We start from the raw sequence: 259928 nt of genomic DNA on the forward strand, positions 1-259928 counted from the left end.
TTTAGGAGCTTGTCTCTTCTTTTTGGGTTGTGGGGGGGGGGTTTGTTTAATTCCTTCTCATGTTCATGTTCACTGGGCTTCATTTTGGTCCCCTTTACTAACTCCTTGATTGGGGAGTGTAGTGGTGGTGAGAATGGGGGTTGCTGGGTCCGTGAGGCAGTAGGTGACTGTGGAGGAGAAGTTGTGCTGATTTTCCGCTGTACCTGAGGACTCGCTGACAAAGAAAGCGTCAGCCTTGTCCCTGCAGATACCAGCTTCTCCATGGTTGCTGGGAAGTTCAGGTGGGGTGATGATGAGGTGGAGATGGAGGATGATAATGATGAGGTGGAGATGGAGGATGGTGTGGAGTGTTCATGCAGTTGCGGTGTTTCCGGCAGCTGATACAGCAGAACATGGCTCCCATCCGATAACTCCGCAGTCTCTGTGGGGAGAGGATGTTGTGTCTCTGTAGTGCAGACAGTGTCTTTTGGTGTTAAAGCTGACGTGTCTTCACCAGTGGGAACAGAGAAGTTGCAGAGAGAAAAAATGAAGTTCTCTGACAGGAATTTGACTCCCCTCTTGTTGGTGTGCAGTCCATCTCTCCTGAAAAACTCTCTTCCCAAAAAACAGATTGAAATTGTCAATGAAGTTCAGTCCGTTTGACCTACAGGTTTTCTGAAGCCATATGTTTAATGCTAACAGCCTAGAGAACATATTGCAGCCCCTTGCAGGTAGAGGACCACTGATGAATGTCTGAATGTTGAATTTGCGCAGTGTGGTAAAAAGATCATTAAAGTCCCTTTTTAACACCTCAGACTCCTCTTTCCTTGTATCGTTCTTTCCAACATGAACAATAATCCGTTTCACTGTTCTGTATTCAGCCAGTAGTGCTGGAAGCTTCTCATTCAGTTCAGAAACGGTGATGTTTGGCTCACATCGAACGATAAGTTTCTGATTATTCATGCCATGAACAGAGTCATCCCCCAAAACAAGGGTGTCTGCTGTGGCCCCAGCCTGGAGCCCTGTGGCTCTACTGGGGTGTTTTGAATGGCTGAATCTTCTGGTTCTTTCTGTATCATACTGGCTGGTATTAGGAAAGTCATTAAGGTCTTGCAGTGGCTCAAATCTGTTTTGCAAACTAAGTGACTGGAATTGATTTCCTCTGGCTCTGTGCTCTGATCTCCGAGCAATAGCTTTAGCATTAGCATTAGCCAGATGTGATATGTTAGCAGGAGTGGAGGATACTACAGAGCTGTATGTGGCATGCCGTTTGGGTTTAGCTCCAATGCGAACCCATTGCTGGTTTTGCCAATATCTTTCAGCTGTACTCACATTAGGAATGTCCACATGATCTGCTGGTCCAGTTCTGTTCGTCTCCACTGCTCGCTGCTCCGTTGAAATCCGCGCCCGTTGTCCGCTGGCAGCACTCCCACACTCCGATGGTCCTCGAACAGCGCAGAAATGCCAGTCCTTAAACTCTGATAACAATGACCGAAAATTTGTTTCCAAAACAGTCATTCTTTGTAGAAGATTGTAGCAGTTCTGGCAGCACAGGTGCTCTGAACCCACACAAGGAGGCATCTTGTAGATTTCTTCTTTAGTACTCTACAGGAACTTTTTTGATTCCTGTGCCTATGGCTCTACTATAAAATGTCCAAAAGAAACTAGAAAAAAAAAATAAAATAAGAAACAAAATATGGTAGTGCTAGTGCTAATCTAAATAATGAGCTCAGACACTGTAGCTCGAAAATGTCTAAAAATAAAGAAAAGTATGAAAGATAGCAGAGCTAAGCAGAGAAGCGTCTGAACGGCACAGAAGCAGGAAGTGGAGTCTTTTTTATTATTAGTAATGAAGTCATCTATTGAAGCACAAATAAATGTATTGAATTCATTGTTTGACAGTAAAAGTGAGTTGAATCTCCAAATAGAGGGGAAAGTGTGTCGGTTAGTACACTGTATATTTATAGTATGAGGTGCATGATCAGAAATGACTATTGAATGATAGTCAGTCGCAATAACTTGTCCACAAAAAAGTAATCTAAACGTGAAAATTTATTATGCGGGTGAGAGTAGAAAGAAAACCCCTTAGCTAGCGGATTGTAAAACCTCCAAGAATCGACAATTTAATTTTCAGTGATGAACTCAGAAATTACTTTAGACATTGATGATGGAGTGAGAGAACGTGGATTTGAGTGATCCAAACCTGGATCAATAGTACAGTTAATATCTCCACCCATAATTAAAAGATGGGTATTTAAGGAAGGAATTGAACGAAAAAGATTCTGCATAAAATTAGGATTATCAAAATTAGGGGCATAGATGTTTACCAACAACACTTTCATGTCAAACAAGGTCAAACAAAATCGGGGATAAACTGAATTCCTTTTTTAATTAAAATCGCAACACATCTAGATTTGGAAGGAAATGTAGAGTGAAATTTTTTTTCCGACCCACGGGAAAATTCAACTTGGAGTGGTCGTCCCTGATAAGATGGGTTTCTTGTAGAAAAGCTATGTCTAAATTCAAATGCTTCAAATGGGCATTCACCTTTAGATGCTTAACCATATTGTTCAAACCATTAACATTCCAACTGCCAAATTTTAAATTAGGTCCACAATTGAAGTTACGTTGTGTATAATTGACCATTTAAATTAGTAGGGCAACGTGAAAAAAAATGAAAAACAATACAATGCCAGCAACAAAAAAAGAAAATCTCAAAAATCTCATGAACAATTTATCCCCTTCCCCAAATTTAACTCAAAGACCATGTTCTCCACTGAATTGGGGATCATCAACCATCTCAAGTATACAAGGATACGCACGCACAAAAACTAAAAGGCACATATTACCGGAAATGACAAATATTCAAGAAACGACCCAGAAAACATCTAGCTCCGTTAACATGACGTCAGATCGACTAGCGACGTATGAACAAATAAAACCTAATGGCAAATGCAAGAACATATTGCTTAACATATTGCTTAACATATTGCTTAATTAATATTAATAGCTCTACTGCTCTCTGGATGTATTGATCTCTTATTTGCTTATTAAAAGATACAATGCGCACAAACTACACTTATCATTTACACTTGCTAGCTGTTGTCATGTCTGTTGCCATTTGTAAAATCGCAAAACACACTATGGATTTAAAAAACTCTTTTATAAATCTTCAGAAGCGTAAAAGTGTAAAAAAAAGAGCTTGAGAGTGCATTTCCGGGGCTGGGCAGTGCATGTGCTAAAAATTGTACATTTTGTTAAGGGTTCAGGCTTCAGAGATCCACTTTTTTTTAATCTTTTTGTCCAAGAATTGAGTCAAAATGTTAAAAAAAAAACTTAAAAACAACCATTCTATGGAATTCCTTGGCCCAGAATTGTATGGAAAAGTGTGCTCATTTGACTGTATAGGTTTTTAACTGAAGGAGCTATGCCAGTTTCTTCATATTTTTTTAGGTTCGGATTTGGGATAGGTGTAGTAAAGGGTTAAAAATAAGCCCCACAGGACATTTTTTGTCCTGTGACTTGTCATAATCTTAAAGTAGACTTCAAAGATTAAGAAAAACCCCAAGATGTTTTTATTTAATGCACAGGATTTTAGTATAATGTGAAAACATACAGGCAAATTTACATTTTTTTGCTATTTGTTTTATATTTTTGTCCCAAATTTGTAAAAAACTTAATAACCATTTCGTTAAATTCCTTGGCCCAGAATTGTATGGAAAAGTGGCTCATTTGTCTGTATAGGTTGTTAACTCAAGGAGCTATGCCATTTTCTTCATATTTTTTTCCGGTTCAGAATCAGCATAGATGCATAAATGTCATGGGAAATTATTTCATCCTGTTACCTGTCAGAATCTTAAAATAGACACTCCAAAGATTAAGAAAAAAACAGGTGGCGAAAAAAAAAAAATCCACTATGTGCTCGTGGACCCCTGTTTCCATCTAGACTAAATTTCATTGGCCACGGAATTTACCACGCCCACACCTAATTTCATTGGCCACGGAAGGTTTGGCGCTTGAGAGTGCATTTCCGGGGCATGACAGTGCACATGCACTGTGAAGCCCCTGTTGCACACGGGCAGTCTTGGAATCAGTTCAGACTTCAGCGCCGCGATGTCCTGGACAAGCAGAGCAGCACTAGCTCCAGGTGGGGCTACTGCCTCAGGAGACGGCGGGGACGCAGACTGGATTATAGGCCGGAGGGAACTCTAACTCACGTCCGCTCCATGCGGTGTCAGAACCGGAAGTCCGTCTTGTTTATTTTTAAATGTCATAATGTTAACGGATTTAGAAATGGAGAGCATACAAATGGTATCAGACGTGTTAGGAAGAGCAGCTTGCCGACAGACTCATAAGTACTGCAAAAAAAATTAGATTTGTAGTCTTCATTTTTGGAATAGTAAAAAAGGGAATCGATCTCTTTCTCAGGTACGTGCAGCAATGTAGGTAGGTGGTGTTAATGAGCTTAATAAAACTATGGCTATGACCAAAATGGCTTAATACTCCCTCATAAGTGTTGCGCTATTTAGGGAGACACTATGTAGTTCACTAACTAGTGGTGAAACAGGAGTGAATTCGGACACTAACTCATCATTATCATGCGCCAGCACTGGTCACATAAACACACACAAAGAGAGGGGTTTAGCCGCGTTTAAAACTCCATAAAGCAACTGAGCTCTGAATTAAAGATAGTGAAGCTCTGAGCTGATCATGAAGTAATTTATATGCCTGTTATATTTGCGCTGATCAAAATATTAATATTATTGAACTACATGAAGAAAAACTGAAATTAACAGCGTACACCGGCTCGCAGTGTTGCCAGATTGGGTGGTTTCATGCCAAATGTCGAGTTGTGTCTGAAATTGTCTGTAGGAAACGCTGCAAGGTTATGTTTATGTACTGTATTTACTTTTTTGGTTCGTGTGTCCTGTGATACAAGGCAAAAAACACATAATACAAGCATGCAGATAAACTAATTTAAAGATATTTTTTTTGTAATCAGTGATTCGTCACATATTGAAGGTATTTTAGTTAAGGTCATGTTGGAATAAACCCTGTAATATTGTTAATATGACGAACATCAGCTGTTTGGGTGGTTTTCTCAGGATTTTGGCGGATTTAAAACACGTTTTTTACCCAGTGAATTGGTTTTATCTGAATTACACTAACAATCTGGCAACCATGATGGCTCACTGTCCGCTCCGTTTCTGCGTCTGTCTGTTGCTTAGTAGCGATTTTTTCAAATTATAAAATAGTAAAGATCTAAATAATAAAGGCAGTTGTTTATTCATAGCCAATAATATTATAAATACATACACACTACACATATTTTATTATATTGACATTTAAGAAATATAAATAATCATTAATTGTTGACTAATATATTTATTGACATCCATGAGCTTTTTAATCACGGAGGACTTTTTTTCTGGCATTCGGCAGAGAAATTGAGCTGTGTTGAGTGAGGTCTCCCTGCCTTACGATGTAGACTTTTATATAATATAATATAATGTGATAGTACATTCTATATAACATTAAATTTGATGTAATAGAATAATAGTAATAATAATCACGGAAGACTTTTATTATGACATTCGCCGGAGCCATGGTGAGAGAGGTCTGCGCACAAACGCGCTCTCGAGCCGTATACTATGAAACGCCAAAAGGCCCAAAAAACGCCTGGACCAGACGCCTTTTATCGAAAAGAACGGCGTAAAATACGCCGTTCTGTGTGGGTTTTACGCCGTAATATACGCCGTATGATTTCAAGACGCCGTAATATACGCCGTATGATTTCACGACGCCGTTAAAAACGCCGCTAAAAGCACAGAAGACGCCGTTTCCCACGGCGTTTTTCGACCCTTTTGGCGCGCCGTCTCAGTGCAACGGCGTAAAAAGCGGCGTTTTAGTGTCTGACTGCGTCCGAAATCGCATACTTCCATACTAAACAGTATGCAAAAGCAGTATGCGAGATGGGGTAGTGTGTCCGAATGCGCAGTATGCGAGTTTAGGTATGCGAAAAGTTCCCGGATGACATACTGCACCGGGACAGATTTTGAAGTATGCAAGCCCTGCACACTTCACCCGCTCATATTTCCCAGAGTTCCAAGGGGGGCGGCGGAAGCGAAGCAGAGGTTGAAGATGGCGGACAGCGGTGACGCGGGTCTTTACAAGTTTAAGTAGAATGTAATCGGAATAATAGAAAATATCACCACTTAAGTACCCAAAGTAACGTTATGAGTAATTTTGTGAAGAATGATACGCATATTTTATTTGATTTTTAATTTATTAACTTCGCTAACGCTAACTTGCAAGTGTTTAAGGCTACCGTCAGTACGCGCTAAGATAGTCATGCTAGCTCGCTCGCTAACTAGTTAGCCAGCCAAGCTAACCTAGCTAGCTTAATGTTGTATTGTTAGTAAAGAAATGTAGCGCTATTTCAGTTACCTAGGATCACAGAGTCGAGTAAGTTGAGCGGTTGTGTGGGCTAAACGTGCGGGATTAGCTACAGCTGGTGTTAGCTAGCCAACGCTAACTAGATTTGTTTGTTCTCATCTGAATGTAGTTTTGAATTTTGTGTTTTAGTACCTCTATTAATCTCGCTAGCACACCGTTCAACGTGGCTTAATGGCTCATTCTGAAGTATCTAGGTTAGCTAGTTTCCTGAACTGTCTTTCTGTAATTTAAAGTATTGCTGAGTTAATTTGGCTACAAATGTACTTGTAAGTGGTTTGCAGGTTACGTTGTTTAACTAGTTAGGTAGTTAGCTATATAACGTAATGTTAAATAAAGTTGAATGGCTAATCTAGCTGGCTATTTTAGCATTTTCATTTTAGTTTACATCTTGGCTGCCTAGCTTAGCTGTCATACAATTGTGATGAAGTTGGTGGTTCACCTTAGTAGCTAGTAATAAGCCAAAACTATACTTTTAAAAGAAATAAATCTTGCTTTGAGGTAATTGATGCTAAATATTTATTATTGTTGTAACCCTGCTACAATATTGTCACATTTGCCATTCCATTTAAAGCTAAAGTTTTATATTGCAGGGAGTGATGAGGACACCAGGGAGCTGATCCGGTGGAGGGTGGCCAATGAGGCCCTCTTCACCGGAAAAAGAAATGCAGCAGTTCGAGGATTTGAGTAAGTAACTTAACTGTTTATTTAACCTAACTTTAGATATGTTTTACAGCAAATTACCCAATGTTAAATCAACACTGACTGTACAAAATGTACACTCACAATTGTCTGTTAAATGTGTTGTAGTGTATGTGGTAATGTTGTAGTATTAAACGTTTGCTTATTGAAAGCAGTGTGTGGACTGTAGTAATAATTGTTGTGTGCATTATGTTTATAGAGCCTTCGTGTTCGTTTTTGTAAAAAAAAAGTGCTCAGGTGTCTCTGTATAGCTCTTTTTTAATGGACTGTTTTAGGGGTGTGTCCAAAATGACCGGATTCCAGCTTTGCTAATGAATATTCATACATGCAAACAGCATGCAGATATCTCTCCTCTGATTGGCTAGGAGCACTGCGACGCCCCTCCGCCGCTCTGCCGCTCACTGCCTCCCACCTCCTAACTGATGAGCGGTGATGTTGCGTCGCTTCAGCTCCGCCTCTGGGAGTTTCTCGAGCCAAGGTGGGCTGGTCTGTGAGTTTCTGCCTACGTAGGCAGAAAGATAATTCAAAATTCACCCGTTTTTCGGAGGGGGGGAGGGGGGATTTCTTTGCTTAGCTCCTGCAGACAATTCCTCACTAATGCTGCGAGCTCGTACGTCTTGTTCACCAGCGAGTTCACGTTCCCCATCACCACTGTCAGTATACAAGGCTTGTATTTCCAGCTGTTCTCCCATTGTTTAGCCTTTAGTTTAGCTCCGGCTTTGCAGCCCCTGAAGCGTCGCCTTGGCTCCAAGTGCACGTCTGTAGTCAGAGTCGTCTTCAACAGGCAGAGTCTGGTACTGGTTGTAAATTCCTTCCTAACTGCAGAATATCTGTTCCGCAGGATTGCCAGGCGCAGGATAGCTGCATGATGATGGACGACGTGCATGTGATGCAGAGGTGCTGGCCACAGGAGGCAAAATTAAGGTATTAAGACAATTAAGACATTATTGGTACACAATTTTACTGCTAATATTTAGTATTTGTTATTTACATATAAAGCCTTTAAACAGTATTTTATTAAGAATGCACCCATGTTTGTAGTTAACAGGACATAACATGCACAAAATTAATAGAGAATCTAAAGTACAACCTGATTAATTTAAAAAACAGAATTGTGTATGTGTATGTTCAGAATTGTGCATGTAGCTTTTGCACTGGTTGACTGGTTAAATCAACATCATGCAAGGTTCCGGTAATGACGTGCTCGCCTCGGCTCCGCTACCTTTCTGTAAAATCCTGGAAAATACTCGTTATATGAGACACTGAACAACATCTTAAGTCAGCAATGATGCCTCTTTCACAAAGGAAGTCAAGTAAAATGACTAGTAAGCCGACCCAGTCGAAGTTATCTGACTTCACTTCTAAGGTGAGCGCTAAAGCTAGCGGTGACAATGGCGGGGCTAACACGGGAACAGACCAGGTAATGGAGGAGGATAATTGTGAGTCGAATGAGAAGGAAAAGACGGTTGAAATTGGCTCAGACGCAATATTGGCTGCAATCGCAAGCTTAAAGTCTGATTTCTCCTCCAAATTAGACGGTATTCTGTCAGCAATAGAGAATGTGAAAAGAGATGTTAATGAATGTGCCGAGCGGGTCGGTGAGGCGGAGGTCCGGGTATCTGCTGCAGAGGATAATATCACCAGTCTGATAGCCAGGGCTCAGGCTCTTGAAGATAAAGTTATCTTGAAGAAGTTATACTAAAGACTGGTGAAGGAGAACATGCCAAGATGCATGAAAACTGTGATTAAAAACCAGGGTTATTCCACCAAAAATTGATTTCTGAACCACATTTTAAGGTCTGATCAATATGAAGTCTGAAAGCTCTGCAAATAAATGCTCTAAATGACAATATTTTTATTTGGAATTTGAGGAAAATGTTGTCTGTAGTTTGTAGAATAAAACAAACTACAGACAACATTTTCCTCAAATTCCAAATAAAAAAGCTTGTAGTTGGACTTCGGGAGTGGGCTGGCGGCGTTATTCCCATGACCCGCCGGGCAGCGTGTGGGGAAACCAGAGTCTTTGGGTTCCGGGGGGAGTATGGTTGCAAAACTGAAACTTAAAGGAATTGACGGAAGGGCACCACCAGGAGTGGAGCCTGCGGCTTAATTTGACTCAACACGGGGAACCTCACCCGGCCCGGACACGGAAAGGATTGACAGACTGATGGCTTTTTCTCGATTCTGTGGGTGGTGGTGCATGGCCGTTGTTAGTTGGTGGAGTGATTTGTCTGGTTAATTCCGATAACAAGACTATAATGCAAAGTTGTAAATCAGTACATATTTTAACTGGAAATAAGAAATGAGTAACATAATGTAATGCATGAAAATTTTTAATATTTTGCATTTAATTTTTTTATAGATTTGGAACGTGAAGACCACGAGTGCACGATCATATTTTAATTTTGTCATCCTCCTTCCATCCAACCAAGATCATTTTTTTAGTCATTTTATTAGTTTTTAGTTTTTAATCTTTTCTGTTCTCAAATAAATATTTGCAATTCATGCATTTTACCCATTGTTGAAGTATGTTGTGTAAATGTCTTGATAATGCAGATTGTGAGAAGTTTCAGCTCTGGTAAGAGAGAAGGGCTGCACACTTTCCCCCAGAGGAGAGGGTATCTACTTCAGCACAGTCACTGGCAAACTGGAGAGAACCTTGACAATAAGATCCCTTTTGCTCTTCATATCTGGTGCTTGACTGGTAAAAGCCCTCAATCCGGCCTGCACTTTTTGGTCTGGTTAATTTGGATTCTGGTTAATTTTTATGCCTGGTGCAGTGTGTGTGAAATACAGTAATCACAACAACCACACCAAGACCTTTGAGACAAAATGGTCTTGTTCTGGTCCCAAATGAACTCTGTAGCAGTTTGTTTGTTATGAAAAAGCCCTGCTGAACACTATGGCAAAGTTAATCATGCTGATCTTGCTGGTTGAACATCTTTATCCTTCTTGATAATGCTGGTCAGCCACCTTGGTCATTCTTGTTTATGCTCCACCAACTTAGGTTTTTTGTAAATTGTGCATAATATGCTAAACCTATGTTTGAGAACTCATTGACAATCATGACATGTTTGGTGTGAAACAGCTCAGCATAAGAACATAAGCCTCAATAATTATTTAATAAATTTTTAAATTTGTAAACAATATGGCCACAATATGCAAATTAGACCTGTAACTTTTGAATGCTTAACCTGACATCCATGCCACTTCAGACCTTTGATCATAACATGATTCTCAGATACCCTGTCAGTTCATGTAGACACACACCAGAGGGGGCGGAGCCAATATTAGATTACTGTTTCTCCTGAACTATATACAAGCTATCAAGCTCAACCTTGGCAATTATCATATATGGCCCATGTAATAATGGTACACCAAAGGAAAATTTGATATGTAACATTTTGTAGTCAGTACTTTTCAGTATTTTTTTTTATTAAGAACCTGGAGTAGTTTCACCAAATGACCACTAGAGTGCAGCAAGACACCACATTAAACCTGCTTAAATACCCCTAAATTATTGGATATTGCCATATATTACAGCTAATAAGCTGTCCTTATGTCAGCAGCATGGAGCATCCAAAAGAGGGCGCCATTTTTAAAAAATATAATAATTATATAATTTCACTACTTTTTACTAACTTACTGAAGCACAAAATTGGTTTGTTAACATCACTGAGCTTTGAACTTCATAGCCAGGTTTATCCAGTCATGAGAAAAGGTATTTAAGGTGGCCGATTGCAAGTTGTTCTCCTATTTGAATCTCCTCTGTGTGGCATCATGGACTCATCAAAACAACTCTCAAATGATCTAAAAACAAAGATTGTTCAACATAGTTGTTCAGGGGAAGGATACGAAAAGTTGTCTCAGAGATTTAACCTGTCAGTTTCCATTGCATGTTTTTACTACTTTTTAAGCATCAAGAGCTCATACCTCAGGACGTTTAATACCCTCCTCCCAGTGCCCCCGTATGTTTTCAACAATATTATTCTAAATAAATACAATTTCACTAAACATACTTGCTGAAATATATCCATGTATATAATGAAATGAATATTCATTAAAAAAAATTATGTTATGCATGTTGTATATGTCGCAGCCACTGAACGATGCATCCTTGGGGGGCTAACAATGAAAAAAAAACAGTTGAACTGATTGCATTATAAAGTCTCATGTATTGAATTAAACAAAAACAGCAATTTGCTTTTAAAATGTAAATCCATGTATACTGTCACTTTGCTTTTTACTGTGAAAAGGGACTGTAGTGTAGTGACTGCTTTTCAATTTGGTACTAATTCCTCTCCATATGTAAGTATAACTTGCTGGTATACAGTTAAAGAATGTAGCTCAATATTACTACTTAACACTGAAATGGTTTTTAGACTATCAAAAGATCCTACTTTTTTAATGTTGGTAGCATTATCTAAGAGGGTAACATAGGGTATCAAAAATATCCTGTAGTTTTAATGCTGTGTCAGCATTTTTTAAAAGCCCTCAAATACCAAACCCTCTGGGTACCTTCAGAGCACAGAGATCAAAGAGCCGGGCTATATGCTTGGAATGGATCTCATGGGTCCATTTCCAAAGAGTAAGAAGGGCAACGTCTACCTGTTTGTGATTGTGGACTACTTTACCAAGTGGATTGAACTGTACCCTTTACGTGACAGCAGAGGGCATCGTCTCTGCAGAATCCTGAGAGAAGAGATCTTCACCAGGTGGGGTGTGCCAAAATATGTCTTATCTGATCGGGGTCCTCAATTTCTTAGCCAACTGATGTCAGACCTGTGTAAAATCTGGGGAGTAACCCAGAAACTTACAACTAGTTACCATCCTCAGACCAATCTTACAGAACGGGTCAACAAAGTTTTGAAGACAATGATGGCCTCATATGTGAAGGAAAACCACCAAGACTGGGATAGGTGGCTGTGTGAATTCAGGTTCGCCATTAACAATGCCAGACATGAAACCACAAAGAACACTCCTGATGAGCTGGCACTAGGTAGAACCCTGAAGGGTCCTTTGGAGAGATTTATTTACCATCAGGCTGTGATGCCAAACCATCCCTCATATTCCCTTGTTGAGAGACAACACCAGCTCAACGAGAAGGTGAGATGCTCAGCTCATGCGGCACACCTCAGACAAGCCAGGTATTATAATACCCGAAGGAAAGATGTGCACTTTCAAGAGGGAGATTTGGTCTGGGTGCGTGCCCATCATATCTCTAAAGCTTCTGAAAATTTCTCTGCTAAATTAGCTCCTAAGTGGATGGGGCCTGTCAAAGTGGAGAAGAAGCTTGGTCCAGTGAATTATGCAGTCATGGGATTGCGTCCTGGGGATCAACAGGACGTTGTAAATGTGGCAAATTTGAAGCGATACTTTGGTGCTATTCCCCGGTAGCCTCCAGCTGGGGGGGGGGGGGGGGGGGGGGGGGATTATGTAATGCCACTACATAAGGGGACCTGTGGTAAGACCTATTTGTGATTAATACTATCATTTATTTCAGATTTATTTCAGGTCGATATTCTCCTTCAGGATCTTTTGGTAGACAGCAGAATTCATAGTTCCATTTATCACAGCAAGTCCCCAGAGCATCACACTACCGCCACCATATTTTTCTGTTGCTATAATGTTCTTTTTCTGGAATGCAGTGTTTCTTTTACGCCACATGTACTTGGACACACACCTTTGTCTCATCGGTCCACAGAACGTTTTCCCAAAAGTCTTGGGGATAATCAAGATGTGTTCTGGAAAAATTGAGACGAGCTTTAATGTTTTTTTTTGCTCAGCAGTGGTTTTTCGTCCATTTTTGCTCAGTCTCTTTCTGATGGCGGAGGCATGAACACTGACCTTAACTGAGGCAAGTGAGGGCTGCAGTTCTTGTTGGATGTTGTTGTGGGGTCTTTTGTGACCTCTTGGATGAGTTGTCGCTGCACTCTTGCGGTAATTTTGGGCGTCTGGCCACTCTTGGGAAGGTTCTCCACTGATCCATGTCTTTGCCATTTGTGGACAATGGCTCTGACTGTGGTTCGCTGGATTCCTAAAGCTTTGGAAATGGCTCTATAACCCATTCCAGACTGATAGATCTCAATTACCTTCTTTCTCAATTGTTCCTGAATTTCTTTGGATCTCGGCATGATGTGTAGCTTTTAAGGATCTTTTGGTGGACTTTACTTTGTCAGGCAGGTCCTATGTAAGTGATGTCTTGATTGAGAACAGGCGTGGCAATTTTTAGGCCTGGGTGTGGCTAGAGACAGTGTACTCATGTGTCAGAAACCACAGTGACGGTATGTTTTAACAAGGGGGCAATCACTTTTTCACACAGGGCCATGTAGGTTTGGATTTTTTTTCTTCCTTAATAATAAAAACCTTCATTTGAAAATATCATTTTGTGTTTACCTGTGTTGTCTTTGACTAACAGTTAAATTGGTTTGATGTTCCGAAACATTTAAGTGCGACAAACATGCAAAAAATCAGGAAATCAGGAAGCGGGCAGACACTTTTTCACACCACTGTAAGTGGAAAGTGTCAAAATAAACAAATTGTAAAGATACATAAATAACTCCTACATAAAATTCATTAATTTATACACTTATTAAAGTGCCATTCAATATGTCTGTCTTTGTTAAAAAGCATAAAACAAAGTATTTCAGCATGAAAGCAGGTATTTCTAATGTATAACAGCGTCCTGAATCATTACTCCATCTCTGCTGTTTGTAACAAACAAAACCGTGTAAATCGGGTAAAAATTGGTAGAGTTGTGATTATTATGGGTGTATTAATCACCTTCCTCAGTGTAAATTAATGCACTGGGAGCGCAGAGTTGCCTCCGCCAATATGGCAGCCATGCTGACACGCCAGGAGGCAGGTTATGCAGCGTCTACGTATAAGATGTTGATGCACACACACACACATCATCACCTAGTCATGTAATGTGTAGTTATTTATATCGATTACTTTACTTCTTAGCCTTCCACATGTTAATAATGCAACTAATACTATTTTTTTTGCATATTATTAGGACCAGTACAAATGACTGGCAAACTCATCCCTGATCTTGGTTTCTTTGTTAGGGTATAACATGAACCAGCAGAGGATGACTCGCCTCCGTACAACACTGTGTGACTTCTTTCTTGACCTATAAATCAGCAAATGAGGTGAAACCCAGCATCTTTGAAAATATAATCTATATAATCTAGTCAGAAATACATAAAACTGTAGTAAATAAAACTTAGTACTTTATTTTTGTATTGCCATTGTCATTACTTGTATATTGTTTTAATTATGCCTCGTAACTTTCTTTTAACATTGTTCTGCATCTGCTGAAAAGCTTTAGGGAGATGAAGATTTCATTTTTCAGCACGATCTGGCACCTGCTCACAGTGCCAAAACCACTGGTAAATGGTTTACTGACCATGGTATTACTGTGCTCAATTGGCCTGTGTTACTGTCCCAATACTTAATAGGCCATGGTCTAGGGGTGTAGAGCGGAACCAGTAACATTATTAAGATATGGATCGCTTAAGGTGGAACTTGAAACTGGTATCTAAGGAGTGAATTGACTGGAGAGCAGGCAGCTTAAAGCAGAACAAGTAATTTAGATTTATTTAGGCTTTTCTTTACTTTACATTTATGCAGCAACAAACAGGGGAAACATCAGAGACAGACATGATTTGGATTAACCTCACCTCAGAAAGAGAAGATGAACGGTACCAAAGAAAAGAACAGAACAAAACAAAATCACACTAAGCTCTTTTAAGACACTAGCCTAACTACCCAAAAGAAAAGGAATAAACAAACAAAAACCTGTCTAGCTACACTAGTCTTATAATACAAAAATACATATGTTGGTACCCGCCCTTTTAATCTAATGTGTTTATACAATGAATTACCTACGTGGTGGAATGTAGGTGCGCGCACAGTCTAACCTGTTCTCAATCTGAGGGGGAGAAAGACATAAAATTCAGGACTGAACAAAAACAGAGCTTGTGAATAAAGCACTACTTCAGTAACACAGAGAAGCAAGATCTCGACTAGTTTCTGACAAAAGCAGTAAGAAAAGTGCGTAACGGCCACAATAAAACAGAGTGAAACCACAATAAAAACGGAGTGTGCAAACGGGCCTCCATAATGCCTCAGCAGTGCCACAGGCTGATTGCCTCCATGCCACACCACATTGAAGCAGCCATGAAGCAACATATAGATAAACATTACAATACATATTCTCTGTGTTGCCTGAGTTACATGAATTTAATACACATAAACAGCCCACAAATACAGCTACAAACCACAAAAATATATAATATACCCAGCAATCAATGCTTAATTTTCCTACAAGTACAGGCATTCAACAAATATCACTCATTTATATGACGACAGTACGCCAGAGCAGCCAAAACATTAAGTACACACAAAAACTCACCAGTCAGGCAGCCTATTATTGTAAATGAGTTTCACATTGAAGGACAGCCTTTAAAATGTTTTTTTAATATGATGTGACTCAATAAAATTAAATGAGTTAATTATTTCATCTGTGAATACTAAAACAATGTTAAGCCTCCTAGCGATGTTATTTAAAGTTTCTACCAAACTGGTGACCCCATTTCTAATATGGAGTAGATCAGCGTAATAGAGTTTCCAGCTTGTCCTTAACTGATACATTTAGTTGAGTTGTATATTTTAAATGTCATAAACAATTTTAATAAACCAATTATTCTTATTATTATCATATAATAATAATAATAATACTACTACTAATAATAATAATAATTAGTAGTAGTAGTAGTAGTAGTAGTAGTAGTAGTGTTGTTATACAATGTAGCAAAAATATGAATGTGAAAATATAATAAAATAGTAAATAAAATAAAAAATATATAAAATTATCAGCCTTTCACAGACAAGCACTGTTATAATGATTACTGATTTACAAACCTAATTTTTCACCTCATGAGCTGTTACTCTGCAACAATAAATATATTATCTATCACAGAAAATCTCATGAATATGTAGTTTAACAAAATATATAACCTTTCTCTGCTGCCGGGAGAGTGCTCTTCCCTATTCTTGATTTATTAAAAGGCATTTTACACAGCAGACAATTGAAGCACTTGGGGCTTTTATTTTAACTGAAGAAAGACTTACTTCACAAACTCAGAGGGCTGAACTTATGGCTGAACTGCTTGGAGAAAGAGGGCGTAAGTGATTTCTCAGTTTTTTTCATTTGAAACGTGGTGACTTTATCTAAGAGAAAATAAAGAGAAGATAAAAGGGTTAAGGAAAATCACTTGGATTGATAAATTCAATTTGATTTAATAATTGTTAATCTTCTTTATTAATTGTTCTAAAGATTTATAATTGTATTTTCATGATGAAATGTAAAGACACCACACATTGTTCATGTAGTGCCTTATCCAGAACCAACTTTCGGTTCCCCATTTATGATTATATATAATCCATTGCTCTAAAGTAACAGCTCATGAGGTGAGAAATTATTATTATTACTATGATAAAGCGTGTTAGCAAATTATTATTTTATTAAGAAATACACTTAAAACCATTACTGTGTAACAGTAATTTTCAGCTTGTCCTTAACTGATACATTCAGGCGTAAGAAGAAGAAGAAGAAGAAGAAGAAGAAGAAGAAGAATTGTATTATTATTATTATTATTATTATTATTATTATTATTATTATTATTATTATTATTATGTTATACTTGAGAAACACCAGTGGTAGAGTCTTGTTTATTTTTAAGCTGTTTATTTTTAAATGTCATAATGTTAACGGATTTAGAAATGGAGAGCATACAAATGGTATCAGACGTGTTAGGAAGAGCAGCAAGTGTCGGCAATGCAATTGCCGACAGACTAATAAGTACTGCCAAAAGAATCCGATTTATAGTTTTCATTTTTGGAATAGTAAAAAAGGGAATCGATCTCTTTCTCAGGTACGTGCAGCAATGTAGGTAGGTGGTGCTAATGAGCTTAATAAAACTATGGCTATGACCAAAATGGCTTAATACTCCCTCATAAGTGTTGCGCTATTTAGGGAGACACTATGTAGTTCACTAACTAGTGGTAAAACAGGAGTGAATTCGGACACTAACTCATCATTATCATGCGCCAGCACTGATCGCATAAACACACACAGATGAGAGAGGGGTTTAGCCGCGTTTAAAACTCCATAAAGCAACTGAGCTCTGAATTAAAGATAGTGAAGCTCTGAGCTGATCATGAAGTAATTTATATGCCTGTTATATTTGCGCTGATCAAAATATTAATATTATTGAACTACATGAAGAAAAACTGAAATTAACAGCGTACACCGGCTCGCAGTGTTGCCAGATTGGGTGGTTTCATGCCAAATGTCGAGTTGTGTCTGAAATTGTCTGTAGGAAACGCTGCAAGGTTATGTTTATGTACTGTATTTACTTTTTTGGTTCGTGTGTCCTGTGATACAAGGCAAAAAACACATAATACAAGCATGCAGATAAACTAATTTAAAGATATTTTTTTTGTAATCAGTGATTCGTCACATATTGAAGGTATTTTAGTTAAGGTCATGTTGGAATAAACCCTGTAATATTGTTAATATGACGAACATCAGCTGTTTTGGTGGTTTTCTCAGGATTTTGGCGGATTTAAAACACGTTTTTTACCCAGTGAATTGGTTTTATCTGAATTACACTAACAATCTGGCAACCATGATGGCTCACTGTCCGCTCCGTTTCTGCGTCTGTCTGTTGCTTAGTAGCGATTTTTTCAAATTATAAAATAGTAAAGATCTAAATAATAAAGGCAGTTGTTTATTCATAGCCAATAATATTATAAATACATACACACTACACGTATTTTATTATATTGACATTTAAGAAATATAAATAATCATTAATTGTTGAATAATATATTTATTGACATCCATGAGCTTTTTAATCACGGAGGACTTTTTTTTCTGGCATTCGGCAGAGAAATTGAGCTGTGTTGAGTGAGGTCTCCCTGCCTTACGATGTAGACTTTTATATAATATAATATAATATAATGTGATAGTACATTCAGGCGTAATAATAATAATAATGAGAAGAAGAAGAATTGTATTATTATTATTATTATTATTATTGTTATACTTGAGAAACACCAGTTTTTTTAAATGTCATAATGTTAACGGATTTTAGAAATGGAGAGCCTACAAGTTTTCTCAGACGCGTTAGGAAGAGCAACAAGTTTCGGAAATGAAATTGCAGACAGACTGATAACTACAGCAAAAACAATTAGATTTGTTGTCTTCGTTGCTGGAATTGTAAAAAAGGGAATCGATCTCCTTCTTGTGATTATCAGGTACGTGCAGCAATTTAGTTAGGAGGTGCTAATGAGCTTAATAAAACTATGGCTATGACCAAAATGTCTATTAAAGGGCGCAGTACTTCACGTGAAAGGCTAGAGTGCTGACGCAGAAGATGGAGCAGCAGATCAGAGAAAGGCTTGGTGTGGTGGAGGATATAATTCTGTGGCTTGAGTGGAACAGGATTAGTCAGGAGAGGAACCAGCGGGAGAGAAATGAGAGGTTTGAGAGGGAACTGACGGAGAGGTTGGAGCGGGAGAACTGGGAGAAGTTGGAGCGGGAGCTGAGTGAGTGGATGGAGCGGGAGCTAAAGAAGACAATAGATCGGGAGCTGAGGGAGCTTGTGCAGGGACCTAATTGTTAATTGTTAATATTCTAATTGTTAATCTTCTTTATTAATTGTTCTAAAGATTTATAATTGTATTTTCATGATGAAATGTAAAGACACCACACATTGTTCATGTAGTGCCTTATCCAGAACCAACTTTCGGTTCCCCATTTATGTTTTATATATATATATATATATATATAATCCATTGCTCTAAAGTAACAGCTCATGAGGTGAGAAATTATTATTATTACTATGATAAAGCGTGTTAGCAAATTATTATTTTATTAAGAAATACACTTACAACCATTACTGTGTAATGCAGTTTCCAGCTTGTCCTTAACTGATACACTAAGTCATAATAATAATAAGAAGAAGAAGAAGTGGAAGAAGAAGAAGAATATTATTATTATGACTGAATGTATCAGTTAAGGACAAGCTGAAAACTGTATTGCACAGTAATGGTTTTAAGTGTATTTCTTTATAAAATAATAATTTGCTAACACGCTTTATCATAATATTTATTATTACTGTAAAATAAATAACTGTTAAATTAAAAAAACTGATACAGTTACTTCAGAAACACCAGTGAAAGAGTCTTGTTTATTTTTAAGCTGTTAATTTTTAAATGCCATAATTTTAACGGATTTTAGTAACGGAGAGTCTACGAATGATATCAGACGCCATCGGAAGAGCAACAAGTTTAGGAAATAAAATTGCGGACAGACTTATAACTACAGCAAAAACAATAAGATTTTTTGTCTTTGTTGCTGGAGTAATAAAAAAGGGAGATGATTTCCTTCTAGGGATTATGAGGTTCATGTAGTGCCTTATCCAGAACCAACTTTCGGTTCCCCATTTATGTTTTAAATATATATATATATATATATATAAAATCCATTGCTCTAAAGTAACAGCTCATGAGGTGAGAAATTATTATTATTACTATGATAAAGCGTGTTAGCAAATTATTATTTTATTAAGAAATACACTTACAACCATTACTGTGTAATACAGTTTCCAGCTTGTCCTTAACTGATACACTAAGTCATAATAATAATAATAATAAGAAGAAGAAGAATATTATTATTATGACTGAATGTATCAGTTAAGGACAAGCTGAAAACTGTATTGCACAGTAATGGTTTTAAGTGTATTTCTTTAAAAAAAAATAATTTGCTAACACGCTTTATCATAATATTTATTATTACAGTAAAATAAATAACTGTTAAATTAAAAAAACTGATACAGTTACTTCAGAAACACCAGTGGCAGAGTCTTGTTTATTTTTAAGCTGTTAATTTTTAAATGCCATAATTTTAACGGATTTTAGTAACGGAGACGCCATCGGAAGAGCAACAAGTTTAGGAAATAAAATTGCGGACAGACTTATAACTACAGCAAAAACAATAAGATTTTTTGTCTTTGTTGCTGGAGTAATAAAAAAGGGAGTTGATTTCCTTCTAGGGATTATGAGGTACGTGCAGCAAAGACACCATCGATCTGGTGTGGAAGCTGGATGGTGCCGAAAATCAACGTATTTGGCAACATCAGAGTCACAACCGCCGCTCAGGGCTTACAGTCCCCTACACCCGCATGTAAACTCAATGGTGAATGTAAAATAAATACGAGAAACCGTTAAAAAAAACGTAAAATAGGGGGGAAGAGAGAGAAAGAGAAAAAAAAAAAAATATATATAACTAAGTCAAACAAATAACGAGTTCTGAATACGGCCAAAACCTGGCCACAATTAGCATTGACTCGCTGCATCTAAATCCAAATAAATCCCACCAGTTAAATAAGCATTCCACCTCTATAAAGAAGAAATTTGCATTAAAATGAGTTCAGTCCGTGTTGTGATCAAGGGAAGCAACGAACTTGCGTGCTGATTCTGGATTATCAAACAGCTGCACCTTCCCATCGCGAACACACCGGACCTTGGCTGGGTAGGCGAATCCGCGGTACATGCCTCGCTGAGCCAGGGCTTTCACTTCAGCCTCGAATTCGCGCCGTCTGCGTAGAACTTCAGACGAGAGATCAGTGTAGAAGCGCAGGGTTGGCCCATTGTGAGATATTGAGCGTTTCTTCAACGCAGCTCGTAGGATGACCTCTTTGGTAGTGAACCGAAGAAAGCGGACCAGCACGCTCCGAGGTGTGCTTCTGGACCGGGATGCCAAAGCTGGAGATCTATGAGCCCGTTCAATTTCAATGGGTGGGGCGCCCATGGGAAGATCCATCCAGGAGGGAATCTGGAGTTGAAGAAACTCTGCCAGAGGGACGTTTCCCTCTGCATTTTCCGGTAAGCCGACGATTTTAAGGTTTTTCCTTCTTCCACGGTTTTCCAGGTCGTCGACCTTCGCCTGTAGGAACTCCGCTATCTTGGACAGTTTAGTGACTTGGGCATCGTGGTTGTTGAGCGAGTCCTCCGCCACCCAGAGTCGGTTTTCAGCTTCCTCCAGTCTGCCCTCGGTGGCAGTAACTCGTGACACTAAAGTGGAAAACGAATCCTCCACCGAGGAGTCGGAGCCAGCGATATCTTGAAGACGGCCCTCGACATTATCCAGGCGACAGCCGATAGATCTGAGTTCAGCGAGGAGAGTGGCCATGTTTGTTTGAGTGTTAGCATGGTCGCTAGCTTCGTCCTCCTCAGCAGATTCCGGAACTTGCTTTTTCTTTTCTTTGAGTCTCTGGGACCGCGTAGATGAAAAAATTGTAAAATCTTTGTCCCCAGGGGTATCAGCCATAATTACATCGATGTTGAGACTGTATTAAAGAAATTAAACCGAGGTGAAAAGTAAATAAAAAGAAGCGTAGGGACGGAGCGAAAAGACTAAGCGGCCATCTCCGACCTGGTCACGTGCCGCCACCCCCCCCGACCCCATTTCTAAATTGGAGTAGATCAGCGTAATAGAGTTTCCAGCTTGTCCTTAACTGATACATTTAGTTGAGTTGTTTATTTTAAATGTTATAAACAATTTAAATAAACAAATTATTCTTATTATTATCATATTATTATTATTATTATTATTATTATTCTTCTTCTTATTATTATTATTATTAGTAGTAGTAGTAGTAGTAGTAGTAGTAGTGTTGTTATACAATGTAGCAAAAATACGAATGTAAAAATATAATAAAATAGTAAAAAAAATATATATAAAATTATCAGCCTTTCACAGACAAGCACTGTTATAATGATTACTGATTTACAAACCTTATTTTTCACCTTATAAGCTGTTACTTTGGAACAATAAATATATTATCTATAACAGAAAATATCATGAATATGTAGTTTAACAAAAACATTTTGTTCATTCACCAGTTACAATGAATGATAATCATAGTTTTGTAAGGTGATGAGTACCAGGGTCATTCCTGAGATTGGGTGCCATTTCGACCTTAAACCTTTTTAAAATTAAATATTATTATATTTTACTAATTCATTTTTTTATTATTTTCTTTTTTAATAACTTTTTATTTTATTACTTTATTGGTGAAGCTCAGGCATACAATTTGTAGCATTTATTTAAACATTTGTATGAAGTCTTTGACCTAGTATGTCCACTGTGTTACAGACATATGCATAACTGTTTATGTAAATGTACAACACATTAATGATGAAGAGCCAGCATGTCCCTTTTTAGCTTTGAAGTATTTTTTTTATCTATTGTTTACAGATATTTTATGAAATTTGTGTCTGAATTCTCAGCAGTACATGATTTCACTTGTTATATTTAGATAAAAATGGATTCTATAAGTATTTTGTTTATTTTTAAGGATGCATGATTTGGCCTCCCTTACAAATAAAATTATTTGTATTATCTTGATTACATTATAGACAGAAAACTTATTTGTAACAGGGCAGACGTAACAGGGTGGGCAAATAACAAATAATAAATGATCTGACTACAAAATGTAAAATATTTATTGATTTTTTTATCACATAAAATTTGGTTATAACCTTTCTCGGCCGCCGGGAGAGTGCTTTTCCCTATTTTTGATTTATTAAAAGGCATTGAAGCAGAGAATTGAAGCACTTGGGGCTTTTATTTTAACTGAAGAAAGACTTACTTCACAAACTCAGAGGGCTGATACATTCAGTCGTAATAATAATAATAATAATAATAAGAAGAAGAAGAAGAATTATATTATTATTTTTATTATTATTATTACGACTGAATGTATCAGTTAAGGACAAGCTGAAAACTGTATTGCACAGTAATGGTTTTAAGTGTATTTCTTAATAAAATAATAATTTGCTAACACGCATTATCATAATATATATTATTACAGTAAAATAAATAACTTAAATTAAAAAACTGATACAGTTACTTAAGAAACACCAGTGGCAGAGTCTTGTTTATTTTTTAATTTTTTTTTATTATAATTGTAGTAAGGAGTTCTTTACAGAAGAAAGACTAAATAAAAAAAAATGTATACATGCGTTGCCATAAGACACAATGCAAATTATAAATCGCTGAACAGAAACAACCTCAACTTATTATTTTTTTCTTGGTCTTTTAACCCTTACCCTCTCTCCCATATTCTCAATTTACTCACACTAACCCACACAAACAAAAAACTAAAAATAAAGAAATAATAATAAAAAAAAAATAAAAAAGGGGGGGGGGATTAATCTGATGGCAAAGATTTTAGTGATTCAAAATAGGTCAAAAAGGAATCCCACTTATTATAAAATGTCGAAATGTTACCTCTCAGAGTGAGTCAAATTTTCTCCAATTTAAGAAAATGAATCATATCACGAAGCCATATTGAAATTGAGGGAGGTTTTGAAGACCTCCAAAGCAAAAGAATACAGAGTCTTGCTATTAATGATGAAAAACCAATAACCTCTGACTGAGCCTGTGAAACTGTAGGCAACCGTGAGGAAAGACCAAACATTGCTATGAGTGGAAAAATAGCGACACTGGCACCAATAACTTCTCAGAGTAATCTGACCAAAATTTATGAATACTGGGACACGAAAAAAACATATGCGTTAGATCACATGGAGAAGTGGAGCACCTCTCACATTCGTCAATAACTGATCCAGGATAGAATTTAGATAATTGAGATCTAGAATGATGAATTCTAAAGAGTACTTTAAACCGAATTAACTGTAATCTGGCACAAGGTGCAACAAAGCGCACCCCCTTAACTGGCCTGTCCCAACATTTCTCAGATAATTGGAAACCCAGTTCAGCCTCCCACGTCTGTTTGATTTTAGTAAGGGAATGTATGTTTATATCCATGAGGTAGGAATATATCTTTGATATAAGTGACCTCTGGAAAGGATCTAAATCCAACAGATCTTCCCAAGTCTGATTCAGTGGAATATGGGTAAAATTTATAAATAATGAAGATGTACAGTGCCTAATTTGAAAATAGCAAAACAAATGTGAGGAAGGTAAGCTAAAGGTTTCCGATAATTGGGTGAAACTACAGAAGGAACCTTCCTCATAAAGGTCAACAAAGGACCTAATGCCTTTCCCATGCCATAATTTAAAAGCTGTATCCTTTAGACCAGGAAGAAATAAGTGATTATTTAAAATGGGCATCTTTGTAGAACCTAATGTAAATTTAAAATGGGACCTAAATTGAGAACAGATACGAATAGATGAAAGAACCATTGGATTATTTGTAAGTGTTTTACATTTAACAGGAATCGGGGCAGTAAGTAAAGCAAGTCCAATTCTCCAATTTACACCAGAATAGTTCAGGAGAGTGAAGCCAGTAAAGCATCTTATGAATATGAGCTGACCAATAATAATATAAAAAATAGGGAAAAGCAAGCCCACCATCGAATTTGAATCTTTGTAAAAGAGCCTTCTTCACTCTGGGTGATTTCCCATCCCATATAAATGTGGAGATAAGCTGGTCAAGTGATTTAAAAAACTTTTTGGGTAAATATAGGGGGATTGTTTGAGACAAAAAAGAAACCTAGGTAAAACATTCAACTTTATTACATTTATCCTCCCAACCAATGAAAGGGGAAGAAATCTCCATCTCTCCAAATCTGATTTAAATTTATTAAGCAAAGGCGAGAAGAGTGAAAAAGGTATGGCAGGTATGGACCAAATTTCTTTAAAAGTGAAAAAACTGAAGGAAGACTACGGATAGGATCGGTCACATATAACAATAAATCATCTGCATATAAGGCAAGGCAAGTTTATTTATATAGCACCTTTCATGCACAACGGTCATTCAAAGTGCTTTACAAATTAGAAAATACACAGAGAACTCAAATTAAAAAAACATGTAAAAGAATAACAGTAAAAATGGAAATAAAAACTAAAATAAGATTAAAGCATGATTGATTCAAACATGATTAAAACAAAGAGAAGTAAAATTAAAATCATGTAAAAGAACAACAAGGAATTAAAAATCATTAAAAAAAAAGAATAAAGCATGAATAAAACATGATATAAAAGTGCCGTTACAGAATAAAAGTGGGCGGAGCTGCAGTGTTTTAAGCTGAGCTAAAGGCCTGATCAAACATGTAGGTTTTTAGTCTGGATTTAAAAGTGTTTATTGTTGGGGCTCTTCTAACACTCTCTGTTAACTGGTTCCATTTAAGAGCAGCATACTAGCTAAAAGCTTCCTCTCCGTGTTTAGTTTTTACTTTAGGCAGCTCTAACTGACCAGTTCCTGATGATCTGAGAGTTCTGCTCGGCTCATACTGCTGGAGCACATCAGATAAATATGCTGGTCCTGCACCATTAAGGCATTTATAGACCAGTAACAGTACCTTAAATTCTATTCTGTAACAGACTGGTATCCAGTGTAGGGATTTAAGGATGGGGGTGATGTGCTCCCTTCTTTTACTTCTAGTCAGAACTCTAGCTGCTGCATTCTGAATCAGCTGAAGCTGTTTGATGGTCTTTTTTGGGAGTCCAGTTAGGAGTTCATTACAGTAATCAATCCTACTAGAAATAAAGGCGTGGATAAGTTTCTCCAGGTCTGATTTAGACAGAAAATTTCACCCAGAGGAATCATATATAAATTAAATAAGAGTGGCCCAAGAATTGAACCCTGGGGTACACCACAGGTCACTGGCACAGTCTCAGAAACATTATTTTCCATTTCCACAAAGTATTTCCTTCCTTGAAGGTATGAACTGAACCATTTTAGGACAGTTCCAGAAAGTCCAACGCAGTTCTCTAGTCTATCTATGAGAATGTTGTGGTCAATGGTGTCAAAAGCAGCACTGAGATCAAGCAGTAGTAGAATAGACATTTTTCCTGAGTCTGTGTTTAAGCGAATGTCATTGATAACCTTAATTAGCGCAGTCTCAGTACTATGATTGGGCCGGAAACCTGACTGAAATTGGTCTAGACAGTTATTTGTGGACAGAAAGTGCATAACTTGCTTGAAGACAATTTTTTCAATTATTTTTCCAATGAATGGTAGATTAGAGATTGGTCTGTAATTGTTTAATAAGTTTGTATCTAAATTTTTCTTTTTTAAGAGAGGCTTCACAACGGCTGTTTTTAATGCATTTGGGAAAACACCCGACATGAGTGAGGTATTTACTATTTGACGAATGTCTGCTGATATTGAGTAAAAAACATTCTTTAAAAACTTGGTTGGTAATGTATCAAGACTGCAAGTGGATGATTTGAGGTGACTCACTGTATCAATTAAAACTTCATTAATAGTGCTAAACTGGGACATGCTGACTATGATGATTTTGCATGGTTTTGGAGAGCACATGGGCTCGTTGGAGGATATAGATGTACTGATGGCTTCTCTGATATTGTGGATTTTAGTATTAAAAAATTTAGCAAACTCATTACATCTCTCTAGTTGAAACTAGCTCAGGGGTCATGTATGTAGGTGAGTTAGTTAGTCTGTCAACCACAGTGAAAAGAACTTTGCTATTGTTAATATTATTGTTAATAATGCTAGAGAAGTAGGATTGTCTACATGTGCACATTATTTTATTGTAATCACGCAGTCTATCTTTAAAAATTTCTTTGTGAATGTGAAGCTTGGTTTTACGCCATCTGCGCTCAGCTTTTCTGCATTCTCTCTTTTGGAGCTGAACTGCAGCATCATTTCTCCATGGAGCTTTCTGCTTGCATGGCATGGTTTTAACTCTAACTGGTGCAATCTCATCTAAAACTCTAGCAGTTTTTGAGTTAAAACTATCCAGCAGAGTATCTACAGAGTCTGATGGTTTGCATGGTGCAGAGCACACTTTGCTCACAAAAAGTTCAGCTGTCATGTCATTTATCTGCCTTTTCTTGTACCTAATCTGTCTGGTTTCACTGTGTATTGAAGTCCACATTTCAAAGAATACACAGTAGTGATCTGACAGTGCAACATCCTTAATAGAGGCTGATATGTTGAGACCCTTCGAAATAACCAAATCCAAAGTGTGACCATGACAGTGTGTGCTTCCAGTCACATGCTGAGAGAGTTCAAAAGAGTCAAATACATCGTAGAGTTCTCTGGCATAATTATCATTGGGATTGTCAATGTGAATGTTAAAATCACCAGCAACAATAAAATGATCAAATTCAGTAGAAATAAAATACAGCATATCTGTAAAATCATCAATAAAATCAGCATTTACTAGTAATATTCTTGGTGTCCCTTTTAAAACTGCGCCTAAATATTCAAAAGATGTGAAGTCACCAAGTGATAACTGCTTGCATTGGAAAGTATCATCAAACAGCATAGCTACACCTCCACCTTTCTTGCCGGTACGTGAGACATTTAAAAAGTTAAAGTTTGGTGGAGCCGACTCAATTAATACACTTTCAGCACTACAAGAACTTAACCATGTCTCTGTTAAAAACAGAAAATCAAGCCCATAATTTGTAATAAAATCATTAATTAGATAGGACTTGTTTGTAAGAGATCTGATATTTAGTAGAGCTAACTTAATAACCTGTGCGTTTTGTTCCAAAGCCTGTGGGTTACAATTTACATACTGCAAGTTGGATATATTCACATTATCTGACCTATACTCCCTGTTCTTTCTGCTTCTGATAAGAACTGGAATGGGGAGATAACTGGCACACAGGGTCCGTACTTATTTGAAAACATGTACTGCTGACTTCACCGTTGTAGCAGCACGGACCCAAAAGATATCAGTTTGCTGGATTACTTGTGGCGGCCTCTTCCCTTATGGTGGAGGGAGGTGGGAGGGGCTCCTGCTGGTGAAGAAGTCGAGAGCGGAGCTGTCGGTCCGGTGGTTTAGGAGCTTGTCTCTTCTTTTTGGGTTGTGGGGGGGGGGTTTGTTTAATTCCTTCTCATGTTCATGTTCACTGGGCTTCATTTTGGTCCCCTTTACTAACTCCTTGATTGGGGAGTGTAGTGGTGGTGAGAATGGGGGTTGCTGGGTCCGTGAGGCAGTAGGTGACTGTGGAGGAGAAGTTGTGCTGATTTTCCGCTGTACCTGAGGACTCGCTGACAAAGAAAGCGTCAGCCTTGTCCCTGCAGATACCAGCTTCTCCATGGTTGCTGGGAAGTTCAGGTGGGGTGATGATGAGGTGGAGATGGAGGATGATAATGATGAGGTGGAGATGGAGGATGGTGTGGAGTGTTCATGCAGTTGCGGTGTTTCCGGCAGCTGATACAGCAGAACATGGCTCCCATCCGATAACTCCGCAGTCTCTGTGGGGAGAGGATGTTGTGTCTCTGTAGTGCAGACAGTGTCTTTTGGTGTTAAAGCTGACGTGTCTTCACCAGTGGGAACAGAGAAGTTGCAGAGAGAAAAAATGAAGTTCTCTGACAGGAATTTGACTCCCCTCTTGTTGGTGTGCAGTCCATCTCTCCTGAAAAACTCTCTCTTCCCAAAAAACAGATTGAAATTGTCAATGAAGTTCAGTCCGTTTGACCTACAGGTTTTCTGAAGCCATATGTTTAATGCTAACAGCCTAGAGAACATATTGCAGCCCCTTGCAGGTAGAGGACCACTGATGAATGTCTGAATGTTGAATTTGCGCAGTGTGGTAAAAAGATCATTAAAGTCCCTTTTTAACACCTCAGACTCCTCTTTCCTTGTATCGTTCTTTCCAACATGAACAATAATCCGTTTCACTGTTCTGTATTCAGCCAGTAGTGCTGGAAGCTTCTCATTCAGTTCAGAAACGGTGATGTTTGGCTCACATCGAACGATAAGTTTCTGATTATTCATGCCATGAACAGAGTCATCCCCCAAAACAAGGGTGTCTGCTGTGGCCCCAGCCTGGAGCCCTGTGGCTCTACTGGGGTGTTTTGAATGGCTGAATCTTCTGGTTCTTTCTGTATCATACTGGCTGGTATTAGGAAAGTCATTAAGGTCTTGCAGTGGCTCAAATCTGTTTTGCAAACTAAGTGACTGGAACTGATTTCCTCTGGCTCTGTGCTCTGATCTCCGAGCAATAGCTTTAGCATTAGCATTAGCCAGATGTGATATGTTAGCAGGAGTGGAGGATACTACAGAGCTGTATGTGGCATGCCGTTTGGGTTTAGCTCCAATGCGAACCCATTGCTGGTTTTGCCAATATCTTTCAGCTGTACTCACATTAGGAATGTCCACATGATCTGCTGGTCCAGTTCTGTTCGTCTCCACTGCTCGCTGCTCCGTTGAAATCCGCGCCCGTTGTCCGCTGGCAGCACTCCCACACTCCGATGGTCCTCGAACAGCGCAGAAATGCCAGTCCTTAAACTCTGATAACAATGACCGAAAATTTGTTTCCAAAACAGTCATTCTTTGTAGAAGATTGTAGCAGTTCTGGCAGCACAGGTGCTCTGAACCCACACAAGGAGGCATCTTGTAGATTTCTTCTTTAGTACTCTACAGGAACTTTTTTAATTCCTGTGCCTATGGCTCTACTATAAAATGTCCAAAAGAAACTAGAAAAAAAATAAAATAAGAAACAAAATATGGTAGTGCTAGTGCTAATCTAAATAATGAGCTCAGACACTGTAGCTCGAAAATGTCTAAAAATAAAGAAAAGTATGAAAGATAGCAGAGCTAAGCAGAGAAGCGTCTGAACGGCACAGAAGCAGGAAGTGGAGTCTTTTTTATTATTAGTAATGAAGTCATCTATTGAAGCACAAATAAATGTATTGAATTCATTGTTTGACAGTAAAAGTGAGTTGAATCTCCAAATAGAGGGGAAAGTGTGTCGGTTAGTACACTGTATATTTATAGTATGAGGTGCATGATCAGAAATGACTATTGAATGATAGTCAGTCGCAATAACTTGTCCACAAAAAAGTAATCTAAACGTGAAAATTTATTATGCGGGTGAGAGTAGAAAGAAAACCCCTTAGCTAGCGGATTGTAAAACCTCCAAGAATCGACAATTGAATTTTCAGTGATGAACTCAGAAATTACTTTAGACATTGATGATGGAGTGAGAGAACGTGGATTTGAGTGATCCAAACCTGGATCAATAGTACAGTTAATATCTCCACCCATAATTAAAAGATGGGTATTTAAGGAAGGAATTGAACGAAAAAGATTCTGCATAAAATTAGGATTATCAAAATTAGGGGCATAGATGTTTACCAACAACACTTTCATGTCAAACAAGGTCAAACAAAATCGGGGATAAACTGAATTCCTTTTTTAATTAAAATTGCAACACATCTAGATTTGGAAGGAAATGTAGAGTGAAATTTTTTTTCCGACCCACGGGAAAATTCAACTTGGAGTGGTCGTCCCTGATAAGATGGGTTTCTTGTAGAAAAGCTATGTCTAAATTCAAACGCTTCAAATGGGCATTCACCTTTAGATGCTTAACCATATTGTTCAAACCATTAACATTCCAACTGCCAAATTTTAAATTAGGTCCACAATTGAAGTTACGTTGTGTATAATTGACCATTTAAATTAGTAGGGCAACGTGAAAAAAAATGAAAAACAATACAATGCCAGCAACAAAAAAAGAAAATCTCAAAAATCTCATGAACAATTTATCCCCTTCCCCAAATTTAACTCAAAGACCATGTTCTCCACTGAATTGGGGATCATCAACCATCTCAAGTATACAAGGATACGCACGCACAAAAACTATAAGGCACATAATACCGGAAATGACAAATATTCAAGAAACGACCCAGAAAACATCTAGCTCTGTTAACATGACGTCAGATCGACTAGCGACGTATGAACAAATAAAACCTAATGGCAAATGCAAGAACATATTGCTTAACATATTGCTTAATTAATATTAATAGCTCTACTGCTCTCTGGATGTATTGATCTCTTATTTGCTTATTAAAAGATACAATGCGCACAAACTACACTCATCATTTACACTTGCTAGCTGTTGTCATGTCTGTTGCCATTTGTAAAATCGCAAAACACACTATGGATTTAAAAAACTCTTTTATAAATCTTCAGAAGCGTAAAAGTGTAAAAAAAAAAGAGCTTGAGAGTGCATTTCCGGGGCTGGGCAGTGCATGTGCTAAAAATTGTACATTTTGTTAAGGGTTCAGGCTTCAGAGATCCACTTTTTCCAAGAATTGAGTCAAAATGTTAAAAAAAAAACTTAAAAACAACCATTCTATGGAATTCCTTGGCCCAGAATTGTATGGAAAAGTGTGCTCATTTGACTGTATAGGTTTTTAACTGAAGGAGCTATGCCAGTTTCTTCATATTTTTTTAGGTTCGGATTTGGGATAGGTGTAGTAAAGGGTTAAAAATAAGCCCCACAGGACATTTTTTGTCCTGTGACTTGTCATAATCTTAAAGTAGACTTCAAAGATTAAGAAAAACCCCAAGATGTTTTTATTTAATGCACAGGATTTTAGTATAATGTGAAAACATACAGGCAAATTTACATTTTTTTGCTATTTGTTTTATATTTTTGTCCCAAATTTGTAAAAAACTTAATAACCATTTCGTTAAATTCCTTGGCCCAGAATTGTATGGAAAAGTGGCTCATTTGTCTGTATAGGTTGTTAACTCAAGGAGCTATGCCATTTTCTTCATATTTTTTTCCGGTTCAGAATCAGCATAGATGCATAAATGTCATGGGAAATTATTTCATCCTGTTGCCTGTCAGAATCTTAAAATAGACACTCCAAAGATTAAGAAAAAAACAGGTGGCGAAAAAAAAAATCCACTATGTGCTCGTGGACCCCTGTTTCCATCTAGACTAAATTTCATTGGCCACGGAATTTACCACGCCCACACCTAATTTCATTGGCCACGGAAGGTTTGGCGCTTGAGAGTGCATTTCCGGGGCATGACAGTGCACATGCACTGTGAAGCCCCTGTTGCACACGGGCAGTCTTGGAATCAGTTCAGACTTCAGCGCCGCGATGTCCTGGACAAGCAGAGCAGCACTAGCTCCAGGTGGGGCTACTGCCTCAGGAGACGGCGGGGACGCAGACTGGATTATAGGCCGGAGGGAACTCTAACTCACGTCCGCTCCATGCGGTGTCAGAACCGGAAGTCCGTCTTGTTTATTTTTAAATGTCATAATGTTAACGGATTTTAGAAATGGAGAGCATACAAATGGTATCAGACGTATTAGGAAGAGCAGCAAGTGTCGGCAATGCAATTGCCGACAGACTTATAAGTGCTGCCAAAAAAATTCGATTTGTAGTCTTCATTTTTGGCATGATGAAAAAGGGAATCGATCTCTTTCTCAGGTACGTGCAGCAATGTAGGTAGGTGGTGCTAATGAGCTTAATAAAACTATGGCTATGACCAAAATGGCTTAATACTCCCTCATAAGTGTTGCGCTATTTAGGGAGACACTATGTAGTTCACTAACTAGTGGTAAAACAGGAGTGAATTCGGACACTAACTCATCATTATCATGCGCCAGCACTGATCGCATAAACACACACAGATGAGAGAGGGGTTTAGCCGCGTTTAAAACTCCATAAAGCAACTGAGCTCTGAATTAAAGATAGTGAAGCTCTGAGCTGATCATGAAGTAATTTATATGCCTGTTATATTTGCGCTGATCAAAATATTAATATTATTGAACTACATGAAGAAAAACTGAAATTAACAGCGTACACCGGCTCGCAGTGTTGCCAGATTGGGTGGTTTCATGCCAAATGTCGAGTTGTGTCTGAAATTGTCTGTAGGAAACGCTGCAAGGTTATGTTTATGTACTGTATTTACTTTTTTGGTTCGTGTGTCCTGTGATACAAGGCAAAAAACACATAATACAAGCATGCAGATAAACTAATTTAAAGATATTTTTTTTGTAATCAGTGATTCGTCACATATTGAAGGTATTTTAGTTAAGGTCATGTTGGAATAAACCCTGTAATATTGTTAATATGACGAACATCAGCTGTTTGGGTGGTTTTCTCAGGATTTTGGCGGATTTAAAACACGTTTTTTACCCAGTGAATTGGTTTTATCTGAATTACACTAACAATCTGGCAACCATGATGGCTCACTGTCCGCTCCGTTTCTGCGTCTGTCTGTTGCTTAGTAGCGATTTTTTCAAATTATAAAATAGTAAAGATCTAAATAATAAAGGCAGTTGTTTATTCATAGCCAATAATATTATAAATACATACACACTACACGTATTTTATTATATTGACATTTAAGAAATATAAATAACCATTAATTGTTGAATAATATATTTATTGACATCCATGAGCTTTTTAATCACGGAGGACTTTTTTTCTGGCATTCGGCAGAGAAATTGAGCTGTGTTGAATGAGGTCTCCCTGTAGACTTTTATATAATATAATATAATATAATGTGATAGTACATTCTATATAACATTAAATTTGATGTAATAGAATAATAGTAATAATAATCACGGAAGACTTTTATTATGACATTCGCCGGAGCCATGGTGAGAGAGGTCTGCGCACAAACGCGCTCTCGAGCCGTATACTATGAAACGCCAAAAGGCCCAAAAAACGCCTGGACCAGACGCCTTTTATCGAAAAGAACGGCGTAAAATACGCCGTTCTGTGTGGGTTTTACGCCGTAATATACGCCGTATGATTTCAAGACGCCGTAATATACGCCGTATGATTTCACGACGCCGTTAAAAACGCCGCTAAAAGCACAGAAGACGCCGTTTCCCACGGCGTTTTTCGACCCTTTTGGCGCGCCGTCTCAGTGCAACAGCGTAAAAAGCGGCGTTTTAGTGTCTGACTGCGTCCGAAATCGCATACTTCCATACTAAACAGTATGCAAAAGCAGTATGCGAGATGGGGTAGTGTGTCCGAATGCGCAGTATGCGAGTTTAGGTACGCGAAAAGTTCCTGGATGACATACTGCACCGGGACAGATTTTGAAGTATGCAAGCCCTGCACACTTCACCCGCTCATATTTCCCAGAGTTCCAAGGGGGGCGGCGGAAGCGAAGCAGAGGTTGAAGATGGCGGACAGCGGTGACGCGGGTCTTTACAAGTTTAAGTAGAATGTAATCGGAATAATAGAAAATATCACCACTTAAGTACCCAAAGTAACGTTATGAGTAATTTTGTGAAGAATGATACGCATATTTTATTTGATTTTTAATTTATTAACTTCGCTAACGCTAACTTGCAAGTGTTTAAGGCTACCGTCAGTACGCGCTAAGATAGTCATGCTAGCTCGCTCGCTAACTAGTTAGCCAGCCAAGCTAACCTAGCTAGCTTAATGTTGTATTGTTAGTAAAGAAATGTAGCGCTATTTCAGTTACCTAGGATCACAGAGTCGAGTAAGTTGAGCGGTTGTGTGGGCTAAACGTGCGGGATTAGCTACAGCTGGTGTTAGCTAGCTAACGCTAACTAGATTTGTTTGTTCTCTTCTGAATGTAGTTTTGAATTTTGTGTTTTAGTACCTCTATTAATCTCGCTAGCACACCGTTCAACGTGGCTTAATGGCTCATTCTGAAGTATCTAGGTTAGCTAGTTTCCTGAACTGTCTTTCTGTAATTTAAAGTATTGCTGAGTTAATTTGGCTACAAATGTACTTGTAAGTGGTTTGCAGGTTACGTTGTTTAACTAGTTAGGTAGTTAGCTATATAACGTAATGTTAAATAAAGTTGAATGGCTAATCTAGCTGGCTATTTTAGCATTTTCATTTTAGTTTACATCTTGGCTGCCTAGCTTAGCTGTCATACAATTGTGATGAAGTTGGTGGTTCACCTTAGTAGCTAGTAATAAGCCAAAACTATACTTTTAAAAGAAATAAATCTTGCTTTGAGGTAATTGATGCTAAATATTTATTATTGTTGTAACCCTGCTACAATATTGTCACATTTGCCATTCCATTTAAAGCTAAAGTTTTATATTGCAGGGAGTGATGAGGACACCAGGGAGCTGATCCGGTGGAGGGTGGCCAATGAGGCCCTCTTCACCGGAAAAAGAAATGCAGCAGTTCGAGGATTTGAGTAAGTAACTTAACTGTTTATTTAACCTAACTTTAGATATGTTTTACAGCAAATTACCCAATGTTAAATCAACACTGACTGTACAAAATGTACACTCACAATTGTCTGTTAAATGTGTTGTAGTGTATGTGGTAATGTTGTAGTATTAAACGTTTGCTTATTGAAAGCAGTGTGTGGACTGTAGTAATAATTGTTGTGTGCATTATGTTTATAGAGCCTTCGTGTTCGTTTTTGTAAAAAAAAAGTGCTCAGGTGTCTCTGTATAGCTCTTTTTTAATGGACTGTTTTAGGGGTGTGTCCAAAATGACCGGATTCCAGCTTTGCTAATGAATATTCATACATGCAAACAGCATGCAGATATCTCTCCTCTGATTGGCTAGGAGCACTGCGACGCCCCTCCGCCGCTCTGCCGCTCACTGCCTCCCACCTCCTAACTGATGAGCGGTGATGTTGCGTCGCTTCAGCTCCGCCTCTGGGAGTTTCTCGAGCCAAGGTGGGCTGGTCTGTGAGTTTCTGCCTACGTAGGCAGAAAGATAATTCAAAATTCACCCGTTTTTCGGAGGGGGGGAGGGGGGATTTCTTTGCTTAGCTCCTGCAGACAATTCCTCACTAATGCTGCGAGCTCGTACGTCTTGTTCACCAGCGAGTTCACGTTCCCCATCACCACTGTCAGTATACAAGGCTTGTATTTCCAGCTGTTCTCCCATTGTTTAGCCTTTAGTTTAGCTCCGGCTTTGCAGCCCCTGAAGCGTCGCCTTGGCTCCAAGTGCACGTCTGTAGTCAGAGTCGTCTTCAACAGGCAGAGTCTGGTACTGGTTGTAAATTCCTTCCTAACTGCAGAATATCTGTTCCGCAGGATTGCCAGGCGCAGGATAGCTGCATGATGATGGACGACGTGCATGTGATGCAGAGGTGCTGGCCACAGGAGGCAAAATTAAGGTATTAAGACAATTAAGACATTATTGGTACACAATTTTACTGCTAATATTTAGTATTTGTTATTTACATATAAAGCCTTTAAACAGTATTTTATTAAGAATGCACCCATGTTTGTAGTTAACAGGACATAACATGCACAAAATTAATAGAGAATCTAAAGTACAACCTGATTAATTTAAAAAACAGAATTGTGTATGTGTATGTTCAGAATTGTGCATGTAGCTTTTGCACTGGTTGACTGGTTAAATCAACATCATGCAAGGTTCCGGTAATGACGTGCTCGCCTCGGCTCCGCTACCTTTCTGTAAAATCCTGGAAAATACTCGTTATATGAGACACTGAACAACATCTTAAGTCAGCAATGATGCCTCTTTCACAAAGGAAGTCAAGTAAAATGACTAGTAAGCCGACCCAGTCGAAGTTATCTGACTTCACTTCTAAGGTGAGCGCTAAAGCTAGCGGTGACAATGGCGGGGCTAACACGGGAACAGACCAGGTAATGGAGGAGGATAATTGTGAGTCGAATGAGAAGGAAAAGACGGTTGAAATTGGCTCAGACGCAATATTGGCTGCAATCGCAAGCTTAAAGTCTGATTTCTCCTCCAAATTAGACGGTATTCTGTCAGCAATAGAGAATGTGAAAAGAGATGTTAATGAATGTGCCGAGCGGGTCGGTGAGGCGGAGGTCCGGGTATCTGCTGCAGAGGATAATATCACCAGTCTGATAGCCAGGGCTCAGGCTCTTGAAGATAAAGTTATCTTGAAGAAGTTATACTAAAGACTGGTGAAGGAGAACATGCCAAGATGCATGAAAACTGTGATTAAAAACCAGGGTTATTCCACCAAAAATTGATTTCTGAACCACATTTTAAGGTCTGATCAATATGAAGTCTGAAAGCTCTGCAAATAAATGCTCTAAATGACAATATTTTTATTTGGAATTTGAGGAAAATGTTGTCTGTAGTTTGTAGAATAAAACAACAATGTTCATATTACTGAAACGCAGAAATACTGCTACTGCACTACGTAACTCAATGAAAATGTGTAAGCTTTGGCGACATTTTGAGTAAAATCTTCTAATATTACTGTGCCACACCATTCAGATGCAGCCTGCCTATAAATGCATGTGTGCAGCTGTCCATGAGGGGGAGCTTATAGCAAATATTTATATTTACAGCACTGGAGTAATAGTAAATTGCCCTTCCCTACTGTTTATAAATGGTTTAATGTACGAGTTTACGTTTTGAAACAATGGTATTTGTGTGTTCAGAGTTCCTGATGGCCACCACATCATCCATGCTTATGGCTTCACGAAATGGAGAAGGTATGGTATTTTACAAATGGCGTTGCACTAACAACCATTAAAACCATATATTTTTAAATATTGTAGGAGAAGCGTATAAACACAATTCACTTCACTAAGAATAGATCAAACTAATCTTTTATAATGGTTTGTATTGACAATACAATACAATACAAGCCTGAGAAATGGCTACCACATCCAAGGAAGGCAGCAGGCGCGCAAATTACCCATTACCGACACGGTGAGGTAGTGACGAAAAATAACGATGCAGGTCTCTTTCGAGGCCCTGTAATCGGAATGATCCTAAACACATGGGTGAGGACCCATTGGAGGGCAAGTCTGGTGCCAGCAGCCGCGGTAATTCCAGCTCCAATAGCGTATATTAAATTTGCTGCAGTTAAAAAGCTTGTAGTTGGACTTCGGGAGTGGGCTGGCGGCGTTATTCCCATGACCCGCCGGGCAGCGTGTGGGGAAACCAGAGTCTTTGGGTTCCGGGGGGAGTATGGTTGCAAAACTGAAACTTAAAGGAATTGACGGAAGGGCACCACCAGGAGTGGAGCCTGCGGCTTAATTTGACTCAACACGGGGAACCTCACCCGGCCCGGACACGGAAAGGATTGACAGACTGATGGCTTTTTCTCGATTCTGTGGGTGGTGGTGCATGGCCGTTGTTAGTTGGTGGAGTGATTTGTCTGGTTAATTCCGATAACAAGACTATAATGCAAAGTTGTAAATCAGTACATATTTTAACTGGAAATAAGAAATGAGTAACATAATGTAATGCATGAAATTTTTTAATATTTTGCATTTAATTTTTTTATAGATTTGGAACGTGAAGACCACGAGTGCACGATCATATTTTAATTTTGTCATCCTCCTTCCATCCAACCAAGATCATTTTTTTAGTCATTTTATTAGTTTTTAGTTTTTAATCTTTTCTGTTCTCAAATAAATATTTGCAATTCATGCATTTTACCCATTGTTGAAGTATGTTGTGTAAATGTCTTGATAATGCAGATTGTGAGAAGTTTCAGCTCTGGTAAGAGAGAAGGGCTGCACACTTTCCCCCAGAGGAGAGGGTATCTACTTCAGCACAGTCACTGGCAAACTGGAGAGAACCTTGACAATAAGATCCCTTTTGCTCTTCATATCTGGTGCTTGACTGGTAAAAGCCCTCAATCCTGCCTGCACTTTTTGGTCTGGTTAATTTGGATTCTGGTTAATTTTTATGCCTGGTGCAGTGTGTGTGAAATACAGTAATCACAACAACCACACCAAGACCTTTGAGACAAAATGGTCTTGTTCTGGTCCCAAATGAACTCTGTAGCAGTTTGTTTGTTATGAAAAAGCCCTGCTGAACACTATGGCAAAGTTAATCATGCTGATCTTGCTGGTTGAACATCTTTATCCTTCTTGATAATGCTGGTCAGCCACCTTGGTCATTCTTGTTTATGCTCCACCAACTTAGGTTTTTTGTAAATTGTGCATAATATGCTAAACCTATGTTTGAGAACTCATTGACAATCATGACATGTTTGGTGTGAAACAGCTCAGCATAAGAACATAAGATCAATAATTATTTAATAAATTTTTAAATTTGTAAACAATATGGCCACAATATGCAAATTAGACCTGTAACTTTTGAATGCTTAACCTGACATCCATGCCACTTCAGACCTTTGATCATAACATGATTCTCAGATACCCTGTCAGTTCATGTAGACACACACCAGAGGGGGCGGAGCCAATATTAGATTACTGTTTCTCCTGAACTATATACAAGCTATCAAGCTCAACCTTGGCAATTATCATATATGGCCCATGTAATAATGGTACACCAAAGGAAAATTTGATATGTAACATTTTGTAGTCAGTACTTTTCAGTATTTTTTTTTATTAAGAACCTGGAGTAGTTTCACCAAATGACCACTAGAGTGCAGCAAGACACCACATTAAACCTGCTTAAATACCCCTAAATTATTGGATATTGCCATATATTACAGCTAATAAGCTGTCCTTATGTCAGCAGCATGGAGCATCCAAAAGAGGGCGCCATTTTTAAAAAATATAATAATTATATAATTTCACTACTTTTTACTAACTTACTGAAGCACAAAATTGGTTTGTTAACATCACTGAGCTTTGAACTTCATAGCCAGGTTTATCCAGTCATGAGAAAAGGTATTTAAGGTGGCCGATTGCAAGTTGTTCTCCTATTTGAATCTCCTCTGTGTGGCATCATGGACTCATCAAAACAACTCTCAAATGATCTAAAAACAAAGATTGTTCAACATAGTTGTTCAGGGGAAGGATACGAAAAGTTGTCTCAGAGATTTAACCTGTCAGTTTCCATTGCATGTTTTTACTACTTTTTAAGCATCAAGAGCTCATACCTCAGGACGTTTAATACCCTCCTCCCAGTGCCCCCGTATGTTTTCAACAATATTATTCTAAATAAATACAATTTCACTAAACATACTTGCTGAAATATATCCATGTATATAATGAAATGAATATTCATTAAAAAAAATTATGTTATGCATGTTGTATATGTCGCAGCCACTGAACGATGCATCCTTGGGGGGCTAACAATGAAAAAAAAACAGTTGAACTGATTGCATTATAAAGTCTCATGTATTGAATTAAACAAAAACAGCAATTTGCTTTTAAAATGTAAATCCATGTATACTGTCACTTTGCTTTTTACTGTGAAAAGGGACTGTAGTGTAGTGACTGCTTTTCAATTTGGTACTAATTCCTCTCCATATGTAAGTATAACTTGCTGGTATACAGTTAAAGAATGTAGCTCAATATTACTACTTAACACTGAAATGGTTTTTAGACTATCAAAAGATCCTACTTTTTTAATGTTGGTAGCATTATCTAAGAGGGTAACATAGGGTATCAAAAATATCCTGTAGTTTTAATGCTGTGTCAGCATTTTTTAAAAGCCCTCAAATACCAAACCCTCTGGGTACCTTCAGAGCACTGAGATCAAAGAGCCGGGCTATATGCTTGGAATGGATCTCATGGGTCCATTTCCAAAGAGTAAGAAGGGCAACGTCTACCTGTTTGTGATTGTGGACTACTTTACCAAGTGGATTGAACTGTACCCTTTACGTGACAGCAGAGGGCATCGTCTCTGCAGAATCCTGAGAGAAGAGATCTTCACCAGGTGGGGTGTGCCAAAATATGTCTTATCTGATCGGGGTCCTCAATTTCTTAGCCAACTGATGTCAGACCTGTGTAAAATCTGGGGAGTAACCCAGAAACTTACAACTAGTTACCATCCTCAGACCAATCTTACAGAACGGGTCAACAAAGTTTTGAAGACAATGATGGCCTCATATGTGAAGGAAAACCACCAAGACTGGGATAGGTGGCTGTGTGAATTCAGGTTCGCCATTAACAATGCCAGACATGAAACCACAAAGAACACTCCTGATGAGCTGGCACTAGGTAGAACCCTGAAGGGTCCTTTGGAGAGATTTATTTACCATCAGGCTGTGATGCCAAACCATCCCTCATATTCCCTTGTTGAGAGACAACACCAGCTCAACGAGAAGGTGAGATGCTCAGCTCATGCGGCACACCTCAGACAAGCCAGGTATTATAATACCCGAAGGAAAGATGTGCACTTTCAAGAGGGAGATTTGGTCTGGGTGCGTGCCCATCATATCTCTAAAGCTTCTGAAAATTTCTCTGCTAAATTAGCTCCTAAGTGGATGGGGCCTGTCAAAGTGGAGAAGAAGCTTGGTCCAGTGAATTATGCAGTCATGGGATTGCGTCCTGGGGATCAACAGGACGTTGTAAATGTGGCAAATTTGAAGCGATACTTTGGTGCTATTCCCCGGTAGCCTCCAGCTGGGGGGGGGGGGGGGGGGGGGGGATTATGTAATGCCACTACATAAGGGGACCTGTGGTAAGACCTATTTGTGATTAATACTATCATTTATTTCAGATTTATTTCAGGTCGATATTCTCCTTCAGGATCTTTTGGTAGACAGCAGAATTCATAGTTCCATTTATCACAGCAAGTCCCCAGAGCATCACACTACCGCCACCATATTTTTCTGTTGCTATAATGTTCTTTTTCTGGAATGCAGTGTTTCTTTTACGCCACATGTACTTGGACACACACCTTTGTCTCATCGGTCCACAGAACGTTTTCCCAAAAGTCTTGGGGATAATCAAGATGTGTTCTGGAAAAATTGAGACGAGCTTTAATGTTTTTTTTTGCTCAGCAGTGGTTTTTCGTCCATTTTTGCTCAGTCTCTTTCTGATGGCGGAGGCATGAACACTGACCTTAACTGAGGCAAGTGAGGGCTGCAGTTCTTGTTGGATGTTGTTGTGGGGTCTTTTGTGACCTCTTGGATGAGTTGTCGCTGCACTCTTGCGGTAATTTTGGGCGTCTGGCCACTCTTGGGAAGGTTCTCCACTGATCCATGTCTTTGCCATTTGTGGACAATGGCTCTGACTGTGGTTCGCTGGATTCCTAAAGCTTTGGAAATGGCTCTATAACCCATTCCAGACTGATAGATCTCAATTACCTTCTTTCTCAATTGTTCCTGAATTTCTTTGGATCTCGGCATGATGTGTAGCTTTTAAGGATCTTTTGGTGGACTTTACTTTGTCAGGCAGGTCCTATGTAAGTGATGTCTTGATTGAGAACAGGCGTGGCAATTTTTAGGCCTGGGTGTGGCTAGAGACAGTGTACTCATGTGTCAGAAACCACAGTGACGGTATGTTTTAACAAGGGGGCAATCACTTTTTCACACAGGGCCATGTAGGTTTGGATTTTTTTTCTTCCTTAATAATAAAAACCTTCATTTGAAAATATCATTTTGTGTTTACCTGTGTTGTCTTTGACTAACAGTTAAATTGGTTTGATGTTCCGAAACATTTAAGTGCGACAAACATGCAAAAAATCAGGAAATCAGGAAGCGGGCAGACACTTTTTCACACCACTGTAAGTGGAAAGTGTCAAAATAAACAAATTGTAAAGATACATAAATAACTCCTACATAAAATTCATTAATTTATACACTTATTAAAGTGCCATTCAATATGTCTGTCTTTGTTAAAAAGCATAAAACAAAGTATTTCAGCATGAAAGCAGGTATTTCTAATGTATAACAGCGTCCTGAATCATTACTCCATCTCTGCTGTTTGTAACAAACAAAACCGTGTAAATCGGGTAAAAATTGGTAGAGTTGTGATTATTATGGGTGTATTAATCACCTTCCTCAGTGTAAATTAATGCACTGGGAGCGCAGAGTTGCCTCCGCCAATATGGCAGCCATGCTGACACGCCAGGAGGCAGGTTATGCAGCGTCTACGTATAAGATGTTGATGCACACACACACACATCATCACCTAGTCATGTAATGTGTAGTTATTTATATAGATTACTTTACTTCTTAGCCTTCCACATGTTAATAATGCAACTAATACTATTTTTTTTGCATATTATTAGGACCAGTACAAATGACTGGCAAACTCATCCCTGATCTTGGTTTCTTTGTTAGGGTATAACATGAACCAGCAGAGGATGACTCGCCTCCGTACAACACTGTGTGACTTCTTTCTTGACCTATAAATCAGCAAATGAGGTGAAACCCAGCATCTTTGAAAATATAATCTATATAATCTAGTCAGAAATACATAAAACTGTAGTAAATAAAACTTAGTACTTTATTTTTGTATTGCCATTGTCATTACTTGTATATTGTTTTAATTATGCCTCGTAACTTTCTTTTAACATTGTTCTGCATCTGCTGAAAAGCTTTAGGGAGATGAAGATTTCATTTTTCAGCACGATCTGGCACCTGCTCACAGTGCCAAAACCACTGGTAAATGGTTTACTGACCATGGTATTACTGTGCTCAATTGGCCTGTGTTACTGTCCCAATACTTAATAGGCCATGGTCTAGGGGTGTAGAGCGGAACCAGTAACATTATTAAGATATGGATCGCTTAAGGTGGAACTTGAAACTGGTATCTAAGGAGTGAATTGACTGGAGAGCAGGCAGCTTAAAGCAGAACAAGTAATTTAGATTTATTTAGGCTTTTCTTTACTTTACATTTATGCAGCAACAAACAGGGGAAACATCAGAGACAGACATGATTTGGATTAACCTCACCTCAGAAAGAGAAGATGAACGGTACCAAAGAAAAGAACAGAACAAAACAAAATCACACTAAGCTCTTTTAAGACACTAGCCTAACTACCCAAAAGAAAAGGAATAAACAAACAAAAACCTGTCTAGCTACACTAGTCTTATAATACAAAAATACATATGTTGGTACCCGCCCTTTTAATCTAATGTGTTTATACAATGAATTACCTACGTGGTGGAATGTAGGTGCGCGCACAGTCTAACCTGTTCTCAATCTGAGGGGGAGAAAGACATAAAATTCAGGACTGAACAAAAACAGAGCTTGTGAATAAAGCACTACTTCAGTAACACAGAGAAGCAAGATCTCGACTAGTTTCTGACAAAAGCAGTAAGAAAAGTGCGTAACGGCCACAATAAAACAGAGTGAAACCACAATAAAAACGGAGTGTGCAAACGGGCCTCCATAATGCCTCAGCAGTGCCACAGGCTGATTGCCTCCATGCCACACCACATTGAAGCAGCCATGAAGCAACATATAGATAAACATTACAATACATATTCTCTGTGTTGCCTGAGTTACATGAATTTAATACACATAAACAGCCCACAAATACAGCTACAAACCACAAAAATATATAATATACCCAGCAATCAATGCTTAATTTTCCTACAAGTACAGGCATTCAACAAATATCACTCATTTATATGACGACAGTACGCCAGAGCAGCCAAAACATTAAGTACACACAAAAACTCACCAGTCAGGCAGCCTATTATTGTAAATGAGTTTCACATTGAAGGACAGCCTTTAAAATGTTTTTTTAATATGATGTGACTCAATAAAATTAAATGAGTTAATTATTTCATCTGTGAATACTAAAACAATGTTAAGCCTCCTAGCGATGTTATTTAAAGTTTCTACCAAACTGGTGACCCCATTTCTAATATGGAGTAGATCAGCGTAATAGAGTTTCCAGCTTGTCCTTAACTGATACATTTAGTTGAGTTGTATATTTTAAATGTCATAAACAATTTTAATAAACCAATTATTCTTATTATTATCATATAATAATAATAATAATACTACTACTAATAATAATAATAATTATTAGTAGTAGTAGTAGTAGTAGTAGTAGTAGTAGTGTTGTTATACAATGTAGCAAAAATATGAATGTGAAAATATAATAAAATAGTAAATAAAATAAAAAATATATAAAATTATCAGCCTTTCACAGACAAGCACTGTTATAATGATTACTGATTTACAAACCTAATTTTTCACCTCATGAGCTGTTACTCTGCAACAATAAATATATTATCTATCACAGAAAATCTCATGAAAATGTAGTTTAACAAAATATATAACCTTTCTCTGCTGCCGGGAGAGTGCTCTTCCCTATTCTTGATTTATTAAAAGGCATTTTACACAGCAGACAATTGAAGCACTTGGGGCTTTTATTTTAACTGAAGAAAGACTTACTTCACAAACTCAGAGGGCTGAACTTATGGCTGAACTGCTTGGAGAAAGAGGGCGTAAGTGATTTCTCAGTTTTTTTCATTTGAAACGTGGTGACTTTATCTAAGAGAAAATAAAGAGAAGATAAAAGGGTTAAGGAAAATCACTTGGATTGATAAATTCAATTTGATTTAATAATTGTTAATCTTCTTTATTAATTGTTCTAAAGATTTATAATTGTATTTTCATGATGAAATGTAAAGACACCACACATTGTTCATGTAGTGCCTTATCCAGAACCAACTTTCGGTTCCCCATTTATGATTATATATAATCCATTGCTCTAAAGTAACAGCTCATGAGGTGAGAAATTATTATTATTACTATGATAAAGCGTGTTAGCAAATTATTATTTTATTAAGAAATACACTTAAAACCATTACTGTGTAACAGTAATTTTCAGCTTGTCCTTAACTGATACATTCAGGCGTAAGAAGAAGAAGAAGAAGAATAAGAAGAAGAAGAAGAAGAAGAAGAAGAAGAAGAAGAAGAATTGTATTATTATTATTATTATTATTATTATTATTATTATTATTATTATTATGTTATACTTGAGAAACACCAGTGGTAGAGTCTTGTTTATTTTTAAGCTGTTTATTTTTAAATGTCATAATGTTAACGGATTTAGAAATGGAGAGCATACAAATGGTATCAGACGTGTTAGGAAGAGCAGCAAGTGTCGGCAATGCAATTGCCGACAGACTAATAAGTACTGCCAAAAGAATCCGATTTATAGTTTTCATTTTTGGAATAGTAAAAAAGGGAATCGATCTCTTTCTCAGGTACGTGCAGCAATGTAGGTAGGTGGTGCTAATGAGCTTAATAAAACTATGGCTATGACCAAAATGGCTTAATACTCCCTCATAAGTGTTGCGCTATTTAGGGAGACACTATGTAGTTCACTAACTAGTGGTAAAACAGGAGTGAATTCGGACACTAACTCATCATTATCATGCGCCAGCACTGATCGCATAAACACACACAGATGAGAGAGGGGTTTAGCCGCGTTTAAAACTCCATAAAGCAACTGAGCTCTGAATTAAAGATAGTGAAGCTCTGAGCTGATCATGAAGTAATTTATATGCCTGTTATATTTGCGCTGATCAAAATATTAATATTATTGAACTACATGAAGAAAAACTGAAATTAACAGCGTACACCGGCTCGCAGTGTTGCCAGATTGGGTGGTTTCATGCCAAATGTCGAGTTGTGTCTGAAATTGTCTGTAGGAAACGCTGCAAGGTTATGTTTATGTACTGTATTTACTTTTTTGGTTCGTGTGTCCTGTGATACAAGGCAAAAAACACATAATACAAGCATGCAGATAAACTAATTTAAAGATATTTTTTTTGTAATCAGTGATTCGTCACATATTGAAGGTATTTTAGTTAAGGTCATGTTGGAATAAACCCTGTAATATTGTTAATATGACGAACATCAGCTGTTTGGGTGGTTTTCTCAGGATTTTGGCGGATTTAAAACACGTTTTTTACCCAGTGAATTGGTTTTATCTGAATTACACTAACAATCTGGCAACCATGATGGCTCACTGTCCGCTCCGTTTCTGCGTCTGTCTGTTGCTTAGTAGCGATTTTTTCAAATTATAAAATAGTAAAGATCTAAATAATAAAGGCAGTTGTTTATTCATAGCCAATAATATTATAAATACATACACACTACACGTATTTTATTATATTGACATTTAAGAAATATAAATAATCATTAATTGTTGAATAATATATTTATTGACATCCATGAGCTTTTTAATCACGGAGGACTTTTTTTTCTGGCATTCGGCAGAGAAATTGAGCTGTGTTGAGTGAGGTCTCCCTGCCTTACGATGTAGACTTTTATATAATATAATATAATATAATGTGATAGTACATTCAGGCGTAATAATAATAATAATGAGAAGAAGAAGAATTGTATTATTATTATTATTATTATTATTGTTATACTTGAGAAACACCAGTGGTAGAGTCTTGTTTATTTTTAAGCTGTTTATTTTTAAATGTCATAATGTTAACGGATTTTAGAAATGGAGAGCCTACAAGTTTTCTCAGACGCGTTAGGAAGAGCAACAAGTTTCGGAAATGAAATTGCAGACAGACTGATAACTACAGCAAAAACAATTAGATTTGTTGTCTTCGTTGCTGGAATTGTAAAAAAGGGAATCGATCTCCTTCTTGTGATTATCAGGTACGTGCAGCAATTTAGTTAGGAGGTGCTAATGAGCTTAATAAAACTATGGCTATGACCAAAATGTCTATTAAAGGGCGCAGTACTTCACGTGAAAGGCTAGAGTGCTGACGCAGAAGATGGAGCAGCAGATCAGAGAAAGGCTTGGTGTGGTGGAGGATATAATTCTGTGGCTTGAGTGGAACAGGATTAGTCAGGAGAGGAACCAGCGGGAGAGAAATGAGAGGTTTGAGAGGGAACTGACGGAGAGGTTGGAGCGGGAGAACTGGGAGAAGTTGGAGCGGGAGCTGAGTGAGTGGATGGAGCGGGAGCTAAAGAAGACAATAGATCGGGAGCTGAGGGAGCTTGTGCAGGGACCTAATTGTTAATTGTTAATATTCTAATTGTTAATCTTCTTTATTAATTGTTCTAAAGATTTATAATTGTATTTTCATGATGAAATGTAAAGACACCACACATTGTTCATGTAGTGCCTTATCCAGAACCAACTTTCGGTTCCCCATTTATGTTTTATATATATATATATATATATATATAATCCATTGCTCTAAAGTAACAGCTCATGAGGTGAGAAATTATTATTATTACTATGATAAAGCGTGTTAGCAAATTATTATTTTATTAAGAAATACACTTACAACCATTACTGTGTAATGCAGTTTCCAGCTTGTCCTTAACTGATACACTAAGTCATAATAATAATAAGAAGAAGAAGAAGTGGAAGAAGAAGAAGAATATTATTATTATGACTGAATGTATCAGTTAAGGACAAGCTGAAAACTGTATTGCACAGTAATGGTTTTAAGTGTATTTCTTTATAAAATAATAATTTGCTAACACGCTTTATCATAATATTTATTATTACTGTAAAATAAATAACTGTTAAATTAAAAAAACTGATACAGTTACTTCAGAAACACCAGTGAAAGAGTCTTGTTTATTTTTAAGCTGTTAATTTTTAAATGCCATAATTTTAACGGATTTTAGTAACGGAGAGTCTACGAATGATATCAGACGCCATCGGAAGAGCAACAAGTTTAGGAAATAAAATTGCGGACAGACTTATAACTACAGCAAAAACAATAAGATTTTTTGTCTTTGTTGCTGGAGTAATAAAAAAGGGAGATGATTTCCTTCTAGGGATTATGAGGTTCATGTAGTGCCTTATCCAGAACCAACTTTCGGTTCCCCATTTATGTTTTAAATATATATATATATATATATATATATAAAATCCATTGCTCTAAAGTAACAGCTCATGAGGTGAGAAATTATTATTATTACTATGATAAAGCGTGTTAGCAAATTATTATTTTATTAAGAAATACACTTACAACCATTACTGTGTAATACAGTTTCCAGCTTGTCCTTAACTGATACACTAAGTCATAATAATAATAATAAGAAGAAGAAGAAGAATATTATTATTATGACTGAATGTATCAGTTAAGGACAAGCTGAAAACTGTATTGCACAGTAATGGTTTTAAGTGTATTTCTTTAAAAAAAAATAATTTGCTAACACGCTTTATCATAATATTTATTATTACAGTAAAATAAATAACTGTTAAATTAAAAAAACTGATACAGTTACTTCAGAAACACCAGTGGCAGAGTCTTGTTTATTTTTAAGCTGTTAATTTTTAAATGCCATAATTTTAACGGATTTTAGTAACGGAGACGCCATCGGAAGAGCAACAAGTTTAGGAAATAAAATTGCGGACAGACTTATAACTACAGCAAAAACAATAAGATTTTTTGTCTTTGTTGCTGGAGTAATAAAAAAGGGAGTTGATTTCCTTCTAGGGATTATGAGGTACGTGCAGCAAAGACACCATCGATCTGGTGTGGAAGCTGGATGGTGCCGAAAATCAACGTATTTGGCAACATCAGAGTCACAACCGCCGCTCAGGGCTTACAGTCCCCTACACCCGCATGTAAACTCAATGGTGAATGTAAAATAAATACGAGAAACCGTTAAAAAAAACGTAAAATAGGGGGGAAGAGAGAGAAAGAGAAAAAAAAAAAATATATATAACTAAGTCAAACAAATAACGAGTTCTGAATACGGCCAAAACCTGGCCACAATTAGCATTGACTCGCTGCATCTAAATCCAAATAAATCCCACCAGTTAAATAAGCATTCCACCTCTATAAAGAAGAAATTTGCATTAAAATGAGTTCAGTCCGTGTTGTGATCAAGGGAAGCAACGAACTTGCGTGCTGATTCTGGATTATCAAACAGCTGCACCTTCCCATCGCGAACACACCGGACCTTGGCTGGGTAGGCGAATCCGCGGTACATGCCTCGCTGAGCCAGGGCTTTCACTTCAGCCTCGAATTCGCGCCGTCTGCGTAGAACTTCAGACGAGAGATCAGTGTAGAAGCGCAGGGTTGGCCCATTGTGAGATATTGAGCGTTTCTTCAACGCAGCTCGTAGGATGACCTCTTTGGTAGTGAACCGAAGAAAGCGGACCAGCACGCTCCGAGGTGTGCTTCTGGACCGGGATGCCAAAGCTGGAGATCTATGAGCCCGTTCAATTTCAATGGGTGGGGCGCCCATGGGAAGATCCATCCAGGAGGGAATCTGGAGTTGAAGAAACTCTGCCAGAGGGACGTTTCCCTCTGCATTTTCCGGTAAGCCGACGATTTTAAGGTTTTTCCTTCTTCCACGGTTTTCCAGGTCGTCGACCTTCGCCTGTAGGAACTCCGCTATCTTGGACAGTTTAGTGACTTGGGCATCGTGGTTGTTGAGCGAGTCCTCCGCCACCCAGAGTCGGTTTTCAGCTTCCTCCAGTCTGCCCTCGGTGGCAGTAACTCGTGACACTAAAGTGGAAAACGAATCCTCCACCGAGGAGTCGGAGCCAGCGATATCTTGAAGACGGCCCTCGACATTATCCAGGCGACAGCCGATAGATCTGAGTTCAGCGAGGAGAGTGGCCATGTTTGTTTGAGTGTTAGCATGGTCGCTAGCTTCGTCCTCCTCAGCAGATTCCGGAACTTGCTTTTTCTTTTCTTTGAGTCTCTGGGACCGCGTAGATGAAAAAATTGTAAAATCTTTGTCCCCAGGGGTATCAGCCATAATTACATCGATGTTGAGACTGTATTAAAGAAATTAAACCGAGGTGAAAAGTAAATAAAAAGAAGCGTAGGGACGGAGCGAAAAGACTAAGCGGCCATCTCCGACCTGGTCACGTGCCGCCACCCCCCCCCGACCCCATTTCTAAATTGGAGTAGATCAGCGTAATAGAGTTTCCAGCTTGTCCTTAACTGATACATTTAGTTGAGTTGTTTATTTTAAATGTTATAAACAATTTAAATAAACAAATTATTCTTATTATTATCATATTATTATTATTATTATTATTATTATTATTATTATTAGTAGTAGTAGTAGTAGTAGTAGTAGTGTTGTTATACAATGTAGCAAAAATACGAATGTAAAAATATAATAAAATAGTAAAAAAAATATATATAAAATTATCAGCCTTTCACAGACAAGCACTGTTATAATGATTACTGATTTACAAACCTTATTTTTCACCTTATAAGCTGTTACTTTGGAACAATAAATATATTATCTATAACAGAAAATATCATGAATATGTAGTTTAACAAAAACATTTTGTTCATTCACCAGTTACAATGAATGATAATCATAGTTTTGTAAGGTGATGAGTACCAGGGTCATTCCTGAGATTGGGTGCCATTTCGACCTTAAACCTTTTTAAAATTAAATATTATTATATTTTACTAATTCATTTTTTTATTATTTTCATTTTTAAATACATTTTATTTTATTACTTTATTGGTGAAGCTCAGGCATACAATTTGTAGCATTTATTTAAACATTTGTATGAAGTCTTTGACCTAGTATGTCCACTGTGTTACAGACATATGCATAACTGTTTATGTAAATGTACAACACATTAATGATGAAGAGCCAGCATGTCCCTTTTTAGCTTTGAAGTATTTTTTTTATCTATTGTTTACAGATATTTTATGAAATTTGTGTCTGAATTCTCAGCAGTACATGATTTCACTTGTTATATTTAGATAAAAATGGATTCTATAAGTATTTTGTTTATTTTTAAGGATGCATGATTTGGCCTCCCTTACAAATAAAATTATTTGTATTATCTTGATTACATTATAGACAGAAAACTTATTTGTAACAGGGCAGACGTAACAGGGTGGGCAAATAACAAATAATAAATGATCTGACTACAAAATGTAAAATATTTATTGATTTTTTTATCACATAAAATTTGGTTATAACCTTTCTCGGCCGCCGGGAGAGTGCTTTTCCCTATTTTTGATTTATTAAAAGGCATTGAAGCAGAGAATTGAAGCACTTGGGGCTTTTATTTTAACTGAAGAAAGACTTACTTCACAAACTCAGAGGGCTGATACATTCAGTCGTAATAATAATAATAATAATAATAATAAGAAGAAGAAGAATTATATTATTATTTTTATTATTATTATTACGACTGAATGTATCAGTTAAGGACAAGCTGAAAACTGTATTGCACAGTAATGGTTTTAAGTGTATTTCTTAATAAAATAATAATTTGCTAACACGCATTATCATAATATATATTATTACAGTAAAATAAATAACTTAAATTAAAAAACTGATACAGTTACTTAAGAAACACCAGTGGCAGAGTCTTGTTTATTTTTTAATTTTTTTTTATTATAATTGTAGTAAGGAGTTCTTTACAGAAGAAAGACTAAATAAAAAAAAATGTATACATGCGTTGCCATAAGACACAATGCAAATTATAAATCGCTGAACAGAAACAACCTCAACTTATTATTTTTTTCTTGGTCTTTTAACCCTTACCCTCTCTCCCATATTCTCAATTTACTCACACTAACCCACACAAACAAAAAACTAAAAATAAAGAAATAATAATAAAAAAAAAATAAAAAAGGGGGGGGGGGATTAATCTGATGGCAAAGATTTTAGTGATTCAAAATAGGTCAAAAAGGAATCCCACTTATTATAAAATGTCGAAATGTTACCTCTCAGAGTGAGTCAAATTTTCTCCAATTTAAGAAAATGAATCATATCACGAAGCCATATTGAAATTGAGGGAGGTTTTGAAGACCTCCAAAGCAAAAGAATACAGAGTCTTGCTATTAATGATGAAAAACCAATAACCTCTGACTGAGCCTGTGAAACTGTAGGCAACCGTGAGGAAAGACCAAACATTGCTATGAGTGGACAAATAGCGACACTGGCACCAATAACTTCTCAGAGTAATCTGACCAAAATTTATGAATACTGGGACACGAAAAAAACATATGCGTTAGATCACATGGAGAAGTGGAGCACCTCTCACATTCGTCAATAACTGATCCAGGATAGAATTTAGATAATTGAGATCTAGAATGATGAATTCTAAAGAGTACTTTAAACCGAATTAACTGTAATCTGGCACAAGGTGCAACAAAGCGCACCCCCTTAACTGGCCTGTCCCAACATTTCTCAGATAATTGGAAACCCAGTTCAGCCTCCCACGTCTGTTTGATTTTAGTAAGGGAATGTATGTTTATATCCATGAGGTAGGAATATATCTTTGATATAAGTGACCTCTGGAAAGGATCTAAATCCAACAGATCTTCCCAAGTCTGATTCAGTGGAATATGGGTAAAATTTATAAATAATGAAGATGTACAGTGCCTAATTTGAAAATAGCAAAACAAATGTGAGGAAGGTAAGCTAAAGGTTTCCGATAATTGGGTGAAACTACAGAAGGAACCTTCCTCATAAAGGTCAACAAAGGACCTAATGCCTTTCCCATGCCATAATTTAAAAGCTGTATCCTTTAGACCAGGAAGAAATAAGTGATTATTTAAAATGGGCATCTTTGTAGAGCCTAATGTAAATTTAAAATGGGACCTAAATTGAGAACAGATACGAATAGATGAAAGAACCATTGGATTATTTGTAAGTGTTTTACATTTAACAGGAATCGGGGCAGTAAGTAAAGCAAGTCCAATTCTCCAATTTACACCAGAATAGTTCAGGAGAGTGAAGCCAGTAAAGCATCTTATGAATATGAGCTGACCAATAATAATATAAAAAATAGGGAAAAGCAAGCCCACCATCGAATTTGAATCTTTGTAAAAGAGCCTTCTTCACTCTGGGTGATTTCCCATCCCATATAAATGTGGAGATAAGCTGGTCAAGTGATTTAAAAAACTTTTTGGGTAAATATAGGGGGATTGTTTGAGACAAAAAAGAAACCTAGGTAAAACATTCAACTTTATTACATTTATCCTCCCAACCAATGAAAGGGGAAGAAATCTCCATCTCTCCAAATCTGATTTAAATTTATTAAGCAAAGGCGAGAAGAGTGAAAAAGGTATGGCAGGTATGGACCAAATTTCTTTAAAAGTGAAAAAACTGAAGGAAGACTACGGATAGGATCGGTCACATATAACAATAAATCATCTGCATATAAGGCAAGGCAAGTTTATTTATATAGCACCTTTCATGCACAACGGTCATTCAAAGTGCTTTACAAATTAGAAAATACACAGAGAACTCAAATTAAAAAAACATGTAAAAGAATAACAGTAAAAATGGAAATAAAAACTAAAATAAGATTAAAGCATGATTGATTCAAACATGATTAAAACAAAGAGAAGTAAAATTAAAATCATGTAAAAGAACAACAAGGAATTAAAAATCATTAAAAAAAAAGAATAAAGCATGAATAAAACATGATATAAAAGTGCCGTTACAGAATAAAAGTGGGCGGAGCTGCAGTGTTTTAAGCTGAGCTAAAGGCCTGATCAAACATGTAGGTTTTTAGTCTGGATTTAAAAGTGTTTATTGTTGGGGCTCTTCTAACACTCTCTGTTAACTGGTTCCATTTAAGAGCAGCATACTAGCTAAAAGCTTCCTCTCCGTGTTTAGTTTTTACTTTAGGCAGCTCTAACTGACCAGTTCCTGATGATCTGAGAGTTCTGCTCGGCTCATACTGCTGGAGCACATCAGATAAATATGCTGGTCCTGCACCATTAAGGCATTTATAGACCAGTAACAGTACCTTAAATTCTATTCTGTAACAGACTGGTATCCAGTGTAGGGATTTAAGGATGGGGGTGATGTGCTCCCTTCTTTTACTTCTAGTCAGAACTCTAGCTGCTGCATTCTGAATCAGCTGAAGCTGTTTGATGGTCTTTTTTGGGAGTCCAGTTAGGAGTTCATTACAGTAATCAATCCTACTAGAAATAAAGGCGTGGATAAGTTTCTCCAGGTCTGATTTAGACAGAAAATTTCACCCAGAGGAATCATATATAAATTAAATAAGAGTGGCCCAAGAATTGAACCCTGGGGTACACCACAGGTCACTGGCACAGTCTCAGAAACATTATTTTCCATTTCCACAAAGTATTTCCTTCCTTGAAGGTATGAACTGAACCATTTTAGGACAGTTCCAGAAAGTCCAACGCAGTTCTCTAGTCTATCTATGAGAATGTTGTGGTCAATGGTGTCAAAAGCAGCACTGAGATCAAGCAGTAGTAGAATAGACATTTTTCCTGAGTCTGTGTTTAAGCGAATGTCATTGATAACCTTAATTAGCGCAGTCTCAGTACTATGATTGGGCCGGAAACCTGACTGAAATTGGTCTAGACAGTTATTTGTGGACAGAAAGTGCATAACTTGCTTGAAGACAATTTTTTCAATTATTTTTCCAATGAATGGTAGATTAGAGATTGGTCTGTAATTGTTTAATAAGTTTGTATCTAAATTTTTCTTTTTTAAGAGAGGCTTCACAACGGCTGTTTTTAATGCATTTGGGAAAACACCCGACATGAGTGAGGTATTTACTATTTGACGAATGTCTGCTGATATTGAGTAAAAAACATTCTTTAAAAACTTGGTTGGTAATGTATCAAGACTGCAAGTGGATGATTTGAGGTGACTCACTGTATCAATTAAAACTTCATTAATAGTGCTAAACTGGGACATGCTGACTATGATGATTTTGCATGGTTTTGGAGAGCACATGGGCTCGTTGGAGGATATAGATGTACTGATGGCTTCTCTGATATTGTGGATTTTAGTATTAAAAAATTTAGCAAACTCATTACATCTCTCTAGTTGAAACTAGCTCAGGGGTCATGTATGTAGGTGAGTTAGTTAGTCTGTCAACCACAGTGAAAAGAACTTTGCTATTGTTAATATTATTGTTAATAATGCTAGAGAAGTAGGATTGTCTACATGTGCACATTATTTTATTGTAATCACGCAGTCTATCTTTAAAAATTTCTTTGTGAATGTGAAGCTTGGTTTTACGCCATCTGCGCTCAGCTTTTCTGCATTCTCTCTTTTGGAGCTGAACTGCAGCATCATTTCTCCATGGAGCTTTCTGCTTGCATGGCATGGTTTTAACTCTAACTGGTGCAATCTCATCTAAAACTCTAGCAGTTTTTGAGTTAAAACTATCCAGCAGAGTATCTACAGAGTCTGATGGTTTGCATGGTGCAGAGCACACTTTGCTCACAAAAAGTTCAGCTGTCATGTCATTTATCTGCCTTTTCTTGTACCTAATCTGTCTGGTTTCACTGTGTATTGAAGTCCACATTTCAAAGAATACACAGTAGTGATCTGACAGTGCAACATCCTTAATAGAGGCTGATATGTTGAGACCCTTCGAAATAACCAAATCCAAAGTGTGACCATGACAGTGTGTGCTTCCAGTCACATGCTGAGAGAGTTCAAAAGAGTCAAATACATCGTAGAGTTCTCTGGCATAATTATCATTGGGATTGTCAATGTGAATGTTAAAATCACCAGCAACAATAAAATGATCAAATTCAGTAGAAATAAAATACAGCATATCTGTAAAATCATCAATAAAATCAGCATTTACTAGTAATATTCTTGGTGTCCCTTTTAAAACTGCGCCTAAATATTCAAAAGATGTGAAGTCACCAAGTGATAACTGCTTGCATTGGAAAGTATCATCAAACAGCATAGCTACACCTCCACCTTTCTTGCCGGTACGTGAGACATTTAAAAAGTTAAAGTTTGGTGGAGCCGACTCAATTAATACACTTTCAGCACTACAAGAACTTAACCATGTCTCTGTTAAAAACAGAAAATCAAGCCCATAATTTGTAATAAAATCATTAATTAGATAGGACTTGTTTGTAAGAGATCTGATATTTAGTAGAGCTAACTTAATAACCTGTGCGTTTTGTTCCAAAGCCTGTGGGTTACAATTTACATACTGCAAGTTGGATATATTCACATTATCTGACCTATACTCCCTGTTCTTTCTGCTTCTGATAAGAACTGGAATGGGGAGATAACTGGCACACAGGGTCCGTACTTATTTGAAAACATGTACTGCTGACTTCACCGTTGTAGCAGCACGGACCCAAAAGATATCAGTTTGCTGGATTACTTGTGGCGGCCTCTTCCCTTATGGTGGAGGGAGGTGGGAGGGGCTCCTGCTGGTGAAGAAGTCGGGAGCGGAGCTGTCTGTCCGGTGGTTTAGGAGCTTGTCTCTTCTTTTTGGGTTGTGGGGGGGGGGTTTGTTTAATTCCTTCTCATGTTCATGTTCACTGGGCTTCATTTTGGTCCCCTTTACTAACTCCTTGATTGGGGAGTGTAGTGGTGGTGAGAATGGGGGTTGCTGGGTCCGTGAGGCAGTAGGTGACTGTGGAGGAGAAGTTGTGCTGATTTTCCGCTGTACCTGAGGACTCGCTGACAAAGAAAGCGTCAGCCTTGTCCCTGCAGATACCAGCTTCTCCATGGTTGCTGGGAAGTTCAGGTGGGGTGATGATGAGGTGGAGATGGAGGATGATAATGATGAGGTGGAGATGGAGGATGGTGTGGAGTGTTCATGCAGTTGCGGTGTTTCCGGCAGCTGATACAGCAGAACATGGCTCCCATCCGATAACTCCGCAGTCTCTGTGGGGAGAGGATGTTGTGTCTCTGTAGTGCAGACAGTGTCTTTTGGTGTTAAAGCTGACGTGTCTTCACCAGTGGGAACAGAGAAGTTGCAGAGAGAAAAAATGAAGTTCTCTGACAGGAATTTGACTCCCCTCTTGTTGGTGTGCAGTCCATCTCTCCTGAAAAACTCTCTCTTCCCAAAAAACAGATTGAAATTGTCAATGAAGTTCAGTCCGTTTGACCTACAGGTTTTCTGAAGCCATATGTTTAATGCTAACAGCCTAGAGAACATATTGCAGCCCCTTGCAGGTAGAGGACCACTGATGAATGTCTGAATGTTGAATTTGCGCAGTGTGGTAAAAAGATCATTAAAGTCCCTTTTTAACACCTCAGACTCCTCTTTCCTTGTATCGTTCTTTCCAACATGAACAATAATCCGTTTCACTGTTCTGTATTCAGCCAGTAGTGCTGGAAGCTTCTCATTCAGTTCAGAAACGGTGATGTTTGGCTCACATCGAACGATAAGTTTCTGATTATTCATGCCATGAACAGAGTCATCCCCCAAAACAAGGGTGTCTGCTGTGGCCCCAGCCTGGAGCCCTGTGGCTCTACTGGGGTGTTTTGAATGGCTGAATCTTCTGGTTCTTTCTGTATCATACTGGCTGGTATTAGGAAAGTCATTAAGGTCTTGCAGTGGCTCAAATCTGTTTTGCAAACTAAGTGACTGGAACTGATTTCCTCTGGCTCTGTGCTCTGATCTCCGAGCAATAGCTTTAGCATTAGCATTAGCCAGATGTGATATGTTAGCAGGAGTGGAGGATACTACAGAGCTGTATGTGGCATGCCGTTTGGGTTTAGCTCCAATGCGAACCCATTGCTGGTTTTGCCAATATCTTTCAGCTGTACTCACATTAGGAATGTCCACATGATCTGCTGGTCCAGTTCTGTTCGTCTCCACTGCTCGCTGCTCCGTTGAAATCCGCGCCCGTTGTCCGCTGGCAGCACTCCCACACTCCGATGGTCCTCGAACAGCGCAGAAATGCCAGTCCTTAAACTCTGATAACAATGACCGAAAATTTGTTTCCAAAACAGTCATTCTTTGTAGAAGATTGTAGCAGTTCTGGCAGCACAGGTGCTCTGAACCCACACAAGGAGGCATCTTGTAGATTTCTTCTTTAGTACTCTACAGGAACTTTTTTAATTCCTGTGCCTATGGCTCTACTATAAAATGTCCAAAAGAAACTAGAAAAAAAATAAAATAAGAAACAAAATATGGTAGTGCTAGTGCTAATCTAAATAATGAGCTCAGACACTGTAGCTCGAAAATGTCTAAAAATAAAGAAAAGTATGAAAGATAGCAGAGCTAAGCAGAGAAGCGTCTGAACGGCACAGAAGCAGGAAGTGGAGTCTTTTTTATTATTAGTAATGAAGTCATCTATTGAAGCACAAATAAATGTATTGAATTCATTGTTTGACAGTAAAAGTGAGTTGAATCTCCAAATAGAGGGGAAAGTGTGTCGGTTAGTACACTGTATATTTATAGTATGAGGTGCATGATCAGAAATGACTATTGAATGATAGTCAGTCGCAATAACTTGTCCACAAAAAAGTAATCTAAACGTGAAAATTTATTATGCGGGTGAGAGTAGAAAGAAAACCCCTTAGCTAGCGGATTGTAAAACCTCCAAGAATCGACAATTGAATTTTCAGTGATGAACTCAGAAATTACTTTAGACATTGATGATGGAGTGAGAGAACGTGGATTTGAGTGATCCAAACCTGGATCAATAGTACAGTTAATATCTCCACCCATAATTAAAAGATGGGTATTTAAGGAAGGAATTGAACGAAAAAGATTCTGCATAAAATTAGGATTATCAAAATTAGGGGCATAGATGTTTACCAACAACACTTTCATGTCAAACAAGGTCAAACAAAATCGGGGATAAACTGAATTCCTTTTTTAATTAAAATTGCAACACATCTAGATTTGGAAGGAAATGTAGAGTGAAATTTTTTTTCCGACCCACGGGAAAATTCAACTTGGAGTGGTCGTCCCTGATAAGATGGGTTTCTTGTAGAAAAGCTATGTCTAAATTCAAACGCTTCAAATGGGCATTCACCTTTAGATGCTTAACCATATTGTTCAAACCATTAACATTCCAACTGCCAAATTTTAAATTAGGTCCACAATTGAAGTTACGTTGTGTATAATTGACCATTTAAATTAGTAGGGCAACGTGAAAAAAAATGAAAAACAATACAATGCCAGCAACAAAAAAAGAAAATCTCAAAAATCTCATGAACAATTTATCCCCTTCCCCAAATTTAACTCAAAGACCATGTTCTCCACTGAATTGGGGATCATCAACCATCTCAAGTATACAAGGATACGCACGCACAAAAACTATAAGGCACATAATACCGGAAATGACAAATATTCAAGAAACGACCCAGAAAACATCTAGCTCTGTTAACATGACGTCAGATCGACTAGCGACGTATGAACAAATAAAACCTAATGGCAAATGCAAGAACATATTGCTTAACATATTGCTTAATTAATATTAATAGCTCTACTGCTCTCTGGATGTATTGATCTCTTATTTGCTTATTAAAAGATACAATGCGCACAAACTACACTCATCATTTACACTTGCTAGCTGTTGTCATGTCTGTTGCCATTTGTAAAATCGCAAAACACACTATGGATTTAAAAAACACTTTATAAATCTTCAGAAGCGTAAAAGTGTAAAAAAAAAAGAGCTTGAGAGTGCATTTCCGGGGCTGGGCAGTGCATGTGCTAAAAATTGTACATTTTGTTAAGGGTTCAGGCTTCAGAGATCCACTTTTTCCAAGAATTGAGTCAAAATGTTAAAAAAAAAACTTAAAAACAACCATTCTATGGAATTCCTTGGCCCAGAATTGTATGGAAAAGTGTGCTCATTTGACTGTATAGGTTTTTAACTGAAGGAGCTATGCCAGTTTCTTCATATTTTTTTAGGTTCGGATTTGGGATAGGTGTAGTAAAGGGTTAAAAATAAGCCCCACAGGACATTTTTTGTCCTGTGACTTGTCATAATCTTAAAGTAGACTTCAAAGATTAAGAAAAACCCCAAGATGTTTTTATTTAATGCACAGGATTTTAGTATAATGTGAAAACATACAGGCAAATTTACATTTTTTTGCTATTTGTTTTATATTTTTGTCCCAAATTTGTAAAAAACTTAATAACCATTTCGTTAAATTCCTTGGCCCAGAATTGTATGGAAAAGTGGCTCATTTGTCTGTATAGGTTGTTAACTCAAGGAGCTATGCCATTTTCTTCATATTTTTTTCCGGTTCAGAATCAGCATAGATGCATAAATGTCATGGGAAATTATTTCATCCTGTTACCTGTCAGAATCTTAAAATAGACACTCCAAAGATTAAGAAAAAAACAGGTGGCGAAAAAAAAAATCCACTATGTGCTCGTGGACCCCTGTTTCCATCTAGACTAAATTTCATTGGCCACGGAATTTACCACGCCCACACCTAATTTCATTGGCCACGGAAGGTTTGGCGCTTGAGAGTGCATTTCCGGGGCATGACAGTGCACATGCACTGTGAAGCCCCTGTTGCACACGGGCAGTCTTGGAATCAGTTCAGACTTCAGCGCCGCGATGTCCTGGACAAGCAGAGCAGCACTAGCTCCAGGTGGGGCTACTGCCTCAGGAGACGGCGGGGACGCAGACTGGATTATAGGCCGGAGGGAACTCTAACTCACGTCCGCTCCATGCGGTGTCAGAACCGGAAGTCCGTCTTGTTTATTTTTAAATGTCATAATGTTAACGGATTTTAGAAATGGAGAGCATACAAATGGTATCAGACGTATTAGGAAGAGCAGCAAGTGTCGGCAATGCAATTGCCGACAGACTTATAAGTGCTGCCAAAAAAATTCGATTTGTAGTCTTCATTTTTGGCATGATGAAAAAGGGAATCGATCTCTTTCTCAGGTACGTGCAGCAATGTAGGTAGGTGGTGCTAATGAGCTTAATAAAACTATGGCTATGACCAAAATGGCTTAATACTCCCTCATAAGTGTTGCGCTATTTAGGGAGACACTATGTAGTTCACTAACTAGTGGTAAAACAGGAGTGAATTCGGACACTAACTCATCATTATCATGCGCCAGCACTGATCGCATAAACACACACAGATGAGAGAGGGGTTTAGCCGCGTTTAAAACTCCATAAAGCAACTGAGCTCTGAATTAAAGATAGTGAAGCTCTGAGCTGATCATGAAGTAATTTATATGCCTGTTATATTTGCGCTGATCAAAATATTAATATTATTGAACTACATGAAGAAAAACTGAAATTAACAGCGTACACCGGCTCGCAGTGTTGCCAGATTGGGTGGTTTCATGCCAAATGTCGAGTTGTGTCTGAAATTGTCTGTAGGAAACGCTGCAAGGTTATGTTTATGTACTGTATTTACTTTTTTGGTTCGTGTGTCCTGTGATACAAGGCAAAAAACACATAATACAAGCATGCAGATAAACTAATTTAAAGATATTTTTTTTGTAATCAGTGATTCGTCACATATTGAAGGTATTTTAGTTAAGGTCATGTTGGAATAAACCCTGTAATATTGTTAATATGACGAACATCAGCTGTTTGGGTGGTTTTCTCAGGATTTTGGCGGATTTAAAACACGTTTTTTACCCAGTGAATTGGTTTTATCTGAATTACACTAACAATCTGGCAACCATGATGGCTCACTGTCCGCTCCGTTTCTGCGTCTGTCTGTTGCTTAGTAGCGATTTTTTCAAATTATAAAATAGTAAAGATCTAAATAATAAAGGCAGTTGTTTATTCATAGCCAATAATATTATAAATACATACACACTACACGTATTTTATTATATTGACATTTAAGAAATATAAATAACCATTAATTGTTGAATAATATATTTATTGACATCCATGAGCTTTTTAATCACGGAGGACTTTTTTTCTGGCATTCGGCAGAGAAATTGAGCTGTGTTGAATGAGGTCTCCCTGTAGACTTTTATATAATATAATATAATATAATGTGATAGTACATTCTATATAACATTAAATTTGATGTAATAGAATAATAGTAATAATAATCACGGAAGACTTTTATTATGACATTCGCCGGAGCCATGGTGAGAGAGGTCTGCGCACAAACGCGCTCTCGAGCCGTATACTATGAAACGCCAAAAGGCCCAAAAAACGCCTGGACCAGACGCCTTTTATCGAAAAGAACGGCGTAAAATACGCCGTTCTGTGTGGGTTTTACGCCGTAATATACGCCGTATGATTTCAAGACGCCGTAATATACGCCGTATGATTTCACGACGCCGTTAAAAACGCCGCTAAAAGCACAGAAGACGCCGTTTCCCACGGCGTTTTTCGACCCTTTTGGCGCGCCGTCTCAGTGCAACAGCGTAAAAAGCGGCGTTTTAGTGTCTGACTGCGTCCGAAATCGCATACTTCCATACTAAACAGTATGCAAAAGCAGTATGCGAGATGGGGTAGTGTGTCCGAATGCGCAGTATGCGAGTTTAGGTACGCGAAAAGTTCCCGGATGACATACTGCACCGGGACAGATTTTGAAGTATGCAAGCCCTGCACACTTCACCCGCTCATATTTCCCAGAGTTCCAAGGGGGGCGGCGGAAGCGAAGCAGAGGTTGAAGATGGCGGACAGCGGTGACGCGGGTCTTTACAAGTTTAAGTAGAATGTAATCGGAATAATAGAAAATATCACCACTTAAGTACCCAAAGTAACGTTATGAGTAATTTTGTGAAGAATGATACGCATATTTTATTTGATTTTTAATTTATTAACTTCGCTAACGCTAACTTGCAAGTGTTTAAGGCTACCGTCAGTACGCGCTAAGATAGTCATGCTAGCTCGCTCGCTAACTAGTTAGCCAGCCAAGCTAACCTAGCTAGCTTAATGTTGTATTGTTAGTAAAGAAATGTAGCGCTATTTCAGTTACCTAGGATCACAGAGTCGAGTAAGTTGAGCGGTTGTGTGGGCTAAACGTGCGGGATTAGCTACAGCTGGTGTTAGCTAGCTAACGCTAACTAGATTTGTTTGTTCTCTTCTGAATGTAGTTTTGAATTTTGTGTTTTAGTACCTCTATTAATCTCGCTAGCACACCGTTCAACGTGGCTTAATGGCTCATTCTGAAGTATCTAGGTTAGCTAGTTTCCTGAACTGTCTTTCTGTAATTTAAAGTATTGCTGAGTTAATTTGGCTACAAATGTACTTGTAAGTGGTTTGCAGGTTACGTTGTTTAACTAGTTAGGTAGTTAGCTATATAACGTAATGTTAAATAAAGTTGAATGGCTAATCTAGCTGGCTATTTTAGCATTTTCATTTTAGTTTACATCTTGGCTGCCTAGCTTAGCTGTCATACAATTGTGATGAAGTTGGTGGTTCACCTTAGTAGCTAGTAATAAGCCAAAACTATACTTTTAAAAGAAATAAATCTTGCTTTGAGGTAATTGATGCTAAATATTTATTATTGTTGTAACCCTGCTACAATATTGTCACATTTGCCATTCCATTTAAAGCTAAAGTTTTATATTGCAGGGAGTGATGAGGACACCAGGGAGCTGATCCGGTGGAGGGTGGCCAATGAGGCCCTCTTCACCGGAAAAAGAAATGCAGCAGTTCGAGGATTTGAGTAAGTAACTTAACTGTTTATTTAACCTAACTTTAGATATGTTTTACAGCAAATTACCCAATGTTAAATCAACACTGACTGTACAAAATGTACACTCACAATTGTCTGTTAAATGTGTTGTAGTGTATGTGGTAATGTTGTAGTATTAAACGTTTGCTTATTGAAAGCAGTGTGTGGACTGTAGTAATAATTGTTGTGTGCATTATGTTTATAGAGCCTTCGTGTTCGTTTTTGTAAAAAAAAAGTGCTCAGGTGTCTCTGTATAGCTCTTTTTTAATGGACTGTTTTAGGGGTGTGTCCAAAATGACCGGATTCCAGCTTTGCTAATGAATATTCATACATGCAAACAGCATGCAGATATCTCTCCTCTGATTGGCTAGGAGCACTGCGACGCCCCTCCGCCGCTCTGCCGCTCACTGCCTCCCACCTCCTAACTGATGAGCGGTGATGTTGCGTCGCTTCAGCTCCGCCTCTGGGAGTTTCTCGAGCCAAGGTGGGCTGGTCTGTGAGTTTCTGCCTACGTAGGCAGAAAGATAATTCAAAATTCACCCGTTTTTCGGAGGGGGGGAGGGGGGATTTCTTTGCTTAGCTCCTGCAGACAATTCCTCACTAATGCTGCGAGCTCGTACGTCTTGTTCACCAGCGAGTTCACGTTCCCCATCACCACTGTCAGTATACAAGGCTTGTATTTCCAGCTGTTCTCCCATTGTTTAGCCTTTAGTTTAGCTCCGGCTTTGCAGCCCCTGAAGCGTCGCCTTGGCTCCAAGTGCACGTCTGTAGTCAGAGTCGTCTTCAACAGGCAGAGTCTGGTACTGGTTGTAAATTCCTTCCTAACTGCAGAATATCTGTTCCGCAGGATTGCCAGGCGCAGGATAGCTGCATGATGATGGACGACGTGCATGTGATGCAGAGGTGCTGGCCACAGGAGGCAAAATTAAGGTATTAAGACAATTAAGACATTATTGGTACACAATTTTACTGCTAATATTTAGTATTTGTTATTTACATATAAAGCCTTTAAACAGTATTTTATTAAGAATGCACCCATGTTTGTAGTTAACAGGACATAACATGCACAAAATTAATAGAGAATCTAAAGTACAACCTGATTAATTTAAAAAACAGAATTGTGTATGTGTATGTTCAGAATTGTGCATGTAGCTTTTGCACTGGTTGACTGGTTAAATCAACATCATGCAAGGTTCCGGTAATGACGTGCTCGCCTCGGCTCCGCTACCTTTCTGTAAAATCCTGGAAAATACTCGTTATATGAGACACTGAACAACATCTTAAGTCAGCAATGATGCCTCTTTCACAAAGGAAGTCAAGTAAAATGACTAGTAAGCCGACCCAGTCGAAGTTATCTGACTTCACTTCTAAGGTGAGCGCTAAAGCTAGCGGTGACAATGGCGGGGCTAACACGGGAACAGACCAGGTAATGGAGGAGGATAATTGTGAGTCGAATGAGAAGGAAAAGACGGTTGAAATTGGCTCAGACGCAATATTGGCTGCAATCGCAAGCTTAAAGTCTGATTTCTCCTCCAAATTAGACGGTATTCTGTCAGCAATAGAGAATGTGAAAAGAGATGTTAATGAATGTGCCGAGCGGGTCGGTGAGGCGGAGGTCCGGGTATCTGCTGCAGAGGATAATATCACCAGTCTGATAGCCAGGGCTCAGGCTCTTGAAGATAAAGTTATCTTGAAGAAGTTATACTAAAGACTGGTGAAGGAGAACATGCCAAGATGCATGAAAACTGTGATTAAAAACCAGGGTTATTCCACCAAAAATTGATTTCTGAACCACATTTTAAGGTCTGATCAATATGAAGTCTGAAAGCTCTGCAAATAAATGCTCTAAATGACAATATTTTTATTTGGAATTTGAGGAAAATGTTGTCTGTAGTTTGTAGAATAAAACAACAATGTTCATATTACTGAAACGCAGAAATACTGCTACTGCACTACGTAACTCAATGAAAATGTGTAAGCTTTGGCGACATTTTGAGTAAAATCTTCTAATATTACTGTGCCACACCATTCAGATGCAGCCTGCCTATAAATGCATGTGTGCAGCTGTCCATGAGGGGGAGCTTATAGCAAATATTTATATTTACAGCACTGGAGTAATAGTAAATTGCCCTTCCCTACTGTTTATAAATGGTTTAATGTACGAGTTTACGTTTTGAAACAATGGTATTTGTGTGTTCAGAGTTCCTGATGGCCACCACATCATCCATGCTTATGGCTTCACGAAATGGAGAAGGTATGGTATTTTACAAATGGCGTTGCACTAACAACCATTAAAACCATATATTTTTAAATATTGTAGGAGAAGCGTATAAACACAATTCACTTCACTAAGAATAGATCAAACTAATCTTTTATAATGGTTTGTATTGACAATACAATACAATACAAGCCTGAGAAATGGCTACCACATCCAAGGAAGGCAGCAGGCGCGCAAATTACCCATTACCGACACGGTGAGGTAGTGACGAAAAATAACGATGCAGGTCTCTTTCGAGGCCCTGTAATCGGAATGATCCTAAACACATGGGTGAGGACCCATTGGAGGGCAAGTCTGGTGCCAGCAGCCGCGGTAATTCCAGCTCCAATAGCGTATATTAAATTTGCTGCAGTTAAAAAGCTTGTAGTTGGACTTCGGGAGTGGGCTGGCGGCGTTATTCCCATGACCCGCCGGGCAGCGTGTGGGGAAACCAGAGTCTTTGGGTTCCGGGGGGAGTATGGTTGCAAAACTGAAACTTAAAGGAATTGACGGAAGGGCACCACCAGGAGTGGAGCCTGCGGCTTAATTTGACTCAACACGGGGAACCTCACCCGGCCCGGACACGGAAAGGATTGACAGACTGATGGCTTTTTCTCGATTCTGTGGGTGGTGGTGCATGGCCGTTGTTAGTTGGTGGAGTGATTTGTCTGGTTAATTCCGATAACAAGACTATAATGCAAAGTTGTAAATCAGTACATATTTTAACTGGAAATAAGAAATGAGTAACATAATGTAATGCATGAAAATTTTTAATATTTTGCATTTAATTTTTTTATAGATTTGGAACGTGAAGACCACGAGTGCACGATCATATTTTAATTTTGTCATCCTCCTTCCATCCAACCAAGATCATTTTTTTAGTCATTTTATTAGTTTTTAGTTTTTAATCTTTTCTGTTCTCAAATAAATATTTGCAATTCATGCATTTTACCCATTGTTGAAGTATGTTGTGTAAATGTCTTGATAATGCAGATTGTGAGAAGTTTCAGCTCTGGTAAGAGAGAAGGGCTGCACACTTTCCCCCAGAGGAGAGGGTATCTACTTCAGCACAGTCACTGGCAAACTGGAGAGAACCTTGACAATAAGATCCCTTTTGCTCTTCATATCTGGTGCTTGACTGGTAAAAGCCCTCAATCCGGCCTGCACTTTTTGGTCTGGTTAATTTGGATTCTGGTTAATTTTTATGCCTGGTGCAGTGTGTGTGAAATACAGTAATCACAACAACCACACCAAGACCTTTGAGACAAAATGGTCTTGTTCTGGTCCCAAATGAACTCTGTAGCAGTTTGTTTGTTATGAAAAAGCCCTGCTGAACACTATGGCAAAGTTAATCATGCTGATCTTGCTGGTTGAACATCTTTATCCTTCTTGATAATGCTGGTCAGCCACCTTGGTCATTCTTGTTTATGCTCCACCAACTTAGGTTTTTTGTAAATTGTGCATAATATGCTAAACCTATGTTTGAGAACTCATTGACAATCATGACATGTTTGGTGTGAAACAGCTCAGCATAAGAACATAAGCCTCAATAATTATTTAATAAATTTTTAAATTTGTAAACAATATGGCCACAATATGCAAATTAGACCTGTAACTTTTGAATGCTTAACCTGACATCCATGCCACTTCAGACCTTTGATCATAACATGATTCTCAGATACCCTGTCAGTTCATGTAGACACACACCAGAGGGGGCGGAGCCAATATTAGATTACTGTTTCTCCTGAACTATATACAAGCTATCAAGCTCAACCTTGGCAATTATCATATATGGCCCATGTAATAATGGTACACCAAAGGAAAATTTGATATGTAACATTTTGTAGTCAGTACTTTTCAGTATTTTTTTTTATTAAGAACCTGGAGTAGTTTCACCAAATGACCACTAGAGTGCAGCAAGACACCACATTAAACCTGCTTAAATACCCCTAAATTATTGGATATTGCCATATATTACAGCTAATAAGCTGTCCTTATGTCAGCAGCATGGAGCATCCAAAAGAGGGCGCCATTTTTAAAAAATATAATAATTATATAATTTCACTACTTTTTACTAACTTACTGAAGCACAAAATTGGTTTGTTAACATCACTGAGCTTTGAACTTCATAGCCAGGTTTATCCAGTCATGAGAAAAGGTATTTAAGGTGGCCGATTGCAAGTTGTTCTCCTATTTGAATCTCCTCTGTGTGGCATCATGGACTCATCAAAACAACTCTCAAATGATCTAAAAACAAAGATTGTTCAACATAGTTGTTCAGGGGAAGGATACGAAAAGTTGTCTCAGAGATTTAACCTGTCAGTTTCCATTGCATGTTTTTACTACTTTTTAAGCATCAAGAGCTCATACCTCAGGACGTTTAATACCCTCCTCCCAGTGCCCCCGTATGTTTTCAACAATATTATTCTAAATAAATACAATTTCACTAAACATACTTGCTGAAATATATCCATGTATATAATGAAATGAATATTCATTAAAAAAAATTATGTTATGCATGTTGTATATGTCGCAGCCACTGAACGATGCATCCTTGGGGGGCTAACAATGAAAAAAAAACAGTTGAACTGATTGCATTATAAAGTCTCATGTATTGAATTAAACAAAAACAGCAATTTGCTTTTAAAATGTAAATCCATGTATACTGTCACTTTGCTTTTTACTGTGAAAAGGGACTGTAGTGTAGTGACTGCTTTTCAATTTGGTACTAATTCCTCTCCATATGTAAGTATAACTTGCTGGTATACAGTTAAAGAATGTAGCTCAATATTACTACTTAACACTGAAATGGTTTTTAGACTATCAAAAGATCCTACTTTTTTAATGTTGGTAGCATTATCTAAGAGGGTAACATAGGGTATCAAAAATATCCTGTAGTTTTAATGCTGTGTCAGCATTTTTTAAAAGCCCTCAAATACCAAACCCTCTGGGTACCTTCAGAGCACAGAGATCAAAGAGCCGGGCTATATGCTTGGAATGGATCTCATGGGTCCATTTCCAAAGAGTAAGAAGGGCAACGTCTACCTGTTTGTGATTGTGGACTACTTTACCAAGTGGATTGAACTGTACCCTTTACGTGACAGCAGAGGGCATCGTCTCTGCAGAATCCTGAGAGAAGAGATCTTCACCAGGTGGGGTGTGCCAAAATATGTCTTATCTGATCGGGGTCCTCAATTTCTTAGCCAACTGATGTCAGACCTGTGTAAAATCTGGGGAGTAACCCAGAAACTTACAACTAGTTACCATCCTCAGACCAATCTTACAGAACGGGTCAACAAAGTTTTGAAGACAATGATGGCCTCATATGTGAAGGAAAACCACCAAGACTGGGATAGGTGGCTGTGTGAATTCAGGTTCGCCATTAACAATGCCAGACATGAAACCACAAAGAACACTCCTGATGAGCTGGCACTAGGTAGAACCCTGAAGGGTCCTTTGGAGAGATTTATTTACCATCAGGCTGTGATGCCAAACCATCCCTCATATTCCCTTGTTGAGAGACAACACCAGCTCAACGAGAAGGTGAGATGCTCAGCTCATGCGGCACACCTCAGACAAGCCAGGTATTATAATACCCGAAGGAAAGATGTGCACTTTCAAGAGGGAGATTTGGTCTGGGTGCGTGCCCATCATATCTCTAAAGCTTCTGAAAATTTCTCTGCTAAATTAGCTCCTAAGTGGATGGGGCCTGTCAAAGTGGAGAAGAAGCTTGGTCCAGTGAATTATGCAGTCATGGGATTGCGTCCTGGGGATCAACAGGACGTTGTAAATGTGGCAAATTTGAAGCGATACTTTGGTGCTATTCCCCGGTAGCCTCCAGCTGGGGGGGGGGGGGGGGGGGGGGGGATTATGTAATGCCACTACATAAGGGGACCTGTGGTAAGACCTATTTGTGATTAATACTATCATTTATTTCAGATTTATTTCAGGTCGATATTCTCCTTCAGGATCTTTTGGTAGACAGCAGAATTCATAGTTCCATTTATCACAGCAAGTCCCCAGAGCATCACACTACCGCCACCATATTTTTCTGTTGCTATAATGTTCTTTTTCTGGAATGCAGTGTTTCTTTTACGCCACATGTACTTGGACACACACCTTTGTCTCATCGGTCCACAGAACGTTTTCCCAAAAGTCTTGGGGATAATCAAGATGTGTTCTGGAAAAATTGAGACGAGCTTTAATGTTTTTTTTTGCTCAGCAGTGGTTTTTCGTCCATTTTTGCTCAGTCTCTTTCTGATGGCGGAGGCATGAACACTGACCTTAACTGAGGCAAGTGAGGGCTGCAGTTCTTGTTGGATGTTGTTGTGGGGTCTTTTGTGACCTCTTGGATGAGTTGTCGCTGCACTCTTGCGGTAATTTTGGGCGTCTGGCCACTCTTGGGAAGGTTCTCCACTGATCCATGTCTTTGCCATTTGTGGACAATGGCTCTGACTGTGGTTCGCTGGATTCCTAAAGCTTTGGAAATGGCTCTATAACCCATTCCAGACTGATAGATCTCAATTACCTTCTTTCTCAATTGTTCCTGAATTTCTTTGGATCTCGGCATGATGTGTAGCTTTTAAGGATCTTTTGGTGGACTTTACTTTGTCAGGCAGGTCCTATGTAAGTGATGTCTTGATTGAGAACAGGCGTGGCAATTTTTAGGCCTGGGTGTGGCTAGAGACAGTGTACTCATGTGTCAGAAACCACAGTGACGGTATGTTTTAACAAGGGGGCAATCACTTTTTCACACAGGGCCATGTAGGTTTGGATTTTTTTTCTTCCTTAATAATAAAAACCTTCATTTGAAAATATCATTTTGTGTTTACCTGTGTTGTCTTTGACTAACAGTTAAATTGGTTTGATGTTCCGAAACATTTAAGTGCGACAAACATGCAAAAAATCAGGAAATCAGGAAGCGGGCAGACACTTTTTCACACCACTGTAAGTGGAAAGTGTCAAAATAAACAAATTGTAAAGATACATAAATAACTCCTACATAAAATTCATTAATTTATACACTTATTAAAGTGCCATTCAATATGTCTGTCTTTGTTAAAAAGCATAAAACAAAGTATTTCAGCATGAAAGCAGGTATTTCTAATGTATAACAGCGTCCTGAATCATTACTCCATCTCTGCTGTTTGTAACAAACAAAACCGTGTAAATCGGGTAAAAATTGGTAGAGTTGTGATTATTATGGGTGTATTAATCACCTTCCTCAGTGTAAATTAATGCACTGGGAGCGCAGAGTTGCCTCCGCCAATATGGCAGCCATGCTGACACGCCAGGAGGCAGGTTATGCAGCGTCTACGTATAAGATGTTGATGCACACACACACACATCATCACCTAGTCATGTAATGTGTAGTTATTTATATCGATTACTTTACTTCTTAGCCTTCCACATGTTAATAATGCAACTAATACTATTTTTTTTGCATATTATTAGGACCAGTACAAATGACTGGCAAACTCATCCCTGATCTTGGTTTCTTTGTTAGGGTATAACATGAACCAGCAGAGGATGACTCGCCTCCGTACAACACTGTGTGACTTCTTTCTTGACCTATAAATCAGCAAATGAGGTGAAACCCAGCATCTTTGAAAATATAATCTATATAATCTAGTCAGAAATACATAAAACTGTAGTAAATAAAACTTAGTACTTTATTTTTTTGTATTGCCATTGTCATTACTTGTATATTGTTTTAATTATGCCTCGTAACTTTCTTTTAACATTGTTCTGCATCTGCTGAAAAGCTTTAGGGAGATGAAGATTTCATTTTTCAGCACGATCTGGCACCTGCTCACAGTGCCAAAACCACTGGTAAATGGTTTACTGACCATGGTATTACTGTGCTCAATTGGCCTGTGTTACTGTCCCAATACTTAATAGGCCATGGTCTAGGGGTGTAGAGCGGAACCAGTAACATTATTAAGATATGGATCGCTTAAGGTGGAACTTGAAACTGGTATCTAAGGAGTGAATTGACTGGAGAGCAGGCAGCTTAAAGCAGAACAAGTAATTTAGATTTATTTAGGCTTTTCTTTACTTTACATTTATGCAGCAACAAACAGGGGAAACATCAGAGACAGACATGATTTGGATTAACCTCACCTCAGAAAGAGAAGATGAACGGTACCAAAGAAAAGAACAGAACAAAACAAAATCACACTAAGCTCTTTTAAGACACTAGCCTAACTACCCAAAAGAAAAGGAATAAACAAACAAAAACCTGTCTAGCTACACTAGTCTTATAATACAAAAATACATATGTTGGTACCCGCCCTTTTAATCTAATGTGTTTATACAATGAATTACCTACGTGGTGGAATGTAGGTGCGCGCACAGTCTAACCTGTTCTCAATCTGAGGGGGAGAAAGACATAAAATTCAGGACTGAACAAAAACAGAGCTTGTGAATAAAGCACTACTTCAGTAACACAGAGAAGCAAGATCTCGACTAGTTTCTGACAAAAGCAGTAAGAAAAGTGCGTAACGGCCACAATAAAACAGAGTGAAACCACAATAAAAACGGAGTGTGCAAACGGGCCTCCATAATGCCTCAGCAGTGCCACAGGCTGATTGCCTCCATGCCACACCACATTGAAGCAGCCATGAAGCAACATATAGATAAACATTACAATACATATTCTCTGTGTTGCCTGAGTTACATGAATTTAATACACATAAACAGCCCACAAATACAGCTACAAACCACAAAAATATATAATATACCCAGCAATCAATGCTTAATTTTCCTACAAGTACAGGCATTCAACAAATATCACTCATTTATATGACGACAGTACGCCAGAGCAGCCAAAACATTAAGTACACACAAAAACTCACCAGTCAGGCAGCCTATTATTGTAAATGAGTTTCACATTGAAGGACAGCCTTTAAAATGTTTTTTTAATATGATGTGACTCAATAAAATTAAATGAGTTAATTATTTCATCTGTGAATACTAAAACAATGTTAAGCCTCCTAGCGATGTTATTTAAAGTTTCTACCAAACTGGTGACCCCATTTCTAATATGGAGTAGATCAGCGTAATAGAGTTTCCAGCTTGTCCTTAACTGATACATTTAGTTGAGTTGTATATTTTAAATGTCATAAACAATTTTAATAAACCAATTATTCTTATTATTATCATATAATAATAATAATAATAATACTACTAATAATAATAATAATTATTAGTAGTAGTAGTAGTAGTAGTAGTAGTGTTGTTATACAATGTAGCAAAAATATGAATGTGAAAATATAATAAAATAGTAAATAAAATAAAAAATATATAAAATTATCAGCCTTTCACAGACAAGCACTGTTATAATGATTACTGATTTACAAACCTAATTTTTCACCTCATGAGCTGTTACTCTGCAACAATAAATATATTATCTATCACAGAAAATCTCATGAATATGTAGTTTAACAAAATATATAACCTTTCTCTGCTGCCGGGAGAGTGCTCTTCCCTATTCTTGATTTATTAAAAGGCATTTTACACAGCAGACAAAAAGTTCCCCATTTATGATTATATATAATCCATTGCTCTAAAGTAACAGCTCATGAGGTGAGAAATTATTATTATTACTATGATAAAGCGTGTTAGCAAATTATTATTTTATTAAGAAATACACTTAAAACCATTACTGTGTAACAGTAATTTTCAGCTTGTCCTTAACTGATACATTCAGGTGTAAGAAGAAGAAGAAGAAGAAGAAGAAGAAGAAGAAGAATTGTATTATTATTATTATTATTATTATTATTATTATTATTATTATGTTATACTTGAGAAACACCAGTGGTAGAGTCTTGTTTATTTTTAAGCTGTTTATTTTTAAATGTCATAATGTTAACGGATTTAGAAATGGAGAGCATACAAATGGTATCAGACGTGTTAGGAAGAGCAGCAAGTGTCGGCAATGCAATTGCCGACAGACTAATAAGTACTGCCAAAAGAATCCGATTTATAGTTTTCATTTTTGGAATAGTAAAAAAGGGAATCGATCTCTTTCTCAGGTACGTGCAGCAATGTAGGTAGGTGGTGCTAATGAGCTTAATAAAACTATGGCTATGACCAAAATGGCTTAATACTCCCTCATAAGTGTTGCGCTATTTAGGGAGACACTATGTAGTTCACTAACTAGTGGTAAAACAGGAGTGAATTCGGACACTAACTCATCATTATCATGCGCCAGCACTGATCGCATAAACACACACAGATGAGAGAGGGGTTTAGCCGCGTTTAAAACTCCATAAAGCAACTGAGCTCTGAATTAAAGATAGTGAAGCTCTGAGCTGATCATGAAGTAATTTATATGCCTGTTATATTTGCGCTGATCAAAATATTAATATTATTGAACTACATGAAGAAAAACTGAAATTAACAGCGTACACCGGCTCGCAGTGTTGCCAGATTGGGTGGTTTCATGCCAAATGTCGAGTTGTGTCTGAAATTGTCTGTAGGAAACGCTGCAAGGTTATGTTTATGTACTGTATTTACTTTTTTGGTTCGTGTGTCCTGTGATACAAGGCAAAAAACACATAATACAAGCATGCAGATAAACTAATTTAAAGATATTTTTTTTGTAATCAGTGATTCGTCACATATTGAAGGTATTTTAGTTAAGGTCATGTTGGAATAAACCCTGTAATATTGTTAATATGACGAACATCAGCTGTTTGGGTGGTTTTCTCAGGATTTTGGCGGATTTAAAACACGTTTTTTACCCAGTGAATTGGTTTTATCTGAATTACACTAACAATCTGGCAACCATGATGGCTCACTGTCCGCTCCGTTTCTGCGTCTGTCTGTTGCTTAGTAGCGATTTTTTCAAATTATAAAATAGTAAAGATCTAAATAATAAAGGCAGTTGTTTATTCATAGCCAATAATATTATAAATACATACACACTACACGTATTTTATTATATTGACATTTAAGAAATATAAATAATCATTAATTGTTGAATAATATATTTATTGACATCCATGAGCTTTTTAATCACGGAGGACTTTTTTTTCTGGCATTCGGCAGAGAAATTGAGCTGTGTTGAGTGAGGTCTCCCTGCCTTACGATGTAGACTTTTATATAATATAATATAATATAATGTGATAGTACATTCAGGCGTAATAATAATAATAATGAGAAGAAGAAGAATTGTATTATTATTATTATTATTGTTATACTTGAGAAACACCAGTGGTAGAGTCTTGTTTATTTTTAAGCTGTTTATTTTTAAATGTCATAATGTTAACGGATTTTAGAAATGGAGAGCCTACAAGTTTTCTCAGACGCGTTAGGAAGAGCAACAAGTTTCGGAAATGAAATTGCAGACAGACTGATAACTACAGCAAAAACAATTAGATTTGTTGTCTTCGTTGCTGGAATTGTAAAAAAGGGAATCGATCTCCTTCTTGTGATTATCAGGTACGTGCAGCAATTTAGTTAGGAGGTGCTAATGAGCTTAATAAAACTATGGCTATGACCAAAATGTCTATTAAAGGGCGCAGTACTTCACGTGAAAGGCTAGAGAGCTGACGCAGAAGATGGAGCAGCAGATCAGAGAAAGGCTTGGTGTGGTGGAGGATATAATTCTGTGGCTTGAGTGGAACAGGATTAGTCAGGAGAGGAACCAGCGGGAGAGAAATGAGAGGTTTGAGAGGGAACTGACGGAGAGGTTGGAGCGGGAGAACTGGGAGAAGTTGGAGCGGGAGCTGAGTGAGTGGATGGAGCGGGAGCTAAAGAAGACAATAGATCGGGAGCTGAGGGAGCTTGTGCAGGGACCTAATTGTTAATTGTTAATATTCTAATTGTTAATCTTCTTTATTAATTGTTCTAAAGATTTATAATTGTATTTTCATGATGAAATGTAAAGACACCACACATTGTTCATGTAGTGCCTTATCCAGAACCAACTTTCGGTTCCCCATTTATGTTTTATATATATATATATATATATAATCCATTGCTCTAAAGTAACAGCTCATGAGGTGAGAAATTATTATTATTACTATGATAAAGCGTGTTAGCAAATTATTATTTTATTAAGAAATACACTTACAACCATTACTGTGTAATGCAGTTTCCAGCTTGTCCTTAACTGATACACTAAGTCATAATAATAATAAGAAGAAGAAGAAGTGGAAGAAGAAGAAGAATATTATTATTATGACTGAATGTATCAGTTAAGGACAAGCTGAAAACTGTATTGCACAGTAATGGTTTTAAGTGTATTTCTTTATAAAATAATAATTTGCTAACACGCTTTATCATAATATTTATTATTACTGTAAAATAAATAACTGTTAAATTAAAAAAACTGATACAGTTACTTCAGAAACACCAGTGAAAGAGTCTTGTTTATTTTTAAGCTGTTAATTTTTAAATGCCATAATTTTAACGGATTTTAGTAACGGAGAGTCTACGAATGATATCAGACGCCATCGGAAGAGCAACAAGTTTAGGAAATAAAATTGCGGACAGACTTATAACTACAGCAAAAACAATAAGATTTTTTGTCTTTGTTGCTGGAGTAATAAAAAAGGGAGATGATTTCCTTCTAGGGATTATGAGGTTCATGTAGTGCCTTATCCAGAACCAACTTTCGGTTCCCCATTTATGTTTTAAATATATATATATATATATATATATAAAATCCATTGCTCTAAAGTAACAGCTCATGAGGTGAGAAATTATTATTATTACTATGATAAAGCGTGTTAGCAAATTATTATTTTATTAAGAAATACACTTACAACCATTACTGTGTAATACAGTTTCCAGCTTGTCCTTAACTGATACACTAAGTCATAATAATAATAAGAAGAAGAAGAAGAAGAATATTATTATTATGACTGAATGTATCAGTTAAGGACAAGCTGAAAACTGTATTGCACAGTAATGGTTTTAAGTGTATTTCTTTAAAAAAAAATAATTTGCTAACACGCTTTATCATAATATTTATTATTACAGTAAAATAAATAACTGTTAAATTAAAAAAAACTGATACAGTTACTTCAGAGTCTTGTTTATTTTTAAGCTTTTAATTTTTAAATGCCATAATTTTAACGGATTTTAGTAACGGAGACGCCATCGGAAGAGCAACAAGTTTAGGAAATAAAATTGCGGACAGACTTATAACTACAGCAAAAACAATAAGATTTTTTGTCTTTGTTGCTGGAGTAATAAAAAAGGGAGTTGATTTCCTTCTAGGGATTATGAGGTACGTGCAGCAAAGACACCATCGATCTGGTGTGGAAGCTGGATGGTGCCGAAAATCAACGTATTTGGCAACATCAGAGTCACAACCGCCGCTCAGGGCTTACAGTCCCCTACACCCGCATGTAAACTCAATGGTGAATGTAAAATAAATACGAGAAACCGTTAAAAAAAACGTAAAATAGGGGGGAAGAGAGAGAAAGAGAAAAAAAAAAAATATATATAACTAAGTCAAACAAATAACGAGTTCTGAATACGGCCAAAACCTGGCCACAATTAGCATTGACTCGCTGCATCTAAATCCAAATAAATCCCACCAGTTAAATAAGCATTCCACCTCTATAAAGAAGAAATTTGCATTAAAATGAGTTCAGTCCGTGTTGTGATCAAGGGAAGCAACGAACTTGCGTGCTGATTCTGGATTATCAAACAGCTGCACCTTCCCATCGCGAACACACCGGACCTTGGCTGGGTAGGCGAATCCGCGGTACATGCCTCGCTGAGCCAGGGCTTTCACTTCAGCCTCGAATTCGCGCCGTCTGCGTAGAACTTCAGACGAGAGATCAGTGTAGAAGCGCAGGGTTGGCCCATTGTGAGATATTGAGCGTTTCTTCAACGCAGCTCGTAGGATGACCTCTTTGGTAGTGAACCGAAGAAAGCGGACCAGCACGCTCCGAGGTGTGCTTCTGGACCGGGATGCCAAAGCTGGAGATCTATGAGCCCGTTCAATTTCAATGGGTGGGGCGCCCATGGGAAGATCCATCCAGGAGGGAATCTGGAGTTGAAGAAACTCTGCCAGAGGGACGTTTCCCTCTGCATTTTCCGGTAAGCCGACGATTTTAAGGTTTTTCCTTCTTCCACGGTTTTCCAGGTCGTCGACCTTCGCCTGTAGGAACTCCGCTATCTTGGACAGTTTAGTGACTTGGGCATCGTGGTTGTTGAGCGAGTCCTCCGCCACCCAGAGTCGGTTTTCAGCTTCCTCCAGTCTGCCCTCGGTGGCAGTAACTCGTGACACTAAAGTGGAAAACGAATCCTCCACCGAGGAGTCGGAGCCAGCGATATCTTGAAGACGGCCCTCGACATTATCCAGGCGACAGCCGATAGATCTGAGTTCAGCGAGGAGAGTGGCCATGTTTGTTTGAGTGTTAGCATGGTCGCTAGCTTCGTCCTCCTCAGCAGATTCCGGAACTTGCTTTTTCTTTTCTTTGAGTCTCTGGGACCGCGTAGATGAAAAAATTGTAAAATCTTTGTCCCCAGGGGTATCAGCCATAATTACATCGATGTTGAGACTGTATTAAAGAAATTAAACCGAGGTGAAAAGTAAATAAAAAGAAGCGTAGGGACGGAGCGAAAAGACTAAGCGGCCATCTCCGACCTGGTCACGTGCCGCCACCCCCCCCGACCCCATTTCTAAATTGGAGTAGATCAGCGTAATAGAGTTTCCAGCTTGTCCTTAACTGATACATTTAGTTGAGTTGTTTATTTTAAATGTTATAAACAATTTAAATAAACAAATTATTCTTATTATTATCATATTATTATTATTATTATTATTATTATTATTATTATTATTAGTAGTAGTAGTAGTAGTAGTAGTAGTGTTGTTATACAATGTAGCAAAAATACGAATGTAAAAATATAATAAAATAGTAAAAAAAATATATATAAAATTATCAGCCTTTCACAGACAAGCACTGTTATAATGATTACTGATTTACAAACCTTATTTTTCACCTTATAAGCTGTTACTTTGGAACAATAAATATATTATCTATAACAGAAAATCTCATGAATATGTAGTTTAACAAAAACATTTTGTTCATTCACCAGTTACAATGAATGATAATCATAGTTTTGTAAGGTGATGAGTACCAGGGTCATTCCTGAGATTGGGTGCCATTTCGACCTTAAACCTTTTTAAAATTAAATATTATTATATTTTACTAATTCATTTTTTTATTATTTTCATTTTTAAATACATTTTATTTTATTACTTTATTGGTGAAGCTCAGGCATACAATTTGTAGCATTTATTTAAACATTTGTATGAAGTCTTTGACCTAGTATGTCCACTGTGTTACAGACATATGCATAACTGTTTATGTAAATGTACAACACATTAATGATGAAGAGCCAGCATGTCCCTTTTTAGCTTTGAAGTATTTTTTTTATCTATTGTTTACAGATATTTTATGAAATTTGTGTCTGAATTCTCAGCAGTACATGATTTCACTTGTTATATTTAGATAAAAATGGATTCTATAAGTATTTTGTTTATTTTTAAGGATGCATGATTTGGCCTCCCTTACAAATAAAATTATTTGTATTATCTTGATTACATTATAGACAGAAAACTTATTTGTAACAGGGCAGACGTAACAGGGTGGGCAAATAACAAATAATAAATGATCTGACTACAAAATGTAAAATATTTATTGATTTTTTTATCACATAAAATTTGGTTATAACCTTTCTCGGCCGCCGGGAGAGTGCTTTTCCCTATTTTTGATTTATTAAAAGGCATTGAAGCAGAGAATTGAAGCACTTGGGGCTTTTATTTTAACTGAAGAAAGACTTACTTCACAAACTCAGAGGGCTGATACATTCAGTCGTAATAATAATAATAATAATAATAATAATAAGAAGAAGAATTATATTATTATTTTTATTATTATTATTACGACTGAATGTATCAGTTAAGGACAAGCTGAAAACTGTATTGCACAGTAATGGTTTTAAGTGTATTTCTTAATAAAATAATAATTTGCTAACACGCATTATCATAATATATATTATTACAGTAAAATAAATAACTTAAATTAAAAAACTGATACAGTTACTTAAGAAACACCAGTGGCAGAGTCTTGTTTATTTTTTAATTTTTTTTTATTATAATTGTAGTAAGGAGTTCTTTACAGAAGAAAGACTAAATAAAAAAAAATGTATACATGCGTTGCCATAAGACACAATGCAAATTATAAATCGCTGAACAGAAACAACCTCAACTTATTATTTTTTTCTTGGTCTTTTAACCCTTACCCTCTCTCCCATATTCTCAATTTACTCACACTAACCCACACAAACAAAAAACTAAAAATAAAGAAATAATAATAAAAAAAAAATAAAAAAGGGGGGGGGGGGATTAATCTGATGGCAAAGATTTTAGTGATTCAAAATAGGTCAAAAAGGAATCCCACTTATTATAAAATGTCGAAATGTTACCTCTCAGAGTGAGTCAAATTTTCTCCAATTTAAGAAAATGAATCATATCACGAAGCCATATTGAAATTGAGGGAGGTTTTGAAGACCTCCAAAGCAAAAGAATACAGAGTCTTGCTATTAATGATGAAAAACCAATAACCTCTGACTGAGCCTGTGAAACTGTAGGCAACCGTGAGGAAAGACCAAACATTGCTATGAGTGGACAAATAGCGACACTGGCACCAATAACTTCTCAGAGTAATCTGACCAAAATTTATGAATACTGGGACACGAAAAAAACATATGCGTTAGATCACATGGAGAAGTGGAGCACCTCTCACATTCGTCAATAACTGATCCAGGATAGAATTTAGATAATTGAGATCTAGAATGATGAATTCTAAAGAGTACTTTAAACCGAATTAACTGTAATCTGGCACAAGGTGCAACAAAGCGCACCCCCTTAACTGGCCTGTCCCAACATTTCTCAGATAATTGGAAACCCAGTTCAGCCTCCCACGTCTGTTTGATTTTAGTAAGGGAATGTATGTTTATATCCATGAGGTAGGAATATATCTTTGATATAAGTGACCTCTGGAAAGGATCTAAATCCAACAGATCTTCCCAAGTCTGATTCAGTGGAATATGGGTAAAATTTATAAATAATGAAGATGTACAGTGCCTAATTTGAAAATAGCAAAACAAATGTGAGGAAGGTAAGCTAAAGGTTTCCGATAATTGGGTGAAACTACAGAAGGAACCTTCCTCATAAAGGTCAACAAAGGACCTAATGCCTTTCCCATGCCATAATTTAAAAGCTGTATCCTTTAGACCAGGAAGAAATAAGTGATTATTTAAAATGGGCATCTTTGTAGAACCTAATGTAAATTTAAAATGGGACCTAAATTGAGAACAGATACGAATAGATGAAAGAACCATTGGATTATTTGTAAGTGTTTTACATTTAACAGGAATCGGGGCAGTAAGTAAAGCAAGTCCAATTCTCCAATTTACACCAGAATAGTTCAGGAGAGTGAAGCCAGTAAAGCATCTTATGAATATGAGCTGACCAATAATAATATAAAAAATAGGGAAAAGCAAGCCCACCATCGAATTTGAATCTTTGTAAAAGAGCCTTCTTCACTCTGGGTGATTTCCCATCCCATATAAATGTGGAGATAAGCTGGTCAAGTGATTTAAAAAACTTTTTGGGTAAATATAGGGGGATTGTTTGAGACAAAAAAGAAACCTAGGTAAAACATTCAACTTTATTACATTTATCCTCCCAACCAATGAAAGGGGAAGAAATCTCCATCTCTCCAAATCTGATTTAAATTTATTAAGCAAAGGCGAGAAGAGTGAAAAAGGTATGGCAGGTATGGACCAAATTTCTTTAAAAGTGAAAAAACTGAAGGAAGACTACGGATAGGATCGGTCACATATAACAATAAATCATCTGCATATAAGGCAAGGCAAGTTTATTTATATAGCACCTTTCATGCACAACGGTCATTCAAAGTGCTTTACAAATTAGAAAATACACAGAGAACTCAAATTAAAAAAACATGTAAAAGAATAACAGTAAAAATGGAAATAAAAACTAAAATAAGATTAAAGCATGATTGATTCAAACATGATTAAAACAAAGAGAAGTAAAATTAAAATCATGTAAAAGAACAACAAGGAATTAAAAATCATTAAAAAAAAAAGAATAAAGCATGAATAAAACATGATATAAAAGTGCCGTTACAGAATAAAAGTGGGCGGAGCTGCAGTGTTTTAAGCTGAGCTAAAGGCCTGATCAAACATGTAGGTTTTTAGTCTGGATTTAAAAGTGTTTATTGTTGGGGCTCTTCTAACACTCTCTGTTAACTGGTTCCATTTAAGAGCAGCATACTAGCTAAAAGCTTCCTCTCCGTGTTTAGTTTTTACTTTAGGCAGCTCTAACTGACCAGTTCCTGATGATCTGAGAGTTCTGCTCGGCTCATACTGCTGGAGCACATCAGATAAATATGCTGGTCCTGCACCATTAAGGCATTTATAGACCAGTAACAGTACCTTAAATTCTATTCTGTAACAGACTGGTATCCAGTGTAGGGATTTAAGGATGGGGGTGATGTGCTCCCTTCTTTTACTTCTAGTCAGAACTCTAGCTGCTGCATTCTGAATCAGCTGAAGCTGTTTGATGGTCTTTTTTGGGAGTCCAGTTAGGAGTTCATTACAGTAATCAATCCTACTAGAAATAAAGGCGTGGATAAGTTTCTCCAGGTCTGATTTAGACAGAAAATTTCACCCAGAGGAATCATATATAAATTAAATAAGAGTGGCCCAAGAATTGAACCCTGGGGTACACCACAGGTCACTGGCACAGTCTCAGAAACATTATTTTCCATTTCCACAAAGTATTTCCTTCCTTGAAGGTATGAACTGAACCATTTTAGGACAGTTCCAGAAAGTCCAACGCAGTTCTCTAGTCTATCTATGAGAATGTTGTGGTCAATGGTGTCAAAAGCAGCACTGAGATCAAGCAGTAGTAGAATAGACATTTTTCCTGAGTCTGTGTTTAAGCGAATGTCATTGATAACCTTAATTAGCGCAGTCTCAGTACTATGATTGGGCCGGAAACCTGACTGAAATTGGTCTAGACAGTTATTTGTGGACAGAAAGTGCATAACTTGCTTGAAGACAATTTTTTCAATTATTTTTCCAATGAATGGTAGATTAGAGATTGGTCTGTAATTGTTTAATAAGTTTGTATCTAAATTTTTCTTTTTTAAGAGAGGCTTCACAACGGCTGTTTTTAATGCATTTGGGAAAACACCCGACATGAGTGAGGTATTTACTATTTGACGAATGTCTGCTGATATTGAGTAAAAAACATTCTTTAAAAACTTGGTTGGTAATGTATCAAGACTGCAAGTGGATGATTTGAGGTGACTCACTGTATCAATTAAAACTTCATTAATAGTGCTAAACTGGGACATGCTGACTATGATGATTTTGCATGGTTTTGGAGAGCACATGGGCTCGTTGGAGGATATAGATGTACTGATGGCTTCTCTGATATTGTGGATTTTAGTATTAAAAAATTTAGCAAACTCATTACATCTCTCTAGTTGAAACTAGCTCAGGGGTCATGTATGTAGGTGAGTTAGTTAGTCTGTCAACCACAGTGAAAAGAACTTTGCTATTGTTAATATTATTGTTAATAATGCTAGAGAAGTAGGATTGTCTACATGTGCACATTATTTTATTGTAATCACGCAGTCTATCTTTAAAAATTTCTTTGTGAATGTGAAGCTTGGTTTTACGCCATCTGCGCTCAGCTTTTCTGCATTCTCTCTTTTGGAGCTGAACTGCAGCATCATTTCTCCATGGAGCTTTCTGCTTGCATGGCATGGTTTTAACTCTAACTGGTGCAATCTCATCTAAAACTCTAGCAGTTTTTGAGTTAAAACTATCCAGCAGAGTATCTACAGAGTCTGATGGTTTGCATGGTGCAGAGCACACTTTGCTCACAAAAAGTTCAGCTGTCATGTCATTTATCTGCCTTTTCTTGTACCTAATCTGTCTGGTTTCACTGTGTATTGAAGTCCACATTTCAAAGAATACACAGTAGTGATCTGACAGTGCAACATCCTTAATAGAGGCTGATATGTTGAGACCCTTCGAAATAACCAAATCCAAAGTGTGACCATGACAGTGTGTGCTTCCAGTCACATGCTGAGAGAGTTCAAAAGAGTCAAATACATCGTAGAGTTCTCTGGCATAATTATCATTGGGATTGTCAATGTGAATGTTAAAATCACCAGCAACAATAAAATGATCAAATTCAGTAGAAATAAAATACAGCATATCTGTAAAATCATCAATAAAATCAGCATTTACTAGTAATATTCTTGGTGTCCCTTTTAAAACTGCGCCTAAATATTCAAAAGATGTGAAGTCACCAAGTGATAACTGCTTGCATTGGAAAGTATCATCAAACAGCATAGCTACACCTCCACCTTTCTTGCCGGTACGTGAGACATTTAAAAAGTTAAAGTTTGGTGGAGCCGACTCAATTAATACACTTTCAGCACTACAAGAACTTAACCATGTCTCTGTTAAAAACAGAAAATCAAGCCCATAATTTGTAATAAAATCATTAATTAGATAGGACTTGTTTGTAAGAGATCTGATATTTAGTAGAGCTAACTTAATAACCTGTGCGTTTTGTTCCAAAGCCTGTGGGTTACAATTTACATACTGCAAGTTGGATATATTCACATTATCTGACCTATACTCCCTGTTCTTTCTGCTTCTGATAAGAACTGGAATGGGGAGATAACTGGCACACAGGGTCCGTACTTATTTGAAAACATGTACTGCTGACTTCACCGTTGTAGCAGCACGGACCCAAAAGATATCAGTTTGCTGGATTACTTGTGGCGGCCTCTTCCCTTATGGTGGAGGGAGGTGGGAGGGGCTCCTGCTGGTGAAGAAGTCGGGAGCGGAGCTGTCTGTCCGGTGGTTTAGGAGCTTGTCTCTTCTTTTTGGGTTGTGGGGGGGGGGTTTGTTTAATTCCTTCTCATGTTCATGTTCACTGGGCTTCATTTTGGTCCCCTTTACTAACTCCTTGATTGGGGAGTGTAGTGGTGGTGAGAATGGGGGTTGCTGGGTCCGTGAGGCAGTAGGTGACTGTGGAGGAGAAGTTGTGCTGATTTTCCGCTGTACCTGAGGACTCGCTGACAAAGAAAGCGTCAGCCTTGTCCCTGCAGATACCAGCTTCTCCATGGTTGCTGGGAAGTTCAGGTGGGGTGATGATGAGGTGGAGATGGAGGATGATAATGATGAGGTGGAGATGGAGGATGGTGTGGAGTGTTCATGCAGTTGCGGTGTTTCCGGCAGCTGATACAGCAGAACATGGCTCCCATCCGATAACTCCGCAGTCTCTGTGGGGAGAGGATGTTGTGTCTCTGTAGTGCAGACAGTGTCTTTTGGTGTTAAAGCTGACGTGTCTTCACCAGTGGGAACAGAGAAGTTGCAGAGAGAAAAAATGAAGTTCTCTGACAGGAATTTGACTCCCCTCTTGTTGGTGTGCAGTCCATCTCTCCTGAAAAACTCTCTCTTCCCAAAAAACAGATTGAAATTGTCAATGAAGTTCAGTCCGTTTGACCTACAGGTTTTCTGAAGCCATATGTTTAATGCTAACAGCCTAGAGAACATATTGCAGCCCCTTGCAGGTAGAGGACCACTGATGAATGTCTGAATGTTGAATTTGCGCAGTGTGGTAAAAAGATCATTAAAGTCCCTTTTTAACACCTCAGACTCCTCTTTCCTTGTATCGTTCTTTCCAACATGAACAATAATCCGTTTCACTGTTCTGTATTCAGCCAGTAGTGCTGGAAGCTTCTCATTCAGTTCAGAAACGGTGATGTTTGGCTCACATCGAACGATAAGTTTCTGATTATTCATGCCATGAACAGAGTCATCCCCCAAAACAAGGGTGTCTGCTGTGGCCCCAGCCTGGAGCCCTGTGGCTCTACTGGGGTGTTTTGAATGGCTGAATCTTCTGGTTCTTTCTGTATCATACTGGCTGGTATTAGGAAAGTCATTAAGGTCTTGCAGTGGCTCAAATCTGTTTTGCAAACTAAGTGACTGGAACTGATTTCCTCTGGCTCTGTGCTCTGATCTCCGAGCAATAGCTTTAGCATTAGCATTAGCCAGATGTGATATGTTAGCAGGAGTGGAGGATACTACAGAGCTGTATGTGGCATGCCGTTTGGGTTTAGCTCCAATGCGAACCCATTGCTGGTTTTGCCAATATCTTTCAGCTGTACTCACATTAGGAATGTCCACATGATCTGCTGGTCCAGTTCTGTTCGTCTCCACTGCTCGCTGCTCCGTTGAAATCCGCGCCCGTTGTCCGCTGGCAGCACTCCCACACTCCGATGGTCCTCGAACAGCGCAGAAATGCCAGTCCTTAAACTCTGATAACAATGACCGAAAATTTGTTTCCAAAACAGTCATTCTTTGTAGAAGATTGTAGCAGTTCTGGCAGCACAGGTGCTCTGAACCCACACAAGGAGGCATCTTGTAGATTTCTTCTTTAGTACTCTACAGGAACTTTTTTAATTCCTGTGCCTATGGCTCTACTATAAAATGTCCAAAAGAAACTAGAAAAAAAATAAAATAAGAAACAAAATATGGTAGTGCTAGTGCTAATCTAAATAATGAGCTCAGACACTGTAGCTCGAAAATGTCTAAAAATAAAGAAAAGTATGAAAGATAGCAGAGCTAAGCAGAGAAGCGTCTGAACGGCACAGAAGCAGGAAGTGGAGTCTTTTTTATTATTAGTAATGAAGTCATCTATTGAAGCACAAATAAATGTATTGAATTCATTGTTTGACAGTAAAAGTGAGTTGAATCTCCAAATAGAGGGGAAAGTGTGTCGGTTAGTACACTGTATATTTATAGTATGAGGTGCATGATCAGAAATGACTATTGAATGATAGTCAGTCGCAATAACTTGTCCACAAAAAAGTAATCTAAACGTGAAAATTTATTATGCGGGTGAGAGTAGAAAGAAAACCCCTTAGCTAGCGGATTGTAAAACCTCCAAGAATCGACAATTGAATTTTCAGTGATGAACTCAGAAATTACTTTAGACATTGATGATGGAGTGAGAGAACGTGGATTTGAGTGATCCAAACCTGGATCAATAGTACAGTTAATATCTCCACCCATAATTAAAAGATGGGTATTTAAGGAAGGAATTGAACGAAAAAGATTCTGCATAAAATTAGGATTATCAAAATTAGGGGCATAGATGTTTACCAACAACACTTTCATGTCAAACAAGGTCAAACAAAATCGGGGATAAACTGAATTCCTTTTTTAATTAAAATTGCAACACATCTAGATTTGGAAGGAAATGTAGAGTGAAATTTTTTTTCCGACCCACGGGAAAATTCAACTTGGAGTGGTCGTCCCTGATAAGATGGGTTTCTTGTAGAAAAGCTATGTCTAAATTCAAACGCTTCAAATGGGCATTCACCTTTAGATGCTTAACCATATTGTTCAAACCATTAACATTCCAACTGCCAAATTTTAAATTAGGTCCACAATTGAAGTTACGTTGTGTATAATTGACCATTTAAATTAGTAGGGCAACGTGAAAAAAAATGAAAAACAATACAATGCCAGCAACAAAAAAAGAAAATCTCAAAAATCTCATGAACAATTTATCCCCTTCCCCAAATTTAACTCAAAGACCATGTTCTCCACTGAATTGGGGATCATCAACCATCTCAAGTATACAAGGATACGCACGCACAAAAACTATAAGGCACATAATACCGGAAATGACAAATATTCAAGAAACGACCCAGAAAACATCTAGCTCTGTTAACATGACGTCAGATCGACTAGCGACGTATGAACAAATAAAACCTAATGGCAAATGCAAGAACATATTGCTTAACATATTGCTTAATTAATATTAATAGCTCTACTGCTCTCTGGATGTATTGATCTCTTATTTGCTTATTAAAAGATACAATGCGCACAAACTACACTCATCATTTACACTTGCTAGCTGTTGTCATGTCTGTTGCCATTTGTAAAATCGCAAAACACACTATGGATTTAAAAAACACTTTATAAATCTTCAGAAGCGTAAAAGTGTAAAAAAAAAAGAGCTTGAGAGTGCATTTCCGGGGCTGGGCAGTGCATGTGCTAAAAATTGTACATTTTGTTAAGGGTTCAGGCTTCAGAGATCCACTTTTTCCAAGAATTGAGTCAAAATGTTAAAAAAAAAACTTAAAAACAACCATTCTATGGAATTCCTTGGCCCAGAATTGTATGGAAAAGTGTGCTCATTTGACTGTATAGGTTTTTAACTGAAGGAGCTATGCCAGTTTCTTCATATTTTTTTAGGTTCGGATTTGGGATAGGTGTAGTAAAGGGTTAAAAATAAGCCCCACAGGACATTTTTTGTCCTGTGACTTGTCATAATCTTAAAGTAGACTTCAAAGATTAAGAAAAACCCCAAGATGTTTTTATTTAATGCACAGGATTTTAGTATAATGTGAAAACATACAGGCAAATTTACATTTTTTTGCTATTTGTTTTATATTTTTGTCCCAAATTTGTAAAAAACTTAATAACCATTTCGTTAAATTCCTTGGCCCAGAATTGTATGGAAAAGTGGCTCATTTGTCTGTATAGGTTGTTAACTCAAGGAGCTATGCCATTTTCTTCATATTTTTTTCCGGTTCAGAATCAGCATAGATGCATAAATGTCATGGGAAATTATTTCATCCTGTTACCTGTCAGAATCTTAAAATAGACACTCCAAAGATTAAGAAAAAAACAGGTGGCGAAAAAAAAAATCCACTATGTGCTCGTGGACCCCTGTTTCCATCTAGACTAAATTTCATTGGCCACGGAATTTACCACGCCCACACCTAATTTCATTGGCCACGGAAGGTTTGGCGCTTGAGAGTGCATTTCCGGGGCATGACAGTGCACATGCACTGTGAAGCCCCTGTTGCACACGGGCAGTCTTGGAATCAGTTCAGACTTCAGCGCCGCGATGTCCTGGACAAGCAGAGCAGCACTAGCTCCAGGTGGGGCTACTGCCTCAGGAGACGGCGGGGACGCAGACTGGATTATAGGCCGGAGGGAACTCTAACTCACGTCCGCTCCATGCGGTGTCAGAACCGGAAGTCCGTCTTGTTTATTTTTAAATGTCATAATGTTAACGGATTTTAGAAATGGAGAGCATACAAATGGTATCAGACGTATTAGGAAGAGCAGCAAGTGTCGGCAATGCAATTGCCGACAGACTTATAAGTGCTGCCAAAAAAATTCGATTTGTAGTCTTCATTTTTGGCATGATGAAAAAGGGAATCGATCTCTTTCTCAGGTACGTGCAGCAATGTAGGTAGGTGGTGCTAATGAGCTTAATAAAACTATGGCTATGACCAAAATGGCTTAATACTCCCTCATAAGTGTTGCGCTATTTAGGGAGACACTATGTAGTTCACTAACTAGTGGTAAAACAGGAGTGAATTCGGACACTAACTCATCATTATCATGCGCCAGCACTGATCGCATAAACACACACAGATGAGAGAGGGGTTTAGCCGCGTTTAAAACTCCATAAAGCAACTGAGCTCTGAATTAAAGATAGTGAAGCTCTGAGCTGATCATGAAGTAATTTATATGCCTGTTATATTTGCGCTGATCAAAATATTAATATTATTGAACTACATGAAGAAAAACTGAAATTAACAGCGTACACCGGCTCGCAGTGTTGCCAGATTGGGTGGTTTCATGCCAAATGTCGAGTTGTGTCTGAAATTGTCTGTAGGAAACGCTGCAAGGTTATGTTTATGTACTGTATTTACTTTTTTGGTTCGTGTGTCCTGTGATACAAGGCAAAAAACACATAATACAAGCATGCAGATAAACTAATTTAAAGATATTTTTTTTGTAATCAGTGATTCGTCACATATTGAAGGTATTTTAGTTAAGGTCATGTTGGAATAAACCCTGTAATATTGTTAATATGACGAACATCAGCTGTTTTGGTGGTTTTCTCAGGATTTTGGCGGATTTAAAACACGTTTTTTACCCAGTGAATTGGTTTTATCTGAATTACACTAACAATCTGGCAACCATGATGGCTCACTGTCCGCTCCGTTTCTGCGTCTGTCTGTTGCTTAGTAGCGATTTTTTCAAATTATAAAATAGTAAAGATCTAAATAATAAAGGCAGTTGTTTATTCATAGCCAATAATATTATAAATACATACACACTACACGTATTTTATTATATTGACATTTAAGAAATATAAATAACCATTAATTGTTGAATAATATATTTATTGACATCCATGAGCTTTTTAATCACGGAGGACTTTTTTTCTGGCATTCGGCAGAGAAATTGAGCTGTGTTGAATGAGGTCTCCCTGTAGACTTTTATATAATATAATATAATATAATGTGATAGTACATTCTATATAACATTAAATTTGATGTAATAGAATAATAGTAATAATAATCACGGAAGACTTTTATTATGACATTCGCCGGAGCCATGGTGAGAGAGGTCTGCGCACAAACGCGCTCTCGAGCCGTATACTATGAAACGCCAAAAGGCCCAAAAAACGCCTGGACCAGACGCCTTTTATCGCCTTCTGTGTGGGTTTTACGCCATAATATACGCCGTATGATTTCAAGACGCCGTAATATACGCCGTATGATTTCACGACGCCGTTAAAAACGCCGCTAAAAGCACAGAAGACGCCGTTTCCCACGGCGTTTTTCGACCCTTTTGGCGCGCCGTCTCAGTGCAACAGCGTAAAAAGCGGCGTTTTAGTGTCTGACTGCGTCCGAAATCGCATACTTCCATACTAAACAGTATGCAAAAGCAGTATGCGAGATGGGGTAGTGTGTCCGAATGCGCAGTATGCGAGTTTAGGTACGCGAAAAGTTCCCGGATGACATACTGCACCGGGACAGATTTTGAAGTATGCAAGCCCTGCACACTTCACCCGCTCATATTTCCCAGAGTTCCAAGGGGGGCGGCGGAAGCGAAGCAGAGGTTGAAGATGGCGGACAGCGGTGACGCGGGTCTTTACAAGTTTAAGTAGAATGTAATCGGAATAATAGAAAATATCACCACTTAAGTACCCAAAGTAACGTTATGAGTAATTTTGTGAAGAATGATACGCATATTTTATTTGATTTTTAATTTATTAACTTCGCTAACGCTAACTTGCAAGTGTTTAAGGCTACCGTCAGTACGCGCTAAGATAGTCATGCTAGCTCGCTCGCTAACTAGTTAGCCAGCCAAGCTAACCTAGCTAGCTTAATGTTGTATTGTTAGTAAAGAAATGTAGCGCTATTTCAGTTACCTAGGATCACAGAGTCGAGTAAGTTGAGCGGTTGTGTGGGCTAAACGTGCGGGATTAGCTACAGCTGGTGTTAGCTAGCTAACGCTAACTAGATTTGTTTGTTCTCTTCTGAATGTAGTTTTGAATTTTGTGTTTTAGTACCTCTATTAATCTCGCTAGCACACCGTTCAACGTGGCTTAATGGCTCATTCTGAAGTATCTAGGTTAGCTAGTTTCCTGAACTGTCTTTCTGTAATTTAAAGTATTGCTGAGTTAATTTGGCTACAAATGTACTTGTAAGTGGTTTGCAGGTTACGTTGTTTAACTAGTTAGGTAGTTAGCTATATAACGTAATGTTAAATAAAGTTGAATGGCTAATCTAGCTGGCTATTTTAGCATTTTCATTTTAGTTTACATCTTGGCTGCCTAGCTTAGCTGTCATACAATTGTGATGAAGTTGGTGGTTCACCTTAGTAGCTAGTAATAAGCCAAAACTATACTTTTAAAAGAAATAAATCTTGCTTTGAGGTAATTGATGCTAAATATTTATTATTGTTGTAACCCTGCTACAATATTGTCACATTTGCCATTCCATTTAAAGCTAAAGTTTTATATTGCAGGGAGTGATGAGGACACCAGGGAGCTGATCCGGTGGAGGGTGGCCAATGAGGCCCTCTTCACCGGAAAAAGAAATGCAGCAGTTCGAGGATTTGAGTAAGTAACTTAACTGTTTATTTAACCTAACTTTAGATATGTTTTACAGCAAATTACCCAATGTTAAATCAACACTGACTGTACAAAATGTACACTCACAATTGTCTGTTAAATGTGTTGTAGTGTATGTGGTAATGTTGTAGTATTAAACGTTTGCTTATTGAAAGCAGTGTGTGGACTGTAGTAATAATTGTTGTGTGCATTATGTTTATAGAGCCTTCGTGTTCGTTTTTGTAAAAAAAAAGTGCTCAGGTGTCTCTGTATAGCTCTTTTTTAATGGACTGTTTTAGGGGTGTGTCCAAAATGACCGGATTCCAGCTTTGCTAATGAATATTCATACATGCAAACAGCATGCAGATATCTCTCCTCTGATTGGCTAGGAGCACTGCGACGCCCCTCCGCCGCTCTGCCGCTCACTGCCTCCCACCTCCTAACTGATGAGCGGTGATGTTGCGTCGCTTCAGCTCCGCCTCTGGGAGTTTCTCGAGCCAAGGTGGGCTGGTCTGTGAGTTTCTGCCTACGTAGGCAGAAAGATAATTCAAAATTCACCCGTTTTTCGGAGGGGGGGAGGGGGGATTTCTTTGCTTAGCTCCTGCAGACAATTCCTCACTAATGCTGCGAGCTCGTACGTCTTGTTCACCAGCGAGTTCACGTTCCCCATCACCACTGTCAGTATACAAGGCTTGTATTTCCAGCTGTTCTCCCATTGTTTAGCCTTTAGTTTAGCTCCGGCTTTGCAGCCCCTGAAGCGTCGCCTTGGCTCCAAGTGCACGTCTGTAGTCAGAGTCGTCTTCAACAGGCAGAGTCTGGTACTGGTTGTAAATTCCTTCCTAACTGCAGAATATCTGTTCCGCAGGATTGCCAGGCGCAGGATAGCTGCATGATGATGGACGACGTGCATGTGATGCAGAGGTGCTGGCCACAGGAGGCAAAATTAAGGTATTAAGACAATTAAGACATTATTGGTACACAATTTTACTGCTAATATTTAGTATTTGTTATTTACATATAAAGCCTTTAAACAGTATTTTATTAAGAATGCACCCATGTTTGTAGTTAACAGGACATAACATGCACAAAATTAATAGAGAATCTAAAGTACAACCTGATTAATTTAAAAAACAGAATTGTGTATGTGTATGTTCAGAATTGTGCATGTAGCTTTTGCACTGGTTGACTGGTTAAATCAACATCATGCAAGGTTCCGGTAATGACGTGCTCGCCTCGGCTCCGCTACCTTTCTGTAAAATCCTGGAAAATACTCGTTATATGAGACACTGAACAACATCTTAAGTCAGCAATGATGCCTCTTTCACAAAGGAAGTCAAGTAAAATGACTAGTAAGCCGACCCAGTCGAAGTTATCTGACTTCACTTCTAAGGTGAGCGCTAAAGCTAGCGGTGACAATGGCGGGGCTAACACGGGAACAGACCAGGTAATGGAGGAGGATAATTGTGAGTCGAATGAGAAGGAAAAGACGGTTGAAATTGGCTCAGACGCAATATTGGCTGCAATCGCAAGCTTAAAGTCTGATTTCTCCTCCAAATTAGACGGTATTCTGTCAGCAATAGAGAATGTGAAAAGAGATGTTAATGAATGTGCCGAGCGGGTCGGTGAGGCGGAGGTCCGGGTATCTGCTGCAGAGGATAATATCACCAGTCTGATAGCCAGGGCTCAGGCTCTTGAAGATAAAGTTATCTTGAAGAAGTTATACTAAAGACTGGTGAAGGAGAACATGCCAAGATGCATGAAAACTGTGATTAAAAACCAGGGTTATTCCACCAAAAATTGATTTCTGAACCACATTTTAAGGTCTGATCAATATGAAGTCTGAAAGCTCTGCAAATAAATGCTCTAAATGACAATATTTTTATTTGGAATTTGAGGAAAATGTTGTCTGTAGTTTGTAGAATAAAACAACAATGTTCATATTACTGAAACGCAGAAATACTGCTACTGCACTACGTAACTCAATGAAAATGTGTAAGCTTTGGCGACATTTTGAGTAAAATCTTCTAATATTACTGTGCCACACCATTCAGATGCAGCCTGCCTATAAATGCATGTGTGCAGCTGTCCATGAGGGGGAGCTTATAGCAAATATTTATATTTACAGCACTGGAGTAATAGTAAATTGCCCTTCCCTACTGTTTATAAATGGTTTAATGTACGAGTTTACGTTTTGAAACAATGGTATTTGTGTGTTCAGAGTTCCTGATGGCCACCACATCATCCATGCTTATGGCTTCACGAAATGGAGAAGGTATGGTATTTTACAAATGGCGTTGCACTAACAACCATTAAAACCATATATTTTTAAATATTGTAGGAGAAGCGTATAAACACAATTCACTTCACTAAGAATAGATCAAACTAATCTTTTATAATGGTTTGTATTGACAATACAATACAATACAAGCCTGAGAAATGGCTACCACATCCAAGGAAGGCAGCAGGCGCGCAAATTACCCATTACCGACACGGTGAGGTAGTGACGAAAAATAACGATGCAGGTCTCTTTCGAGGCCCTGTAATCGGAATGATCCTAAACACATGGGTGAGGACCCATTGGAGGGCAAGTCTGGTGCCAGCAGCCGCGGTAATTCCAGCTCCAATAGCGTATATTAAATTTGCTGCAGTTAAAAAGCTTGTAGTTGGACTTCGGGAGTGGGCTGGCGGCGTTATTCCCATGACCCGCCGGGCAGCGTGTGGGGAAACCAGAGTCTTTGGGTTCCGGGGGGAGTATGGTTGCAAAACTGAAACTTAAAGGAATTGACGGAAGGGCACCACCAGGAGTGGAGCCTGCGGCTTAATTTGACTCAACACGGGGAACCTCACCCGGCCCGGACACGGAAAGGATTGACAGACTGATGGCTTTTTCTCGATTCTGTGGGTGGTGGTGCATGGCCGTTGTTAGTTGGTGGAGTGATTTGTCTGGTTAATTCCGATAACAAGACTATAATGCAAAGTTGTAAATCAGTACATATTTTAACTGGAAATAAGAAATGAGTAACATAATGTAATGCATGAAAATTTTTAATATTTTGCATTTAATTTTTTTATAGATTTGGAACGTGAAGACCACGAGTGCACGATCATATTTTAATTTTGTCATCCTCCTTCCATCCAACCAAGATCATTTTTTTAGTCATTTTATTAGTTTTTAGTTTTTAATCTTTTCTGTTCTCAAATAAATATTTGCAATTCATGCATTTTACCCATTGTTGAAGTATGTTGTGTAAATGTCTTGATAATGCAGATTGTGAGAAGTTTCAGCTCTGGTAAGAGAGAAGGGCTGCACACTTTCCCCCAGAGGAGAGGGTATCTACTTCAGCACAGTCACTGGCAAACTGGAGAGAACCTTGACAATAAGATCCCTTTTGCTCTTCATATCTGGTGCTTGACTGGTAAAAGCCCTCAATCCGGCCTGCACTTTTTGGTCTGGTTAATTTGGATTCTGGTTAATTTTTATGCCTGGTGCAGTGTGTGTGAAATACAGTAATCACAACAACCACACCAAGACCTTTGAGACAAAATGGTCTTGTTCTGGTCCCAAATGAACTCTGTAGCAGTTTGTTTGTTATGAAAAAGCCCTGCTGAACACTATGGCAAAGTTAATCATGCTGATCTTGCTGGTTGAACATCTTTATCCTTCTTGATAATGCTGGTCAGCCACCTTGGTCATTCTTGTTTATGCTCCACCAACTTAGGTTTTTTGTAAATTGTGCATAATATGCTAAACCTATGTTTGAGAACTCATTGACAATCATGACATGTTTGGTGTGAAACAGCTCAGCATAAGAACATAAGCCTCAATAATTATTTAATAAATTTTTAAATTTGTAAACAATATGGCCACAATATGCAAATTAGACCTGTAACTTTTGAATGCTTAACCTGACATCCATGCCACTTCAGACCTTTGATCATAACATGATTCTCAGATACCCTGTCAGTTCATGTAGACACACACCAGAGGGGGCGGAGCCAATATTAGATTACTGTTTCTCCTGAACTATATACAAGCTATCAAGCTCAACCTTGGCAATTATCATATATGGCCCATGTAATAATGGTACACCAAAGGAAAATTTGATATGTAACATTTTGTAGTCAGTACTTTTCAGTATTTTTTTTTATTAAGAACCTGGAGTAGTTTCACCAAATGACCACTAGAGTGCAGCAAGACACCACATTAAACCTGCTTAAATACCCCTAAATTATTGGATATTGCCATATATTACAGCTAATAAGCTGTCCTTATGTCAGCAGCATGGAGCATCCAAAAGAGGGCGCCATTTTTAAAAAATATAATAATTATATAATTTCACTACTTTTTACTAACTTACTGAAGCACAAAATTGGTTTGTTAACATCACTGAGCTTTGAACTTCATAGCCAGGTTTATCCAGTCATGAGAAAAGGTATTTAAGGTGGCCGATTGCAAGTTGTTCTCCTATTTGAATCTCCTCTGTGTGGCATCATGGACTCATCAAAACAACTCTCAAATGATCTAAAAACAAAGATTGTTCAACATAGTTGTTCAGGGGAAGGATACGAAAAGTTGTCTCAGAGATTTAACCTGTCAGTTTCCATTGCATGTTTTTACTACTTTTTAAGCATCAAGAGCTCATACCTCAGGACGTTTAATACCCTCCTCCCAGTGCCCCCGTATGTTTTCAACAATATTATTCTAAATAAATACAATTTCACTAAACATACTTGCTGAAATATATCCATGTATATAATGAAATGAATATTCATTAAAAAAAATTATGTTATGCATGTTGTATATGTCGCAGCCACTGAACGATGCATCCTTGGGGGGCTAACAATGAAAAAAAAACAGTTGAACTGATTGCATTATAAAGTCTCATGTATTGAATTAAACAAAAACAGCAATTTGCTTTTAAAATGTAAATCCATGTATACTGTCACTTTGCTTTTTACTGTGAAAAGGGACTGTAGTGTAGTGACTGCTTTTCAATTTGGTACTAATTCCTCTCCATATGTAAGTATAACTTGCTGGTATACAGTTAAAGAATGTAGCTCAATATTACTACTTAACACTGAAATGGTTTTTAGACTATCAAAAGATCCTACTTTTTTAATGTTGGTAGCATTATCTAAGAGGGTAACATAGGGTATCAAAAATATCCTGTAGTTTTAATGCTGTGTCAGCATTTTTTAAAAGCCCTCAAATACCAAACCCTCTGGGTACCTTCAGAGCACTGAGATCAAAGAGCCGGGCTATATGCTTGGAATGGATCTCATGGGTCCATTTCCAAAGAGTAAGAAGGGCAACGTCTACCTGTTTGTGATTGTGGACTACTTTACCAAGTGGATTGAACTGTACCCTTTACGTGACAGCAGAGGGCATCGTCTCTGCAGAATCCTGAGAGAAGAGATCTTCACCAGGTGGGGTGTGCCAAAATATGTCTTATCTGATCGGGGTCCTCAATTTCTTAGCCAACTGATGTCAGACCTGTGTAAAATCTGGGGAGTAACCCAGAAACTTACAACTAGTTACCATCCTCAGACCAATCTTACAGAACGGGTCAACAAAGTTTTGAAGACAATGATGGCCTCATATGTGAAGGAAAACCACCAAGACTGGGATAGGTGGCTGTGTGAATTCAGGTTCGCCATTAACAATGCCAGACACGAAACCACAAAGAACACTCCTGCTGAGCTGGCACTAGGCAGAACCCTGAAGGGTCCTTTGGAGAGACTTATTTACCATCAGGCTGTGATGCCAAACCATCCCTCATATTCCCTTGTTGAGAGACAACACCAGCTCAACGAGAAGGTGAGATGCTCAGCTCATGCGGCACACCTCAGACAAGCCAGGTATTATAATACCCGAAGGAAAGATGTGCACTTTCAAGAGGGAGATTTGGTCTGGGTGCGTGCCCATCATATCTCTAAAGCTTCTGGAAATTTCTCTGCTAAATTAGCTCCTAAGTGGATGGGGCCTGTCAAAGTGGAGAAGAAGCTTGGTCCAGTGAATTATGCAGTCATGGGATTGCGTCCTGGGGATCAACAGGACGTTGTAAATGTGGCAAATTTGAAGCGATACTTTGGTGCTATTCCCCGGTAGCCTCCAGCTGGGGGGGGGGGGGGGGGGGGGATTATGTAATGCCACTACATAAGGGGACCTGTGGTAAGACCTATTTGTGATTAATACTATCATTTATTTCAGATTTATTTCAGGTCGATATTCTCCTTCAGGATCTTTTGGTAGACAGCAGAATTCATAGTTCCATTTATCACAGCAAGTCCCCAGAGCATCACACTACCGCCACCATATTTTTCTGTTGCTATAATGTTCTTTTTCTGGAATGCAGTGTTTCTTTTACGCCACATGTACTTGGACACACACCTTTGTCTCATCGGTCCACAGAACGTTTTCCCAAAAGTCTTGGGGATAATCAAGATGTGTTCTGGAAAAATTGAGACGAGCTTTAATGTTTTTTTTTTGCTCAGCAGTGGTTTTTCGTCCATTTTTGCTCAGTCTCTTTCTGATGGTGGAGGCATGAACACTGACCTTAACTGAGGCAAGTGAGGGCTGCAGTTCTTGTTGGATGTTGTTGTGGGGTCTTTTGTGACCTCTTGGATGAGTTGTCGCTGCACTCTTGCGGTAATTTTGGGCGTCTGGCCACTCCTGGGAAGGTTCTCCACTGATCCATGTCTTTGCCATTTGTGGACAATGGCTCTGACTGTGGTTCGCTGGATTCCCAAAGCTTTGGAAATGGCTCTATAACCCATTCCAGACTGATAGATCTCAATTACCTTCTTTCTCAATTGTTCCTGAATTTCTTTGGATCTCGGCATGATGTGTAGCTTTTAAGGATCTTTTGGTGGACTTTACTTTGTCAGGCAGGTCCTATGTAAGTGATGTCTTGATTGAGAACAGGCGTGGCAATTTTTAGGCCTGGGTGTGGCTAGAGACAGTGTACTCATGTGTCAGAAACCACAGTGACGGTATGTTTTAACAAGGGGGCAATCACTTTTTCACACAGGGCCATGTAGGTTTGGATTTTTTTTCTTCCTTAATAATAAAAACCTTCATTTGAAAATATCATTTTGTGTTTACCTGTGTTGTCTTTGACTAACAGTTAAATTGGTTTGATGTTCCGAAACATTTAAGTGCGACAAACATGCAAAAAATCAGGAAATCAGGAAGCGGGCAGACACTTTTTCACACCACTGTAAGTGGAAAGTGTCAAAATAAACAAATTGTAAAGATACATAAATAACTCCTACATAAAATTCATTAATTTATACACTTATTAAGGTGCCATTCCATATGTCTGTCTTTGTTAAAAAGCATAAAACAAAGTATTTCAGCATGAAAGCAGGTATTTCTAATGTATAACAGCGTCCTGAATCATTACTCCATCTCTGCTGTTTGTAACAAACAAAACCGTGTAAATCGGGTAAAAATTGGTAGAGTTGTGATTATTATGGGTGTATTAATCACCTTCCTCAGTGTAAATTAATGCACTGGGAGCGCAGAGTTGCCTCCGCCAATATGGCAGCCATGCTGACACGCCAGGAGGCAGGTTATGCAGCGTCTACGTATAAGATGTTGATGCACACACACACACGTCATCACCTAGTCATGTAATGTGTAGTTATTTATATCGATTACTTTACTTCTTAGCCTTCCACATGTTAATAATGCAACTAATACTATTTTTTTTGCATATTATTAGGACCAGTACAAATGACTGGCAAACTCATCCCTGATCTTGGTTTCTTTGTTAGGGTATAACATGAACCAGCAGAGGATGACTCGCCTCCGTACAACACTGTGTGATTTCTTTCTTGACCTATAAATCAGCAAATGAGGTGAAACCCAGCATCTTTGAAAATATAATCTATATAATCTAGTCAGAAATACATAAAACTGTAGTAAATAAAACTTAGTACTTTATTTTTGTATTGCCATTGTCATTACTTGTATATTGTTTTAATTATGCCTCGTAACTTTCTTTTAACATTGTTCTGCATCTGCTGAAAAGCTTTAGGGAGATGAAGATTTCATTTTTCAGCACGATCTGGCACCTGCTCACAGTGCCAAAACCACTGGTAAATGGTTTACTGACCATGGTATTACTGTGCTCAATTGGCCTGTGTTACTGTCCCAATACTTAATAGGCCATGGTCTAGGGGTGTAGAGCGGAACCAGTAACATTATTAAGATATGGATCGCTTAAGGTGGAACTTGAAACTGGTATCTAAGGAGTGAATTGACTGGAGAGCAGGCAGCTTAAAGCAGAACAAGTAATTTAGATTTATTTAGGCTTTTCTTTACTTTACATTTATGCAGCAACAAACAGGGGAAACATCAGAGACAGACATGATTTGGATTAACCTCACCTCAGAAAGAGAAGATGAACGGTACCAAAGAAAAGAACAGAACAAAACAAAATCACACTAAGCTCTTTTAAGACACTAGCCTAACTACCCAAAAGAAAAGGAATAAACAAACAAAAACCTGTCTAGCTACACTAGTCTTATAATACAAAAATACATATGTTGGTACCCGCCCTTTTAATCTAATGTGTTTATACAATGAATTACCTACGTGGTGGAATGTAGGTGCGCGCACAGTCTAACCTGTTCTCAATCTGAGGGGGAGAAAGACATAAAATTCAGGACTGAACAAAAACAGAGCTTGTGAATAAAGCACTACTTCAGTAACACAGAGAAGCAAGATCTCGACTAGTTTCTGACAAAAGCAGTAAGAAAAGTGCGTAACGGCCACAATAAAACAGAGTGAAACCACAATAAAAACGGAGTGTGCAAACGGGCCTCCATAATGCCTCAGCAGTGCCACAGGCTGATTGCCTCCATGCCACACCACATTGAAGCAGCCATGAAGCAACATATAGATAAACATTACAATACATATTCTCTGTGTTGCCTGAGTTACATGAATTTAATACACATAAACAGCCCACAAATACAGCTACAAACCACAAAAATATATAATATACCCAGCAATCAATGCTTAATTTTCCTACAAGTACAGGCATTCAACAAATATCACTCATTTATATGACGACAGTACGCCAGAGCAGCCAAAACATTAAGTACACACAAAAACTCACCAGTCAGGCAGCCTATTATTGTAAATGAGTTTCACATTGAAGGACAGCCTTTAAAATGTTTTTTTTTTAATATGATGTGACTCAATAAAATTAAATGAGTTAATTATTTCATCTGTGAATACTAAAACAATGTTAAGCCTCCTAGCGATGTTATTTAAAGTTTCTACCAAACTGGTGACCCCATTTCTAATATGGAGTAGATCAGCGTAATAGAGTTTCCAGCTTGTCCTTAACTGATACATTTAGTTGAGTTGTATATTTTAAATGTCATAAACAATTTTAATAAACCAATTATTCTTATTATTATCATATAATAATAATAATAATAATACTACTAATAATAATAATAATTATTAGTAGTAGTAGTAGTAGTAGTAGTAGTAGTAGTGTTGTTATACAATGTAGCAAAAATATGAATGTGAAAATATAATAAAATAGTAAATAAAATAAAAAATATATAAAATTATCAGCCTTTCACAGACAAGCACTGTTATAATGATTACTGATTTACAAACCTAATTTTTCACCTCATGAGCTGTTACTCTGCAACAATAAATATATTATCTATCACAGAAAATCTCATGAAAATGTAGTTTAACAAAATATATAACCTTTCTCTGCTGCCGGGAGAGTGCTCTTCCCTATTCTTGATTTATTAAAAGGCATTTTACACAGCAGACAATTGAAGCACTTGGGGCTTTTATTTTAACTGAAGAAAGACTTACTTCACAAACTCAGAGGGCTGAACTTATGGCTGAACTGCTTGGAGAAAGAGGGCGTAAGTGATTTCTCAGTTTTTTTCATTTGAAACGTGGTGACTTTATCTAAGAGAAAATAAAGAGAAGATAAAAGGGTTAAGGAAAATCACTTGGATTGATAAATTCAATTTGATTTAATAATTGTTAATCTTCTTTATTAATTGTTCTAAAGATTTATAATTGTATTTTCATGATGAAATGTAAAGACACCACACATTGTTCATGTAGTGCCTTATCCAGAACCAACTTTCGGTTCCCCATTTATGATTATATATAATCCATTGCTCTAAAGTAACAGCTCATGAGGTGAGAAATTATTATTATTACTATGATAAAGCGTGTTAGCAAATTATTATTTTATTAAGAAATACACTTAAAACCATTACTGTGTAACAGTAATTTTCAGCTTGTCCTTAACTGATACATTCAGGCGTAAGAAGAAGAAGAAGAAGAATAAGAAGAAGAAGAAGAAGAAGAAGAAGAAGAAGAAGAATTGTATTATTATTATTATTATTATTATTATTATTATTATTATTATTATTATGTTATACTTGAGAAACACCAGTGGTAGAGTCTTGTTTATTTTTAAGCTGTTTATTTTTAAATGTCATAATGTTAACGGATTTAGAAATGGAGAGCATACAAATGGTATCAGACGTGTTAGGAAGAGCAGCAAGTGTCGGCAATGCAATTGCCGACAGACTAATAAGTACTGCCAAAAGAATCCGATTTATAGTTTTCATTTTTGGAATAGTAAAAAAGGGAATCGATCTCTTTCTCAGGTACGTGCAGCAATGTAGGTAGGTGGTGCTAATGAGCTTAATAAAACTATGGCTATGACCAAAATGGCTTAATACTCCCTCATAAGTGTTGCGCTATTTAGGGAGACACTATGTAGTTCACTAACTAGTGGTAAAACAGGAGTGAATTCGGACACTAACTCATCATTATCATGCGCCAGCACTGATCGCATAAACACACACAGATGAGAGAGGGGTTTAGCCGCGTTTAAAACTCCATAAAGCAACTGAGCTCTGAATTAAAGATAGTGAAGCTCTGAGCTGATCATGAAGTAATTTATATGCCTGTTATATTTGCGCTGATCAAAATATTAATATTATTGAACTACATGAAGAAAAACTGAAATTAACAGCGTACACCGGCTCGCAGTGTTGCCAGATTGGGTGGTTTCATGCCAAATGTCGAGTTGTGTCTGAAATTGTCTGTAGGAAACGCTGCAAGGTTATGTTTATGTACTGTATTTACTTTTTTGGTTCGTGTGTCCTGTGATACAAGGCAAAAAACACATAATACAAGCATGCAGATAAACTAATTTAAAGATATTTTTTTTGTAATCAGTGATTCGTCACATATTGAAGGTATTTTAGTTAAGGTCATGTTGGAATAAACCCTGTAATATTGTTAATATGACGAACATCAGCTGTTTGGGTGGTTTTCTCAGGATTTTGGCGGATTTAAAACACGTTTTTTACCCAGTGAATTGGTTTTATCTGAATTACACTAACAATCTGGCAACCATGATGGCTCACTGTCCGCTCCGTTTCTGCGTCTGTCTGTTGCTTAGTAGCGATTTTTTCAAATTATAAAATAGTAAAGATCTAAATAATAAAGGCAGTTGTTTATTCATAGCCAATAATATTATAAATACATACACACTACACGTATTTTATTATATTGACATTTAAGAAATATAAATAATCATTAATTGTTGAATAATATATTTATTGACATCCATGAGCTTTTTAATCACGGAGGACTTTTTTTTCTGGCATTCGGCAGAGAAATTGAGCTGTGTTGAGTGAGGTCTCCCTGCCTTACGATGTAGACTTTTATATAATATAATATAATATAATGTGATAGTACATTCAGGCGTAATAATAATAATAATGAGAAGAAGAAGAATTGTATTATTATTATTATTATTATTATTGTTATACTTGAGAAACACCAGTGGTAGAGTCTTGTTTATTTTTAAGCTGTTTATTTTTAAATGTCATAATGTTAACGGATTTTAGAAATGGAGAGCCTACAAGTTTTCTCAGACGCGTTAGGAAGAGCAACAAGTTTCGGAAATGAAATTGCAGACAGACTGATAACTACAGCAAAAACAATTAGATTTGTTGTCTTCGTTGCTGGAATTGTAAAAAAGGGAATCGATCTCCTTCTTGTGATTATCAGGTACGTGCAGCAATTTAGTTAGGAGGTGCTAATGAGCTTAATAAAACTATGGCTATGACCAAAATGTCTATTAAAGGGCGCAGTACTTCACGTGAAAGGCTAGAGTGCTGACGCAGAAGATGGAGCAGCAGATCAGAGAAAGGCTTGGTGTGGTGGAGGATATAATTCTGTGGCTTGAGTGGAACAGGATTAGTCAGGAGAGGAACCAGCGGGAGAGAAATGAGAGGTTTGAGAGGGAACTGACGGAGAGGTTGGAGCGGGAGAACTGGGAGAAGTTGGAGCGGGAGCTGAGTGAGTGGATGGAGCGGGAGCTAAAGAAGACAATAGATCGGGAGCTGAGGGAGCTTGTGCAGGGACCTAATTGTTAATTGTTAATATTCTAATTGTTAATCTTCTTTATTAATTGTTCTAAAGATTTATAATTGTATTTTCATGATGAAATGTAAAGACACCACACATTGTTCATGTAGTGCCTTATCCAGAACCAACTTTCGGTTCCCCATTTATGTTTTATATATATATATATATAATCCATTGCTCTAAAGTAACAGCTCATGAGGTGAGAAATTATTATTATTACTATGATAAAGCGTGTTAGCAAATTATTATTTTATTAAGAAATACACTTACAACCATTACTGTGTAATGCAGTTTCCAGCTTGTCCTTAACTGATACACTAAGTCATAATAATAATAATAAGAAGAAGAAGTGGAAGAAGAAGAAGAATATTATTATTATGACTGAATGTATCAGTTAAGGACAAGCTTTAAACTGTATTGCACAGTAATGGTTTTAAGTGTATTTCTTTATAAAATAATAATTTGCTAACACGCTTTATCATAATATTTATTATTACTGTAAAATAAATAACTGTTAAATTAAAAAAACTGATACAGTTACTTCAGAAACACCAGTGAAAGAGTCTTGTTTATTTTTAAGCTGTTAATTTTTAAATGCCATAATTTTAACGGATTTTAGTAACGGAGAGTCTACGAATGATATCAGACGCCATCGGAAGAGCAACAAGTTTAGGAAATAAAATTGCGGACAGACTTATAACTACAGCAAAAACAATAAGATTTTTTGTCTTTGTTGCTGGAGTAATAAAAAAGGGAGTTGATTTCCTTCTAGGGATTATGAGGTACGTGCAGCAAAGACACCATCGATCTGGTGTGGAAGCTGGATGGTGCCGAAAATCAACGTATTTGGCAACATCAGAGTCACAACCGCCGCTCAGGGCTTACAGTCCCCTACACCCGCATGTAAACTCAATGGTGAATGTAAAATAAATACGAGAAACCGTTAAAAAAAACGTAAAATAGGGGGGAAGAGAGAGAAAGAGAAAAAAAAATATATATATAACTAAGTCAAACAAATAACGAGTTCTGAATACGGCCAAAACCTGGCCACAATTAGCATTGACTCGCTGCATCTAAATCCAAATAAATCCCACCAGTTAAATAAGCATTCCACCTCTATAAAGAAGAAATTTGCATTAAAATGAGTTCAGTCCGTGTTGTGATCAAGGGAAGCAACGAACTTGCGTGCTGATTCTGGATTATCAAACAGCTGCACCTTCCCATCGCGAACACACCGGACCTTGGCTGGGTAGGCGAATCCGCGGTACATGCCTCGCTGAGCCAGGGCTTTCACTTCAGCCTCGAATTCGCGCCGTCTGCGTAGAACTTCAGACGAGAGATCAGTGTAGAAGCGCAGGGTTGGCCCATTGTGAGATATTGAGCGTTTCTTCAACGCAGCTCGTAGGATGACCTCTTTGGTAGTGAACCGAAGAAAGCGGACCAGCACGCTCCGAGGTGTGCTTCTGGACCGGGATGCCAAAGCTGGAGATCTATGAGCCCGTTCAATTTCAATGGGTGGGGCGCCCATGGGAAGATCCATCCAGGAGGGAATCTGGAGTTGAAGAAACTCTGCCAGAGGGACGTTTCCCTCTGCATTTTCCGGTAAGCCGACGATTTTAAGGTTTTTCCTTCTTCCACGGTTTTCCAGGTCGTCGACCTTCGCCTGTAGGAACTCCGCTATCTTGGACAGTTTAGTGACTTGGGCATCGTGGTTGTTGAGCGAGTCCTCCGCCACCCAGAGTCGGTTTTCAGCTTCCTCCAGTCTGCCCTCGGTGGCAGTAACTCGTGACACTAAAGTGGAAAACGAATCCTCCACCGAGGAGTCGGAGCCAGCGATATCTTGAAGACGGCCCTCGACATTATCCAGGCGACAGCCGATAGATCTGAGTTCAGCGAGGAGAGTGGCCATGTTTGTTTGAGTGTTAGCATGGTCGCTAGCTTCGTCCTCCTCAGCAGATTCCGGAACTTGCTTTTTCTTTTCTTTGAGTCTCTGGGACCGCGTAGATGAAAAAATTGTAAAATCTTTGTCCCCAGGGGTATCAGCCATAATTACATCGATGTTGAGACTGTATTAAAGAAATTAAACCGAGGTGAAAAGTAAATAAAAAGAAGCGTAGGGACGGAGCGAAAAGACTAAGCGGCCATCTCCGACCTGGTCACGTGCCGCCACCCCCCCCGACCCCATTTCTAAATTGGAGTAGATCAGCGTAATAGAGTTTCCAGCTTGTCCTTAACTGATACATTTAGTTGAGTTGTTTATTTTAAATGTTATAAACAATTTAAATAAACAAATTATTCTTATTATTATCATATTATTATTATTATTATTATTATTATTATTATTATTAGTAGTAGTAGTAGTAGTAGTAGTAGTGTTGTTATACAATGTAGCAAAAATACGAATGTAAAAATATAATAAAATAGTAAAAAAAATATATATAAAATTATCAGCCTTTCACAGACAAGCACTGTTATAATGATTACTGATTTACAAACCTTATTTTTCACCTTATAAGCTGTTACTTTGGAACAATAAATATATTATCTATAACAGAAAATATCATGAATATGTAGTTTAACAAAAACATTTTGTTCATTCACCAGTTACAATGAATGATAATCATAGTTTTGTAAGGTGATGAGTACCAGGGTCATTCCTGAGATTGGGTGCCATTTCGACCTTAAACCTTTTTAAAATTAAATATTATTATATTTTACTAATTCATTTTTTTATTATTTTCATTTTTAAATACATTTTATTTTATTACTTTATTGGTGAAGCTCAGGCATACAATTTGTAGCATTTATTTAAACATTTGTATGAAGTCTTTGACCTAGTATGTCCACTGTGTTACAGACATATGCATAACTGTTTATGTAAATGTACAACACATTAATGATGAAGAGCCAGCATGTCCCTTTTTAGCTTTGAAGTATTTTTTTTATCTATTGTTTACAGATATTTTATGAAATTTGTGTCTGAATTCTCAGCAGTACATGATTTCACTTGTTATATTTAGATAAAAATGGATTCTATAAGTATTTTGTTTATTTTTAAGGATGCATGATTTGGCCTCCCTTACAAATAAAATTATTTGTATTATCTTGATTACATTATAGACAGAAAACTTATTTGTAACAGGGCAGACGTAACAGGGTGGGCAAATAACAAATAATAAATGATCTGACTACAAAATGTAAAATATTTATTGATTTTTTTATCACATAAAATTTGGTTATAACCTTTCTCGGCCGCCGGGAGAGTGCTTTTCCCTATTTTTGATTTATTAAAAGGCATTGAAGCAGAGAATTGAAGCACTTGGGGCTTTTATTTTAACTGAAGAAAGACTTACTTCACAAACTCAGAGGGCTGATACATTCAGTCGTAATAATAATAATAATAATAATAATAAGAAGAAGAATTATATTATTATTTTTATTATTATTATTACGACTGAATGTATCAGTTAAGGACAAGCTGAAAACTGTATTGCACAGTAATGGTTTTAAGTGTATTTCTTAATAAAATAATAATTTGCTAACACGCATTATCATAATATATATTATTACAGTAAAATAAATAACTTAAATTAAAAAACTGATACAGTTACTTAAGAAACACCAGTGGCAGAGTCTTGTTTATTTTTTAATTTTTTTTTATTATAATTGTAGTAAGGAGTTCTTTACAGAAGAAAGACTAAATAAAAAAAAATGTATACATGCGTTGCCATAAGACACAATGCAAATTATAAATCGCTGAACAGAAACAACCTCAACTTATTATTTTTTTCTTGGTCTTTTAACCCTTACCCTCTCTCCCATATTCTCAATTTACTCACACTAACCCACACAAACAAAAAACTAAAAATAAAGAAATAATAATAAAAAAAAAATAAAAAAGGGGGGGGGGGGATTAATCTGATGGCAAAGATTTTAGTGATTCAAAATAGGTCAAAAAGGAATCCCACTTATTATAAAATGTCGAAATGTTACCTCTCAGAGTGAGTCAAATTTTCTCCAATTTAAGAAAATGAATCATATCACGAAGCCATATTGAAATTGAGGGAGGTTTTGAAGACCTCCAAAGCAAAAGAATACAGAGTCTTGCTATTAATGATGAAAAACCAATAACCTCTGACTGAGCCTGTGAAACTGTAGGCAACCGTGAGGAAAGACCAAACATTGCTATGAGTGGACAAATAGCGACACTGGCACCAATAACTTCTCAGAGTAATCTGACCAAAATTTATGAATACTGGGACACGAAAAAAACATATGCGTTAGATCACATGGAGAAGTGGAGCACCTCTCACATTCGTCAATAACTGATCCAGGATAGAATTTAGATAATTGAGATCTAGAATGATGAATTCTAAAGAGTACTTTAAACCGAATTAACTGTAATCTGGCACAAGGTGCAACAAAGCGCACCCCCTTAACTGGCCTGTCCCAACATTTCTCAGATAATTGGAAACCCAGTTCAGCCTCCCACGTCTGTTTGATTTTAGTAAGGGAATGTATGTTTATATCCATGAGGTAGGAATATATCTTTGATATAAGTGACCTCTGGAAAGGATCTAAATCCAACAGATCTTCCCAAGTCTGATTCAGTGGAATATGGGTAAAATTTATAAATAATGAAGATGTACAGTGCCTAATTTGAAAATAGCAAAACAAATGTGAGGAAGGTAAGCTAAAGGTTTCCGATAATTGGGTGAAACTACAGAAGGAACCTTCCTCATAAAGGTCAACAAAGGACCTAATGCCTTTCCCATGCCATAATTTAAAAGCTGTATCCTTTAGACCAGGAAGAAATAAGTGATTATTTAAAATGGGCATCTTTGTAGAACCTAATGTAAATTTAAAATGGGACCTAAATTGAGAACAGATACGAATAGATGAAAGAACCATTGGATTATTTGTAAGTGTTTTACATTTAACAGGAATCGGGGCAGTAAGTAAAGCAAGTCCAATTCTCCAATTTACACCAGAATAGTTCAGGAGAGTGAAGCCAGTAAAGCATCTTATGAATATGAGCTGACCAATAATAATATAAAAAATAGGGAAAAGCAAGCCCACCATCGAATTTGAATCTTTGTAAAAGAGCCTTCTTCACTCTGGGTGATTTCCCATCCCATATAAATGTGGAGATAAGCTGGTCAAGTGATTTAAAAAACTTTTTGGGTAAATATAGGGGGATTGTTTGAGACAAAAAAGAAACCTAGGTAAAACATTCAACTTTATTACATTTATCCTCCCAACCAATGAAAGGGGAAGAAATCTCCATCTCTCCAAATCTGATTTAAATTTATTAAGCAAAGGCGAGAAGAGTGAAAAAGGTATGGCAGGTATGGACCAAATTTCTTTAAAAGTGAAAAAACTGAAGGAAGACTACGGATAGGATCGGTCACATATAACAATAAATCATCTGCATATAAGGCAAGGCAAGTTTATTTATATAGCACCTTTCATGCACAACGGTCATTCAAAGTGCTTTACAAATTAGAAAATACACAGAGAACTCAAATTAAAAAAACATGTAAAAGAATAACAGTAAAAATGGAAATAAAAACTAAAATAAGATTAAAGCATGATTGATTCAAACATGATTAAAACAAAGAGAAGTAAAATTAAAATCATGTAAAAGAACAACAAGGAATTAAAAATCATTAAAAAAAAAAGAATAAAGCATGAATAAAACATGATATAAAAGTGCCGTTACAGAATAAAAGTGGGCGGAGCTGCAGTGTTTTAAGCTGAGCTAAAGGCCTGATCAAACATGTAGGTTTTTAGTCTGGATTTAAAAGTGTTTATTGTTGGGGCTCTTCTAACACTCTCTGTTAACTGGTTCCATTTAAGAGCAGCATACTAGCTAAAAGCTTCCTCTCCGTGTTTAGTTTTTACTTTAGGCAGCTCTAACTGACCAGTTCCTGATGATCTGAGAGTTCTGCTCGGCTCATACTGCTGGAGCACATCAGATAAATATGCTGGTCCTGCACCATTAAGGCATTTATAGACCAGTAACAGTACCTTAAATTCTATTCTGTAACAGACTGGTATCCAGTGTAGGGATTTAAGGATGGGGGTGATGTGCTCCCTTCTTTTACTTCTAGTCAGAACTCTAGCTGCTGCATTCTGAATCAGCTGAAGCTGTTTGATGGTCTTTTTTGGGAGTCCAGTTAGGAGTTCATTACAGTAATCAATCCTACTAGAAATAAAGGCGTGGATAAGTTTCTCCAGGTCTGATTTAGACAGAAAATTTCACCCAGAGGAATCATATATAAATTAAATAAGAGTGGCCCAAGAATTGAACCCTGGGGTACACCACAGGTCACTGGCACAGTCTCAGAAACATTATTTTCCATTTCCACAAAGTATTTCCTTCCTTGAAGGTATGAACTGAACCATTTTAGGACAGTTCCAGAAAGTCCAACGCAGTTCTCTAGTCTATCTATGAGAATGTTGTGGTCAATGGTGTCAAAAGCAGCACTGAGATCAAGCAGTAGTAGAATAGACATTTTTCCTGAGTCTGTGTTTAAGCGAATGTCATTGATAACCTTAATTAGCGCAGTCTCAGTACTATGATTGGGCCGGAAACCTGACTGAAATTGGTCTAGACAGTTATTTGTGGACAGAAAGTGCATAACTTGCTTGAAGACAATTTTTTCAATTATTTTTCCAATGAATGGTAGATTAGAGATTGGTCTGTAATTGTTTAATAAGTTTGTATCTAAATTTTTCTTTTTTAAGAGAGGCTTCACAACGGCTGTTTTTAATGCATTTGGGAAAACACCCGACATGAGTGAGGTATTTACTATTTGACGAATGTCTGCTGATATTGAGTAAAAAACATTCTTTAAAAACTTGGTTGGTAATGTATCAAGACTGCAAGTGGATGATTTGAGGTGACTCACTGTATCAATTAAAACTTCATTAATAGTGCTAAACTGGGACATGCTGACTATGATGATTTTGCATGGTTTTGGAGAGCACATGGGCTCGTTGGAGGATATAGATGTACTGATGGCTTCTCTGATATTGTGGATTTTAGTATTAAAAAATTTAGCAAACTCATTACATCTCTCTAGTTGAAACTAGCTCAGGGGTCATGTATGTAGGTGAGTTAGTTAGTCTGTCAACCACAGTGAAAAGAACTTTGCTATTGTTAATATTATTGTTAATAATGCTAGAGAAGTAGGATTGTCTACATGTGCACATTATTTTATTGTAATCACGCAGTCTATCTTTAAAAATTTCTTTGTGAATGTGAAGCTTGGTTTTACGCCATCTGCGCTCAGCTTTTCTGCATTCTCTCTTTTGGAGCTGAACTGCAGCATCATTTCTCCATGGAGCTTTCTGCTTGCATGGCATGGTTTTAACTCTAACTGGTGCAATCTCATCTAAAACTCTAGCAGTTTTTGAGTTAAAACTATCCAGCAGAGTATCTACAGAGTCTGATGGTTTGCATGGTGCAGAGCACACTTTGCTCACAAAAAGTTCAGCTGTCATGTCATTTATCTGCCTTTTCTTGTACCTAATCTGTCTGGTTTCACTGTGTATTGAAGTCCACATTTCAAAGAATACACAGTAGTGATCTGACAGTGCAACATCCTTAATAGAGGCTGATATGTTGAGACCCTTCGAAATAACCAAATCCAAAGTGTGACCATGACAGTGTGTGCTTCCAGTCACATGCTGAGAGAGTTCAAAAGAGTCAAATACATCGTAGAGTTCTCTGGCATAATTATCATTGGGATTGTCAATGTGAATGTTAAAATCACCAGCAACAATAAAATGATCAAATTCAGTAGAAATAAAATACAGCATATCTGTAAAATCATCAATAAAATCAGCATTGTACCTTGGAGGCCTATAGACAATTACTAGTAATATTCTTGGTGTCCCTTTTAAAACTGCGCCTAAATATTCAAAAGATGTGAAGTCACCAAGTGATAACTGCTTGCATTGGAAAGTATCATCAAACAGCATAGCTACACCTCCACCTTTCTTGCCGGTACGTGAGACATTTAAAAAGTTAAAGTTTGGTGGAGCCGACTCAATTAATACACTTTCAGCACTACAAGAATTTAACCATGTCTCTGTTAAAAACAGAAAATCAAGCCCATAATTTGTAATAAAATCATTAATTAGATAGGACTTGTTTGTAAGAGATCTGATATTTAGTAGAGCTAACTTAATAACCTGTGCGTTTTGTTCCAAAGCCTGTGGGTTACAATTTACATACTGCAAGTTGGATATATTCACATTATCTGACCTATACTCCCTGTTCTTTCTGCTTCTGATAAGAACTGGAATGGGGAGAGAACTGGCACACAGGGTCCGTACTTATTTGAAAACATGTACTGCTGACTTCACCATTGTAGCAGCACGGACCCAAAAGATATCAGTTTGCTGGATTACTTGTGGCGGCCTCTTCCCTTATGGTGGAGGGAGGTGGGAGGGGCTCCTGCTGGTGAAGAAGTCGAGAGCGGAGCTGTCGGTCCGGTGGTTTAGGAGCTTGTCTCTTCTTTTTGGGTTGTGGGGGGGGGGGGGTTTGTTTAATTCCTTCTCATGTTCATGTTCACTGGGCTTCATTTTGGTCCCCTTTACTAACTCCTTGATTGGGGAGTGTAGTGGTGGTGAGAATGGGGGTTGCTGGGTCCGTGAGGCAGTAGGTGACTGTGGAGGAGAAGTTGTGCTGATTTTCCGCTGTACCTGAGGACTCGCTGACAAAGAAAGCGTCAGCCTTGTCCCTGCAGATACCAGCTTCTCCATGGTTGCTGGGAAGTTCAGGTGGGGTGATGATGAGGTGGAGATGGAGGATGATAATGATGAGGTGGAGATGGAGGATGGTGTGGAGTGTTCATGCAGTTGCGGTGTTTCCGGCAGCTGATACAGCAGAACATGGCTCCCATCCGATAACTCCGCAGTCTCTGTGGGGAGAGGATGTTGTGTCTCTGTAGTGCAGACAGTGTCTTTTGGTGTTAAAGCTGACGTGTCTTCACCAGTGGGAACAGAGAAGTTGCAGAGAGAAAAAATGAAGTTCTCTGACAGGAATTTGACTCCCCTCTTGTTGGTGTGCAGTCCATCTCTCCTGAAAAACTCTCTTCCCAAAAAACAGATTGAAATTGTCAATGAAGTTCAGTCCGTTTGACCTACAGGTTTTCTGAAGCCATATGTTTAATGCTAACAGCCTAGAGAACATATTGCAGCCCCTTGCAGGTAGAGGACCACTGATGAATGTCTGAATGTTGAATTTGCGCAGTGTGGTAAAAAGATCATTAAAGTCCCTTTTTAACACCTCAGACTCCTCTTTCCTTGTATCGTTCTTTCCAACATGAACAATAATCCGTTTCACTGTTCTGTATTCAGCCAGTAGTGCTGGAAGCTTCTCATTCAGTTCAGAAACGGTGATGTTTGGCTCACATCGAACGATAAGTTTCTGATTATTCATGCCATGAACAGAGTCATCCCCCAAAACAAGGGTGTCTGCTGTGGCCCCAGCCTGGAGCCCTGTGGCTCTACTGGGGTGTTTTGAATGGCTGAATCTTCTGGTTCTTTCTGTATCATACTGGCTGGTATTAGGAAAGTCATTAAGGTCTTGCAGTGGCTCAAATCTGTTTTGCAAACTAAGTGACTGGAACTGATTTCCTCTGGCTCTGTGCTCTGATCTCCGAGCAATAGCTTTAGCATTAGCATTAGCCAGATGTGATATGTTAGCAGGAGTGGAGGATACTACAGAGCTGTATGTGGCATGCCGTTTGGGTTTAGCTCCAATGCGAACCCATTGCTGGTTTTGCCAATATCTTTCAGCTGTACTCACATTAGGAATGTCCACATGATCTGCTGGTCCAGTTCTGTTCGTCTCCACTGCTCGCTGCTCCGTTGAAATCCGCGCCCGTTGTCCGCTGGCAGCACTCCCACACTCCGATGGTCCTCGAACAGCGCAGAAATGCCAGTCCTTAAACTCTGATAACAATGACCGAAAATTTGTTTCCAAAACAGTCATTCTTTGTAGAAGATTGTAGCAGTTCTGGCAGCACAGGTGCTCTGAACCCACACAAGGAGGCATCTTGTAGATTTCTTCTTTAGTACTCTACAGGAACTTTTTTAATTCCTGTGCCTATGGCTCTACTATAAAATGTCCAAAAGAAACTAGAAAAAAAATAAAATAAGAAACAAAATATGGTAGTGCTAGTGCTAATCTAAATAATGAGCTCAGACACTGTAGCTCGAAAATGTCTAAAAATAAAGAAAAGTATGAAAGATAGCAGAGCTAAGCAGAGAAGCGTCTGAACGGCACAGAAGCAGGAAGTGGAGTCTTTTTTATTATTAGTAATGAAGTCATCTATTGAAGCACAAATAAATGTATTGAATTCATTGTTTGACAGTAAAAGTGAGTTGAATCTCCAAATAGAGGGGAAAGTGTGTCGGTTAGTACACTGTATATTTATAGTATGAGGTGCATGATCAGAAATGACTATTGAATGATAGTCAGTCGCAATAACTTGTCCACAAAAAAGTAATCTAAACGTGAAAATTTATTATGCGGGTGAGAGTAGAAAGAAAACCCCTTAGCTAGCGGATTGTAAAACCTCCAAGAATCGACAATTGAATTTTCAGTGATGAACTCAGAAATTACTTTAGACATTGATGATGGAGTGAGAGAACGTGGATTTGAGTGATCCAAACCTGGATCAATAGTACAGTTAATATCTCCACCCATAATTAAAAGATGGGTATTTAAGGAAGGAATTGAACGAAAAAGATTCTGCATAAAATTAGGATTATCAAAATTAGGGGCATAGATGTTTACCAACAACACTTTCATGTCAAACAAGGTCAAACAAAATCGGGGATAAACTGAATTCCTTTTTTAATTAAAATTGCAACACATCTAGATTTGGAAGGAAATGTAGAGTGAAATTTTTTTTCCGACCCACGGGAAAATTCAACTTGGAGTGGTCGTCCCTGATAAGATGGGTTTCTTGTAGAAAAGCTATGTCTAAATTCAAACGCTTCAAATGGGCATTCACCTTTAGATGCTTAACCATATTGTTCAAACCATTAACATTCCAACTGCCAAATTTTAAATTAGGTCCACAATTGAAGTTACATTGTGTATAATTGACCATTTAAATTAGTAGGGCAACGTGAAAAAAAATGAAAAACAATACAATGCCAGCAACAAAAAAAGAAAATCTCAAAAATCTCATGAACAATTTATCCCCTTCCCCAAATTTAACTCAAAGACCATGTTCTCCACTGAATTGGGGATCATCAACCATCTCAAGTATACAAGGATACGCACGCACAAAAACTAAAAGGCACATATTACCGGAAATGACAAATATTCAAGAAACGACCCAGAAAACATCTAGCTCCGTTAACATGACGTCAGATCGACTAGCGACGTATGAACAAATAAAACCTAATGGCAAATGCAAGAACATATTGCTTAACATATTGCTTAATTACAAGGGCGTAGGAGCGGGCTTGATATTGGGGGGGACACATTTGCCAATATGAACCCAAGCCCACCCAATAGTTTCCTAGAACAACATTTGTGGAAATTACTTTTAATTAAAAGTAAATTATTATTATAAGGTGATTTTACAACCTAAACATGTTACTCCACATTACAGCTACTGTTGTTAGAAAAATTATGCAAGCAATGTCTGAGTTATCACCTAATATTTAAAATAATATAACAGATTATTATTATTGTTATTATTATTATTATTATTATTATTATTATTATTATTATGTATTGGCATGTCAATTCTGTTGTATATTTACATTTTCTCCTGCACTTTTATTTTTTTCTACTGAGAGCTCTTCTTAAGATGGTGTCCTTTTATGTAAAAGAATGTAACTTTACGTTTCATAGAGACTTTTATAAACGTCAGGATATGTGGTCTTACTGTGAAATACAAATGAACAGAAGTCACGTTACAGCAGTGTTTCTCAACCCAGTTCTTATATATTCTACTGCATATTAACACTGTTCTGCATATTCTAGAGCTTCCTCTGGTGGATATACATGATTAATTTAGGCTCCATAGGGGGCTAAAGGATTTTAACAGGTAAACTCAGTAAATGACTGTTTATTAGCTGATCAGGTGGAAAACACTAGTTTAGGGAAGCGATCGGGGTTAAGTAACTGCTTTAAACTACCAACTTACTGTACGAAATTCTGGCGATCATCTACATCCAGCTTCTAGATAACTAGTTAGTTAAATCAATTTTCGTTCATTATAGCTCACAGTAAGTCCTGTAATCCTAAATGAATAAACAGTTTGAAAATTAAAGTGATTAGCTGATCAGGTACAGGGAAACATTACATATATATTTTATTTTTTTCCTTTAACCCTGACTCCCAATCTAGCTAATTCCAAAGATAAGCTTACACACTAACACAGCTGCAGTTTATTAATCACAGTGGGTTTAAACTGTGTGCTGATTCAGAGACGTGTATTTTTAACCAGCTATCAGAAACATATCATCACAGTTGAAGTGGTTAGCCTATCGTTACCTTTCTTTTAGAAAAATCTCCGTATATCCATATCTGTTTTAAAATCAGCTGAAGCTGCTGCGTCCCGATCCCGCTGCTAAATCTCACAGCGAGGGGGCGGGGCTTCCCCAACAGCAAACTGCATCTGCTCCGCGCGCCGCAAAACCAGCAAGCTGATTGGCTGTTTCTACTGAGAGGCGTGACTTAATACCTGAACCGGCTCCGTGATTGGTCCGGTCTGTCTCCTCATTAATAGTACAGCTGACCTGAGCGAACTGATATCATTTTTGGGGGGGACAAATACACCTGTTTCTAATATTGGGTGGGACATGTCCCACCCATCCCCCCCGGTTCCTACGCCTATGCTTAATTAATATTAATAGCTCTACTGCTCTCTGGATGTATTGATCTCTTATTTGCTTATTAAAAGATACAATGCGCACAAACTACACTCATCATTTACACTTGCTAGCTGTTGTCATGTCTGTTGCCATTTGTAAAATCGCAAAACACACTATGGATTTAAAAAACTCTTTTATAAATCTTCAGAAGCGTAAAAGTGTAAAAAAAAGAGCTTGAGAGTGCATTTCCGGGGCTGGGCAGTGCATGTGCTAAAAATTGTACATTTTGTTAAGGGTTCAGGCTTCAGAGATCCACTTTTTCCAAGAATTGAGTCAAAATGTTAAAAAAAAAACTTAAAAACAACCATTCTATGGAATTCCTTGGCCCAGAATTGTATGGAAAAGTGTGCTCATTTGACTGTATAGGTTTTTAACTGAAGGAGCTATGCCAGTTTCTTCATATTTTTTTAGGTTCGGATTTGGGATAGGTGTAGTAAAGGGTTAAAAATAAGCCCCACAGGACATTTTTTGTCCTGTGACTTGTCATAATCTTAAAGTAGACTTCAAAGATTAAGAAAAACCCCAAGATGTTTTTATTTAATGCACAGGATTTTAGTATAATGTGAAAACATACAGGCAAATTTACATTTTTTTGCTATTTGTTTTATATTTTTGTCCCAAATTTGTAAAAAACTTAATAACCATTTCGTTAAATTCCTTGGCCCAGAATTGTATGGAAAAGTGGCTCATTTGTCTGTATAGGTTGTTAACTCAAGGAGCTATGCCATTTTCTTCATATTTTTTTCCGGTTCAGAATCAGCATAGATGCATAAATGTCATGGGAAATTATTTCATCCTGTTACCTGTCAGAATCTTAAAATAGACACTCCAAAGATTAAGAAAAAAACAGGTGGCGAAAAAAAAAATCCACTATGTGCTCGTGGACCCCTGTTTCCATCTAGACTAAATTTCATTGGCCACGGAATTTACCACGCCCACACCTAATTTCATTGGCCACGGAAGGTTTGGCGCTTGAGAGTGCATTTCCGGGGCATGACAGTGCACATGCACTGTGAAGCCCCTGTTGCACACGGGCAGTCTTGGAATCAGTTCAGACTTCAGCGCCGCGATGTCCTGGACAAGCAGAGCAGCACTAGCTCCAGGTGGGGCTACTGCCTCAGGAGACGGCGGGGACGCAGACTGGATTATAGGCCGGAGGGAACTCTAACTCACGTCCGCTCCATGCGGTGTCAGAACCGGAAGTCCGTCTTGTTTATTTTTAAATGTCATAATGTTAACGGATTTTAGAAATGGAGAGCATACAAATGGTATCAGACGTATTAGGAAGAGCAGCAAGTGTCGGCAATGCAATTGCCGACAGACTTATAAGTGCTGCCAAAAAAATTCGATTTGTAGTCTTCATTTTTGGCATGATGAAAAAGGGAATCGATCTCTTTCTCAGGTACGTGCAGCAATGTAGGTAGGTGGTGCTAATGAGCTTAATAAAACTATGGCTATGACCAAAATGGCTTAATACTCCCTCATAAGTGTTGCGCTATTTAGGGAGACACTATGTAGTTCACTAACTAGTGGTAAAACAGGAGTGAATTCGGACACTAACTCATCATTATCATGCGCCAGCACTGATCGCATAAACACACACAGATGAGAGAGGGGTTTAGCCGCGTTTAAAACTCCATAAAGCAACTGAGCTCTGAATTAAAGATAGTGAAGCTCTGAGCTGATCATGAAGTAATTTATATGCCTGTTATATTTGCGCTGATCAAAATATTAATATTATTGAACTACATGAAGAAAAACTGAAATTAACAGCGTACACCGGCTCGCAGTGTTGCCAGATTGGGTGGTTTCATGCCAAATGTCGAGTTGTGTCTGAAATTGTCTGTAGGAAACGCTGCAAGGTTATGTTTATGTACTGTATTTACTTTTTTGGTTCGTGTGTCCTGTGATACAAGGCAAAAAACACATAATACAAGCATGCAGATAAACTAATTTAAAGATATTTTTTTTGTAATCAGTGATTCGTCACATATTGAAGGTATTTTAGTTAAGGTCATGTTGGAATAAACCCTGTAATATTGTTAATATGACGAACATCAGCTGTTTGGGTGGTTTTCTCAGGATTTTGGCGGATTTAAAACACGTTTTTTACCCAGTGAATTGGTTTTATCTGAATTACACTAACAATCTGGCAACCATGATGGCTCACTGTCCGCTCCGTTTCTGCGTCTGTCTGTTGCTTAGTAGCGATTTTTTCAAATTATAAAATAGTAAAGATCTAAATAATAAAGGCAGTTGTTTATTCATAGCCAATAATATTATAAATACATACACACTACACGTATTTTATTATATTGACATTTAAGAAATATAAATAACCATTAATTGTTGAATAATATATTTATTGACATCCATGAGCTTTTTAATCACGGAGGACTTTTTTTCTGGCATTCGGCAGAGAAATTGAGCTGTGTTGAATGAGGTCTCCCTGTAGACTTTTATATAATATAATATAATATAATGTGATAGTACATTCTATATAACATTAAATTTGATGTAATAGAATAATAGTAATAATAATCACGGAAGACTTTTATTATGACATTCGCCGGAGCCATGGTGAGAGAGGTCTGCGCACAAACGCGCTCTCGAGCCGTATACTATGAAACGCCAAAAGGCCCAAAAAACGCCTGGACCAGACGCCTTTTATCGAAAAGAACGGCGTAAAATACGCCGTTCTGTGTGGGTTTTACGCCGTAATATACGCCGTATGATTTCAAGACGCCGTAATATACGCCGTATGATTTCACGACGCCGTTAAAAACGCCGCTAAAAGCACAGAAGACGCCGTTTCCCACGGCGTTTTTCGACCCTTTTGGCGCGCCGTCTCAGTGCAACAGCGTAAAAAGCGGCGTTTTAGTGTCTGACTGCGTCCGAAATCGCATACTTCCATACTAAACAGTATGCAAAAGCAGTATGCGAGATGGGGTAGTGTGTCCGAATGCGCAGTATGCGAGTTTAGGTACGCGAAAAGTTCCCGGATGACATACTGCACCGGGACAGATTTTGAAGTATGCAAGCCCTGCACACTTCACCCGCTCATATTTCCCAGAGTTCCAAGGGGGGCGGCGGAAGCGAAGCAGAGGTTGAAGATGGCGGACAGCGGTGACGCGGGTCTTTACAAGTTTAAGTAGAATGTAATCGGAATAATAGAAAATATCACCACTTAAGTACCCAAAGTAACGTTATGAGTAATTTTGTGAAGAATGATACGCATATTTTATTTGATTTTTAATTTATTAACTTCGCTAACGCTAACTTGCAAGTGTTTAAGGCTACCGTCAGTACGCGCTAAGATAGTCATGCTAGCTCGCTCGCTAACTAGTTAGCCAGCCAAGCTAACCTAGCTAGCTTAATGTTGTATTGTTAGTAAAGAAATGTAGCGCTATTTCAGTTACCTAGGATCACAGAGTCGAGTAAGTTGAGCGGTTGTGTGGGCTAAACGTGCGGGATTAGCTACAGCTGGTGTTAGCTAGCTAACGCTAACTAGATTTGTTTGTTCTCTTCTGAATGTAGTTTTGAATTTTGTGTTTTAGTACCTCTATTAATCTCGCTAGCACACCGTTCAACGTGGCTTAATGGCTCATTCTGAAGTATCTAGGTTAGCTAGTTTCCTGAACTGTCTTTCTGTAATTTAAAGTATTGCTGAGTTAATTTGGCTACAAATGTACTTGTAAGTGGTTTGCAGGTTACGTTGTTTAACTAGTTAGGTAGTTAGCTATATAACGTAATGTTAAATAAAGTTGAATGGCTAATCTAGCTGGCTATTTTAGCATTTTCATTTTAGTTTACATCTTGGCTGCCTAGCTTAGCTGTCATACAATTGTGATGAAGTTGGTGGTTCACCTTAGTAGCTAGTAATAAGCCAAAACTATACTTTTAAAAGAAATAAATCTTGCTTTGAGGTAATTGATGCTAAATATTTATTATTGTTGTAACCCTGCTACAATATTGTCACATTTGCCATTCCATTTAAAGCTAAAGTTTTATATTGCAGGGAGTGATGAGGACACCAGGGAGCTGATCCGGTGGAGGGTGGCCAATGAGGCCCTCTTCACCGGAAAAAGAAATGCAGCAGTTCGAGGATTTGAGTAAGTAACTTAACTGTTTATTTAACCTAACTTTAGATATGTTTTACAGCAAATTACCCAATGTTAAATCAACACTGACTGTACAAAATGTACACTCACAATTGTCTGTTAAATGTGTTGTAGTGTATGTGGTAATGTTGTAGTATTAAACGTTTGCTTATTGAAAGCAGTGTGTGGACTGTAGTAATAATTGTTGTGTGCATTATGTTTATAGAGCCTTCGTGTTCGTTTTTGTAAAAAAAAAGTGCTCAGGTGTCTCTGTATAGCTCTTTTTTAATGGACTGTTTTAGGGGTGTGTCCAAAATGACCGGATTCCAGCTTTGCTAATGAATATTCATACATGCAAACAGCATGCAGATATCTCTCCTCTGATTGGCTAGGAGCACTGCGACGCCCCTCCGCCGCTCTGCCGCTCACTGCCTCCCACCTCCTAACTGATGAGCGGTGATGTTGCGTCGCTTCAGCTCCGCCTCTGGGAGTTTCTCGAGCCAAGGTGGGCTGGTCTGTGAGTTTCTGCCTACGTAGGCAGAAAGATAATTCAAAATTCACCCGTTTTTCGGAGGGGGGGAGGGGGGATTTCTTTGCTTAGCTCCTGCAGACAATTCCTCACTAATGCTGCGAGCTCGTACGTCTTGTTCACCAGCGAGTTCACGTTCCCCATCACCACTGTCAGTATACAAGGCTTGTATTTCCAGCTGTTCTCCCATTGTTTAGCCTTTAGTTTAGCTCCGGCTTTGCAGCCCCTGAAGCGTCGCCTTGGCTCCAAGTGCACGTCTGTAGTCAGAGTCGTCTTCAACAGGCAGAGTCTGGTACTGGTTGTAAATTCCTTCCTAACTGCAGAATATCTGTTCCGCAGGATTGCCAGGCGCAGGATAGCTGCATGATGATGGACGACGTGCATGTGATGCAGAGGTGCTGGCCACAGGAGGCAAAATTAAGGTATTAAGACAATTAAGACATTATTGGTACACAATTTTACTGCTAATATTTAGTATTTGTTATTTACATATAAAGCCTTTAAACAGTATTTTATTAAGAATGCACCCATGTTTGTAGTTAACAGGACATAACATGCACAAAATTAATAGAGAATCTAAAGTACAACCTGATTAATTTAAAAAACAGAATTGTGTATGTGTATGTTCAGAATTGTGCATGTAGCTTTTGCACTGGTTGACTGGTTAAATCAACATCATGCAAGGTTCCGGTAATGACGTGCTCGCCTCGGCTCCGCTACCTTTCTGTAAAATCCTGGAAAATACTCGTTATATGAGACACTGAACAACATCTTAAGTCAGCAATGATGCCTCTTTCACAAAGGAAGTCAAGTAAAATGACTAGTAAGCCGACCCAGTCGAAGTTATCTGACTTCACTTCTAAGGTGAGCGCTAAAGCTAGCGGTGACAATGGCGGGGCTAACACGGGAACAGACCAGGTAATGGAGGAGGATAATTGTGAGTCGAATGAGAAGGAAAAGACGGTTGAAATTGGCTCAGACGCAATATTGGCTGCAATCGCAAGCTTAAAGTCTGATTTCTCCTCCAAATTAGACGGTATTCTGTCAGCAATAGAGAATGTGAAAAGAGATGTTAATGAATGTGCCGAGCGGGTCGGTGAGGCGGAGGTCCGGGTATCTGCTGCAGAGGATAATATCACCAGTCTGATAGCCAGGGCTCAGGCTCTTGAAGATAAAGTTATCTTGAAGAAGTTATACTAAAGACTGGTGAAGGAGAACATGCCAAGATGCATGAAAACTGTGATTAAAAACCAGGGTTATTCCACCAAAAATTGATTTCTGAACCACATTTTAAGGTCTGATCAATATGAAGTCTGAAAGCTCTGCAAATAAATGCTCTAAATGACAATATTTTTATTTGGAATTTGAGGAAAATGTTGTCTGTAGTTTGTAGAATAAAACAACAATGTTCATATTACTGAAACGCAGAAATACTGCTACTGCACTACGTAACTCAATGAAAATGTGTAAGCTTTGGCGACATTTTGAGTAAAATCTTCTAATATTACTGTGCCACACCATTCAGATGCAGCCTGCCTATAAATGCATGTGTGCAGCTGTCCATGAGGGGGAGCTTATAGCAAATATTTATATTTACAGCACTGGAGTAATAGTAAATTGCCCTTCCCTACTGTTTATAAATGGTTTAATGTACGAGTTTACGTTTTGAAACAATGGTATTTGTGTGTTCAGAGTTCCTGATGGCCACCACATCATCCATGCTTATGGCTTCACGAAATGGAGAAGGTATGGTATTTTACAAATGGCGTTGCACTAACAACCATTAAAACCATATATTTTTAAATATTGTAGGAGAAGCGTATAAACACAATTCACTTCACTAAGAATAGATCAAACTAATCTTTTATAATGGTTTGTATTGACAATACAATACAATACAAGCCTGAGAAATGGCTACCACATCCAAGGAAGGCAGCAGGCGCGCAAATTACCCATTACCGACACGGTGAGGTAGTGACGAAAAATAACGATGCAGGTCTCTTTCGAGGCCCTGTAATCGGAATGATCCTAAACACATGGGTGAGGACCCATTGGAGGGCAAGTCTGGTGCCAGCAGCCGCGGTAATTCCAGCTCCAATAGCGTATATTAAATTTGCTGCAGTTAAAAAGCTTGTAGTTGGACTTCGGGAGTGGGCTGGCGGCGTTATTCCCATGACCCGCCGGGCAGCGTGTGGGGAAACCAGAGTCTTTGGGTTCCGGGGGGAGTATGGTTGCAAAACTGAAACTTAAAGGAATTGACGGAAGGGCACCACCAGGAGTGGAGCCTGCGGCTTAATTTGACTCAACACGGGGAACCTCACCCGGCCCGGACACGGAAAGGATTGACAGACTGATGGCTTTTTCTCGATTCTGTGGGTGGTGGTGCATGGCCGTTGTTAGTTGGTGGAGTGATTTGTCTGGTTAATTCCGATAACAAGACTATAATGCAAAGTTGTAAATCAGTACATATTTTAACTGGAAATAAGAAATGAGTAACATAATGTAATGCATGAAAATTTTTAATATTTTGCATTTAATTTTTTTATAGATTTGGAACGTGAAGACCACGAGTGCACGATCATATTTTAATTTTGTCATCCTCCTTCCATCCAACCAAGATCATTTTTTTAGTCATTTTATTAGTTTTTAGTTTTTAATCTTTTCTGTTCTCAAATAAATATTTGCAATTCATGCATTTTACCCATTGTTGAAGTATGTTGTGTAAATGTCTTGATAATGCAGATTGTGAGAAGTTTCAGCTCTGGTAAGAGAGAAGGGCTGCACACTTTCCCCCAGAGGAGAGGGTATCTACTTCAGCACAGTCACTGGCAAACTGGAGAGAACCTTGACAATAAGATCCCTTTTGCTCTTCATATCTGGTGCTTGACTGGTAAAAGCCCTCAATCCGGCCTGCACTTTTTGGTCTGGTTAATTTGGATTCTGGTTAATTTTTATGCCTGGTGCAGTGTGTGTGAAATACAGTAATCACAACAACCACACCAAGACCTTTGAGACAAAATGGTCTTGTTCTGGTCCCAAATGAACTCTGTAGCAGTTTGTTTGTTATGAAAAAGCCCTGCTGAACACTATGGCAAAGTTAATCATGCTGATCTTGCTGGTTGAACATCTTTATCCTTCTTGATAATGCTGGTCAGCCACCTTGGTCATTCTTGTTTATGCTCCACCAACTTAGGTTTTTTGTAAATTGTGCATAATATGCTAAACCTATGTTTGAGAACTCATTGACAATCATGACATGTTTGGTGTGAAACAGCTCAGCATAAGAACATAAGCCTCAATAATTATTTAATAAATTTTTAAATTTGTAAACAATATGGCCACAATATGCAAATTAGACCTGTAACTTTTGAATGCTTAACCTGACATCCATGCCACTTCAGACCTTTGATCATAACATGATTCTCAGATACCCTGTCAGTTCATGTAGACACACACCAGAGGGGGCGGAGCCAATATTAGATTACTGTTTCTCCTGAACTATATACAAGCTATCAAGCTCAACCTTGGCAATTATCATATATGGCCCATGTAATAATGGTACACCAAAGGAAAATTTGATATGTAACATTTTGTAGTCAGTACTTTTCAGTATTTTTTTTTATTAAGAACCTGGAGTAGTTTCACCAAATGACCACTAGAGTGCAGCAAGACACCACATTAAACCTGCTTAAATACCCCTAAATTATTGGATATTGCCATATATTACAGCTAATAAGCTGTCCTTATGTCAGCAGCATGGAGCATCCAAAAGAGGGCGCCATTTTTAAAAAATATAATAATTATATAATTTCACTACTTTTTACTAACTTACTGAAGCACAAAATTGGTTTGTTAACATCACTGAGCTTTGAACTTCATAGCCAGGTTTATCCAGTCATGAGAAAAGGTATTTAAGGTGGCCGATTGCAAGTTGTTCTCCTATTTGAATCTCCTCTGTGTGGCATCATGGACTCATCAAAACAACTCTCAAATGATCTAAAAACAAAGATTGTTCAACATAGTTGTTCAGGGGAAGGATACGAAAAGTTGTCTCAGAGATTTAACCTGTCAGTTTCCATTGCATGTTTTTACTACTTTTTAAGCATCAAGAGCTCATACCTCAGGACGTTTAATACCCTCCTCCCAGTGCCCCCGTATGTTTTCAACAATATTATTCTAAATAAATACAATTTCACTAAACATACTTGCTGAAATATATCCATGTATATAATGAAATGAATATTCATTAAAAAAAATTATGTTATGCATGTTGTATATGTCGCAGCCACTGAACGATGCATCCTTGGGGGGCTAACAATGAAAAAAAAACAGTTGAACTGATTGCATTATAAAGTCTCATGTATTGAATTAAACAAAAACAGCAATTTGCTTTTAAAATGTAAATCCATGTATACTGTCACTTTGCTTTTTACTGTGAAAAGGGACTGTAGTGTAGTGACTGCTTTTCAATTTGGTACTAATTCCTCTCCATATGTAAGTATAACTTGCTGGTATACAGTTAAAGAATGTAGCTCAATATTACTACTTAACACTGAAATGGTTTTTAGACTATCAAAAGATCCTACTTTTTTAATGTTGGTAGCATTATCTAAGAGGGTAACATAGGGTATCAAAAATATCCTGTAGTTTTAATGCTGTGTCAGCATTTTTTAAAAGCCCTCAAATACCAAACCCTCTGGGTACCTTCAGAGCACAGAGATCAAAGAGCCGGGCTATATGCTTGGAATGGATCTCATGGGTCCATTTCCAAAGAGTAAGAAGGGCAACGTCTACCTGTTTGTGATTGTGGACTACTTTACCAAGTGGATTGAACTGTACCCTTTACGTGACAGCAGAGGGCATCGTCTCTGCAGAATCCTGAGAGAAGAGATCTTCACCAGGTGGGGTGTGCCAAAATATGTCTTATCTGATCGGGGTCCTCAATTTCTTAGCCAACTGATGTCAGACCTGTGTAAAATCTGGGGAGTAACCCAGAAACTTACAACTAGTTACCATCCTCAGACCAATCTTACAGAACGGGTCAACAAAGTTTTGAAGACAATGATGGCCTCATATGTGAAGGAAAACCACCAAGACTGGGATAGGTGGCTGTGTGAATTCAGGTTCGCCATTAACAATGCCAGACATGAAACCACAAAGAACACTCCTGATGAGCTGGCACTAGGTAGAACCCTGAAGGGTCCTTTGGAGAGATTTATTTACCATCAGGCTGTGATGCCAAACCATCCCTCATATTCCCTTGTTGAGAGACAACACCAGCTCAACGAGAAGGTGAGATGCTCAGCTCATGCGGCACACCTCAGACAAGCCAGGTATTATAATACCCGAAGGAAAGATGTGCACTTTCAAGAGGGAGATTTGGTCTGGGTGCGTGCCCATCATATCTCTAAAGCTTCTGAAAATTTCTCTGCTAAATTAGCTCCTAAGTGGATGGGGCCTGTCAAAGTGGAGAAGAAGCTTGGTCCAGTGAATTATGCAGTCATGGGATTGCGTCCTGGGGATCAACAGGACGTTGTAAATGTGGCAAATTTGAAGCGATACTTTGGTGCTATTCCCCGGTAGCCTCCAGCTGGGGGGGGGGATTATGTAATGCCACTACATAAGGGGACCTGTGGTAAGACCTATTTGTGATTAATACTATCATTTATTTCAGATTTATTTCAGGTCGATATTCTCCTTCAGGATCTTTTGGTAGACAGCAGAATTCATAGTTCCATTTATCACAGCAAGTCCCCAGAGCATCACACTACCGCCACCATATTTTTCTGTTGCTATAATGTTCTTTTTCTGGAATGCAGTGTTTCTTTTACGCCACATGTACTTGGACACACACCTTTGTCTCATCGGTCCACAGAACGTTTTCCCAAGTCTTGGGGATAATCAAGATGTGTTCTGGAAAAATTGAGACGAGCTTTAATGTTTTTTTTTGCTCAGCAGTGGTTTTTCGTCCATTTTTGCTCAGTCTCTTTCTGATGGTGGAGGCATGAACACTGACCTTAACTGAGGCAAGTGAGGGCTGCAGTTCTTGTTGGATGTTGTTGTGGGGTCTTTTGTGACCTCTTGGATGAGTTGTCGCTGCACTCTTGCGGTAATTTTGGGCGTCTGGCCACTCCTGGGAAGGTTCTCCACTGATCCATGTCTTTGCCATTTGTGGACAATGGCTCTGACTGTGGTTCGCTGGATTCCCAAAGCTTTGGAAATGGCTCTATAACCCATTCCAGACTGATAGATCTCAATTACCTTCTTTCTCAATTGTTCCTGAATTTCTTTGGATCTCGGCATGATGTGTAGCTTTTAAGGATCTTTTGGTGGACTTTACTTTGTCAGGCAGGTCCTATGTAAGTGATGTCTTGATTGAGAACAGGCGTGGCAATTTTTAGGCCTGGGTGTGGCTAGAGACAGTGTACTCATGTGTCAGAAACCACAGTGACGGTATGTTTTAACAAGGGGGCAATCACTTTTTCACACAGGGCCATGTAGGTTTGGATTTTTTTTCTTCCTTAATAATAAAAACCTTCATTTGAAAATATCATTTTGTGTTTACCTGTGTTGTCTTTGACTAACAGTTAAATTGGTTTGATGTTCCGAAACATTTAAGTGCGACAAACATGCAAAAAATCAGGAAATCAGGAAGCGGGCAGACACTTTTTCACACCACTGTAAGTGGAAAGTGTCAAAATAAACAAATTGTAAAGATACATAAATAACTCCTACATAAAATTCATTAATTTATACACTTATTAAGGTGCCATTCCATATGTCTGTCTTTGTTAAAAAGCATAAAACAAAGTATTTCAGCATGAAAGCAGGTATTTCTAATGTATAACAGCGTCCTGAATCATTACTCCATCTCTGCTGTTTGTAACAAACAAAACCGTGTAAATCGGGTAAAAATTGGTAGAGTTGTGATTATTATGGGTGTATTAATCACCTTCCTCAGTGTAAATTAATGCACTGGGAGCGCAGAGTTGCCTCCGCCAATATGGCAGCCATGCTGACACGCCAGGAGGCAGGTTATGCAGCGTCTACGTATAAGATGTTGATGCACACACACACACGTCATCACCTAGTCATGTAATGTGTAGTTATTTATATAGATTACTTTACTTCTTAGCCTTCCACATGTTAATAATGCAACTAATACTATTTTTTTTGCATATTATTAGGACCAGTACAAATGACTGGCAAACTCATCCCTGATCTTGGTTTCTTTGTTAGGGTATAACATGAACCAGCAGAGGATGACTCGCCTCCGTACAACACTGTGTGATTTCTTTCTTGACCTATAAATCAGCAAATGAGGTGAAACCCAGCATCTTTGAAAATATAATCTATATAATCTAGTCAGAAATACATAAAACTGTAGTAAATAAAACTTAGTACTTTATTTTTGTATTGCCATTGTCATTACTTGTATATTGTTTTAATTATGCCTCGTAACTTTCTTTTAACATTGTTCTGCATCTGCTGAAAAGCTTTAGGGAGATGAAGATTTCATTTTTCAGCACGATCTGGCACCTGCTCACAGTGCCAAAACCACTGGTAAATGGTTTACTGACCATGGTATTACTGTGCTCAATTGGCCTGTGTTACTGTCCCAATACTTAATAGGCCATGGTCTAGGGGTGTAGAGCGGAACCAGTAACATTATTAAGATATGGATCGCTTAAGGTGGAACTTGAAACTGGTATCTAAGGAGTGAATTGACTGGAGAGCAGGCAGCTTAAAGCAGAACAAGTAATTTAGATTTATTTAGGCTTTTCTTTACTTTACATTTATGCAGCAACAAACAGGGGAAACATCAGAGACAGACATGATTTGGATTAACCTCACCTCAGAAAGAGAAGATGAACGGTACCAAAGAAAAGAACAGAACAAAACAAAATCACACTAAGCTCTTTTAAGACACTAGCCTAACTACCCAAAAGAAAAGGAATAAACAAACAAAAACCTGTCTAGCTACACTAGTCTTATAATACAAAAATACATATGTTGGTACCCGCCCTTTTAATCTAATGTGTTTATACAATGAATTACCTACGTGGTGGAATGTAGGTGCGCGCACAGTCTAACCTGTTCTCAATCTGAGGGGGAGAAAGACATAAAATTCAGGACTGAACAAAAACAGAGCTTGTGAATAAAGCACTACTTCAGTAACACAGAGAAGCAAGATCTCGACTAGTTTCTGACAAAAGCAGTAAGAAAAGTGCGTAACGGCCACAATAAAACAGAGTGAAACCACAATAAAAACGGAGTGTGCAAACGGGCCTCCATAATGCCTCAGCAGTGCCACAGGCTGATTGCCTCCATGCCACACCACATTGAAGCAGCCATGAAGCAACATATAGATAAACATTACAATACATATTCTCTGTGTTGCCTGAGTTACATGAATTTAATACACATAAACAGCCCACAAATACAGCTACAAACCACAAAAATATATAATATACCCAGCAATCAATGCTTAATTTTCCTACAAGTACAGGCATTCAACAAATATCACTCATTTATATGACGACAGTACGCCAGAGCAGCCAAAACATTAAGTACACACAAAAACTCACCAGTCAGGCAGCCTATTATTGTAAATGAGTTTCACATTGAAGGACAGCCTTTAAAATGTTTTTTTTAATATGATGTGACTCAATAAAATTAAATGAGTTAATTATTTCATCTGTGAATACTAAAACAATGTTAAGCCTCCTAGCGATGTTATTTAAAGTTTCTACCAAACTGGTGACCCCATTTCTAATATGGAGTAGATCAGCGTAATAGAGTTTCCAGCTTGTCCTTAACTGATACATTTAGTTGAGTTGTATATTTTAAATGTCATAAACAATTTTAATAAACCAATTATTCTTATTATTATCATATAATAATAATAATAATACTACTAATAATAATAATTAGTAGTAGTAGTAGTAGTAGTAGTGTTGTTATACAATGTAGCAAAAATATGAATGTGAAAATATAATAAAATAGTAAATAAAATAAAAAATATATAAAATTATCAGCCTTTCACAGACAAGCACTGTTATAATGATTACTGATTTACAAACCTAATTTTTCACCTCATGAGCTGTTACTCTGCAACAATAAATATATTATCTATCACAGAAAATCTCATGAATATGTAGTTTAACAAAATATATAACCTTTCTCTGCTGCCGGGAGAGTGCTCTTCCCTATTCTTGATTTATTAAAAGGCATTTTACACAGCAGACAATTGAAGCACTTGGGGCTTTTATTTTAACTGAAGAAAGACTTACTTCACAAACTCAGAGGGCTGAACTTATGGCTGAACTGCTTGGAGAAAGAGGGCGTAAGTGATTTCTCAGTTTTTTTCATTTGAAACGTGGTGACTTTATCTAAGAGAAAATAAAGAGAAGATAAAAGGGTTAAGGAAAATCACTTGGATTGATAAATTCAATTTGATTTAATAATTGTTAATCTTCTTTATTAATTGTTCTAAAGATTTATAATTGTATTTTCATGATGAAATGTAAAGACACCACACATTGTTCATGTAGTGCCTTATCCAGAACCAACTTTCGGTTCCCCATTTATGATTATATATAATCCATTGCTCTAAAGTAACAGCTCATGAGGTGAGAAATTATTATTATTACTATGATAAAGCGTGTTAGCAAATTATTATTTTATTAAGAAATACACTTAAAACCATTACTGTGTAACAGTAATTTTCAGCTTGTCCTTAACTGATACATTCAGGCGTAAGAAGAAGAAGAAGAAGAAGAAGAAGAAGAATTGTATTATTATTATTATTATTATTATTATTATTATTATTATTATGTTATACTTGAGAAACACCAGTGGTAGAGTCTTGTTTATTTTTAAGCTGTTTATTTTTAAATGTCATAATGTTAACGGATTTAGAAATGGAGAGCATACAAATGGTATCAGACGTGTTAGGAAGAGCAGCAAGTGTCGGCAATGCAATTGCCGACAGACTAATAAGTACTGCCAAAAGAATCCGATTTATAGTTTTCATTTTTGGCATGATGAAAAAGGGAATCGATCTCTTTCTCAGGTACGTGCAGCAATGTAGGTAGGTGGTGCTAATGAGCTTAATAAAACTATGGCTATGACCAAAATGGCTTAATACTCCCTCATAAGTGTTGCGCTATTTAGGGAGACACTATGTAGTTCACTAACTAGTGGTAAAACAGGAGTGAATTCGGACACTAACTCATCATTATCATGCGCCAGCACTGATCGCATAAACACACACAGATGAGAGAGGGGTTTAGCCGCGTTTAAAACTCCATAAAGCAACTGAGCTCTGAATTAAAGATAGTGAAGCTCTGAGCTGATCATGAAGTAATTTATATGCCTGTTATATTTGCGCTGATCAAAATATTAATATTATTGAACTACATGAAGAAAAACTGAAATTAACAGCGTACACCGGCTCGCAGTGTTGCCAGATTGGGTGGTTTCATGCCAAATGTCGAGTTGTGTCTGAAATTGTCTGTAGGAAACGCTGCAAGGTTATGTTTATGTACTGTATTTACTTTTTTGGTTCGTGTGTCCTGTGATACAAGGCAAAAAACACATAATACAAGCATGCAGATAAACTAATTTAAAGATATTTTTTTTGTAATCAGTGATTCGTCACATATTGAAGGTATTTTAGTTAAGGTCATGTTGGAATAAACCCTGTAATATTGTTAATATGACGAACATCAGCTGTTTGGGTGGTTTTCTCAGGATTTTGGCGGATTTAAAACACGTTTTTTACCCAGTGAATTGGTTTTATCTGAATTACACTAACAATCTGGCAACCATGATGGCTCACTGTCCGCTCCGTTTCTGCGTCTGTCTGTTGCTTAGTAGCGATTTTTTCAAATTATAAAATAGTAAAGATCTAAATAATAAAGGCAGTTGTTTATTCATAGCCAATAATATTATAAATACATACACACTACACGTATTTTATTATATTGACATTTAAGAAATATAAATAATCATTAATTGTTGAATAATATATTTATTGACATCCATGAGCTTTTTAATCACGGAGGACTTTTTTTTCTGGCATTCGGCAGAGAAATTGAGCTGTGTTGAGTGAGGTCTCCCTGCCTTACGATGTAGACTTTTATATAATATAATATAATATAATGTGATAGTACATTCAGGCGTAATAATAATAATAATGAGAAGAAGAAGAATTGTATTATTATTATTATTATTATTATTGTTATACTTGAGAAACACCAGTGGTAGAGTCTTGTTTATTTTTAAGCTGTTTATTTTTAAATGTCATAATGTTAACGGATTTTAGAAATGGAGAGCCTACAAGTTTTCTCAGACGCGTTAGGAAGAGCAACAAGTTTCGGAAATGAAATTGCAGACAGACTGATAACTACAGCAAAAACAATTAGATTTGTTGTCTTCGTTGCTGGAATTGTAAAAAAGGGAATCGATCTCCTTCTTGTGATTATCAGGTACGTGCAGCAATTTAGTTAGGAGGTGCTAATGAGCTTAATAAAACTATGGCTATGACCAAAATGTCTATTAAAGGGCGCAGTACTTCACGTGAAAGGCTAGAGTGCTGACGCAGAAGATGGAGCAGCAGATCAGAGAAAGGCTTGGTGTGGTGGAGGATATAATTCTGTGGCTTGAGTGGAACAGGATTAGTCAGGAGAGGAACCAGCGGGAGAGAAATGAGAGGTTTGAGAGGGAACTGACGGAGAGGTTGGAGCGGGAGAACTGGGAGAAGTTGGAGCGGGAGCTGAGTGAGTGGATGGAGCGGGAGCTAAAGAAGACAATAGATCGGGAGCTGAGGGAGCTTGTGCAGGGACCTAATTGTTAATTGTTAATATTCTAATTGTTAATCTTCTTTATTAATTGTTCTAAAGATTTATAATTGTATTTTCATGATGAAATGTAAAGACACCACACATTGTTCATGTAGTGCCTTATCCAGAACCAACTTTCGGTTCCCCATTTATGTTTTATATATATATATATATATATATAATCCATTGCTCTAAAGTAACAGCTCATGAGGTGAGAAATTATTATTATTACTATGATAAAGCGTGTTAGCAAATTATTATTTTATTAAGAAATACACTTACAACCATTACTGTGTAATGCAGTTTCCAGCTTGTCCTTAACTGATACACTAAGTCATAATAATAATAATAAGAAGAAGAAGTGGAAGAAGAAGAAGAATATTATTATTATGACTGAATGTATCAGTTAAGGACAAGCTGAAAACTGTATTGCACAGTAATGGTTTTAAGTGTATTTCTTTATAAAATAATAATTTGCTAACACGCTTTATCATAATATTTATTATTACTGTAAAATAAATAACTGTTAAATTAAAAAAACTGATACAGTTACTTCAGAAACACCAGTGGCAGAGTCTTGTTTATTTTTAAGCTGTTAATTTTTAAATGCCATAATTTTAACGGATTTTAGTAACGGAGAGTCTACGAATGATATCAGACGCCATCGGAAGAGCAACAAGTTTAGGAAATAAAATTGCGGACAGACTTATAACTACAGCAAAAACAATAAGATTTTTTGTCTTTGTTGCTGGAGTAATAAAAAAGGGAGATGATTTCCTTCTAGGGATTATGAGGTTCATGTAGTGCCTTATCCAGAACCAACTTTCGGTTCCCCATTTATGTTTTAAATATATATATATATATATATATAAAATCCATTGCTCTAAAGTAACAGCTCATGAGGTGAGAAATTATTATTATTACTATGATAAAGCGTGTTAGCAAATTATTATTTTATTAAGAAATACACTTACAACCATTACTGTGTAATACAGTTTCCAGCTTGTCCTTAACTGATACACTAAGTCATAATAATAATAAGAAGAAGAAGAATATTATTATTATGACTGAATGTATCAGTTAAGGACAAGCTGAAAACTGTATTGCACAGTAATGGTTTTAAGTGTATTTCTTTAAAAAAAAATAATTTGCTAACACGCTTTATCATAATATTTATTATTACAGTAAAATAAATAACTGTTAAATTAAAAAAACTGATACAGTTACTTCAGAAACACCAGTGGCAGAGTCTTGTTTATTTTTAAGATGTTAATTTTTAAATGCCATAATTTTAACGGATTTTAGTAACGGAGACGCCATCGGAAGAGCAACAAGTTTAGGAAATAAAATTGCGGACAGACTTATAACTACAGCAAAAACAATAAGATTTTTTGTCTTTGTTGCTGGAGTAATAAAAAAGGGAGTTGATTTCCTTCTAGGGATTATGAGGTACGTGCAGCAAAGACACCATCGATCTGGTGTGGAAGCTGGATGGTGCCGAAAATCAACGTATTTGGCAACATCAGAGTCACAACCGCCGCTCAGGGCTTACAGTCCCCTACACCCGCATGTAAACTCAATGGTGAATGTAAAATAAATACGAGAAACCGTTAAAAAAAACGTAAAATAGGGGGGAAGAGAGAGAAAGAGAAAAAAATATATATATATATAACTAAGTCAAACAAATAACGAGTTCTGAATACGGCCAAAACCTGGCCACAATTAGCATTGACTCGCTGCATCTAAATCCAAATAAATCCCACCAGTTAAATAAGCATTCCACCTCTATAAAGAAGAAATTTGCATTAAAATGAGTTCAGTCCGTGTTGTGATCAAGGGAAGCAACGAACTTGCGTGCTGATTCTGGATTATCAAACAGCTGCACCTTCCCATCGCGAACACACCGGACCTTGGCTGGGTAGGCGAATCCGCGGTACATGCCTCGCTGAGCCAGGGCTTTCACTTCAGCCTCGAATTCGCGCCGTCTGCGTAGAACTTCAGACGAGAGATCAGTGTAGAAGCGCAGGGTTGGCCCATTGTGAGATATTGAGCGTTTCTTCAACGCAGCTCGTAGGATGACCTCTTTGGTAGTGAACCGAAGAAAGCGGACCAGCACGCTCCGAGGTGTGCTTCTGGACCGGGATGCCAAAGCTGGAGATCTATGAGCCCGTTCAATTTCAATGGGTGGGGCGCCCATGGGAAGATCCATCCAGGAGGGAATCTGGAGTTGAAGAAACTCTGCCAGAGGGACGTTTCCCTCTGCATTTTCCGGTAAGCCGACGATTTTAAGGTTTTTCCTTCTTCCACGGTTTTCCAGGTCGTCGACCTTCGCCTGTAGGAACTCCGCTATCTTGGACAGTTTAGTGACTTGGGCATCGTGGTTGTTGAGCGAGTCCTCCGCCACCCAGAGTCGGTTTTCAGCTTCCTCCAGTCTGCCCTCGGTGGCAGTAACTCGTGACACTAAAGTGGAAAACGAATCCTCCACCGAGGAGTCGGAGCCAGCGATATCTTGAAGACGGCCCTCGACATTATCCAGGCGACAGCCGATAGATCTGAGTTCAGCGAGGAGAGTGGCCATGTTTGTTTGAGTGTTAGCATGGTCGCTAGCTTCGTCCTCCTCAGCAGATTCCGGAACTTGCTTTTTCTTTTCTTTGAGTCTCTGGGACCGCGTAGATGAAAAAATTGTAAAATCTTTGTCCCCAGGGGTATCAGCCATAATTACATCGATGTTGAGACTGTATTAAAGAAATTAAACCGAGGTGAAAAGTAAATAAAAAGAAGCGTAGGGACGGAGCGAAAAGACTAAGCGGCCATCTCCGACCTGGTCACGTGCCGCCACCCCCCCCCGACCCCATTTCTAAATTGGAGTAGATCAGCGTAATAGAGTTTCCAGCTTGTCCTTAACTGATACATTTAGTTGAGTTGTTTATTTTAAATGTTATAAACAATTTAAATAAACAAATTATTCTTATTATTATCATATTATTATTATTATTATTATTATTAGTAGTAGTAGTAGTAGTAGTAGTAGTAGTGTTGTTATACAATGTAGCAAAAATACGAATGTAAAAATATAATAAAATAGTAAAAAAAATATATATAAAATTATCAGCCTTTCACAGACAAGCACTGTTATAATGATTACTGATTTACAAACCTTATTTTTCACCTTATAAGCTGTTACTTTGGAACAATAAATATATTATCTATAACAGAAAATCTCATGAATATGTAGTTTAACAAAAACATTTTGTTCATTCACCAGTTACAATGAATGATAATCATAGTTTTGTAAGGTGATGAGTACCAGGGTCATTCCTGAGATTGGGTGCCATTTCGACCTTAAACCTTTTTAAAATTAAATATTATTATATTTTACTAATTCATTTTTTTATTATTTTCATTTTTAAATACATTTTATTTTATTACTTTATTGGTGAAGCTCAGGCATACAATTTGTAGCATTTATTTAAACATTTGTATGAAGTCTTTGACCTAGTATGTCCACTGTGTTACAGACATATGCATAACTGTTTATGTAAATGTACAACACATTAATGATGAAGAGCCAGCATGTCCCTTTTTAGCTTTGAAGTATTTTTTTTATCTATTGTTTACAGATATTTTATGAAATTTGTGTCTGAATTCTCAGCAGTACATGATTTCACTTGTTATATTTAGATAAAAATGGATTCTATAAGTATTTTGTTTATTTTTAAGGATGCATGATTTGGCCTCCCTTACAAATAAAATTATTTGTATTATCTTGATTACATTATAGACAGAAAACTTATTTGTAACAGGGCAGACGTAACAGGGTGGGCAAATAACAAATAATAAATGATCTGACTACAAAATGTAAAATATTTATTGATTTTTTTATCACATAAAATTTGGTTATAACCTTTCTCGGCCGCCGGGAGAGTGCTTTTCCCTATTTTTGATTTATTAAAAGGCATTGAAGCAGAGAATTGAAGCACTTGGGGCTTTTATTTTAACTGAAGAAAGACTTACTTCACAAACTCAGAGGGCTGATACATTCAGTCGTAATAATAATAATAATAATAATAATAAGAAGAAGAAGAATTATATTATTATTTTTATTATTATTATTACGACTGAATGTATCAGTTAAGGACAAGCTGAAAACTGTATTGCACAGTAATGGTTTTAAGTGTATTTCTTAATAAAATAATAATTTGCTAACACGCATTATCATAATATTTATTATTACAGTAAAATAAATAACTTAAATTAAAAAACTGATACAGTTACTTAAGAAACACCAGTGGCAGAGTCTTGTTTATTTTTTAATTTTTTTTTATTATAATTGTAGTAAGGAGTTCTTTACAGAAGAAAGACTAAATAAAAAAAAATGTATACATGCGTTGCCATAAGACACAATGCAAATTATAAATCGCTGAACAGAAACAACCTCAACTTATTATTTTTTTCTTGGTCTTTTAACCCTTACCCTCTCTCCCATATTCTCAATTTACTCACACTAACCCACACAAACAAAAAACTAAAAATAAAGAAATAATAATAAAAAAAAAATAAAAAAGGGGGGGGGGGGGGGATTAATCTGATGGCAAAGATTTTAGTGATTCAAAATAGGTCAAAAAGGAATCCCACTTATTATAAAATGTCGAAATGTTACCTCTCAGAGTGAGTCAAATTTTCTCCAATTTAAGAAAATGAATCATATCACGAAGCCATATTGAAATTGAGGGAGGTTTTGAAGACCTCCAAAGCAAAAGAATACAGAGTCTTGCTATTAATGATGAAAAACCAATAACCTCTGACTGAGCCTGTGAAACTGTAGGCAACCGTGAGGAAAGACCAAACATTGCTATGAGTGGACAAATAGCGACACTGGCACCAATAACTTCTCAGAGTAATCTGACCAAAATTTATGAATACTGGGACACGAAAAAAACATATGCGTTAGATCACATGGAGAAGTGGAGCACCTCTCACATTCGTCAATAACTGATCCAGGATAGAATTTAGATAATTGAGATCTAGAATGATGAATTCTAAAGAGTACTTTAAACCGAATTAACTGTAATCTGGCACAAGGTGCAACAAAGCGCACCCCCTTAACTGGCCTGTCCCAACATTTCTCAGATAATTGGAAACCCAGTTCAGCCTCCCACGTCTGTTTGATTTTAGTAAGGGAATGTATGTTTATATCCATGAGGTAGGAATATATCTTTGATATAAGTGACCTCTGGAAAGGATCTAAATCCAACAGATCTTCCCAAGTCTGATTCAGTGGAATATGGGTAAAATTTATAAATAATGAAGATGTACAGTGCCTAATTTGAAAATAGCAAAACAAATGTGAGGAAGGTAAGCTAAAGGTTTCTGATAATTGGGTGAAACTACAGAAGGAACCTTCCTCATAAAGGTCAACAAAGGACCTAATGCCTTTCCCATGCCATAATTTAAAAGCTGTATCCTTTAGACCAGGAAGAAATAAGTGATTATTTAAAATGGGCATCTTTGTAGAACCTAATGTAAATTTAAAATGGGACCTAAATTGAGAACAGATACGAATAGATGAAAGAACCATTGGATTATTTGTAAGTGTTTTACATTTAACAGGAATCGGGGCAGTAAGTAAAGCAAGTCCAATTCTCCAATTTACACCAGAATAGTTCAGGAGAGTGAAGCCAGTAAAGCATCTTATGAATATGAGCTGACCAATAATAATATAAAAAATAGGGAAAAGCAAGCCCACCATCGAATTTGAATCTTTGTAAAAGAGCCTTCTTCACTCTGGGTGATTTCCCATCCCATATAAATGTGGAGATAAGCTGGTCAAGTGATTTAAAAAACTTTTTGGGTAAATATAGGGGGATTGTTTGAGACAAAAAAGAAACCTAGGTAAAACATTCAACTTTATTACATTTATCCTCCCAACCAATGAAAGGGGAAGAAATCTCCATCTCTCCAAATCTGATTTAAATTTATTAAGCAAAGGCGAGAAGAGTGAAAAAGGTATGGCAGGTATGGACCAAATTTCTTTAAAAGTGAAAAAACTGAAGGAAGACTACGGATAGGATCGGTCACATATAACAATAAATCATCTGCATATAAGGCAAGGCAAGTTTATTTATATAGCACCTTTCATGCACAACGGTCATTCAAAGTGCTTTACAAATTAGAAAATACACAGAGAACTCAAATTAAAAAAACATGTAAAAGAATAACAGTAAAAATGGAAATAAAAACTAAAATAAGATTAAAGCATGATTGATTCAAACATGATTAAAACAAAGAGAAGTAAAATTAAAATCATGTAAAAGAACAACAAGGAATTAAAAATCATTAAAAAAAAAGAATAAAGCATGAATAAAACATGATATAAAAGTGCCGTTACAGAATAAAAGTGGGCGGAGCTGCAGTGTTTTAAGCTGAGCTAAAGGCCTGATCAAACATAGGTTTTTAGTCTGGATTTAAAAGTGTTTATTGTTGGGGCTCTTCTAACACTCTCTGTTAACTGGTTCCATTTAAGAGCAGCATACTAGCTAAAAGCTTCCTCTCCGTGTTTAGTTTTTACTTTAGGCAGCTCTAACTGACCAGTTCCTGATGATCTGAGAGTTCTGCTCGGCTCATACTGCTGGAGCACATCAGATAAATATGCTGGTCCTGCACCATTAAGACATTTATAGACCAGTAACAGTACCTTAAATTCTATTCTGTAACAGACTGGTATCCAGTGTAGGGATTTAAGGATGGGGGTGATGTGCTCCCTTCTTTTACTTCTAGTCAGAACTCTAGCTGCTGCATTCTGAATCAGCTGAAGCTGTTTGATGGTCTTTTTTGGGAGTCCAGTTAGGAGTTCATTACAGTAATCAATCCTACTAGAAATAAAGGCGTGGATAAGTTTCTCCAGGTCTGATTTAGACAGAAAATTTCACCCAGAGGAATCATATATAAATTAAATAAGAGTGGCCCAAGAATTGAACCCTGGGGTACACCACAGGTCACTGGCACAGTCTCAGAAACATTATTTTCCATTTCCACAAAGTATTTCCTTCCTTGAAGGTATGAACTGAACCATTTTAGGACAGTTCCAGAAAGTCCAACGCAGTTCTCTAGTCTATCTATGAGAATGTTGTGGTCAATGGTGTCAAAGGCAGCACTGAGATCAAGCAGTAGTAGAATAGACATTTTTCCTGAGTCTGTGTTTAAGCGAATGTCATTGATAACCTTAATTAGCGCAGTCTCAGTACTATGATTGGGCCGGAAACCTGACTGAAATTGGTCTAGACAGTTATTTGTGGACAGAAAGTGCATAACTTGCTTGAAGACAATTTTTTCAATTATTTTTCCAATGAATGGTAGATTAGAGATTGGTCTGTAATTGTTTAATAAGTTTGTATCTAAATTTTTCTTTTTTAAGAGAGGCTTCACAACGGCAGTTTTTAATGCATTTGGAAAAACACCCGACATGAGTGAGGTATTTACTATTTGACGAATGTCTGCTGATATTGAGTAAAAAACATTCTTTAAAAACTTGGTTGGTAATGTATCAAGACTGCAAGTGGATGATTTGAGGTGACTCACTGTATCAATTAAAACTTCATTAATAGTGCTAAACTGGGACATGCTGACTATGATGATTTTGCATGGTTTTGGAGAGCACATGGGCTCGTTGGAGGATATAGATGTACTGATGGCTTCTCTGATATTGTGGATTTTAGTATTAAAAAATTTAGCAAACTCATTACATCTCTCTAGTTGAAACTAGCTCAGGGGTCATGTATGTAGGTGAGTTAGTTAGTCTGTCAACCACAGTGAAAAGAACTTTGCTATTGTTAATATTATTGTTAATAATGCTAGAGAAGTAGGATTGTCTACATGTGCACATTATTTTATTGTAATCACGCAGTCTATCTTTAAAAATTTCTTTGTGAATGTGAAGCTTGGTTTTACGCCATCTGCGCTCAGCTTTTCTGCATTCTCTCTTTTGGAGCTGAACTGCAGCATCATTTCTCCATGGAGCTTTCTGCTTGCATGGCATGGTTTTAACTCTAACTGGTGCAATCTCATCTAAAACTCTAGCAGTTTTTGAGTTAAAACTATCCAGCAGAGTATCTACAGAGTCTGATGGTTTGCATGGTGCAGAGCACACTTTGCTCACAAAAAGTTCAGCTGTCATGTCATTTATCTGCCTTTTCTTGTACCTAATCTGTCTGGTTTCACTGTGTATTGAAGTCCACATTTCAAAGAATACACAGTAGTGATCTGACAGTGCAACATCCTTAATAGAGGCTGATATGTTGAGACCCTTCGAAATAACCAAATCCAAAGTGTGACCATGACAGTGTGTGCTTCCAGTCACATGCTGAGAGAGTTCAAAAGAGTCAAATACATCGTAGAGTTCTCTGGCATAATTATCATTGGGATTGTCAATGTGAATGTTAAAATCACCAGCAACAATAAAATGATCAAATTCAGTAGAAATAAAATACAGCATATCTGTAAAATCATCAATAAAATCAGCATTGTACCTTGGAGGCCTATAGACAATTACTAGTAATATTCTTGGTGTCCCTTTTAAAACTGCGCCTAAATATTCAAAAGATGTGAAGTCACCAAGTGATAACTGCTTGCATTGGAAAGTATCATCAAACAGCATAGCTACACCTCCACCTTTCTTGCCGGTACGTGAGACATTTAAAAAGTTAAAGTTTGGTGGAGCCGACTCAATTAATACACTTTCAGCACTACAAGAATTTAACCATGTCTCTGTTAAAAACAGAAAATCAAGCCCATAATTTGTAATAAAATCATTAATTAGATAGGACTTGTTTGTAAGAGATCTGATATTTAGTAGAGCTAACTTAATAACCTGTGCGTTTTGTTCCAAAGCCTGTGGGTTACAATTTACATACTGCAAGTTGGATATATTCACATTATCTGACCTATACTCCCTGTTCTTTCTGCTTCTGATAAGAACTGGAATGGGGAGAGAACTGGCACACAGGGTCCGTACTTATTTGAAAACATGTACTGCTGACTTCACCATTGTAGCAGCACGGACCCAAAAGATATCAGTTTGCTGGATTACTTGTGGCGGCCTCTTCCCTTATGGTGGAGGGAGGTGGGAGGGGCTCCTGCTGGTGAAGAAGTCGAGAGCGGAGCTGTCGGTCCGGTGGTTTAGGAGCTTGTCTCTTCTTTTTGGGTTGTGGGGGGGGGGTTTGTTTAATTCCTTCTCATGTTCATGTTCACTGGGCTTCATTTTGGTCCCCTTTACTAACTCCTTGATTGGGGAGTGTAGTGGTGGTGAGAATGGGGGTTGCTGGGTCCGTGAGGCAGTAGGTGACTGTGGAGGAGAAGTTGTGCTGATTTTCCGCTGTACCTGAGGACTCGCTGACAAAGAAAGCGTCAGCCTTGTCCCTGCAGATACCAGCTTCTCCATGGTTGCTGGGAAGTTCAGGTGGGGTGATGATGAGGTGGAGATGGAGGATGATAATGATGAGGTGGAGATGGAGGATGGTGTGGAGTGTTCATGCAGTTGCGGTGTTTCCGGCAGCTGATACAGCAGAACATGGCTCCCATCCGATAACTCCGCAGTCTCTGTGGGGAGAGGATGTTGTGTCTCTGTAGTGCAGACAGTGTCTTTTGGTGTTAAAGCTGACGTGTCTTCACCAGTGGGAACAGAGAAGTTGCAGAGAGAAAAAATGAAGTTCTCTGACAGGAATTTGACTCCCCTCTTGTTGGTGTGCAGTCCATCTCTCCTGAAAAACTCTCTTCCCAAAAAACAGATTGAAATTGTCAATGAAGTTCAGTCCGTTTGACCTACAGGTTTTCTGAAGCCATATGTTTAATGCTAACAGCCTAGAGAACATATTGCAGCCCCTTGCAGGTAGAGGACCACTGATGAATGTCTGAATGTTGAATTTGCGCAGTGTGGTAAAAAGATCATTAAAGTCCCTTTTTAACACCTCAGACTCCTCTTTCCTTGTATCGTTCTTTCCAACATGAACAATAATCCGTTTCACTGTTCTGTATTCAGCCAGTAGTGCTGGAAGCTTCTCATTCAGTTCAGAAACGGTGATGTTTGGCTCACATCGAACGATAAGTTTCTGATTATTCATGCCATGAACAGAGTCATCCCCCAAAACAAGGGTGTCTGCTGTGGCCCCAGCCTGGAGCCCTGTGGCTCTACTGGGGTGTTTTGAATGGCTGAATCTTCTGGTTCTTTCTGTATCATACTGGCTGGTATTAGGAAAGTCATTAAGGTCTTGCAGTGGCTCAAATCTGTTTTGCAAACTAAGTGACTGGAATTGATTTCCTCTGGCTCTGTGCTCTGATCTCCGAGCAATAGCTTTAGCATTAGCATTAGCCAGATGTGATATGTTAGCAGGAGTGGAGGATACTACAGAGCTGTATGTGGCATGCCGTTTGGGTTTAGCTCCAATGCGAACCCATTGCTGGTTTTGCCAATATCTTTCAGCTGTACTCACATTAGGAATGTCCACATGATCTGCTGGTCCAGTTCTGTTCGTCTCCACTGCTCGCTGCTCCGTTGAAATCCGCGCCCGTTGTCCGCTGGCAGCACTCCCACACTCCGATGGTCCTCGAACAGCGCAGAAATGCCAGTCCTTAAACTCTGATAACAATGACCGAAAATTTGTTTCCAAAACAGTCATTCTTTGTAGAAGATTGTAGCAGTTCTGGCAGCACAGGTGCTCTGAACCCACACAAGGAGGCATCTTGTAGATTTCTTCTTTAGTACTCTACAGGAACTTTTTTGATTCCTGTGCCTATGGCTCTACTATAAAATGTCCAAAAGAAACTAGAAAAAAAATAAAATAAGAAACAAAATATGGTAGTGCTAGTGCTAATCTAAATAATGAGCTCAGACACTGTAGCTCGAAAATGTCTAAAAATAAAGAAAAGTATGAAAGATAGCAGAGCTAAGCAGAGAAGCGTCTGAACGGCACAGAAGCAGGAAGTGGAGTCTTTTTTATTATTAGTAATGAAGTCATCTATTGAAGCACAAATAAATGTATTGAATTCATTGTTTGACAGTAAAAGTGAGTTGAATCTCCAAATAGAGGGGAAAGTGTGTCGGTTAGTACACTGTATATTTATAGTATGAGGTGCATGATCAGAAATGACTATTGAATGATAGTCAGTCGCAATAACTTGTCCACAAAAAAGTAATCTAAACGTGAAAATTTATTATGCGGGTGAGAGTAGAAAGAAAACCCCTTAGCTAGCGGATTGTAAAACCTCCAAGAATCGACAATTTAATTTTCAGTGATGAACTCAGAAATTACTTTAGACATTGATGATGGAGTGAGAGAACGTGGATTTGAGTGATCCAAACCTGGATCAATAGTACAGTTAATATCTCCACCCATAATTAAAAGATGGGTATTTAAGGAAGGAATTGAACGAAAAAGATTCTGCATAAAATTAGGATTATCAAAATTAGGGGCATAGATGTTTACCAACAACACTTTCATGTCAAACAAGGTCAAACAAAATCGGGGATAAACTGAATTCCTTTTTTAATTAAAATTGCAACACATCTAGATTTGGAAGGAAATGTAGAGTGAAATTTTTTTTCCGACCCACGGGAAAATTCAACTTGGAGTGGTCGTCCCTGATAAGATGGGTTTCTTGTAGAAAAGCTATGTCTAAATTCAAACGCTTCAAATGGGCATTCACCTTTAGATGCTTAACCATATTGTTCAAACCATTAACATTCCAACTGCCAAATTTTAAATTAGGTCCACAATTGAAGTTACGTTGTGTATAATTGACCATTTAAATTAGTAGGGCAACGTGAAAAAAAATGAAAAACAATACAATGCCAGCAACAAAAAAAGAAAATCTCAAAAATCTCATGAACAATTTATCCCCTTCCCCAAATTTAACTCAAAGACCATGTTCTCCACTGAATTGGGGATCATCAACCATCTCAAGTATACAAGGATACGCACGCACAAAAACTAAAAGGCACATATTACCGGAAATGACAAATATTCAAGAAACGACCCAGAAAACATCTAGCTCCGTTAACATGACGTCAGATCGACTAGCGACGTATGAACAAATAAAACCTAATGGCAAATGCAAGAACATATTGCTTAACATATTGCTTAATTACAAGGGCGTAGGAGCGGGCTTGATATTGGGGGGGACACATTTGCCAATATGAACCCAAGCCCACCCAATAGTTTCCTAGAACAACATTTGTGGAAATTACTTTTAATTAAAAGTAAATTATTATTATAAGGTGATTTTACAACCTAAACATGTTACTCCACATTACAGCTACTGTTGTTAGAAAAATTATGCAAGCAATGTCTGAGTTATCACCTAATATTTAAAATAATATAACAGATTATTATTATTGTTATTATTATTATTATTATTATTATTATTATTATTATGTATTGGCATGTCAATTCTGTTGTATATTTACATTTTCTCCTGCACTTTTATTTTTTTCTACTGAGAGCTCTTCTTAAGATGGTGTCCTTTTATGTAAAAGAATGTAACTTTACGTTTCATAGAGACTTTTATAAACGTCAGGATATGTGGTCTTACTGTGAAATACAAATGAACAGAAGTCACGTTACAGGAGTGTTTCTCAACCCAGTTCTTATATATTCTACTGCATATTAACACTGTTCTGCATATTCTAGAGCTTCCTCTGGTGGATATACATGATTAATTTAGGCTCCATAGGGGGCTAAAGGATTTTAACAGGTAAACTCAGTAAATGACTGTTTATTAGCTGATCAGGTGGAAAACACTAGTTTAGGGAAGCGATCGGGGTTAAGTAACTGCTTTAAACTACCAACTTACTGTACGAAATTCTGGCGATCATCTACATCCAGCTTCTAGATAACTAGTTAGTTAAATCAATTTTCGTTCATTATAGCTCACAGTAAGTCCTGTAATCCTAAATGAATAAACAGTTTGAAAATTAAAGTGATTAGCTGATCAGGTACAGGGAAACATTACATATATATTTTATTTTTTTCCTTTAACCCTGACTCCCAATCTAGCTAATTCCAAAGATAAGCTTACACACTAACACAGCTGCAGTTTATTAATCACAGTGGGTTTAAACTGTGTGCTGATTCAGAGACGTGTATTTTTAACCAGCTATCAGAAACATATCATCACAGTTGAAGTGGTTAGCCTATCGTTACCTTTCTTTTAGAAAAATCTCCGTATATCCATATCTGTTTTAAAATCAGCTGAAGCTGCTGCGTCCCGATCCCGCTGCTAAATCTCACAGCGAGGGGGCGGGGCTTCCCCAACAGCAAACTGCATCTGCTCCGCGCGCCGCAAAACCAGCAAGCTGATTGGCTGTTTCTACTGAGAGGCGTGACTTAATACCTGAACCGGCTCCGTGATTGGTCCGGTCTGTCTCCTCATTAATAGTACAGCTGACCTGAGCGAACTGATATCATTTTTGGGGGGGACAAATACACCTGTTTCTAATATTGGGTGGGACATGTCCCACCCATCCCCCCCGGTTCCTACGCCTATGCTTAATTAATATTAATAGCTCTACTGCTCTCTGGATGTATTGATCTCTTATTTGCTTATTAAAAGATACAATGCGCACAAACTACACTCATCATTTACACTTGCTAGCTGTTGTCATGTCTGTTGCCATTTGTAAAATCGCAAAACACACTATGGATTTAAAAAACTCTTTTATAAATCTTCAGAAGCGTAAAAGTGTAAAAAAAAGAGCTTGAGAGTGCATTTCCGGGGCTGGGCAGTGCATGTGCTAAAAATTGTACATTTTGTTAAGGGTTCAGGCTTCAGAGATCCACTTTTTCCAAGAATTGAGTCAAAATGTTAAAAAAAAAAACTTAAAAACAACCATTCTATGGAATTCCTTGGCCCAGAATTGTATGGAAAAGTGTGCTCATTTGACTGTATAGGTTTTTAACTGAAGGAGCTATGCCAGTTTCTTCATATTTTTTTAGGTTCGGATTTGGGATAGGTGTAGTAAAGGGTTAAAAATAAGCCCCACAGGACATTTTTTGTCCTGTGACTTGTCATAATCTTAAAGTAGACTTCAAAGATTAAGAAAAACCCCAAGATGTTTTTATTTAATGCACAGGATTTTAGTATAATGTGAAAACATACAGGCAAATTTAAATTTTTTTGCTATTTGTTTTATATTTTTGTCCCAAATTTGTAAAAAACTTAATAACCATTTCGTTAAATTCCTTGGCCCAGAATTGTATGGAAAAGTGGCTCATTTGTCTGTATAGGTTGTTAACTCAATGAGCTATGCCATTTTCTTCATATTTTTTTCCGGTTCAGAATCAGCATAGATGCATAAATGTCATGGGAAATTATTTCATCCTGTTACCTGTCAGAATCTTAAAATAGACACTCCAAAGATTAAGAAAAAAACAGGTGGCGAAAAAAAAAATCCACTATGTGCTCGTGGACCCCTGTTTCCATCTAGACTAAATTTCATTGGCCACGGAATTTACCACGCCCACACCTAATTTCATTGGCCACGGAAGGTTTGGCGCTTGAGAGTGCATTTCCGGGGCATGACAGTGCACATGCACTGTGAAGCCCCTGTTGCACACGGGCAGTCTTGGAATCAGTTCAGACTTCAGCGCCGCGATGTCCTGGACAAGCAGAGCAGCACTAGCTCCAGGTGGGGCTACTGCCTCAGGAGACGGCGGGGACGCAGACTGGATTATAGGCCGGAGGGAACTCTAACTCACGTCCGCTCCATGCGGTGTCAGAACCGGAAGTCCGTCTTGTTTATTTTTAAATGTCATAATGTTAACGGATTTAGAAATGGAGAGCATACAAATGGTATCAGACGTGTTAGGAAGAGCAGCAAGTGTCGGCAATGCAATTGCCGACAGACTTATAAGTGCTGCCAAAAAAATTCGATTTGTAGTCTTCATTTTTGGCATGATGAAAAAGGGAATCGATCTCTTTCTCAGGTACGTGCAGCAATGTAGGTAGGTGGTGCTAATGAGCTTAATAAAACTATGGCTATGACCAAAATGGCTTAATACTCCCTCATAAGTGTTGCGCTATTTAGGGAGACACTATGTAGTTCACTAACTAGTGGTGAAACAGGAGTGAATTCGGACACATCATTGTCATGCGCCAGCACTGGTCGCATAAACACACACAGGTGAGAGAGGGGTTTAGCCGCGTTTAAAACTCCATAAAGCAACTGAGCTCTGAATTAAAGATAGTGAAGCTCTGAGCTGATCATGAAGTAATTTATATGCCTGTTATATTTGCGCTGATCAAAATATTAATATTATTGAACTACATGAAGAAAAACTGAAATTAACAGCGTACACCGGCTCGCAGTGTTGCCAGATTGGGTGGTTTCATGCCAAATGTCGAGTTGTGTCTGAAATTGTCTGTAGGAAACGCTGCAAGGTTATGTTTATGTACTGTATTTACTTTTTTGGTTCGTGTGTCCTGTGATACAAGGCAAAAAACACATAATACAAGCATGCAGATAAACTAATTTAAAGATATTTTTTTTGTAATCAATCATGTAATCATGTGATTCGTCACATATTGAAGGTATTTTAGTTAAGGTCATGTTGGAATAAACCCTGTAATATTGTTAATATGACGAACATCAGCTGTTTGGGTGGTTTTCTCAGGATTTTGGCGGATTTAAAACACGTTTTTTACCCAGTGAATTGGTTTTATCTGAATTACACTAACAATCTGGCAACCATGATGGCTCACTGTCCGCTCCGTTTCTGCGTCTGTCTGTTGCTTAGTAGCGATTTTTTCAAATTATAAAATAGTAAAGATCTAAATAATAAAGGCAGTTGTTTATTCATAGCCAATAATATTATAAATACATACACACTACACGTATTTTATTATATTGACATTTAAGAAATATAAATAACCATTAATTGTTGAATAATATATTTATTGACATCCATGAGCTTTTTAATCACGGAGGACTTTTTTTCTGGCATTCGGCAGAGAAATTGAGCTGTGTTGAATGAGGTCTCCCTGTAGACTTTTATATAATATAATATAATATAATGTGATAGTACATTCTATATAACATTAAATTTGATGTAATAGAATAATAGTAATAATAATCACGGAAGACTTTTATTATGACATTCGCCGGAGCCATGGTGAGAGAGGTCTGCGCACAAACGCGCTCTCGAGCCGTATACTATGAAACGCCAAAAGGCCCAAAAAACGCCTGGACCAGACGCCTTTTATCGAAAAGAACGGCGTAAAATACGCCGTTCTGTGTGGGTTTTACGCCATAATATACGCCGTATGATTTCAAGACGCCGTAATATACGCCGTATGATTTCACGACGCCGTTAAAAACGCCGCTAAAAGCACAGAAGACGCCGTTTCCCACGGCGTTTTTCGACCCTTTTGGCGCGCCGTCTCAGTGCAACGGCGTAAAAAGCGGCGTTTTAGTGTCTGACTGCGTCCGAAATCGCATACTTCCATACTAAACAGTATGCAAAAGCAGTATGCGAGATGGGGTAGTGTGTCCGAATGCGCAGTATGCGAGTTTAGGTACGCGAAAAGTTCCCGGATGACATACTGCACCGGGACAGATTTTGAAGTATGCAAGCCCTGCACACTTCACCCGCTCATATTTCCCAGAGTTCCAAGGGGGGCGGCGGAAGCGAAGCAGAGGTTGAAGATGGCGGACAGCGGTGACGCGGGTCTTTACAAGTTTAAGTAGAATGTAATCGGAATAATAGAAAATATCACCACTTAAGTACCCAAAGTAACGTTATGAGTAATTTTGTGAAGAATGATACGCATATTTTATTTGATTTTTAATTTATTAACTTCGCTAACGCTAACTTGCAAGTGTTTAAGGCTACCGTCAGTACGCGCTAAGATAGTCATGCTAGCTCGCTCGCTAACTAGTTAGCCAGCCAAGCTAACCTAGCTAGCTTAATGTTGTATTGTTAGTAAAGAAATGTAGCGCTATTTCAGTTACCTAGGATCACAGAGTCGAGTAAGTTGAGCGGTTGTGTGGGCTAAACGTGCGGGATTAGCTACAGCTGGTGTTAGCTAGCTAACGCTAACTAGATTTGTTTGTTCTCTTCTGAATGTAGTTTTGAATTTTGTGTTTTAGTACCTCTATTAATCTCGCTAGCACACCGTTCAACGTGGCTTAATGGCTCATTCTGAAGTATCTAGGTTAGCTAGTTTCCTGAACTGTCTTTCTGTAATTTAAAGTATTGCTGAGTTAATTTGGCTACAAATGTACTTGTAAGTGGTTTGCAGGTTACGTTGTTTAACTAGTTAGGTAGTTGGCTATATAACGTAATGTTAAATAAAGTTGAATGGCTAATCTAGCTGGCTATTTTAGCATTTTCATTTTTTTTTACATCTTGGCTGCCTAGCTTAGCTGTCATACAATTGTGATGAAGTTGGTGGTTCACCTTAGTAGCTAGTAATAAGCCAAAACTATACTTTTAAAAGAAATAAATCTTGCTTTGAGGTAATTGATGCTAAATATTTATTATTGTTGTAACCCTGCTACAATATTGTCACATTTGCCATTCCATTTAAAGCTAAAGTTTTATATTGCAGGGAGTGATGAGGACACCAGGGAGCTGATCCGGTGGAGGGTGGCCAATGAGGCCCTCTTCACCGGAAAAAGAAATGCAGCAGTTCGAGGATTTGAGTAAGTAACTTAACTGTTTATTTAACCTAACTTTAGATATGTTTTACAGCAAATTACCCAATGTTAAATCAACACTGACTGTACAAAATGTACACTCACAATTGTCTGTTAAATGTGTTGTAGTGTATGTGGTAATGTTGTAGTATTAAACGTTTGCTTATTGAAAGCAGTGTGTGGACTGTAGTAATAATTGTTGTGTGCATTATGTTTATAGAGCCTTCGTGTTCGTTTTTGTAAAAAAAAAGTGCTCAGGTGTCTCTGTATAGCTCTTTTTTAATGGACTGTTTTAGGGGTGTGTCCAAAATGACCGGATTCCAGCTTTGCTAATGAATATTCATACATGCAAACAGCATGCAGATATCTCTCCTCTGATTGGCTAGGAGCACTGCGACGCCCCTCCGCCGCTCTGCCGCTCACTGCCTCCCACCTCCTAACTGATGAGCGGTGATGTTGCGTCGCTTCAGCTCCGCCTCTGGGAGTTTCTCGAGCCAAGGTGGGCTGGTCTGTGAGTTTCTGCCTACGTAGGCAGAAAGATAATTCAAAATTCACACGTTTTTCGGAGGGGGGATTTCTTTGCTTAGCTCCTGCAGACAATTCCTCACTAATGCTGCGAGCTCGTACGTCTTGTTCACCAGCGAGTTCACGTTCCCCATCACCACTGTCAGTATACAAGGCTTGTATTTCCAGCTGTTCTCCCATTGTTTAGCCTTTAGTTTAGCTCCGGCTTTGCAGCCCCTGAAGCGTCGCCTTGGCTCCAAGTGCACGTCTGTAGTCAGAGTCGTCTTCAACAGGCAGAGTCTGGTACTGGTTGTAAATTCCTTCCTAACTGCAGAATATCTGTTCCGCAGGATTGCCAGGCGCAGGATAGCTGCATGATGATGGACGACGTGCATGTGATACAGAGGTGCTGGCCACAGGAGGCAAAATTAAGGTATTAAGACAATTAAGACATTATTGGTACACAATTTTACTGCTAATATTTAGTATTTGTTATTTACATATAAAGCCTTTAAACAGTATTTTATTAAGAATGCACCCATGTTTGTAGTTAACAGGACATAACATGCACAAAATTAATAGAGAATCTAAAGTACAACCTGATTAATTTAAAAAACAGAATTGTGTATGTGTATGTTCAGAATTGTGCATGTAGCTTTTGCACTGGTTGACTGGTTAAATCAACATCATGCAAGGTTCCGGTAATGACGTGCTCGCCTCGGCTCCGCTACCTTTCTGTAAAATCCTGGAAAATACTCGTTATATGAGACACTGAACAACGTCTTAAGTCAGCAATGATGCCTCTTTCACAAAGGAAGTCAAGTAAAATGACTAGTAAGCCGACCCAGTCGAAGTTATCTGACTTCACTTCTAAGGTGAGCGCTAAAGCTAGCGGTGACAATGGCGGGGCTAACACGGGAACAGACCAGGTAATGGAGGAGGATAATTGTGAGTCGAATGAGAAGGAAAAGACGGTTGAAATTGGCTCAGACGCAATATTGGCTGCAATCGCAAGCTTAAAGTCTGATTTCTCCTCCAAATTAGACGGTATTCTGTCAGCAATAGAGAATGTGAAAAGAGATGTTAATGAATGTGCCGAGCGGGTCGGTGAGGCGGAGGTCCGGGTATCTGCTGCAGAGGATAATATCACCAGTCTGATAGCCAGGGCTCAGGCTCTTGAAGATAAAGTTATCTTGAAGAAGTTATACTAAAGACTGGTGAAGGAGAACATGCCAAGATGCATGAAAACTGTGATTAAAAACCAGGGTTATTCCACCAAAAATTGATTTCTGAACCACATTTTAAGGTCTGATCAATATGAAGTCTGAAAGCTCTGCAAATAAATGCTCTAAATGACAATATTTTTATTTGGAATTTGAGGAAAATGTTGTCTGTAGTTTGTAGAATAAAACAACAATGTTCATATTACTGAAACGCAGAAATACTGCTACTGCACTACGTAACTCAATGAAAATGTGTAAGCTTTGGCGACATTTTGAGTAAAATCTTCTAATATTACTGTGCCACACCATTCAGATGCAGCCTGCCTATAAATGCATGTGTGCAGCTGTCCATGAGGGGGAGCTTATAGCAAATATTTATATTTACAGCACTGGAGTAATAGTAAATTGCCCTTCCCTACTGTTTATAAATGGTTTAATGTACGAGTTTACGTTTTGAAACAATGGTATTTGTGTGTTCAGAGTTCCTGATGGCCACCACATCATCCATGCTTATGGCTTCACGAAATGGAGAAGGTATGGTATTTTACAAATGGCGTTGCACTAACAACCATTAAAACCATATATTTTTAAATATTGTAGGAGAAGCGTATAAACACAATTCACTTCACTAAGAATAGATCAAACTAATCTTTTATAATGGTTTGTATTGACAATACAATACAATACAAGCCTGAGAAATGGCTACCACATCCAAGGAAGGCAGCAGGCGCGCAAATTACCCATTACCGACACGGTGAGGTAGTGACGAAAAATAACGATGCAGGTCTCTTTCGAGGCCCTGTAATCGGAATGATCCTAAACACATGGGTGAGGACCCATTGGAGGGCAAGTCTGGTGCCAGCAGCCGCGGTAATTCCAGCTCCAATAGCGTATATTAAATTTGCTGCAGTTAAAAAGCTTGTAGTTGGACTTCGGGAGTGGGCTGGCGGCGTTATTCCCATGACCCGCCGGGCAGCGTGTGGGGAAACCAGAGTCTTTGGGTTCCGGGGGGAGTATGGTTGCAAAACTGAAACTTAAAGGAATTGACGGAAGGGCACCACCAGGAGTGGAGCCTGCGGCTTAATTTGACTCAACACGGGGAACCTCACCCGGCCCGGACACGGAAAGGATTGACAGACTGATGGCTTTTTCTCGATTCTGTGGGTGGTGGTGCATGGCCGTTGTTAGTTGGTGGAGTGATTTGTCTGGTTAATTCCGATAACAAGACTATAATGCAAAGTTGTAAATCAGTACATATTTTAACTGGAAATAAGAAATGAGTAACATAATGTAATGCATGAAAATTTTTAATATTTTGCATTTAATTTTTTTATAGATTTGGAACGTGAAGACCACGAGTGCACGATCATATTTTAATTTTGTCATCCTCCTTCCATCCAACCAAGATCATTTTTTTAGTCATTTTATTAGTTTTTAGTTTTTAATCTTTTCTGTTCTCAAATAAATATTTGCAATTCATGCATTTTACCCATTGTTGAAGTATGTTGTGTAAATGTCTTGATAATGCAGATTGTGAGAAGTTTCAGCTCTGGTAAGAGAGAAGGGCTGCACACTTTCCCCCAGAGGAGAGGGTATCTACTTCAGCACAGTCACTGGCAAACTGGAGAGAACCTTGACAATAAGATCCCTTTTGCTCTTCATATCTGGTGCTTGACTGGTAAAAGCCCTCAATCCGGCCTGCACTTTTTGGTCTGGTTAATTTGGATTCTGGTTAATTTTTATGCCTGGTGCAGTGTGTGTGAAATACAGTAATCACAACAACCACACCAAGACCTTTGAGACAAAATGGTCTTGTTCTGGTCCCAAATGAACTCTGTAGCAGTTTGTTTGTTATGAAAAAGCCCTGCTGAACACTATGGCAAAGTTAATCATGCTGATCTTGCTGGTTGAACATCTTTATCCTTCTTGATAATGCTGGTCAGCCACCTTGGTCATTCTTGTTTATGCTCCACCAACTTAGGTTTTTTGTAAATTGTGCATAATATGCTAAACCTATGTTTGAGAACTCATTGACAATCATGACATGTTTGGTGTGAAACAGCTCAGCATAAGAACATAAGCCTCAATAATTATTTAATAAATTTTTAAATTTGTAAACAATATGGCCACAATATGCAAATTAGACCTGTAACTTTTGAATGCTTAACCTGACATCCATGCCACTTCAGACCTTTGATCATAACATGATTCTCAGATACCCTGTCAGTTCATGTAGACACACACCAGAGGGGGCGGAGCCAATATTAGATTACTGTTTCTCCTGAACTATATACAAGCTATCAAGCTCAACCTTGGCAATTATCATATATGGCCCATGTAATAATGGTACACCAAAGGAAAATTTGATATGTAACATTTTGTAGTCAGTACTTTTCAGTATTTTTTTTTTATTAAGAACCTGGAGTAGTTTCACCAAATGACCACTAGAGTGCAGCAAGACACCACATTAAACCTGCTTAAATACCCCTAAATTATTGGATATTGCCATATATTACAGCTAATAAGCTGTCCTTATGTCAGCAGCATGGAGCATCCAAAAGAGGGCGCCATTTTTAAAAAATATAATAATTATATAATTTCACTACTTTTTACTAACTTACTGAAGCACAAAATTGGTTTGTTAACATCACTGAGCTTTGAACTTCATAGCCAGGTTTATCCAGTCATGAGAAAAGGTATTTAAGGTGGCCGATTGCAAGTTGTTCTCCTATTTGAATCTCCTCTGTGTGGCATCATGGACTCATCAAAACAACTCTCAAATGATCTAAAAACAAAGATTGTTCAACATAGTTGTTCAGGGGAAGGATACGAAAAGTTGTCTCAGAGATTTAACCTGTCAGTTTCCATTGCATGTTTTTACTACTTTTTAAGCATCAAGAGCTCATACCTCAGGACGTTTAATACCCTCCTCCCAGTGCCCCCGTATGTTTTCAACAATATTATTCTAAATAAATACAATTTCACTAAACATACTTGCTGAAATATATCCATGTATATAATGAAATGAATATTCATTAAAAGAAATTATGTTATGCATGTTGTATATGTCGCAGCCACTGAACGATGCATCCTTGGGGGGCTAACAATGAAAAAAAAACAGTTGAACTGATTGCATTATAAAGTCTCATGTATTGAATTAAACAAAAACAGCAATTTGCTTTTAAAATGTAAATCCATGTATACTGTCACTTTGCTTTTTACTGTGAAAAGGGACTGTAGTGTAGTGACTGCTTTTCAATTTGGTACTAATTCCTCTCCATATGTAAGTATAACTTGCTGGTATACAGTTAAAGAATGTAGCTCAATATTACTACTTAACACTGAAATGGTTTTTAGACTATCAAAAGATCCTACTTTTTTAATGTTGGTAGCATTATCTAAGAGGGTAACATAGGGTATCAAAAATATCCTGTAGTTTTAATGCTGTGTCAGCATTTTTTAAAAGCCCTCAAATACCAAACCCTCTGGGTACCTTCAGAGCACAGAGATCAAAGAGCCGGGCTATATGCTTGGAATGGATCTCATGGGTCCATTTCCAAAGAGTAAGAAGGGCAACGTCTACCTGTTTGTGATTGTGGACTACTTTACCAAGTGGATTGAACTGTACCCTTTACGTGACAGCAGAGGGCATCGTCTCTGCAGAATCCTGAGAGAAGAGATCTTCACCAGGTGGGGTGTGCCAAAATATGTCTTATCTGATCGGGGTCCTCAATTTCTTAGCCAACTGATGTCAGACCTGTGTAAAATCTGGGGAGTAACCCAGAAACTTACAACTAGTTACCATCCTCAGACCAATCTTACAGAACGGGTCAACAAAGTTTTGAAGACAATGATGGCCTCATATGTGAAGGAAAACCACCAAGACTGGGATAGGTGGCTGTGTGAATTCAGGTTCGCCATTAACAATGCCAGACATGAAACCACAAAGAACACTCCTGATGAGCTGGCACTAGGTAGAACCCTGAAGGGTCCTTTGGAGAGATTTATTTACCATCAGGCTGTGATGCCAAACCATCCCTCATATTCCCTTGTTGAGAGACAACACCAGCTCAACGAGAAGGTGAGATGCTCAGCTCATGCGGCACACCTCAGACAAGCCAGGTATTATAATACCCGAAGGAAAGATGTGCACTTTCAAGAGGGAGATTTGGTCTGGGTGCGTGCCCATCATATCTCTAAAGCTTCTGAAAATTTCTCTGCTAAATTAGCTCCTAAGTGGATGGGGCCTGTCAAAGTGGAGAAGAAGCTTGGTCCAGTGAATTATGCAGTCATGGGATTGCGTCCTGGGGATCAACAGGACGTTGTAAATGTGGCAAATTTGAAGCGATACTTTGGTGCTATTCCCCGGTAGCCTCCAGCTGGGGGGGGGGGGATTATGTAATGCCACTACATAAGGGGACCTGTGGTAAGACCTATTTGTGATTAATACTATCATTTATTTCAGATTTATTTCAGGTCGATATTCTCCTTCAGGATCTTTTGGTAGACAGCAGAATTCATAGTTCCATTTATCACAGCAAGTCCCCAGAGCATCACACTACCGCCACCATATTTTTCTGTTGCTATAATGTTCTTTTTCTGGAATGCAGTGTTTCTTTTACGCCACATGTACTTGGACACACACCTTTGTCTGATGGTCCACAGAACGTTTTCCCAAAAGTCTTGGGGATAATCAAGATGTGTTCTGGAAAAATTGAGACGAGCTTTAATGTTTTTTTTTGCTCAGCAGTGGTTTTTCGTCCATTTTTGCTCAGTCTCTTTCTGATGGCGGAGGCATGAACACTGACCTTAACTGAGGCAAGTGAGGGCTGCAGTTCTTGTTGGATGTTGTTGTGGGGTCTTTTGTGACCTCTTGGATGAGTTGTCGCTGCACTCTTGCGGTAATTTTGGGCGTCTGGCCACTCTTGGGAAGGTTCTCCACTGATCCATGTCTTTGCCATTTGTGGACAATGGCTCTGACTGTGGTTCGCTGGATTCCTAAAGCTTTGGAAATGGCTCTATAACCCATTCCAGACTGATAGATCTCAATTACCTTCTTTCTCAATTGTTCCTGAATTTCTTTGGATCTCGGCATGATGTGTAGCTTTTAAGGATCTTTTGGTGGACTTTACTTTGTCAGGCAGGTCCAATGTAAGTGATGTCTTGATTGAGAACAGGCGTGGCAATTTTTAGGCCTGGGTGTGGCTAGAGACAGTGTACTCATGTGTCAGAAACCACAGTGACGGTATGTTTTAACAAGGGGGCAATCACTTTTTCACACAGGGCCATGTAGGTTTGGATTTTTTTTCTTCCTTAATAATAAAAACCTTCATTTGAAAATATCATTTTGTGTTTACCTGTGTTGTCTTTGACTAACAGTTAAATTGGTTTGATGTTCCGAAACATTTAAGTGCGACAAACATGCAAAAAATCAGGAAATCAGGAAGCGGGCAGACACTTTTTCACACCACTGTAAGTGGAAAGTGTCAAAATAAACAAATTGTAAAGATACATAAATAACTCCTACATAAAATTCATTAATTTATACACTTATTAAAGTGCCATTCAATATGTCTGTCTTTGTTAAAAAGCATAAAACAAAGTATTTCAGCATGAAAGCAGGTATTTCTAATGTATAACAGCGTCCTGAATCATTACTCCATCTCTGCTGTTTGTAACAAACAAAACCGTGTAAATCGGGTAAAAATTGGTAGAGTTGTGATTATTATGGGTGTATTAATCACCTTCCTCAGTGTAAATTAATGCACTGGGAGCGCAGAGTTGCCTCCGCCAATATGGCAGCCATGCTGACACGCCAGGAGGCAGGTTATGCAGCGTCTACGTATAAGATGTTGATGCACACACACACACGTCATCACCTAGTCATGTAATGTGTAGTTATTTATATAGATTACTTTACTTCTTAGCCTTCCACATGTTAATAATGCAACTAATACTATTTTTTTTGCATATTATTAGGACCAGTACAAATGACTGGCAAACTCATCCCTGATCTTGGTTTCTTTGTTAGGGTATAACATGAACCAGCAGAGGATGACTCGCCTCCGTACAACACTGTGTGATTTCTTTCTTGACCTATAAATCAGCAAATGAGGTGAAACCCAGCATCTTTGAAAATATAATCTATATAATCTAGTCAGAAATACATAAAACTGTAGTAAATAAAACTTAGTACTTTATTTTTGTATTGCCATTGTCATTACTTGTATATTGTTTTAATTATGCCTCGTAACTTTCTTTTAACATTGTTCTGCATCTGCTGAAAAGCTTTAGGGAGATGAAGATTTCATTTTTCAGCACGATCTGGCACCTGCTCACAGTGCCAAAACCACTGGTAAATGGTTTACTGACCATGGTATTACTGTGCTCAATTGGCCTGTGTTACTGTCCCAATACTTAATAGGCCATGGTCTAGGGGTGTAGAGCGGAACCAGTAACATTATTAAGATATGGATCGCTTAAGGTGGAACTTGAAACTGGTATCTAAGGAGTGAATTGACTGGAGAGCAGGCAGCTTAAAGCAGAACAAGTAATTTAGATTTATTTAGGCTTTTCTTTACTTTACATTTATGCAGCAACAAACAGGGGAAACATCAGAGACAGACATGATTTGGATTAACCTCACCTCAGAAAGAGAAGATGAACGGTACCAAAGAAAAGAACAGAACAAAACAAAATCACACTAAGCTCTTTTAAGACACTAGCCTAACTACCCAAAAGAAAAGGAATAAACAAACAAAAACCTGTCTAGCTACACTAGTCTTATAATACAAAAATACATATGTTGGTACCCGCCCTTTTAATCTAATGTGTTTATACAATGAATTACCTACGTGGTGGAATGTAGGTGCGCGCACAGTCTAACCTGTTCTCAATCTGAGGGGGAGAAAGACATAAAATTCAGGACTGAACAAAAACAGAGCTTGTGAATAAAGCACTACTTCAGTAACACAGAGAAGCAAGATCTCGACTAGTTTCTGACAAAAGCAGTAAGAAAAGTGCGTAACGGCCACAATAAAACAGAGTGAAACCACAATAAAAACGGAGTGTGCAAACGGGCCTCCATAATGCCTCAGCAGTGCCACAGGCTGATTGCCTCCATGCCACACCACATTGAAGCAGCCATGAAGCAACATATAGATAAACATTACAATACATATTCTCTGTGTTGCCTGAGTTACATGAATTTAATACACATAAACAGCCCACAAATACAGCTACAAACCACAAAAATATATAATATACCCAGCAATCAATGCTTAATTTTCCTACAAGTACAGGCATTCAACAAATATCACTCATTTATATGACGACAGTATGCCAGAGCAGCCAAAACATTAAGTACACACAAAAACTCACCAGTCAGGCAGCCTATTATTGTAAATGAGTTTCACATTGAAGGACAGCCTTTAAAATGTTTTTTTTAATATGATGTGACTCAATAAAATTAAATGAGTTAATTATTTCATCTGTGAATACTAAAACAATGTTAAGCCTCCTAGCGATGTTATTTAAAGTTTCTACCAAACTGGTGACCCCATTTCTAATATGGAGTAGATCAGCGTAATAGAGTTTCCAGCTTGTCCTTAACTGATACATTTAGTTGAGTTGTATATTTTAAATGTCATAAACAATTTTAATAAACCAATTATTCTTATTATTATCATATAATAATAATAATAATACTACTAATAATAATAATTAGTAGTAGTAGTAGTAGTAGTAGTGTTGTTATACAATGTAGCAAAAATATGAATGTGAAAATATAATAAAATAGTAAATAAAATAAAAAATATATAAAATTATCAGCCTTTCACAGACAAGCACTGTTATAATGATTACTGATTTACAAACCTAATTTTTCACCTCATGAGCTGTTACTCTGCAACAATAAATATATTATCTATCACAGAAAATCTCATGAATATGTAGTTTAACAAAATATATAACCTTTCTCTGCTGCCGGGAGAGTGCTCTTCCCTATTCTTGATTTATTAAAAGGCATTTTACACAGCAGACAATTGAAGCACTTGGGGCTTTTATTTTAACTGAAGAAAGACTTACTTCACAAACTCAGAGGGCTGAACTTATGGCTGAACTGCTTGGAGAAAGAGGGCGTAAGTGATTTCTCAGTTTTTTTCATTTGAAACGTGGTGACTTTATCTAAGAGAAAATAAAGAGAAGATAAAAGGGTTAAGGAAAATCACTTGGATTGATAAATTCAATTTGATTTAATAATTGTTAATCTTCTTTATTAATTGTTCTAAAGATTTATAATTGTATTTTCATGATGAAATGTAAAGACACCACACATTGTTCATGTAGTGCCTTATCCAGAACCAACTTTCGGTTCCCCATTTATGATTATATATAATCCATTGCTCTAAAGTAACAGCTCATGAGGTGAGAAATTATTATTATTACTATGATAAAGCGTGTTAGCAAATTATTATTTTATTAAGAAATACACTTAAAACCATTACTGTGTAACAGTAATTTTCAGCTTGTCCTTAACTGATACATTCAGGCGTAAGAAGAAGAAGAAGAAGAAGAAGAAGAAGAAGAATTGTATTATTATTATTATTATTATTATTATTATTATTATTATTATGTTATACTTGAGAAACACCAGTGGTAGAGTCTTGTTTATTTTTAAGCTGTTTATTTTTAAATGTCATAATGTTAACGGATTTAGAAATGGAGAGCATACAAATGGTATCAGACGTGTTAGGAAGAGCAGCAAGTGTCGGCAATGCAATTGCCGACAGACTAATAAGTACTGCCAAAAGAATCCGATTTATAGTTTTCATTTTTGGAATAGTAAAAAAGGGAATCGATCTCTTTCTCAGGTACGTGCAGCAATGTAGGTAGGTGGTGCTAATGAGCTTAATAAAACTATGGCTATGACCAAAATGGCTTAATACTCCCTCATAAGTGTTGCGCTATTTAGGGAGACACTATGTAGTTCACTAACTAGTGGTGAAACAGGAGTGAATTCGGACACTAACTCATCATTATCATGCGCCAGCACTGATCGCATAAACACACACAGATGAGAGAGGGGTTTAGCCGCGTTTAAAACTCCATAAAGCAACTGAGCTCTGAATTAAAGATAGTGAAGCTCTGAGCTGATCATGAAGTAATTTATATGCCTGTTATATTTGCGCTGATCAAAATATTAATATTATTGAACTACATGAAGAAAAACTGAAATTAACAGCGTACACCGGCTCGCAGTGTTGCCAGATTGGGTGGTTTCATGCCAAATGTCGAGTTGTGTCTGAAATTGTCTGTAGGAAACGCTGCAAGGTTATGTTTATGTACTGTATTTACTTTTTTGGTTCGTGTGTCCTGTGATACAAGGCAAAAAACACATAATACAAGCATGCAGATAAACTAATTTAAAGATATTTTTTTTGTAATCAGTGATTCGTCACATATTGAAGGTATTTTAGTTAAGGTCATGTTGGAATAAACCCTGTAATATTGTTAATATGACGAACATCAGCTGTTTTGGTGGTTTTCTCAGGATTTTGGCGGATTTAAAACACGTTTTTTACCCAGTGAATTGGTTTTATCTGAATTACACTAACAATCTGGCAACCATGATGGCTCACTGTCCGCTCCGTTTCTGCGTCTGTCTGTTGCTTAGTAGCGATTTTTTCAAATTATAAAATAGTAAAGATCTAAATAATAAAGGCAGTTGTTTATTCATAGCCAATAATATTATAAATACATACACACTACACGTATTTTATTATATTGACATTTAAGAAATATAAATAATCATTAATTGTTGAATAATATATTTATTGACATCCATGAGCTTTTTAATCACGGAGGACTTTTTTTTCTGGCATTCGGCAGAGAAATTGAGCTGTGTTGAGTGAGGTCTCCCTGCCTTACGATGTAGACTTTTATATAATATAATATAATATAATGTGATAGTACATTCAGGCGTAATAATAATAATAATGAGAAGAAGAAGAATTGTATTATTATTATTATTATTATTATTGTTATACTTGAGAAACACCAGTGGTAGAGTCTTGTTTATTTTTAAGCTGTTTATTTTTAAATGTCATAATGTTAACGGATTTTAGAAATGGAGAGCCTACAAGTTTTCTCAGACGCGTTAGGAAGAGCAACAAGTTTCGGAAATGAAATTGCAGACAGACTGATAACTACAGCAAAAACAATTAGATTTGTTGTCTTCGTTGCTGGAATTGTAAAAAAGGGAATCGATCTCCTTCTTGTGATTATCAGGTACGTGCAGCAATTTAGTTAGGAGGTGCTAATGAGCTTAATAAAACTATGGCTATGACCAAAATGTCTATTAAAGGGCGCAGTACTTCACGTGAAAGGCTAGAGTGCTGACGCAGAAGATGGAGCAGCAGATCAGAGAAAGGCTTGGTGTGGTGGAGGATATAATTCTGTGGCTTGAGTGGAACAGGATTAGTCAGGAGAGGAACCAGCGGGAGAGAAATGAGAGGTTTGAGAGGGAACTGACGGAGAGGTTGGAGCGGGAGAACTGGGAGAAGTTGGAGCGGGAGCTGAGTGAGTGGATGGAGCGGGAGCTAAAGAAGACGATAGATCGGGAGCTGAGGGAGCTTGTGCAGGGACCTAATTGTTAATTGTTAATATTCTAATTGTTAATCTTCTTTATTAATTGTTCTAAAGATTTATAATTGTATTTTCATGATGAAATGTAAAGACACCACACATTGTTCATGTAGTGCCTTATCCAGAACCAACTTTCGGTTCCCCATTTATGTTTTATATATATATATATATAATCCATTGCTCTAAAGTAACAGCTCATGAGGTGAGAAATTATTATTATTACTATGATAAAGCGTGTTAGCAAATTATTATTTTATTAAGAAATACACTTACAACCATTACTGTGTAATGCAGTTTCCAGCTTGTCCTTAACTGATACACTAAGTCATAATAATAATAATAAGAAGAAGAAGTGGAAGAAGAAGAAGAATATTATTATTATGACTGAATGTATCAGTTAAGGACAAGCTGAAAACTGTATTGCACAGTAATGGTTTTAAGTGTATTTCTTTATAAAATAATAATTTGCTAACACGCTTTATCATAATATTTATTATTACTGTAAAATAAATAACTGTTAAATTAAAAAAACTGATACAGTTACTTCAGAAACACCAGTGAAAGAGTCTTGTTTAATTTAAGCTGTTAATTTTTAAATGCCATAATTTTAACGGATTTTAGTAACGGAGAGTCTACGAATGATATCAGACGCCATCGGAAGAGCAACAAGTTTAGGAAATAAAATTGCGGACAGACTTATAACTACAGCAAAAACAATAAGATTTTTTGTCTTTGTTGCTGGAGTAATAAAAAAGGGAGATGATTTCCTTCTAGGGATTATGAGGTTCATGTAGTGCCTTATCCAGAACCAACTTTCGGTTCCCCATTTATGTTTTAAATATATATATATATATATATAAAATCCATTGCTCTAAAGTAACAGCTCATGAGGTGAGAAATTATTATTATTACTATGATAAAGCGTGTTAGCAAATTATTATTTTATTAAGAAATACACTTACAACCATTACTGTGTAATACAGTTTCCAGCTTGTCCTTAACTGATACACTAAGTCATAATAATAATAAGAAGAAGAGGAAGAAGAAGAAGAATATTATTATTATGACTGAATGTATCAGTTAAGGACAAGCTGAAAACTGTATTGCACAGTAATGGTTTTAAGTGTATTTCTTTAAAAAAAAATAATTTGCTAACACGCTTTATCATAATATTTATTATTACAGTAAAATAAATAACTGTTAAATTAAAAAAAAACTGATACAGTTACTTCAGAAACACCAGTGAAAGAGTCTTGTTTATTTTTAAGCTGTTAATTTTTAAATGCCATAATTTTAACGGATTTTAGTAACGGAGACGCCATCGGAAGAGCAACAAGTTTAGGAAATAAAATTGCGGACAGACTTATAACTACAGCAAAAACAATAAGATTTTTTGTCTTTGTTGCTGGAGTAATAAAAAAGGGAGTTGATTTCCTTCTAGGGATTATGAGGTACGTGCAGCAAAGACACCATCGATCTGGTGTGGAAGCTGGATGGTGCCGAAAATCAACGTATTTGGCAACATCAGAGTCACAACCGCCGCTCAGGGCTTACAGTCCCCTACACCCGCATGTAAACTCAATGGTGAATGTAAAATAAATACGAGAAACCGTTAAAAAAAAACGTAAAATAGGGGGGAAGAGAGAGAAAGAGAAAAAAATATATATATATAACTAAGTCAAACAAATAACGAGTTCTGAATACGGCCAAAACCTGGCCACAATTAGCATTGACTCGCTGCATCTAAATCCAAATAAATCCCACCAGTTAAATAAGCATTCCACCTCTATAAAGAAGAAATTTGCATTAAAATGAGTTCAGTCCGTGTTGTGATCAAGGGAAGCAACGAACTTGCGTGCTGATTCTGGATTATCAAACAGCTGCACCTTCCCATCGCGAACACACCGGACCTTGGCTGGGTAGGCGAATCCGCGGTACATGCCTCGCTGAGCCAGGGCTTTCACTTCAGCCTCGAATTCGCGCCGTCTGCGTAGAACTTCAGACGAGAGATCAGTGTAGAAGCGCAGGGTTGGCCCATTGTGAGATATTGAGCGTTTCTTCAACGCAGCTCGTAGGATGACCTCTTTGGTAGTGAACCGAAGAAAGCGGACCAGCACGCTCCGAGGTGTGCTTCTGGACCGGGATGCCAAAGCTGGAGATCTATGAGCCCGTTCAATTTCAATGGGTGGGGCGCCCATGGGAAGATCCATCCAGGAGGGAATCTGGAGTTGAAGAAACTCTGCCAGAGGGACGTTTCCCTCTGCATTTTCCGGTAAGCCGACGATTTTAAGGCATACCTGTCAAGTTTTGGACTTAAAAATAAGGGATTTTTTCCGCCGCCCCAACAGCCCAAACGAGGGGAAAATTTTTTTTTATATATGTATATATATTTTTTTATTTAATAGATTTAAAATTGAAATTGAAGGGTGCACAAATTTACAAACAGGACATGGATCAGATATATTCCATAAGTAAATAATAGTCCTAAGGGGCCTACACAGGGGCCTCCACTCCTGATCAGTTCAGTTAATTTCAGCCCTCTCCACATTTTCTCTCTCTCCAGCTCAACCATCTCTTCTAACCCTTCTAAATAATACATTACATTACATTATAATACATTACCACAATACTTGAGATTTAAACAAATTCTAACAAACCCTAAAACTAGCCCTGAACTAATAGAGTTTGGAAATGATAGTTATTGGCTGATCAGGCACATCAGGGCAGGGCATTATATATATATATATATATATATATATATATATATATATATATATATATATATATATATATATATATATATATATATATGTAGATTTTTCTCAAACCCTGAATATCTATCTAGCTAATTCTAAAGTTAAGCTAACTGAGTCACAAGCTGTATTTTATTAAACACACAGTGGGTTTAATTTATGTTTTGATTCAGAGAAGAGTCTTTTTAACCAGCTATCAGAAACAATCTCATCACAGTTTACATGGTTAATTACCTTTCTTTTAGAAAAATCTCCGTATATCCAGATTAGTTTTAACGACAGCTGCTCCGACTAGCTGCCTGAACTCACAGCGAGGGGAGGGGCGGGGCTTCCCGCACACAAAACTGCGCTCCGCAAAACCAGCTAGCTGATTGGCTGTTTCTCCTGAAAGGCGGGACTTTCTCCTTGAACCGGCACCACGATTGGTTAAGAGACACACAGCGGTCAGTGCATTGTCGCCTGTGGCCTATATATTTTTTTATTAAGTATAATACGGGAAATTTACGGGAAAATACTAATACGGGAGGACGGCGGGAAAGAGGAGTAAAATACGGTAGTTTCCCGGCCAAAACGGGAGACTTGACAGGTATGTTTTAAGGTTTTTCCTTCTTCCACGGTTTTCCAGGTCGTCGACCTTCGCCTGTAGGAACTCCGCTATCTTGGACAGTTTAGTGACTTGGGCATCGTGGTTGTTAAGCGAGTCCTCCGCCACCCAGAGTCGGTTTTCAGCTTCCTCCAGTCTGCCCTCGGTGGCAGTAACTCGTGACACTAAAGTGGAAAACGAATCCTCCACCGAGGAGTCGGAGCCAGCGATATCTTGAAGACGGCCCTCGACATTATCCAGTCGATAGATCTGAGTTCAGCGAGGAGAGTGGCCATGTTTGTTTGAGTGTTAGCATGGTCGCTAGCTTCGTCCTCCTCAGCAGATTCCGGAACTTGCTTTTTCTTTTCTTTGAGTCTCTGGGACCGCGTAGATGAAAAAATTGTAAAATCTTTGTCCCCAGGGGTATCAGCCATAATTACATCGATGTTGAGACTGTATTAAAGAAATTAAACCGAGGTGAAAAGTAAATAAAAAGAGGTGTAAGGACGGAGCGAAAAGACTAAGCGGCCATCTCCGACCTGGTCCCCAAGTACGTCTCGCTGCAGCCTGTAGGAAGGCGGAGTTGGACATCCAACTCCGCCCACATCCAACCCCGCCCACATGTGCTCTTGTACGCCAACCCCCCTACTTTTTTGTTCAAGAAGCACTGTGTGCCACGTGAAATACGCATATAACGCCGATGTTGCGCTAAATTTACGCATATCTTGTGAGTAGTTCCACCACGTAGCCTGGCTACAGCACAACACATGCTGTAGTGCACATGTGTCAAACACAAGGCCTGCGGGCCAAATGTGGCCCGCCACGTCCTTTTATGTGGCCCGCGAGAGCTTGTAAGATCTTAGTGTCTATAATAAATGGATCAGAAGCGTGCTTTGACCAAAAACTACGTTTCCCACAATGCTTGTCGATTGTATTACCCGCGAAGTTACGGCTTACTGCCACTACACGGCAGTGTAGTCATTGATGTGGAAACCCTGCCGGAGGGAAGGCGTAACTTCGCGGGTGAAATGTTTATCCCATAATGTCCAGAAAAAGAGAAGCTGATTCAGACGGACGGCTGTGCTTCAAGGCGAAAGAATGGTATGCCTTTTGTGTTACGAAGAGTGTTACTGACCAAAATAAACGCTTTTTAGGAGAGATATAAGTTCTGTGTAAATATTTATAAGACAATAGCTGACAAAATCTGTTTTAATGATTTTAATAAACATCACTGTGTCAGCGCTATTCAGTTTCACCGCAGCGAAGGACGAAGACGTGAATCACTTATCTAACCAGCCTGTACTGATTTCTGCTCCAATAACCCTTTCAATAACCTCCAATAGCCTTTTATAGTCTTCAGTAGCCTTCAACAGTCTAACCTTGCTGCCGTGGTGTGTCCACTAAACTCCATAGTTATAAACATCCTGAGGTTAGCAGCGCGCTAACTGACCTGTTTATAATGTAACGTTAATCCGAGCAGTGACTCCGTGACGCTGCTCTGAACTGCTGCTGTTAGCTGCTTGTGCTGAAAGATGAGCTGTAGAGAGCTGTATTATCCGGTTAGTGGGGTTAAAACCTTTATTTCCTACACAGAAGAACTTAAATTTTTTTAAAAACGCTCCAGACTGGCTGAGCTGAACCCTGTAGCCCGTGGCTGGGCTGTAGCTCTGACTCAGTGAAGACAGCGGGGGCTTGTGCTGCTGCTGCAGCTGCCACTAGTGGTTGGATGAGGAACTGCTAAATTTGAGGAACTGCTAAATCTATCACATATTCTTAACAGCTCACAATTTTTGATTTTATATTTATTAAGCCTTATTTCAGTATCAAACGTTTTGATCAAAGTTAATATAACTTGTATTTTATGTCATTTCTATTCACTTGAATAGTTTGGTTCTTGATTGATGGAGTTTTTGGATTTCATAACATGACAAATTAAAAGGATTTATGTTAATAGAGCAACAAGCAAACATTTTTTCCATTTAGAGTTATTTAACATTAAAGAGTAATTACATTCATTTTATATTACATTTGGTTACATTTTATTACATTTATAAGTTACATCTGGCCCTCAGAGGACAGCCAATATGCCAATGTGGCCCTCGGCCAAAATGAGTTTGACACCCCTGCTGTAGTGTAATGCACAGATATCGCAAAAAATAGGCTATATATACAGTACCAGCCAAAAGTTTGGAAACACTTTCTCATTCATTTTTGGTTTAACATTGTAAATAAAGTAATACATAAGGAATCATGTGAACTTAAAAGTGTATGATTTTATTGTTTTTCTTATATGGCATGCTGCTAACTTGTGGTTTATGAGGCTGTTACTCATTCTGTGTAACAGAGGGAACTCTTGCTCTTCTTTTTCATCACGTGTGCCATTTCTCCTTTATTTTATACAATAAGCAAATAATTGCATACAACGGTTTGCTGTTTCCAAAAGATCAATTGCCTCGGTCCTGTATATCACAATACATTATACATTAATCTGTCCCACTCACCAGCAGAGTAAGCCATTATTTCACTGCATTAATCCTTACATTTAAATTTGTTAAACTAGTTGCCAGAGTGTGTAGATTTTATAAATTTATTTTAGACTGGTAAATATTTCCAGAATGATTGATTAGCTATCATAGGAATCATTATTTACTTATTATATAAAGTTAAAACTTACGATATACAGTTTTTGGTTATGTTCCATATGAAATAAAGAGCACATTATCAATCATGGCTTTGCACTGGTAGAGGCTGGTCAAAGGGTGCATTTGATTATTAAAGTGTTTGATTGTTAGATCACACCTGTTCTCTGTACTGTAATGCTCTATACTTCATATTACAGATAGACAGAGTGCTTCTTATCACCACTCAGCAGGGGGAAGGCTATTTGTGTCATAGTCATAGCTAATATATAATAACGATATTAGAAGTAATTCTGCATCTTCACTGTCAACAGGGTGCTGAAAATATTACAGATGAGAATGACACAGCTGCACTGTATAGCATACAATTTAGGACCACCACAGAGCAGCTATTATGTGGCTTGTTGGTTATTCACAACACTACAGTGACACTGACATAGTGGTGTTAAGAGCTGTGTTGGTATGAGTGGATCCGACAAAGTAGTGCCTCTGGAGAATTTAAACACCTCATTGTCACTACTGGACAGGAAATGCTCCATCAACCAGCATCATGTGGGCAGCGTCCTGTATTCAGCATCAAGTAGGCAGCATCCCATGGGCACTGATGAAGAATTTGCAGATGAGCAACAAACTGTGCAGCAACAGATTTAAAGATTCTGTCTCTGACTTTTCAGTCACAATGTAAAGCAGCTGTTGGTAGAAGTGTCTAATAGAGTGAACAGTGTTTTATACCTATTGTATATTATACACCAGTAAACCATTATGCAACTAAAGTGTCCTAGATGCTAATTGGAGCTAAAAAAAAGAATAATAGAAGCAGAAACAAGCAGGTGGTAATAATGGTATGCTGGATAGTGTATAACGATAGAGTACAATATATCAAATGCTGTGGTTTCAGAAATTAAAATATCATATGTATACATAGCTATTTTGTCAATAATAATAATAATAATAATAATAATAATAATAATAATAATAATAATAATATCCCTTTCCTGCTTCTCCTCTCCCAATTTTGTATGGCTGACAGTAGTTCCCAGGGAAATTAACTCCATTTACAAACACTTTGTCCAAGCTAATACAATATCTTTATTGGCATTTATTGGCACACTAGCCTTTAAAATGTTTGGTTACATGCTTTGGTCAAACAAATACAGAAGTCTTTATTTAAAAATGCAACACCCAGCCACTCACACACCCTGCCACTCACACACCCTGCCACTCACACACCCTGCCACTCACACACCCTGCCACTCACACACCCTGCCACTCACACACCCAGCCACTCACACACCCTGCCACTCACACACCCTGCCACTCACACACCCAGCCACTCACACACCCAGCCACTCACACACCCAGCCACTCACACACCCAGCCACTCACACACCCAGCCACTCACACACCCAGCCACTCACACACCCAGCCACTCACACACCCAGCCACTCACACACCCTGCCACTCACACACCCTGCCACTCACACACCCTGCCACTCACACACCCAGCCACTCACACACCCAGCCACTCACACACCCAGCCACTCACACACCCAGCCACTCATGAAGCTGGCTGCAGAATCCAGGGTGCTCGTTTTCGCTGTAAAATGCCACAAGCTCCCCTCGTCTCCCATGCCCAACGTAGCCTGTAATATAAGTAAAAGCACACACTTTCACAAAGTAACAATCTCTCAAGCCCCAATACCTTAAATATATTGACGTACCAATTTCTGACCTCAGGAAAAAATTATCAAAATTTATTTAGAACAAACATACCCAGTATGCAGTCTTTATAAGTTTCTTGACAGTTCTGGCAGCACTGCAGTTCGTACATCCTGCGAAACTCGTCTTTACATGCAGCACTGTGATGTTTTCATGGCACTACACCTGTAGGTTTAAAAAAATCAAGAATTTTAAAATGATTTTAAAATCAGTGAGTGTAATTCCTTTTCTAAGGGAAAACAAACATCTTAACTGTACTGAAATATCATGCTTACTGTCAAGCCACTCGAAATGTGCCCGGGCCCGGAATGATTGTTGTCCAAACAATGTCCCGGAAGAGACGACAAACCAGTGACAGCTTTAAAAAAGTTTGTCACCCTCTTCCAGAACTGTATCTATGAGAATAAGGGGCATCTGTGAAAAACATTATAGAAGCATGTAGATTTTGATTCATGAAAATTATAGTAATTGAAAAAAATGACCAGATAACATTCTAAGGCTGCAACCAATTACTATTTTGGTATTCTATTAATCTGAGTTGGCACTTATTATTTCAATCATATCCCCAATCTCTGATTACTGTAGGAATGGCTAGCATTTTTGCCTGAAGACTGTAGTCAGCGTCATTCTGTTGACTAATCTCTGCCTTAACGTAACAAAACAGCTCTCTGCTTTTCTATCCCTTTAAAATGATAGCACTCCAATAGCTTATGGGCTTCAAATGCCCTTGAAATGACTAGTCAACACTAGGTCAAGTCGAGATTTCAAATAATGTCAACTTATCTTTTCAGCCCAATTCAGACTTTTGAAAACAAACCACAACAGTAAAACATTTTAAATGGCCCAGTTAAATTAACCCGAAATAAAAAACACACATCCACACCCTCACACCTGTTCAAAGGAGACGTTGCTCATTCTATCTCCTTCATCAGTCACACGTTCAACACGCTGAACTTTCCTGAGAGAAAATATAATAATTAATATAATTAATACCATGCACAGAGGAAGCAAGACCAGAACTGGGAGAAGGTGTATCAGGAGTAGCTGGCAGAGGGGGAGCTGGACGTGCATCAGAAGTAGCAACAGTCTGTGGATTAAACACTTCTGCTATAGTGGTCTTGGTTGCACTGCTGCACAGAGATACATGATGTCTGAACTGGTCTTTGCATAGTATTGTATGGCTGCAATAGACACAATAAAAGTGTGCTGTAGGTGTGCAGTTTAGAGATGAAGGAAACTGTAAGACCAAAATGCACACAACATGCAATTAAGCCTATAAATATTAATATTCTTCAACTCATTATGCCCATCAATTGAGTGTAAGATGTAAGTGCATTTGTTGATTCAAGATATTACATTTACATGTTTATTTGTTATAGCCAATAAAATCAATATCTCTCTCTCTGTTTAAAGAAATACTTCCCCATACCGTTATTCTCGACTGCTTGTTTGATATGGTTTTGTAGATGTAGGCTGTTATTAAATCGCTGGTCAGTGTCAAAACTGAAGCAGGGGCATTTGAAAACACCACACTGGCCAAACCGTGAAGGGTCAGGAGTGGCCTGAACATGTGTTGGATGCTGTAAAACAGAAAGCAACAAAACACAACATGAGCTTACAATTACTATATCGGTGCACATTAATTGTAACTACATTCAGTACAAAGGTAATAAATGTGCATCGACTTAACCCTCCTGTTACGTTACGGGTCAAATTGACCCATTTAGTAAGATAGTAAAAGTATTTTTTCTGTATGAAACGTCTTCAGCTTGCCTTTATTTGTATAATTAACATATAACATGAAAATGGTTAATTTCATATTTGCAACAACCCCCTGCAAAAACTAAAACTAAAACGAAATTGTAATGTTATGTTTCATTTATATATAAAAATATTGTGTTGGTCATTTAAAGTAACAAAGTAGTAAAACAAAAAAAAAGTAAGATTTTTTAAAATGGAAAAACAAGTGAATTATCCTAATTGAACTATTACCTCTATTGTACACTATTGTACTAAATGTTGATAGAACAATCAGCAATGGAGTTAGTTATTAAATATTTACTCTTCTGGTTAGGATTATTTTGGTTTCAGAAATATTTTGGATAATTAAAAATGAACCAGGTCAAATTAACCCGGGAATACCATTGCTATTCCTGACAAATTAAATAGGAGGATTAAGCATTTCAAATATTTATTTGTATGACTAAGACTTTGAACCAATTTTAGTTAGCTAGATTATCTTGCTATCTTGTTGGCCAATTAACTTCTTGTATAGACAGTTTAAACAGTTTTTTAGGTTAGCTGACTATAACCCCTAGCTATGCCTTAAAAACAAAACTGATGCCTAGCTCACTACTAGCTATGAGAGTTTATCTGTGATACCATTAATTGGTAGCATTTTAGCCCATAAAACAGAAGGTAAGATAACTAAAGTTTGAATTAGACAAGACTGGGTGCAATTCTGCATTAGAATCCATCAAAAAAAAAAACGGCAATATGACTAGCTAGAAGCAAACAAACCACATGGTACACGCGCCGATGTAGAACCTTCACAGTAAGGGTTCGTATCAACGACTCACTGTTTATTCATAAAATATAATATAGAAAAACAAGAGGACATTATAAAAATAGCTCTGTTAACTTAAAAAATAACTCAATATTTGTACTTACCGCCATAACCGGAGATATAAATCAGATAGATGCTTTAGCTGCTTTCTCGGCTATAATTCCTGTTTACCTGGAGTAAATGTAGGCGTTCGTGACGGACGTAAGGTGGGTGTTGCTTTAGACGTAAGGCGGAGTTGGACATGGGCGGAGTTGGATGTGGGCGGGGTTGGATGTCCAACTCCGCCTTCCTACAGGCTGCAGCGAGCGGCTCCTCACCTGGTCACGTGCCACCCCCCCCCACCCCATTTCTAAATTGGAGTAGATCAGCGTAATAGAGTTTCCAGCTTGTCCTTAACTGATACATTTAGTTGAGTTGTTTATTTTAAATGTTATAAACAATTTAAATAAACAAATTATTCTTATTATTATCATATTATTATTATTATTATTATTATTATTATTATTATTATTAGTAGTAGTAGTAGTAGTAGTAGTAGTGTTGTTATACAATGTAGCAAAAATACGAATGTAAAAATATAATAAAATAGTAAAAAATATATATAAAATTATCAGCCTTTCACAGACAAGCACTGTTATAATGATTACTGATTTACAAACCTTATTTTTCACCTCATAAGCTGTTACTTTGGAACAATAAATATATTATCTATAACAGAAAATCTCATGAATATGTAGTTTAACAAAAACATTTTGTTCATTCACCAGTTACAATGAATGATAATCATAGTTTTGTAAGGTGATGAGTACCAGGGTCATTCCTGAGATTGGGTGCCATTTCGACCTTAAACCTTTTTAAAATTAAATATTATTATATTTTACTAATTCATTTTTTTATTATTTTCATTTTTTTAATACATTTTATTTTATTACTTTATTGGTGAAGCTCAGGCATACAATTTGTAGCATTTATTTAAACATTTGTATGAAGTCTTTGACCTAGTATGTCCACTGTGTTACAGACATATGCATAACTGTTTATGTAAATGTACAACACATTAATGATGAAGAGCCAGCATGTCCCTTTTTAGCTTTGAAGTATTTTTTTTTATCTATTGTTTACAGATATTTTATGAAATTTGTGTCTGAATTCTCAGCAGTACATGATTTCACTTTTTATATTTAGATAAAAATGGATTCTATAAGTATTTTGTTTATTTTTAAGGATGCATGATTTGGCCTCCCTTACAAATAAAATTATTTGTATTATCTTGATTACATTATAGACAGAAAACTTATTTGTAACAGGGCAGACGTAACAGGGTGGGCAAATAACAAATAATAAATGATCTGACTACAAAATGTAAAATATTTATTGATTTTTTTTTATCACATAAAATTTGGTTATAACCTTTCTCGGCCGCCGGGAGAGTGCTTTTCCCTATTTTTGATTTATTAAAAGGCATTGAAGCAGAGAATTGAAGCACTTGGGGCTTTTATTTTAACTGAAGAAAGACTTACTTCACAAACTCAGAGGGCTGATACATTCAGTCGTAATAATAATAATAATAATAATAATAATAAGAAGAAGAAGAAGAAGAAGAAGAAGAATTATATTATTATTTTTATTATTATTATTACGACTGAATGTATCAGTTAAGGACAAGCTGAAAACTGTATTGCACAGTAATGGTTTTAAGTGTATTTCTTAATAAAATAATAATTTGCTAACACGCATTATCATAATATTTATTATTACAGTAAAATAAATAACTTAAATTAAAAAACTGATAGAGTTACTTAAGAAACACCAGTGGCAGAGTCTTGTTTATTTTTTTATTTTTTTTTTATTATAATTGTAGTAAGGAGTTCTTTACAGAAGAAAGACTAAATAAAAAAAATGTATACATGCGTTGCCATAAGACACAATGCAAATTATAAATCGCTGAACAGAAACAACCTCAACTTATTTTTTTTTCTTGGTCTTTTAACCCTTACCCTCTCTCCCATATTCTCAATTTACTCACACTAACCCACACAAACAAAAAACTAAAAATAAATAAATAATAATAAAAAATAAAAAATAAAAGGGGGGGGGGTTAATCTGATGGCAAAGATTTTAGTGATTCAAAATAGGTCAAAAAGGAATCCCACTTATTATAAAATGTCGAAATGTTACCTCTCAGAGTGAGTCAAATTTTCTCCAATTTAAGAAAATGAATCATATCACGAAGCCATATTGAAATTGAGGGAGGTTTTGAAGACCTCCAAAGCAAAAGAATACAGAGTCTTGCTATTAATGATGAAAAACCAATAACCTCTGACTGAGCCTGTGAAATTGTAGGCAACCGTGAGGAAAGACCAAACATTGCTATGAGTGGACAAATAGCGACACTGGCACCAATAACTTCTCAGAGTAATCTGACCAAAATTTATGAATACTGGGACACGAAAAAAACATATGCGTTAGATCACATGGAGAAGTGGAGCACCTCTCACATTCGTCAATAACTGATCCAGGATAGAATTTAGATAATTGAGATCTAGAATGATGAATTCTATAGAGTACTTTAAACTGAATTAACTGTAATCTGGCACAAGGTGCAACAAAGCGCACCCCCTTAACTGGCCTGTCCCAACATTTCTCAGATAATTGGAAACCCAGTTCAGCCTCCCACGTCTGTTTGATTTTAGTAAGGGAATGTATGTTTATATCCATGAGGTAGGAATATATCTTTGATATAAGTGACCTCTGGAAAGGATCTAAATCCAACAGATCTTCCCAAGTCTGATTCAGTGGAATATGGGTAAAATTTATGAATAATGAAGATGTACAGTGCCTAATTTGAAAATAGCAAAACAAATGTGAGGAAGGTAAGCTAAAGGTTTCCGATAATTGGGTGAAACTACAGAAGGAACCTTCCTCATAAAGGTCAACAAAGGACCTAATGCCTTTCCCATGCCATAATTTAAAAGCTGTATCCTTTAGACCAGGAAGAAATAAGTGATTATTTAAAATGGGCATCTTTGTAGAACCTAATGTAAATTTAAAATGGGACCTAAATTGAGAACAGATACGAATAGATGAAAGAACCATTGGATTATTTGTAAGTGTTTTACATTTAACAGGAATCGGGGCAGTAAGTAAAGCAAGTCCAATTCTCCAATTTACACCAGAATAGTTCAGGAGAGTGAAGCCAGTAAAGCATCTTATGAATATGAGCTGACCAATAATAATATAAAAAATAGGGAAAAGCAAGCCCACCATCGAATTTGAATCTTTGTAAAAGAGCCTTCTTCACTCTGGGTGATTTCCCATCCCATATAAATGTGGAGATAAGCTGGTCAAGTGATTTAAAAAACTTTTTGGGTAAATATAGGGGGATTGTTTGAGACAAAAAAAGAAACCTAGGTAAAACATTCAACTTTATTACATTTATCCTCCCAACCAATGAAAGGGGAAGAAATCTCCATCTCTCCAAATCTGATTTAAATTTATTAAGCAAAGGCGAGAAGAGTGAAAAAGGTATGGCAGGTATGGACCAAATTTCTTTAAAAGTGAAAAAACTGAAGGAAGACTACGGATAGGATCGGTCACATATAACAATAAATCATCTGCATATAAGGCAAGGCAAGGCAAGGCAAGTTTATTTATATAGCACCTTTCATACACAACGGTCATTCAAAGTGCTTTACAAATTAGAAAATACACAGAGAACTCAAATTAAAAAAACATGTAAAAGAATAACAGTAAAAATGGAAATAAAAACTAAAATAAGATTAAAGCATGATTGATTCAAACATGATTAAAACAAAGAGAAGTAAAATTAAAATCATGTAAAAGAACAACAAGGAATTAAAAATCATTAAAAAAAAAAGAATAAAGCATGAATAAAACATGATATAAAAGTGCCGTTACAGAATAAAAGTGGGCGGAGCTGCAGTGTTTTAAGCTGAGCTAAAGGCCTGATCAAACATGTAGGTTTTTAGTCTGGATTTAAAAGTGTTTATTGTTGGGGCTCTTCTAACACTCTCTGTTAACTGGTTCCATTTAAGAGCAGCATACTAGCTAAAAGCTTCCTCTCCGTGTTTAGTTTTTACTTTAGGCAGCTCTAACTGACCAGTTCCTGATGATCTGAGAGTTCTGCTCGGCTCATACTGCTGGAGCACATCAGATAAATATGCTGGTCCTGCACCATTAAGACATTTATAGACCAGTAACAGTACCTTAAATTCTATTCTGTAACAGACTGGTATCCAGTGTAGGGATTTAAGGATGGGGGTGATGTGCTCCCTTCTTTTACTTCTAGTCAGAACTCTAGCTGCTGCATTCTGAATCAGCTGAAGCTGTTTGATGGTCTTTTTTGGGAGTCAAGTTAGGAGTTCATTACAGTAATCAATCCTACTAGAAATAAAGGCGTGGATAAGTTTCTCCAGGTCTGATTTAGACAGAAAATCTCTGATCTTATTTATGTTCTTGAGGTGATAAAATGCTGATTTGGTGACGGCTTTGACATGACTGTTAAAAGTGAGTCCATTTGTACACCAAGATTACGCACTAGTTCTTTAGATTTTAGGCTTTTTGAATCCAGATAGGCAGCTAGTCTGTGCCTCTCATTACTATTCCCAAATAAAATAATCTCTGTTTTATCTTTATTTAATTGCAGAAAGTTCTGTCCCATCCATTTATTTATCTGCTCAAGGCATTTACACAGTGAGTCAATTGGACCGAAACTGTTTGGGCAGAGGGCCATGTAGATCTGAGTGTCATCTGCATAGCTGTGGTAAGATATCCCATAGTCACGCATGATTTCCCCCAGAGGAATCATATATAAATTAAATAAGAGTGGCCCAAGAATTGAACCCTGGGGTACACCACAGGTCACTGGCACAGTCTCAGAAACATTATTTTCCATTTCCACAAAGTATTTCCTTCCTTGAAGGTATGAACTGAAACATTTTAGGACAGTTCCAGAAAGTCCAACGCAGTTCTCTAGTCTATCTATGAGAATGTTGTGGTCAATGGTGTCAAAGGCAGCACTGAGATCAAGCAGTAGTAGAATAGACATTTTTCCTGAGTCTGTGTTTAAGCGAATGTCATTGATAACCTTAATTAGCGCAGTCTCAGTACTATGATTGGGCCGGAAACCTGACTGAAATTGGTCTAGACAGTTATTTGTGGACAGAAAGTGCATAACTTGCTTGAAGACAAGTTTTTCAATTATTTTTCCAATGAATGGTAGATTAGAGATTGGTCTGTAATTGTTTAATAAGTTTGTATCTAAATTTTTCTTTTTTAAGAGAGGCTTCACAACGGCAGTTTTTAATGCATTTGGAAAAACACCCGACATGAGTGAGGTATTTACTATTTGAAGAATGTCTGCTGATATTGAGTAAAAAACATTCTTTAAAAACTTGGTTGGTAATGTATCAAGACTGCAAGTGGATGATTTGAGGTGACTCACTGTATCAATTAAAACTTCATTAATAGTGCTAAACTGGGACATGCTGACTATGATGATTTTGCATGGTTTTGGAGAGCACATGGGCTCGTTGGAGGATATAGATGTACTGATGGCTTCTCTGATATTGTGGATTTTAGTATTAAAAAAATTAGCAAACTCATTACATCTCTCTAGTTGAAACTAGCTCAGGGGTCATGTATGTAGGTGAGTTAGTTAGTCTGTCAACCACAGTGAAAAGAACTTTGCTATTGTTAATATTATTGTTAATAATGCTAGAGAAGTAGGATTGTCTACATGTGCACATTATTTTATTGTAATCACGCAGTCTATCTTTAAAAATTTCTTTGTGAATGTGAAGCTTGGTTTTACGCCATCTGCGCTCAGCTTTTCTGCATTCTCTCTTTTGGAGCTGAACTGCAGCATCATTTCTCCATGGAGCTTTCTGCTTGCATGGCATGGTTTTAACTCTAACTGGTGCAATCTCATCTAAAACTCTAGCAGTTTTTGAGTTAAAACTATCCAGCAGAGTATCTACAGAGTCTGATGGTTTGCATGGTGCAGAGCACACAAAGTTCAGCTGTCATGTCATTTATCTGCCTTTTCTTGTACCTAATCTGTCTGGTTTCACTGTGTATTGAAGTCCACATTTCAAAGAATACACAGTAGTGATCTGACAGTGCAACATCCTTAATAGAGGCTGATATGTTGAGACCCTTCGAAATAACCAAATCCAAAGTGTGACCATGACAGTGTGTGCTTCCAGTCACATGCTGAGAGAGTTCAAAAGAGTCAAATACATCGTAGAGTTCTCTGGCATAATTATCATTGGGATTGTCAATGTGAATGTTAAAATCACCAGCAACAATAAAATGATCAAATTCAGTAGAAATAAAATACAGCATATCTGTAAAATCATCAATAAAATCAGCATTGTACCTTGGAGGCCTATAGACAATTACTAGTAATATTCTTGGTGTCCCTTTTAAAACTGCGCCTAAATATTCAAAAGATGTGAAGTCACCAAGTGATAACTGCTTGCATTGGAAAGTATCATCAAACAGCATAGCTACACCTCCACCTTTCTTGCCGGTACGTGAGACATTTAAAAAGTTAAAGTTTGGTGGAGCCGACTCAATTAATACACTTTCAGCACTACAAGAATTTAACCATGTCTCTGTTAAAAACAGAAAATCAAGCCCATAATTTGTAATAAAATCATTAATTAGATAGGACTTGTTTGTAAGAGATCTGATATTTAGTAGAGCTAACTTAATAACCTGTGCGTTTTGTTCCAAAGCCTGTGGGTTACAATTTACATACTGCAAGTTGGATATATTCACATTATCTGACCTATACTCCCTGTTCTTTCTGCTTCTGATAAGAACTGGAATGGGGAGAGAACTGGCACACAGGGTCCGTACTTATTTGAAAACATGTACTGCTGACTTCACCATTGTAGCAGCACGGACCCAAAAGATATCAGTTTGCTGGATTACTTGTGGCGGCCTCTTCCCTTATGGTGGAGGGAGGTGGGAGGGGCTCCTGCTGGTGAAGAAGTCGAGAGCGGAGCTGTCGGTCCGGTGGTTTAGGAGCTTGTCTCTTCTTTTTGGGTTGTGGGGGGGGGGTTTGTTTAATTCCTTCTCATGTTCATGTTCACTGGGCTTCATTTTGGTCCCCTTTACTAACACTTGGGGAGTGTAGTGGTGGTGAGAATGGGGGTTGCTGGGTCCGTGAGGCAGTAGGTGACTGTGGAGGAGAAGTTGTGCTGATTTTCCGCTGTACCTGAGGACTCGCTGACAAAGAAAGCGTCAGCCTTGTCCCTGCAGATACCAGCTTCTCCATGGTTGCTGGGAAGTTCAGGTGGGGTGATGATGAGGTGGAGATGGAGGATGATAATGATGAGGTGGAGATGGAGGATGGTGTGGAGTGTTCATGCAGTTGCGGTGTTTCCGGCAGCTGATACAGCAGAACATGGCTCCCATCCGATAACTCCGCAGTCTCTGTGGGGAGAGGATGTTGTGTCTCTGTAGTGCAGACAGTGTCTTTTGGTGTTAAAGCTGACGTGTCTTCACCAGTGGGAACAGAGAAGTTGCAGAGAGAAAAAATGAAGTTCTCTGACAGGAATTTGACTCCCCTCTTGTTGGTGTGCAGTCCATCTCTCCTGAAAAACTCTCTCTTCCCAAAAAACAGATTGAAATTGTCAATGAAGTTCAGTCCGTTTGACCTACAGGTTTTCTGAAGCCATATGTTTAATGCTAACAGCCTAGAGAACATATTGCAGCCCCTTGCAGGTAGAGGACCACTGATGAATGTCTGAATGTTGAATTTGCGCAGTGTGGTAAAAAGATCATTAAAGTCCCTTTTTAACACCTCAGACTCCTCTTTCCTTGTATCGTTCTTTCCAACATGAACAATAATCTGTTTCACTGTTCTGTATTCAGCCAGTAGTGCTGGAAGCTTCTCATTCAGTTCAGAAACGGTGATGTTTGGCTCACATCGAACGATAAGTTTCTGATTATTCATGCCATGAACAGAGTCATCCCCCAAAACAAGGGTGTCTGCTGTGGCCCCAGCCTGGAGCCCTGTGGCTCTACTGGGGTGTTTTGAATGGCTGAATCTTCTGGTTCTTTCTGTATCATACTGGCTGGTATTAGGAAAGTCATTAAGGTCTTGCAGTGGCTCAAATCTGTTTTGCAAACTAAGTGACTGGAACTGATTTCCTCTGGCTCTGTGCTCTGATCTCCGAGCAATAGCTTTAGCATTAGCATTAGCCAGATGTGATATGTTAGCAGGAGTGGAGGATACTACAGAGCTGTATGTGGCATGCCGTTTGGGTTTAGCTCCAATGCGAACCCATTGCTGGTTTTGCCAATATCTTTCAGCTGTACTCACATTAGGAATGTCCACATGATCTGCTGGTCCAGTTCTGTTCGTCTCCACTGCTCGCTGCTCCGTTAAAATCTCTGCCCGTTGTCCGCTGGCAGCACTCCCACACACCGATGGTCCTCGAACAGCGCAGAAATGCCAGTCCTTAAACTCTGATAACAATGACCGAAAATTTGTTTCCAAAACAGTCATTCTTTGTAGAAGATTGTAGCAGTTCTGGCAGCACAGGTGCTCTGAACCCACACAAGGAGGCATCTTGTAGATTTCTTCTTTAGTACTCTACAGGAACTTTTTTGATTCCTGTGCCTATGGCTCTACTATAAAATGTCCAAAAGAAACTAGAAAAAAAAAATAAAATAAGAAACAAAATATGGTAGTGCTAGTGCTAATCTAAATAATGAGCTCAGACACTGTAGCTCGAAAATGTCTAAAAATAAAGAAAAGTATGAAAGATAGCAGAGCTAAGCAGAGAAGCGTCTGAACGGCACAGAAGCAGGAAGTGGAGTCTTTTTTATTATTAGTAATGAAGTCATCTATTGAAGCACAAATAAATGTATTGAATTCATTGTTTGACAGTAAAAGTGAGTTGAATCTCCAAATAGAGGGGAAAGTGTGTCGGTTAGTACACTGTATATTTATAGTATGAGGTGCATGATCAGAAATGACTATTGAATGATAGTCAGTCGCAATAACTTGTCCACAAAAAAGTAATCTAAACGTGAAAATTTATTATGCGGGCGAGAGTAGAAAGAAAACCCCTTAGCTAGCGGATTGTAAAACCTCCAAGAATCGACAATTGAATTTTCAGTGATGAACTCAGAAATTACTTTAGACATTGATGATGGAGTGAGAGAACGTGGATTTGAGTGATCCAAACCTGGATCAATAGTACAGTTAATATCTCCACCCATAATTAAAAGATGGGTATTTAAGGAAGGAATTGAACGAAAAAGATTCTGCATAAAATTAGGATTATCAAAATTAGGGGCATAGATGTTTACCAACAACACTTTCATGTCAAACAAGGTCAAACAAAATCGGGGATAAACTGAATTCCTTTTTTAATTAAAATCGCAACACATCTAGATTTGGAAGGAAATGTAGAGTGAAATTTTTTTTCCGACCCACGGGAAAATTCAACTTGGAGTGGTCGTCCCTGATAAGATGGGTTTCTTGTAGAAAAGCTATGTCTAAATTCAAACGCTTCAAATGGGCATTCACCTTTAGATGCTTAACCATATTGTTCAAACCATTAACATTCCAACTGCCAAATTTTAAATTAGGTCCACAATTGAAGTTACGTTGTGTATAATTGACCATTTAAATTAGTAGGGCAACGTGAAAAAAAATGAAAAACAATACAATGCCAGCAACAAAAAAAGAAAATCTCAAAAATCTCATGAACAATTTATCCCCTTCCCCAAATTTAACTCAAAGACCATGTTCTCCACTGAATTGGGGATCATCAACCATCTCAAGTATACAAGGATACGCACGCACAAAAACTAAAAGGCACATATTACCGGAAATGACAAATATTCAAGAAACGACCCAGAAAACATCTAGCTCCGTTAACATGACGTCAGATCGACTAGCGACGTATGAACAAATAAAACCTAATGGCAAATGCAAGAACATATTGCTTAACATATTGCTTAATTAATATTAATAGCTCTACTGCTCTCTGGATGTATTGATCTCTTATTTGCTTATTAAAAGATACAATGCGCACAAACTACACTCATCATTTACACTTGCTAGCTGTTGTCATGTCTGTTGCCATTTGTAAAATCGCAAAACACACTATGGATTTAAAAAACTCTTTTATAAATCTTCAGAAGCGTAAAAGTGTAAAAAAAAGAGCTTGAGAGTGCATTTCCGGGGCTGGGCAGTGCATGTGCTAAAAATTGTACATTTTGTTAAGGGTTCAGGCTTCAGAGATCCACTTTTTTTTAATCTTTTTGTCCAAGAATTGAGTCAAAATGTTAAAAAAAAAAACTTAAAAACAACCATTCTATGGAATTCCTTGGCCCAGAATTGTATGGAAAAGTGTGCTCATTTGACTGTATAGGTTTTTAACTGAAGGAGCTATGCCAGTTTCTTCATATTTTTTTAGGTTCGGATTTGGGATAGGTGTAGTAAAGGGTTAAAAATAAGCCCCACAGGACATTTTTTGTCCTGTGACTTGTCATAATCTTAAAGTAGACTTCAAAGATTAAGAAAAACCCCAAGATGTTTTTATTTAATGCACAGGATTTTAGTATAATGTGAAAACATACAGGCAAATTTACATTTTTTTGCTATTTGTTTTATATTTTTGTCCCAAATTTGTAAAAAACTTAATAACCATTTCGTTAAATTCCTTGGCCCAGAATTGTATGGAAAAGTGGCTCATTTGTCTGTATAGGTTGTTAACTCAAGGAGCTATGCCATTTTCTTCATATTTTTTTCCGGTTCAGAATCAGCATAGATGCATAAATGTCATGGGAAATTATTTCATCCTGTTACCTGTCAGAATCTTAAAATAGACACTCCAAAGATTAAGAAAAAAACAGGTGGCGAAAAAAAAAATCCACTATGTGCTCGTGGACCCCTGTTTCCATCTAGACTAAATTTCATTGGCCACGGAATTTACCACGCCCACACCTAATTTCATTGGCCACGGAAGGTTTGGCGCTTGAGAGTGCATTTCCGGGGCATGACAGTGCACATGCACTGTGAAGCCCCTGTTGCACACGGGCAGTCTTGGAATCAGTTCAGACTTCAGCGCCGCGATGTCCTGGACAAGCAGAGCAGCACTAGCTCCAGGTGGGGCTACTGCCTCAGGAGACGGCGGGGACGCAGACTGGATTATAGGCCGGAGGGAACTCTAACTCACGTCCGCTCCATGCGGTGTCAGAACCGGAAGTCCGTCTTGTTTATTTTTAAATGTCATAATGTTAACGGATTTAGAAATGGAGAGCATACAAATGGTATCAGACGTGTTAGGAAGAGCAGCAAGTGTCGGCAATGCAATTGCCGACAGACTTATAAGTGCTGCCAAAAAAATTCGATTTGTAGTCTTCATTTTTGGCATGATGAAAAAGGGAATCGATCTCTTTCTCAGGTACGTGCAGCAATGTAGGTAGGTGGTGCTAATGAGCTTAATAAAACTATGGCTATGACCAAAATGGCTTAATACTCCCTCATAAGTGTTGCGCTATTTAGGGAGACACTATGTAGTTCACTAACTAGTGGTGAAACAGGAGTGAATTCGGACACATCATTGTCATGCGCCAGCACTGGTCGCATAAACACACACAGGTGAGAGAGGGGTTTAGCCGCGTTTAAAACTCCATAAAGCAACTGAGCTCTGAATTAAAGATAGTGAAGCTCTGAGCTGATCATGAAGTAATTTATATGCCTGTTATATTTGCGCTGATCAAAATATTAATATTATTGAACTACATGAAGAAAAACTGAAATTAACAGCGTACACCGGCTCGCAGTGTTGCCAGATTGGGTGGTTTCATGCCAAATGTCGAGTTGTGTCTGAAATTGTCTGTAGGAAACGCTGCAAGGTTATGTTTATGTACTGTATTTACTTTTTTGGTTCGTGTGTCCTGTGATACAAGGCAAAAAACACATAATACAAGCATGCAGATAAACTAATTTAAAGATATTTTTTTTGTAATCAATCATGTAATCATGTGATTCGTCACATATTGAAGGTATTTTAGTTAAGGTCATGTTGGAATAAACCCTGTAATATTGTTAATATGACGAACATCAGCTGTTTGGGTGGTTTTCTCAGGATTTTGGCGGATTTAAAACACGTTTTTTACCCAGTGAATTGGTTTTATCTGAATTACACTAACAATCTGGCAACCATGATGGCTCACTGTCCGCTCCGTTTCTGCGTCTGTCTGTTGCTTAGTAGCGATTTTTTCAAATTATAAAATAGTAAAGATCTAAATAATAAAGGCAGTTGTTTATTCATAGCCAATAATATTATAAATACATACACACTACACATATTTTATTATATTGACATTTAAGAAATATAAATAATCATTAATTGTTGAATAATATATTTATTGACATCCATGAGCTTTTTAATCACGGAGGACTTTTTTTCTGGCATTCGGCAGAGAAATTGAGCTGTGTTGAGTGAGGTCTCCCTGCCTTACGATGTAGACTTTTATATAATATATAATGTGATAGTACATTCTATATAACATTAAATTTGATGTAATAGAATAATAGTAATAATAATCACGGAAGACTTTTATTATGACATTCGCCGGAGCCATGGTGAGAGAGGTCTGCGCACAAACGCGCTCTCGAGCCGTATACTATGAAACGCCAAAAGGCCCAAAAAACACCTGGACCAGACGCCTTTTATCGAAAAGACCGGCGTAAAATACGCCGTTCTGTGTGGGTTTTACGCCGTAATATACGCCGTATGATTTCAAGACGCCGTAATATACGCCGTATGATTTCACGACGCCGTTAAAAACGCCGCTAAAAGCACAGAAGACGCCGTTTCCCACGGCGTTTTTCGACCCTTTTGGCGCGCCGTCTCAGTGCAACGGCGTAAAAAGCGGCGTTTTAGTGTCTGACTGCGTCCGAAATCGCATACTTCCATACTAAACAGTATGCAAAAGCAGTATGCGAGATGGGGTAGTGTGTCCGAATGCGCAGTATGCGAGTTTAGGTATGCGAAAAGTTCCCGGATGACATACTGCACCGGGACAGATTTTGAAGTATGCAAGCCCTGCACACTTCACCCGCTCATATTTCCCAGAGTTCCAAGGGGGGCGGCGGAAGCGAAGCAGAGGTTGAAGATGGCGGACAGCGGTGACGCGGGTCTTTACAAGTTTAAGTAGAATGTAATCGGAATAATAGAAAATATCACCACTTAAGTACCCAAAGTAACGTTATGAGTAATTTTGTGAAGAATGATACGCATATTTTATTTGATTTTTAATTTATTAACTTCGCTAACGCTAACTTGCAAGTGTTTAAGGCTACCGTCAGTACGCGCTAAGATAGTCATGCTAGCTCGCTCGCTAACTAGTTAGCCAGCCAAGCTAACCTAGCTAGCTTAATGTTGTATTGTTAGTAAAGAAATGTAGCGCTATTTCAGTTACCTAGGATCACAGAGTCGAGTAAGTTGAGCGGTTGTGTGGGCTAAACGTGCGGGATTAGCTACAGCTGGTGTTAGCTAGCCAACGCTAACTAGATTTGTTTGTTCTCATCTGAATGTAGTTTTGAATTTTGTGTTTTAGTACCTCTATTAATCTCGCTAGCACACCGTTCAACGTGGCTTAATGGCTCATTCTGAAGTATCTAGGTTAGCTAGTTTCCTGAACTGTCTTTCTGTAATTTAAAGTATTGCTGAGTTAATTTGGCTACAAATGTACTTGTAAGTGGTTTGCAGGTTACGTTGTTTAACTAGTTAGGTAGTTAGCTATATAACGTAATGTTAAATAAAGTTGAATGGCTAATCTAGCTGGCTATTTTAGCATTTTCATTTTAGTTTACATCTTGGCTGCCTAGCTTAGCTGTCATACAATTGTGATGAAGTTGGTGGTTCACCTTAGTAGCTAGTAATAAGCCAAAACTATACTTTTAAAAGAAATAAATCTTGCTTTGAGGTAATTGATGCTAAATATTTATTATTGTTGTAACCCTGCTACAATATTGTCACATTTGCCATTCCATTTAAAGCTAAAGTTTTATATTGCAGGGAGTGATGAGGACACCAGGGAGCTGATCCGGTGGAGGGTGGCCAATGAGGCCCTCTTCACCGGAAAAAGAAATGCAGCAGTTCAAGGATTTGAGTAAGTAACTTAACTGTTTATTTAACCCAACTTTAGATATGTTTTACAGCAAATTACCCAATGTTAAATCAACACTGACTGTACAAAATGTACACTCACAATTGTCTGTTAAATGTGTTGTAGTGTATGTGGTAATGTTGTAGTATTAAACGTTTGCTTATTGAAAGCAGTGTGTGGACTGTAGTAATAATTGTTGTGTGCATTATGTTTATAGAGCCTTCGTGTTCGTTTTTGTAAAAAAAAAGTGCTCAGGTGTCTCTGTATAGCTCTTTTTTAATGGACTGTTTTAGGGGTGTGTCCAAAATGACCGGATTCCAGCTTTGCTAATGAATATTCATACATGCAAACAGCATGCAAATATCTCTCCTCTGATTGGCTAGGAGCACTGCGACGCCCCTCCGCCGCTCTGCCGCTCACTGCCTCCCACCTCCTAACTGATGAGCGGTGATGTTGCGTCGCTTCAGCTCCGCCTCTGGGAGTTTCTCGAGCCAAGGTGGGCTGGTCTGTGAGTTTCTGCCTACGTAGGCAGAAAGATAATTCAAAATTCACCCGTTTTTCGGAGGGGGGGAGGGGGGATTTCTTTGCTTAGCTCCTGCAGACAATTCCTCACTAATGCTGCGAGCTCGTACGTCTTGTTCACCAGCGAGTTCACGTTCCCCATCACCACTGTCAGTATACAAGGCTTGTATTTCCAGCTGTTCTCCCATTGTTTAGCCTTTAGTTTAGCTCCGGCTTTGCAGCCCCTGAAGCGTCGCCTTGGCTCTAAGTGCACGTCTGTAGTCAGAGTCGTCTTCAACAGGCAGAGTCTGGTACTGGTTGTAAATTCCTTCCTAACTGCAGAATATCTGTTCCGCAGGATTGCCAGGCGCAGGATAGCTGCATGATGATGGACGACGTGCATGTGATACAGAGGTGCTGGCCACAGGAGGCAAAATTAAGGTATTAAGACAATTAAGACATTATTGGTACACAATTTTACTGCTAATATTTAGTATTTGTTATTTACATATAAAGCCTTTAAACAGTATTTTATTAAGAATGCACCCATGTTTGTAGTTAACAGGACATAACATGCACAAAATTAATAGAGAATCTAAAGTACAACCTGATTAATTTAAAAAACAGAATTGTGTATGTGTATGTTCAGAATTGTGCATGTAGCTTTTGCACTGGTTGACTGGTTAAATCAACATCATGCAAGGTTCCGGTAATGACGTGCTCGCCTCGGCTCCGCTACCTTTCTGTAAAATCCTGGAAAATAATCGTTATATGAGACACTGAACAACGTCTTAAGTCAGCAATGATGCCTCTTTCACAAAGGAAGTCAAGTAAAATGACTAGTAAGCCGACCCAGTCGAAGTTATCTGACTTCACTTCTAAGGTGAGCGCTAAAGCTAGCGGTGACAATGGCGGGGCTAACACGGGAACAGACCAGGTAATGGAGGAGGATAATTGTGAGTCGAATGAGAAGGAAAAGACGGTTGAAATTGGCTCAGACGCAATATTGGCTGCAATCGCAAGCTTAAAGTCTGATTTCTCCTCCAAATTAGACGGTATTCTGTCAGCAATAGAGAATGTGAAAAGAGATGTTAATGAATGTGCCGAGCGGGTCGGTGAGGCGGAGGTCCGGGTATCTGCTGCAGAGGATAATATCACCAGTCTGATAGCCAGGGCTCAGGCTCTTGAAGATAAAGTTATCTTGAAGAAGTTATACTAAAGACTGGTGAAGGAGAACATGCCAAGATGCATGAAAACTGTGATTAAAAACCAGGGTTATTCCACCAAAAATTGATTTCTAAACCACATTTTAAGGTCTGATCAATATGAAGTCTGAAAGCTCTGCAAATAAATGCTCTAAATGACAATATTTTTATTTGGAATTTGAGGAAAATGTTGTCTGTAGTTTGTAGAATAAAACAACAATGTTCATATTACTGAAACGCAGAAATACTGCTACTGCACTACGTAACTCAATGAAAATGTGTAAGCTTTGGCGACATTTTGAGTAAAATCTTCTAATATTACTGTGCCACACCATTCAGATGCAGCCTGCCTATAAATGCATGTGTGCAGCTGTCCATGAGGGGGAGCTTATAGCAAATATTTATATTTACAGCACTGGAGTAATAGTAAATTGCCCTTCCCTACTGTTTATAAATGGTTTAATGTACGAGTTTACGTTTTGAAACAATGGTATTTGTGTGTTCAGAGTTCCTGATGGCCACCACATCATCCATGCTTCTATCTTATGGCTTCACGAAATGGAGAAGGTATGGTATTTTACAAATGGCGTTGCACTAACAACCATTAAAACCATATATTTTTAAATATTGTAGGAGAAGCGTATAAACACAATTCACTTCACTAAGAATAGATCAAACTAATCTTTTATAATGGTTTGTATTGACAATACAATACAATACAAGCCTGAGAAATGGCTACCACATCCAAGGAAGGCAGCAGGCGCGCAAATTACCCATTACCGACACGGTGAGGTAGTGACGAAAAATAACGATGCAGGTCTCTTTCGAGGCCCTGTAATCGGAATGAACGTATCCTAAACACATGGGTGAGGACCCATTGGAGGGCAAGTCTGGTGCCAGCAGCCGCGGTAATTCCAGCTCCAATAGCGTATATTAAATTTGCTGCAGTTAAAAAGCTCGTAGTTGGACTTCGGGAGTGGGCTGGCGGTCCGCCGCGAGGCGAGCTACCGCCTGTCCCAGACCCTGCCTCCCGGCGCCCCCCGGATGCCCTTGGTTGGGTGTCCGGTCCTCAGGGGTCCGGAGCGTTTACTTTGAAAAAATCAGAGTGTTCAAAGCGGGCACCAAACTCGCCTGAATGCCTGAGCTAGGAATAATGGAATAGGACTTTTTTTTATTTTGTGGGTTTCCTGAACCAGGGCCATGATTAAGAGGGACGGGCGGGGGCATTCGTATTGCGCCGCTAGAGGTGAAATTCTTGGACCGGCGCAAGACGGACAAAAGCGAAAGCATTTGGCAAGAATGTTTTCATTAATCAAGAACGAAAGTCGGAGGTTCGAAGACGATCAGATACTGTCGTAGTTCCGACCGTAAACTATGCCGACCCGCGATCCGGCGGCGTTATTCCCATGACCCGCCGGGCAGCCAGAGTCTTTGGGTTCCGGGGGGAGTATGGTTGCAAAACTGAAACTTAAAGGAATTGACGGAAGGGCACCACCAGGAGTGGAGCCTGCGGCTTAATTTGACTCAACACGGGGAACCTCACTCGGCCCGGACACGGAAAGGATTGACAGACTGATGGCTCTTTCTCGATTCTGTGGGTGGTGGTGCATGGCCGTTGTTAGTTGGTGGAGTGATTTGTCTGGTTAATTCCGATAACAAGACTATAATGCAAAGTTGTAAATCAGTACATATTTTAACTGGAAATAAGAAATGAGTAACATAATGTAATGCATGAAAATTTTTAATATTTTGCATTTAATTTTTTTATAGATTTGGAACGTGAAGACCACGAGTGCACAATCATATTTTAATTTTGTCATCCTCCTTCCATCCAACCAAGATCATTTTTTTAGTCATTTTATTAGTTTTTAGTTTTTAATCTTTTCTGTTCTCAAATAAATATTTGCAATTCATGCATTTTACCCATTGTTGAAGTATGTTGTGTAAATGTCTTGATAATGCAGATTGTGAGAAGTTTCAGCTCTGGTAAGAGAGAAGGGCTGCACACTTTCCCCCAGAGGAGAGGGTATCTACTTCAGCACAGTCACTGGCAAACTGGAGAAAACCTTGACAATAAGATCCCTTTTGCTCTTCATATCTGGTGCTTGACTGGTAAAAGCCCTCAATCCTGCCTGCACTTTTTGGTCTGGTTAATTTGGATTCTGGTTAATTTTTATCCCTGGTGCAGTGTGTGTGAATACAGTAATCACAACAACCACACCAAGACCTTTGAGACAAAATGGTCTTGTTCTGGTCCCAAATGAACTCTGTAGCAGTTTGTTTGTTATGAAAAAGCCCTGCTGAACACTATGGCAAAGTTAATCATGCTGATCTTGCTGGTTGAACATCTTTATCCTTCTTGATAATGCTGGTCAGCCACCTTGGTCATTCTTGTTTATGCTCCACCAACGTTTTTTGTAAATTGTGCATAATATGCTAAACCTATGTTTGAGAACTCATTGACAATCATGACATGTTTGGTGTGAAACAGCTCAGCATAAGAACATAAGCCTCAATAATTATTTACTAAATTTTTAAATTTGTAAACAATATGGCCACAATATGCAAATTAGACCTGTAACTTTTGAATGCTTAACCTGACATCCATGCCACTTCAGACCTTTGATCATAACATGATTCTCAGATACCCTGTCAGTTCATGTAGACACACACCAGAGGGGGCGGAGCCAATATTAGATTACTGTTTCTCCTGAACTATATACAAGCTATCAAGCTCAACCTTGGCAATTATCATATATGGCCCATGTAATAATGGTACACCAAAGGAAAATTTGATATGTAACATTTTGTAGTCAGTACTTTTCAGTATTTTTTTTATTAAGAACCTGGAGTAGTTTCACCAAATGACCACTAGAGTGCAGCAAGACACCACATTAAACCTGCTTAAATACCCCTAAATTATTGGATATTGCCATATATTACAGCTAATAAGCGGTCCATATGTCAGCAGCATGGAGCATCCAAAAGAGGGCGCCATTTTTAAAAAATATAATAATTATATAATTTCACTACTTTTTACTAACTTACTGAAGCACAAAATTGGTTTGTTAACATCACTGAGCTTTGAACTTCATAGCCAGGTTTATCCAGTCATGAGAAAAGGTATTTAAGGTGGCCGATTGCAAGTTGTTCTCTTATTTGAATCTCCTCTGAAGAGTGGCATCATGGACTCATCAAAACAACTCTCAAATGATCTAAAAACAAAGATTGTTCAACATAGTTGTTCAGGGGAAGGATACGAAAAGTTGTCTCAGAGATCATTGCATGTTTTTACTACTTTTTAAGCATCAAGAGCTCATACCTCAGGACGTTTAATACCCTCCTCCCAGTGCCCCCGTATGTTTTCAACAATATTATTCTAAATAAATACAATTTCACTAAACATACTTGCTGAAATATATCCATGTATATAATGAAATGAATATTCATTAAAAAAAATTGTTATGCATGTTGTATATGTCGCAGCCACTGAACGATGCATCCTTGGGGGGCTAACAATGAAAAAAAAAACTGTTGAACTGATTGCATTATAAAGTCGCATGTATTGAATTAAACAAATACAGCAATTTGCTTTTAAAATGTAAATCCATGTATACTGTCACTTTGCTTTTTACTGTGAAAAGGGACTGTAGTGTAGTGACTGCTTTTCAATTTGGTACTAATTCCTCTCCATATGTAAGTATAACTTGCTGGTATACAGTTAAAGAATGTAGCTCAATATTACTACTTAACACTGAAATGGTTTTTAGACTATCAAAAGATCCTACTTTTTTAATGTTGGTAGCATTATCTAAGAGGGTAACATAGGGTATCAAAAATATCCTGTAGTTTTAATGCTGTGTCAGCATTTTTTAAAAGTTTAGGCTCTCACAATAGCATTTCAGCCTTAAATGGTTCTTTGCATGGCATAGTGGTTCTTCAGATTGAAAGAGAATATGTTATGTATGGTTTTGAGTAGAGCCTTTTTGAAAATGTTTCTATGTAACAAAGAAAGTTGTTTTATGTTTACAAGCTTGACACTGTGTGATGATACCAGCTGGCCTAATTCATCACCATGGCTCCTAAAAGTTTCTGGGGACAGATTTAAAGACATTAAAAATGACTTTCATTACGATGTCACTTACCTGCCTCCATATGCGAATTTCTCGTTTGGAGGGAACCTGAAGAGGAGTCAGGGTGGGGAGTTAGTACCTGCAGGGAAATAAATTGTTAATGATTAAGCTAGTAACTAATACTAATACTTACCTGAATTGGAATTTGGTTGATTGACATTAAAATACAGACGAGGTAACAATTTCTATTACTAGACTGTCTATTTAGCAGCACTCAAAGCACTATGTGGCAGTGTAGCAAACATGTATGAGGCTGAAGTTAGCTTCTTATTTACCTTGTCTTATTCAGTCGTCTAATAGTTCTATTTTCATAATTTGGTATCAACTTCAACAGACTGTTTGATAATCTGGAGTTAGGGCAACTGAAAATAGGCAGAACAGGCTATTTATTTTCAATGAATCTTCTAAAATGCCAAAAAGTTCAGAGGGCCATAATAAAAAATCTACAAATCTAATATTCCTTGTTGTTCAGGCTATTCACAACCTATTAGGTCTACGTTTATATGACAGTGTCACTTTCAACAGACTGTTTGATAATCTCGAGTTAGGGCAGCTGCAAATATGCAGAACAGGCAGTTTATATGCTTTCAAATTTTCTAAAATGTCAAGGTCAGAGGGTCATAATAAAAAAAGTACACTAATATTCCTTGTTGTTTAGGCTATTCGCAGCCTATTAGGTCTACGTTCATACGGTAGTGTCACCGACCTTGGAAAGACTATTTGAGTTAGGGCAACTGGAAACAGGAAGAACAGGCTATTTATTTTCAATGTATATTCCATAAACGCCAAACTCGTTTTGCTCGGCCCAATCCCACTCTCTACTGGCGCATCATTGGTATTTCGAATTTAAGGTGGACCGGATAATCCGAATTCGATGAAGGCTAATAAAAGCTAACCTTAGCCTCGTCAAACCGTGTTGAGTAGGTAACCTAACAGAGTTACCACCTATCCTAACTTAAGAGAGCCTTCTCTTCAAGTACAAAGTACTGATTATTAATGCTACGCTGAGTAAACATCGTGTACTGAACTGAACATGCAACTGTAAACTCCAAACAATTGCAAACACCTGCACTCCATGCACATACACAAACATATTTATAAACACTTAGTCTCATGGACGCACGATAGAAATAATGATGATGTCCATCTCAAAGCCTTGACATCCAAAGTTTGCTGTGCTCACATAAACTCCTCAACTCTGCACTGAAGTAGGTCCAGTTGGCGTCAGCGCACGGAAATTGGCGGAGTGTTCTGATTGGAAACTGCACATTACCGTTCTTCACATTCTTTTTTAATGTCATTAAAGAAAAACAGTATTGTGAATACCTATACTGCAGTCTTGCACACACTAATTTGCCTGCTGCACTTGTTTGTCTATCCATTTTCTACCCATATATTTCCATTATATATATATTTATTTTATTTTTTCATCTACTGTACTTACGCTCAACTGATAAACATTCTTCTCATTGACTCCCATTAATTTTTGCCCCAGCCATTCCGTTGCCCCAACAGACACCAATCTGCAAGATCTGCATTGCTTCAGGGCAGGTCCCCATGCTCTTATCCACAGACTTACTATAATTATCTGCACTCATGTGTTTGACACATTTTCATCCCTCTTTCCTCTCATTCACTCCCATTCATTTTTCTACATGCACAAGCAATATAGCCTCTGAACTTCATGTACTGCAGAGTCCCCTCTTCACTCCCATTTTCAACTCACTTTTAACAACACCTGCAACCACTTGGTTCCTGGAGTCACGCAGTAAACCGGGACACCATGGCAAACTTCATAGGAACACCTTAGCAACAACCTAGCAACATGTTGGCAAGAAACATATTCCAAATGAACAAATTAGCAGCCAACACCTATATTACGTTGGGCCCAATAATGTCTTAGAAACTATAACATACAAGTATTTTTCTAATGAAACAATGTTGTACTTACAGCGTCTGCGATGAGAAATCCCCAGCTGTCCAATCCAAGTGAAGCTGATGCAGAAAAGGTGATCAAAGACTGGCTTCGTCTGGCGCCTGACAGACTTCATCGCTGAAGACCACGCTGAATAATTATTATTATTGTTATTATAATTATTAATGTTATTATTATTAATTTTTTTATTATTAAATATTTTATAATTCATTAGTAATTTGTAAGTTCTGGTTTATGCATGTGAATTGGTTCGAAAATACTTTTCAAAATAATATTTAATGTACACTTTATAATTTATTAGTAATCTGTTAAATGTTTGTTTGTGCATGTGAATTAGTTCTGAAATACAACATTTAAAAATAACATTTCATATAGCTTGTATAGCATAAACTTTATAATTTTTAGTAACATGTTAAGTTTTTGTTTGGGTATGTAAATTAGTTCTGAAATACATCTTTTCATAATTGTAAACCGCCAGTCCCTTTACATCTTTATATCTCTGTTTAAATATTTTAAAGGCAAAATCTGAATAACAGGAAATATAATTAATCTTACACTTGATTTGTTAATCCTTTTTTAAATTGTTTTATACTGATGGTTGTTAAGATAACTCCCAAGGAGTAAAAAATTACGTTGACATGGTTATTTTGTGTATAGAGAACGCACAAGCATCAGGTTCCTATTCAGGTAACGTAAGAGAACGGTATTCCGTACACATTTTCGGTATTTTCCACGTTTGAGTGGATATTACGAAAATACCCGAGTTCAAATAGGCTGCAGTGATTGGCTAAACTATAGAATATCTGCCTAGCAACCAAAATACATTTTGATTGGTTACTTTTGGACCAATAGTTTTAAAGAAAACCCCCCAAAAGACTGACCTCAGTCCTGTCACCAGTGTGCATCAGTATTCCGTACACCGGCCAACGTACACCTCAGATTTCCACTCGTGGTGGCTGTATTTTGCAAAACTTCACCACCTTTAACATATGATCTTAGACTGACATAGAAGCTTAGTAAAGTGTTTGTCAAATGGATTTGATAAGTTGTCTATGAATTGAAAATAAATTGTGCTGAAGCTGCAGCACAAAATCTCAGCTGTCTATGAGTGGAGAAGTGGAGCTGGAGTAAGCTCGTTTTTAAAGTAAGTTATAAACTATGATTATTAATTCCTCAATCAAATATTACAACAAATGCTGTTAGTTGGATGCTTAACGTTGCATTTTGGGTGAAATGCGATGTTAAAAGTGGGTAAAACCTTACGTGAACTAGTCGATAAAGTTTTCCCCACCCCCTAGCCTCAGCGTTGTTAACCCTTCCCCACCCACCCGTTTTCGGCGACGCGGGCGGTTCCTCCCTACCTACCGGAATTTCAAGAGAAAACACAACGTGGATGGTCACTGACCTGTTTTAATGGAAAGAGGAAGGATTGACAATGACCCCAGACTATATTTCAAACATAACAATAGTTTATTATTAAGTATTTTATTGTTTAAATGCTCAACTGTACGGAATACTGAAGTGTACGATATACCGTTCTCTTACGTTACGTCTTTTAGGAAGCGGTGGGACGTCGCTTGGCTACCGCGTGCCTCGGCATACTTCATGCGGAGACGACGTTCGCGTGGCTCTAGCGAACAATGTGACGTAATTGCGGAGAAAACGAACAGGCGCGGACGTCGCACAGGGGCTTCGTTTATGGCAAGCCAACTAAGCCAAAACGTGTGGGAAAGAAACGCCTCCACGCGTAAAAATATGACGTGTCCACACGTAAAAAAAATCACGTGTTGACAGATAAAGACGTTATCTTTTTACGTGTACAGACGTAATCTTTTTACGTGTGGAGGCGTAAATTTATGCCGTCTGTACATCACGTGCTTTTTTTCACCTGTACAGACGTGGATATATTACGTGTACAGACGTAAAAAATTAACGTCTTGGGATTTACTGTCCATTTCAAAAAGCCGCAGTTGCAATATGCAGCCTGTAGATGGCAACATTTACTGAGCTGTAGAAGCAGTCTTAATATGCCTGTACAACACCTCATATCTGATTAAAATGTGGATAAACAAGTATTTTTAATGCCACAGTGCCCTACTCAGGGAACATAACATTCCCTACATTAACACACAAGAAATATAACTATTATTGCTAGGTTTAAGACAGATCCCACAGGGAAAGTCATATTAAGTCAAGTCGTATTATAGCGGCACAATTAACACTAAAGCAAGGCTGTTATTAAAAATGTTAGGTCTAAAAAAAAAAAAAAAAAAATGAACTACAATCAATATAAACACAATATTTCAGTCCTAACTGTCCACACTTAAAGTCTTAACTTTTAAAATGTTATACTTTTACATTGTAATTTTGCTTTTTTAAGCCCTAGTAAACAACATTCGGTGTTCAGCCACTGAATTTAGTAAATTTAGTCACAATTTCTCTGTATCTTTTATTAGTTTCTTTTACATTTTTATTGTCCTAAAGCAAATCAAAATGACAAAATAACCATAGATTATTGTGCAGATGACTAGTACTACAAAAACTAATAATAATAATAATAATAATAATAATAATAATAACAATAATATGACTAATATATATACTATGAATTGCATTTTAATAAAATAGACATCCAAAGTATACAATACAAATAATGCTATATTAAAATATAGCTTTTTTAAACTGTTTTAGCATTCTCTGTTTTATAGATGTGAAGTGTTTTTATTGTCTTTTTTTCGTTTTGAGCGCACGCCCCCCCCCCCCCCCCCCCCCCCCCCACCCCCCCAAGGGAATGGCGAGGAACCCGTATGTAATTTACTGTAATTTAATGTAATTTATTTAGAGCTAACAAGTACTGAAAGCAATGGCAGGGCGAAGATTTAGATTGCTTCAGGAAAACTTTAACAGAATTGTGAACAGCCATCTTCGCAGAGATGATACAGGTCAAGGGAACATAAATCGACGGAGTGTGATTGACTATGGATATAAAATGGCGGGGGTTACATCATGTGAAATAGGGGGTACATCATAGACACATGATTACAACGTTTCAGTTATGTGGACCTTGCGTGCAGAGTGTGTATGAGTATGTATGGGGCTATGTCACGGTACGTAGACACTGCGTTGTAACCCACGTAAGCGTCTTATGAATATGGAATACAATACGTTGCATGACATCATGTGTTGTCAGGCTGCCTTATTACAATGCAAATGTATGCATAGGCGCGTTTACCGATTGGATGTTACATGCCAAAACGTGTATACACGAACAGTTTTACCGCCTGTACACGTGATTTTTTTACGTGTGGACACGTCATATTTTTACGCGTGGAGGCGTTTCTTTCCCACACGTTTTGGCTTAAGGCCTCGGCATACTTCATGCGGAGACGACGTTCGCGTGGCTCTAGCGAACAATGTGACGTAATTGCGGAGAAAACGAACAGGCGCGGACGTCGCACAGGGGCTTCGTTCGCCGTGTCGTGCACATGGAAGCTGGGCGAACTCCACGGCCGAAGACACAACGCGACAAAGGCTGTGATTGGTCGTTAAAAAAGAGGCGTGCCAAGAAAACAAACATGGACGATTTTGAAGAAAGGCTGGCTGAGCAGGTACAGCGGTACCCTCACCTTTACGATTCACACGTTTTATAGTATTTCACACGTTGCCATACCGGAGCTTGTGTAGACAGAGCGCGTTGGCTTTCCGGTAACAGCACCACCTGCAGTTGTGGAGCATGCGAGACAGGCAAAGCGAAGCCGCAGAAAGTATGCCAGCTCAAAAGCTTGCGAAAGCGCGCTTGACTTCGTGCAATGCTCACGAAATTCGTTTCGCTGGAAGTATGCCGAGGCCTTTAGTTGGCTTGCCATATTCGTTCGCCGTGTCGTGCACATGGAAGCTGGGCGAACTCCACGGCCGAAGACACAACGCGACAAAGGCTGTGATTGGTCGTTTAAAAAAGAGGCGTGCCAAGAAAACAAACATGGACGATTTTGAAGAAAGGCTGGCTGAGCAGGTACAGCGGTACCCTCACCTTTACGATTCACACGTTTTATAGTATTTCACACGTTGCCATACCGGAGCTTGTTCGCGATAGTTTTCCAGTAGCCACCACCTGCAGTTGTGGAGCATGCGAGACAGGCAAAGCGAAGCCGCAGAAAGTATGCCAGCTCGAAAGCTCGCGAAAGTGCGCTTGACTTCGTGCAATGCTCACGAAATTCGTTTCGCTGGAAGTATGCCGAGGCCTTAAAGCTCACCTTCCGCAAAAATCCGATTTTTCTTGTTTTTTGTGGAATACAGTAGGTCTCTCCGAGTTGAATGTGTACACCTGCACATTAAACTGTTTTGCAGCCCCCATTGTCTGCAGGAGCTAAGCAAAGAAATCCCCCCTCCCCCCCGGGTGAATTTTGAATTATCTTTCTGCCTACGTAGGCAGAAACTCACAGACCAGCCCACCTTGGCTCGAGAAACTCCCAGAGGCGGAGCTGAAGCGACGCAACATCACCGCTCATCAGTTTGGAGGTGGGAGGCAGTGAGCGGCAGAGCGGTGGAGGGGCGTCGCAGTGCTCCTAGCCAATCAGAGGAGAGATATTTGCATGCTGTTTGCATGTATGAATATTCATGAGCAAAGCTGGATTCCGGTCATTTTGGACACACCCCTAAAACAGTCCATTAAAAAAGAGCTATACAGAGACACCTGAGCACTTTTTTTTTTACAAAAACGGCTCACATGTCATTCATTCATACTAGAGACCACAACTAGACATTTTAAAATGAAAGAAAAAACGACGGAAGGTGACCTTTAAGGAGGTCTCAGTGACGCCGTGCCAGTGAGCAAACGAGGTGCCATAGACGCTCTAACGATTAAGCTGTAAGCATCGCATAAACATCGTAAAGACAGCTTAAAAGCATCAGGTGAGGAACGTCTTTCGGAAAGCAGACGGACGTCGTTTGATCATCAGGTAACGACGTCTCTGCGACGCTGTGCCAGTGAGCAAACGACCTGCGGCAAATGCTTTAACGATGTAACTGTAAGCATTGCATAAACTTCTCTCCGACGTACCTGTGCTGTCTGGGTAGTAGCTGAATTGGTAATATTTGGGTGAAATTAGCCTTTACATATGTAAGTAGTAGCTGAATTGGTAATATTTGGGTGAAATTAGCCTTTAAACATGTAACGTAAGAGAACGGTATATCGTACACTTCAGTATTCCGTACAGTTGAGCATTTAAACTATAAAATACTTTTATATTATACAACAGTTAGTTCCGACCTCACAATCTGATTGGTTGGGAAGTGATCTAGCCGTGATGATATTTCGTGATAACATCACGGCCTTCTCACACTAAACTTGTATCTACACAGGACACCCGCAGCAGCGTTAGCTTAACACAAGCTAGCGCTCAGCCGCGGCACGCTCGCCCGCAGCACTGGTTCGTCTTTCGTGGAAAAAAGGGAACGAAAATCGCTCGGTTAATGCCGTCTTACAGCCAGAACGCTAACCAGCCAGGCTAGGCTAAACTAAGTTAATGCTGAGCTAAAGCAAGCTACGCTAACCTAACCACAGTCCAGCCAGCTAGCTAAAACCAACACCACCCAGGAAAATAAGCAGAAATGCTAAAATTCGCGGCTTTCACCTGAAGACGACTCCACGGAGCAGGAGAGGAGAGTATTAGCGTTATTTCACGCTCCTAACGTTACCATCTTCACTTATTCCCAATTTTGCTTTCGAGCTAACTTTCGTGGTGTTAGTCTGCCTGAACCATACACTGAATGAAACGTTAGTTAAATTGTGGTGGAACTACTTTTTGGCGGAAGGCTCAGTCCATATTAAAGCGCCTTCGGCTCGTGCCTGCGACCAAATCACAGCCGTGATGTTAATTCGCGATAACACACTCCCTCTCGTGTTCTATTGCTTAAATAAACTATTGTTATGTTTGAAATATAGTCTGGGGTCATTGTCAATCCTTCCTCTTTCCATTAAAACAGGTCAGTGACCATCCATGTTGTGTTTTCTTTTGAAATTCTGGTAGGTAGGGAGGAACCGCCCGCGTCTCCGAAAACGGGTGGGTGGGGAAGGGTTAACAACGTTGAGGCTAAGGGGTGGGGAAAACTTTATCGACAAGTTCACGTAAGGTTTTACCCACTTTGAACATCATATTTCACCCAAAATGCAACGTTAAACATCCAACTAACAGCATTTGTTGTAATATTTGATTGAGGAATTAATAATCATTGTTTATAACTTACTTTAAAAACGAGCTCCACTTCACCACTCATAGACAGCTGAGATTTTGTGCTGCAGCTTCAGCACATTTTTTTTTTCAATTCATAGACAACTTATCAAATCCATTTGACAAACACTTTACTAAGCTTCTATGTCAGTCTAAGATCATATGTTAAAGGTGGTGAAGTTTTGCAAAATACAGCCACCACGAGTGGAAATCTGAGGTGTACGTTGGCCGGTGTACGGAATACTGATGCACACTGGTGACAGGACTGAGGTCAGTTTTTTGGGGGGTTTTCTTTAAAACTATTGGTCCAAAAGTAACCAATCAAAATTTATTTTGGTTGCTAGGCAGATATTCTATAGTTTAGCCAATCACTGCAGCCTATTTGAACTCGGGTATTTTCGTAATATCCACTCAAACGCGGAAAATACCGAAACTGTGTACGGAATACCGTTCTCTTACGTTAAGCAGTTAGCTGAATTGGTAATATTTGGGTGAAATTAGCCTTTAAACATGTAAGTAATTAGCTGAATTGGTAATATTTGGGTGAAATTAGCCTTTAAACATGTAAGTAGTTAGCTGAATTGGTAATAATTGGGTGAAATTAGCCTTTAAACATGTAAGTAGTTAGCTGAATTGGTAATATTTGGGTGAAATTAGCCTTTAAACATGTAAGTAGTTAGCTGAATTGGTAATATTTGGGTGAAATTAGCTTTTAAACATGTAAGTAGTTAGCTGAATTGGTAATATTTGGGTGAAATTAGCCTTTAAACATGTAAGTAGTTAGCTGAATTGGTAATATTTGGGTGAAATTAGCCTTTAAACATGTAAGTAGTTAGCTGAATTGGTAATATTTGGGTGAAATTAGCCTTTAAACATGTAAGTAGTGTAGAAAAAGCTGTCTTAGCTTTTTGTGTTGCATGTTCGTTGATCCAAGGATTCAGACGACACGGAGATTGAGAGTGAACAAGTATGATTTATTTCAGATCTGGGAAGAACATTTCAGATCTGGGAAGAACATTACAGGCATGTCGCCCCGAGTTCTTCTGAACCTCGGCATTTCTGACTCCATCCTTTATACCCTTTTGTGACGTGTACCCTTTTGTGACGTACCTAGTTGCTAGGTGGCTTCTCATTTTTATGCTTATCTTTCCAAATATGGTATACTTCAGTTTTCCAGACTTTCTTTAGGAACCCGAAAGCTGTCTTGACCTTTGCTTCTGAGAAATCGTAGGTGGTCAACTTCCCTTGCCAAGGGAGAATCATTTCCCGTTTATGGCATGTCTTGAGTTCAACAAGACACACTTCCTCTCAGATCATATTTTCCTGCAATTACAGCAGTTCAGTTCGTACTCTCTTATTGATAATAGTTCTGCTACATCTACAGTAAGATTAGTTAGTTATAATACCTGTAATAAAGCTTGAAGCTGTATGCATAATTTTGTAGACTCAATCTTCTAATGCAAGGTTACACAATGTACTTCATTCACTGGTTTCTATACGGCTCTCCCCTGGTTGACCTGTCCCTAGAGTGTAGGAGTAAAAGAGGAACTCTTCCTAGAGCCCAGGAGTAAAAGAGGAACTCTTTTAGTCTGCTAGCCTCTGTAACCTCAAGATGTTTACCAGTAAAACGAGGAAGCGTGCTTTCTCGGTTGGGCCATTCAAATGTCATTGCTGATTTTATGAATCAAATAATAACTGTGTGTACGTGTGGTTTTAGTGACTAACTCTTGATTCAGTGATTAATGATTAGTAGAGTATAGATTTATAGCTTTCATAGATCTATTTGTGTAATATGTGTTTTAATCATAGTTTAAGAAATCATAGGTTAAGATTTTGGCTATCATGATTATTGTAAGCTAATCTTGTTATTTTATAATCTTCCACAGTAGTTAGCTGAATTGGTAATATTTGGGTGAAATTAGCCTTTAAATTTGTAAGTAGTTAGCTGAATTGGTAATATTTGGGTGAAACAAGCCTTTAAATATGTAAGTAGTTAGCTGAATTGGTAATATTATATTAAGGAGTAGTAAGTCATTAATAAGTCATTAATTTTGCTAGGTGGCAGTGTCGCGAAAACATAGGGTACTAGAACTGCGGTCCTGTAACTGCAGTCTTTGGGGCTGCACCTATATACTATTGGTGTGTGCGTGCGTGTGTGTGTGTGTGTGTGTGTGTGTTTGTCAGCAGTGAGTGTGCTGTTAAAGCAGGCGAATGCCCTGTTTAGAAGCGTAGTCCACAAACACAGACCACGGCTTTGACGTCACGCGCCGTCTCGTTCTGTGACGTCACTGGGAGGCGCGTGACGTCATACGCGCAGGCGTCTATTAAAGGGCGCAGTACTTCACGTGAAAGGCTAGAGTGCTGACGCAGAAGATGGAGCAGCAGATAAGAGAAAGGCTTGATGTGGTGGAGGATATGATTCTGTGGCTTGAGTGGAACAGGATTAGTCAGGAGAGGAACCAGCGGGAGAGAAATGAGAGGTTTGAGAGGGAACTGACGGAGAGGTTGGAGGAGGAGATGAGGGAGAGGTTGGAGCGGGAGAACTGGGAGAAGTTGGAGCGGGAGCTGAGTGAGTGGATGGAGCGGGAGCTAAAGAAGACAATAGATCGGGAGCTGAGGGAGCTTGTGCAGGGACCGGGGCTAACCCCACAGGAGACTGCAGAGAGGGAAAGGGTGGAGAAGGAGCTGCAGGAAAGGGTGGAGCGGGAGCTGAGGGACAAGATGAAACAGCAGCTGGAAGAGAGGCTAGAGCGGGAGCAGAGGGAGAGAAAGGAACGAAAGAAACGGGAGCTGAAAGAGAAAACGCAGAGGCAGCTAAAGAGTTATTCTGTGCTGGGATGGGTTGTGGTGAGCGCAGCTGTTCTGTATGCAGTGTTTTACTGAATTAGTTTAATTAACTAGGATGGAAAGTGGGTGAAGGAACTTTAAAAGTTGGCTTGGAAAGCGTACTAATAACCCTCCCAACACCAGGCTGCTGCTAAATACAATAATGGCATATTTTGCCGAATCGGTAGCGTTTCCAGACTGCACGCCCCTGCAGTGCTCTCCCCCACGCCCAACCCCTGCCCCCCGTTAAGTTAGCATAGTGCAGTGGCGATTGCTCTAAGACTGCAAGGGAAGCTCAGCTTCCCCTAAAATGTAAAAAAAAATAAGTGATTAAATATATACTATTGTGTGTACATGTCACTGATTAAATATGCACTACAATGCGCTGAACTTAGTTCAGAATCAGCTTCTTATCACTGATAACGCCGCGGCTTTCCTCTCACTCATTCCCGCAGCGCTGCTTTAAACAGTGCGGACGCTGAGCGTCCACAGACTTCAATAGCGGAGCAAAGCGCGCCAAGCGCGTGGCGAAACGAGACGAGTCATTGGATAAACGCTGGGCTTTGTCCCGCCCATCGGACGCTCAGCGTCTCTGGGGGTCTATGGAGCAGTGGGCTGGCCTCGGCTGGCCCGGACGCTCAGCTTCTGCGTGATGATTGGATGATCTGTCTGAGGCGGAGTCCCTTTTTGATTGACAGCGAAATGAGCGAATCAGCGATCTTTTAGTGTAAAAAGCATTTTCATTCTCTTCTGAGTTGAACCGGAGACTTTTCTAATCCTTTTAGCGGCATTTTCTTTATTAAAAACGACTAGCGACAAATCCAGCTTCTATTTCTGGTGCTTTTCTGATTTATTTGTTGTAAGTGGTGGGGAAAAGTAACAGGTATTTTCAGCTGTTCTGGTATGATAAAGTGAGCTGGCTGACTGGACGTGCTGTAACAAATAAAATGTACTGATGGCCATTCCTCTTATGTCTCAGGACATAAATGAACAGGGGCAAGTAGTAAGTATTGTGTTATCATTAAAATAATTAAAATCGTTTTAATTAATAAAGGGATTATTCAAGGAAATTAAAACTGTCCAAAAAGGAACAAAATTTACCTGCATTTTTTCCTTTACCGACTTTAAAGGTTTTGCGAAATGTGTTTTTTTTACTGATCATTTTATGTTTATTCATGTCATAGCGTCTTTTTTATGTAATTGTTCAATGTAAAGAATGGGTACCTTTTTGTTGTGTAGTGACAACTGGAAAATAATGCCTTTTGTTTACAAAAAAAAAAATCTCAGGGAGACTAGAATTTTTGTATAAATAAAACTATATATGTTAAGATGTAGAAATTGAGCATCCCCTCCTTGAAAGACCAGCATCCGCCACTGGCATAGTGCTAACTCTAGCATAGATCTATTGCGTTAGCTTAGCTTAGGTTACCACACACACACACACACACACACATATATATATGTATACACTATAATATATACACTATACAATACTTTACTTCTTAGCCTTCCACATGTTAATAATGTAACTAATGCAATTTTAATTAATGCAAATGAGGTGAAACCCAGCATATTTGGGATTATAATTTACATAATATAATCAGAAATACTACAACTGTAGTACATAAAAGTTGTTCTTGTTCTGCACTAAGTTTTAAATCTTTCTGTAAAGCACTTCAAATTGCCTCTATGTATAAAACGTGCTAGACAAATAAACTTGTCTTTACTTACCTTAGTGCCCCATATGGGAACGGGATTAAACAGAAAAAAATAATTGCGATAAACGATATTATCATATTAATATGGTAATTTGTAAGACCATTAAATGCTACTGACATTATGATACTAGAATATCATAGCAAATTAATTATACCCCTTTAAAGTCAACAATTAAATAAATCATAGATTGGGAAATATAAACTTTATCTCCTACCGCAGTCCACACTGTGTGTATGGGGTCAGTTTTTGAAGCATTGGTCATTGCATCACTGGCTAAAATACTGTTCACTGTTATATATGTGAACAAACATACAAATTAACACAATAGACGATATCTTAATAAAAAAATATTGAGATCATGATTCATTCAAATGGTGTTGTCTTTAAAATGGTATAACTTTCTATTGTAAGAATAAAAAGGCAGTGAATGTGAATAATTAAATTCTACCATGTGGATAAATCACTGTGCGGATTCTAAGAGATGCAGCAGTTGGATGAAAGCGCCTCCCTGTGGTCAGAACTGTGCCCTTCAGCCAAAGAAGCATTGTTGCTGTACCGATTAGTGAGGCCTGATGGAGTTTAATATACACACAAAATGCAATGCAAAGCTGTGAGAAAAGCAATGAAAACAGAAGATAAGAAGTTACGTTAACATTACTTTTATATGTTAATATATAACATTATTTTAAATGTGCATATATGAAATGGCACATTTTATTTTTTTATCAACATAACATAAAAATAGTATGCAGTTCTCCGCAAACTCTTGCATAGCTTTCCAAATTGTAAGATTAAATTGTCAGATGATATATTTGCAAGTTTAAAAAAAAAGTGTAATAAAAACAATTGTGGTGTATTTGGCGAAATAACCCTGTTTTTAATCACAGTATTTATGCATGGCATGTTCTCCTTCACTATGGGAGATATAGTAAAATATTATATCATGAGATTTAAGGCAATCTCATCCATCCTTCCTCTCGTTGGCCTCCTCAATCCGCTTATCCCAGGGTACAGTGAGTTCAAGGAGAACAATCTGCTTGGTCTTAAAATTACTATTACAAATGATAACACGTATTGTTAAAGATTATTAACTGTTGTAACTATTTGGTGTAACAGTATTTATTAAATAAGTATTTAACGTCACACCCAAGACAGTAGGCTACACTGATTTACTGTACTGAAACGTAGTGAACATATGATACAGACATTCTTTGTCATCTTTTATATTTCAATCAATGTGCTAAGCAGAACTAATCATATCGTGCTATGCTTTCATAAAAAATATAACTAACAGGCTAATAGATGTTTTGAAGCAAGCTACTCTAGCTTAACGCGTAATGTTAGGTGACAAGGCTCCGCGGTGTGTTGGACCACGCAAGCTACGCGGTGTGTCGGACCGTGGCTGTTCAGGAGAAAAGTAGCAGCTCTGGGACAGTCTTTTTGAGCTCTAGTCTCCTCCGTTCAAACTCACTGCCAATATTCACTCTTGTTATAATTCCTTCTTTGGTCACTGAGCTTTTTTGAGACATGCTGAGGCTTTTTAAGCTGTGAGGTTTAACTGAAGGCAGCTGAGGTTTAACTGAAGCAGCTCTGCTAGCTCTTTTGCTGCGCTGCGCTGCTGTAGTGCTGGCAACCTCAGTGGGTGGAGTTAGTATTTGGGAAGGAGCAGCCAGGAGGAGTCAGAGGACAAAACAAACAAAAAACTCCGGGATGGCCTGCACACTTAAAATAGAAACGTTGTGTTGAATCCCTGCTGACATGTTTCCTTAATATCTGATGATACATCCTGATCATTTTATCATTTACCACTGAAAATTAGTTGCATAGTGGTCCTTTAATTATTCACATTCACTGCCTTTTTATTCTTACAATAGAAAGTTATACCATTTTAAAGACAACAATATTTGAATGAATCAGGATCTCAATAAATTTTGATTAAGATCGTCTATTGTGTTAATTTGTATGTTTGTTCACATATATAACAGTGAACAGTATTTTAGCCAGTGATGCAATGACCAGGAGATAAAGTTTATATTTCCCAATCTATTATTTATTTAATTGTTGACTTTTTAATTGATTTGCTATAATATTCTAGTATCATAATGTCAGTAGCATTTAATGGTCTTAAAAATTACCATATCAGGGGTGACATTGAAAAAAAATGAACTTTTTCCGCGGTACAGAAAAAAACATTCATGACATTTGTAAGGATTTATATTTATGCTTTCTACACGGACTTACTCCTAGATTAACATAGAAGATGTTTTGCCGTTAGAGAATTAGACAGATACACCTGATGCTTATTCTCACTCATTCTCTCTCACATGTGAAAGTGCAGTTTAGGGACAGTGCCACAATAATAAGATAAAAAATGAAAGGACAATTTAAACAAATAGAAAATGTATTTAAAACAATAAACTTAGGTTCCTTACTGTATTTAATCTTTTTGCAGCATAATGACAGTGCCACAATAATGAATGACTAATTTCTAGCATGGTTAGCTAATCCTGAATTTCTAAAAGGAAGACATTGTTAAAACTGGAAAACACTCATCAATGTAACACAGCCACAAGGTCAAGAGAGGAGCTTTTTAACTGCACCATGGAGCCTTTGAACTGTACCGCGGAGTTCACCTACTGTCGCACGGAGCTTTTTAACTGTACTGCAGAGCTTTTTAACTGTACCGCGGAGTTCACCTACTGTACTGCGGAGTTTTTTAACTGTACCGAGGAGCTTTTTAAGTGTACTGCAGAGTTCACCTATTGTCGCGCTGAGCTTTTTAACTGTACCGCGGAGTTCACCTACTGTCGCGCTGAGATTTTTAACTGTACCGCGGAGTTCACCTACTGTCGCGCAGAGCTTTTTAACTGTACCGCGGAGTTCACCTACTGTCACGTGAGCTTTTTAACTGTACCGTGGAGTTCATCTACTGTCGCACGGAGCTTTTTAACTGTACCGCGGAGTTCACCTACTGTCACGTGAGCTTTTTAACTGTACCGTGGAGTTCATCTACTGTCGCACGGAGCTTTTTAACTGTACCGTACTCTGCGCGACAGATTTCACCTATTGTTGCGCGGAGCTTTTTAACTGTACCGCGGAGTTCACCTATTGTCGTGCAGAGCTTTTTAACTGTACCGCGGAGTTCACCTACTGTCGCGCTGAGCTTTTTAACTGTACCGCGGAGTTCACCTACTGTCGCGCTGAGCTTTTTAACTGTACCGCAGAGTTCACCTACTGTCGCGCAGAGCTTTTTAACTGTACCGCGGAGTTCACCTACTGTCACGTGAGCTTTTTAACTGTACCGTGGAGTTCATCTACTGTCGCACGGAGCTTTTTAACTGTACCGTACTCCGCGCGACAGATTTCACCTATTGTTGCGCGGAGCTTTTTAACTGTACCGCGGAGTTCACCTACTGTCGCGCTGAGCTTTTTAACTGTACCGCGGAGTTCACCTACTGTCGCGCTGAGCTTTTTAACTGTACCGCGGAGTTCACCTACTGTCGCGCTGAGCTTTTTAACTGTACCGCGGAGTTCACCTACTGTACTGCGGAGTTTTTTAACTGTACTGCGGAGTTCACCTACTGTCGCGCAGAGCTTTTAACTGTACCGCGGAGTTCATCTACTGTACTGCTGAGTTTTTTAACTGTACCGCGGAGTTCACCTACTGTACTGCAGAGTTTTTTAACTGTACCGAGGAGCTTTTTAACTGTACCTCGAAGTTCACCTATTGTCACGCTGAGCTTTTTATTTGTACCGCGGAGTTCACCTGCTGTCATGCGGAAGTTTTTAACTCTACCATATATATATATATATATATATATATATATATATATATATATATATATATATATATATATATATATATATATACTTTATTGATCCCCGAGGGGAAATTCTATGTATATACATACATACATGTGTGTCTGTGTAGATACACAGATACGTATGTATGTATGTATGTATGTATGTTAATATATATATACATACATATACATACAATACATATATACATACATACATACATATGTATGTATCTACACAGACACACATGTATGTATGTATATATATAGAATTTCCCCTCGGGGATCAATAAAGTGTATATATATATATATATATACGGTACAGTTAAAAACTTCCACATGACAGCAGGTGAACTCCGCGGTACAAATAAAAAGCTCAGCGTGACAATAGGTGAACTTCGAGGTACAGTTTAAAAAGCTCCTCGGTACAGTTAAAAAGCTCCGCAGTACAGTTAAAAAGCTCCGCGCGACAGTAGGTGAACTCCTACTCCTAGCTTAGCATAGGTTCCCGAGGGGAAATTCTATATATATACATACATATAAATATATATATATATATATATATATATATATTTATATGTATGTATGTATATATATATATATGTATATATATATATAATTTCCCCTCGGGAACCTATGCTAAGCTAACACCTTTAAATGTAAATGGAGCCGAGGCTAAGCTAACTAACGCTATTGAATGTAATGGTAGCCTAAGCTAATCTAACGCTATTGAGTGTAAAGGGAAACTATGCTAACTTAACGGGGGGCAGGGGTTTGGCGTGGTGAATTCAGTTCCCCCTGTTCCCCCTTCACTGTGCACGTCAAAATCATGACGTAGCGCAGCGCTGTGCAGCTCAGATAGGCTCCATTTGTTCGCGTTTGCGCTCGTTTTTTCTGTTTCTTCGGGTAGGCGACTTTTTACTTCTGTTGTAAAATAGTGTTAAAGTATTAAAAAAAATAGTCAGAATAGGTTTAAAGGCTCATTTAAAACATACAACGACTAGATTTCGCTCCGTTTTCCGCTCCGTGCAATAGACTGAGTTCAGCTGGTCTAGTGGATTTAGCCGTACAGTTTATATAAAGCTACTTTATTCTGTTCAGACTCCAGTAAGTATGGTTTATTGGGATTTTAGTATCACCACACTCACGTAATTGGGTACAAACATGTGTAATGTTTTAAATATTGATTGCTGATATAAATAAAATACATCACATGGCACAGCAGTTAGTCTGTGGTATTATTTTATATGAACTTTGCTACTAAAATTACACCTTGAAAAATGCCCCTCCCCCTCCCTTTATTAAGGTTCTAATGTGGCTTATTTTATAGTTTTATACATACAGTTGTTTACAGCAGAATACTCATAGAACAGAGTTAAACTGTAGTGGGTTTAAAGTACAGTAAGGATGCTGATAAACTATATCAAGACTACCATTTCACTCAGTAACTTTAACTCTACATGCACCAATTTTACACTGAAAAAAAGTGATTCCCCCTCTGTTTATTACAGCTGGAGAGGATTAAAAATACAGTAATCACGCTGATAAACTGTATATATATATTACTATTTTACCCAGTAACTTTAATAATCTCTTATTATACCTATTTTTAACCAGAACCTAAGAAAAGTGGTTCCCCCTCTGTTTATTACAGCTGGAGAGGATTAAAAATACAGTAATCACGCTGATAAACTGTATATATATATATATTACTATTTTACCCAGTAACTTTAATAATCTCTTATTATACCTATTTGAATCAGAGAACACAGGGGGGACATTTTTAACCAGAACCTAAGAAAAGTGGTTCCCCCTCTGTTTATTACAGCTGGAGAGGATTAAAAATACAGTAATCATGATAAACTGTCTGTCTATTACTATTTCACCCAGTAACATTTAATCTTTTATTATACCTCTTTAACTCTGAGAACACAGGGGGAACATTTTTAACCAGAACCTGAGACAAGTGGTTCCCCCTCTGTTTATTACAGCTGGAGAGGATTATGGGTACAGTAATCATGCTGATAAACTGTGTGTCTAATACTATTTTACCCAGTAACATTTAATCTCTTATTATACCTATTTAATTCTGAGAGCACAGGGGGAACATTTTTTACCAGTACCTAAGAACTGGTATTTTTTATGGATATATATATATCCATTATATATTTTGAGCTTAGTTTAGTTAATTATTTTTAATATAGTTAATTATTTTTTTCATTTCATATTTATTTCCAGTTTTTATTAAATGCTGTTATTAGCTTAGCTTCTAGCTTGTTGCTGCCTTCTATCTTATTTAGCATACAGAAATACTCACTGGTCTTTTCAATGAATGTTGATTTACTTATTTAATAGCTGTATCTAACTATTTTAAGCCAGACAGGCACTGTGTGATTTTTTAATCGGTGTGGAGAGCTCATTCGAATGTTTGAATGGTTTGTCCTGTAGGAAAACGCACTCGATTTATCTGCTGACACTGTGGTCTGAGCTCGCGTTCAGGCTCGTTTTTCGTGTTTTTTAATTTGTTAATAACTGCTTACCCCTCCCACTGCTCATTCATTGTGGATGCGCAGAATGTCTTAAACGTCCTGTTTTTCAAAGCACAGATTGGGAACGTCACGTGGTTAATATACCGTCACTATTTTACAATACCGTCACCATATTTATATACCATGGTATACCGAAATACCGTCATACCGCCCAACCCTATTCCCCCTTGTTAAATATGTTCCCCTGTTATCAGTTATAAAGTTGTGCAGATAGTTTTCCAACAGAGATATAGTTTATCAGCATCATTACTGTACTTTACATACTCTCCAGCATTATTAAACTATAGGGGAACCACTTTTCTCAGACTGTCAGGGTGTGACCAAATGCAAGGCAAGGAGGCACATTAAGGAGTCAAAATCCTTCATTTTATTGACTCTTAGCATTATGACAAGCAAAGCCATGAAAAAAACATTCCCCCCCACAGTGCAAACAGTGCCCCTTTTAAAAGAATGGCTCAGTCTATTGTAAACAGCAAGGGTAACCATTTTTTAACATATCATGTTAAACAAATATTTTTAACTGGACAAAATGGTACATTCAATTAGCAACATAAACAACCATACAAACAACATGTTAGTCCTAAATATTAAATGCAAACAATATTGTCTAGCAATTCAGTTCTCTGTTAAGACACTGGTTTACCCCCTAAAATGGTACCAGATGGTACATTCCATTAGGAATAATTCACAGCATGTCTATAAAGACTTACTCTATTTCATTCATCTTTGAAAAGTGGCAGGACCTCCGTGTAATCCAAAGGGTAGAACCCGGAATTGCATCAGACTGGTAGGGGTACGAAAGGCAGTTAACTCCCGAGATTGAACTGCAAGGGGTACCTGCCAATAGCCCTTACACATATCAAGAGTACTGATAAATTTAGCCTTACCCAGCTTTTCCAGGAGTTCTTCAATACGAGGCATAGGGTAGGAATCAAACTTTGAAACTGAGTTGAGATAGCGAAAGTCAATGCAAAAACGCAAACTGCCATCTTTCTTTGGTACAAGAACTACTGGTTTACACCACTTTTTGAGGGTTCCACAACGCCCATCGTCTCCATCAGCTCAACTTCCTCCCTGAATGCTGACACTAACCTCTCAGGGATCCGGTAGCTCAGTCTTTTTGCTTGCACATTGTCTTTCTGTACAATTTCATGTTGTACCTGGGTGGTGTAAACAGGCTGACTCTTGAAAACATCAGGATCATACAGACTTTGAATTTGTTCTTGATGCTCTGGGGTCAAATGGCTCAATTCAATGACAGAGTGATTGTATGGGAGTGGCAAAAACTGTTCCTCCACTTCTTCCTCATCATCAGTTGCCCTAATGGATAGATTAACAGTTTCAGTCTCAGTCCTTGGAAACCTTTCCTTCAAGAGATTGATGTGCAAAGCTCTATGGGATTGTGCATGTCCAGGTGTGGCAATTTCATAGGTGGTAGGTCCCAGTCTTTTAGTGACTTTGAAGAGCCCTTGCCACTTACCCAAGAGCTTGTTTTCTTTCGTGGGAAGCATCACCAACACGTGTTGACCAGTTACAAATGAGCGTTGTTTGAACTTGTTTGATTGTCCTTTTTGCAGGCTTTACCCACTTTTGATATAAGTCTCTCAGTCTGACATACAGCTCTTTTGGAGTCTCCTCCGCTGGCACTTCTAGGGAACGAAATCTCTGGCGATAGGTTTCTGCATTGATTGAATACTTTTTCAGTATGGCCTCCTTCACCAGTCCATACTCACTTGACTCGTCCACATCCATGGCAGCATAGGCACTACGGGCCTTTCCAGTGAGCAAGGGAACCAACCTTATAGCCCATTCCTTTGTGACCTTTGTTCTACAGCTCCACCTGTGGCTCCAGAGGGTGCTTCCATTTCCTCTTGCAGCAACCTAGGCTCCATGGGCTCAGCCCGTGGCTTCTTTGGGGCCATTTTGTTTTAATACACTGCTCCACTGTGCCTCCAGATTGGACACATCCCACCACTGCCACGAAGTTGTCAGGGTGTGACCAAATGCAAGGCAAGGAGGCACATTAAGGAGTCAAAATCCTTCATTTTATTGACTCTTAGCATGGAAGATTTTTTTTTTTTTACAAACTTCAGATTTAGAAAGCAACCTCCACCATTATGACAAGCATAGCCATGAAAAAAACATTCCCCCACAGAGCAAACAGTGCCCCTTTTAAAAGAATGGCTCAGTCTATTTTAAACAGCAAAGGTATTCATTTTTTAACATATCATGTTAAACAAATATTTTTAACTGGACAAAATTATACATTCAATAAGCAACATAAACAACCATACAAACAACATGTTAGTCCTTAATATTAAATACAAACAATATTGTCTAGCAATTCAGTTCTCTGTTTAGACACTGGTTTACCCCCTGAAAGGGTACCAGATGGTACGAATGTATTGAATGTACCATCTTATTGAGTGTATAATTTTGGAATCATTAGGAATAATTCACAGCATGTCTATAAAGACTTGCTCAATAGGCCCGCACCTCCTTTAAACCACCACCCACTGACCCACGCTGCAGACATGGCTCCTGGGAAACAGACAAAAGGCAGTAAAACAGTACTGGTGAGCTCAATAAAAAAAGTTAAAACTGTCCCATTCTATGGTCTGACTCTTCATTTACTAGTGTGCACTCCTATCATTGAACAGTTTTAAAGATGTTTACTATAGATCACAACATTTGAATATGAACAGTAGTTTTAACCTATTAAGAGCTCTTTGAAAATACAATAAACAATTTAATAGGAATGTTAATAGTTTATCCGCAAATTTGTGGTAAAAACAGATAACTATGGCTCTAATAGTATTTAATATTTATACCATTTGTGGGGACCTTAGTGGGCCATCACACAGACTCTGGTTAAATTTGTTCCCCCCTGTGTTTTCAAGTAAAAGTGGTGCAGATAGTGTTAAAGTTACTGAGTGAAATGGTAGTCTTGATATAGTTTATCAGCATCATTACATTAAATCCTCTCCAGCTGTAATTAACAGAGGGGGACCAATTTTCTTAGGTTCTGGTTAAAAATGTTCCCCCTGTGTTCTCAGAATTAAATATGTATAATAAGAGATTATACATATTTAATGTATGAAGTCCAAGCTGGTTTCAGACGTGGACGTGGTACCCGCGACCATATCGCAAATCTACGTTGGATAATGGAAAAATCCCGTGAGTACCAGAAGCACATTTACGTGTGTTTCATCAACTACAAGAAAGCCTTTGATTGCGTTAAGCATGACAAGTTGTGGAAAGCCCTGCAAGAACTTGGGGTGCCAGATCATCTGATCAAGTTGATAAAATCGCTTTACAATGACCAAGAGGCCACAGTCCGCACAGCATATGGTGATACCAATTGGTTCAAAATAGGTAAAGGTGTGAGACAAGGCTGCATTTTGTCCCCTTTCCTATTCAATCTGTATGCTGAGATCATCATGCGGAAGTTGGACCTCGAAGACTCAGAAATTGGAGTAAAAATCGGCGGATGGAACATCAATAACCTTCGTTACGCTGACGACACGACCATTCTCTCAGAAACTGAGGATGGTCTGCGGCACTTGATAAAACGGATCAAAGACGAAAGTGCAAAGTTCGGCCTCCTCCTGAACATCAAAAAGACCAAGACTATGACAACAGCTGGGGATGGAGCTGTCAAGATAAAGGTTGACAATGAACCTTCCTTGGATCCCAGATCGATCGAAGTGGGGACTGCAGCCTCGAAATAAAGCGTTGAATAACCTTGGGCAGAAACACGATGTTGAGCATGAACAAAGTATGGAAATGCAAAGATATTAGCGTCAAGACCAAATGCAGATTGGTTTATGCCATCGTGTTCCCCATAGCCATGTATGGCTGCGAAAGTTGGACTTTAAGAAAAGCAGATAGGAGGGAAATCGACTCATTCGAGCTGTGGTGTTGGCGAAGACTGCTCCGAATACCCTGGACAGCCAGAGTGACAAACCAGGAAGTGCTGAGGCGCATCAATCCAGATATGTCGCTGGAAGGGAAGATCACAAGGCTCAGACCAGGGCCGCCGCTCTGCATACGCAGACAACGCAGCCAGCGTTAGGCCTCAACCATTTTGCAGTTGCAGGGAGCCAAATTGACTGAGAATGAAATGTGTTGAAATTATGACATTATTAAATTTAAAACCCAATGTGAATTATTTATGATACGCTCATCTTTTTTGTCTTTAAACATTGCATGGGGCACCTACTCTACTACTTAAAAGCGGCACGTTATTATTTTGTGCATAATATAATGCCCCCACCCCTATTGCCTGAAATGGCACTGCTCGGTTTGCTCTGTTGGTTGTTGCCAGATGTGACATTTTCCAGTCAAATAAATAATCAAAAAATGCATGGAGGCGCTAAATCTTGCGCATGTTTAACCATTTTTAAAGTGTATGTGGCCATTCTATACAAAAACTTGTCCAGTGCAATATTTGTGTAAGTTAAAAACTTAAAATAAAATAAACAAATAGGATGAAAAATCGTAACTTATCTGGCAACCTTAGTCCTAACTAAAGTAGCAACGCTACTTGAGTTTGGCAGGAGACAAGTTCACCGCGCGAAGTTGCTACTAAATGGTAATTCAACTATGAAGCGACGGTTTGAGTCTGGAGCTGAGAAGAAGAAAAAGAAGCAGAAAGATGAGGCCCATGCATCCCTTTCTGGTGAGTAACTTCGATGAAAAAGGTTTAAATCAGGGGTCTCAAAGTACCGGCCCGCGGGCCACATCCGGCCCGCGACGCGGTTTCATACGGCCCCTCACGGGTTAACAAAATAAACATACATCTGGCCCGCAATTCAATTTAATTATTTATGCTTTATTATGTTCGTTATCATATTTTATCTTAACTTGTATTTTGGTGTGTGTGTGTGTTTTTTTTTTTTTTTTTTTTTGCTTACGCTGCGTTGCCTGCTTTAGTCTTCAGTAGCCTTCAACAGTCTAAACTTGCTGCTGTGGTGTGTCCACTAAACTCCGTAGTTATAAACATCCTGAGGTTAGCAGCGCGCTAACTGACCTGTTTATAATGTAATCCGAGCAGTGCCTCCGTGGCGGCTGCTTTAAACTGCTGCTGTTAGCTGCTTGGGCTGAAAGATGAACTGTAGAGAGCTGTATTATCCGGTTAGTGGGGTTAAAACCTTTATTTCCTACACAGAAGAACTTTAAAAACTGTAAAAACGCTCCAGACTGGCTCAGCTGAGTCCTGTAGCCCGTGGCTGGGCTGTAGCTCTGACTCAGTAAAGACTGCGGGCTTGTGGTGCTGCAGCTGCAGCTCCGACTAGTGGTTGGATGAGGAACTGCTAAATCTGAGGAAATGCTAAATCTTTCACAGCTCACAATTTTTGATTTTATATTTATAAAGCCTTATTTCAGTATCAAACGTTTTGATCAAAGTTAATCTAACTTGTATTTGATGTCATTTCTATTCACTTGACTAGTTTGGTTCTTGATTGATGGAGTTTTTGGATTTCATAACATGACAAATTAAAAGGATTTATGTTAATAGAGCAACAAGCAACCATTTTTCCATGCAACTGTAATATTTGATTGAATAAATAGTATATTGAGAGTTATTTAACATTAAGGAGTAATTACATTCATTTTATATTACATCTGGTTACATTTTCTCATATTTATAAGTTACATCTGGCCCTCAGAGGACAGCCAATATGCCAATGTAGCCCTCGGCAAAAATGAGTTTGAGACCCCTGGTTTAAATAGTTTTGATTACTTGTTCAGTGGTGTTGCCTGAGCTAGTTACGTTGGCTTTGCTGATTTGGTAGCTTTAAACGCTTAACTAGAAACTAATCTGGGTATTGCAAGGCACGTGGCACGTTTGCAAATAGTAGTAGTGTAGTTTGAAGATTTTTAGTGACTTTAATAAAAAATTAATAAACAGAGTAGCCTACCTATTGACTAATGCCGTCAGTGCACTATCCAAATGGTCTGTGTGACAGCAGGATCCGACAGCTCTATAGATTTTGACAGGCTGATATAAATACACCACGAATATAAACGTTAATTTCATAACCTTTAAGGCTGGCTTGTGTAAATGACGTGTCCACTTAAAATAGACATGCATCGTTTCATTTATTATTTATACATTATAAATAGTACTCTTGTGCTGTTCTTCACTGTTATTGGCCTTACTTATAACGTTGTAAATATTCACAGTTACATGTGTAATTTTAATAAATAGTAAAATTTTGCGTAAACCTTTTGTGTTTGTGTGTTGTTGTTTTTTTTTGGGGGGGGGGGGGGGCCTCCCTGACCAGTTATGCTTAGGGCCTCCAAAACCTTAGCAGCGGCCCTGGCTCAGACTCACGTACTTTGGACACGTGATGCGATCAAGTTCATTAGAGAAAGATCTAATGCTCGGACTGATCAGCGGCAAAAGACGACCAGGCCCCCAGAGAACACGTTGGCTTGACACCATCAAAGCTGATACTGGACTGAAGTTAAGTCAGAGGACAGATGTCATACAAGATCGGACAGCATGGAGAGAACTAGCCCATAGAATAGCCAAGAGTCGGATACGACTGAATGGATAACATCATCATCAATAAGAGATGAAATGTTACTGGGTGAAATAGTAATAGATACACAACATGATTACTGTATTTTTAATCCTCTCCGGCTGTAATTAACAGAGGGGGAACCACTTTTCTTAGGTTCTGGTTAAAAATGTTCCCCCTGTGTTCTCAGAGTTAAAGAGGTATAATAAGAGATTAAATGTACTGGGTGAAATAGTAATAGACAGACAGTTTTTCAACATGATTACTGTATTTTTAATCCTCTCCAGCTGTAATAAACAGAGGGGGAACCACTTTTCTTAGGTTCTGGTTAAATGTTCCCCCTGTGTTCTCTGAATTAAATAGGTTTAATAAGAGATTAAAAGTTACTGGGTATACTAGTAATAGATAAACAGTTTATCAACATGATTACTGTATTTTTTAATCCTCTCCAGCTGTAATAAACAGAGGGGGAACCACTTTTCTTATGTTTTGGTTAAAAATGTTTCCCCTGTTTTCTTAGAGTTGGAATTTGGTGGAATAACCCTGGCCTGACCTTTTAATCACAGTTTTCATGCATCTTGGCATCTTGTATCAGATTGATTTGTCGCAGCTTTAATCCCTGTGCCAACCTGTAAACAAAGAGATTGTCACTGATGTACAAAACTATACATATTATGTCATGACATGGTAATATTGTGACTTTGTGACTATTTTTATATAACTCTTAATATGTTTACAGTTTATGTGTATGCACCAAATAGTCTGTACTTTTGCACATTGGTAGTTTTTATACACTATACTGTTGATATAGTGTATTTTAATTTATATTAACATTATTTATTTTGTTACATAAAATACTGTTGTTAAACAATAGACAAAAGTTTAAAGATTTTTTTGTTTCCACTAAATGTTTGAAACTGTTACATAAAATAAATATTGAACATGTACATTTTGTTGCAGTATAATATTTTTTTATTAATGCTATATTTTCAGTGTTTTCTCGTATATGTATACTGTTATCACAAAAAAAATGTCTTCTTTAAAGGGTCTACTGACATTTGGCAATAAGTATGTCATACCAATTAATAAATCAGTTTTAACATATTGAAAGGTATAAAAGTGGACAAAACTGGACATCTACTGTCTACTGGACATCTACATCTATACTTAAAATAGAGTAAGCAACTTTAAACTCTGCAACTTATAATGCACCTGTATATAAATTGAGGACATTGCTTTCTTGACCTGATTAATGCTTTCATAAATCCAGCCATTCTACACTCCAAGGTTTCCATAAAGATGAGTCTTCCAAATGGACAACTTGAAGAACATGAAGGAATTGGTGTTTTAAGGGATTGCTTAACAGAATTTTGCCACACCAGAATAATCTTAGGTTTTGTTTATGCATACTGTTTGAAAAAAGTATATTTTATGTGTTTACTGTGTTATGCCTTTATATCTTTTTATTTAGACGTTTTTGTCTGTGCAGTGTTCCAAAGATTCACAATGAGTCTGTTTTCTCCAAGAACATTCAAATTGTTGTACCTATGTGTTCATTGAAACATTACAAATATATCATTGTTCATTGCATTCATCTGTATTGTTCCTTCATATGTCAACTGACAACATTTATCTTAAATAAAAAAAAAATACAAAATGGGTTAACAAAAAGCCATTGACATTGTGTTTTTATGGTATCCTGGTAATTCCTTATTCATAGGCAGTTAAAACATAAAGTGTTTCTCATCAGTGTTCTGATCTCTTCCTACATTCATCTTGTAGAGATGTTATTGGCAGTGATGGGAAAAGCGGCGTTACTGCACGTTACTTTAGCTGCTCAATTAACTTTTTTTTTTACTTCGAGCATACAGACAAAGGCGCAAGTGTGTGTGTGTGTGTGCGTTGTGTGTGTGAGGGAGAGAGGAGGATGAGATAACCGCCTAAGCAATGATTGTTGTCTTTGCTGTCGTGCACTCTATTCATCTGGCTTAAGAAACACGCTCTGAGAAGATGGGGGGTGGGGGTTACGGGGGCGAGTAGCACAAATGTAACGCAATAAAAACTTTTACTGGTAACTAGTTACTTTTATAGTGGAATGACTCAGTTCGTAACTCAGTTACTTTTTTGGAGAAGTAGGCTAACTAGTAATTATAAATAATTACTATTTCAAAGTAACGTGCCCAACACTGGTTATTGGACCTAGTGATCTTCACTAACATAAGTTATGGATCTTGTAATTGGGCACGTACCCAGTCCTGCAAAGACAAGTACAAGTCCAGTGCTTTGTGTTCAGGAAAATATTAATTTTAAAGTTCATGAAAGAGCTTATTCATTATATTTTGACATTTGCAGATTTACTTAAATATTATTTTTTATATTTTCTATTACAATTACAATGTTTCTAATCAAACATAAAATTAACAAAAATCCTGTCCTGCTATGGGGTTAATCAATACATCATCACCTCATTTAGGGGTGGGCGATATGGCCCTAAAATAATATCCCGATATTTCATGGTATTATCACGATGACGATACTCTTGGCGATATGAAAAAAAAAAGTACACTACTGCAACGAAACAAAACTTACATTTTATTATTGTATACGATATGATATTGCACACCACTGACTTAGATATAAAAAAAGACAAGAATTTTTGCAACTTTGTAACAGAACTCCAAATATCTCCATATATCCAGGATTAAAGTAAGATAAAAGATACTGGACAGATATAATCTGTCTCTAGTAGATATATAATATGAAATGAGAAATGTGTGAATTTTTCTTTTGCTTTTTTTGATTCAGTGACTGGAAAGTCACTAAGCTAATCTTAAATTCTCCAAAAACATGTAACACAGGTCAAGCACATCTTTATCACATGTAACTGAGGCCAAAAACTGGCAGGATTTTTTTGCAAGTGACCAGTTCATATTTAAAAACTGGAACAAGAGTGTGTGATAAAAGTCTGTGACAAAAAAGTATGTAACTTAAAAAGTTGGTCACTAGTTTGTGGCTAACAAGTCTGTAGCCAAAAAGTGCATGGCTAAAAAGCATGTGAATAAAAAGTATGTGACTCTTATTGAGATGTGAGAAGGTGTCAGACTTTGGACCGCATTAAAGCGTATGGACAGCATTAAAGTGTTTTATACAGCCGGCAATTGTCCTACCCATCGATACATGCTTCCCAAAGGTACTGTGCATGTGCTGACCAACACAATTTAATTATTTCTCGTGTTTTTTATTTATAATTAATCTGTTTTAATCTGTAAATGGAAACTAATAATTACAATTATTTTAATAACTATATACAAAAGCAGTTTGTAATGAGCTATATTTGCCATAGCTTTGCCATGATATAATAATTTATGCAATACAAATATAATAATGTACATCTACTGGAATTTCACTGTGTACATGCCCTAAAATAGTGCTTCTTTTGTATTTTTACACTTAAATATACATTAAGGCAGAACGGTTCGACAAGGTAGGACAATTCGACAGAACACCTGACCATGGTCCTTTTAACTTTTGACAAATGAATTTTGGCCCACAGGAGCCTCCGTAGCAGCTCTGCAAAGTTGAGACGGCCCGAGTCGAATCGCCGGATGAACTTGTTTGGGTTTAGTTTTTAGAGGTTATTAGAAAAAAGCAGCATTAATGGGGCTTTTAAACCGGATAGGCTGTTAAACAAGAACCCAAACACATGAACCTGAGCCGAAACAGCGTTTAATTCGGTTTAGTTTCGCGTCAAACTGGATACATAGCTAGCGTTAAGACCTTAACTTCAGCTTCAGCTACAGCTACAGCTAGCCTAGCCGATAAACCTTTCATTTAAAGCCATAAAACATGGAAGCAGGTCTGGTGTGAAGCTTCTCCAGGGGCTGATGGGGGATGCAGGTATAGCTGTTTTATTTATTTACGTTCTATTGTTGTTTTACAGCAGGTTTGAGTGGCTAATTGCATAGCTGTAGTTGTCATATTTGTCTTCTCCGTTCCACCTTAAATTTTGCATTAGTTTTAGCCTTGTACCTACTGAATGCTAGTATGCAACTGCTGCAGCATTTAAGGTGGAATGGAGAGTTTCGATAGCTAATTTCAGGTGGCTAATAAAGACCACACTGAAGCTACTTCAACCTTCAAAATACCTTAACCCCTTAAAATGCCTTGTCCTGTATACGGGCTACAGGTGTAGGTGATACAAAAGATAAGATAAGATAATCCTTTATTAATCCCACAGTGGGAAAAATTTACCATGTTACAGCAGTGCAGAGTAAAGGACAGAGAAACAGAAAAGGTATAAACAAATAATGATAAATCTATATATACAAAAAACTATTGCAGGAAAATATATAAAGATACTTAAAAATTATATATAGTAAAAGAAAAATATATATACATCTAGTGCATAGAGATATGATTATGGTAGGGTGGACCAGTATTATTGCACAAGAGTAACAGTGAATAAATATCAAATAAATAGTATTTCTGCAGTAAAATGACTTATTTAAGTTACATTCTGAAAATTTAAAGGGTTTAGAAACCTCATACAGGACACCTGGAGAAGCTGCCTGTTCACTCTCTAATGCAACTAATAATTACAGTTCTAACAGGAATCAACACAAATTTTGCAGGTCTGAAAATAGACGTAAAAACTAGACAAACATAAGCTAAAGGTTTGGAGGACATGACCTGTGATTTGTGTTCAGGAAAATATTAATTTTAAAGTTCATGAAAGAGCTTATATTCATTATATTTTGACATTTGCAGATTTACTTAAATATTATTTTTTATATTTTCTATTACAATTACAATGTTTCTAATAAAACATCAAAGCTTTTTAATGTAATGCTTGCTTTTCAGGCAGACAATTAACAAAAATCCTGTCCTGTTATGGGGTTAATTAATACATCAACACCTAATTTAGGGGTGGGCAATATGGCCCTAAAATAATATCACAATATTTCATGGTATTATCACGATAACGATACTCTTGGCAATATGACAAAAAAAAAAAAAAAACGCTACTGCAACAAAACAAAACTTTTTATTATTGTATACGATATGATATTGCACACCTCTGACTTAGATATTTAAAAAAACACAAGAATTTTAGCAAATTTGTAACAGAACTCCAAATATCTCCATATATTCAGGATTAAAGTAGAATAAATGGCACTGGACAGATATAATCTGTCTCTAGTAGATATTTAATATGAAATGAGAAATGTGTGAATTTTTCTTTTGCTTAAAAACAGCAAAAAAGTAGAACCCTGGTGTGATAATTAGGGATGAGTGTTATGGCACGATATTTCAGGGTATAATATTGTTCACGATATTCAAAAATGTTGCCGATATTATCGCGTGTGGTCATTTCTGCCTCTGCAGCGCCCTCAGGTTTAGCTGTTCGATTATAATCGAGAATTTGTTTAACCCTTGTGTGGTGTTCGGGTCTGTGGGACCCGTTTTCATTTTTCATCAAATGACACTAAAAAAAAAAAATTCTAACTCACACTCATTGGCATTGGCTCATTTTTTGTAAAAAAAAAAAAAAAAAACATGTTTCAAAACACATTTTCGATAAACACACACTGTACACCCCCCCCCCCTACACATTTATATTACATACAGTATGTTTGGCCAAGGGCTAATAAACATTGCTTAATTTGTAAATTTGAAACTAAACAAATTTTCTACTCATATCTTGAGTTTAATTCATTTTTTACATTTTATTAAAAAACTAATAAAAAAAGAGCAGCACTTTTTGAAAGAAATGTAACATAAGAAAGGTAAAGGGCAAATATTAACCATGTAAGCTGTTTATATTGCTTGCAATTTAGGTGAAGCAAGCATGTGTAAAGCATTTTAATGTAAAATTGCTTAATTTTGCTGAATTAAATACAAGTAACAAAGTAAACGAGTAACAAAAATATGACCAGCACACAAGGGTTAAAGGACCGCACTACACCAAGTGCTGGGTACAGATAAATAAAGGGAAAGGGATGATGGGCTCCCTGACACAGTTCACACTCTGCATCCAAGAGTGCACAAAACAACAGATTACGTTATAACTTTCTAAATATCCGAACATTCTACTTTTAAACTTATTCTGAGCATTTAAAGGAATTTTAATCCTATTTAAATCTCTTTCTTGTATTTTTAAGCAATTGAGGGCATGTTTTGAACACAAAAAAAGAAAAAAATATCATCAGATTAGTCGGCTACCAAAATAATTACATTTACATTTATGTGTTTAGCAGACACCCTTATCCAGAGCAACTTACAACAGTGCTTCATTGTTTACTCCAAATATCCATAGCTAGTTGGTAGAGACTAGAAGCAAGAGATACACAAAGCTTTGATAATGTTTAGAACCCTAGGATATATATTTTTAAAAGTTAGATTTGTGCTAACATTAAACCTTTGAATGTCTCATGTTTGAATCTTATTAACCCTGACCAATCTTGATCTAGAAATGGCAGAACTGCGATCCAGAAAAAGAGAAGGAGAGAAGAAGAAAGAAGATGCTGCATCTGAAGTAGACCAACAAAACCACAATGGTGTAGCTGGTAAGTAAGGTAACATGCACCAGAATCTTGTTATGTAGCTTGTTGGTTTACTAAAGCTAATGGAGAAGTATCTCATTAGATTATATTCTTTACTTCATGTTAAAATGGAGGTTTAACCCCCCTCCATGCACTTTTCAGATGATTTCTCAAGAGATGAGGACCATCCCAATGGAGTTGAAGATGCCGAGCCCATTAATACAATGGAGAAGACACACACAGACAGTGGTAGCACTATAACTGAGGAGTCCGGATCAGGTGCTGGAAATGTGGGCGGTGCCTCACCCACAGGGACAGAGGAGGAAAAAGTGCAGACCACAGGCTCAGCCAAGAGCGCAATGAAAAACAGCAAAAGTAAGTAGATGCTTTAATAGGAAAGGGTGTGCTTTGTTGCTGAACAGTTTTGATACTTTTATTTGAATTTAGAAATGTTCCTATCTATTTGAAACACTATAGCTGTCTGTTCCGTCTTGATTCCGTTTCTTCTCAACCACCATTGGATAAATTGTTTATTTATTCTTTAGTTAGTTAATTATTTAGTTAGCAGTCAATTTGGTATATTCAGTTTTCCCGTGAGAGATTCTGCTCTGTCTCTTAAGAAATTTCCCTTCTGCAGTGCTAATTTAGTCACTTCCTTACCCTCTTTTCCCTTTACACTGATAACAACCTTGCAACCTTAAAACACCTAAAGAGAGTTGTTCATCATATCTGCAGAGTTGACATTGCCCCCCCCCCCCTTCCTTTGGTTTATAAGTCTTTTTGATTGTTCTGGGAAAATCCCAACCAAAGATTACACCCCAAGTGCCCCCACTTACATCCCCAGCATACTCCTGTCTAAATGCCTATCTTTCCTTTTCCTGCACCCCCATGCAGTGCTCAGGGCAGTTTCCAATATATTGAAGGTCCTCCAGAATGTCTTAGACAGTCAGATGGACAGAGAGAGGAGGAACAGGGGACCTGTAGCCAACAGAATGTCGACACTGTTAACCAACTAAGCTGTGCCCGTTTATGCTTTTCTGTCTGCATGAGAATAAAGTAGCAGTCGGAACATCAAGCCTCCTGACTCCTGAATCTGACTTCTGATTTCTGAAGGCTGAATTTAATTTAGAGTTTAACCTGCTTTTGTTGGAGTAACTGTCTTCTATCTAGGATTTTTTTCCTGTTAGATTTTAGCATTTATATAAGAGCATTACAGCATGGAGCTCCATAATTCCAGAGAACACAGTTCCACTGTGTGTCTCATCAGTTGGGAGCCTTTACACTTGTGTGTCCGGATAGGGCTTTAGTAGTGTCATTTTCCCATGTGATTAGTCCTGTGTGTTTTGCCCTCATTGATGCGATTGGACCATCAGTGCTAATATTGCACACTGGTGATGATGGAACATGTTGAGTAAATGTCAGAAGTAATACCACTAGATGTTGCATGTTGTAGGTATTATGTAAAGTCTGAAAACATCTGTGACCTGGTTACGGTGTGCATGTTTACCATGGTTTGACTGCTGTCTCTCTCTTTTTCTCTTTTCTGTTTCCTCCTCCTGCAGCTGTACTTCTTCAGCGGATAGTGAAGGTGTTCATCGGTTGCCTCGCTGCAGTCACCTGTGGGATGATGTATGCAGTTTATCTGTCTACATACCACGAGAGAAAGTTCTGGTTCTCCAGCAGACAGGTAATGTTACTGAACTGCAGTGGTTGGTGTCTATGCACACTTGTATCTTGGTTTTACAATAATTAATGCTGTGCTAGTATAATTATGTATTGCATTATTATTTATGTGATGCAGTTTAAGACAGGCCAGTATTACTAGTTGTTTTTAAATCGCAAAAATGCCTATGAAGAAGCTGCATTCACACGTGTCATCTTCTTTGTGTTTGGTCCTGATGTGGAATGAAATACTGCGGTTAATAAAATAATGGTTTTCACAGCTAGCACTCATCTGATTTTCTGTTTTTAATCCTTCTTTTCTTCCATTTTCTTCCATTTATTTTTGTTCATGAAGGTTTAATTTGCTTGACATCCACCAAACTGTACTTAAATCTTATCTGTGTGATGTTTTTCATCCCTGATTCCTCCTTTTCAATCCCTTTAATTTAATAATTTGCAGACTCATTGTACTGTTTTAGGTGATATAGAGATGGACAATAACTGAATACCAAAATACATTGGGATAAAACATTTTCAGTTTCTATAACAGTGATATGATTATCAGCATCGGTCACTTACTGACGTTCTTGACAGTTTTTTATGACTTTTAAATAGTTTGTATTGATACCGGCATTATATTGTATCAACCTGCATAAAGAATTGTACTGGAACAGATATTTTGTCTGTTAAGAGTTTAGGTAGGTGGTATACTGCAGCACTGAATGATAAAGAGCAGGTGGAAGGGTTGAGGACAGAAATGGTGGAGGCCATTAATAGAATTGATAAGTCTTTTCTGCCAGGTAAATTAAAATTGTGGTGTCTGCAGTTTTTTGTTGCCTCGTCTAAGGTGGCCACTTACAGTTTATGATATTCCGATTTCTGAGGTTGAGAGGTTAGAAAGGGTTATGAGCAAGGCTATAAGGACATGGTTGGGGGTGCCGCGTTGCCTTAGTAGTGTGGCGTGGTGTGGGAGAGGGATGCTGGAACTGCCGTTGACGAGCTTGGTTGAGGAGTTCAAATGTGCTAAGGTAGGACGTGAAATGCAGTTGTTAGGGTCAAAAGACGGGCTGGTTAAAGCAACAGCACCAGTGACTAGGTCTGGGAGAAAGTGGAATGCTCGAGAAGCTACTCAAGCCGCAAGGAGGGCACTGGAGCACAGGGATGTTGTGGGGCAGGTGCAAAATGGGAGGGCAGGATTAGGTTTAGGTGATTCTTGGAAAGCATTCGGCAAGGCCACATCACCTGAGAAAAGGCGTATGGTTACAGGGTTTATTCGTGAGCAGGAGGAGGAAGCAAGGAGGGCAAAAGCAGCAGGGCAGAGTAAACAGGGGCAGTGGATGAGATGGGAAAGTGTAGAGAAGCGGAGAATCACCTGGCGAGAGTTATGGGGATTGGATACAGGCCGTATAAAGTTTCTTTTGGGAGCTACATATGATGTTCTGCCAACGCCACAAAACCTTGCTCAGTGGGTGGGTGAGGATCCAAGTTGTAAGCTATGTGCAGGAAGTGGCACGCTGAAGCACATTTTGTCGGCATGTAAGGTGAGTCTATCCCAGGGGCGCTACACATGGAGGCATAATCAGGTACTTAGATCTCTTGCAGGTGCACTTGATAAGAAACGGTTAGAAGTTAATAACATGCCCGTGGTAGGTTGCAGTAGGGTAATCACGTTTGTGCGTGAGGGGCAGCATAGTGGAGAAACAGCACAGTGCTTGAAAACTGCTGGTAAGTGGGCCAATGCACGAGATTGGAAGTTATTAGTGGATGTAGGTAGTAAACTGCAGATCCCAGAGTGCATTCTGGTTACAACCTTGAGGCCGGATGTAGTGTTGTACTCTGAAAGTAAGCGGATAGTGTATTTTATAGAACTGACTGTTCCGTTTGAAGACGAGGTAGATGGAGCTTATGAAAGGAAAAGGCTGAAGTATACAGACTTGGTGGCTGAGGTGAGAGAGCGTGGGTGGCAAGCGTATATTAGACCGGTAGAGGTAGGTACTAGAGGCTTTGTTGCGAAGTCTGCCACAAGACTGCTGTCTTAATTCGGAATTAGAGGTCGTGTGCTAAGGACTGTAGTGAAGGAGTTGTCAGATGTAGCTGAAAGATCTAGTCAGTGGTTGTGGTTCAGAAGGGCTGAGGCTGTGTGGGGAAGGGAGTGAGTTTGTGCTTCTACAGCAAGCTTGGAGGGGGGTGGGTCTGGGACGCCAGACTTCACTGTTGAGCCTTCTGGAGGTGTCGTGGGCCTAATTCAGCGAAACACTGACGAAGGAAGGTGCCTGCCTGATGACCCCTGAGAAGAGCTTGCACTGAAGTTTGTGTTAGAGTTTGGATGAAGGGGATTGGTGTGGTCCTGCTCTTGTAATAATTTGTCTTATGAGTTTTTGTAGACGTCTGAGTACTTGGCAGTTGAGGCACGGACCATGAACATAGTTCGCTATGCTTCTGGATTCTTGTCGAGCCAGTATCGGATGGTAGTGGTTGCTGTGTTCTGCTCACGCAACTTATAATGTGATTTATTGTGTGTGATTGTGCTTAGGTAAGTGTGTTGTTGCCATAGTTAAAGGAAGTGAGCTTAGATTAAGGAGGGATTCTGTGTGTTCATAGGTTATTTTTTGGTAGGTCTGTTACTTGGCAGTTGAGGCAATGGACCATGAACATAGTGTTAGGCTGTGCTTCTGGATTCTTGTCGAGCCAGTATCAGATTGTGGTGGTTTTGCTATTGTTGTTAGTTGAGTGAGTAGTAGATCCTGGCTGAGCCCTATGCATAACCCCAGCTGTTAGGTGCAGGATTTGTCAATTTCCTGTATTATATTACTCTGTATTATCCAGTCCTAAGGTGATCGGATTTTCATAGTCTTTATCTTTTACCCCATAGGAGATGGAGAGGGAGATTACCTTCCAGGGCGGCAGCGGGCTTTATTATTACTACTATAAACACATGCTCTTCGCTTCATCATTTGAGAGGGGTAATACAGTTTTTAACTGTTTTTAGGCTCTTTAAATGTGCTCATGTGTTAATGTAAATGTGATGCCAGCAAACACTCAGGTTCAGTGGCTAGAAGATCTGCTTTACTTTGTGCTTTAGAGCTGTTTTTATTTATTTATTTTTAACTGATTTACTGATTCGTCAGGCCATAGAATGAGGATGTAAAACTCCACTGCATTTCTGTCCAGTGTAGAGAGAAAATGCTATCTTCTGCTGGAAGATTGTATTAAAATGATTTGTAAATAGTTGCAATCATATCCCGCAAGTCCTTAAATAAATTTTGTTAATAAATGTCTTAAATTTACTGTGAATTTACTGTAGGTATTAAATGTTCAGACGGTGTGTTTAATGCTGGTGGGAAATCACAGTGGCCCACCGTAAACATCTAATCCAGGAGAGAACTAAGGTTAGCAGAGAGCTAACTAACATACAAATGTTAGTGGTGAGTTAGTTCTCTCCTTAGTAACGTGGCTAACTCACCCTAACTCTACTATGTTAGCTAGCTTACCGCTAATGTTGGTTAGCTCTCCGCTAACCTTAGTTCTCTCTCGGGTAACGTAGCTAACATTAGCGGCGAGTTAGTTCTGTCCTCAGTAACGTAGCTAACTCACTGTATGCTGTATGTAACATTAGTATGTTAGCTAGCTCATGGCTAAAGTTAGCTACATTACTGGGGAGAGAACTAAGGTTAATGGAGAGCTGGCTAACATTAGCAGTGAGCTAGCTAACATACTCATGTTAGTCGAGTTAGTTCTGTCCTCAGTAACGTAGCTAACTTGCTGCTAACGTTAGTATTTTAGCTACCTCGCGGCTAATGTTAGCTACATTACTGGGGAGAGAACATTATCGGCTATCATAGCGGTAAGCTAGCTAACATACTAAAATTAACGGCGAGTTAGCTAACGTTACCAGAGAGAAAACTAAGGATATCGGTGAGCTAGCTTACATTAGCGGAGAGCTAGCTAACATACAAACATTAGAGGTGAGTTAGCTAACATTAGTAGTGAGCTGGCTAACATACTAGCTTTAACGGCGAGTTAGGTAATGTAACTGGGACAGAACTAAGGTTAATGGAGAGCTAGCTAATATAATAACATTAGCAGTGAGTAAGCTAACGTTACCAGGAAGAGAACTAAGGTTAACGGAGAGCTAGCTAATATAATAACATTAGCAGTGAGTAAGCTAATGTGAGTAAGCTAATGTTACCAGGGAGAGAACTAAGGTTAACAGAGAGCTAGCTAATATAATAACATTAGCAGTGAGTAAGCTAACGTTACCAGGGAGAGAACTAAGGTTAACGGAGAGCTAGCTAATATAATAACATTAGCAGTGAGTAAGCTAACGTTACCAGGGAGAGAACTAAGGTTAACGGAGAGCTAGCTAACATTAGCGGAGGACTAGCTAACATTTTTATGTTATCAAGCACCACTTTTAAAGATATGGCCAAATCAGATAATCATAAATGGACACTGATAATTTCTTGAGAAGATGTTTTTTTCAGTAGTATTAGTAGAAGTAGCAGTAATGTTGGTAGTAGTAGTAGTATTATAGACATCATCACTACAATTAAATTGATTATAATCTCTTCTCCCCATATGTGCAGGAAGCTACAAAAGAGCTCATGCAACAAATGGGGAACATTTACGTTTTGATTTCCAAGACAATTAATTATTTTCTGCCAAAGAAATTACATTTAAAATGGTGCAAGATCCCTGCACTCACAGCGGTTTGAAAAAACATAAAATGTTATTGCATTCAAATAGACTAAATGTATCTACCCTTCATTATTTGAGAGAAAGCAGTTAGTGTTCTCGGCTGAGCAACTGACTTCTTTATTTCAGTGATCTGATCTCTAACCTTAATTTCTGTCTCTATGCAGGTGTATATGAGCTTACACGGGATAACAGGACGGTTTCTGGTCAGACCATAAATGCAGTTGAGCAGCTTTCACTCTACCCAGAACTCCTAAGCAGCCTGCTCTACAGACTCATTGGCAGCCAGGTCAGATACCTGATACTGCATGCTCTCTGCATGTATTTGTACATTTTCTGTAAGATTTTCCCCAGGCATGTGTTTCGCGTTTGCATTTAAGTGTCACCTGCCCAGCCAGACAGATAGTCTCTGTGATGTCTCTGGAAGTCAGGCTTCTCTGTCACCCACCACAGATCAGCTGCCCACCGTCCAGTTTTTGCCACCTGCCTCAAACTAGTTGCTCACTCTCTACTAGCGAGAACACTATATGAACACTAACTGCTGGCATAGCTATTCAACTGAATATATTAGACCTATGTGGATGTATAATGAGTTTTTAACTTATGTTTATAAGTTGTATGACTGGAGGAGGATGGGTCCCCCTTTTATACTAGCCTTAATAGTACATGTAATAGTACATGTAAGTAAGTAAGTAAGTAAGTAGTACCTCCTTAATCTATGTCTTATAACAACTGAACACACTTGGATTTGAACATCAGCTGCCAGTACAGTTAAGTTAGCAAGCGGTACGTGTCCACTGGCACTTTTCTTCAACGCATGTCGCCGTGCCAGATCTCTCGGCTCGCCCCGTGTGGGCGTCTGTGACGTTTTTGATATTCAAATGTAGCAACTGATGTAGACAATCATAAGTTTAATATTTTAAACTTACAGTGAGATTTAGTTTAGTAAATCTCACTGTAATTTTCAGCTTCTCTTCTGTGGTTAAAGGTGCCTGTTCTGTGTGTGAAAGGCTTGTATGTGTGTGACGTCGCAACCTGCTCTTCTCTGATTGGCTGAACACAGTGCAGCTGCCGTATTAATTTGAATAAAGTTGAGCTCTGCTGAACTTTTTAGCTGGAGCGTTTTTACTCTGTCCATTCAAATGAATCAAATCAAAGTTTACTCATAAAATGCATCATGACGGTGGTACAGCTAGTGATGGAATGCTGTGCGATATGTTCCATTGACATAAAAAAGTCAATATAAACAATACGATGCATAAAAGCAGTTCTCTTTTCCTCCCTGTTCTCTCTCATACTGTAGAATGCCATCGAGCCAGTGTATTTCTACATAGGGGTGGTGTTTGGCCTGCAGGCAGTGTATGTGACTGCTCTGTTCATCTGCAGCTGGGTGATGAGTGGCACCTGGGTGGCGGGTATGCTCACAGTAGCCTGGTACATCATCAACAGGTGAGACTCATTTAAGTAAACAGGTATCAGCAAGCTCAGATCATGCCTTTGAATGCTTTACCAATATGTGTTCACAAAGACTACATTTACACAGCAGGTGAAATGGCCCAAGTCTGATTTTCTGCCTAAGCATGATATTTCTTTTATATTTTATTTATTTTATACATTAAGTTTCATCTATATTTTTGTCAGAATTTTAAGAGCTCTGAGTGAGTTCGGGCTGCTCCCTGGGCCTATCACCTAGATTTCACTTTATTCAGACACGTCTCTTTTTCTTCACCTAATGCTGCAGGTCTGTGGGTGCGTTTGGCTAATTCATTAGGAACACCATTAGGAACTCACGGCTGCTGTCCATTTTTCGTATACCCACGGTTATTTCGAACTGACACTTCCTGATGTATTTATTGTAGTCTCAGAAAGGATCAAGTGATGCCTGCCACACTACTTTAAACTTCATTTATTTAAGCTATTTTTAATTTTTCATTCATTTTAATATATCTGTTGTCTGTTAATATATACCTGATAATTAAAAAGGATAGTTTAATGCTGTGAACAGTCTATGTAAAATCAGTTGGCTAAATATATGTGAAACCAATTTTTTTTCCAGAGAAACCATTTTATTTATTTTATTTGTATTATTTTATTTCAATTTTTAATTGTTTTATTGGGTTTTATATTACTTACAAAAAATACAAAAACAATAATATAGAGAGTCCAGGGAAACAGTATAAGCTGTGCACATACAGACGATAAAATAAAGTGTGTGTCTCTTAATTTAACAAGTACAAGAACACCTTTTCATCAGTGCCAAATCCAAACACAGAGGGGACATAACATCATAGGATGTTCAAATGTAGAGATGAATTTTAGAATGATTTTATTAAGAATTTCAGTTGGACTTTTCCAAATACAGCTGTACCAATATTCTGGCCTTATCACTATGGTAACCAGGAAATTGTGAGCTGAGGGCTTGTTTATATGCTGCTGTGCATGGAAATGTTGGTTCTTAGTCAAGCATCTTCAAACACAGACAGGCATGAATTGGACATGAATGAGAGAGTGTGAGAGAGTGTGAGAGAGTGTGAGAGAGTGTGAGAGAGTGTGAGAGAGTGTGAGAGAGTGTGAGAGAGTGTGAGAGAGTGTGAGAGAGTGTGAGAGAGTGTGAGAGAGTGTGAGAGAGTGTGAGAGAGTGTGAGAGTTTCTTTCCATTGGTCTTCTCTGGCCTAGTATAGTGCCATCTGCTGGCCATGTAAAGTTGTGCACGTTCTAATATGAGGGCCCCCTGTTTAATTTACTACATTTAGATTCACATTAAAGACTTAAAAACTATGAAGAAACACTTCTGCAATTATGTAGTAGAGAAAGACATTGTTTGTCCTTCACAAACACCTGGCATAAAAACTCAACCCAGCTGGTTTGGGACGAGTAGGAGCGCAGAGTGAAGGAAAAGCAGTGTACACTGGGTTCTAATGTGAGTGAGCTGGTTGAGTTTTGCTTTTCCTCTGTTTGATTCTTCACTGCAGGCCGGACACGACTAAAGTGGATTATGCAATCCCTCTGCGGGACAACTGGGCCCTCCCTTACTTCTCCTGCCAAGTGGCCGCTCTGACCGGCTTTCTGAGCAACAGCATCAGCTCTGCTACAGAGGTGAGAACTGATCAGAAGACAGTCATGACGGATGAATTCATATATGAGCCCTGGTTTTATTTTTCCCTGGTGTTTGTTAGTGCACTTTTGCAAATCTTCCCTATCCTTCAAAAAAAGATGTAGATGGCAGAAGAAAGGAGTCTTAAGAGACTGTCAGTGCAGGAAGTTGTTACAGCTTTGAGATGATTTGTTCAAAGTTCAGAACCCTGGCAGTATCCAGGCTAACCAAGTTCTTTCTTCAGCTCTTCAACTCTCCGACCCGTCGACTCTCCCAGACTCTTTGACTCACTCCTACCAAAGACTGAATAGTCTTTAGGCAGAGGGTGGGAGGAGTAGGATATATGTGTTTAAGACACAGAAATGCTTAAGCTGGGAAATATGTTACAATATTACAATGTAAAACCTTTTTTTCTGTTCTTTATTTTTAACCTATTGACATCTTCTTTTTGACCGTTTTTAAAAACCAATAGAAATTCTCTAAAAACAAAGGTTCTGCATAACTGCAAAGATATGTATGGTTCATGTGGTGCATGCTGTGGATTTGACAGGGCTGTTTGTGTTTTGCCTATGTTTTTGCGTAAGTCTGATGGCTTGTGTGTGTTTTAGATGTTCTGTTACCTGCTGATGAGTGTGACCACGTTCAGCTTCATCGTGATGTGGGAGCACAGCCACTATGTGCTGTTTGTACAGGGAGTCGCACTGTTACTGCTGGACTGCTTCGACCTTGTTCCACCTCGCAAGGTACACACACACACACACACACACACACAAACAACTGTAAATATGCATGTTTATTTAATAACTATTTTTGATAAATTGGTTGTATTGCAAAATATGGCTTGAACAAAAATAATGGCACATAGATTGCTTTATTTCAAATGGTTAAAAATTCTTACTCAAATACTTTTGTAATTTTTTACTTTTTGACAATGTGATTGTAGCTGGTGTTTTTTTTTAATTGTGTCATTGAGTCATAGAGCAATAGAAATGCTTCAATTTTACTTGAAACAGTCTTTTTACATTGACCTCCTTTGGCTTTTTTACTCTCCTGTGAAGCTGACATTTTGTAAATGGAAAGTGTTTTTTTTTTTCATCAGTTCAGTATTTTTGGAATGCTTGTAAATATATTGTTTTCCTCTCCATGTTTGACCAGTGTATAAATACTTCTTTCATTCATGTATATGCTATTCAGTGATCAAAAAATGAACTTGAATCATAGCATTGCTTCTCAGTCACATTGAATTAGATTTATTTTAGTGTTCATTAAGTAATTTCCTGGATAGTAAAAATTCTGATCATATCTGAGATCAGATGTTTACAACTCTAATAATGAAGTGTTCCTAAATGTTCAGAGTGATGTTTTGTGTGAAATAATTTTCCTTATTTATTTCTATCATGTATATAGACAGCAGACATTCATAAGGTGTACCTGAGCTCCTTGTTACTGGCCTATGTTCTGCAATATCAGAGGCCCAGTCTGCTCTCCTGCCCTCTGCTCAGCCTGCTTATAGCCAGCCTGCTGGCCAGGTACCTGCAGGTAACATTCTTGCACTTTCTGTTTTGCTGTTAACTGAGAGTTTTATCTGTTTTTTTTTCTCCTCTCTCTTCCACCGCTTGCTCTTTCTCTGTCTTGTTTTACTTTTTATCCTCACCTTTTTGATGTACCCTTCTCTCTCATTGTAAATAAGAATGTGTTCCTAATGACTTACCTGGTTAAATTAAAGGTTTAATAAAAAAACATTTTGTCAGATTGTGCTATTTTTATGAATTGCACTAAATTCTCAGTTTAAAGTTACAATACTTTGTTTGTATGATTGATGTAGTTTCCTTTTCCTTCTTGATTTAAAAAAAAAAGAAACACAGTGTTTCATAATTTAATCCTATGCTGTGATCGGTCTTAAGGGCAAAACACAAAACACACAAGATATGAAAATATTAAGCGCTTCAGTTTCTTTGCATTTCTTTCATCAGCCTGCACTTTTTTTTTGTAGCAAAACATGAAAATGGGCCCCCTGGTGGCGAGACTAATGAAGATTGTGCTGCATCTATACCTGGTCTTCACCACAGGCATCACTTTTAACTACCTAGTTAAGGTGAGATGACAACAGCAGTCCTCTTAAGCAAAGGTGGTCACTAGGGGGTGGGGTTTCATACCGTGTTGCACACAGTTATAATGTCATAATTATTTTATTGGTGAAAAAATAGAATAAAAATGATATTAGTGGCATTTTATCTTGCTTTAAGGGTTATTTACATTTATTTGTATAATTGTTTGTTTGTAGTTTATTAGCATGCAGGACACATTCTGCATTTAAGTTTTGTGGTACTTTTTTTGTGAAGGTTTTTTTATTTTACATACTTGTGTTACATTATTATTATATTAAAAACCAAAGATTCTATGCAAGTATCTGTAATTTACAAAATAGACAAGTTTACAGATGTTTTTTTTCTACAAAAAACATATAAAACTTAACTTTTATGTTGTTTTAGTAAGCTATTCCTGAAATAAATATAAAATTATAAAAAAAATCAGTTTTGTCACCAAGAAAAAAAACAAAATTATTGCAAGAATATCCTGAAGTGTTGATATTTTTTAGAGCCATGTTGCCCACCCCTAGTAAATTAAAAAAAAAATGATTTGTCCCTCCTGAGAGAGTACTAAAGTTTATTTATTCTCCTATTATGTAGAAAATTCTTCCAACAAATCAGAATGACTTCATACTGAAGTTTCTGGAGGTCAAGTTTGGACTGAATACAACAACGTGAGTTTCAAGCTCTTGACAAAAACGCTTTTATGACTTTTGTGTACTTATGTGTGTGTTATAAATATTTTTATAAAAAATATATATAAAAAGTATGGTAATTGGTGATCAGTGTCTTTGTTTCTCCTTGTTGTTTGTTTCAGGGAGTTCATCCCGAACCTGCTGTTGTGTGAGGAGGGTTTTCAGTCCCCAGGACAGGATTTCTTCCTGCGCCTCACCCAGGCCTCCGTCCTGCCTTTCTATGTCCTGGTGCTTTTAGTGTGCCTCATCTCAACCATGCAGACCATCTACAGGAGACTCAGGTATCTATGGGGCTTTGTGTGTGTTTGTGTTAGTGTTTGCTGGCAGATTCATTTGTTTTTATTTGCATTTTTATTTATGTAGTGGCACTCCGTTTCCTGCAAATCCTTTTGTACCACCTTTTGCCGTCAGTCTAACAACCAGTATTTGAAAAAACGTGGGCGAGTCCGAATCTTCTTTTTAAGGTTTACTTCTAAAAAACAAAGGCAAACATTAGACTGGACTCGATATAGGGCAGTCAAAAACTGTGTTGCTTCCAATGTATCTAACAGCAATCTGACTACTAACTTACATGCAGTAGAAATGACGTGTTTTCGACATATTTTAACCCTTTTAACTAATTTATTCTTCAAATAAAATACTCCTTCTCTGGCTCTTACAATTTATTTTATTTTACTTTTTTATTAATTTATTTACTTTTCATACTGGCATAAATTCCAAATTGCTTAGCGAAAAGGCTGCATGATATATGGCTTGGATGTCTGCTGTTTATTTGAGTTTAGAAATTGTGATGATTGATCAGTCAGTAAAGCATGTTAAAGGTCTCATTCCATCGTTTTTTTCTTCTTTCATTCTTTTTAAAATGTCTAGTTGTGGTCTCTGCCATGTGAACTGTTTTGTGAAAAAAGTGCTCAGGTGTTTCTATTTTGCCCTGCTTTAGATCACTGAATTAGAGGTCTCTGGAGAAAGACAGGATTTCTGCTCTTGCTCATAAATATTCATACATGCAAATATATCACCTCTGATTGGCTAACAGCACTGCAGCAGAGAATGCCTACGTGTCTTCCCCCCACAGTCAATTTTACAACTCTAAAACTCAAATGTCAAAATGTTTTCAGAGATACAGCCTTAGTTATAAATATACAGCACTGAGTGCTAGATAAAGTTAGCCCTTAAATGTTTTCAATGCAGCTGGGGAGTTTCACCACGTGGAAGCCCCAAAGTCCGCTCTATATTATAAAATCTGACGCGAACAGCGCTGCTTTGACCGGTGTTTTGCCGAATTGTGCTAGTTTGTCACACCGTGCTTCCTTAGTGTATATTTAATATCTCTGTAAAACGCGGAAACAATCGGAGATCCTACTTAAACCTATAGTTACTTATAGTTCCTGATCGACTCTGAACATTTCTGAACATTTTCTTTTCCTAGCTACTGCAGACAATGGAGGCTGGGGAAGAGTTTCATGTGCAGCCTCATATACAATTAGAATTCATTTGGAAAACGTCAGCTGCCAATCATAATTGTTATATTGTTGTATAATTGTTATACCTGCTATATTGTAAACAAGAGATATCAGGATTTGTACAGAATGGGACTGGTCAAATGTGCTTCCCTGAATATTTGTCATTGTTTGCAGTGGTGAGCGGTTAAAGGGCAGCGTGCGGATGGAGGACGGGCGAATAGGAGAACGCCCAGATGTGATCTACCATGTTCTCCACACGCTGCTGTTCGGAGCTCTCGCCATGATGTTCCAGGGGTAAAATACACTTACTGTAATCATTACACTCCTACTGAAACACTAGGGGTGTAACGATACACTCTGCTTATGATTCGATTCGATTCACGATACTGAGATCACGATTCGATCTCATATTTTATGATAAAAAAAAAATGGAAATGTATTATTTTTTTCTGAAGCAACTGAAACAACGTAAAACAATGCATTTTTCCATAACAAAATGATTTTAGTTTCCTGCAATTACAGGTAATTACCAAAAACAGAGGTATAATATTGTAATCAAAATGCTTTATTTTGGCTTCAGCATCTTAAATAACCAAGTGAAACATATATTTTTTCCTGAAACATAACATAACATACCCTCTTAGTTATCTGCATTTAAAAGAATAAAGAATTATCTTTAAACTATGTTACTGCAACAAAGTGTGCTTCTGTAACAGAGTAGGTACATAAAAATCATTATGTAGACCTAGGATTAGGATTAGACTACAATAATGATGTCTAAATGACTTTCCTCTAATGAAATATAATTTAACATGGTTTAAGAATAGAGAATAAATTCTAAACAAATGATTTTTTTTATATTGAGCTTATGGTCTACGTGCAAAAACACACAGAAAAAAACAGTAATAAGGCTATGCACTGCACAGCGCTGCCAGTCAAGTGTGTAATACGGACATGTGGAGTCCTAGCAAATTAAGGATATCGACATAGCTCAAATTAAAGAACACTGAACCAACCATACATTTAATTATAAAGAACATAAATTGTCCAGATTTTTATTTAGATGAAGGACAGAACATTTTAAATTAAAGTCACTGTTCTCAGTTTGGGAAAGAACTGGAATATTAGTTTTTAAGGCTCTGATGCTACTGTTGCATTTTGACTGTCATTACATGCATCGTGATAAATATTCTGTATCATGAAAATGTCTTTAGATATCATGATATAGTATTTTTATTGCCCAGTCAATCAATTAATCAATCAATCAACATTTATTTTCACTTGGGAATACATTAAGGGTGACCCTCATTTACATTGTTGCCGAGCATTTACAGTATAAAAGGGATTGAAAACATTTAATTCGAAATTAAAAACAATAAGAAATAAAACAATAAAATAAAAGAAATACTATTTTTAAATCAACATATAACATATATGAGGAAAATATATATGTAAAAAGAAAAAAATAGAAGATTCTAAGACCATAAAAACAAATTCAAACATAAAAAGTAAAGAATTTATCAAATATAAAATAAAGAAAAAGATCATAGTAAAAGTAAAGCTAAGTGATAAGAATATGACATTATACAATTAATAAAAAAAAACAAAGAACATAATCAACATATAACATTAGAATAAAAAACGAAACTAATAATACATTAAAAATAAATAAATATAAAAATTTGAAATATAAACTCTAATTTAAAACAATCACAGGCTTTCTGATGCTGATCAGTTTGCTGGGATCTCTGAATCATTATTAGCAGCAGATGTTTTATATTGAGTCTCCTGGTTCAGTGTCCTGCTCTCATCATCGTCTTCGATTGTCCCCCCACCACCCCCCACTGTAGGACGAAGTACCTTTGGACGCCGTACGTGTGTGCCTTCACTGCATTTGGTGTGTGTTCTCCAGAGCTCTGGATGACTGTGTTCAGATGGATCAGGCTGAGGTCTGTTCATCCTGTAGTGCTGGTGAGTGTTCATTAATGGTCAAGTGAATGTGTGATTGCTTGGCTTTTAATTTACGCAGTTTTATTGTTCACAATTTCTCACTGATGAAAACACTTTGTTTGTGATGTTTCCCTCAGGCACTAATACTGAGCACAGCTGTACCGACTATCATTGGCTTCAGCCTGTGGAGAGAGGTGAGTTCTGAAACTTGAGAGTTATAACTTGGCACTAAAATAATATCACAATATTATTTTTTTTTTTATGATGATGATTCTCAAAATATTTAATGATATGACAAACTATTGTATAATACACAACTACAACAAAATAAAAAATATATTTTTATATCATATTATATATGATATGGTACACACAGAAGTTCAAGAATTTTTCAGATTTGTAACACAAGTCAATGATCCAGAATGAAATGATACTAATAATAATGCACTCCATATATCTCCATATATCCAGGATTAAAGTAAAATAAATGATACTAGACCAATTTAATCTATCTCCAGTGAATATGTAATTGGAAAAGAGAATAGTGTGAATTTTCTTTTGCTAAAAACAGCAATAAAGTAGTACCCTGATGTGAAAATTAGGGGTGGGTAATATGGCACGATATTTCAGGGTATATTGTTTTATTGTTGCAATAGCAGCTATTCTTCCTGAGGTCCAACCAACATCTCGTACATAACAAATGAAAATCACATTTCATAGATAAATGCACATACCAAAAAAGTTCTATACAAATAAATAAATAAATAAACAAAACAAAACAATATGCAGTCAAAACAAAACAAAGACAAGTACAACATATAGTTGTATACTAGATGTACACAAATTCATACAAAATACATACACAATATAATGATAGTAGGATTAAGAAAATTATAAAGAAAATGACTGGCATGACTGCCAATTACTATTATTAAATCTGTATAATTCATATATTACTTATTCAAATCTTTATAGCCCCCATTCTGCATGTAGACAGAAATTCATCTATCGTTCATGACCTTTAGATAATGTTTTTTAATTCATTTTTTTAAACCTTGTTTTGCTATTAGTGTTGAGTAGTGGAATAGGCAAGCAGTTCCACTATTTAATGGCTCTGTAAATGAACGTTTTACACATGTAATTGGTCTAAGCTCATGGTGGTGTGTAACAATTTTGTGTTGAGTATCTCATAGTATTAGTTTCTCTCTCTGTTATTTTTTGTAATTGATCATAAAGGCCCACTGGATATTTTTGATTATTAGTGTTCTTTATTAGTCCCACAAGGTTTGCTCTAAACCTATACTCAACCTTTAGCCACTTTATCTGCTTGTGCATTTTATTTATGTTTGTGCTCTATGGACACCATAAAACCATCCTCGCTGCCTTGTTCTGAAATATCTGTAATTTTGTTAAATATTCATATGCTGCATATTATCGTTCACGATATTCAAAAATGTGGCTCATTATTATTGAGTTTTTTTTTTTTTGTTTGTTTTTTACTGTGAAATGTTTTTTTTTGAAAGCCCTCTAAAAAGCTAACATTCCTAAAAGAACAGCGTATTCTGCACACAGAGCATTAACAAATCTGCCTGTTCCCCTCGAATTTCGCTGTTCAAATCTTGGCAACTTAGTGAGCCAAGCCAAACCGAGCAAGCATCTGCTGTTTGTTCTGCCAATCAGCCATTAATTAGCTTGTTTGTCCATTGGTTTGTTCAGCTGGTTATGGCAGCATTCCACTTTCTCTAATGTGAATTACATACAGCATTGCCACATAAAACCTGGATTTGGCTATTTAGAGGTATATGTTTGAGTAAAATGAACATTGTTGTTTTATTCTATAAACTACAAACAATACTTCTCCCAAATTCCAAATAAAACTACTATAATTTAGAGCATATATGTGCAGAAAATTAGAAATAGCTGAAATAACAAAAAAGATATTTCAGACCTCAAATAATGCAAAGAAAACAAGTTCATATTCATAAAGTTTTAAGAGTTCAGAAATCAATATTTGGTGGAATAACCCTGGTTTTTAATCACAGTTTTCATGCATCTTGGAATGTTCTCCACCAGTCGTACACACTGCTTTTGTATAACTTTATGCCACTGTGTTAATATTACACTGTAGAAAATTATTTTAATAAAGAAACAACGAAGAAAATTGAATGAGAAGGTGTGTCTAAACTTTTGATTGGAACTGTGTATCTCTATCCCAACAAGTAGCAATGGAATTGCTGTTTTATCACTGTTTATATGGAGTGTTTAACATGCGGATTGTTTTTTTTTTGCAGTATTTCCCGCGTGTGCTGTCTGAGCTGACGGAGGTGCAGGAGTTTTATGATCCAGACACTGTGGAGCTGATGAACTGGATTAAGTGAGTTTAATAACTCCTTTCCTTTTTTATGAAATGCGCATGTTATGTCTTCAGGTGCCACTGTGTGAGACAAAGTGAGTACTAGCTAAGATGATGGACAGATTACTTCTGTTTAAATTGGCAGTCCATGTATAATGTTTTTTAAACTGAAAGCAGAAGCATATCTGAGTGGAGAAGAACATAGATAAAATATTGTGTTTAAAGGTACCAGTGTGCTGGAATGACCATCCCTGCAAAGCCTAATATATTCATTCTAAAAAGGTGGGTGTCTGGTCACTTTTCACAGGAGTTCTTCTGGCCATATCATGCATTTTTACGTACTTACATCAAACTTGCAGCCTCTAAAAGTGGATCCAGCTCAGTTTTACTGAACTTGAGCGGCTGGTGGAGCAATGGAGACTTCAGAAGGGGAACCTCAGAGCTCAGTATCTCATTTACCCCTAGTAAAACCAAAGAAACGAAAGAGTGAAGTTTCTGACTGAGCACTCAGAGAAATCTCTCTTTGACTGAACATAACCTGGAATCATATTCATTACATCCACCCGGTTTAAAATGATTCTTACGCATGCTCAGTGCAATTACCCACTCTCAATTTTACGGACATCAGCTTAAAATAGAGGTTTGGGGTTCCAGGGCGGCACAGGGGGGACCTTGTGCAGATGCTGCAGGTGGTGCGTGTGTCACAAAGCTCTAGGGGCATGTGGTGGGTGAAGTGTCAGTGCTAAGTTGCTGCTTTCCACCTAGTGTTTCTGTGAAGGCTCTGGACTAGGGATGTGCAATATTGTATCTTACATAATAATATCGGAATATGAATGATATTCTATCGTGCCATATCACCCACCCCTAATTATCACGGTACCACCAGGGTACTACCTTTTTGCTGTTTTTAGCAAAGAAAAATTCACACAGTTCTCATTTCCTGTTATATATCTGCTAGAGAATTATCATATCTGTGCAGTATCATTTATGTTACTTTAATCCTGGATATATGGAGATATTTGGAGTGCATTATTGGTATCATGACATTCTAGATCATTGACTTCTGTTACAAATCTGATTAAATTCTTATATATTTCAATATCTCAGTTAGGGTTGTGCCATAACATATCATATGCAGTAATAAAATAAAATTTTCATTTTGTTGCAGTAGTACATTTTTTTTTTTTTTTTTAGCTATCGTCAGGGTTTGTACGGTCATGAAAAACCTGGAAAAGTCATGGAATTTGAAAATAGAAAATAGCAGCAGGCTTGGATAAGTTTTGGAAAAATAAAAATGCTCAGAAAGTTTTTAATAAAAGTAATGGAAATTTGGTCTACAAATGTCTGCACTGATGTTTCAAAAATCGTATGGTCATGAAAATTTGCCTTGAATTCATTGAAAAGTCATTTTCATGTACATTTTTCAATAAAGTTGGAATGAATACAGGAATAATTGTTTGTGTAACCAGCAAAGAAATGTACATTTCTTATTATTAAAAAAACAAAAAAAACAAAGATGGTCATGATGCAGATTTTTCTCTTTCTCTCTTTTCCTGCTGCAGAAGTCAGGCTCCTCTGGCAGCAGTGTTTGCTGGTAGTCCTGCACTGCTGGGCACAGTCAAACTCTGCACAGGGTGGCCAGTCACCAGCCTGCCTCTATATACAGACCTCAACCTGCTGCAGAGGAGTGAGAGTGTAAGTGCATGCATTTGTATATATATGTAATTTCTCTAAAGACTTCTACTTTTAATAGGTTCAGAGTTCTCTGTGTTTCTGTATCTTTTTCTAGTTATTATGATAAAAGTGTGAATGTGCTGTGTGTAAATACGTAAATGCTGCAGTAGAGAGTACATTAACACAGTCTGTTAAAATTCACCCCCTTCTTTAAGCAATATATGATTGAAGTGTTTTTTGTACAATACACTTTTAAAATATACTATTAGAAACAATACTAAACTTACTGTTTTTGGTTTTTAGTGTTGAGAGGTCTTGAATTTTAAACAAATGTTCTCTCTCTCTCTCTCTTTCTCTCTCACGCTCTCTCTCTTTCTTTATCTCACACTCTCTAAACATGTTCTCTCTTTCTCTCACACTCTCTAAACATTTTCTCTCTCTTTCTCTCACTCACTCTCTCTCTCTCACACACACACTCTAAACATTTTCTCTCTTTCTCTCTCTTTCACTCTCTTACACTCACACTCTCTCTCTATCACTCTCTCACTTACTCTCACTCACTCACTCACACTCTCTCACTCTCTCACACACACTCTAAACATTTTCTCTCTCTCTCTCTCTCTTACTCTTACACTCACACTCTCTCTCTATCACTCTCACTCACACTCTCACTCACTCACTCACTCACTCACTCACTCACTCACTCACTCACTCTCTCACTCACACTCTCTCTCTCACTCACTCACTCACACTCACTCTCTTACTCACACTCTCTCTCTCTCTCTCTCTCTCACACTCTCTCTCTATCACTCTCTCTCTCTCACTCTCACTCACACTCTCTCTCTCACTCTCTCACTCACACTCTCTCTCTCACACTCTCACTCACACTCTCTCTCTCTCTCTCACACACTCTCTCTCTCACTCACTCACTCACACTCTCTCTCTCACTCTCTCACTCACACTCTCTCTCTCACTCTCTCACTCACACTCTCTCACTCACACTCTCTCTCTCTCTCTCACACACTCTCTCTCTCACTCACTCACTCACTCACACTCTCTCTCTCACTCTCTCACTCACACTCTCTCTCTCACTCTCTCACTCACACTCTCTCTCTCTCTCTCTCTCTCTCTCTCTCACACTCTCTCTCTTGTACACACACTCTCTCTCTCTGCATGTGTGTGTGTGTGTTGCAGACGTATCAGGTGTATGCTATGCGCTCTGCTGAGGAAGTGTACAAGCTGTTGACTGCTCAGAAGAGCAGCTACATTATTATAGAAGAGGAGCTGTGTAATGAGATGAGTCCCGTTAGAGGCTGCAGGATCAAAGACCTGCTTGACTACGCCAATGGCCATGTTAGTAGATCTCCATTACACACACACACACACACACACACATACACACACACACACACAATTTCTCTCTCTTTCTTTCTCTCCCTCCAGCAACGTAATTTCACCCACACGTAACCTCATTACATGCTGCAGGGTTTCTGCGGGTCCTTAAAAAGTCTTAAAATGCCTTAAATTAAAATCCGAGTAATTAAGGTCTTAAATGATCTTAAATTTTCAGGAAATTGGCTGTAGGTATTACATTTTCAGATGGTGCGTTTACTGCAGGTCGGAAAGCAAAGTGGCCCATCATACCATACCATACCGTATCAGTGACCCCTAATTATAACATCAGGATACTACTTTTTTGCTGTTTTTAGCAAAAGAAAAATTCACACTGTTCTCATTTCCCATTATATATCTACTAGAGACAGATTATATCTGTCCAGTATCATTTATTTTACTTTAATTCTGGATATATGAAGAGATATTTGGAGTGCATTATTATTATCATGACGTTTTGAATCATTGACTTCTGTTACAAATCTTATTTTTTAATGTCTCAGTTAGGGGAGTGCCATATAATATATTGTATGCAATAATAAAACTTAATTTTCATTTTGTGGCAGTAGTGTATTCCTGAAAAAAAAAAAAATATATATATTGCATATTATTGAGTATAATTATCGCAAAAATAACATTCTTATATATAACATTATTTTAGGGCCATATCGCCCACCCCTATATGTCACACTGAACAGAGATCCAGGTCATATTATAATATTTTTTCATTTTACATTGCAATTAATTAAAAATTATCTCCTTAAGGCTTAAGATAACATTTCAGTTGCTTATTGTACTGAAAAAAATATCAAATCACAATACCCTTTAGAACAAACACGCAAATAAACAGTACAGGCATAACACAAAAAACAAAAATGGTGCATACAACCCTTCTAAACTGTTTTTAATGATTGATTAAATTTAAATCCTGTTTATTTTCCAATAAAGTGAAATATTTTAGTGTAGATGAAGTTTGTTTGTTTGTGTGTCCTCTCTTTGTTTTCCACTAGATGGTGTATGATCAAGGTGAAATGTACACTTTTTCCAAGCATGGCCGATTCTGTCACGAGATCAAAATGAACTACTCCCCGTACACCAACTACTTCACTCGAGTGTTCTGGAACCGCTCGTACCATGTCTACCGAGTCAACTCTGTCATTTCCTTCCAGTACTGAGGACTGCTGCTTCCCCATTGCTCCTCTTCTTTCTCCCTGTTTTACTTTCACTCCATGATGAGCTCTGAGTTACTGGAACTCCAGATTCCTGGAGTCTGGGATGAGAAATCCCACACAAGACTTTTTAAATGGATTGTAAGGTTGCCTCAGATTTCAGTTCTGCACAATGACTTTTGGTGCTGTGATGTGTGAATGTGAAGGAGTGTGTTGAAGGATGGTTCTGTGTGTGTGCGTGTGTGTGTGCGTGCGTTTGTGCGTGCGTGCGTGTGTGCTCACTTTCGGTCTGTAGTCCTTTTGAACCGTTTCATGGCCTGGGTCCAGATTCACAAAGTAAAAGCTGATAATGGCCCTCTTTCCCAATAGAAGCTCATTCCTGCTACCTAACAAAATAATAATCATCCAGCGCATTGTGTTTATTATTATTAAGTAAACTGCTATCTCAATATTTTGACACACTAAGTCATTATTTTGAGATAGCAAGTCATTATTTTGAGGTACTATCTCAATATTTTGAGATACTAAGTCATTATTTTGAGATACTATCTCAATATTTTAAGATACTATCTCAATATTTTGAGATACTAAGTCATTATTTTGAGATAAGTGTGTTTACTTTTGGGGGAAAATTAGTTTTTTTATTTTATTTATTAATATTAAGTAAACTGCTGTCTCATTATTTTGAGATACGATTCCATTATTTTGAGATACTAAGTCATTATTTTGAGATACTATCTTAACATGTTGAGATACTATCTCAATATTTTGAGATAGTATGTCAAAATAATGACTTACTATCTCAATATTTTGAGATACTAAGTGTGTTTGCTTTTGGGAGAAAAGTTTATTTTATTTATTATTATTAAGTTAACTGCTATATCAATATTTTGACATACTAAGTCATTATTTTAAGATTCGATTTCATTATTTGAGATACTATCCAAATATTTTAAGATAGTCATTATAAATAAATAAATAGGGCGCCGAGTGGTCCAACAGTCTAAAGCGCTGCCACTATGAGCAGGAGGTCGCAGGTTCGAACCCCAGCTCATGCAGCTTTGCCACCAAGCTGCCGGCGCTCAGAGGGAGCAACAATTGGCCCTGCTGGGTAGATGGTGCTCTCTCCCCACATCACTCCTATGGTGATATCTGCAGCACAGGGCGTCTGTGAGCTGATGTATCAGAACCGAGTCGCTGCGCTTTCCTCCGAGCATGCTGTGATGCTGCTCGGCAATGCTGCATCAGCAGCAGCTCGAAAAGAAGTGGTGGCTGACTTCACATGTATCTGAGGAAGCATGTGTTAGTCTTCACCCTCCTGGTGTGTTGGGGCTTTACTAGTGATAGGGGGAGTCCTAATGGGTGGGTTGGGTAATTGGCCGTGTAAATTGGGGAGAAAATGGGAAAAATCTGAAATAAAATTGTTATTATAAATAAAGAAATAAATAAATAGTCATTATAAATAGAAGCGTGTTATTAAATCAATCCCTGCTCTGCAAGATCCAGAGGCTTATTTTGATATTGTGTGATTCCTCTAAAAGCACCAATATTTTATGATTTGTGAATCCACGTCTGAAGTAGTCCTCAATAATAGTATCCATTTTGCATCTTTGTCCTACCTGCTTCTGTCTCTGTACAGTCTACTAGTATCTCAAAATAATGACTTACTATCTTAAAATAATGAGAGACTAGTTTACTTAATTATAATAAAAAACGTGCTGGATTAATTTTTTTTTTAGGTGGTGGAAATAGGCTTACATATCTTTCACCTTCTTAATACTTTCTTAGGGCTTTTCTATAGAACTAATTTAAGATAATCTTTAACATTTAAAACTGTGTTAGAACATTCAGAGTGCTGCTTTTATTATAAATCCCATTGTAATCATAAACTGATCAAATCTCAAATAAAAAACACTGGAGAATATCAGAATTGATCAGTAATAACTGTATAAGCGTATTAAAAAAAAAAAGGGTTATTCTTAAAAAAACGTTAGCAAATATGACAATATATTCTTGAGGGACTGTTAGTGCCTGGAAAATAAAAGTGGTTTGCTCGTGTGACGAGCAACGCTTGGGAACGCTTAGTTTTATCCTCTCTTTCCTATATTTGCTATCCACTTCACATATTTATCTGAAAAGTGGATAAATAGTAATAATAACAGTTACACTTTTATTTTAATCTGTAAAATGCAGCATAAACAAAAACAAGTTACAAATTGCTACATAAAAAAACACAACTACACAGAGTATCTCAAAAAATACATTTTGAGAAGCCACCAAAACTGAGCAAATGACATTCCCTGGTCTGCCCTATTTAGCCGTACTCACTGTCTTAAAATTCTTAGGACAGCTTTTGTGAATCTGGCCCGAGGTCCGTGGTGTGTTGTAAAGGATAGCACAGTAAATCTGCATTGATTTGTTTGAAGGGAGTTTTATTCTAAATATTCTAAAGCTTTAATACGATAAGCTGGCCTGTATTGCAGTGAACACTGATTGAAACGTTATAAAGTGCAAGAGTTGTAGAGATCTCCTCCTCCTGACAGCTCTGTGCAGGTTAAAAGGAAACAGAAGAATGGAAATGTGGGGTAAGTATGGGAATTAGAGGTAGTGCAGGCTGGTACTGTGACTGCCTGGGCATTTAGGTTTCTATGACCTTGTTTTCACATTAAAGCAGTAGTTAAAAAAAAACTTAACATGGTTTACCACTTAACCCCTAATGTACAGTTACATTTACAGCATTTCTTAGCAAGTGACTTATACAGCTCTGGAAAAAATTAAGAGACCACTTCAGTTTTTGTATCAGTTTCTCTGATTTTGCTATTTATATGTTTATGTTTATGTAAAATGAACATTGTTGTTTTATTCTATAAACTACAGACTACATTTCTCCCAAATTCCAAGTAAAAATATTGTCATTTAAAGCATTTATTTGCAGAAAATAAGAAATGGCTGAAATAACAAAAAAGACCTCATATAATGCCAAGAAAACAAGTTCATATTCATAAAGTTTTAAGAGTTCAGAAATCAATATTTGGTGGAATAACCCTGGTTTTTAATCACAGTTTTCACTCATCTTGGCATCATGTTTTCCTCCACCAGTCTTACACACTGCTTTTGGATAACTTTATGCTGCTTTACTCCTGGTGCAAAAATTCAAGCAGTTCAGTTTGGTTTGACTGCTTGTGATCATCTATCTTCCTCTTGATTATATTCCAGATGTATTCAATTTGGTAAAATCAAAGAAACTCATCTTTCTTAAGTGGTCTCATTTTTTTTTCCAGAGCTGTATATAATGTATGAGTTTCACATTTGAACTGAATTACTGAAATAAAGTAACTGTTCAATGATATTCTAATTTTTTGAGATGCACTAGTATATTAAATTCCTTTGCAGAGCTTTTGCTTTTAGCCGGCTGATTTCATGACGCGCCTTCATTTGGGAACTGATATATATTTTTAATTTTTAATTTTATTTTACTACCTTCCCCTTTTTCATGATTCTCCCAGAAACAGTTCTGTATGTGGGCTCGTTTATTTAAGATAAGTGTAAAATGACCCATAGACTTCCTTTAGAGCAGCAGGAGGTTTTCACATGTGATTTTTAAATGGTCCAGCCCTGCTAAAAGACTCTCTGGAACATGCAGTGTAATCATACAGCCATTCCATTCATCAAGCCTGATGCAGGGAAGTGTGGGTCTGTGTAATGTCACCTCTATCGACAACTTAACCACGTATGCTTTCGGCCACAGATGGAGTATTTCACAGCGTGGACAGGATGCTGAATCTGATGACTGCTGAAAGATACGATCAATAAAAATGAGGATTCATTTGAGGTTCAACCTGCATCTGCGTCAAATATCTGCTTCTGCCCACAATCTTCTCAGAGTTGTAGGCAGTAAATCAATATGTGATGTCCAAAAACTGAAAAAACTGCAGTTCTCTTCCGGTAGGATGAGTAATGTGGAAATTGGGGATGAGTCATAGAATCTGGACAGGTTAATGGATCCTCTTAATGCAACAACTTTCTTTGTATTTTATTTTTGTGCTTCCTCTAGGTTTATTTTTTATTAGTCCATCTGTTACTGTCTTTGTTTTGTACTGCTACTCATCACACAGATTCTGTACTGTACTTGTTTTATGCAGAAAGAATGAAATGACTTTTCGTTTTTACAGATATTCTGCTTTTAAAGATGATGGCTGTGCCTTTTTGCGTGTTTCTGTTCCCACGTTAGTCTCCGACCTTCTAGGAATTTGACTTCATGATCCTCCGTGCTTCATGTTGTTAGAATGCGTTTGTATGGAATGCATTTGTTGTCCAGACGTGCAAGGTGTCAGAGGTATTTCACTGCAAATATAACTGCTGCTACTACTACTGGTAAAATACTGTCTCCAGACTCAAGAGTGATCATGTGATGTTTTGTTGTGAACAGTACATGATCATATTAAAAAAAAAAAAACAACAACTGTGCACATCAGCAGACTAGTGTTTTGAGTAGCTTGGAGGAATTGTATGTTATATAACATGAAATGTTCCATTTTGTTCTTTTGAACGTATTTAATTCATATGATTTAATTAGTTATAATAGACAATCTATTATACAGTATTTAATTATTCAGACATCTCCTCTAGAAGTGCATCAGGGCAATGGCACTGAATGCTAAATGGGAGGAACTCTGAGATAAAAAAAAAAAAAAGAATAGCTGATTCCGTAAAATATTGATCATAAAATAGCACATACTGTGTGTTATTAGCAAGTTTTTTTCCTATGGGGCAGTAGTGTCCGCACATAATTGGATGCTTTTAAAATAAATCTAGACAATTACACATATACAGTACAGGCCAAAAGTTTGGTCGCACCTTCTCTTTTTCAATGCGTTTTCTTTATTTTCATGACTATTTACATTGTACAGTGAGTCCAAGAAGTATTTGATCCCTTGCTGATTTTCTTCGTTGGCCCACTATAAAGACATGATCATTCTATACTTTTAATGGTAGATGTATTCTTACATGGAGAGACAGAATATTAAAAAGAAAATCCAGAAAATAAATCTAAGGAATATATATTAATTGATTTGTATTTCATGGAGTGAAATAAGTATTTGATCCCTTAGTATTCATTAGCAGTTCTGGCTTTTACAGACCAGTTAGACACTCCCAATCAACTTGTTACCTGACCTGAAGCCACCTGTTCTCACTAATCACTTGTGTGAAAAACACCTGTCCACAGAATCAGACAGATCACACAGATTTCAAGTCTCCAACATGGGTAAAACCAAAGAGCTGTCACAGGACCTCAGAGTCAGAATGGTTGACCTTCACAAAGCTGGAATGGGCTACAAAAAGATTAGTAAGGTGTTGGATGTGAAAGTAACAACTATTGGGATCACTGGGAAGATGGATGGAGCCATGTACCGCACAATCCTGAGGGACAACCTCCTCCCCTCTGCCAGGGATCTGAAAATGGGCCGTGGTTGGGTCTTCCAACATGATAACGACCCTAAACATACAGCAAAGGCAACAAAGGATTGGCTCAAGAAAAATCACATTAAGGTCATGGAGTGGCCCAGCCAGTCGCCAGACCTCAATCCGATCGAAAATCTATGGAGGGAGCTGAAGGTCAGAGTTGCCAAGCGACAGCCCACCAACCTTCATGATTTAGAGAGGATCTACAAAGAAGAGTGGGCCAAAATTCCCCCTGGTGTGTGTGCTAAACTTGTGGTTAACTACAACAAACGTCTCACCGCTGTGCTTGCAAACAAAGGCTTTGCCACTAAGTATTGAGTGTGTTTGGCAAGAGGGATCAAATACTTATTTTCCTCATTGAAATACAAATTAATTAAAATATATTTTCAAATTATATTCTGGATTTTTGTCTTGATATTCTGTCTCTCCATGTTAGAATATATCTACCATTAAAAGTGCAGAAGGATAGTGTCTTTATTAGTGGGCAAACAAAGAAAATCAGCAAGGGATCAAATACTTCTTGGACTCACTGTAGATTCTCACTGAAGGCATCAAAACTATGAATGAACACGTGGAGTTTTATGTACTTAACAAAAAAAGGTGAAAGAACTAAAAAAAAGTTTTATATATTCTAGTTTCTTCAAAATAGCCACCCTTTGCTCTGACTACTGCTTTACACACTCTTGGCATCATTTTCTCAATGAGCTTCAAGAGGTGGCCACCTGAAATGAAAAGTTTTCCAACAGTCTTGAAGGAAGGAGTTCTGTGCTCCAGCTCACCCCAAACCATCTGGATTGGGTTCAGGTCCGGTGACTGTGGAGGACAGCTCATTTTTTGTTAAATACCTAAAACTCCACGTGTTCATTCATAGTTTTGATGCCTTCAGTGAGGATCTATAATGTAATTAGTCATGACAATAAACATATATATTATATATATATATAATTGGTGATATAATTAGTAAATATTATTGAGGCAATGTCCGTTTATAGTGCGATAAGTTGAAAATGTAATTATAGTGACCGACCTAAGTGTAGCTTATGTGTATCTCATTAATCTTGCATTATTCCAAACAAACTGATGTCCATACCCAAAGGAAACAGTGATCTGCAGTAATCATTTTAACCAGAAGGAGGCTTCCTAATACCAGCAGATATCCTGAAAATATAGGTCTCTCAGTTTTGTGCTCAGCTTTTGACTCTACGGAATTTGGTATTCCTTGTACCCGAGTCATGAGTAAATTTCCACTTTTTGTCTCTGAGTGACTTTTTCTCAGGGCTAATCTACGCCTCTCTGCTGCTGCTGCTGCTGCTTTGGATAGTACTGTTAATCTGATCTTTGGCACTAGCTGTGTTTGGCTTGGAATTGCACCCATTGCTGCTGATTTAGACATCAGGCTGAGTGGAGGACTTAAACAACTGCACAGATTACTTCATTTCCAGAGCTCAATTAAAAAAAAACTTCCTCAATCCTCACAAGGAAAGGACTGTAATTAATCTTAAAAAAAAGTATTAGTTCTTTATCTGAAACCTGGCTTTAACATTCAGCTGCTCCTTAATAACTGCAGGCACCTGGATCAGATGTGTTTAATTACATTCATTAGCTTAGTGTTAGTTTGAATTAACTCTGCAGACTGGAAGGTAGGATACATGAACTGACTATATGAACACAAGCACTGAGACACACCTCTTCATCATTAAATTCTACAGTGCTCAGATAACTATTGTATAAGTAAATAAGTAGTAACTAAGTAAATAAGCAATCTTTATTTATATAGCACTTTTCCAGAACAACTTACAAAGTGCTTTACAGACCAAAAATAAAGATAAAATGACCAAAACACAGACGAATCAATGTAACAAACTGTCTACATAATCACATTTCTTAAAGAGATGAGACGATGTAATAAACTTTAATTTTATTTTTTGGAACAGTCAGTAACCCTTGTCTGGAGGACCTTAGTGAGCTTACACTGTTAAGTGGACATAAAAGCTCAGAAATGTAAGCTGGTGCCTCATTATGTACAGCCTGGTAGGTCAACACTAAAATTTTAAAATCAATTCTATATCTCACTGGTAACCAGTGAAGAGAGGCCAACACAGGTAATGTTATCCCCAAATAATAATATTATTTGTGGTTTTATTCTATAAACCACTGACAACATTTCAAGTTACAAAAACAAATACAAATGTTTTCATTTAGAGTATTTATTTGCAGAAAAGGAGAAATGGTCAAAATAATGAAACATGTACAGTGATTTCAAACCTTAAATAATGCAAAGAAAACAAGTTAATTGTCATTTACAAACAACAATGCTAAAGTTTTAAGAGTTTAGAAATCAATATTTGGTGGAATTACCCTGGTTTCTAATCACAGTTTTCATGTATCTTGGCATGCTCTTCACAAGTCTTTCACACTGCTTTTGGTTGACCTTATTCCACTCCTGGCACATAAAATTAAAGCAGTTCAGCTTTGTCTGATGGCTTGTGACCAACTTACATCTTACATGATTATGTATCTCAATTGAGTTCAGATTTGGAGGATGTCCTTCAACTTATTGGAAGGTTAATCAGCAACTGTAGGATGGCATTAAGAGAACTACACAGCTTGATCAATCAATGTGTGGATGAAGAACCACCAGATCAAGACAGTGTCACGCCAGCACAATATCCAGCTATTAACCCTATTAAAAACAGTGGAATGTATTTAAGAGGAAGATGAATCAAGAAGAAAACTTCAAAAAGTTCACCCAAAAGCAGTGTGAAAGACTGGCGGAGAGCATGCAGAGACACATGAAAGTTGTGATTCAAAATCTGGGTTATTCTACCGATTTTTGATTATATAAGCCTTTAGTATTGTTGTTGTTTCTGAATGAATATGAATTTGTTTTCTTTGCATTATTTGAGGTTTGAAAGCTCTGCATCTTTTTTGTTATTTCAGCCATTTCTCATTTTCTGCAAATAAATGCTCTAAATGACAATATTTTTATTTGGAATTTAGACGAAATGTTGTCAGTAGTTTATAGAATAAAACAACAATATTCATTTTACTCAAACACATACTTATACATATAAAATCAGAGAAACTGGTTATTTTGAAGTCTAATATTTATTTTCAGAGCTGTACATTTCTTGTCTTAACATCTATTAGAGAAATAACTGTAATTTATCTCTTAAACAAAATGCCTTCTCTTCTATAGGCTGCTTGAATTTTCTGCTCTGTTATTCGTCACAATGAGAAAGTGTCCTTGCAGTCCACACAGATTTTACTGATCGTGGCTGCTTAACTTAGTTCTTCTCTGTAGCAATCTCCCCAAGGCTGTTTGAAGTGGGCAGTTTCAATCAGGGCCCGATGCCTAGTAAAATCCTGAGGCTGGATTTTACTGCTGCTTTTTTCTCAAGACCTGAAACTGTGCTGTATTTTCCATGAAATAAGGCCTTCTTGTACATATAGTTATTATGATCATATACGAAATAAGGATGCAGCTGTTTAGACTGGATTTGCCTTGCTGTTAAAACACATTCATGTACCAATTACATGATGAAACTGGAACAAAACTCTGTAAAACTGCTTTATTGAATTTAAGCATGCTTTATTTTTGGGCTTAACTGATTGTATCAAAAAAGAGCGTGATCATTATTTTTTTATATTATTTTTCTCATGTTTATCCAATGTTCTCCCCAATTTACAAGGCAGATTACCCAACCCACTTATTAGGACTCGCCCTATCACTAGTGTGGCCCCAACCCCAAGAGGGTGAAGACTAGCACATGCCTCCTCCGAAACATGTGAAGCCACCATCTCTTTTCAAACTGCTGCTGATGCAGCATTACCGAGTATCATCACAGCGCTGATGCTCGGAGGAAAGCGCAGCGACTCGGTTCTGATACATCAGCTCACAGACGCTTTGTGCTGATCGACATCACCCTTTGGAGTGTAGTGGGGAGAGAGTGCCATCTACCCACCCAGAGAAAGCAAGACCAATTGTTCTCTCTCAAGACTGCTGGTGCATGATCATTAGTTAAATCTAGTGTGTAGCAGCAGAACTGGGAAAGCCATTCTGTGGTTTTAGATTGCTTTCACAACTAACATTAACTTACCTAAAGTTTACTCAGGTCTGGAGTTTATTAAAGCATTTTTCCTCAATTTGGTTTGTTTTCACAAAAACAAACAGAACATTTTCACCATTTATTGGTCAGACTTCTTTGGGGCAGAGAAAGGAAATAAATACAAGCTGCTTTCTATAGTCGAGGTTTCTCAGTAGTCCTCTCTTTAGTCACACATGTAGAATAGTCTGATGAGGCTTTGTGTTGACATCATGTGTGATCGTCACTTTCCTATTTTATGTGAGGTTTACATGTTATAAATGGTTTCTTCGCAGAAACAATTTATAAATAATTTTAGAACATTTTAAAGAGGAACGCTGCTATATAGTCTTACGCCCTGTCTGGACGGGATTAGTTTCTCCGGGGGTTCTGGGGTAATTTTCTCTTTTATGGGGGAGTCCTCTGTGATTTTATTCCCATCTGGAACGACCATTTAAGTGTTTTGTTTCAGATGTCCTCTGAGAAAATTACAGGCTGAAGTACTTACTTTTTTTGCCCTCCGGTAATTTGATAAAATAGCTATTTGTCCACTGCCATGCACCGTAATTACACTTTGGGAGCGCGTTTCCATGGAGATCCATGTAACAAACTCAACAGTGAGTGGAAATGGAGGAGCTACTGAACGCGATGTCATGTGATCGAGAAAGCCTAAAAAAAAAAAACCTCACTGGTCCTTTTGTTTTCATTACACAAATTAAATGTAAAAACCTACGTTAGTATTCTTTTATTTTTTTTTAAATTTTGTTTCACATTTTTATGGTAAACCATGAGGTCCAAACTGCTGTGAAAATCACATCATGTGTAGCATTGCACCCCTAATATGTGGATAGGCTTTAGGTCTGGTATCTAAGGAAATAGCCCAAGGCTTAGAGGAGAGCAGCTGCTCTGCTTAATTTTCCTGTTGATTTTCTAGAACACAAATTAACCGGTAGCAAAGCACACTCTCACAAGGGGCTTTTGCACATTTGTAGATGACATAAAAAATAGCAATAGCAATTGCAGTGTGACCTCCATGACCTTGTCCAGACATGACAGTAGAAGATGAATGTATAAATGAACTGGTGGATGATTTGATGTACTGGTGAATGAATGAGTAATGGCTCATGACTGGTGACAACAGAAATTCAGTGTGTGGCCCCAGTGAGAGTCTATCGGTTAATGAGCGATGCATTTTCACTCTGTTCAGCTTAATGGCACCATCTCCCTAATCCTCCTGAGATACACCAGTGAGTCATCATATTGACTCATCGAAGCGAAGCCTTGCCGCCATTCAGCTACATTCATTCTCTTTCTCTCGCTCTGTCTCTCTCTCTCTCTGTCTCTCGTTCTTATTCTCGTTCGCTCGCACTCTCTCTCTCTCTTGCTCTCGTTCCTCTTCATCTTATTATTTCCCCCTCCATCCGAGATAACATCTGGTGTCTTTGCTGGTGTCTGTCAGCCGCTGGTGCGGCTTGTAAATTCTCTGTAGAATGTTCCACTGCGTCAGACCATCCACCGATTAGGGCTAGTGTGCGGTATTCATCTTAAAGCGATAGTTGGTTATCAAAAAAAAACAAAAAAAAAACGATACAGTGGTATGAAACAGTTTGGGCACCCCTCATAATTTTCATGATTTTTTTAATAAATTGTTAATTGTTCAGTTAAACATATCATATAGCAGATGAACATAGTGATATTTGAGAAGTAAAATGAAGTTTATATGATTTACAGAAAGTGTGCATTAA

General features: G+C 37.9%; 1 protein-coding gene and 2 long non-coding RNA genes across 21 annotated transcripts; 2 read left to right on the top strand and 1 right to left on the bottom strand.

Moving 5' to 3' along the window:
• The first annotated feature begins 3419 nt into the window (after nucleotides 1-3419).
• Nucleotides 3420-191439, top strand: LOC125799072 (uncharacterized). 19 transcript variants are annotated; one of them, XR_007437896.1, is made up of 4 exons: nucleotides 147924-148913; nucleotides 151537-151630; nucleotides 152479-152561; nucleotides 190640-191439. It is a non-coding gene; the product is annotated as an uncharacterized LOC125799072 (long non-coding RNA). The 19 variants fall into 19 exon arrangements; XR_007437897.1 differs by lacking the exons at nucleotides 147924-148913; nucleotides 151537-151630; nucleotides 152479-152561 and adding exons at nucleotides 3420-7119; nucleotides 7976-8058; XR_007437911.1 differs by lacking the exons at nucleotides 147924-148913; nucleotides 151537-151630 and adding an exon at nucleotides 3423-7119.
• Nucleotides 191440-195886: 4447 nt separating this feature from the next.
• Nucleotides 195887-197468, bottom strand: LOC111196590 (uncharacterized). The gene is made up of 3 exons (XR_007437914.1): nucleotides 197084-197468; nucleotides 196218-196331; nucleotides 195887-196083 (listed from the first exon to the last, which is right to left on the bottom strand). It is a non-coding gene; the product is annotated as an uncharacterized LOC111196590 (long non-coding RNA).
• Nucleotides 197469-223421: 25953 nt separating this feature from the next.
• Nucleotides 223422-250950, top strand: LOC103027344 (dpy-19 like 4). The gene is made up of 20 exons (XM_022671984.2): nucleotides 223422-223753; nucleotides 226327-226422; nucleotides 226561-226773; nucleotides 227961-228085; nucleotides 230933-231023; nucleotides 232923-233044; nucleotides 234059-234204; nucleotides 235728-235851; nucleotides 236458-236592; nucleotides 237257-237388; nucleotides 237843-237944; nucleotides 238540-238613; nucleotides 238757-238915; nucleotides 240272-240391; nucleotides 241948-242068; nucleotides 242185-242241; nucleotides 244339-244421; nucleotides 245963-246095; nucleotides 247269-247427; nucleotides 248477-250950. The coding sequence occupies exons 1-20, from the start codon at nucleotides 223741-223743 to the stop codon at nucleotides 248639-248641; spliced, it is 2370 nt and encodes a 789-aa protein (XP_022527705.2). The 5' UTR covers nucleotides 223422-223740; the 3' UTR covers nucleotides 248642-250950.
• The last annotated feature ends 8978 nt before the right edge of the window (nucleotides 250951-259928 follow it).

The sequence above is a fragment of the Astyanax mexicanus genome, chromosome 2 (genome assembly GCF_023375975.1).
Source record: "Astyanax mexicanus isolate ESR-SI-001 chromosome 2, AstMex3_surface, whole genome shotgun sequence".
NCBI classification, from domain to species: Eukaryota; Metazoa; Chordata; class Actinopteri; order Characiformes; family Acestrorhamphidae; genus Astyanax; species Astyanax mexicanus.

Bases quoted from the DNA above. Each gene is read 5' to 3' on its own strand.
- LOC103027344 (XM_022671984.2), top strand. The intron at 234,205-235,727 runs GTGAGACTCATT...TCTTCACTGCAG, and splicing joins GCCTGGTACATCATCAACAG to GCCGGACACGACTAAAGTGG. The intron at 246,096-247,268 runs GTAAGTGCATGC...TGTGTGTTGCAG, and splicing joins TGCTGCAGAGGAGTGAGAGT to ACGTATCAGGTGTATGCTAT.